The sequence below is a fragment of the Myodes glareolus genome, chromosome 4 (assembly GCF_982192425.1).
Source record: "Myodes glareolus chromosome 4, mMyoGla1.1, whole genome shotgun sequence".
NCBI lineage: Eukaryota > Metazoa > Chordata > Mammalia > Rodentia > Cricetidae > Myodes > Myodes glareolus.
The window spans coordinates 59,742,157-60,030,514 of record NC_142029.1 but is presented as its reverse complement, the minus strand read 5'-3'; the positions used below and the strand labels follow the sequence as shown (position 1 = coordinate 60,030,514).

At 40.1% G+C, this 288,358-nt stretch overlaps 2 protein-coding genes, 1 long non-coding RNA gene and 1 pseudogene across 8 annotated transcripts; 2 read left to right on the top strand and 2 right to left on the bottom strand.

Annotated features, from left to right (window-relative positions):
• Window positions 1–5,668: 5,668 nt before the first annotated feature.
• LOC125388921 (uncharacterized) lies at window positions 5,669–16,790 on the bottom strand. 4 transcript variants are annotated; one of them, XR_015001854.2, is made up of 8 exons: window positions 16,012–16,790; window positions 15,653–15,792; window positions 12,804–13,168; window positions 12,423–12,467; window positions 7,690–7,765; window positions 6,605–6,788; window positions 5,938–6,049; window positions 5,669–5,800 (listed from the first exon to the last, which is right to left on the bottom strand). It is a non-coding gene; the product is annotated as an uncharacterized LOC125388921 (long non-coding RNA). The 4 variants fall into 4 exon arrangements; XR_007228355.3 differs by lacking the exon at window positions 12,423–12,467; XR_015001853.2 differs by lacking the exons at window positions 12,423–12,467; window positions 12,804–13,168 and having other exon boundaries at window positions 16,012–16,101; window positions 16,638–16,790.
• Window positions 16,791–111,084: 94,294 nt separating this feature from the next.
• Ppp2r3a (protein phosphatase 2 regulatory subunit B''alpha) lies at window positions 111,085–258,447 on the top strand. Of its 3 annotated transcripts, XM_085689625.2 has the most exons (14): window positions 111,086–111,218; window positions 154,605–157,040; window positions 176,728–176,994; window positions 188,503–188,606; window positions 198,893–198,995; window positions 208,274–208,348; window positions 222,420–222,506; window positions 232,118–232,274; window positions 234,973–235,021; window positions 235,918–236,007; window positions 240,668–240,843; window positions 241,659–241,777; window positions 243,103–243,209; window positions 255,735–258,447. In XM_085689625.2, exons 2-14 carry the CDS (start codon window positions 155,049–155,051, stop codon window positions 255,859–255,861), a joined length of 3,453 nt encoding a protein of 1,150 aa, XP_085545751.2. In that variant the 5' UTR covers window positions 111,086–111,218; window positions 154,605–155,048; the 3' UTR covers window positions 255,862–258,447. The 3 variants fall into 3 exon arrangements, with proteins under 3 accessions (XP_085545752.2, XP_085545751.2, XP_048273371.3); XM_085689626.2 differs by lacking the exon at window positions 154,605–157,040 and having other exon boundaries at window positions 111,085–111,218; XM_048417414.3 differs by lacking the exons at window positions 111,086–111,218; window positions 154,605–157,040 and adding an exon at window positions 170,737–171,161.
• LOC146894654 (prothymosin alpha-like) lies at window positions 175,423–175,692 on the top strand (annotated as a pseudogene).
• A 694-nt stretch (window positions 258,448–259,141) lies between the features above and the next one.
• Msl2 (MSL complex subunit 2) lies at window positions 259,142–286,779 on the bottom strand. The gene is made up of 2 exons (XM_048417415.3): window positions 285,468–286,779; window positions 259,142–262,994 (listed from the first exon to the last, which is right to left on the bottom strand). Exons 1-2 carry the CDS (start codon window positions 285,607–285,609, stop codon window positions 261,403–261,405), a joined length of 1,734 nt encoding a protein of 577 aa, XP_048273372.1. The 5' UTR covers window positions 285,610–286,779; the 3' UTR covers window positions 259,142–261,402.
• Window positions 286,780–288,358: the final 1,579 nt, after the last annotated feature.

Genomic DNA, 288,358 nt, shown 5'->3' with positions numbered 1-288,358 from the left:
ACCTATTCCTTGTAACTAAGGGAGAAAAACCCTGATTTTGTGTCAACCTAGCTCTCAGATGTTGCCAGCAAAGAAGCTGGGGAGTCGGGCTTCCCTCAGCACAGAGCTGAGGCCAGCAGTGTAAACTCAGATCAATCCTAACATGTTGTTATACCTCTACAAATGCTTGTCAAACCAATAAATAGCTAAGCTCATTGAAGAAGGAAAAAATTAGGAGGCACAAAACGCTTTCTAGTAGGACATATATAATAGTTCCTCCAATCAGACTGAACCCTCAAGGCAAGGAAAGTAATTTTATATTCAAGGAGGGCAAAGAGATGACAGGCTAGGGTAGAGTAAAGTGGTTAGACAGTGGGAATACTGAAGGGGTGTGGTCGATCGATAATTAACCAGGCCAACTCAATACAAAAAGATTTAGCTTTTAATAATTGGGGAAAAGGGGGAAACTTACACAACCAGAGGTCCCACGAATACCAGGTGAGCAGGGAACCAAAAAAAAAAAAAAAAGAAGTGGCAAGGCACTTTGATCTTTTACTTGTTTTGTGTGGCCCCAGGGGGACACACCTTAAGCAGAATGTGATTGGCTGAGATTCGCCGTCAGAATACCCTATTTTGCTCTCCTCTTGCTGATAAACACTGAACAAAAGCAACTTGGGGAAGAGAGGGTTTATTGGGCTTACTTATCCTGATCGTAGTCCAATTCTGAGAGAATTCTGGGGAGGAACTCAAGGCAGAAACCTATAGGTCATGGCTTGTTCTCCATGACTTGCTCAGTCTGCTTTCTTATAGAACCCAGGATCACCTGCTTGGGCTGGCACTGCTCACAGCGGACTGGGCCAGCGCACTCCAGTCATTAATCAAGAAAATGCCCCCACCCACAGGCTTGTCTACAGGCCAGTCTGATGGAGGTATGTTCTCCCTTAAGGTTTCCTCTTCCTAAATGACCCAAGTTTGAATCCAGATGAAGAAAAAACTGAGCAACACAGGGAAATAAGGACAGAGGGTGACAGACTGACATATATTTAAGTCCATGTGAGGACTCCCAGAAATGGGAGGGTTTTGAACAAAAGAAGAATGTGGTCTTTGGGAAGAAGCAGAGAGACCAGCAGAAAGACTATTGCGATTGTCACCCCATGTCTGATACCTGCCACTAGATCTCTTAAAGGCCTCTCCACATGCTATACTCCTCTGTTCACGCCCCAGACAAATTATCATCTCCTCCAGATCAGAAACTACATATGAAATTCCTACTCTTTTATCATTATCCACCAATTTTAATATTATTACTTAACTAAGTTAATCAGTAACTCTCCCTCAGTAGTGATAAAAAAGAACCTCAAGTGCCTTGAACTTCCAATCAGTTCCTTCTTCTTACATGTTATTTTAGCCCTATAATCTATCTTTTTCATTCTTCATTAGTATTACTTATTATTTCTTCTTTCAGAAAATGAGTGTTTAGATGTAACACATAGTTGGAAGTTCCTTGTTTTTTATTCTTTCCTGAGTTCAATTCCATCCTTCAGGAAGTGAGTCTTAAACTTGACTGCAGGAGGCCCTTCTGTATTTGTGTTGCTTTCATTGGTTATTAAATAAACTGCTTTGGCCTAGTTGATAGGGCAGAACTGAGATAGGCAGGGAAGACAGAACAGAATTCTGGGAAGAAGGTCAGAGTGGCAGACACCATGATTATCCTGCCCGAGATGGACCCTGGTTAGACTCATGCCAGTAAGCCACAGTCAAGTGGCGATACATGTTAATAGAAAGGGGTTAAGTCAAGATGTGAGAGTTAGTCAATAAGAGGCTAGAAATAATGAGCCAGGCAGTAAGTTAATTAATACAATTTCTGTGTGATTATTTCTGGGGTTAAGCTAGCTGGGTGGGACGAAAAGCAGGCCCGCTCCTCTCCCTCAACACTTGACATCACATCAGAACCACCTACGATGGTTTTGTTTTAATCCAATGCCCAGTCTGTACCTCAGAGCAATTACTCAAGAGTATCTAAGTCTCCTCCTGTAACTCTGATGTGCAGTCAGGACTGAACACTTCCCTTTTACAAAGATCCTTTCGCAAAAACCTCTTAGTAAGAAGTCCCAGCCATTGCTCTTGACTGGAAATGTTTGCAAAGTATCCACCTCCATTACAGAATGATAGTGGGGGTAGATACCAATTTCCACATTGACAGTTATTTTCTTTTACCACGTTGAATCCCAGCTTCTGCCTTCTACTATCCCTGAAGTACGCTGTCAGTCTAACATCTACAAAGTTGGCCTAATTTGTCTTCTGACTGCTTTTGAAGTTTTCTCTTGCTCTTTGAGGTTTTCTAGTTTCATTAATGAGGGGGAACCCTGCAGGTGTCAGTGCAGGCAGTGATCCATGAAGAGATGAGAATGAAAACCCAGATCAGACTGACTTCATCAACCTGAATCAAACTTTGGGGAATCTAATGCCAAGCGGTTCATTGTCAGCTTATTTAAAAACACAGCACAGTTTGAGAAAATATTTCCAGGCAACAATCATACCAGTCCAGGTTCACAAAAAAGCTTAAGGTGTGACTACGTAGAAACTCCTTTACAAAGTACATGTGACCATGAGGGTGGGTTCTATAGCTAAAAGGCCTAGAATCTAACTAATATGGTCTATGACTGAGACAGTATAGAGGTCAGCAGGCCATAAAGTACATGTAACATCCCCCCCCAAAGATGGGCAATGGTCTAGGATGCCTCTATAGCAAAAGGTGGGTGAGGTATGCCTCCACAGAGAACAAAAATGTCACCAGGTCCTTAAGAAAATCCACTTGCAGTCTTCCAGGTGGAAAAACACATACTTTGTCTCCTCCATTGAGAAGAGGCCCCTGTGTGTTTAACATTACTGGTTTTCCTAGCAATCTCTGGGGTACAAGGAACATTGTGTTCCCAATACCTTAAGGTGTGCCTAAATATGGAAATACTCTATTTGAAAATGAAAAAAATGATTAGAATTTACTGTATTTTCTAAATCTGGGGATTTATATGTTTTAACATCATGGAAAATTCTCAGTTTTCTGTTATTATGTCTTTACTTCATCTTTATTTTCGATGTGTGTGTGTGTGTGTGTGTGTGTGTGTGTGGTATGGTGTACATGTATGTTCACATGTATGTGGGTGCATGACAATGGGGGGGTTCATGTGTACAAGTGTGCATGTCAAAGATCAAACTTAACATAGGGGGGTCTTCCTTGAATGCTCTCTTCTATAGACTGAGGCTGCTTGTTGATTTCCCAGACACCCAGACCCGAAATAATTACACAGAAACTATATTAATTACAACACTGCTCAGCCAATAGCTTAGGCACCTTATTAGGTAACTCTTACATCTTAAATTAACCCATTACTATTATTTTATATTTTACCATGAGAGTTGTGGTTTACTGGTAAAGTTCCAGGGCATGTATCTCCTTGGGCAGCTATATGGCATCTCTCTGACTCTGCCTTCTTTTCTGCTCTGTCTCTGTTTGGAATTCCTGCCTTGCTGTATTCTGTGCTGCCATAGTCCCAAAGCATCTTCTTTATTAATCAATGGTAATAAAATATATTCACAGCATACAGAGGGAAATCCCACATTGCCTCCCCTTTTCTGTCTAAATAAAAAGGAAAGTTTTAACTTTAACATAGCAAAATTAGTTATAACAAAACAGCTATCAAGCAAGAATTATAGTTACAGTATTTGGCAAATTAAGAAAAATATTCTATCATTTATCCTATCGTTTTGAGTCTAAAGTTTTATAGCTAATATATCTTTTATAGCTATAACTATCTTTCTTCATCTCCATCAAAGACTCCAGAAGGCTATAATATTACCTGAGTAAACAGGAAGTGCATTGTAAGCAACTTCAAAAACTCTAGAATTGGCAGAGACATCTTGCTGCCTGGAAAGTCACTCAAAGTTCTTCTGTACCATTTGGGCATTAGTCTTCAGCCTACAAGCCCATAGTATTCAGCAGACTTTTCCATGAAACAGGAAATTTCGAAGCCAATTTCACCTATATTGGCAGTTTGTCAGTCACTTTCTTCTGTGTGCTGAAGAACGTCTGGCAGACTCCTTCATGAAGCAGGAACCCTGAAGGACCATCTCACCTTCTTTAGGCAAGTTCAGCAGACAGTTCTCTGTGCATCCTACATGTCCAGTTTATACAGCATACCATCAAGGAGTCCAGGCAAGAATGGTTTCTTGCACAAATTGTCACTTTGACAATGTGAAATTACCTTGTCACATTGAAGGCAAATTCCATAACAAGTTTCTTCAATGCCCATCAACCTCTCTAAAGTAATTGGTGCTTCCAGAAGCACCCATGTCTCACTGTCAAGAAAAGTCTAAGTTCTCAAAGCATCTTAAATGCCATATTCTGTATGTTTCTGAAAGATTTGAAGAATACCTATCCATCTGAAATATATCTATCTCTGTATATCTAGGAAACCTAACTAACATGACTACAAGTTTGACTATACTATGACTATCTATTAATCTGTATCTTTTAAATATACATTACATTTTCAAATGAGCTGCACAAACACAATACCTTAAACAAGAGCAGAAATACATATAACAAAATTGACCTTAAATTTTTATCAATAGATCAAGATCTGTACCAATGCAGAATATTCATCTCTATGTCTTATCCCCCTTTAAATATAAACAAACATTTATAAACAATATCTTGGAATTTGAGTGTAGCTCTCTCCAAACTGTTTGCTGCTTTTTGTTGACTGAAGTATTTTGGGGAGGTTCATGGAGACCTCTCAGGTGGTGTTGGTCCATTAAATCACACATTAGTCTGGAAGCAATCCACAGGTTCTCATCCTCTGTGAAAAAAAAGCAGAACCTCTTTTCCAAAGCAACAAATCCTTAGACCCAAATTTTGAAGTCAAGAAACCTTTAAAGTATATATGTTGGTTTAGCTTAGCAGTCCCCAGAATCAAATATCTCTCTGTACTCAGCTCACTCACAGTCAAAATATTCAAAGAAAACACAATAATATACATAATCCAGAGTCTTTGTGTATATTCCATCTTTACATGGCTTGTTTTTCTTACTCTATTACTTTTTCTACAAGTTTAATATTTATCATCTTTACTCCTTTAATCTATGACTGTCTGTACTCTTTTATATTATAATTGTCTATACTCTTTTACCTCTCTATCTCAAGCCTACATACATTGATCTAACACTGTGGCCCATTTAGAGGTCTTTTTCATCTGAATTTGTCTTTATTGCATATGTATCTGTAATTATTTTCTGACTAGGAGCACTTTTTTTAAAATGCTAAGTAGGTGTGGTTAGGACGAACTCTACAGCCCTGCCTGTTGACTCTACCTAGTCCAACATGCCAGAGATATGTTCACTGCCTCTGAGAGCCATGCACAACACCTCAGTTCCAGTGTTACAACAGGTCTATGTCACCATTAAGCAATTTGTAACACATTGTTCACAGACCCCAGTTAAGTGCTCAGCCTCCTCAATGAGCCAAAGTTGTGCATGTAACTAGCACAAACCACCAGGAAGCCCTCCCCTAAAGAAGCCACATAGCCTTCATAGCCAATGATAAGTCTCTATTAAAGGAACACAGCACCCCTGCTTACTGCCAGCAAACAGGGCCCATCCAGAAAAAAAAAAATATATGGTTACCAAGAAGCTGGGCTAAACTCTGTATTTTTGTGTCTAGAATTTCTTTTCAAGCTCTCTCAGGTTTTATGTGGACGTAGTTGCCCACCTTGGTGCCATTTTGTTGATGGAAGCTGCTTGTTCATTTCCTGGCCACCAAGACCTGAAATAATTACACAGAAACTATATTAATTACAGCACTGCTTGGCCAATAGTTTATGCTTCTTATTTAGTAACTCTTACATCTTAAATTAATCCATTTATATTATTTTATATTTTATCATGAGGTTCGTAATTTACCTGTAAGCTTCCAGAGCAGCTGTCTCCTTTAGCAGCTACATGGAATCTCTCTGACTCCACCTTCTTTTCTCGTCTATCTCTGCTTAGAATTCTTGCCTTGTTCTATTCTGCCCTGTCACAGGCCCAAAGAAACTTCTTTATTAACCAATGATAATAAAATATATTCACAGCATACAGAGGGGAATCCCACATCACTCCTCTTTATATATTTAGTCAGATCTCTGAACCTAGAGCCCACCAATTTCAACTAGCATAGCTAGACAGCCTAACTGTGGAACTCAGGTCTTTATCGCCCAGTGCTGAGATTACAGACAATGGCATATCAGCCTAGAATTCACAAGGATTGAGGGATCTAAACTCCAGTACTGATACTTGGATGGAGAGTGCTTTACCCACTAAACCATATCTCCCGCCCCTCCACAATTCTTTATATGGCATCCTCACAAAGTCTCATCTCACATACCCAAAGCCCTTCTCTTGCTACTATGCATGTTTCTTAATCTTGCTTTCTTTTTGTCTCTTCCAAAGATCTCCCAGTTCACTTTTTTGTCGGTCATCCTCAGTCTGCTACTTTACATTTTCAATGTTTTTATTGTCTATTATTTTATGTTTTAACCTCTGCTACTTCTTTTCCCAAAACTGCGCTATTTAATTCTTCTTGACTCACACTTTATTTAGAGAACATAGCCAGTACTGTGGAGAATTCTCTTGTTGCTCTGCTGACTCTGACTTGTGGTGGAATGGTTGCTTGTATGTTCTGTAATTTGGGAGCTGTGATCTCATATTTGGCAGAGTTTTGGCTGCAGGAATCCCATACAATCTGGTTTTAAGGCATGTTCCTCCAGAATTTCCTGGACCACAAGAAAAAAAATATAACAAGATCATTCTTATGAATTCTCTCAGCCACTCTCCCTGAAGCCAGCTCAGCATTCTCCTCAGACATTTTGTTTCTCTGGCTTTGTTTTTAACCATTGGGTGGATTTCCATTCACCATTTTACAGAGAGTACACACCATGAGAGTTTTGTCTGGAACAAGAATCTTAGTTCAAATCTCCGGCTGCAGGAATTGCTAATACCTCTGCCCCTTTTTCTTGTGGTTCTCAAGGAGAAGCCCTGTGCCTAACTGACCCTGGAAGCTCCTCCTAGGTTAGTAAGTACCCGCTTGACACACCTATTTCAGGGTCTCTACATTTCAGTTCATAGACTTTTCCAATCCTTGATTCCTAAAATCTGTACTAGGCCCTCAGAGTGGTGTTCATTCTGGTTGGTTTCACACTTTCAGGTTGTTCAGTTTTGGTTTTGGTTTGATTTTTGTCCATTAGAAAAGACTTTGAGGGTAATTTCCATAGGTGGAAATCTCCATAGCTATTTCTTTTAGCTTCTTTGAAGAATGAATTGCAGGTTGACTCTGACTCACATATTTGGGCAACCAAACTTTTTAATAATTGCCATTTGTTAAATATGCAATAACATGTTTTGTATACAAAGATTGTGGGGAGGAGGAAAGAGAGAGGAAGGCAGTGAAAAGAAAGGAGGAAGGGAGGGAGGGAGGGAAGAAAAGAGGGAGGGAGATAGGGAGGAAGGGAAAGGAAGTGTTAGGCTATGCTAAACACTGGCAAGGTTGTAATTTAATTTCTTGCTACACTCTTCTTCAACCGTGAGATGCATATGAGTGAGGTCCATAGCTGTCAGGTTCCTCTCAAAATTAACACATCCCAGGGAAATCTTCGGGCAGACTCCAGTATTAATTACCTTGAACTAGGGCTGGAAATGTGGATCAATGTAGAGCACTTGTTTATATGTGAGGCTATGGGTTTGGTCCCCAGCTCTGCAAAAAAAAAAAAATCAAAATATAATCATAAAACCTGTGAGTATATTTGTTAATAATCTGTGCTAACAACTAGGAACTGATTTAACTTTTTATTCCTAATGGTAATATATAACTCTAGATAGACTTAATTGGCCTTCCATTTAATAATTCATTTAGTGAAACATTAGAGGTGCAGACGAAATTTAACAAGAAAAAGGTAAAGACGTTAGATAAAATTAGGTTTTTGTAATAAAAAGCTGTGGATTTCTATTACTCAGATTGCTTCTAACACAAATCAGCTTGGCTCATTGAAAGATGAGAAACTTTGTCTAGCAGCTCCAAGCCTTCTTTGGGTTATAGACAGCCCCCACGTTTTCTGTCCACCTTCCTCTGATTCATACCTGCTGCACTCTGTCTGAACAGCCACATCCTTGTCTCTGAAGTACATAGGGTTATCACCACATCTTCCTTTCTTATATGTTAAATATATAAATAAAAAGCCAGACTTACTACAGAATTAACATCTAAAATGTTTGCTTTCGGAACTGTGGAATTTTTACTATACAGAACCCACACAAAAGCAAACTAAAATTGATATGTTGTGCCCTACCCCCTCGGTCCAAACTCTTAGCAACATGGAGAAAGGGAATCAGGGTTTCCAGCCTCTCCCAGGTCTCCACAGCTGGCTTTGGGCTAGAATCCAGGTAAATGCTTGATGACAATGATTGCCCTGGTCATAATCATCATTATCATCAAAACCCCTGCTGTCAATTGAGTACATGCTTCTCCAGTGCAGTTTGAAGTCCTGAAATAACCCCAGCAATATTATTATTGTCATGATTATCCTCCTTTTATACATGAGAAAGCTAGAATACATAATTCAATCAAGGTCACACCAACCGTACATAGTGGCTTGCATCACATTTTCATAAACTCTTCTGTACAAGCGGAGAAATTAGAAAAGTTTGTCACCCCTCTGGGTAGAGCAATGCTGTGGGAACACAACTTAAGCAGGGTTCCACCCACAACTGCTTCCCCTGGGTACAGAAGCAGAGGTGCCGGGGAGTCTACAACCTGAATAATAGCATGCATGAGCCCACACATCTGTGATTTCAAATCTTATGACCTTCCCAGCTTCTGTGACTCCCAGAAATGATCATTTAAAACCCTCTGGGTTTGCCTCTCAAGTCCTTAGGATTTCTCTCATTTCCTTCCAGCCAATTCTAAGCAATTTGAACTTTCCTCTGCGGAACATTGGCAGGGTTGAGCTTTAGACTGTAATGGTTGATTCTAGCCATTTGCCACCATCTGCTGACAAAAGGGGCTCACGGTGCTGGTGAGAAGGTTTGGCACATACAGGCACCCGATACCAAGCTCGATGACATGACTTCAAGCCTAGAACCCACATGGTGGAAGGAGAGAACCAGCTCCTGTGAGCTGTCCTCTGACCTCTTCAGACACACAAACACACACGGTAAGGAAGCACATGTGAAGACAAATGTGTTAAGTAGTTCCCACAGCGCTCTCTTCCCTACGCAAGCCACTCTAGTGGCAGGAACGGTTAAAGGGAGTACGGATGGTGCAGCTTCGTCTTGGCTACCATAGGAGCATGGTTTTACAGCAGAGCTACAAACAAGTAAACCGGGCCTCCCATGCCCACCCTGGAGTGGCAACATGGCTGCCCAACAGCAGCCCTGCACAAGGGCTCACTAATGGAAACCCTGACAAATGGCAAAGCATAAGCAGCAATAGCAGGCACTGGGGTAATAATTTATTTTTAATGCCATGCTGTCTTTAACAGTGCAATTTCCTCCGGGGTGTTTGCTTTGAGATTGCAAGATAATTACATCTCAGAAACCAGGCTAATTACAGTTAACAGCCTGAAAACCAAAGGAACCCTCCCCTCAATGCCCCCCCATTCTTTTTTTCCACTAGACTACTACACAAATTCCAGTTAAGCCATGGAGCATCACTCAGGAAACCCATCTGACGAGGGCTAAGAGGTCCTCTCCCCGTTCCTCACAGCACATGGATCACTCACAGCGGTGTGGAGGAACAGGACCTGGTTAACACAGCCTTGGTGATTCAAATAAATAGTGATGTGATCAAGAGAAATAATGACAAGAATTTTCCGCCAAAAATGAAGCCTAACTCTTTCTAGGGAAAATCTGGAAGCAGGGGAGAGTAGGTGTCTGTGTGGCAGGGGTGAGGTTACCTGTGGTCCAGACACAGCTGAAAGGTGCTCTCAAATAAATAATCAACCAAAGTGGGTCATGTATAAAACTAAGGACTGAAACCAATGTGAGAACTGATCCAGCCAGATGCCATCAGTCCTTAATAATTTAAAATCTAAACCGAGGTATCATGGCTATGAGACCCTCAGAAATGGCAGTGCCATGGCTTGGCCGGTCGCTCAGAAAATACTCCCTACCCTTTCATAGACACTGAGCAGGGTTACACATGTAAACATCCGGACATTTTTATTTTGTCATCTTTCCAATCCTAAATTGTAATGCGCTCCCCAGAGTGCTGTGGCATGGATACGATTTGTCCTCCAGGGGTACATTTTCTGAGGTTGGGCGTACAGTGTGGCATGCTAAGGTCATAGAACATCTAAGAGAACAGGCCTAAATTAGGAAGGCAGTTAGGTCAAGGGTGCCACTCTAGGAGGGATTGATGGAGGTCTTGAGACATCGAGCTGTTTCAGGGAGTCCTGAAACCTCAGCTGAATCCTTCTTGCACACGTACCCCTCACCTCTTTTACACATAATTCTGCCATGGTCATGCATAAAACCCTCATCAGAGCCAACTAGATGCCAGTGTCCTTCCCACAAGCCTATGAATGGAGCAAACCTCTTGGCTTGATAAAGTACCTTAACCCCTGGAGTTTTGTGATCGCCAGCTGAAACACTAAAACTAAACTCCACTGTGTCTTAGCTGAGATAAAGACTCTTTCCTGGGCTGTAGAGATTGATCAGTCAGCTAGATGTTTGCTTTGCAACTGTGAGAAGCTGCATTGAATCTCTATAACCCATGTCAAAAGTCCTGCCTGGTGCATGATGGAGAGGTGAGGCTCGCTGACCAGTTAGCCTACCCTTCTGGTGAGATCCAGGCCAGGGAGAGACTCTGTCTCAAAACAACAATCCCAAGGACCACCGCTCAGGGTTGTCCTTTGACCCCTACATACATGCGTACACACCTTGTTACATGCGCACTTTCGTACACACAAATACACATCCACGAAGACTCTCTCCTCTGAATAGCACTTCTACTCCCAATACTCCCAATTTTTTAATAATCTGTTTCCTGATTTTCCCCCCAGTTTCTGTTAGTTTTAAAACATGGATGTCAAACCCCACAACTGCTCTGGTTTATATGACATCTCATGTGATTTTAGGACTACATTTTCTTTACTTTTTCAATTTATTGTTTTATTTTATGTGTATGATTGTTTTGTCTACATGTATATCAGTATACCATTTGCATTCTTGGTACCCAAGGAGACCAGAAGAAGGCATCAGATCCTCTCAGACTGGAGTTACAGACAGTCGTGAGCTGCCATGTGAGCACTGGGAATTGAACCCAGGTCCTCTGGAAGAGCAACCAGTGCTCTTAACTACTGAGCCATCTCTCCAGCCCCAGAACTTGTATTTCCTTTGGTCTTTTTGTTAGGGATAGGGAACCAAATTAGGAGAGAGAAGAGGAAATCCAACATTCTGAACTTAATGTGGAATCCATTCTCCTCCCTCCAATAACCGCAGAATGTGTCTACTGATGTCCATTGCCAAATTCGAAACTTGCGAAGCCCAGGCTTCTCCGTCAGGTGCCTGCCGAGCAGTTTTCCGGCTGCGCAGATCTCACCAGAAGCCCAGCAGATTGGTCTGCCCATCAGCCTCCTTGCTAATGGCTCCCAGTTGCTGATCATGTAAAGTCCCCTAGCAAATGGTGGTGACAACTCCTTGGTGACACCGCCTGATAGCGCTCATTCCTTTAACAAACACATTCTGACTGCTGAGGGAGAGGAGCATCCCCTTGTTCCTATTTACCTGGTCTTCCTCTCTTCTAGAGGAAGGAAAACTCATCTTGGCTGATGAGGACCCGCAGTGGGAGACATACATGGCAGTAGTGGGCAGGATACCCTTGTTTTTAGACTAAATCAGGACCCCTTGCCTTCCTGCCTCAGACCCAGGCAGCTCCTGGTGGAGAGGTGAGCCACCCACTCTTGTTAGTCATTCTCTGCTACTCTGAGAATGTCCTGGGCAATGGGCCTTGGGATGGGCCAATTTCATTGGTTCTTCATCTTCACATAGCCATTCCCAACAATTATGGTCCTAAGATTTGGGTTAGGAGTGATGGAGACGTGAGATTCTCTTTATCCTCACACCTATGCCATTTTCCCAACCAGTTCTACCAGCCCTAAATCAGCATTGTCATCCAACAGACTTTCAATTTCAACTTAGCTGCTATAAATTTAGCTTCCTTGTAAAAATTTTGCGAGGTAGGGAAGCTAGACAGGATATAATTTGACTATCAAGCCAAAAAACCATCACAATAGCCAAACCCACTAGACAAACACCCTTCTCCAAAACTCATTGTCCCTTGTGTCTGGTCCTTGAGATAAAAAGATAAGAATCCCCTTGGAGGGGCTCATGAGCTAGAAGAACATTTCGCCTACCTTGCAAGTTAAGATTCCATCATCATTATCTCAAAGAAGCTGTGTCTGCCATGAAAGAACATTTGAAATGAATTCTGGGATGTTTAAAAGGGATTTCATTACAGAACTTTGTAACAAGGAGGTCAGGGCAACTAAGTAACAAGTTATAGGGAGACTTTTGTTTTTTCAGATGGGCCTCAGGAAAAAAATGATTCACTTAAGAAGGGAAGACATTAAACCGGGAGACAAAGGAAGCGGGTCTCCTACAAGCTGCAGCATCCACACACAGTTCTGGCCAAGGTGAAACCCCCAACTGTGGGTTGACTGGTTTTTCTGTAAAAGTGCCAAGAGACTGCCCACAGCCAGGAGGCTCTTCCTTCCCCGCCCCCACCCCACACACACCTCAGATTGGAGAGAGGGGCTTGTTGGCATCCATTATGGTCTCAAAGGCCAAGTTTCTACTTGAAGCTGCGAAGGAGAACGCCGTGCTGGACAGTTAAAGCCGCTTTCTTCGTGAGAGTCTCCATGTCTCAGGCCTCATTCTCTTGAACAAGTTTAGGGCAGGGAAAGGGCAGGTTTGCTGTGTAACAAGAATACTGTTTCTGAATCGTCCTCATAAAGTTGGGTCAGCAGTCAACCACAGTTAGCCTGTACTTCCGTGAGCAGAGAAAATCCCATTACTAGGGTCTCTGCTGGTCACATAAAATGGGCAGGGCACAGTGGGTGGCTCAGGCTGAGCAGTTCCATGGCGACCTCACAAGGTTAAGCTGAGAGAGGAAGGAAGCACCGAGTGAAATGCTGAGGCCGAATCTGAGTAGGATTAAATTTTAGTTGGTAGCAATGATGAGAAAGGAAGTAATGCTTTGTGTAGAATTTTAAATACTTTCAAAATACTGTATTTGAAATTGGATTTCTGTTCATCCTCTAAATTGGACAATTTTAAATATTTTAACATATTTCAAATATGTTAAATATTTTTAAATATTTTAGACAATGTCTAAACAATTTTAAATACAAACCTGTGTTTCAGATATGTCTCCCTCAGTCTGTGTGACTTACATCATATAACTCATTAAAGCTTATCAAATAGTAGTTTATTTAAGCTGCAGAAAAAGATGCAATAGAAAAGTATAAAAGGCCCTCACCCATTAAGCTCCGATGGGCTGGCAGATGCTGTCCCTTTTAGGAAAGGTCCAGGAACAATTTTAGGTGAGGAATAGCCTTCCCTAATTACCTTTACCCCCACGAATTGTCTTGAGTTCAGCTGTGATCCCCTAAAGAGACACTCAAGGTAAGCACATCGTGCCATGTGACTGTGGCGACCGCTCTGCCTGCATCAGGTTTCGGCCTCCACGCCATCACCAGTGATTTTCTGTTTATGAATCCATTAACTCAAAAAACCTGTTTTTCTATAATTGGACCTCAGATGCACGGAATTGGCTTCATCATAGGCCTTGATAGATGGCACTCCTGTCACTGGTCAGCGCCTGGCTGCTTTTATTTAGTTATTTTTAATAAGTTATTAAGAATTCATGAGTGCATAATCCGAAAGCCAAAAGGACCTCCAGCCAGCCATATGCTTCCGGCCGTCCCACTCCCCCTGCCTGCCTCCTTTCCCCATTCCACACAAGCATCCTTTAGAATCTCAGGTTGATTCCCTCACTTTCCTCTGCATATAGCTTATAATATTAAATATTAATATGTATACACATGTTCTACATTAGCATTTTAACTTAGTTTTGGTATCGTGCTTAAAGTAACATTTAGAGAAGCACTTTATTATAAGCATGATATTGTTTAGACTTATCCGTGTTGTTGGAACTTGCCGTGGTTTGCTTTGTTGGGGTTACTGGGACAACCTGTAGAATAACTATGCTATCATTCATTCTCCATGTCCTCCTGCCAGATAGGCACTGCAGGTTGCTTATAGGTTTTTGCTATAGTGGACACTGCTGCTGGGTTATTGCTGCATGTGTTTCCATGCATGCCCGGACTTTCTCTCGGGTGTGTACTAGGAAATAAATTGCTGGTTGGAGAAAGCACGAATCATCTGCTCCTGAACACAGTTGCAGCCTCAACATCAGATAATGTCACATTTTCCCAAGATTTATTATATTCCTAGTCGGCATTGTCAGACACTTTCATTTTTACCTAACTAAATAAACACATTAAATAACTCTCATTGTAGCTCTGATTTTCCTTTTCCTGGCCATTAATGCTATTGCACATCCCTTTACATGTACATACAGTAAAGTTTTTTTTTGCCTGCGTGTTCCTTCCATTTTTCTACTGGGTTGTGTGTGTGTTCTTATTAACTTAGACGAATTGTTTACATATTTTAATGTTAATCCTTCATAGTTCTGCATATTCTGAATACCTTTCCGAGTTTAAACTTGCTCTCATTGCTTTTAATATCATCAGATGGTCGATCAATGCTGAGTTGCTACTGGGGGAGGCAATGCCCCAGCTTCACTTATTCTATGTTGATAATGGATAAGCATTTTTTGGTGACTTTCTTTCTTAGTGATCTGTCATCACTGATAAAGCATGCAGTTCTCTGTTCCTTCCATCTTTTTGCCTATCCCTGCATCAACCCATAATTTCTTTTGCTGCTATTTTTCAGAAATATTCTAACTACTTCTGGCTCTTTTCACCTCTTCCTAAAAAGTTTGAAATCATCCTAGAAAGCACCAGTTTTCAAGTGTCTTGCATCTGTAGGTGAAATCAAAAATCTGGGGGCTTTCTAAGATTTTTTTTAATTCCTTGAGAAGTTCATGTGCGTTTACAATGAAATATGATCATAGAAATCCTCCAGTTATCCCTTCCAGCTCTCGCATATCCTCCCAACAGTTTCCCCACAGCTTACTTTTGCTTTTAGAACCCACAAAGTCCCACTGGCGCCGTCCATATGTGCACAGGTGTGGGACCACCCACTGGAGCATGAGAAACCTGCCAGTGGCCACAGCCTCAAAGAGTGATTCTCCCTTCCCCCAGAAGCCTCTATTAATCACACATTTTCTCTAAAGAGATTACTCCTTGGATTGTTCCAGATGTATTATATTTGATCATTAGAATTTTATACACCTGCTTTCTCTTTAGTTTGCTTTATAGTTATATGGAGAAATGCAAGTGACATTGTTCTTTTGCCAAGCCACCATATTGAAGTCTCTTATTGCTTGTAATAATTTGTAGATAATTTGAATTTTCAGCATAAATTATCGCTAACTGCAAACAATGACTGCTTTTATTACCTCCTTTCCCACTCTCATGCCTCTGATAGCCTCTTCTTGCCTTATTGAGCTGTCCAGAGCCATCCGTGTATGCTACCGAGGAATAACAATAGAGTGCATGTATCCTTCTTCTCCGATTTCTTCCTGCTTCAGCACACGTCCTAGTTGCAATAGAGGAGCGTGGGGCCCTTTGTTCCATCCTGCCCAGAAAGCTTAACCCCCAAAATAACCATACAGAAACTGAATTCATTTAAACATTGCCTGTCCCATTGTTTTTAGCCTCTTATTGGCTAATTCTCATATATTGATTTAACCCATTTTTAATAATCTGTGTTCAACACGAGGTTATGACTTATGGGGAAAGATTTAGCATGTCTAACCTGGTGGCTGGCTCCATGGCGGCAATCTCTGACCCTGCTTTCTTTTTCCCAGAATTCAGTTCTGTCTACTCCACCCACCAAAGGGCTGCCCTATCAAAAGGCCAAGGTAGTCTCTTTATTCAACCAATGAAAGCAACACGCAAACAGAAGACTCCCCTACACCACTAGGTGGTCTCTTCATTTCTGTGACTTACTCCAAACACTGTCTGAACTTACCCTGACACCTGTCTACTGTAGCCTGGATCTATTGATCTTAACCCTTAACCAACACCTAAAGCCCCACCTGTCCTCTCATCATCTAGTCTCATCTCTCACCTGACGCCTTCCCTCCTTAATTTTATAACTAGGGATGGTACCACCACACGTACAACCCAAGGGGGAGAAAGGGAATCTTTTTGACCCTGTCTTTCCTACTGAATGCCTTTTCCACCAAGCGTATTGTTTCTGCTTCATTAACTTTTATTCAACCTGCTTTCCAGCCGTTCACCTCACCCCCTCAGCTCTCATATACCTTATTATCTATCATGTGTTCCTAAGCTATTAACGACATCCACTCTCGCCTTCTACACTCTCTTTCATACCCAGGCAGAACACCCACCCTAAGCCTCAAACCTGTCGTACTGAACCTATGTTAAAATTTCCTGAAGGTTCTCCAAGAATGGAAGGGAAATCCTGAGTCCATTTCACAAGGGCAAACATCTACAGCTAGGCGTCTTGGCATGGTCCCCATGGCCCTTCAGTTTTGTCTCCTGTGCTCCCTGCCCCAACTCCATCCTCTGGTCACCGTGGGCCCTGTGAAGCTCACATTCTCTTTGGAAGGCTTTTCTGTGTGACATCACTCCTCTTTTGTGACACTCTCCTGTCCCACTACCTTCCTTCCTGTGTAGACAGGCCTGCTCATCCTTCAGCACTCGGCCCCCAGATTGCCTTCTCCAGGAAGATTTCACTGTGCTGTGTTTAGTCTTTCCCGTTTTCTCCCACTCCTTGAGAGCAATCAGAGCCTTCATTCTGCTCCTGTGTGTAGCCCCAGAGACCAGAGGGGGACATGACACAAAGTCAGAACAGGGTGAATACTTTAGAAATCCGTAGCAAATTTGTAGTGACAGTCACCATGATTTCTGATCTCCATTTGTTGAAAATTATGTTTTTCAGGACTAAAGAGATGGCTCAGTACTTAGCACTGGCTGTTCTTTCAGAGGCTGGAGTTCAATTCCCAGCACCCACTTGGCACCTCATGGCTGTAACTCTAGTCCCAGGAAATCCAGTGCCCTCTTCTGGCCCCCTCAGGCACTAGGCACACAGTCAAACATGCAAGCAAAGCAAACACAAAGTAAAGTAAAATAAAATTCTGCTTTACAAAGTTCTTCTTCATGCCTTCCTAATATGTCCCTCACAGTTCTTTGTTCACAACTCTCCGTGGCATGAAGCCCAGAAGGCTCAGGCTGTTGTCTTATCCACCAGCTGCTTGAAGACTGGAGTCATCTTCATCCATCTTGGAACTCTGACCACTGTAGAACTAGAGCATAACAACACCGATGCCAGCCAGATACCCAGAATAATAGAAGTGAATTCCCTCCTGGAACCACAACCTGCAGAGAGCATGCTTTGGATTCTTTTGTGAGCAGTTAGTTAGTGCTCAGCACGGTTATGGTCGAGGCTCCTGCCAGCAACTCCACCTGCACATTCTTCAACCCCTGACTTTGCAGCGAAGCTTCAATGTTACACCAAAAGCTTCCTAACAATGTCGTTCCTCTTACAGAAGTCACCACTGGCAAGCCCTCTTCATCTTTCCACTCTGTGTGCTTTCTTGTCTATGACTGGGATATTTTTTTTAAAGCGAGAAGCCTTGCTATGGCATGGAGTCTGGATTTTCCTCTATTGAATATCACCCCACTCCTCCACAGCTGTTTGGAGTATCACACTCTGTCATTTAAATATTAATATTATGGAAACAGAAGAGGAGAAAGTCATCAGTTATGAAATATTGAAGGAAATTAAGATTAATAAATGGTGACAAGCTCTACAGAGGGAATAAAAGCTGAATTGCCCCGGACTATTTTCAGAAGTTGTTTGAACAGTGAGTGTATCTTGTGGAAGGTCCCATGACTGTGATCGCTCTAAAGACCTGATTTCTGCAGACAGATCTGAAGGGATAACTCAAACCCTGGCTTTTCCCTCAGAGCACTTGCACTCCACATGTGCACATGTAGTGAAAACTTTGAAGGCGAGATGCTGGGAAGTGTCTACAAATTAGGTCTTCTTGATCAAATCTCAAATAACTACTGTCTAGAGGGAAAACAACTTTGAGGCCTAAAAATAATCTTTTAATGTAGTACTGGGGATTGAATCCAGGGACTCGTGCATGCCTGCTAGCCCTGAGCTACATCCTCTAGACCTACATTTACTTAATTTTAAATTTTTTTGAGAATTTAATACATACATGCTGCATTTAAGCCATGTCTTCCCATCCTTCCCCCCTCCAACCTCTTTCACGTTCCCTCCCCACTCTTTTTCAAATTTATGGCATCTTCTTTAAATATAATTGTCTTTGTTAGGGTTACTATAGCTGTCATAAAACAACATGACCAAAGCAACATGGGAAGGAAAGGATTTTTTTCAGTGTATGCTTCCATATCCCTGCCCCTCATCAAAGAAAGTCAGGACAGGAACTCAAGCCAGTCCAAACCTGGAAGCAGGTGCTGATGCAGAGGCCATGAAGGGGTGTTGCTTACTGGCTTACTCCTCATGGCTTACTCAACCTGCTTTCTTATAGAACCCAGGGCCACCAGACCAGGAACAGCACCACTCATAACATCCTGGGCCCTCCCTCACCAATCACTAATGAAGAAAATGCCTTGCAGCAGATAAGATGGAGGCATCTTGTCAGCTGAAGTTGCCCTCCATTCAGATAACTCTAGCCTGTATCATGTTGACAGCAAACTAACCAGCACTATAATATATTTATTTATTTTATTTGGGCTCTTAATTGCCAATAATAATTAATTGCCTGTAGTTCTTCATCAAAGACTAGGACTTTCTGAGACTCCCTGCCCCCCATCCATATCGGAATGTCCACTGGCATCACTGTGCAGCTCTTATTTAGGTGATTGTATTTTTGCAGCTTTGTGTATGCAGTGTCCCTGTCATACACAGAAGACATTATCTCATGGCAGATATCCCAGTCCTCTGGTTTACAAGGACTTCCTGCCCCCTCTCCCATGGTATTCCCTGAGGGTTAGGTGCAAGGGTTGGTCGTAGATGTATCACTTGGGGTTGGACACCCTACACTCAGTTGTACTTTGGGTTTTGACCAGTTGTTGATTTCTGCAGTGGTTTCCATCTGCTGCAGAAAAGGGGTTTCTTTGATGAGAAGCGAGAGCTGCATTTACGAATGGACACAAGGGTAGGTGTTTAGAATGTAGTTAGAAACAACAGTGACTTGTAAAACTGGAAACCTTAGCTTTTTATATAATAAAATTGTGTAAATTTTTCACTTTTTTGCAATTTACATGACACTGGCATGCCCCAGGTCATAGCTGGACTTGGCTCAGTTAACCTCAGAAGGAGGGGTCCCTGTATGTTTTGTCTAGGATTCTCACAGCTTCTCCTCTGCTAAGATGTCAGTGAAAACAGAAGGCAATGTACCACCCCACACACACACACACAGAGCTCCCTGGACCAGCTCTATCGGCACCACCTGGGAACTTGTGAGAATGGGGATCCTCAAGGTCCAGACCCAGTCTATGCACTCAGAAACTGGAGGTGATACCTCAGTAGCTCTTGTGCAGCTTTTCAGAAAATTCTAATGCATCTTCAGGTTCAAAAACCATTGACTCTCAATCTTGGCTTCACATTTGTATCACCTGGAGAAATTCTTTTCAAAAACTGAAGCCAGGGTTCCGTCCTCCAAGATTCTGACTGAACCGGCATGGGTGAGGCCACTGTGCTGATATGTGCTCCAAGTTTCCAGATGACTCTAAGCACAATTGGGTTAAGAGTTTAATCCAGGCTGTGGTTTCTCTTTCATTTCCTTCCTTCCTCCCTTCATAATTAGTATATACTTTTTGTAAAAACTGATACATGTATGCAAGATATTTTATCATTTTTTCCTACATCCCCTTATTCCCTGTCTTCCTCCCTCTATCCACTCCCAAAGAGATACTGTCTACTTTGATGGCCCTTTACAAAAAATCTAGATTATACATATAAGAGAAAATATGCAATATTTTTTTTCTGAGTCTGGCTTATGGCTTGACATGATTTTGTTCATTGTGGTTGAATAACGCCCTGTTGTTTGTATATAACATACTTTCTTTAACTATTCCTCTGTTGATTGAAATCCAGGCTGATTCCTAAATTTGGTTATTGTGAAGGTGCACATGGCTATGCCATTATGTCTGTGATGTGCTGATTTGGGTGCCTTCATTTGTATGCCCAGGAATGGTAGAATATGTTGACAGAAGTTTCTGTCCCGCCCAGTCCCACAGCTGTTCAGTCCCAAAGAAACACACAGAGATCTACATTAATTATAAACTGGTTGGCCTATTAGCTCAGGCTTCTTATTAACTCTTATATCTTACATCTTAACCCATAATTCTTGTCTGTGTTAGCCACATGGCTTTCTCTGGTGGGCTCTGTTTGCTAGAAGCAAGCAGAGGCATGATTCTTTTAAGAGAAGGTTTCCTGTAGCAGCAAAAACTGAATGGCTCCATTAAGAAGGCTTCCTGGTTAGCCAGCAGGAATGGCTCTGATTCTTTCAGGAGGTCCCGCTACAGAGCATTTAAATGGGGTCTGTGAGCAGAGTGCTACAACTTGCTTAATGGCAACATAGACCCACTGCATACCTAAAAATGGGGCAATGCACATGGCTCTCAGAGGCAGCGAACATGCTTCCACTCTGTTGAACTGGGCAGGGCAAGCAGGCAAGGCCACTGTTGGCCCTAGCCACGCCCACCTAGCATAAAAAAAAACGGGTGGTTCTGGTTATTACAGATACACAATAGGGGCAGATTCAGATAAAAAAAAAAGACCTCTAAATGGATCACATTGTTGGGGAAATGTACATAGGCTTGGGAAAGAAAAGAAAATGAGTATAAAGAGTTATTTAATAAAGTAAATTTTTTTAAAAAAAATTAAAACACAGTCTTTAAAGATACAGAGTACAGACAGTCATAGATAAAAAGGAGTAAATAAAAGTAAGCCACATAAAGATGGACTATACATCAAGAGTCTGGATTATGTATATTATTGTGTTTTCTTTGAATTTTTTGGCTGCAGAGAGACATTTGATTCTGGGGACTGCTAAACTAAACCAACATATATGTCTTAAAGATTTTTTTACTTTAAAACTTGAGTCTAAGAATATGTTCCTTTGGTAAAGAGGCTCTCCTTTTGTTTCCACAGAGGATGAGAATCTGTGTCCTTCCAGATTAATGTGGTTTGATTATTCAAGACTCCCCCAAAAGGTCACCATAAACACCCCTAAAAATACTTCACCCAACAAAAATCAGGAAGTAGTTTAGACATAACTAAACCTAAATTCCCAAATATTATTTATAAATGCTTGTTTATATTTAAAGAGGGATATACTATAAAGATGGATACTTTGCATTGGTATGGATCTTGGTTTATTCATATAAATTTTAGGTCATTTTTGTTATATGTTTATTTCTGCTCTTGATTAAGGTATTGTGTTTGTGCAGCTCATCTAAAAATATATTGTATAATTAAGAAATATAGGTTAATAGAAAGTCATCTATAATAGTCAAGCTTGTAGTCACGTTAGGTAGGTTTTCTAGATGTACAAAGATGTATTTCAGATAGATGGATATTCTTCAGATCTTTCAAAACTACAGAATATGGCCTTTAAAATGCTTTAAGAACTTAGGACTTTTCATGACATGAGACACACATGCTCCTGACAACACCAATTACTTCAAAAGGAAGATGAGTAACAAAGAGGCTCTATAAGGCCATTTGGGCAAGAAACTGCTCTTGCCTAGACTGCTTGATGAACTGGACATGCAGGACCCACAAAAAAATGACTGCTAAAGTTACCTAAAGAAGGTGAGACAATCCTTCAGGGTTCCTGCTTCATGAAAGAGTCTGCCAAACATTCTTCAGGACACAGAAGAAAGTTACTGACGAACTGCCAATATAGGTGGAACTATCTTTGAAATTTCCTGCTTCATGGAAAAGTCTGCTGGATATTATGTATTTGTAGGCTGAAGGTGGATGTTCCAATGATACAAAAGAACTTTGGATGACTGTTTAGGCAGTGAAATGTCTCTGTCAACTCTAGAGTTTTATAAGTTGCTTACAATGAACTTCCTTTTTACTTAGGTAATATTATATCCTTCTGAAGTCTTTAATAGAGTTGAGGAATAGAAAGTTATAATTTTCCTTAGTTATGATAAAAGATAAAGTAGATATAAGTATTGTAGCTATTATTCTTGCTTGATACCTGTTTTGTTATATGTAATTTTACTATGTTAAAGTTAAAACCTTCCCTTTTATTTAAACAGAAAAGGGGAAATGGTGTGGGAAGTCCTTCTATATATGTGTTGCTTTTATTGGCTAGTGAATAAAGCTGTTTCAGTCAGGGGCTTAGCAGAATAGAGCTAGGCAGGAAAACTAAACTGAATACTGGGAGAAAGAAGGTGGAGTCAGAGAGTCACCATGGAACCACCTGACAAGAAAGATGTGAGCTATCAGTTGGAACCTTGCTAGTAAGCCACGAGCCTTATGGTAAAATATAAAATAATAGAAATGCGTTAACGAAAGATATAAGAGCTAGCTAGCAATACACTTAAATGATTGGCCAAACAGTATTGTAAATAATATGATTTTTATGTGATCATTTTGGGTTTGGGCAGCTGGAAACAAACAAGCAGCCTTCTGACTACAAGAGTAGAATCACATGGTAACTCTACACTGATGTTTATAATGGTTGGTCTGGTTTCTTTCACTACCAACAGTGTATAAACCTTCTTTCTTCCCACATCCTCATCAGCATTTGTTGTTGTTTGCCTTCTTGATGAGATTTAGATTCTGATTTCTTACTCTGGGGATGGCAGTGACCTCAGAAATAGTCACTTGGTTTTCAGTCTTTTCTGGCCTGACCTTCACCATCTTCACTCCTCACCCCCCATGCAGAGATTTATTAAGACCCAACAGCTCTCAAACTTTAACATACACACAAATCGCTGCAGATCTTGTAAAAATGGTTTGTAGAGCCTTGACACAGACCTGATTTAAAAGTCTGGAGGGAGCAGTCTGAGGATTTGCCTTTCTAACAATTTCCCAGGTGATGCAATGTGGAATATTCCTTTATACTGTGTGAATATGTGTCACTGTGGTTGGGTTAATAAAGAAGCTGACTGGCCAATAGTTGGACAGGCAAAAGTTAGGTGAGACTTGCAGACAAAAGAGAGCATGAAGAAGAAGGGACGTCTCAAAGAATCGAGAGGAGACACAGAGAGATGAACTTGCCATACTAAGGAACCAAGTCACATGGCAGAGTGTAGATAAGAGATATGGGTTAATTTAAAATGTACGAGTTAGCTAGTAACAAGTCTGAGCTATTAGCTGAGCATCTATAGTTAATAATAAGTCTTAACCCAGTTTTTTGGGCATGGCTGTTTGGACACAGAGAAACTCTGCCTACAATGCCACCGCTGCTGAGGCTTCTAACACAGCTCCCATGCTGTCTCAGGGAGCAGAGGAAACTATCATAGCAATGAACTTGGCCTTCCAGGGCCTCCAACTCCTGTTTTACGGTGTTCCCTACTAGTGACAGAAGCACTGTAGGGTCACAATTGAAAGTGTGGCTTCAGGGTACTGATTACAACCTAATGAACTCTTTGAGCCTTGTGTCTCAGTGTCTTAGTCATGAAAGTGGGGTAACACACAACTTCCCTGGATGGGGATTCTGAAAGGGTAAGGTAAAATGACATAGCGGCATGAGTAAAAGTGCCTAGCAAAAGGGGCCAAAAGCACTTACAAGTAATTATAATCATAAAGACTTATAAGGAAATATAACCGTTACAATTGCAGAGAAAAACAGCTATAATTTATAGTTCCCTTCTTCCCTTAGACACCAATGCCTAGGGTCCATACAGACAAATGGGTGTAAAGGAAATATACTTTGTTATTTGTACTCAGAACCACTTGTACCTTCTCTCCTCACAGATATAAAAAAAAAGAAGAGTTACTTACGAACTATGAGTCTGATAAAGGATGCTCCCTAGACATACCCAAAAACCACAGCATCTCCTGGAGGCGAATGAGCACCACCCTAAATAGGTTGAAAGATCCATAGTACAGCCCTCAAGCCTAGTACAATTGAATCAGAAAACATTAAACTATTTCATGGTTTGCCACTGCCCTCAAAATAGACAGCAAATTGTTTATCATGGATTAATAACTTCTGTCTCTTTTCAGTTTCTTATTACATAATGAACCACTTAGATTTTTCCCCAAAATCACTCTGTCCTATAAAATTACAGTGCCTCCACCCACATTGTATTCTTTACCTGGGCATCTTTCCACCTACTTAAATCCACACTCAATAAAATCATGCTTTTTAAGACTCACTCAGTCATATCTGCCTTTGAACCTCCTTTGTCTTCTGGTCCCACATCCCCAAGGAGCATTTTGTCATCCCACCATTGTGCTGGTGAGTGCCACGACCTACTGACCATTAACACCCTCTCTCCTCCATAGTGCTGCAAGCCATGCCAAAACTGGGCCCTCATGCGGAGCACAGTGCCAAATCTATCATGGTTGAGGCTCCACGATTATGTAAACCAGTGAAGAACAGAGGAGGAAGACACATCCAGTGGCTTAGGAATCTGTGAACTGAAGCCAATTCCTGGAGGACCATGCAGAACCAGATCAGATGAGAACCAAGACATGGTGCGGTAGAGGAAAGGTGTGGTCATACAGCTGATTCAGAAATCAGCACGTGTGTGGGCCTTAGAGTTGGTAGCTAAAGATCAGCAAGAAAGCCTGGCTACCTCTATTAGTTAAATGACTATCCTCAAAATGTTTTGGTCTTAGAACTCCTTTAAGCCCTTAAAAATGATTATAACCCCAAAAGTGCTTTTATGTATATAACCTACAACTTTTCATATTTACTGTATGAAACTAAAATGGAAAAGAATTAATAATTGCTTCACTAATTTTAAAATACTGTGGAGTTTGGGAAATGGCTCAGTCATTAAAGTGCTTCCTGTATAAGCATGTGAACTTGAGTTCAGATCCCCAACTTCCACATTTAAAACTAGACATGTGCCTCCAATCCCAACTGGTGTATTGTACATATCTGTATGCATGCCCATGGAGACTGGAGGTCAATGTTGGGTATCATCCTCAATTGCTGTTCATCTTAACTTTTGAAACAAGTTCTCTCATTAGACCTGGAGCTCACCAAGTAAGCTAGGCTAGGCAGCCAACAAGTCCCAGGAATCCTCCAGTCTCTGCCCACATACAAACATGTAGCCACATATATACACAGAGATAATGAAATAATCATAAAACAAAAAGTATTTGAAATAATTTTACCTTTGAAAACACTTTTATTGAGAGGCACCACATTGCTTTGTGCCTCTACAAGGCTTTTCAGTGCCTGGCTTCATAGGAAATGGCCATACCTTTTGTAGTCTGTCTGTGTCGTCTCTGGAAATCTTAACTATCCACTGGTAAATAAATGAGAGAGACAGGGGAAACAGACTTCTAACACATTTATGAAAATAGTGCTGGCCTTGTGGACTCTGTGAAAAGGTGTCAGAGATCCCCACGGGTGGATCACACTTTGAGAACTGCTGGGTTAGATATAGGTCATCTGTGGTCACAGAAACAGAAATGAAAGAGTCTTAAAGAAGATAAATCTCTCTTCATGGTTTGCAGAAGTAGGGAGCACCCCTCAGTCCCATCCTTATGCTATTCTTTCTGGTTATCCTATCATCCTGGTACACACGGTTCAAAAGGACAACATGATCCAAAGTCACCTCCGCATCCCAGGCAACCAAGAGGAGAGAGCTCCTCCCTGAGGGGAAGGTTTGGGCAAGTCTAAGCTTACCTCATCAGCTCCTAAGAGGCCAGAAGAGCCAGCCCTAGCAAGGAGAAAGACTCATACATGATGAGGTACATTTTCCTGTATGTAGAAAACAAGAAAAGAGGCAGCTCACATTAGGAGCCACAGACAGGAACAAAGGCAATCACAATGGAAGTGTATGAATTCAAAGGAAAAGTGCCAGACACCATCCAAAGCAAGGCTCTAATTCGGATAATGGCCAGGCCCTCCTGACACAGCTCATATGGATGCATAATCCCAAGCTTACCCTCACCAAGGCCTTGGTCCTAGCTACATCTTCTGCCAGAGTCTCTTCTTGCTTTCCTCGTTTTAATCACACTCAGCTCTTCAACTTGTAGGATGCATCCTAGCATTTCTTGACCCAGAGTCTTTGTATATGCTGCTCTACCTCCTAAAACACTCCCCACCACCGTCTGATGTCTGCGGGATAAATGAAGACCAGACAAAGGAGAACAAAATTCATTTATTCCAAACCTGTTAGAGTAAGGCAACCACCATTGCTTAGTTCTGGCAGACAGAGGCTGGCAGGGGAGGAAGGAGCCTTTATGATGGGATAAAGGAAAACCTTGGCTCTGTCTCAAATGGAGACTGTTGTAGAGAGACTAGCTAAAGGGGGTGGACCACAGGAAGGATGCTATGGGATTGGTTGGGGTACATGTTTGATGTTCTCTATTTGATGGTAAATTGGAAGTAAGGAAAAATGGGAATGCTTTTAGCTACTAATTGAGTCCTGGTCATTGCTGGGCTTTCTAGGCTAGTGGATAGAGAATGGGTCAGAGTTCTCTATGTTAGCCATTTGTATACTCAGTCTCTTGGGTGTTAGTTTGTAATATTTCCTGCTAGAAAGCAACCCCCAGAGCAGAGCAGATCTTTCCAGCTCCCAGATGAGGACAGATTATTCCAGATCCCAGGTAAGGGCAGATCTACCTATGTTGTTCTTGGAACTACCTAAACTTCTTTCCTGGGCTTCTAAATCATTTTCGCAACAGACTATAAACACCACATGGATTGGAACTATTTACTTCTCCGTTTGTTTCTTTCCAGGACCAAGTAACATGCAAAACATATAGTAAGGACTCAATTTTTAAAAAGTACTGCAGAGATAGAAGGATGATGCTTGGGTGGATGACAGGTTACAATGACTATTGGATATTTGCAAACTGAGTGCAATGTTCTGCTGCTGCTTTTCACTGATAAATTTCCAGAACCCTCTACAAAGAGAAGCTGAGGGCTTTGTTTCTGCCTGCTGAGCCTGTATAGCATTCTAGGAGAGCCACTCACTAGGCAAAATAAGGTTCTGTTCTATCTATAGACAACAAAAGTGTGGGCTGTTTCAAGTTTAGTCAATTCTCTACTTGCAGGTCCAACCTGTCTGGGATTTGACATCTGCCTCAGAGTGTCATCCTGAGATCCACTTCCTCCTAAACATGAATCACTGAGAGTGTCCTACAAAATATTCCACTGGGCTCTGGAGCTGCCCATTTAGCAAGAAGATTGCTTGTGCTCAAGTTCTAGCATAAACCTGCCAGCTGTAACATAGCCTGCATAGCTGTAACAGACCCAATGATGACCCAGAGTGCTCTATGTCTGGGCTGTTTTCTTTTATTTTCCATCCTCTGAAGATTGTCAGAATTCTGCCTGGCTAAGCAATAAATCCATCTTTTCAGGGATCAATTGTCGTGACTGGCTGCAAAACCTGGAAATCCAATTAACTGCAAAATAAATTAAAAAAAGTGAAAAATCCACCAAAGCTGTGGCCTGAGTCAGCTAGGAAATGTTCTGGACATTAAAATAAACAAGGAAAAACTTCAAATTCATTTGTCTTTTCTTTTTTTGAAAAAAAAAATCTTGTTATTGATAAATTTAGCCTTGGTTCCAATTTTATCTTAGCCACAATTTGCTCAAATACAGATCTGTTGGGATGGCTAGCACTGCGCTAATTATACCCCGCAGGCTCTCTCCAGAGAGAAGCCAACTCGGCTAGGATTACCTTGCTACCATATGTAAAACTTTAGGCCCTCTCTCCCTTCATCTTTTTACACCACATGTGTTCTTAAAGGGACATAAATCTGCTCAAATGTTATGTGGGAAATATGAGTTATTTTGGCTCACTGGAACATTTCAAAAAGGACAGGGTTTTCATCAACCGCATCAGTTGACTGTGTGGAAGGCTTTGTGCCGCACTGCCACTGAGGTCTGCCAATCTGGAGCATCACAAATGGAGCCAATGGGCACCGGGAAGCCTTCCGGATGTCAAGCTATATCTAGAACCACATGGTAGTGAACTGCACACCCAACTGCACCCCCACACCTTGTCAGTGTCCCAGGAAGGACCCAAGCAGTCAGGCAACCTGAAGGTGAGAAAATGGGCCAGAGAAGGTACTAAAGGAAACATCTACTTGGGCTCCCACCAGTGCTGGACACATTTATTTCCTGTGGGTGTCCTAGGAGGATAACGAAGGGTTTGCGAAGCCTGATCATCTAGGATAGGTTAGGACAGCACCACAGTAGGCAGGACTCACAACTGGGATTCAGATTGGAGTTAGGACTCCTCTGCCCTCAGTCTTGAGCTTGACTTCAGCTTCCTTATACAGAAAATTAACAACAAAAAAGACAAACTTTCTTTGGGTGCCAGTGCCTCCAAGTCCAGGCTTAGTAAATAAGGGGAATTTCTATCATTATTTAAAAGATTTGTGAGGTCAGGACGATGGTTCTGTGAGTGAAAGAGCTTGCCACACAAGCCTGACAACCTGATATCAGAACCCCAGAGTGCACAAACCAGAAGTGGTGGCGTTCATCTGTAATCCCAACATGTCTAAGGCAAGATGGGAAACAAAGACTGAAAAATCTCTAGGGACTTAGTCCTGAAAGCTGTCCTCCAACCTTCAAATACATTCTATAGCACAGGTTCACATACACGAACACACACACACACACACATACACACACACACATACACACACACACATACACACACAAGGTTGGAAGAATGTTTTTGCTTTAGTGAACTACAAACTAGTTCTATTCTTCCTTTCATTCTAAGATCCTGCCCTGAATTCATCACTGAATTTCCCAGCTCTGGTCATGACCATTACACAGATAGAAGTTGGTCAGCCCATGCCACCATGGGAAATAAGAAAACCAGGAGGTTAGTGCTTCTTGGCATTTCCTATCAGAAAGGGAACAATGATGCAATGTTATTTAAAATATGATTTTTTGTATCCTGTCTCTAAATGTTCCTTGACTAAAAGATGAGATCAACAAACATGAGAAGATCCCCTTGGCTTTCAAAGTAGGCCCATGTGGAATGTTTAGTTTAAATCACAAATCATCCACTGGCCTACTGATTTGGTTTTTCTAAGAATATTGCTTTGCTTTCGAAATTTATTTTTTAAAATCTATGTACCCAGAAACAAAGCAAAATGAAAAAGATACTGGAAAGTGTAACCAGTAGGGGCAGGATCATTAGTAACTACAGGATCTTTATGCTTATAATTTATAAGCTTGATGTCAGGGAAATAGAAAACACAGGGCTTAGTGTATCTCCTCTTCAAGGAAATCACTAGAAAACAACCCCATTGTGACACGTAAATAAATTCACCCCGTTAGGCTTCAGCCCAGTAGCCACATTATTTATTCAATCACCTTATCAACAGACAGCTCTTAGTTCTTGGGTTGTAAGTCTATTCCAAGCACTGTGCATAGCATTATGAAGACAGTGGTGCATGCCACAGCCCGAAGCCTACCCTCTGCGTCTGTAGAAGATGATGCTTACCTCCAGAGGTCATGGACACAGTAGGCTGATTCCATGGGAAGCAAGGTTATTCAGTATAGTGTAGACAGACATCTTGTTAACCTATGGCTAAGTCTTTTCGTTTTCATCTAGCAGTGTTGGCATCAAGAAGGCAGCAGATGCCTGAGGCTCTTATCTTTCCAATCCCTCTTTCTTCTCCAAGGCAGGTAGTTACAAGTACCAAATAAGTTTCTATTCTCACTGTGGGGATTTTGGTTTAAAACTGTTTATTGATCAATAAAAAAAAATAGGAAATCACAAAGTCATTGCCTGGGGAAGCTGTACTAGTAATTTTACAGCAGGCTAGATAGTAAGGAAAGATTACAAATGTTAGCAGGCGGGAGACCTGGCTCTTGCAGAAAACAAGTCAATCCTGACAGAAATCCAACCCACATCACTGACCTTGAAGAGCATGCACAAGGTCAATGCCTACACAAGGTCAATGACACAATAAGGGCATTATTGTGCTTCTGGTCCCAGTCTGTTTACTAGCTCTAGGGAGATATTCCCATGATGTATTCAGATGTATTCCCATGTGTTTAAAATAATAAACTGTAAGCAACAGACATGACTTCTTAAAGGATTGCAAAGGAGGAAGTACACAGGATTTAGAATAACATTTTGAAATAGATTTTGAAGTTGGTTGCTAAAATAGGACCAACACGAGGCTATACAGTTGCCACTGTAACTGTTTATATCAATAACTCTGATCCGCCACCCTTGTACGCTCATGGATATAGGTGTGCATTGACAATATTCGTTCACTCTTTCAGTCATCCTTCCTTCTATCTGTTCACCAGGACCACTGTGGGTGTGAACACCCAGAGGACTGTCACTGCCTTTGTCTTTTTTTCTAGCCATGACCTTAACCTCACGGAGGAACATTCATCCCTTCGCTTAGCTTTGTTTTCCTTAAACTTCTCTGTATCCATCAGCCAGACCTACCTAAAATAACTGGGACAGATATATCCAATATTCTCTCCTGTCTCCATGTACCCTCACCTAGCTTTTTTATTTTCACTATGACTTTGTTAGGTAATATGTTCTGGTCCTAAACAGTCACCCAACCATATGCTGTAACATAAAGATGAACCTAAAGAGATTGGCTCTTTAAGAGTAAGGGCACTGGCTCCTCTTCCAGAGGATGCAGGTTTGATACCTAGCAGCCACATGGTGACTCATAACCATCTGTAACTTCAGTCACAGGGAATCCAATGCTCTCTTCCGACCTCTACAGGCACCAAGCACACACATAGTGCACAGACATTTATGCGGGCAAAACACCCACACACATAAAACAATCATTTTTCATTTTTAAATGAAATCTGCCAAAAATATCATTGCCGTGTGGCTATAACACATCTTTACTTGCTTTATGGTCTTGATTTGTCACTGTGCTGTAACAGAACTGTAATGGTGTGACTCTGAGGATTTCCTTCCCCGGGGATGATTGAGAAGCTAATAAACTCAGATCATCCTGGGAACAGCAACAGTAGCAAACCTGTGCTGCTTTCTGGGATACTGATTTTCACTTTTTGTAATAGCATGTCATTGATGTCTCTACAATTTTGTTTGTGTGTAAGTATGTGTGCGCACGTGCGTGCATGCGTGCACATAAGTTTGAAAACCACATCGCACACAGCTAATCCTGAAAATCCAGAAATAAAATCAAGAAGTCCCAATTACATCGATAAATCTCACAAGGGATCAGCTCCAAGTTCCCAAGGAATGTGCGCTTTGTCTAGAAGCGTAACAAGGAAGGCCTGCAGAAGACACAGGCCAACAGTGGGAAGCAATGAGTGCAGCAACTGAGGTCGGCAAGGCCCTTGTGACACCTAAGGTGGTTAAACCCAAGATGCCAAAGGGTCCCAACTGTAAGCTTTGCTGGCTTGCTTTCACTGAAATGCCCACTCTAACACTGGGAAACAGGTCTGTGGCTACACAGCCAAGAAGCCAAGGCTTAGACAACCAAAATCCAAGGCCCAAATCAAGGCTGAGGTTGCAACTACAGTTCAGATCCAGGCTCCTGCTCCAGCTCAGGCTCCCAAAGATGCCCAGGTCCCTGTGAAGGCCCCATAGAAAAGCTTTTATCTGCCAATGTGAAGACATACAGACTGGTGTGACGCACATCCTTACACACTGTTTAGAGATGGGTGGAGTCCTGTGATGTGTTTCCACACAAAGAAGAGGTTGAAGTGGCAGAGACATAAAGCGGTTAATAGAATGTAAAGAAAAGGTCTAGTTACACACTGTCTACAGGAGGTACACTCTAGCATTAAAGAAACACATAGGCTGAAAAGAAAAGAATGGGAAAAGGCGTCCCACATAAAGGTAACCAGAGAAAAAGGGGATAACTATATTTACCTCAAGTAAAAAAAAAGTTCAAACCAAAACTAATCACAAGAGACAAAGAAGGAACTTCTATAATGATATATTGTCTACCTTGAGTATGTATCAATGGAGGGCATTGAAAATACAAGCCTTGATAGTACTGATGGACGAATAGATATCAGGATAACAACAGTAAGGTACTTACTTCAACACCCTACTTTCAATAATGGTTGTAACATCCTTCAGAGATCAATTTTTAAAAAAAAGAGGAGCTGAACAGTCCTGTAGACAACGAACTTAACAGATCTGAACATATTCCACCACACAGCAGAAGAATACACATTCTGCTGATCGCTCACTGAACATACTACAGGACAGACCACGTATTAGGTCACAAAACAAGTATTAAAGAAGACGGAGATCACTCCAAGTATCTTTCCAGATCACAACAGAGTGAAACTAGAAACCAACAGCCAACAGAAACCCGGGAATTTTACAAACATGAGTGAATTAAACAACACATTTGAGAACAACCACTGGATCCAAGGAGAAATCAAGAATGAAATCAGAAAATGCATAGAGACCAATGAAAATAAAAACACATCATTAAAAACCACAGGAGCAGTAAGAAAAGGGGTTGTTGCAGTAACTACCTACACATAAGTGTGTGTGCACACATCCCCGCTCTCTCTCATCTCCCTACACACATAGCATATGTGCACACACACACTCTCTCATCTACCTACACATACGCGTGTGTGCACACACACCCACTCTCTCTCATCTACCTACACATAAGCATGTGTGCACACACACTCTCTCTCATCTACCTACACATAAGTGTGTGTGCACACACACCCACTCTTTCTCATCTACCTACACATAGTATGTATGCACACCCCCATACACACTCTTTCTCATCTACCTACACACATAGCATGTGTGCACACACACACACACTCTCTCTCTCTCATCTACCTACACATAGCATGTGTGCACACACACTCTCTCTCATCTACCTACACATAGCATGTGTGCACACACACACACTCCCCCACTCTCTCTCATCTACCTACACACATAAGCATGTATGCACACACTCCCCTACTCTCTCTCATCTACCTACACACATAGCATGTGTGCCATATTCCCCCACTCTCTCCCATCTACCTACACACATAGCATGTGTGCGCATACCCCCCCACTCTCTCCCATCTATCTACACACATAAGCATGTGTGCACACACACCCCCCACTCTCTCATTCTCTCCAACATGGGCTCAAGCAACCTAACAATAAATTAAGGAAATTTTTTTTAAAGGGAAGAGTAAACTAAGGCTAAAGTTAGCAGGAAAAAAAAGAAATCATAAACAAATTAACAAAAACAGTAGAAAAAAACAGTGAAGTTAAAAGTTTTTTGGGAATATAAACAAACTGACAAATATTTAACTAAAATAAGGGAGGAGAATCAAATGAAGTCCAGAAACAAGACATTAAACCTGATGTAAATAGGATCATAAGAGAACAACACTATAAACAAATAAACGGCATCAAACTAGATAGGCTAAAAGAAACCCAAGAGAAAAAAAATAAAACAAAACAGTTACAAACTTATTCTACATGTCAGCATAACACTGCTGACAAAAGGCTGATGCCGACTACAGCGGACTTCTGGGTAGGTGGCAGATAGAGGCTTCCAGTGTGTGAGCTGGCAAAAGGCAGACACAGAAGAAGAGCTTCCACAGGAAGAAACCCACGAAGAAGTGGAAGAATGCTAGAAGGGACCAGACCAAGAAAGAGAGTAGGACGTGATGGAAAGGAGCTCAGTGGCACAGCTCCCCAGAGCTGGAGAGGAAACAGGTGCTCCTAAGGGAAAGCCAGGCAGTCCTATGCCCAGGACAGACCCACAACCCCAATGAGTCACAAATCCAATTTGGGGTTTTGTGAGACCCTGTCTCCTCCAGCACTATGTGTCAAGCTATATGCTTCAGAGAACAGGAGAGTGTCATCCTGAGAGAAAAATCTATTGTCTAAAGCTCAAGTATCTCAGAAGCCTAAGATCAAGAAACATCCACAAGTCAAGGCGTCTCAGTTCAGCTTGCCAAATCCCCACAGTGGGGGAGTCCCAGAGAGGCAGCTGTAGAGATCAAGAACTTGAAGAAGAACAAATGCCACTGTCCCCTGTCACCACTTCCTGCAGCCATGGTCAGCCCCATGTTCTTCGACATCTCGGCCTAATGGCGAGCCCTTGAGCTGCATCGCCTTCGAGCTGCTTAAAGACAAAGTTCCAAAGACAGCAGAAAACTTTTGTGCTCTGAGCATGGGAAAGAAAGGATCTGAATATAATGATTCATCCTTTCACATAATCATTACAGATTACACCACCAGGGTGGTGACGTCACATGCCATAATGACACTGGAGACAGGCCTATCTTTGGGGAAATATTTGAGGATGAGAACTTCATCCTGAAGGGTCCAGGTCCTGGCATGTTGTTCATGGCAAATGCTGGCCAAACACAAATGGTTCCCACGTTTCTGTTTTTTATTGTTTTTGTTTTTTATCTGCACTGCCAAAACGGAATGGCTGGATGACAAAACATGGTCTTTGGGAAGGTGGAAAAAGGCATGAGCATCATGGAAGCCATGGAACGTTTTGGGTCCAGGAACAGCAAGACCAGCAAGAAGAGCACCATTTCTGACTCTGGACAACTGGACAACTCTAATTCTTTCAACCTGTGAGCATCTTATCCACCAGATCATTCCTTCTGCAGCTCAGAAGAGCACCCCACCCCGTCTATTCACAATACCCTATAATCTCTGCTCTCACTGAAGTCCTTTGGGTTCCATATTTTCCTCATTCCCCTCCAAGTCTAGATGAATTGCAGAGTTAAGTTTATAATTATGAATAAAACAAAATAAGAAAAAAACTGAAGAAACTAAGAGATAGAAATATCTCCCATCTTTGTAGAGTGGTAGAATTAATACTGTAAAAATGTTTAAATCACAGAAAGAATTGATAATTCAATATAATTGCCACCAAAATCCCAATGACATTCTTCACACCAAAATCCCAATGACATTCTTCACAGATGTAGAAAAAGAATCCTAAAATTTATATAGAAGCACAGAATACTCTAGAGAGACAAAGTAATTCATTGCAAAAAAAAAACCTCTAGAAGTATCATAATAATCAACCTCAAGTTACATATAGAATCATAGTAACAAAAACAGATGGTCCTAGCATGAAAAACAGACCAGGAGGCCAATGAAATAGAATAGAGGACCCAAAAATAAACCCACACACCAACCAAAATTTTGGCAAAGCTGTCAAAAGCCTACACTGGAGAAAAGATGGCCTCCAAAACAAACATGGATGAATGAAATGAGATCCACATCTCCTACTCTGAAAAAAAAAATTAAAGTGGACCAAAAATGGAAGAATTGAAACTTTGAAAATATTAAGGGAAAATATTTCAACATTCAAACATAATCAAAGACCCCACAGCACCAGAATTGGCAAATGCTATTCCATGAAACTAATGTACTTCTATACTACACAATAAGAAACCACTGAAACAGCTTACCTGAACTAATAGGAGCCCACCAACTCTGGCCAGACAGGGAAGGAACCAGCATAGGACCAAGCTAGACCCTCTGAATGGGGGTAACAATCGTATGACTGGGGAAGACTGCGGGGACACTGGCAGTGTCACCAGGATTTTCCCCTGATGCTTGTATTGACTTTTGGAACCCATTCTCTTTGGGTGGATACTTTGCTCAGCCCTATAGTGGGGAGGGCTTTGGTCCTTCCTGGGAACAATGTGCCTTGCCCTCTCTGAGGAATGAATGGGGGGGTGGGATGGAGGAAAGGTGGAGGGAATGGGAGGAGGGGAGGGAGTGGGAATTGGGATTGGTAAGTAAAATGAAAAAAGACTGTTTTTTTAAATATATATATATATATATATATATATATAGAGAGAGAGAGAGAGAGAGAGAGAGAGAGAGAGAGAGAAACCACCAGAGTGAGGACAGCTTATAGAACGGAGAAAGTCTTCACAAAGTACACATTAGATGATGGTGTGATATCTAAGATATACAAAGAACTTCAAAGTTGAAGCACACATAAAAAAATGAAATCATCTAATCAATAAATGGGCTAAAAAATAATAAATAGTTCTTGAATGGAGAAATACTCATGACCAATACGTATTGGGAAAGGTGCTCAGCATCCCTAGCCTTTAGGGAAACACATACTGAAACTGTCTCAGATTCCATCCCTCCCCAGTCAAAACCCCATCACCAAGAAACCGAATGACAAGAAATTGCAGAAGGAGGAAGAGGGAGCCCTATTCACTGCTGGTAAGAAGACAAACTCTCATGGCTACTATGGAAACTGGTATGGAGGACTCTCAAAACCCTGAAAGTAGATCTAGCAAAAGGCCCAGTTATACCACTTTGGATGTGTATCTAAAGACTCTACACAGCACCCTAAAGAGACATTTGCACACCTGTGTCTACTGCTGTACTAGTCAGGATAGCCAGAGAATGGAGTCAGTCTAGGAGTCCATCATCAGATGACTGGATAAATAAAATGTAGAAACATACACAATGGAATTTATACATCTATAAAGAAAAATGAAATCATAAAAATTTGTGTGGAAAAATGGATGCAACTAGAAATCACTATGTTAAGTGGATATGCCATACTCAGAAAGACAAATAATATTTTTTTCTTGCATATGTAAGATCCAAAATTTTATTTGTATATGGATTTATACCCGTGGGGGTCCCAATACTAGAACGGGGATCACAAAAGTGGTGGAGATGTTAAGAGAAGGAGGAAATACAGATGGCAAGGGAATACGAGTAATAAGACAGCACAAGATGTCTGACCGAGAAAAGAAAGGGAAGGTCCAGCAAGGAAGGAGAGTGGACCAGGGCAATGGCGGAGGTGAACAAATGGGAACAAAGTACAATGACACATGTGTATAAAGTTGCCATGGTGATGCCTACTGCTTTAGATGTGAACCTAAAAAAAAATAATTAAAAAAAACTTTAAAAGATGCCACAGAAGTGAGTCCTAATAAATATAGATGCCAAAAAAATCCTCAACAAATGCTAATAAACCAAACCCAATAACACACTAACAGCACACATTTTTATCAAATGGGTTTTATCCTTAGAAGGCAGACACTTTTTATCATAAAAATGAAAAATCACGTGAGCCTTCCAACAGGCGTGAGACAAGTACAACATGAAGACTTTCATTTCAATAGCTCAACAAACCAGAAACCAAAAGTCTCTCAGTGCCACAGAAGCTGCTATGTGAAGACCCCACAGACACCAACAACAACGCCCCATGGGGGAGAACTAAGAGTATTTTCCCTAAAATCAGGACCAAGGCAAGTCAACTTTTATTCAATGTAGTAGTAGAAGTTTAGCCTCAGCAATTGATCAAGAAAAGGGCACCCATGAGAGGGGAGGGTTGTTGGAAGGGGAGAGGGTTAGAGAGAAGGGAGTAGGGGAGGAATGGGGAAAGCTAGGTGGACTGGGATGGGGGGAGGGAGGAAGGATGGATATGAGATCAGGGAAGAATATATTTCAACTAAGGGAGTCATTTAGGGTTTACAGGAGACTTGATTATAAATGGGATCCCAGGTCCAAGGAGAGATCCCCAGATTGTTCTCTGGACAGAAGGGAGGGTGCCTGAAACGGCGTAGGCCCATAACCATACTGATGAATATTTTGCTTATCACCATAGAACCTTCAACTGGCGATGGATGGAGATAGAGACCCACATCGGAACACTGGACTTAACTCCCTAGGTCCAAACGAGAAGCAGAAGGAAAGAGAACGTGAGCAAAGAAGGCAAGATCAGAGAGAACCTTCATCCCACGATGGATGGCGATACAGACGGAGACTCACATTGGAGCACCGGACTGAGCCCCCCAAGGTCCAAATGAGGAGCAGAAAGAGGAAGAAAATGAAAAAGGAAATAAGGACTGCGAGGGATACGATCACCCACTGATACAAGGAGACGGATCTAATGAGAGTTTACCAAGGCCAGTCGGACTGGGACTGAACGAGGACGCAATCCAACCAGATTCTCTGAATGTGGCCGGATTCTCCGAATGTGGCTGGCCCGGAGTCTTTCTGAAAAAGCCATTGACAATGGCACTGGGACTTGTTTCCTCTGCATATACTGGATTTTGAGGATCCAGTTCATCTGGACACTCACCTTCCTGGACCTGGAGGGAGGCGGGAGGAACTTGAACTTCCCACTGGGCAGGAAACCCTAACTGCTCTTAGGGATGGAGAGAGAGGAGCAGAGGGAGTGGGGGGAGTGGGAGGGTGGTGGGAGGAGGGGCGGAAATGGAAACTTTTATAATTTAATAAAATTACTAAAAAAAAAAGAAAAAGTAAAAGAAAAAGAAGAAAAAAAGAAAAGGGCACCCAAGCTGGAAAAGAAATAAAATGTTCCTGTTGACAGGCACAACAGACATTAAGTATAGAAAGACTCCAACTTTAAAAAAAAAAATGCTATGATGCAGCCAAGCACGGTGGTGCACACTTGTCCTCCCAATAGTTAGAGACCGAGGAAAAGAGGGTCCCAAATTCAAAGCCAACCCAGACTACATGGGGAGACTATGCCTAAAAAAGAAGAGGAGAATAAGAGAGGGTGCTAGAAGAAATTAATGAGCTAGAACTAAAACCATTACTTAATGAAGCTGCTGGACACAAAAACCAACACACAAAAACTGTGCTTCAATGCACTAACAATCATCCGCCTGAAAAGGAAACCAAGAAAATTCCAAACCATCATCAAAAGGAAGACACTTAAGAATACTTAAGAATAAACTTAGCTAAGAGAAAGAATACTTGTGTAGTGAACGCACAAATGATGAAAGAAGACACGGGCAGATGGGAAACACCCACTGCACATGCTGACAGCAGCTGTAAGGAGGAACACGGAGGGAGAACGGTTGTCAGCAGAGCCATCTCATGGGGAAACCAGTGACTTCATATGAGTTTTCCCCACACATGCAAGCTCCCTTCTCACGTGCCTTACCCAGCCAGTCCCACAAGAGACACCATAAAGATGCAACAGAAAATTGTCCTTTGACTGACATGCACTTCAGTAAAGAAATAGATCTTTAAAATATGGGTATATCCAAAAGAACCATTCTGCATTAAAAATAAGTAATCTATTGACTGTCGGTACAGAAATCTATACAGGGCTAGGAGGATGGTTCAGTGAGTGAAGTGCTTGCCACACAAACAGCAGGGCTAGAACTTGGGTCGCTGGAGCCCACATAAATGCCAGACAAGAATGGTGCCCATTTGCAATGTCGCTTCTTAAGAGACAGAGACAGGGGATCCCTCAGGCAAGCTGAATAGCTGAACTGGGAAGCTCTGGATACAACCGAGAGACTCAGTCTCCGTTAATATAGAGAACAAGATTGGAGCACACAACAGATGTCAACTTCTGACCTCCACACACATGACTATGTACACTATACACAGAGAGGGGGGGGGAGAGAGAGAGAGATCTAAATATGTATTACTGAGAAAGAAATTAATCCACAAAGGTCACCTAATATATGGTTGTAACTCTATGACATTCTAGAAAAAGTAAAACTGCACAGTAGAAAGGTTGGGGGTTGCAAGGCAGGGGGGAAAGGAGGAACAACCAGGCAGAACACAGAGGATGTGTGTGGCTATTTCAGGATGCTTAAGTGTGGCTTACCTGACATTATAAATCTGCTGTGGATTTGACCAAGAGTGGACCCTAATGTAAAGTAGGGGGTAACAATATGTGTCAATAAAAGTTCATCTATTGCAAACATGTGCCACTGGGGAGATGTCGCTGGTGCAGAGGGTGGGTGGGGAGTGGGGGTGTCTAGGACACCTCTGTGTCTTCTTTACAGTTTTCCTATAAAACAAAAACTGTTTTATTAAAAAAAAAAAGCTTTTTCAAACTACCATTAAAAATGATGACATCATTCCCGTTCTGATGTCTTTGACCATAGCTACTCTGTTGATGCATTCCGGTCAAAGAACTAAAGAGTCTCAAGAAATTGGAAAAACACATAAAACTGAGAAAAATGCCTCTGCCAGACTCCTGTGTGGTTCTAGCTGTGTGGCACAAGCCCTGGAACCAACTGCGAAGTTCACCGTCCTCTGAAAAGTGACAGTCACCTTGTTCTCTACTTCACTCCACAGACTCCAGTGGCTCCCTCCAGTCAGAGCACTGAGAGGTTTAAAGGATGCAGCCGCCTTTTGCCAATCCTGGTGTGTCGTACGAGGCAGCATTTTCTCAAAGCATAGCCTGTTTTCAGCTTGCTGTCTTCCTTTCTCTTTACAGATCACAAGTAGCTGGTGCCCGGCGATGTGTCTGGGGTCACACAGTCTGTTGAAGACGGTCTGAGAATGGTCACTAGAACCTCTTGACGCATCTGTATCCTCCCATGAAACACATCTGGATCTGGTAGGCAGTAGCAAACATGACCTACTCATGAGGCCTAAAGAATGTCGCTCTTGGGATGGGAGAGTTGGTTCAGAGGTTAAAAGCACTGGCTGCTCTTTCAGAGGTCCTGAGTTCAATTCCCAGGAACCACATGGTGGCTCACAACCATCTATAATGAGATCTGGGGCTCCTCTTTCAGAGTGCAGGCATACATGTGGGTAGAACATTGTATACATAACAAACACATCTTTTTTAAAAATATTTAACACCTTTAAAAAGTCACTCTCGAAAAAGCAGCCTTCCAACTCCTCTCAGCATTGATTCCTACTTGGTGATTTACAGCAGTGAACTTGTTTTTCCCCCTCATTAAAGTAGCACTGGCTTGAGGAGCAAAAGGCTGATTTGAGGTCTCCACCTTTATAATCAAATCCTCATCTTGAACTGAGACCTCTTCCTGAAGGTATCTCTGTTGCCCACGGCAGGAAATTGTCTTTTCAGTTTGTGTCTTTTCATGTTTTTTACATAAGTCTTGAGCATCTCCTACAAAGAAAATTTTAATATAATTGGTTTCAGAGCATCCAGGAGCCTTTTAATTACCCTCTGAAAGATGCTTAGACAACAGCTTGCCATTAGGTTAAACAGTGTCGGCATCTGCACCGCAAACACTCACAGGTTTATTACAGTTTGCCAATCAACACTTGTTTTCAAATGCTTTCTACAAAGAGCCTCCTCTGGGCACGCCTCTCCAGACCAGTGGACAAATCCCACCATGCCAACCGCAGCACCTTCTTCTCTCCTCCCATTCCCCATCAGTGCTGGAGCCTGGAAAACTTGGATTACACCAGTAAACCGTAGAGCACCTTGTGATCTACAAGAGCCAATTATGCAATGATTACACAGCCAGATCCCCTGTCAGGCCCCCTCCTCTCTTCTGGAATCCAGTGTCTGGTCATGTTACTGCTCATTAGCTCCTTTTCCAGAGAGTGAGCAAGGGAAACAACAGAAGACAGACTCCAAGCTCACCCATTTGCTCCCTGCTACCTGCTCTGGTTACAAGTTTACTGAGGAAGCAAACTAAAATTCGGGACGAATATGAAGTTTGAAGACTGCTTATGAAACTCATCTTTTTGTCTTTCCTCCTAAAATCATCTATAGAATGAACTGTACTGGCTGGGATTAGGCTAAGACAGTCGCCATGGTCATGTCGGTCAGACGAAAACGATCACGACAAATGATTAAAGACGGCTGCCGGTGGATCTCCTTTGTAAGAGTCAGCTTGCATGCAAGAAGTAACAAAGAAGACGGCCATAGGCTACAGCTCCACCACTCCTAGCATGTGCCCAAAGGACTCTGTAACCTGCCACAGAGATATTTGCACATCCATGTTTATTGCTGCTCTATGCACAATAGCAAGAAAATGGAACCAGCCTAAATGCCCATCAACAGATAAATGGATAATAAAAGTGTGGTGCATACACACAATGGAATTTTAATCAGCTGTTGAGGAAAAAAATGAAATTATGGGACTGGAGAGATTGTTCAACAGTTAAACTCATATACTGCTTTTGCAGTGGACCCAAATTCACTCCCCAGCACCCATGTCGGGCAGCTTATAACTACCTATAACTTCAGGGGTCCTCCAGCCTCTAAGGGCTCCTGCATACAAGCACACACCCACACAGACACATACATGCTCACACAGACATATATACACACGGAAAGACACACAAACACATATACGCACATAACTTTAAAATACTAAAATAAAGGAAAAGTGAAAATTTTAGAAAATCTGAGAGAATTTTAAAGGATTGTGTAGTGAATGAGCGACCAAGTCTCAGAAAAAAAATCAATTTATCTCTTGTATATGGATCCTAACATTAATATTTGTGTGTGTGGATTGTTAAGAAGGATTTGGGAGAACGGGTATAGATTGTGAAACTAGACAGGAGACTGCAAGAGGGAACAGTAGTGCTGAGAAGGGGGGGTGGGCAAAGGTCACGTGGGTGTGAAAGCAGGAAGAGTCCACTGAGGATGGGAGACACAAGGAAAGGAGGGGGGAGAAGTGTCAGTGGAGGAAAAAACAGAATTAATTATTTTTTTAAAATTCCATAATAAAATCTAATTCTTCACAAGCTAAAAAATTTTCAAAATAAACAAATAAGTTAATCACCCTGAATTTAGCCAGGTCAAGTATGCCACGCTTATATTCCTAGCCCTGCTTATAAAAAGCCATGCTTATCCTTCTAACCCTAGAAAACAGGGAATGGGGGTGAGTGAGTGTCCGATGGAGGAGAGTCACAAATTCAAAGCCCTCCTGAGCTACACAGCAAGATGTCAAAGGAAGGAAGGAACCAATCCTCTCATACCACCTTACAGGTTTTTAATTAAATTATAAGATATGGTGTCTTATGTCTAGTGAAATATCAAACAGTTCCTGTGTTTATCTATGCCGATTGCAGAAGCCTCACTATAGAGAAAGTCATACTTACAGAAATAATCTTAATAACGCTTTCAGGAAAGATGATTTCAATGGTGGAAAATTTACACAAGACACTAAGCAAACATTGCAGCAAGCTAACCCAGGTAGTTAAATAAACAATTAATACTGACCGTGCAAGATAATCATGGGAAATGGAAGTTAATCACAGAAAATGGAAGATAATCAAGAAATGGAAGTTTGAGCTTTTCAAAACAGATATTTACTTACAAATAGGTATATGTATATATGTTGCATTTAAAGAAATAGGCTGACTCTGTCTTCCTCTAGACAAAAGATTCTTGCTTCGTGCTTTAATATTTGTTGGTTTATTCAGGTCATTATTTTAATATTTTATCAGAAAATTCTTTTTCCCCTTAAGCGTGTACCTTTTCTATTATATCCTAGTGTATACCCAAGGCCGAAAACTTTTACAGAAAGAATATAGCTCTAATCTTTGAAAAACATGATAAGATGCATAATTTACTGCAATTCACTTTATTATCAAATTTGCAAGAATAAAACTAAGGCATAAAATGAGGTCTCCCAGTACATGAGCTACAGGCTCAACCTCCTAAGCTCTCTTACTCAAAACTCAAGGACAAATCATCCACAGAGCAGAAAAAGACGGAACCAGAAGTCAGCTGGCTTCCAGCTCTGCCCTATGACCCCATAGCCCTGAGACCTGGGCCAGTTGCCTCTGTTCTAGGACTTCTGCAACAAGTGGTCACTGCATCCCTCCAACTCTTCACTTGTCATCTGTGGGGAAGAAAGAAAGAAGTTGTGCCAGCAGGGAAGAAGTCCAAGTGAGCTAAAGAAACACAAGCTCAAAGTTCAGTTGAGGATATGTGTAGCACTACATGACAGATCGCTGGCCAGATACCTCTAATTAGCTGGAGGGGTGGGGGAGGGCATGCTCAGTCCAGGGTCTGTCGCACAGAGCTGCTGCTTCATGAATTTTATAATTCCACCTAGACACAGCTAAGCTCTGAAACCTCTTTTGTATGAGGGAAAAGATTTGTGAGCCAAAATGGCAATCTAATAACCTACCCAATAGGGGTAGATATTTATAGTGTCTGAAGCACTCTTTGCAGCTCTTTAGAGTGCCAGCTCCTATTATTAAGGTAACTAGAGCCCTGAACCAGTCAACAAAATGCTAGTCAGTGCATACCAAATTAGTTAGGGCTGAGCTGGTGCTGAGAGAGCGAGGAATCACATAGGAACTTCCGAGGTCAGACTAAAGAAAGTGTTTTATTTAAGTTGTGTTTAATTTTTAATTGTGTGTGTGTATAAATATATACATGTACGTAGGTGAACTCAGAGACCATCTGAAAGATATTGGATCCCTGGAGCTGGAGGCATAGGCAGCTATAAGCTGTCAATATAGGTGCTGGGACTCGAACTCAGGTCTTCTGCACGAGCACTCTCTTAACCACTGGGCTATCCCTCCAGACCAATAATGTGTTCTTACCCAAGGGTTTGAGGTATCAGCCTTGGATTCAAGAGATCTGTGGCCTTGTGAAAACTGTATGCAAAACTCCGTAAGAACATGGTCGTCTGTGTTCTTCTAAGAAGAGTATACATTCTTCAGCTTCTTGAGGAATCTGTTTATCTCCTAATCACTTCAGAAATACTAAGAAACACTGGAGAATCAAGGCAAGCTAACAAAGGAGGAGTGCACAGTATATCTGAAGAGTCAAATAAAGAGCCAGAGCTGAGTCCCAGGGTGAAAATAAGGAAGAAGAGGCAAGCAGTGTCCTGGTCCGGTCCACATAGAATGCCACTGCACTGATCCCCCCTCAAGAGTCATGCCATAGGTCGGCCACACAAGGGTCTCCAAAAGAGGCCTTGCCTACATGTAGAGTTCAAGTCCTGATAACCCCCAGGACAGAGCTCATGTAGCTCCTCCCTAAAGGTTCATACACTTCTCAGGCTTGCTCACGTTCAGAAATAAGCATCCAGGCCAGTTCCAATTCACCCCAGTGCAATGGAGCTCACAAACAACTCCCTTAATTGAACACTGTTCTTCCATTTTGTCTTCTCTTGATTTTCCCATGGGCAGAGGAAAACCTCACGAAGAGAAGATGAGTGTTGGCCCCAGGAAATCAATGGAAACACATCATAATTACTTCATGAATGGTTGATCCACTGGGCCAAGGCCTAATTTGTTCAGATTAAATTAAATTTAAATTCCATTTTAATCAAAGGAGTTACATTTCCAGGAGTCGATAGACATGTACAGCCAGTAGTTACTGTACTAGACAACATATTTATAGGACATTTCCATCCTCACAGGAAGTTCTTGTCTATATCATCCACCACTAAACTCTATGACATCAGCAATTTATATCAGGGATTCAGAGAGAGTCCACAGTGGGCAGGAATCATTTTAGAGACCATTGTGGAGGAAGTGGGCCTCGCCGAGCCTCCATGAATGAAAACGAAGCTTGGAACGATCATTTCATCCAGCAGCCACGGAAAGAGCAGAGGTGAGAATCTGGCAAAGAAAGCGGGAACAGGCGTGGATGGAGCCTGGTGCATACCTGTTCACGGTGAATGCCGAATGCAGAAATGAAGGGACGAACACAAATCACTAGGGTGGAGGAAAGAACGGATGCTAGTACAAAAGAGAATTATGAAGTTTGGACAAAGACAGCATAAAGATTTCAATACCTGGCACAATAAAGTAGGGGCGGCAATGACAGCTATGAACACTCGCCATCTCTTATTTAATGCTCCCTGTGTTTCACACTCTGTATCAAGAGATTCGTATAAATTATTAAATGTAAATTATTAAATGTACTCCTCATAGCACAAAGAGGTAATTATCTTTAGCTCTGTGCTAGGAATGACAAAACCCAAGGCCTGGGGATGTTACTCACTACAGAGCACTCGCCTAGCATGCAAAAGGGTCAACACAGAGGACCGACTAGCAAAGGCTGATATTTGCGGAATTTGGATACCATTCCCAGGTCACACAGCGTGGCCATGGTAAGCTGTGTCTAAAACCAACGTCACAGTGTTTTGACCCTCATTTTCGTCTCTCCTGCCTCTCCTCCAGTTAATTCTGCTTTTGAAGTGGTGTTTGCCTCTGGCCTTCGCAGAGTAGATCTGCTGTTTCCACGGTATTTCTCCCATTTTGTCCCTTTACATTTTTCCAAGGCTTTTAGCAGGGACTCCTAAAAAGTTAAGTTGCACAGTACGGTAAAAGCCAGAACATGGCAGGAAGAGGCATGGGAATGACAGGAAATCACCCAGTGGTATGAGTAAAAGGTATGAAGGAAAGAGGTTGGTTTCCTCAAGGCCTCAATGCTTCCGCTGATGACTAAGTCTAAAGTGGTCTCCCCTGCTCTAGAGCGCCACCTGGCCTGACCCTGTGGGCTTCTGTCAGCTCTGGCTTCTCTCACTTCTCATTCCTCCAAGAGAATTGTTTGCCATCTTCTGTGGGTTTGGGGTTCAGAGTTCACACATATAGAACCCCCCACTTTTAATCACAACCACAGTTCAGTTGACTGCTCATGCTGCACCTGTGACCAGAGACTGGAACAAAGGGTTCCGCAGGAGAGAAGAAAGTCCACATGCTCTTCCATGCTACTGTGCTGTCTCTGTGAAAATAGCCATTTATTAAACGAACAAAGCCTACTAATTCATCTATAATATCATAGATAAAAATTGGCTGCAATGTTTAAAGCAAGTTTTAAAGAAAAATAAGATAATATTATTATCTTTACTGGTAATCCCTGTCCGATTGGTCTAATCTCGGCATTTGCCCAACAACTAAACTAGAATCCAAACTGTGTCTCTCCTGAGAGTTAAAATTCTGTGTGGGGCTGACACTTGGTTCTTTCTCTAGGGCATTAGCGATTTCAACACCAACAAATAGTCCATGAAGTTACTTTTTAGCTTTTCACAATTTCAGTTGCCTTCACATAGCTAGCTTATCAGGAAGAAGGTGGCCGTGGCAGTCAGCATTCTAATTAACAGTCTCTCTGTCTAATCACTTTGCTATTCTACATGACAGAGACTGACCTTCTACCTCACCCCACTGCCAGCAGACAAGAAGAGAATGTGACCAGAATCCAGCCATATGATATCTATGAATGGAATGCACACATATACTTACAATACATATACAATATACACATGCAATATACACAATACATACAACATATGTACACATATAAAACACACATATATACTATATATACATAATACACAAACACACACATGCAATACAAACCTACATATACATATAATACACACAAACATTACATACACATAGACTACACATATACATAACACACAATACACACATACATTACATACACATACAATACACATATATATAATACACACAATGCACACATACAATAAACACCAGCATATAAAGAGACACAATATACAAAACACACATACAATACACAAACATTCATACACAGTACACACACCTATATATACAAAAAATACGCAATATACTTATACATGCATACAAACACAAGACACATACACATACAACACACATAATATATACATGACACACACTTACATAAATACAATATACATATAATATACACATACAATAATTTATACACATACAGCTTGAATACACACACAAAATACACACAAAAAAGATCTGCTTTTCTAGAAGAAAAGACATGATCTGACTCAGAGAAAAACCTTTTCCAAAGAATCACTTTGCCTTTCCATGATAGTGAGGTGATTGCCTACTGCTTGTTGCTTGTTTATTTAGTAAGTCCTGAAGACTTCACTTACCATCATTGCTCTGCCTGTCTCCGGATAAGGCAACATTTTTAAGCCAAGGTTGGGAGCTTTTCTACAATACCTTTATTTTTGTAGGTTGTCAGATGTATAACATCCTATAGCTATGTACAAAAATAGAGTCCAAATGTGTACATCATGGGAATATGTCTTCCCAAAATTCCATGAGGAACGTTGCTTTTCTCCCAGAAGCAGAGCACATGGGATGACGCCAAATGCCAGCTAGTAACTGTGGGAGTGTTTGGAGTTGGAAATTATCATTTTGCAACCACTGGGGCAAAAACTGGTTCAAGTGACAGGCAGCGATAGTTGCCCAATTCTGAAGGGGATGTTGATGAGGACCAGGGCATGTGCGTGGTCTGCAAGAGTCTCTTTAAAGGTGGGTGATTAAAACTAACATCACAATGAGAGGCAGCAGATTCTGCCTCCAGATGTGCCTCAAAGGTTAGGCCTGGAATGCATAGCTTGCATCTAAGCACGCAGAAACATCAGACAAACCCAAAATGAAGAGAATTCTTTAAGGAAGAAGTCGTCTTAACTTCTAAAAAACATGCCAACATCTTCAAAGACAAAGAAAATAAAAAGGTACAGAAATGTTCCAGATTTGTGACGAGTAAAGAAACACAATACAGCAATGTCTGACACTAGACTGCATCTATCTCTGCAGCAGGGAAGAGTACAAAGGACATTATTAGGTCAACTGAAAAAAAAAACATGGGGTTAGATCAAAGTGTTGTATCACTGTTCAACTTAATGAAACTGATAACTGTATTATGGTTTAAAGGTATCCTTATCCTTAGGAAATGTATCCTGAGGTATCTGGAGATAAAAGGCCATGGCATATAAAACATTCATTGAAACTGTTTGGAAGAAAAACATGTGTGCATGTATGGATGTATTAGTGTGTGAGTACATGACACAGATAACAGTTACATATTTAGCCGAGGTGGGGAAGAGAGAGTACAAGGGGGTTTCCCAGGTCCCGTCTTCTCACCTTTTCTATGAGTTATTTCCAAAATTGTTTACAGCAACAACAAACCAACAGATAGAGACAAAGGGACAGACAGACAGAGGTGGGAGGAGAAGGAAGGAGATAGGAGAGAGGAGAGAGGGGAGAGACTCCTCAAGGGCCAGGAGGACCAATCCAATCCCAGTCCTTTGCCAGCGGCTGCTCTGTGTCACTGGCCCCAGCCCTGCACTTCTGTAAGAGGAATAACCACAGTCTCCATCACCACTACCTTGGCGTCAGCTTCTCTTCCCATCTTTTTAATAAGCACCTTTAATAACTGTCTGAGACAAAAATGAACTTCTAAAAATTATTGTCTTGAAGTAACTTGTGCTGCCAGAATCTGATGTGTCTCATTGTCATGAAAAGTCCTAAGTTCTTAAAACATGTTAAATGCCATATTATGAATACCTATCTAACTGAAATATATCTCTATACATCTAGAAAGCCTAACTAACATGACAACAAGATTGACTATAAAGAAACTGCCTTGGCCTGTTTTAAAAAAAAAAAAAAAGTTGCCAAAAAAAAACCCTCCATAAGGGAAAGAAACAACCAGTTCCTGCAAGTTGTTCTCTGACTCCCACACATATTTACATGCACACACCCATACATGCATATACACGTGCACACACATACAAGCATGCACACACACACAATAGGAAGGAGTTAAGTTACCAGAAGTTTGACAATATCACTCTGGCCAGTTTATTTATTGTGCTCACCTGAAGCTACCACCCCTCCAGTTTGCTTGTTCCAACTCAGCATGTTTTCACCTTTTGTTCTCAGTAGTTTGAGCCTAGCTTCACAGACAACCATGTGACCTTCAGAGAAGGTTAACCTCAAATTCACTCTACTTCATAAAAATGCTTCACACACACACACAAAATCTCTTTTCACTAAAAGTTGGGTGTCACCAGTGCTCATAACTGAGGCCTATCGCCAAGAACTGAGTATCTATTGTAATCTCTTAATGTAAGTTGATGGCACTTTTGCCTGATTCATGAATTGTGTAAGAATAAATGACTAAGTTTGACTTATTATAGATAATTTTATAGATAAATTCTAAGATTACTAATTCAACTTATAGTGTTTTAATAACAGATCTTTCCTGGAGCTGGGGCAATAACTCAGACAATATAGTGCTTATTGAATGAGTATAAGGTTCTGAGCTCAAATTCTCCCAATATCCACGTAAAAACTTGGGCACACTGGCCCATGCCCATAATCCTTGCACTGGACAAAGAGAAATAGAAGATCTGTCTCCCTAGGACACGTTTGACTCTACAAACTCCTACCCTAGCTCCATGCTCTGGATATTTAACGGCTTCTGATCTTCATTTTGAACTCATCTGTTCTTTCCCATTCTTTCCCTACACAGGTAAGCCATGGCCTGCTCTGTATGTTGCTATCCACTCTTGCCTTCATGATTTTCCTTCTCCATATGGACAGCACGACAGAATGGATACCCCAATATTTGGGTTTGGGTGGAAGTGCTAATAGACCCTACTTCTTAGTGTTGGGACCTTGAACACATAAGCATCCCAGTCTCCAGAGTATGTATTTGACTCCAGAGTGCTAGCGCTCTTTGGATACACAGGTGACTGTAGACTCCGGAGAAAGGGGACAATTGTCAAGCCAGAATATGGGCATTTTGGACCTCTGCCTGAATATCTTGGTAATAACATCAAAAATTCATCTTCAATTCCTAGTTCCTACCAGCATAAGACTCGTCACATCTCCAGGACTGTATGATCCCCCCCACTCATCATGCATGTATCCCTCCCATATGAACCTATGACATTCACCCTCACCTACAGCTGTGCTCTCAACATACCCAAGGAACAGCTAGGCTCATGGTCACCACGTGCTCATTGGAATTTTCCAACAAATTCAAGAGCCCAAGCAGTTGACCTGGGGTCTCTGAGAACCAGTGGCTGAAACCAATAGCCTTATATTAAACAGTCCCAACCCTATTCCCCCCGTGAGAAAATAAGAGCCTTAAATGCTAGCGATAGGTCACTCATGTGGCTTGTACCTAGAAAAATGGGTGACTTCGACCAGCCGTGTTAAATGTGCAGGCATGCGAGTGTGTATAACATATCCAGAGACGTGACGATAAATCTCTCTCTGGCTCCCTTCCTGCAGCAGCGAGCAGAACTGGAGGGAAACTTAACAACTGAAAACCCAGAGCTAAGTTATCAGAAAGCAAATTAAAGCTGCTGGGTATTTTTGTTGAAACATCTCTACCTCTGAAATCTAATTTCTTGCAACTTTCCATATAGGATCCTGTGTTGTATTATTTATAAGAAAATAATATTCTGCCCTCCCTTGACAGCATTTCTAGGCTGCAGAAACCACAGCAGCCATGGAGTAACAGAATAATTTTGGTAATGTTTCCATAGCTACCTTGTTTCGAAGTGAGGTTTATTCTGTTTTAAAATCTACTGACCTATTCACACTCGTATTTGAGGTATTTTCAATCTAATCCCTTACCTGCCTATTATTGTCTAATGTTCTTGTGATTTCTGTATTTAAGAGGCCCTAGATGCATAAATATGCTAAGCCTTCTAGTTACATGTAACAATATGATTTCCCCCCTATTCCTTTCCCATGTGTATTCATTCTTTCCCTGGCAATGCTGGCCAACCTGCCAGAGGTTTTTGGTAGTAAAGGCTGTTTAAGGTACACTGGTGCCCTCTTGTGGTCATTCTGGCTTTTTCTTCCCAGAAGGCTCTTCTGCTTTTGCAAGAGGTTAAAACGAAAAGGTACCATAAAAATCCATTCAATGCTCATGACCTTGGGTGTCCTTGTGTCTCTGTCTTTTGCCCACTGCAGGCATGAGGTCTGACAGTTGACCTCCTCTGGGTGGCATTGTTACTTGCCCCTGTTCATTCCTCCAAAGCAGACATCATTAATAAGGATTGCTACTCTGGGTTAGTCTTTGGAAAATGACCTGGAACACACCTCAGGAAGAAGATGATGGACCAAAAGTCCCTCCTAAATACATGAAATGAAGAGAATCCATGGAACAAAGAAGCAAGGCTTCACTACAGCCACGCGTAGCCTATCAAAGCAGCAGCAGGAACAATCACTTCCATGTGTCTTTTCAGAAGCTAAAAAAAAAAATTAGTGCTAGCCCAGAAATCAAAGCAGAGAGATCAATAAAGGTTTATTTAATTGCATGTGACTAATATTTATTCAATAAATAACTTTAAATGGGGTTAATGGCAGCATTTGGGAGGGGGAAGCAGAAGGATCAAGAGGTTAAGGCTACCCTGTGCTACAGAAAAATCCTGTCTCTAAAAGCCGAAAGGAAGGGGACAACAGAATACAAGTCTAGCATTGCCCACGAGGACTTTCTATGGCGGTGAAATGTTCTGTGTCCACGTTATGCCACACAATAACCACTCAGCTGTGGCAGTGTCTTGGTTTCGGTTTCTACTGCTGTGATAAAACACAGTGACCAACAGCAAGCTGGGAATAAAAAGGGTTTATTTGGTTTAATATTTCCACATCCATAGTCCATCACTGAGGGAAGCCAAGACAGGAACTCAAACAGGGCAGGAATTGGAAGGCAAGAGCTGAGGCAACAGGCCATGAAAGAATGTTGCTTATTCACTTGCTCTTCATGGCTTGCTCAACCTGCTTTCTTTCAGAATCCATGACCCCCAGCCCAGGGATGGGCCCACGCACAATGGGCTGAATTCTCCTCCATTAATCAGTAATCAAGAAAACACTCTACAGGCTAAGGCTTACCTATAGCTCAATCCTATGGAGGTATTTTTTTATTAGGGTTCCCTCTTCTCAGATGACTCTAACCTGTGTCAAGTTGACATAAAATTAGCAAGCTCAAGTGACCTCCTTGTCAATTTGACACACAACACTTATTTTTAACATTTTCTTTTTTTCCTCTTTTTTGTTCATTCCCAAGATCTTAGATTACTAAATATCACAAATATAAAACATATTACAAACTTAACATTCCCAGTCTTTACTAATTAAAACACTTTAAAAGTTTAATCTTTTTGAAAGAGATTAAAACTAAAAATAGTCTCTTTTAAAATCCAAAATATCTCTTAAGATTTTAAAGTCAACTGTGGGCACATTTAAAATCAAAAACAAGTTAAATACTTTTTTACTTCAAGAGGGAAGAACCAAGGCATGGTCACAATCCGAACAAAGCAAAAAACTCCAATAGTGTAAATAACTCAGTATTCATTATCTGGGATCCACTCACAATTTTCTGGCCTCCTCCAAGGGCCTTGGGTCACTTCTCCAGCTCTGCCCTCTGCAGCACACATAGTTTGTCTTCTAAGTTCAGACCAACCCCACTCCACTGCTGCTGTTCTTGGTGGTCGCCCGCTGGTACTGGCACCTCCAAAATGCTGGGGTTTCTACACAACTGGGCTGCACTTTTACCAGGAGTCTCTCCTGGGCTCTCTTCAATGGTACAAAGCCTCACATTTTCTCCACAGTCCCTTCAGTCCTGGAGCTTCCACTGCTACCCCAGCTGCTCCTTTACCAATGGCCTTTCCAGGCCTCTCCTGGCTTCTCACAGTGCCAAGCCTCAGCTGCTCTCCACGACCCCTTCATGCCTTCAAAACCAGTACTACCCCGGTGACTCGTACACATGACCAAGTTTGGCTACCAGCATAAGGTGCAACCTTGGCCGTCTCTGAACACAGTGTGAATGTGCTGACCCTAAGGAAATATTTCCCAGACGATTTCACCTCAGTGATGCTGACCTTTTCTTAATCAGTCCATTCTTTAGCTCCAGTTGGCCATACACCACATAGTCTTCACGCAACGGCCCCGTAGAGTCTTTGCTTCCCTCTGAATCTTCATAAGCCAGGTATCCATCATCTGCATTGCTTTCAACAGTCTTATCTTCTACACTTTTATATAATAGCCCACTGAGCTCTCAACCTTCAATGGATGGCTTTTCTAGACCAAAGTTCAAAGTCCTTCCAGTCCTCCCAAAAACAACACGGTCAGGTCTGTCCCAGCAATACTTCACTGTCCTGGTACCAATTTGTGTCTTAGTTTGGGTTATTATTGCTATGATGAACCACCATGACCAAAAGCAAATTGAGGAGGAGCAGGTTTATTTAGCTTACACTTTTGCATCCATAGTCCATCATGGAAGGAAGTCAGGACAGGAACTCAAACAGGGCAGGGACCTGAAGACAAGAACTAACACAGAGACCATGGAGGGGAGCTGCTTACTGGCTTGCTCAGCCTGTTTTCTTATAGAACCCAGGACCATCAGATCAGAGATGGCCCCACCCAAAATGGGATGGGCCACTCACATCAGCTACGAATTAAGGAAATGCTCTATAGGCTTGAATACAACCCAATCTCATGGAGGCGTTTTCTCATTTGAGGTTCCCTCCTCTCTAGCCTGTGTCAAGTTGACATAAAATTAGGAAGTGCAGTAAGTTATTGAGCTTGGAATGTGGCAAGTGAAACTAAAGGATCAGATTTCTAATTTTATTTCATTTTTAATTAATTTTAACCAGCTACATGTGACAGCTGGGCAGCCCAGGTCTGGGGAGACAGACAATCCCAGTACAAGCAGGATCTTTAACAAGGCCCTTGTGTTTCTCTCTGCCTTTAGATCCACCCTCTAAAGTCTCCACATTCCAGCTCCACATCTGAGTTTCTCTTGTCTCCCATATGCCAGGCGTCACACGATTGAAACCCTAATGAAGTCAAAGACCAGACTTGGTGTCACACTCTAAAAACATGCCATCCAGCATCCAAAAAAAAAATGATTTCAAAAGAGCCTCTGAGTTCTTTCTTACACATGTCAAAACACCTCCGGGCTGCCTCGGGTCATGCATCCTGAGGGCCACGGCACTCAAATAAGAAATTCTCTTTCTTCTCCCATCACTTCCCTCCTACCCCACAGCCTCTCCAACATCTCTCATCCAAGCAGCCTGGAAAACTTTTCACATCACCAGACGCTTAGTCTCTCGTCCTTCCTCCTTCTTCCTCCCCTTTCATCTCCCCATATTTCTAACACCCTCAGCCTCTAGTTTCTGAGCCTCACTGTATAGAGAAGAATCAGAAACAAAGTCCAGACAGTCTCTAGATGGCAGAGAGCGACAGCTGTGACTTTATAGACTCACCCACCTCTCACCCCAAAATATAAAAGGGTTCCCACTATTCATTGTCTCCTTCCCCAGCCTCTGCGTCTCCTCCATTTTTTTCTACAATAATTTCATAGTGAGGACCTTGGATCAGTAATGCACCACCAAGGAGCTCATCCCAAATGCAAATCTATACTCTCTGGGCAAAAGGCCCAGGAAAGTGTAGCAATGTACCCTCCTAGACGGATGCTTATTAAATTAAATGTTAGGGATCACTGATCTAACAGAGCTACTGCTGTCTTGTGCTTCTTGGGGAGCTGTACTGCGAACTTGATTGGACCCATCTACGTCTTCTAGGAGGTCAGGGAGTTGGGATTGAATAACAGGAGATGTTCTTAGACAACGAGAAGTCAACATTCACACTTCGTTCTAAGAACATTGGCTGGGCCAGTGTTTCACAAACTCCATATCAGTCATGACTTCTAAGGAAAACCAGAGTTTGGGACACCAGGCTGACTTCACCAGAGGCACTGGGTGCTCTAGACTAAGGGAAAAAAGTTTGCTTGGGAACCAGTAGCCACAAGATTCCCCTTTTCATCATAGAAGAAGGAAGTGAGATCATACTAGCCAACATTGGGTCTATCTTACTCGTACTTCAACTTTGAAAGGCCAGAGTCACTGGTTAAATTATGGCCACAACCTACTGACAGTCTTACCTGCCGCATAACAAACATACTAGAGGGATACAGTTTCTAGCTCACACTGCAAACTGCCTAAGGGCCTTCTCCCCTCCCACTGTGAACTCAGATGAGGAACAATTTTGGTGTTGTGACAGAAACCCACACCCACACCATTTTTCGGCTTCCAAACTCCAAGATCTCAGGTCTATATTCCATTACTTCATCCTGCTCCGTGTTAGTGCTAGTCTGGCCTTCCTTTCTCTTAGCAAAAGTATTGCTGACCAGGACAATTAGAGTGAGATTTCAAAATAGTACGGAGTCCAATATCCTGAAATTGTCCTGCACTGCTCCATCCCTTTGCTCCCTAGCAGATTGACTGTTGGACTATTCATCCCAGTAAAACACAGACAAGGGCGCACTTCCTGCTCAATGCACCCAACATGGAAATTGCATCTGTGATCCACATTACAACACGGTCATTCCAGGGATTCAAGGCAGCCTTGTCCAGAAAAGGTTTATCCTAATTACAATCGGTATTGGAGATTCTCAAGTAGAAGCAACCCCCTTTGTGTCTTTTAGGCAGCCCGTCCTTAAATCATTTACAACACAGTGTGTTTATATTACTATTCAGATCCAGTGGTTTCTGTCTTCCTTATGATTTCTTCTATCATTCATGAGCATGCACAAGTGTGCTTCTTACATCCTCAAATATACAAAAGCTTTTGCACACATCATTATAGAAGAACCTATTAGTTTGAGTACTTAGGAGTTACAAGCTCACAAGGTTAGTTTTTATGTAGGTTAGATTAAGTTTATTAGTTCTATTGTTAAAAGGTGCTACATTATTTACTAAAGCACTGTGTACTTCATCAATGACATACCATTAAAATCTATAGGGTTTACAGTGATCATATTCTCACAATTCTGTAAATGTGCCATTTATATCACTTGAAGTTATGTTATAAGAAGCTTTCAAGCTTAGAAACAATTTCTTATCAATGAAATTTTTTATCATTACTGTGTCCCTGTATTGGTATGTTTTTCTTAAATCTACTTTGGTTAGAATGTTTTCTAGCATGCTTTTAATTTCTTAACTATTTCTTTTATTTTTGAGATTATAATTACTTCAGTTGCCCCTTCCCTTTCCTCCTTCCAAATCCTCACATATAACCATCCTTGTTCTTTCAAATTAATGATCTCTTTTTTCATTAATTATTGTTACACTATATATATATATATATATATATATATATATATATTCCTAAATACAGCCTGTTCACGCTGTATAATGTTACTTGTATATATGTTTTCAGTGTTGACCGTTCTATACTGGATAACCAACTGGTATACCCTTCCCATTTCTCCCACTCTTGGTATTCTTTATTTCTTCGTATAGAGTTGAGATCTCAAGGACTTTCCCGTGTCCATGAAGCATGTCTACAGTTGTTATTGCTCACTTATGTGTAGGTAGTCATGTTGGTGAGACTGTATGGGTATAGCTTCTAACATTCCTAGGAGACACAGTCTCACAACAAACTCCACGATTCTCTGACTTAGTCTTTCCATCCCTTCTTCCAAAATGTTCCCTGAATCTTGGATACAAGAGTTTTTGTAGATTTATCCATTGGGACTGGACTCTACAACACTACATTTTGATTGATTGTGGATTTATGGTCTTCATTTGCTGCAAAGAGAAGTTCCTTGATGAAGGGTGGAGACTACACTTATCTGTGAGTATAAGGACAAATATTTAGAATGCAGTTAGGGATTATGCTGGCTTAGTAAAGTTGTGGGTTTTCACCCATGGCTTTACTAGCCTTGGATAGTTGGCTAGGTTTCCAGCACCAGGCATGATTTCCCTCTTGTTGAGAGTCATAAGTTCAATCAGAGAGCTGTCAGTTATTGCCAAGGAACGCAAGCCACTATTGCACCCTTATGACTATCATGTCACACCGGTTATTGTTGTGAGTCATAGGCATCATAGCTGGGTAGGACTGTTGCTTCCCTCCCTCCTTCGGAAGCTTGCATGGTACTTTCTGATACCATGAAAGCTAGTACTCAGGGATCTCTGGAGCCTGTGTCTGAAGAGCATGGTATCTTCTGCAAGAGAAACTTACCTTCCACCTCTGGGGAAGGGCCAAGGACAATAATAATAGTTTGTAACATTTGGGGAGTCTCTTGGGCAACTCTGGCCAACAACTCAAAAGAGGTCTTCTCAATGGAGAGTTGGGGTTTCTCTCAGGTGATCTTTAGCTCTTGGAAAGATTACTGTCAGCCCAGATGGGATATTTTCATTTAAACTGTATATGTATATTCATACACTGACTTTTATGGGTTTGAGATATTTTTAGGTAGACAGTAAATAGTATGAATTCTTATTAATTTTAGACATTCTTACTGTTATTTTACCCTCCTCTTTCCTATTTTTGTATTTATCTCTCTCCCCCCAAATTAGAGCCTCCTCCATTTTTCCCACTTCCCCCTTGAGATCACTCTCTACTATTCCCTTTAAAAAAATATTTCCTTGAGTTCTTCTATTTGCATTTTCATTTATTAGATATCTATTAGTTATAACTCATCCAACATCCCTTTGCCTACAAGTATTTTTATTTTCTCTCATTATTGATTTTTAATTCACCTGGACCAAGAATTCCAAATTAATATTTGTAGACAAAAGTTTCTGTCCCGCCAAAATACACAGCCATTCAATCCCAAATAAATACACAGAGGCTTATATTAATTATAAACTGTTTGGCCTATTGCTCAGGTTTATTACTAACTAGCTCTTAGGACTTAAATTCACCCATAATTCTTGTCTATGCTTAGCTTGGTACCTTATCAGTAAGGCATTTTCATCTTGCTTCCTCTATATCTAGCTGGTGAGTGACTCTCTGCCTTTTCTCTTCCCAGAATTCTCCTAGTCTGGTTCCCCCGCCAGTACTTCCTGCCTGACTACTGGCCAATCAGCATTTTATTAAGTCAATATGAGTGACAAATCTTTACAGTGTACAAGAACATTATCTCACAGCATTACCCTCTTTTTCTTTTCAAAACAAAAACCCTGACTCTAATATCCTTTGTTTAGTTTTTTTCTGACCATTATCCATAACAACTTGTAACCAACACTCTAAACAAAGACAAACATCTATAATCCATTATTTTGGAAATGTAGGAATAGTATTCTATGCTACTTCCTGATGATTAGGGGTGCTGGAAATCTTATGGGGACCCCAAAAAATTTAGGATAAGGTCAAGTCTTGACTGTGAGGCTTGATCATCTCAGCCAACAGTCTTGAAACTGTTTTGGATGTAGAACTCAGAGGAAACTGCAACAAATATTTAGTGTATTTTTAGCATTCTTATTGTGATAAAATACATATAAGATAAAATTTGTCACTTAGGTCATTCTTAATGCACAATTCAACAGTACTAAATGCATTTGAAACATTATATACTTCTCTGTCTGTTTCCAAAATTTTTCACTATTGCAAACAGAAATTCTGTATCTATTGAATAAATACCCCAACTTATCCCTATTTGCTGATCATCTGTATTCTACCATCTGCCTCTATAAATTGGCTTAATCTTGGAATCTCATGTAGGTGGAACTGCTAGATAGATAGATAGATAGATAGATAGATAGATAGATAGATAGATAGATAGATAGATGTTATGTTCTCCATGGCTGCTGTGGTAGTTTAAAAGAAAATGACCCCCAAAGGAGTGACACTATTAGAAGGTGTGGCCTTATTGGAGTAGGTGTGGGATTATTGGAGGAAGTGTGCCAATGTAGAAGCAGGCTTTGCGGTCTCAAATATGTTCAAGCCATGCCCAGTGAGTCGGGCCACTTCCTGTTGCCTATGAGTCAAGATGTCAGAACTCTCAGTTCCTTCTCTAACACCATGCCTGCCTGAATGCTGCTTTACTTCCTGCCATGATGACAATGGACTAAATCTCTGAACTGCAAGCAAGCCAGCACAATTAAATAAAATTAAATGTTTTTCCTTTTTAAGAGTTGCCATGGCCATGGTGTCTCTTCACAGCCATAGAAGCCCTAACAAAGAGAGTTGCTTTTATGATACTGTTTTCTCTTTAGCATTCTGCATTGTTGTGTGTCTAGGAATAAATTTCCCTTTTTCTTTAATCTGCTCACCTTGTGCTTCCTAAATCAAAGGGCGTCTATCTTTCATCAACACCAGAAAATTCTCAGCCATTACATCTTCAAATATTATTTTTCTACAAACCATCTTCCATTTCAGCCTTTGGATATCTCTTTTTTTCTCCTATCATCTATCATTCTCTGTGTGTATCTTAAGTTCTTTTTCATGTTTCCTCTGTTTTCTCCATGGCAGTGTTGAGTTCATTGATTTTCTCTTATCTGCTGACTAATTTGATGTTTAGGTCATCCATTAGATTGCTAGTTTCATTAACTACACTTGTTGTGATTCCTATAAAATATACGTGTTTCTGTTTTCTGCATCTATCTTCCTGATGATGTCTCATAAATTTCTCACATTCTTACTGTTTTTTTTACATAGCTATTGGAAATTATTCAACAGATACTGGAGGAGTCTAGAGTATATCAGTAAATGAAGGTAAGATACAAACTTCTATTGTCAGGAAGGTATAATTTAGTGAGGAAAAATTATAGTACGTAAATTAGAACATAAGAGGTATAGAATAGATATTTGGTTGATGTAGTGTAGGACAATTTAGAGAAAAAATCTGACTAAGCACAAGTAGGTCACACTGAGTTTTCAAGTGTTATGGAGACTGGATTGGATCTTAATCAGGAAGTCTTAGCCAGGTGGACAGATAATGGGCAGACAGGATGAACACAGGCTGTGGGGGAAATGCATGTATAGAAATTATCAGCAATCAATTGGGCTCCTATAGCTGAAGCTTGATGTTCTAAGCTGGATTCGAGGATACAGAGAGTCAGTGGGCAGCAGTGTGAGACCCTGGAAGCCCTGGGGAAGCCCAGATAGTGTCAGGCACACAGTGGGGAATTAGCATAAGAAAGAGGACACAGAAGACCATGTGTCCCACTGACACTGAAAACAGCACTACTGATGCTTCTGCTGAGCCAAGTCATCTGTAATAGAAGCATCTCTGTGCTCCAGTAAGAAATATAAATGCCAACAGACTGAAGAACACCAGCCAGACTCAGAGTATTCAGAGAAAGAGAGAGAATGCAAATGTCAGCTCTGATCTGGACATTAAGAAAATATTGAACCCTGGCTGTCAACTTTTCCAGGACCTGGCCTTTGGGATGTTCATAGTAGTTGAAACTCCAAATCTCTGCCCATTACCATATTAAAATTGATATCAATGCATAGTAAGGAAAGAGAATGTCAGAGGACCACTGCAGCCTGGCTGAGGTAGGGGTAGTAGAATCCTAAAGAGCTAGCTATCAGTGGATCCTGAAGAATCCGCTTACTTTCCCAAAGACCCTGACCAAGAGCAGGACACACTGAAATACTACCTAGACTTTGTGACACTTTCTAGAGTCTAAGCATCTACAACAGTTGGTCTTGATTGTCAGCTTGACTAGATTAAGAGACGTCTAGGACTGGTGAAATGGACCTGTGTGTCTGTGGGGTATTTCCAGCGAGGACTGATACGCAGCATCTTGGGTAAGAGTACATCCTAAATACTCATGGTCCCTACCAATAGACTGTTGCAAAATATTCCTTAACACTGTATGAAGATATGTCACTACGATTGGTTTAATAAAGATCTGGATGTCCAATAGTTAAACAGGAAGAGGCTAGGCAGGACTTCTGAGGACAGAGAGGTCTCACGGGAAGAAACAAGAGGGGGGAGAGTTGCCAGCAGGATGCAGAGGGAGCAAGACATGCAGAAGGAGAGGTAAAAGCACGAGTCACATGGCAACATGTAGACGAATAGAAATGGGATAAGCCTAAGCTATAGGCCGAGCTTTCATAATTAATAATAATTCTCCATGTCATTTTTTGTGACCTGGTGGCCCAAAGAAAAACCTGCATACAGGCTGCCCTAATAGAAAAATAAGTAGGAGGAAGGCACTAAGCTCATGCCTGCATCCATTACTGATGCCCTTCACTAGCAGAGTCCAGTTTCTTCAAGCTTTCAATGCGGACTCCATACAAATGACTTTCCAGAGAACTCCCAGGCTTACAGTGCTAGACTGGGGTTGCTGAGGCACCCTGTTTCCTTGAGAGAGAACCTGGTCCTCTGCTCATGGGCATCACCCAGCCTCTAGTGTGTAAGCCAGTCCAGTGAGATACCTCTACACACATTCTACTGGTTCTGTTTCTCCAAAGAACAACACAACATGCTGAGGAAATTATAGGGGGAAAATTGGTTCCACGCCCATTGCTTAAGAGATAAAACTACCTGATCTTCCATGCCTGGAGCTCAAAGGTAATCTTAACCCAGTTACCTTGCTGGACTCCATTCTGGGAGTTTTTACATGCCTTAGGCACTATAGCTGCACACATTCCAATGAGGGGGTTGTTTTGCCTAGTCCTACTTAACAAATGAGGAAACAAGATCACAGACAGGCTAAGTAACTTCCCCGCGCCCTTACAGGAAATGACAGGATTCCAGGCAAGGCAGTCACCTTAACAACTTGCACTTTGTGTGTGTGTGTGTGTGCGCGCGCGCGCGTGCGTGCGTGCGTGTGCGTGCATGCACGCGCACGCTCACAAGCACAATATTAAACTGAGGGCCTCACACATACTAGGGAATCACTTTACTACTGGCCTGCAACCCCAGCTCCCCTTTTACATTGTATTTAAAGACAGAGTCTCACTAAGTTGTCCATACTGCCCTTCAGCTCATTCCATAGATCAGGTAAGTCTTGACTCTACCACCTTTCTGCCTGTGCCTCCCAAGCAGCTGAGATTACAAGCCTGCACACCAGGCTCAGCTCTCAGTCTATACTCAACCTCTATGCGCTGCTGCCTCTCAACAGTTCAGCTACTATAGACACATATGTTCCAGAAGGCACATCTCCCTGTCTACAGAAGTCCACCCAACCCCCCTACACACACACACAGAGAGAGAGAGAGAGAGAGAGAGAGAGAGAGTGTCTTGTGCTGTACAAAGCCAAGAGGAGCCAACCCAAACCTGCCCATGGATTCATGGATTCTCTGGAAAACTGTTCCCGCCGCTACCACTCAATATGTCCAAACCTATAGCAACCTAGTCATTCATTCACCTAAAAAGATAGAAAATTACACTGGATGGAGAACTATTGAATTCCAGTGCTCGGTTACATACATGCAGCAGTTCATAAAGGAAGCCTGATTTGCTAAGCTTGGTGATAGGGTGAAAGGCCACATCCTAATTTGATGTGTGCCTGTTTATCTTCTCTTCACCAAGATGTCAACTTCAGACTGCTTCTCTCTGCTCTTTCCATCTCTGTGACCTACTTCCTCTTCCTTCTGTCCTCTCTCCTCCTTCCCTGTTTCTCCCCTTTTCCCTTTTCCTTCCACTTTTAGATTTTTCCCGTGAGAGAAGAAGGCTCAGTACGTTGCCTCATGTAGGAGGAGGGGGAAGCATTGAATCTGGAATCCAGCTCCCCAGACTGAAATGTCAACTCTCTAAGCTTCATTCCCTCTCCTGTAAGATAGAGATAATATGATGCTTTGTCTTCCGAGTTCATAAATATTTACTGACTAACTAGGGTGTACTGAGCACGGCGCTGGTGAACACTAATGACTATATGCCAACAATGGCATGGCGCTGTCTCTGCATATGGTGTGAGCATCTGCCCTTTCCCAGAGGGGGCTGCGAGCCCTGCAATGAAAGAGTAAGCACAGGAGTATGAAGCGAGCATACTGGTTGTACATTCACCTCGTTGTCTCTTCTCTTTCTCTCACGCCATCTCCTTCCCTTCTTTGTTTTCATTTATTTGTTTGTTTCTTTCTGTTTGTTTGAGTTTATTTTGGTTGGTTTTTGTGCCCCGAATTCTGGATTTTACTCAAGATACTTACATAACGAGAAAATGTTCCAGTAAATGTTAAGGAAATGTAACAATAATAATTAAGGAAATATAATAATAGTGAGTAAATATTAAGGAAAATATGGAATAGATGAAACTTTAAGAAATTTTTGAAATAAATATATAGGGCCTGAGGGATGGCTCACTGGGTAAAGGCACTTGCTGCCAGGCTTGGCAACCAGTGTTTGACCCCATATGGCGCAGGAAGAGAACTGATTCTGACCTCCACGTGAGACTCATATTAACATCTACACACAGGTGAGTGAATGCACACACACACACACACACACACACACAAGCATGCTTTTAAATTAAATAAACATTCGTTTGACTTCTGTTGAGAATCCATCGCTAACAAATGCTGCTCTAAGCACCGAGGATAATGTGACAAAAAAAGACACATCCCTACCTTCCAGGAACCCACATCTGAAGAGGAGACAGCTTCCAACACAGTATGGAGCGGTAAAGCCTTGACGGGGAAGGACTATGCCAGGAGCAGCAGATAGGAGAAGCTCTGAAGCCAACCTCAGGTGTCAGAGCAAGCTTTGAAGAAGGGACAAGGTCCGGGACAAACAGGAGTCACACACACACACACACACACACACACACACACACACACACACCTACCCATCCTTCACCCCCATTGGAGTGGAGGAGAATCCATATCACCTATACTGGTTTTAGTGTGAAATGCCCCTATCTCGCCCCAGCTGGGAGGTGTCTTTGGAAGGCTGTGGAAACTTTAGGAAGTAGAGGCCTTCCTGGAAGAAACAGGTCACTCAGGGCAGGCCTGGAGATTCGGGAGCCTAGCTCCACTTCCTATCTGCTCTCCACTTCTTGGCCGACTCCTACCCCTGCTGCCATGCCTTTTCCACCATGGCAGTCTGTACACTGTCTTAAGCTGTTTTGGTTTTGGTTTTTGTCAGAAAACGAGAAACACTTTTAAAAGTCCCTCGGAGCAACAGCATAAGATCAGCCACGAGGCACTAAAAGACTTTAGAGAAATATAGAGACATTATTTTAAATAACCCAAATGCTGGTGTTCTGAAGACAAGGGTGGCAGGCGGAGAGCCAGGGAGGAAGGATACAGACGTACCGGAAAGCAATGGTGTGATGAGGTCACACAAAGCAAGGAAGAGGTCTTGAAGCATCAGAGAGAGACTGAAAATCGTTATAGAAATTGATAAGAAATAGTCACTCAGTTGCCCACTGGGGACGTGGGATAGACCCAGAAATATGAATCGAAAGCCTTAAAAATTCATGTCTCCTTAACCTCATAACTCGACCTTTGGAAATTGAGCCTAAGTGGAGAGTTTTCATACAAGGGTATCTACAAAACATTATTTTCAAGTGGCAAAAGCTGGAAAGAAGCCAAATTCCAACAGTGAGGTCATGACTAAATGTGACAGACTAACAGAGTGCAGAGCCAATTACGGACATTCCTTTAAATGGCATTTAATGGTGGGGAAAGGTCTCTGATAGAATATAGAGTGTAAAGGATACAACGCAAATGCATTTCTGGTGGGATTCACTTTGTATTACAAATGTGTCTGTGCATATGAATGTGCGTATGTGCACCCAGAAGAAAGACTGGAAGGGAAAAACCACCAAAATCTCAGTGGTGGCAGAATCATAAGCAGTTGTTTTATTCCTGAAGCTCCTTTCCACAGTCTAAATTTACAATAAACAGTCTGTTCCAAATCTATAGTAAACATTGTAAAAGAAAGCGTTGACAGGCTGTTTCTAAGAAATTGGGTCAAAGTTGACTTATTATTATTATTATTATTATTATTATTATTATTATTATTATTCATGCTTTCCAAAATACTTCGCCAAATTCCGTGCTCTGACTAGGTGTTGCAAAAAGCAAAAAAACAAACAAACAAAAAATTAAAAGCCTGTTTTACTAGCCACCCAAAAGGAGCAAACTGCATTTTTAAGGTATTAGTGACAATCGGCTGCAGAGAACAGGTGTCAGGTAGACAGAGCATGGCCTGGCTCCCCTCCCCCCCATCCCAGGAGCAATTGAGCTCCTGCCACCTTTGCTCTTTGCCCTTCCACCTTTGCTCTTACCTGCATCTACCTCTGAGAATGGGAAATCAGTACGACTGCCAATCTCATTCTGCAATCTCCCATTTGACTCTCTTATGCACTTTCTCTGTCCCCTAGCATTAGAGAGTTTGGGGCTAGTACAGGCAAGGCCAGTCTATTACACTTACCAAAACACTCCTGGAGTGCGGGAGAGAAGAGCCCACAAGGAGGAATCTGCTAGGCCAGTGAAATGCTGGACAACTGACAGAGGTGCTTGACACCAAGTCTGACACCTTGAATTCAAATCCCAGCACCACAAGGTGGAAGGAGAGTACTGATGGCTGCAAAATGCCCTCTGACCTTCGCATGCACACCTTGGCACACGTGTACAAAGACACGGGAGAGAGAGGGGAAGAGAGAGACAGAGAGGGTGGGAGGAGGGCAAGAGGCAGGGAGAGGGGAAATCTTTCTAAAATAAGGGTTCAAACCCCCACGTATAAAGGTCTTTTATCTTCTCACTATTCTGTGGGGTAGTTTGTTTTGCATCAAATTGATTAAGAACATTTGTTCAGCCAACACATCCTGGCAGATAAGCATTCAGAGTCTTCTCTTCTCTGTGTTGGGATCTATGAAGTCTGAAAAGCACTCTTGTGGGGAGAGACTGAAGCTACACAAAGACAGTGTTTATCATTTGCAGATACCGCACTAACTTTGCCATGCTGCATGCACACACCTTCCATCTCTCCTTGTTGCAAATGTAGACAAGAAAAAAAAACACACACTTTTGCTTGTCTTTAGTCTTTTGTGTTCCACAAGCTCCAGCTTGTTCGGAGCTTCAGCCTTACTGACACTTCTTGTGTTGTCTCAGGCCCCAAGCAGCCATTAGTTCCTGGTGTTAAGTAGGTCTTGTTTGCTACCTGGATTCTGAACCACACTGTATAGAGCCAAAAAGCCACACACCCTTTCTAACTCAGGTCCTGAAGGCTTCCATAAGGAAATCCCTGTTTACATATTTCTCCTATGCCCTCTTTGATGCCTGACCTTGTTGTTTTGTTAGATCAATTTCTCCCTAACTCTTCACATTTTGGGGTGGAATCTTTCAGTTAGGTAGGTATTTTCCTGCCAAACTGGTCTTCCCAGATTGACTGCAAAACCCAGGCAAATTGCTGCCAGAAGTGCTGGTATCAATCGCCACAATCTAGAATCTTTGCTACCTAGAATCTTTGCCAGCACTTCCATTTTTATTCCTCATTATTCTTTACAAATGGCAGCCCTGAAAATGGAGTATGGCTTGTTGGTGGCCCCCTGCCCATCTCTTCTCTTAACCTTCCTTGTCTTCCATTTGGGCCTCCAGAGCCAGTAAAGATTTTCTCCGGGGTTCTGCTGCCTCTAGCTAGCTCTGCCTTTTTCATATGCAAATCTAAAAGGTGAGCATTGAGCATTGATCAACAGTCCTGACACATCTTGGTAGACACGAGCCACATCTTGCTTGCCTGCTTGTTCCTGCGATGATACAACCCTGTTCTCTGCATCAGGCAACTGGAGTTCTCCAGAAGGGAGTTGGTCACCAGCTTCAGTGACTCACCTCTGCCTCACTGGGTGGGGACAGCCTTGCTGGCTCCTGCCAGGACTGACAGCAACTGGCCAAGCTTCAGGAAAGTGGCTTAGTGTAGAGTGTCAGTGGCAGATGCAGGTCATCCTACCAGGCCCATGGGAGAGATCACTCTCCTCTCCTAGCTATCCTTTGGTGGGGAGTCAACTACTTTCCTCTCTGGACTCTTAAGGTGCTCAGGATGCGTTCACCTTCTCTGCTCACCAGCATTGCTTGTCTCTGCTCCTTGGTTTCTTTCCTAAACTGGAAGCAACATGCTTGGATGTCCTGGCCTTATATCTGTGTGTGCCTGTAGTTTTAAGAGTAGAAAGTCAGTCACTGCTGGCTCTTTTAAATTTAAGTCCCTCCCATGGAGAAGTTGAAGCAACCCTCCCTTCACATACCATTGGGTTTCGTTGAGTCACATGACCATCCATTACCCAACCCACAACAAGGGGAATCAGCATCCCCTTGGACTTATCAGGCTCAGCTCTGGACAGAGGTTCTCAGTCCCTTGAAGGAGTAGACTGTGGGCAAGAAATGGTAAGATGAATGCCCACATAAAAGTGGCACATTTGAATCCAAAATATACAAACAACTCAAGAAACTAGACACTAAAACTCTAATTAACCCAATTAAAAAATGGGGTACTGAACTGAACAGAGAATTCACAACAGATGAACTTTGAATGGCTAAAAAGCACTTAAGGTCATGCTCAACCTCCTTAGCGATCAGGGAAATGCAAATCAAAACAACTTTGAGGTATCATCTTACACCTGTCAGAATAGCCAAACTCAAAAACACCAATGATAGCCTATGCTGGAGAGGATGTGGAATGAGGGGAACACTCATCCATTGTTGGTGGGAATGCAAACTTGTGCAGCCACTGTGGAAATCAGTGTGGCAGTTTCTCAGGAAACTGGGAGTCAACCTCCCTCAGGACCCAGCAATTCCACTCTTGGGAATATACCCAAGAGATGCCCTAACATACTATAAAAGCATTTGTTCAACTATGTTCATAGCAGCACTATTTGTAATAGCCAGAACCTGGAAACAACCTAGGTGCCCCTCAATAGAAGAATGGTTAAAAAAGGTGTGGAACATATATACATTAGAGTTTTACTCAGCGGTAAAAAACAATGACATCTTGACTTTTGCATGCAAATGGATGGAAATAGAAAACGCTTTACTGAGTGAGGTAAGCCAGACCCAAAAAGAGGAATATGGTATGTATTCACTCATAAGTGGATTCTAACCGTAATTAAAGGTCTTTGAGCCTATTATTCGTGATCCTAGAGAAGCTAAATAAGAAGGTGAACTTGACGAAAATCATGTAGCTATCCTCCTGGAGATTGGAAATAGACAAGAGTGCCAGGTAACCTCGGGTGCATGGGGGGGGGGCTGTTGGAAGGGGAGAGGGTTAGAGAGAAGGGAGTAGGGGAGGAATGGGGAAAGATCGGGGGACTGGGATGGGGGGAAGGGAGAATGGATAGATATGGGATCAGGGAAGTATATACCTCAACTAAGGGAGTCATTTTAGGGTTTACAAGAGACTTGAGTATAAAGGGGATCCCAGGTCCAAGGAGAGATCCCCAGATTGTTCTCTGGACAGAGGAGAGGATGCCTGAACCGGCCTTGGTCCACAACCATACTGATGAACATTTTGCATATCACCATAGAACCCTCATCTGGCGATGGAGGGAGATGGAGGCAGAGACCCACGTCGAAACACTGGACCTAGCTCCCTAGGTCCAAAGGAGAGGCAGAAGGAAGGAGAACGTGAACAAAGAAGGCAAGAGCAGAGGAAACCTTCATCTGACATTGGATGGCGATACAGACGGAGACCCATATTGGAGCACCGGACGGAGCCCTCCACGGTCCAAATGAGGAGCAGAAGGAGGAAGAAAATGAAAAAAGAAATCAGGACTGCGATGGGCGCCATCACCCACTGATACAAGGGGACTGATCTAATGAGAATTCACCAAGACCAGCTGGACTGGAACTGAATGAGCACGTGATCTAACCAGATTCTCTGAATGTGGCCGGATTCTCTGGATGTGGCTGGCCCGGAGTCTTTCTGAAAAGCCATTGACAATGACACTGGGACTTGTTTCCTCTGCATATACTGGATTTTTGGGATCCAGTCTGTTTGGATACTCACCTTCCTGGACCTGGAGGGAGGGGGGAGGAACTTGAATTTCCCACAGGGCAGGAAACCCTGACTACTCTTAGGGATGGAGAGGGAGGAGGAGAGGGAGTGGGGGAAGTGGGAGGGTGTTGGGAGGAGGGGCGGAAATGGAAACTTTTATAATTTAATAAACTTTAAAAAAAAAGTGGCACATTTGAGAAAGAGCAAGGCAGCAAAGCGGATGCACTAGGAAAACAATCCATTGTGTGAGGCTAGGGTAAAGCAAACTTTCTAGCACCTACTCTAATGTTCAGTGAGGAAGAACAGAGGAATGGAGAAAAGCCGGGAGGCAGACACCAAATATTCTTTAATATAAGTCCTCTGGTGAGAGCACACACACGCATGCACACACACACACACACACACACACACACACACACACACATACACATACCATTTTTTAATAAATTCTACTCAACCCATTAGTGAAACTCTGTATGACTGACTCCTCCATGTACTGTGCCCTGGGCCCTGCTCATTGCATCCCATCCTTACCCCCAGACACCTATATGGCCTATTGGAGATCTCAGGTCATCCCTAAGGGACACTGCCTGTAGATGCCTTCTATGTCCTCAAATAAAAATGCTTATTAGGCTAATGTGGCAGATAAAGAAAGTACTTTTCAAGTCTGATAGCATTAGTGTAATTATTAATAGATTGGTTGGGCTCATTAAGCATTTGGATGGATGCGTGAGGCAAAATTCCACAGGTTTGAGATTTAAAATGAATGTTGGAAATCAAGATGTGATGACCCAGTAACACTCTTAAGAAACAATAAAATAAACTGAATGCTGAAAGCAAAATTTGATCCTTCAAGTCTGAAGGTATATAAGGCAATAAATTTTTTATGACTGAAAAATTCCACTACGTATATTACTGCATTTTATTTAGCCATTCCTCTAATGACAGATACTCAAGTTGGATCCAAAACTGTTCTGTGGTGATGGTAGTTGGTTGTTTGGTTGGTTGGTTTTTTTTTAATTTATTAGATTTTAAAAAATACCAATCCAAGTTCCCCCTCCCTCCCCTCCTCCCAGTCCCTCCATACTCCCTCCCAAACACCCTCTCCAATACTCAGAGAGGGTAAGACACATTGCTTTGTGGAGGTCCAAGGCCCTCCCTACTATATCTAGGCTGAGCAAGGTACACATCCAAAGAGAATAGTTTCCCAAAAGCCAGTACATGCAGTAGGGATAAATCCTGGTGCCACTGCCAAGGCAATAATTTTTGTAAAATGTACACGCGCGACAGACCTTCTTTCTAAAAATAAGACGTGAAAACTATGACTTCCCTGGGAGAAGGATGAGACCCTTTGGTCACATCTGAGTTTTAAATTCCCAGGTGCAGAAGCTGAAGAACATAGCAGCAGAGACGGTAAGCATTGCCATGCAGTGTAACAGACAAAGCAGATGTGTGAAATGACTTTGCACCCCGCCCCTTCCCACAAACACACTCTATACAGCATTTGGAAAGACTTCCCTAACGTTTAAAATACTATAGTTTCTAAAGAGTGTATCTGTGTTTGGTGACGTATGTTAACCATTTAACAAACACTTCCTAAGTGTCTACTTTGTACCAGGGGCTGCCTTGGTATCTGTTTAAATCTCCTATATAAATATGAATCAATAAATATTTGAGAACCATCTGAGGCAAGAATGTGTTTTTCTACCCACACACGCTCTCTAAATAATGTTCATACCAGGGTCTTATGATTAGCTTTGTCTGCTTCTTTGCTTGTTTAAAAAAAATATGGATATCAGTATGTTTCTGAATTTTGAATTTTAAAAAAATTATAGTTTTTACAGACCTTAAGACAACCATCAGAGCTTCTGCAAAATGGTCAAATAAATTTAATTAGAAAAAGAAAATGGCTATTTTTAATCAAATAGCCTTAGTTATTATAAAGAGGAAAATATAATATAAAATCTCATATCTGTCATTTTTACTTATAAAGATGATTATGACAATGTTCGGTTATCTATTGATTGATATGATAAACTGGTGTTTTATTAACATATTACATGTGTTAAGAATTTCTTTGCAAACAATGTAAGCCTGTTCCTATGTGCTATCTGATCTATGCTTACAAATAAGCTTTGCTAAATTTCACTTTGCTTGGAAGCCTTTAATAAACAGAATTTTTTATCTTAAAGTTTAATCAGTTTGAATTATTTGCAGTTATAACTGTGTTGAGTGATTTGGTGGCCATAAATTGAGCAATGTTAGCTCTGAGTGAAACTGTTCTGTTACGGATCTCATTGTTGGGTCACGTGAATAAGACAGGCAGAGATTATACACAGTGAGCAGAACTGTTTATCTTTGCCAGTACACAATGGCCACTTCTCTTTGAACACAGAAAACCTATGAAAAATGTCGTTCTCTGGATGACTGTGGGTGCAGCTGTACAATCTTTTGCTGTGTCGATCTAAGTAAATTAACATGGATTATTTAACGGTGGGATTTAGGGAGATCCAATCAGAATAAAATTGTGCTTTGGGGTGCTTGGTGTAAACTAATAGATTCCATTGCTGTGGCTACGCCTTTAACCATAGCTCTGGGAGTACACACTTGCTGTCTGGGAATGCAGTGTAGCAGGAATCTGAAAACCTTGTGGAAGAGTCTATCTGTGGCACCTTTGGAGAAGGGGAAATGAAAGTCTGATGGAGGATGTGTTTGGATTACTCATGGAAGTAAGGGGATCCAAGGAAATAGATTGGCTATAAAGATCTGTGCACTTCCTGTCACATACTGTCTTGGCTTTGTGTGAGCAAGAATTCAGCCCAGGTCCCAGTAAATATGCATAGGTAATCAATCCATCCAACCCACCCATTCCCAGTGACCCTAGACCAGTGATTCTCAACCTTCCTAATGCTGAGACCCTTTAATACAGTTCCTCATGTTGTGGTGAACCCTAACCATAAAATTATTTCATTGCTATTTTATAACTGTAATTTTGTTACTGTTATTAATTATAATGCAAATATCTGGTATGCAGGATATGTGATATGCAACCCCAAATGGGTTGCTGGTGTGGGAGAATTGTCTGTATTCTGTCAATCATATTTTAATAAAATGCTGATTGGCCAGGCAGGAGTACAGGCAGGTCAACCAGACAGGAAGTAGAGGCAGGGCAATGAGAATAGAATAAGGCTACGGAGAAGGAAGGTCCCTCCGCCACTCCTGCGCAGATCACCGAAGAGGCAACATGTGAGCTGACAGCTGGAAAAGGTACCAAGCCGTATGGCTAACATAGAGTAGAATTATGGGTTACCGTAAGATGTAAGAATTAGCAGGAAAAAAGCTGCACTGTTTTAAAATGCCGGCTTTCTGGGTTGTCCTGCCAGGGCAATCTCTGACTCTTTCAGGCAGGCAGTCCGACTGAGTGTGGTCTGTGAGCAGAATGCTGCAGCTTGCTTTCTGGTAGGGACCTTGAAACGCAATAGAGTTGTGGCAATAAAAATGGCTGCAGTCGGTATCTCAGCCATGAGGCTGGAAAGCTAAGGAATGGACTAATTACAGCCGTAAAAGCCACAGTTTTAGTCCTCTCCTTACTAAGTCCTCGTGTGATCAGAAAAAGAGAGATATACAGTAAAGAAAGATTCAAAGAGGAAGAAAACCTCTACATGGTTTAGAGTGTGTTAAAAATATATGCAGGCTAAAGGTTAAAGTCATTAAAAAGAAAAAAGAAAAAAGGGAGTAGTTGGGTGTGGTGGTACACACCTTTAATCCCAACACAAGGGAGGCAGAGGTAGATTGCACTTTGTGACTTCAAGGGGCAGAGGCAGATTGACCTCTGTGACCTCAAGGTGTGGTAGTACCCGCCTTTAATCCCAATGCCTGGGAGGCAGAGACGGACAGATCTCTGTGAGTTCAAGGTGTGATAGCAAACACCTTTAATCCTACCACTGGGGAGTCAGAGTTCAAGAACAGCCTGGTCTACAGAGTTATTCCAGGACAAAGATATACAGAGAACCAGTCTCAAAAAGTAAAAGTAAAAATAAAAGAAATAGAGGTTTAAAAAAAAGCCGCATAAAGATGGAAAATACACAGAGAATCTTGATACTGTATGCTATCATGCTCTCTTTGAATTGTTTGATTGCTGACGAAGAAGCAACAGCTGCTAAAAGACTTTTGTTTATGAATGCTGCTGAACTAACCCAAGATAGGTATTTTGAAAATACCTTGGCTTCAAAACTGAAGTCAAAAGGTATGTTACTTTGGAGAAGAGATTTTGCTTTTGTTTCCACAGAAAATGAAAGGCTGTGGATTCATTCTGAGTTAAGAAAAATCCAGTATGATCAAGGAAGGCCACCTGAGAAATCTCCGACAGGAACAGATGGCCCAGATGTCTGAGTTCTTCATCCAGAACAGGTTCAAGACTGCTGCCTGAGATGATCAAGACTCCCAGGATACTCCAGTCAGGACTTGATTATAACGCTAAATTTTCTTTAGGTCCCCATAAGATTGTCAGCGCCCCCAACCAGCAGGAAGTAGCCTGAAATACTACGCCCACATTCCCAACAAATGGACTATGGATATTTTCCTTTGTTTAAAAAAAAAGAGGGAAATGGTGTGGGAGAATTGTCTGTATTCTGTCAATCATATTTTAATAAAATGCTGATTGGCCAGGCAGGCAGTATAGGCAGGTCAACCAGACAGGAAGTAGAGGCAGGGCAATGAGACTAGAATAAGGCTACGGAGAAGGAAGGTCCCTCTGCCACTCCTGCGCAGATCACCGAAGAGGCAACATGTGAGCTGACAGCTGGAAAAGGTACCAAGCCGTATGGCTAACATAGAGTAGAATTATGGGTTACCGTAAGATGTAAGAATTAGCTAATAAGTAGCCTGACCTAATGGACCAATCAGCTTTATAACTTATAGAGATCTTTGTGTGATTGATTTTCTTTGGGATTTGCCTGCTGTGTGGTACCCGGGCAGAAACCCCAACAAGCAGGCCCCTCATGTTACAGGTTGCAACCCATAAGTTGAGAACTGCTGCCCTAGACTCAATTGAACGATACATTGAGGTAGCTTTTAGATTGCAGATAACTTTCATTTTGCTCTTTCCTCCTTAGCTTGTATGTTTCCTTCCCTCCACAGTAGTGATTCTCAACCTTTCTAACGCTGCAACCCTTTAATACAGTTTCTTGTCGGGGGAAACTGCTTTTGGTTTCAGCCACAAAATAAACACACAGAAACTATATTATTTAAAACACTGTTTGGCCTCTTAGCTCTAACTTCTTATCAGCTAGCTCTTACATTTTAATTTAACCCATTTCTAGTAATCTGTATAACACCACATGGCTGTGGCTTACAGGATAAAGTTCCATCTGGCTCCAGCAGGGCTACATGGCTTCTCTCTCGTCTCTGTCCCTTTCTCCTGGCATTCAGTTTAGTTTTCCCCAGCTACCTAAGTTCTGCCCTGCTATAGGTCCAATGCAGTTTCTTTATTCATTAATAATAATCACAGCATATAGAGGGAAATCCCACATCACCTCCTTTTCCTGTTTAAATAAAAAGGAAGGTTTTAACTTTAACATAGTAAAATTACATATAATAAAACAGGTATCAAGTAAAAATTATAGTTACAGTATTTATATCTATTTTATCTTTTATCATAACTAAGAAAAACTATAAATATAACTATAAATTCTTCAACTCCATCAAAGACTCCTAAGTAAACAGAAAGTGCATTGTAAGCAACTTCCAAAACTCTAGTAGAATTGACAGAGACATCTTGCTGCCTGGATAGTCACACAAAGTTCTTTTGTACCATTGGGGCATCCATCTTCAGCCTAAAGGTCCATAGTATCTGGTAGACTTTTCCATGAAGCAGAAAATTTCAAAGACAATTCCAGCAAGAGCAGTTTCTTGCCCAAATGACTAACAAACTCCATGAGTAGCCTCTTCAATGCCCATCATCTTCCTGAAGTAATTGGTGCGGCCTGGAGCAGATGTGCCTCATTGTCATGAAAAGTCCTAAATTCTTAAAACATTTTAAATGCCATATTCTATAGTCTTTGAAGAATGCCTATCTAACTGAAATATATCTAGAAAACCTAACATAACTACACACTTGATTATTATAGTTAATTATCTATTAACCTATATTTTTAATTATACATTACATTTTCAAATGAGCTGAACAAACACAATGCCTTAATCAAGAGCAGAAATAGACATATAACAAAATTGACCTTAAATTTTTATCAATAAACTAAGATCCATACCAATGCAAATCTCTATAGCATATCCCCCTTTAAATATAAACAAACATTTATAAAAAATATTTGGGAATTTGGGCATAGTTCTCTAAACTACTTCCTGCTGGTTGGGGCACTGTTAATCCGGTCTTTCATGGTGTATCCTGCGTGCTAGGTTCTTCTCAGTCAGTAGTTGGGTGAAGTAATTTTTTGAAGGGTATTCAAGGGATATCCAACATCAGTTCCTCATGTTGTAGGGACCCAAATCATAAAATTACTTTTGTTACTACTTCATAACTGTAATTTTGCTACTGTTACGAATTGTAATGTATCTGTGTTTTCTGATGGTCTTAGGTGACCCCTGTGAAAGAGTCATTCCACCCCAAAGGGGTCATGACCCATAGGTTGAGAATCACTGTTCCACATCTTTCAAAACATGATGTGTAATGTCCAATTTCTCTGATCCTTTCTAATTCATTTGAAAGGATAACCTTTCTTATCCATGCTCTGTCTGGTTATTGAGTATAACAGAACAAAGTAAAGATTCTGACTTTGGATTTGAATTCCAGTACATCTCACTTAATCTTGGGCAAATTGCTTTCTGAATTGCCCTACTGGCAAAGTGATGATGATGATGATGATGATGATGATGATGATGATATTCAGAAATAATATTGTTGTAAGGGAGCTCCGCCCTCCAACAACCCTGCTTCACACTCCTATCCCAGCATCATGTTCCTCTGGCCCAGTGCGTGGGCAAAGGCTCCCAACTGTTGCTCATCTCTGATCTTTGTTGATGATCAAACTTCCCTGCATAGGGTTTTCAATATAAACAACAAAACTAGATAAATGTGTGAAAGACTTTATAGTGAGGAAGTTTTGTCAAAGCATAAAAGAATTGCAAGAAACAAAAAGGAATTACCATATAAATATCTACTCTAATAATATTCATATTCTAGCTGTCTTTATATCTTGAATATGAACCTGGCTGCTGTCCTCTCCTAATATTCACAGGACTGTGCTAAACTTAAATGGAAAGGCGATCCTAGACAATGTCAATACCTTTATAAGGAAAATGAATTTCTTCTCAGAAGTTCCAGCAAATTTCTGCCTACCCGGCATTGCCCAAAATTTTCACAAACACAACTGCCCTTCACTGCAATACAGCTGCAAGGAGACGGGTAACTCCCAGCCTCTAAAATGGAAGTGGTGGGAAGAAGGGAAGAACAGATATTTGAGAGAGCCTACCGGAGGATCTGCCACAAAGTCTCCATTTGTGAGGTCTTTGCAAGACTAGTTACCAATGTTGCCGTGGAGTCCAGGCAACAGTGAGTTTCACTAAGAAAGCCACTGCCTGCCCTGACTTGCAGGTAGCCAAGCTGCTTTAATATCTAAGGACTCCAAACAACGGCTAGGGGGAAAAAACCATGAGGGTTAAGGTTAATTGCCAATTTAGCAAAATATAGAAGCCACAGGGAGACAGGTCCCTGGGTATGTCTGTGGAGGGTTGTATTGATTAGGTTCTCTGAGATGGGAAGACATGCCTACTATAGGTAACACCCTTTTTAGGCTGTGATTCTGGACTGTATCAAAAAGGGGATGTGAACTGAACAAAAGAATCATACTCTCTGCTGCTTTGTTGTTGATGTCATGTGACTAGCTGCTTTAGGCTCCTATCGCCTTGACCTTCCCGCCATGAACTATGAACCAGAAGAACCCTTTCTCCCTCAAGCTGCTTTAGTCGGGGTGCTGTCACAGCCACAGAATCAGCTAAGCCAGAGAAGGCCTGTGCCTTGCAGGTCAGAGGACAGCCACCATAGCCATGGTCTTGCGGAGGGCTTCTGCCAGTGCCCATACTCGTTATATATCTTTGTGCGGATGCTGTTGGTTGCCAGGCCCCTTTCTTCATAGCTAACAAAAACCATAATTAAATTCTGGCAGCCACATTCCCAGAACCCATGGATGCATCGCGTTTGGACAAAGCTATTGTGGCAGAAGCTCTCTGAACAAGGGGATTAGTCTAGAGGAGGGAAACGTGACTCAAACTTGGTGAGTAAGATGCACAAGGAGGAAGGGGAGAGGAAGTGCGTCAACGGGAATGAAGAGGTTTCTGCTGGATAAAGACAGCCTTGTGAGAAGAAAGCGCTTTTGTTCCCGGCCCACTTTCCTACCTTGGACGTGGTTAGGTGTGGATGCTGTGGTTGGAGTTATGGTCCTTTGGACTTGAATCAAGGTGATAGCCCAAGGGCAAAAAGCAATTTTCTTCCCAAGTGATTGGCGCCTCTGATGCCATGGCAGAGTGGAAATAGAAGGAGATTAAGCCCTTGATGATTATGTTGAGTGAGTCAAAGTGTCACACCTGGAACTGCCTCCCTCAGGACTACGGCTGTGAGTTGATCAGTTGCCCTGACTATTTAAGCACTATGGGTGGAGTTGTTTGATACTTGCTACCGAAAGCATTTCTAACTGCTAGTCCATAAAAATCAGGTCAGAGGTCAGGGGTGGTGGCACACACCTATAACTCCAGCCCAGAAATGTGGGAAAGGGGAAGATCTGGAGTTCAAGAGCAGCTTGTCTACAGAATGAGTTTGAAGACAGCATGGCCTACCGTGACATTGTTTCAAAGATGACAGAGGAAGAGAAAGAAAAGGAAAGAAGAAATAAAAGAGAAAAGGATGGGGAAACAGATCAGGTGTTGAAACATTTGCCTTTGCAAACATGAAGACCTGAGTATGAGCCTAAAACCCAGGAAGAACGTCAGCACACTTTCTCTCTCTCTCTCTCTCTCTCTCTCTCTCTCTCTCTCTCTATCTCTCTCTCTTTCTCTCTCTCTCTGTCTCTCTGTCTCTGTCTCTTTCTTCCTCCCTCCCTTCCTTCCTTCCTTCCTTTTTTTCCTAGACAGGGTTTCTCTGTGTTGTCCTGGCTGCTCTGGAACTTGCTCAGTAGATCAGACTGACCTCACTCTCACAGAGATCAGCCCGCCTCTGCCTCTGCACGATTAAAGGTGTTTGCCATCACAGCTCATTCTTGCAATTCCAATGCTAGGGAGACGAGACAAAAAGACCCCTGGGGCTTGATGGCTGGACAGTCTAACCCAATTGATAGGCTTGGTGAGCTCCGGGTCTATGCCAGAGTCGGTGTAAAAGGATGTGGATAGCAATTCTGAAGTCCTTAGCCTTCACACACAAGTATGCATGCATACTCACATATATGTAGACTTACACAAACATACACATTATTTTTAATATCAGAGAAGAGCAATGTTAGCTGGCTTATTCTTGAATAAAAACCTGGAAAGTAGATATCAATAAAATGAATAAAATAGCAAAGCATGCATATTAGTAGAAATGTGACCCCTTCTAGAAAGTAGATGTCAAGAAAATGAATAAACTAGCAAAGCATGCATATTAGTAGAAATGTGACCCCTTCCACACCACCAGGCAGAGACCTGGAGACAAAGTTATATAAAGTAATTTGAGAAGTTACATCTTTATATCATACATTCTTCCTTTATAGGAAGATGCTGTATTTCTCTGTTATTTAAATATTTTTGTCCCTAAATTACTATTTATACAGACTTATTCACATGTATGAGTGTTTTTGCCTGCATATGTGTCTATACACTATGTGTATACCCAGCACCTGCCGAGACCAGAAGAAGGTGATAGATCTCCTGGAACTGGAGTTACGGGTAATTGTGAATCACAGTGTGGTGCTGGGAACAAACCCAGGTAATGCGCTAAACAATCCCACCAGTTAGGATTTAAACGGGTATTTATTTTGGGGGGGGTAAAATTTACAAAACACCAACCTGTCAGGAAAGGAGCCTAGTCGCTGGAGCAGGAGCCAGAACCAAGAGAGCAAACCGAGGCTTGCCACTCTTTTTTAAAGAGAAATAGACCACGCCCCAGTGGGCTGGTATTTCAGCGGCTATTGACTGAAGGAGCGGAAGGTGCTCCCGCAGCACCTGGGTCTTAACCTCTGTGCCATCTCCAGTCCCACTTACTATTCAAACAACAATATAAGCTCTATTTAGTTCTTGTTAAATTTGTTCCTCAGTATTTCATGCTTGGGGCTATTGTCTCTTTCAAGATGGCAGGGTTCCCAACAGATCTGTCTTCTTTTCATTCCACAATATCCTAAAAGAAAAAAGAAAAAAAAAACACTTTGACAGTCCTGGCCCCAACTCCAATTTCAAACTGTTCCTTCTCCACTCTGGGCAAACAGCAACCACACTTAACCTCCCAGGTTCATGGGCCTTTGCTTGGACTGGTTTTTGGAGGTCTTCCAACCTTTATGAACAAGAAAAGGTAACATTTGGAAGCTAGCAAGCTTGAGGTTAAAACATGTCATGTCAGCAATCGCTAAACAACAGTACATCAGATTAGGTCAAGAATTTGTGAAATGTTTGTGCCAAGTGAAATGTCAAAGCACAAAGTGTGTGAACGGGGAAAAAACGCCTCTGTGTCAGTCAAAATGTCATTCTGTCCTGCAGCAAGTAATTTATTCCTTTCTGTCTTTATCGTTCTTCTTGTTTCACATGTACTAATGTTGCCTCTGAATAATTGAAATTAATAGTGGCATTATCGGTGGCTTAGGGTAAAAACCAAAGAGCTAATTTAAAATCACTCAGTCAATTTGAACTCATTTTGAAAATGGAAATTGTTAACCCAGCCTTAAAAATAAGCCATTACCTGATTGTCCAAAGCGTTTCTTCCACTGCAATTATTTGTCTGTTAATTTTTGTAATATGTATAGGAAAGGCACAGAAGACAGGAAAGAATGGACACATTTTTCAAATGCTGTACCCAAGAAAATTAGAAACATGATGGAAAAGTTAAGCATAGGCTTGATGGATCCAGATAGCCCTCAATAAATGACATTCCAATGGCTCACTGAGTTAATTATGAAGCAAAACTCCATAATGGTCCTCCCCCTTTTCCCACTGGTTTTTATTACAAAGCTGACAGCACGTTCCAGAAAAAATGGCTCTTCTCCACAGCACATGCTTTCTCTGACAGCAGCTTTCTGCTGCATAGGCACGGCTAAAACTGGGGGAACAGGTCCTGCCTTTTATGCTACAGTTGCCTGGTTAATAAACTGTAAACTTTCTTTGTAGCTATCAGGGCAAAGACCAGGACAAGGCGAGCTGGACCCCGGAGCACAACATTTAAGGAAGTACTTCCGCTGGGGGCTGGCCTAGAGGCTGCACGAATCCTAAAGGCTGGTGTTTCCATAAATGCTGCACGTCCAGCATCTCACCGGCTCCACTCTTGTCCTTGCCAGTCATTCCTGATACCAGAAGAATTGGAATTGGAAAGTAAAAACGCCTCTATGAATCTTCCCCTAAACTGGCTTCCTAGCCAATTATACTAATACTAATATCAGAACTTTTACAATAAAGATTTCTCTATTTGCTACGATAAATTCTAATGGCTCAGAATGGGGTCGACAGTATTAAAGAATCATATGGGACCATGTATAAATATGAGAGGGGTAGACCTGAGGAAACTGAAAATTAACGATCTATTTTGGAACAAAAGTTTCCTGCCTGATACATATCCAGGTAGAGATAGGTGTCCAGTAGGATGTTGGATATGAGTATCGACAGCTCAGAGAAAGTGTATAGAAGAAACTTAAAGTCCTGGAAGGAAAGATGATCCCCGGGAGACGAGTAAAGGCAGAGTACCAAAGTCTAACCCCTGAGCATTTGGAAGTCAGGAGATAAAAAAGTGGTGGCGCACTACTGCAAAGGAAGGTGAGGAAAGAGACAGTGGTCGAAGGAAAACAGGCTGGAAGGATATTTAAATACGAGAAGGGGTATAGTGTATCTAAGGAAATGGAAATAACCACTGAGAAACAGGAAAGTAACAGTGCAGAGAAGAAACACTGTGAGAGTGGAGGTCTGGAGTAGGCACAGGAGCTGGGAGCAGAGCAGAGCCTAAGGCTGAGCTAAGATGGCCTTAGTTCACCCACCACAGTGTGTCCACCCGTGAGGGAAGGAGGGTGGACAAGGGAGGAGAGCTTTGGGGGAATTCCCTGCTGGTTACTTCTATTTTCTTCAGCAACATATTGGACCAAAAGTCTTGGCGGAAATCTTAAGGGACACCTAGAGAACCCGGTGTTCTGGGGATGGTTTGGGGTAAAGGTGAGATGTCTTACAAGTGATCAAGGGTGTTCAAGAGAAGAGTAATGCTAAGCATTCTTATAGAAATGACTACATGAGAGGCTCAACAGTAGGAACAGTGAGTGAGGTGAGAATGGAGACAAAACTACGCAAGAGGCTAGGAAGGGTTAGGCCTAGATGGTCTTTTTCAGTGTAATATAGTTGTGATTAACGGCTTTAATTAATGCTTACTGAGTGCCTCCTGGATATCACAAAGCCTCTATAATAACTTCAAAGATTGGGCTGGAGAGATGGCTCAGCACTTAGGAGCACTTGCTGAGTTTCATTTCAAGAACCTACTTCAGGTAGCCTTACCTATAAACTATAACTCCAGCTCCAGGAAGATCCAGGAAGCCTCCTAAGATACCCTTTGTCTCTATCTCTGTCTCTGTCTGTGTGTGTGTGTGTGTGTGTGTTCCTCTCTCTCCTTCCCTCCCTCCCCACATTCATAATTAAAAATAAAATACATTTTTTAAAAAATAACCTCACTAGGAGGTGGTGGGGCATGCCTTTAATCCTAGCACTTGAGAGGCAAATGTAGGCAGAGCTCTGTGAGTTCGAGGCCAGCCTGGTCTACAGAGTGAGTTCCAGGGCAGGCTCCAAAGCTACCCAGAGAAACCCTGTCTCAAAACAAACAAACAGAAAAAAAAATATCAAAATCAATCAATAATCATCTCAACAATTGGAGACTGTCTTATTTCATCTCCATCACAGATGACAAAAGGGTGGGTCCCAGAACTGAAGTTTCAATGACAGTAATGGATTCAAACTCTAGTCTCACGGCCCCACAACTGGGCTCTTTCCCTGGGTCTGTAACCATTCTTTTCAGCCGACTCACCTTCAAGTTCTCACCCATGACTTCCAGAGTTTGTGTGGCTTACCCAGGAATCCTGAAGTTTCAATTGTCATTGTTTGAGCTGGAGACAGAAGTCTGTCTGTGGCCAGAGGCGACAGTCCCCTGGCGGGGGTAGGCCCCTTCTAGGCTAATGTCCCTTTGCAGGCTTAGAGACCAACACAGTGTGGCAATTCCAGCAGCCTCTGTCTGTTGACTTTGTTCCCTCCAGGGGGTAACCTTACTGACCCGCTCCAGCAGCTAGCTTTGCCTTGCTATTGTAGATTTCCTTGGGAAATCCAATAGTCCAGACCAGAGAACTTAGTGGTCATTCACCATGTTGTAACTCTTTTTCCATTTAAATAAAAAGGCAAGACCTAATAGCCTGTCCATGTTTTTCCCAGAATGCTCTACTCTAAGACCAGAGCTTTCTATCTCCGAGAGAGGATTTGTACAAGAGGCACAAGAAGAAAATAGAGACATAAACTTTTCCACAGGACTAGTGGGATGGCTTAGCAAGTGAAAACTCTGTCCACCAAGGCTGACAACCTCAATTCAATCCTCAAGAGTCACATGGCAGAATGGGAGATCTGGGCAGTCTTCTGACCTTCACATGCATGGTGTACTAGAGTGCACATACTCATATATGTGCACACACACACATATGCATGTTCACACATAAATTATTTTTTTTCATTTCCACCAAAAATCAAAAACCATGCATATCTCTTTGGAGTTGGAAGAATTTGCATGCTTTCTGCTTTTTAATGACTACTAGAAAGGAAAGGAATCCTCGATGCCCCAGTTGAGGAAAGAACAATGCAAGTGGGTATCATCACTGGCTCTTATCCTAGGCCGAGGTGATCACTGACTCTCATCCTAGGCAGATGTCTTCACTGACTATATCATCCTAGGCCAACTTTCTCCATCAGAACATTCTAAACCTGTGCTTCCCAATTCAGTAGCCACTAGCCAATATGAATATTAAGCCACCTAAAATGTAGCTAACACAACTAAAGGACAAAATTTCAAATGTATTCATTTTCACTTTAAGCCTGATGTGGCTACTGGTTATCACATTAGACTGTGCAGACTTAAATGGTAAAACAGGAGCCTGCCTCACTCACCTCTTTGACTAGAGTTACCAAATGTGCCCACAAATCATTTTCATAAAGACCCTTGCCTGGTCAGCTCTTCTTTGTGTGTGCGTGGAGACCAGAGATTGACCCTGTCTTCCTCTAAGACTTCTCCACCTGTTTGTTTGAGACAGGATCTCTCACTGAACCTAGAGCTCACCAATTCAGCAAGACCAGCTTGTCAGAAAGCCCCAGAAATCCTTCTGACCCCTCCACCCCGCCCCTGCGCTGGGCTCACCAGCAGTCACAGCACACCACATGGATGAAGTTTGGAAACGCTACAGTCAGGACCTTGGGCCTTACGCCTGCACTAAGTCATCTCCCCAGTTCCATCAGGCCCTCTTAAGGAAGAAGGAAAGGAAACAGGGAAGGCTTGGAATGTAGCTCAGTTGGTAGAATGTTTGCCTAGCTGGCAGGAAGCCCTTGGATTGAGCTTCACCGGGGGAAGTGGGGGGAATCCAGACCTGGAGGCACTTGCCTGTAGTCCTAGTGCTTGGGAGGTAAAGGCAGGAGGATCAGGAGTTCAACTTCAACGTTGCTCATTTGCTAGCCTGGATTGCATGAAACCCTGTCCCAAAAGAGAAAGAGGAGGTCTCCACTGTCTTCAAATAAAAGACAGAACGTCTTTGGAGTCGTGTCTGCTAATTTTGACACACTCTCACCGACTATGAAGACTAGACCAGCTCATATTTGCCGTCTTACCGTTTCTGTAAATCAGAAGTCTAAATACAGTGTAGCTCACCTGACTTCTCTACGTACAGTCTCACGAGGCCCAGGCCAAACTGTCGACTGGGCTGTGTTTCCTGGAGACTCTGAGATAGAATTCACTTCCCGTTTCCTTGCTATTGCAGTCTCTCTCTGGTCCTCGTGCACTTCCTCTCAGCCTCAGAGCTCACGACTTTGCATGTGCCCTTCTCGTCTCTGATGTCCTCTGCAGCTAGGAAAATACTCTGCTTTAAGGCTCAAGTAATTACATCGGACCCACGCAGAATCCATTTTAAGGTCAATTGATTAGTAACCTTAATTACATTTGCAAAGTCTCTTTTGCCCATTAGCATAATATAATTATCCGAGTAAAAGTCATGAGCCAAAATTCTGTCTATCATAACCCTTAGTCAAGAAGGAGAAGCAAGGCTGTAACCGGTAATTTTTGTGTCTTGACAAGAAAATAAAATGACTGTACTTGAAAGTAATTTTCAGAACTCTGTTTTCCATGTTTCAGAGTCCTGAGTCATGAGTCTCACTCCAACAAGAAATGGGTCTCTATAAGGATGCTCAGGTTTCAGGCTGCTCTCCTGGATCTTAGTCTTCACAAGGGTTCTCAGCAAAAGGCTTTCCCACCCCCACCCCTTGGAGAGCCTTTGCCATCATAGGGGACCCAACCAGCAAATCTGGCACTGTTTCTGGTTTAGCCAGCACTGGGTTAGATATTAAGTCCTGATAAGAGCAACCCAGCCTGGAGGCTATTAATTAATGAACAAACCTTGTGTGCAAACTGAACTACTCAGCTACAGTTGGCAAATTCCAAGAAGAAAATGAAGTGGATGGAAAAATACTTCCTTCTAATGAGGTGAAAAGAAAAACCGAGTTTTCAAGGCCTAAACAAAGGGCTGCCTGTGTTTGCCGTCCTCCTATGAGAAAGGAGGACGATAATGTTGAGCCGTGTGTTCCAAGAAAGAATGGAGAGAGGACCCGTTGTTACCTGAAAGAGATTAAAAGAAGTCAACTCACTTTCCAGGAATAAGCGCACAGGTGGTCTGGGAATTTGTCGTGAGAAGAGTCGTCTCTCAAGGACATGGTGTTGAGGACCCTGTTAAAATAAAAACAAACAAACAAACGGGGTTTTCTTTCTCTCTCCTCTAGCTGAACGTTGTGCCTAAAGGGAAGAAGGTCAAGGGGAAGAAGGTGGCCCCAATCCCAACTCTACTCCCCTGCCTTCTTGAGAAAACAGAAGGCCAAAAAGGCGGTCAATCCTTTGAAAAAATGTCTAAGAACTTCGGCGTTGGGCAGGAAATCCAGCCCCAAAAAAATCTCACACACTTTGTCAAATGGCCTTGCTACATTAGGCTGCGGGCGGCAAAGGGACTTCCCCTGTAAGCGGCTCAAAGTACCTCCTACCATTAATCAGTTCACCCAGGCCCTGTACAGGGAAACTGTACCCGGCTGCTTGAGTCTGCCCGCAAGTACAGGCCAGAGAAAAAACAGAAAAACCAAAGGCTGCTGGGGCCAATACAGTCACCACCTTGGTGGGGAACAAGAAGGCTCAGCTGGTGGTCATTGCCCACGATGTAGACCCCATTGAGTTGGTGGTCTTCCTGCCTGCCCTGTGTCGGAAGATGGGGGTCCCCTACTACGTCATCAAGGGGAAGGCCAGGCTGGGGCGGCTGGTCCGCAGAGAGACGTGTCCCACCCTTGTCTTCACACAGGTTGACTGGGAAGACAAGGGTGCTCTGGCTACGCTGGTGGAAGCTGTTTGGACCAATTATGGCAGATAAGAAGAGATCCTCAGCCACTATGGAGACAGTTTCTGTGGTTCTCATTGCCAGGCCGAGAAAGGCAAAGGCCAAAGAACTTAGCCCTGAACTGGGTAAAATGTACACACTGCTAAGTTTTCTATGCATAAATATAAATTACAAATTTGAGAAGTAGAGAAAACCTTCTACTCAGCTCACTTTGGGGGGGGGAGGACATCTACCTTATTTAGGAAAATATCTTGAAAAGTTAGGTGAGGAAGAGGCTAAGTTCTGAGACAAGTAACTAAACTACTTTGAAAAATGGGGCGGGGGGCCGGGGGGAGGTCCTAGAGAGATGGTTCAGGGCTTAGGACTATTTGCTGTTCTTCCAGAGGATCCTACTTCCGTTTCCAGCACCCGTATCAGACAGCTCAGTTCCAGGTGATAATCCAACGTCCTCCTCGGCTTCTGGGAGCATCTGCACGTTCAGAGAGAGACACACAGAGATATACATAAATTAAAATAAATTTTAAGAAGCAAGATAAGAAGGTGAACATGCTGATACATGGATGTCCAGAGTTCAGGCAAATTCAAGAATAGTCTGAGCTAGTGAGTCCATACATTAAAAAAAAAAAATGGGGGGTGGTGGTGGGAGGAACATCAGCAGTCAGAGGTCTACAACACATTGCTAACTGTTATGAGTAGCGATTTAGGAAGAAACCAAAAAGGAACCAAGTTCCATGGGTGCACACATGGGATGGAAGAGACGTCATGGAAAGCTGGAGATCAGAGCAGGGGTAACCAGGAAGACCGGCATCCCATAGGACTGTGCATAAACCTGGGGACAGCACCATACCTCCTCCAGGGTGGGGCTTAAGCCAACCTTAGCATTTGCTATGGCGGCCAGGCGACCCTAGCTGCCTTCTGCTGAGTGCAGCGCTCGCTGATTCAGCATCGCGGCGATGATGCTGCTTTTCACAGCGTAATCTTTGTCACAGCTTATGGGACTTAATTTGTCACAGTTTTTCCAGAACGCATTCATAATTTTTCCCACTGTGGACCAAGTTCGAAGATTTGGTGGTGGGCCTCTCACCCAGCACAGCATCGGGTGAGGTGTACTCATCTTGGCAATCCACAGCAGGTATCAAGAAGCTTGGCCAACAGTCACAAGCCTTGTGGTTTGGATCTGATGTCCACACCCCCAAACACTCGTAAACTGAAACCCTGGTCTTCCGCTAGCACAACCAATCAATGCAGTTCACAAAAGGCCTGGGGTGTATGCATTTCTCTTCTCTTTGATTCAGGTTTAATGATTCTAGTTTCCTTATCTGAGGCTAGCTCGTGGTAAAGCAAACTAAACAACCAGACAGCTGTGTCCCTGAGCAGAGGCCTCTTGTTGCTGACCAGATCATAACGTGGGCAGCACCTAGCTTCGGGCACTACCCAGCACTCTCTCTGCATCCCTTATGCCAGCAGCCCAGACTCCTGAACTACTTAATATCTCTTTACCTACCTCTCTACCTTGGCATTTTTTGCCTCCTCCCTAAATGATAGTCCCTATGGGAGCCTGCCTTTTTCTCTAACCCTCCTCCATCTCCTCTTAACACATTTTTCTATTGTTATAACATAACCCTCTGCTGGCCCTCTGAAGTCCTCAACCATTTGTAAACTCCCTTCCTTTTATACCATAAAACTCTTCCATGGGTTCCTTTCTGCTCTGCTTTAAACTCAACAGCATCTCAATGAAGAAAATTGCCTTCCTAGGGGAGGGAGAATGTTCACTGTTCGTGCTCCTCAGGCGTCGGGGGGGAATATCTAGGGCATATTTACATTCTGATTCCCATTCTTGGTGTCCAAAGTCTTATTCTTCATTCATTCCAAGACCTTCTACTCTTCCAGCTGTTGTTTTAGCCAAGGCTCCCACCACCCTCTCTCCGCCCCTCCTTCAGTCATTCCTGTGGTTTCATCCTGAATGTGACCATTACCCAGAAATATGTCACCACTGCCAACTTAAACTCTAAAAGTCTACCAACAACTGCTACCAGTTCTCTCTCTCTCTCTCTCTCTCTCTCTCTCTCTCTCTCTCTCTCTCTCTCTCTCTCTTAAAGGAATCAAACAAAGTTATGCTTGGTGGTGAAAGCCCGGGATCCAGCTGCTTGAGAGACTGAGACAGGATGATCATAGTTTAAGATATACTGAGTTCTATCATAAATTCTAGGCCAGTCTGAGTAATTTAATGAAACCTTACCTTCAAAAAAATCTCTACTGTTTTTAAAGAGCTGGGAATGTTACTCAGTGGCAGAACACTTGCCTAGACTACATAAATTTAATCACCACCAACAAAAAGAAAAGAAGGAAGAGGAGAAGTGTGTAGGAGAAAGAAAGAAAAGAAACTGGAGCGATCACTTAATTGGTACAGTGCTTGCCGTGCGAGTGTGAGTAACTAAGCTTAATCCCCGATGCCCACACAAAGCCTGGGTGTGGTGAGAGCAGAGCAGCACCTCCATACAATCCCAGCGCCTGGGAAAGGAAGACACGAGAATCCCGGGGTCTCACTGGCCCATTGGCCTAGCCAAATCAGTGAGAGAATGAAGGAGCAACATCCAAGATTGGCTTCTGGCTTGTGCATACACATGACGGGGTGGGGGGGGGGGGTGCAAACACACAGACACAAAAGAAAGCAAACAAACTCTGACCTAGTTCTGAATGCTAGTCTATGAGTATTCAATTTGCATCTACCTCTCATTACCTTCACCGCCTCGCCTACTTAGACCTTACTTATTAAGTCAGTATTTTAACACTAACGTCTATCAATCCATTTAAAGGCAGCAACACCTGAGAATATGAAAGTTCATCTATAAGTGAAATACTAAAAACAGCAAATATTGCCCTACAAAAAGGAAACAGTAGGAGCATTATTAGTGATATTGACATTATCCAACATTATCCATATAATCTTAAGATTTTCTGCCAAACTCTGACGAATATTTAATGACAACTAAGTCTGAACAAAAATACATCGAATGCCTATAGATGAACTCTGCTTTATTTAAAGAATAAAGATGTCTATTACCTTCTAGTTTGATTTGAATCACTGGACTATATCTTAGTGCCAAACTATCCAAAGCTACTGACATCCAATAGTCTCACCAAACTATGTGTCCTGGCTCGCTTTCTACTGTTATGATGTTTACACTGAACAAAAGCAGCTTGGGGAGGAAAGGGCTTATTTCATCTTACAGCTTACCGTCCACCATGAGGGAAGTCAGGCCGGAAACTAGAGGCAGGAGCTGAAGCAGAGGCCACAGAGGAAGGATACTTACTGACTTGCTTCCAGGCTCATGGTCAGCTATCTTTCTAATACAACTCATGCCCAAAGAAGGCACTGTCCACAGTGAGCTGGGCCCTCCTACACCAATTAGCAATTTTAAAAAATGCCCACATGCAAACGGGCTAATCTGATGGAAGCAATTTCTTAACTGAGGTTTCCTCTTCCTAAGCATGTCAAGTTAACAGCTAAGATTAGCCATTGCACTGTACCTAATACTTCAGCTCTCCGTAAGAAACTCTGGCCACCACCAAATACACTTTGTTCTTGGGAGAGTGGCCACCATTCTCTCCTTCCTTCTTCTTTTCCTCTTCCTCCTCCCCATAAACCATGACTCTTCAAAGTTGAGGTCCAGAATGTTACAAAAAATAAAATTCTTGCTCATTATGGTGATGCACTCCTGCAATCCCTGAAGCAGTGAGAGAATGAATTTGGGGCCAGCCTGAACTACACTGTGAAGCCAAGGGTAGGCTAGCTTGGACTACATAGCAAAACTCTCCTTACTCCCCCCCCCCCAAAAAGACAACTGTCAGAAGTTTTCATTCAGCAAGAGTTAAGAAAATGGTTGCTAGGAAACTGTAAAAAAAAAATAGTAATTTAGGGTTAAAAATTCCAGAAAATACAGACGAAATGGTGAGTCCAGAAGGGGATCAACAGTAGAAGACAGAGATTTGAGGCAAATGCAACATCCTTAGCCCAGTTTTGAGGACCACAGTTAAAGCCCACTCACAGAACTGGATCAGAAGAGTGAGGGAGTGTGAGACAGAAGACATTCACTAAGGTACAGGAATACAGGAGCTTAAGCCAAGACTCAGGAAGCAAGACTGCTAGCCTATCGATGTGTGTGTGAAGGCAGGCAGGCCCCTTCACAAGGCTTTCCCCACCTCATACACCAGGCCATCTGGGATGTCTGAGAGCTGGGCAGCTGGCATGAGAAGCCGTGAGAGGGATTTGCTTACTCTCTGTTGGAGGGTGGCCATGGTGAACCTGGCACCTCTACTGACAGTCAGAAAACAGTCACGAGTTTGTATCTAAATCCCACTGGTTTGTGGAACTGAAACTATGGATCTGTCAGTCTTTCCTGGAAGAGGGTGTCACTAATGGGATCAGCTTTGATGGTATGTTCTGACTAAAGTCACAAGTATATGTTTCACTAGTTGCTAATTTAATGAAAACTTAGTGTATGCTAAATTCAGGGTTAGGTGCAGAGGAGTCAACGATAAATATAAGCAAAATGAAAATATTAACACAGATGTATCCATGGCCTCTGTCCCCCTTTCTAAACACCCCCAAACTTTGATGGAAGTTTCTGCCTGTATATTTCACATCTGGAGCTTTGTTGTGCTGATTAGGAAAATGAATTAATCAGAGCACTGAAAGAAATCAAAGAAGATCATCTAATAAAGACGGGAGCCAGAGATGAGAGGGTAGGGAGAGCAGAGATGATGGAAGATGGGCAAGCAAGTAAATGAAGCTGGTGTAGGGATGTGAGGAAATTAGGAGCAGGTGGGTCGATAAAGGACTTCAGCAGACAAACTAGTTTAAAAGGCCGGAGCAGAGATAGAGAGATGGTTCAGCAGCAAGAGCACTGGCTGCTCTTCCAGAGGACCAGTGTTCAGTTCCCAGCACCCACATGACAGCTCACAACTGTCTTTAATTCCATTTCCAGGGGTTATCTGGTCACTATGGACACTAGGGCATGCATGTGGTACACAGACAACATGCACACAAAGTGTCCATGTACTTTAAAAAATAGTAAATCCAGCATTCTCTCTCTCTCTCTCTCTCTCTCTCTCTCTCTCTCTCTCTCTCTCTCTGTGTGTGTGTGTGTGTGTGTGTGTGTGTGTGTGTGTGTGTGTGAGAGAGAGAGAGAGAGAGAGGAGAGAGAGAGAGAGAGAGAGAGAGAGAGAAATCATAATTTCTGCCCATACCTCTCCTGGAGAGACTTTGCAACTGAGATCACATGTCACTCATGGATGCCACATAATAAAGCTGGCCACAAGGTGGCCCAACATTTGCGGGATTATAAAATAAGACACGATCCCTCCAGATGCCCAGAGTCAGATAGAGTAAATAGACATCTGACATGAAATAACATCATAAAATGCTTTAAGCACTGTTGGGTATAGAGGACAGGTGTGGCAAATGAGAGATCACACCCTGATTTGTCCCTAGTCAGGCAAAAGCCAGGCGCTCTCAACAACAAGGGCAGAGGAGGTTAGGAGGGGGCTATTTAGCCCCTGAGCTAATTACAGGGAGCCCTGAACAGGAAGAAGCAGAAAACCCAGTTTCTCTTCTCCAAATAGTCAAAAATTTACCACCTCTAATTCCCACCTGGACATCAGGCAGCAGCTGACCAGGGCCACCGGAGCTCCCTGATCATTTTGTGAGGGAACATTAACTGCATAGGGCGCGGCTGCCTTTCTACTCCAACACTGCCTAAACAAAGGAAAATGTGTGTAGACTGACATGTCAGTGTAAGAGAACACTGTGCCGGATCGTGTAAGCACAGAAAGAGAAAACGATGAATGCTAAATGAAGCCTGAAATTATATAAGTGTAATGCTAAGTCAGTCCCAGAGCCCTGCAAGATTACAGCTGCGGCTTGCGTTGAGTTTGCTCCCCCCAGGCACAGGGAGGACCGAGAGTTTCCAAGCCCGGCTGAAGCAATCACTTTGCTAGTGTGTGCCAGCCAAGTGACTCACTCTCAAACCTGTTTAATATGAAACAGCATTAGGAGACTGGATATAGCCTCAGGGAGATCAGCTGGTAACCAGCTCAGATTATAGCTACAATCCCTCAAATGTAGCCACTTACAACGCTTCTCTCCACATGTCTTCAGAAACGTACTCCACTGCGTTAGGGAAAGGGACTGTCCTTGAAGTCCACAGAACAGACTGCAGGCTCCCATTCGACAGCAATTTTTATAGAACTTAGATCAGCTTTGCCAGGAAATTGAGACTGTCACTTTGCTCATAAAGTAGGGCAATGTCTCCCCTACCTAGCCCTTGAGGTAGTGTTGGGGACTGAGTGAAAGGTATGAAAATCGAGCAAGATGAGAAAAATGAGAGAGTGCTACATGCTAGGTATCTTATTACCATCAGCACTATAAATCTCTGTTTACACTTTATTGGGTTTAGAGGGAATTTCTGTACATGTAGGAATGAGGAAATCAACACAACAACATTTTGCTTCATACTTTAATAACAGCATGGGAAGAGCCAATTCAGCGGCTTATTGCAGACCTTTGTCATCCTGAGCAATAAACTGCAGTCCTCCCAATGAGGTGACATCTCCTTCCTCCATGTTTTCTGGATCTATTAATTAGACCATCGCTGTTTTCCAGCCAGTGCTTTAAAGAGAGTGCTGTTCGGGAAGCGCCCAGCTGCAATTGTAAACAAAAACAAACCTGAGGATTTTTCTTCTTCCTTCCACTTTTCTTTCTTCTGTTCATTCCTCCCTCCCTTCTGTGTGTATGTATCTATTTATTCTCTATATCCCAGAGGAGTTAGAGTGAAGTAAGGGTGGCTTTTGCTTCAAGTAAAATAATCTTAGCAGACCACAAAAAAGAAAAAAGAACTCTCAGACACCAACAAAATATTTTTAAATGACTGCAAAATCTCACGATGAACAAAATATCAACAGTCCAAATAACAGTGATGTCACGCAGAAACATATTAAAGATCAAAGCAAAAAGAAAAGTTGGCAATCCCACTCCTGCCTGTGTTTAAAATGGTGTTGTTTTGTTCACCATGGACTTTTGAGTTCATTTTGTATATCATAAGTAGCATCATTTTTCTTTCTTAGCATCTGATATTACAGCTTGCTGTGGTATTGGCAGTGCCTTGAACTTGGTTAAATGCTGTGCATGTGGTATGAGACAAGCATGGCTCCCAGCAGCAAAAAGTCAACTTGACACTGAAGAAAGAAACTGAAGACACTAGAAGAAGGAAACACACCCCGTGATTATGGATTGACAGAATTAATAGTGTGAAAATGGTTATATCATGCAAATTAATCTATAGAATCGATTGTAATCCCTATCAAATTTCCAATAGCATTCTTCATAGGCATAGAAAAGCAGCCCAAAAATCCCCATGGAAGCACAAAAGATCCCAAATAGCCAAAGTACTCTTAAGAAGAAAGATGAGGGGCTGGAGAGATGGCTCAGTGGTTAAGAGCATTGCCTGCTCTTCCAAAGGTTCTGAGTTCAATTCCCGGCAACCACATGGTGATTCACAACCATCTGCAATGAGGTCTGGTGCCCTCTTCTGGCCTGCAGACATATACACAGACAGAATATTGTATATATAATAAATACATATTAAAAAAAAAGAAAGATGATGGAAGAATTTAAAAAAAAACTGATTGTACTACAAATTATACTACAGGGATAACTACTATACTACAGAAGCATAATAACAAAAACTGCATAGTGCTGGCCCAAACGCACATGGAGGCCAATGGAATAGAATAGGAGCTGAAAAGAGGCCCTAAGAGTTGAAAACACCGACTGCTCTTGCAGAGGCCACAAGTTCCGTTCCCAGCACTCACATCCGGCAGCTCACAAGGGCCTGGACCTCCAGCTCCAGGGGACCTGATGCCTTCCAGCCCCATTGATCTCCTACATTCATGACCCACATGTGCACACAGAGAAAACAAATAATTGGAAAATAAATCTTTAAAAAATCAAAAATAAACTCACACAACTACAGTCACCTAATTTTGATTCTCTCTCTCTCTCTCTCTCTCTCTCTCTCTCTCTCTCTCTCTCCTCCTTTTCTTTAGACAAGGTCTCCTATAGCTCTTGATGTCAAACTTGTAGCCAACAATGACATTGAATTTCTCATCCCTCTACTCCCAAGTGTTGAGATTATTGACTTGCACTACCATACCTGGCTTTTATGGGTGCAGGGAGTAGAATACAAAACTTTACGCATGCCAGACAAGTATACTACCAACTGAGCTTCATACCTAACACTTTGTTCATCCTTTAGGCTATTTTGAGTCACAGTCTTGGTCTAGCAAGGCATAATCCCCCCAAAACACTTTTAAAACTTTACATCTTAATTTAGTGGGAAATCTGCCCTTCATCATCTCAGGCCTGGAATCCTTCACAAGAAAGGGAGTGCGAGCCTCTGCTCTCTGTTCCCCCTTAGGGCCTTCCCCTTCCACTCATTACCTGCTGTTTTGTTAACACTCAAAAAAGTGAAGGATTAGCAGGGAAAGGACAAAGGGAGAGCCCAGTTCTTACCAGGCTCAGAGACATCACTTTCCTTTGCCAAGAAGATGATTAACAGAGAAACTTCCTTTGTGGACACTGATGATGGCTCATCAGAGTTTCCCTGGGAAAATGTTTGTCCCCATGGGATGGTGAGTTTGTGGCTGTTTATTATATAATAAAATATACTTTTGTATGCTGTATGTACTCTAAAATCTCCCATTTGTTTTATTTTAGACAAGGTCTCATGTAGCCCAGGATGGCCTTGAACTGATTCTGTAGCCAAGAATTAACTTGGAATTCTGATCCTCCTGCTTCCAACGCCTGAGTGCTGGGATAGAGGCAGGTGCCACTATGCCAGGTTTTTGTGGTGTTTGTGTAACTGAGCTTCAAACCTAGCCCTCTTCTAAACTTCTTAACTTGAGAAACAACTGTAAGAAGGATTTGAAAAAATCCTTCTTGCACGTAAACAAACCCCCACACACTGTCTCATTTTCTCCCTGTGTCTTTTTTACAACCAACCAGTTCTGCTTTGCCCATCATGTTTTAAATCTCCATATATCAATAAAGATAAAAGTTTATCTGGATTGAGATTAGCTTCCTTGCCCTGTCACATGCTGGTTTATTTCTTACTCTTTCTGAATAAGCAGAGCAATAGCTTCACTGGCTTCTAATTTCTTTGAGCACAAATGACCCTGGCCAAGGTCCAGTCCACTCCTAGCCCCGAGAGACCTCGTTGAAAGAACTAGAACATCTCTGCCCTTGACCTCTCGGAGAGAAATCAACAAGAGTCCCACAGCGAGAAAGGCACTGTGAGAACAGCGGGGGCTCTCAAGGCAGAAAGCGGGTCTTGTTCTCACCACTGCTTGTTTGGCTGCACCGCCTGTCTCCGAGCTTGGCAGCGGAGGGACAGGACACCCAACAGCAGCCCAGCAGTTGTCCCCACGCTAATAAAATAATCACCTTCACTGTGTAGTTTCACGGTGCCAAAGACACATGCCTTGGAAGTTTGAACTTCTTTTTTTGCACAACAGCTTTCGCTACTCAGCATTATGGGTAGAATTTATAAGCATGGCTCTGTTTTGGTAGAAATAGAAGACAAATTGCATTTTCATACAGTCAGATTCGGGATGCCTGAGGAGACACTTTCCCAACATGAAAGACTTTAGGATCCTAAGGAGGCCAGAACAATTAGTGAGAGATGATAGTCTTGTGACCACTGAGAAAAGCAGCTTAAGGGAGGAATGATTCATTGTTGTCACATGGCTCAGTTCAAGGTTGGGTAGCTCCATTGCTCTAAGCCTGAGGTGAAACAAATTATCTCAGTAGTAGAGGGAGAGTGTGGCAAAGGCAACTCACCTTATGACTCTGAAAAACAGAAAGAGGGAATGGGGCCAGGGCAAGAAAGACTCTTGAAATACCCACCTTTGTAACCTACTGTCCCCCAACTAAACCTCACCACCTCTTGACAGCCCATGGGGGAAGGTAGCACTGCATAATGGTGTCCAGAGTGCTACCTTTTGGAGATCACAACTTCAACACATAAGCCTTTGGAGCAGTGCTCCTCAACCTTCCTTCATGCTGTGACCCTTTAATTGTTCCTTGTGTTGCAGTGACACCCCAACCATAAAGTTATTGTCATTGCTACTTGATAACTATAATTTTGCTACTATTATGAATTGTAATGTAAATATATGTTTTTTCTAGTGGTGCTAGATGGCATCTCTGAAGAGGTTCCGACCCACAGGTCAAGAGCCACTGCTTTGAAGGGATCAGTTGTTGTTGTTGTTGTTGTTGTTGTTGTTGTTGTTATTTTTCCAAGACAGGGTCTCTCTGTGTAACAGCCCTGGCTGTCCTGGAACCCTCTTTGTAGACCAGGCTGGCCTCAAATTATACCTGCCTCTGCCTCCCAAGTGCTGAGATTAAAGGTGTACACCACCACCACGTGACTTGAAGGGACCTATTTAATCTAAGCCACAGCACAACAAAACACAGAAAAAAGCCAATGCAGAGTCAAGGACAGACTTCATATTGCACATATAACTTAAATTTTAAAGATGGTTAATCTCTATTTGTTGTGTACGGGTGTTTGTCTTCATGCGTGTTTGTGCACCACATGCCCAAAGCGCTCATAGAATCCAGAAGATGGTGTCCGATCCCCTGGGACTGTTACAGCAGATTGTGAGCTGCCTTGTCTGTGGGTGCTGGGAATTGAACCTGGGTTCTTTGGGAGAGCAGCGTAACTACTGAGCCATTTCTTCAGGATCAACTCAGCTTTTTAAAACATGGATTCTAATAGGGCTTTTAAAAACTAATCCCATGTAGTTCAAGCACTAAATTAGTCACCGTTCTCAATTTCTTCCATGAAACACACTAACTGGTGCCCAGGACACTCGGGGTCATGTTTATAGGTCATAGCTCCTTCTCTAGTTGGTATTTTCTGTGGCCTCCAATTGAGTATAACACATAGCAAGAATCAGTTTGCCTGAGACATAACCTTCAGGTAGTAGGTGAGTTTGTTACGGCAGTTACCTGATTTAATCAAATATGTCACTGCCCATGAAATATGAGTATGGAAAATAGATAAGGTTTCTAAGAAAATTAGGAGGAATAATTGGAAAGACTTAATAAAGTCAAAGTGCTTTTTTTTAAAAAAAAAAGTCTTAAACTAAAAGAAGATGATAGGAGAAATTGGTTCTGTTTTTCTATAGCACTGAAAAGTAACTATTGTTTACAACTATCTATGATATTTCCCAAAATAACCAGGAGATCGTGAAAAGTTCAAAGTTCAACATAGAAATGAATAATGGTTGAGGAGCTAGAAGGGCCTGTTACCCTAATTTAGTCACAGTACATCATCTACATATATTTAATTATCATATTGTACCCCATTAAGATGAACAAATACTTCAATTTAAAAAAATCAAGTGAACAAAATTTAGAAGCTGGCAGTCAGTGTACTTTAGTGGGAAAACATACTTGTTTAGCTTATGTGAGACCCCAGGTTACAACCCCAGAAACACATACATGACGTGTGCTTACGTACAAGCACACACACACACACACACACACACACACCAACTATGAAAGATTGCAAGGAGCAATGAAAATGTATAATTAATCTACATTTATATTGCTTTGCAGTGGTTTAAAGTTTCTGATCCATTTTGACACAACACAGACTGGAAATTGTGTAGCACACATCATGAAAATGACTAATGCAGCACAGATAGCTTGGAGTTCTAATTAACAGTCTCATACCCAGAGAAAGAGTATGGCAGGGAAATTAATGTATATTTATGATTTCCAGTCCTCTAACTTAAAATGTTAAACTATGTATGAGGTTCTCCACTCTAGCTTCTCTATCAGCCAATCTGATGCAGGTGCTGAATAAGAGTGAAGGACTAACTCAAACCTAAAATTGAACATTTTTGTGTTGAGATTAAGAGCAAGTTATGTTTTAATCATCTTGGCAATTTACAGGTATTTTGTTTGACAGATGGGGCATCTCAAATGTTGAATTTAGACTTGTGATTTTGACTTGAAATATTTAAATAAATTTAATTGATGGTAGATTTGGGATTTAAATTTGAGACATGTAAAAGTTGGATTGGTGCTGTTTATAAGCTGTGTTTGAATTTTCCAGAATTCTGAGGTACTGAATCTGTAACTTTTGAGTTATTAGGTTTGTAAATAGAGTGCGAGTACCTAGGAATATTGGCTTATTAGATTTGTAAACTTGCTTGTTGAGTACATGAAGAGATAAACTGCACTTTAGTTATAGTTTGAGGTCTAAAAATTCCATTAAGTTAGTAAATGTTTTTCGTACCTGTAAGCTAATAGTAAGTTCTATTAGAATGTTCTACTTATAAAAAGCAACAATTAGAAGTTAAATTTAGAAGTCTAATAAAATAGATTTTAAAGCTAGAGATCTTAAATAAATTTTACATTGGCATCAAATAGGCAAAAATGACTTTTTGTTTCTTTTTTTCTTGTACAAAACCACTATCTCAGACATTGGAAAACTCAAATGATGAAAGACTGCCTTGTCTCAAGTGAGGTCATTCACAAAATACATCCCCTAAACCTTTAAAGAAAAACAAGCACTGTATTTTAAAAAAAAAATTATAGAGCTGGGGGGCTGATGGTTCAGAGTAAAGGCATTTGCTGCCAAATCTGATGACCTGAACTGGATCCCTAGGACCCTCATGGTGGAAAGAGAGGATTAACTCCTACAGGTTGTCCTCTGACCCTCACATGTTTGCCGTGGTACACACATATGTGTGCATGCATGTACACAGAGAGACACACACAAATAAATGTAAAGCAAAAAAAATTATGAGGCAGAAGCAGGCAGATCTCTGTGAGTTCAAGGCCAGCCTGGTCTACAAGAGCTAGTTCCAGGACAGACTCCAAAGCTACAGAGAAACCCTGTCTCGAAAACAAAAAATTATTTTTTGAGACAAAACCACTCTACATACCCCTGGCTGTCCTGGAACTCGTTCTGTAGACCAGACTTTGAACTCACAGAGATTCACCTGCCTCTGCCTCCCAAGTACTGGGATCAAAGATGTGCATCACTATGCCTGGCTAACAAAAAAGTATGACTGTTTTTATTTGTGGGTGTGTGCCTGTGTAAAATGTCCCTGTGCATGTGCAGGACCACCGGGCGCTGTGTGAAGGCAAGCACGACCTTGGGTGCTGGTCCTCATTTTCCACCTCACTTAAGGCAGATTCTCACTAGTTTGCCGCTACATTATGTACTCCAGGATGGCTGACCTACAAGCTGCTGGAAGATTCTACTGTCTCTGCTTCCCATCTCACTTTGGGAATTATACGATTATAAGTGAACAGCACCGTGTCTGGCTTTTTCCACATAAGCTTTAGGAATTAGACTCAAGTTTTAAGGCTTAAGCAAAAAGCACTTTCCCACACTGAGCTATCTCCCTGGCCCACAGACATTTTAAATATGTATTTACCACATGACTACTGCTAAATACATACTCAGGAGAAAGGAAAGCAGGTGCCAGCACAAAGAGTGGACATGGATGTTTATAGAAGCCTTATTTGTAAACTAATCAAGCACTTGAAGCAGCCCAAATATCCACTGGCAGGGGATAAATAAATTCTAGTATAGCCATCTAGTAGAATATTATTCAGCAATAAAAACGTATGAAGGGCTGGTACATGGATCAGTACAGAATAGATGATCCTTGAAAACATGCTACATATATGAAAGAAACTAGACACAAAACATCTATTATATTGCTGCACTTATATGAGATGTCAGGACTGTTTAACAATGCCCAAGGTAAACGAGAGATTGCTTGGAGGTAGGAGGGGACATGGGTAGAGATGAAAAACAAGTCAGTCGATAGGGAAATTTTTTCAGAGTGAAGAAATATTCTAGAATTAGTTTTGACGATGATGTTATAGTTCTGAATAAACCAAAACCACTATTTTTTAAATGGGAAAATTATATGGTATGCGGATTATATTCAGTGAAGTCCCTGTGAAAAGCAGGCAAGGAAGGGAGGATGGAGGGAAATGAGAAGGAAGGATGTTTTCTGCAAGGAAACAGCAGGTCTGGGAAGTTCTTGCACATGTATCTACCGACTGGACCCTGCTGTAATGCCTGGCTTCTTCACATGGTGCACTTCTGATTGACCCTAGAGCAGATAGCATCCTCCAGTCTCAAAGGAGATAGAGAAGTGTAACCCAGCTTCCATCTTGAGAGTTCACCCTAATCATAAGAAACACATTCAACAGGAAAGGGAATTTAAGAGGAAAGATATGGGAATTAGAGAGAGCAGTAGGGGTGCTGTTGTTGGCCCGAGAAGAGAGATGAGACGGGCCTGAGCTGAAGCTGTAGTAAGAGAAGCAGAGAGGAAGGAAGAAATTTAGGAAACAATTTGAATAAAAACTGAGCAGAATGTAAAGACTTTGTTGCACAGTGGAGATGAGGGAGCAGAAGGAATTAAGAATTTCTGGCTTAAATACTGAACAGAAAGCAGTAAGAATAGAGCTTACCATATGATCAGTAATCCCTTTACTGGGTCCATATCCAAATGAAATGAAATCAGTACGTTGAAGAAATATATGAACGCGGGTGTTTATTGTAGTGCTAGTCACAAAAGCCAAAGAACTATGCATTAGGAACAAACCTAAGTACCCACTGACAGATGAATGTATATATATGGAATGGTACTCTATCATGAAAAGACTGAAACATTGTTATTTTGAACAACATGGGTAGAACTTGAAAATAATATGTTAAATTAAATAAGCCAGGCACAGAAAGACAAACCCCACACGATCTCACTCATCTGTGGAATCTAACAAAGTTGATCTCATAGAAGTTAAGGAGTATAATAGTTCTTACTAGAGGCTGAGGAGAACGGAGGGTAGGGAAGTAAGAAGAGAGCTTTTTCAGTGGGTACTGTGTTACAGGTTGAGAGGAGAAACAAATCCTGTTTTTGCACGGCACAGTAGGACAACGGTCGTTAATGAGAATATACTACATATTTTAAGGATGCTAGCGGAAAGGATTTTGAACGTTTTCACCATAAAGACATGAGAAAATTAAGGATATAGATACATTGAACCTGAATGTAATGTTATATGTACATTGGAAGCATGTATCAAAGCATTGCATGTAGCTAGCTGTGATGGCACACACCGGTGATGCCAGTAATGGTTGTCCCGAGGTGGGCGCAGAACGAATGGGAGCTGCAGACAGCTTTCACTACATAGTGAGTGTGCCTCCCAGGAATCTGTATGGGAACCTGCTTGAAACGCCAAACCGAGCAGCAAAATCCAGCTCTCCCAAATGTAATCTGGTTTTTTGTTTTGTTTTATTTGATTTTTTATTTTGTTTTGTGTTGTTTTTTTATAAAAGTGTTCTGACTTAAGTCACGGAGTAGCTGATACCTTAGCCCAAAATGAGGAAGGAATTTACTGTACAGAAAATAATCTAAAAAGGCTATATTTTCAGTTTGAATCTAGTGAATGCATTATGCACATAGCAAACAAAAGTTAAAAAACAAAGAGCAAGTAGCAGATAGATACCGTAATTCATCTTATAGTGCACAGCAGAATCTCCTGGGGAAACTGCCAAAGCCATTGTTCTCTAGTTTCCAGTTGAGAGATTTTCAGGCAGGGCAGAGAGTTCCTCCCGGTTTAGAGCTCCCAGCCCCTCAGTCCACCACAGGCATTTCTATACCTTGGAATAAATAATATCTTTATATTCAACAGGCTTTTCCTTTTAGGGCCACCAATCAGCTCCCGAATCATGACACGGAGACTTCTTATTAGTAATGAATGCTTGACCTAGCTTAGGCTCATATCTGGCTAGCTCTTTTAACTTAAATTAACCTGTTTCTCTTTATCTTCCTTTTGCCTCAGGCCTTTTTATCTTTCTTTCTGATTGTCTGGCTTTCCTGCTTCCTCCAGTGTCTGGCCGGCACTTGCCCTTGCTGGGTTTTTGGCCCTGAGCAGGTCCCTCTGATTCTCCCTCATTCTGTTCTCTCCTCTCTTTTCCTCCTTGTTCGTCTCGAGCCTGGATTTCTCCTCCTTCTTATTCTCACCGCCTGCCAGCTTCACCTATTCCTCTTGTGCCTAGCTATTGGACATTCAGCTATTTATTAGATAAATCAGGTGACTTAGGCAGGCAAGGTGAAACAGCACCATATTTTTTCATAAGTAAACAAATTCAGCAGAAACAAACTAACACACCTTTACACAGTTAAAGGAATAGTCCACAGCATAAACAAATGTAACACATCATATATGTGTGTGTATGTATATATATATATGTATATATATATATATTAGCTCTACATTTTATTCTGCTCCCCTCCCTGCCTCTTCCCTCCAACCAAGTTCCCCATGCACCCAGTTTACTCAGGAGATTTTGTCTTTTTCTACTTTCCATGTAGATTAGATCCATGTATGTCTCTCTTAGAGTCCTCATTGTTGTTCTCTGAGATTGTGATTGGTGAGCTGGTTTTCTTTGCTTTATGTTTAAAAACCACTTATGAGTGAGTACATATGATAATTGTCTTTCTGGGTCTGGGTTACCTTACTAAATATGATGTTTTCTAGCTCCATCCATTTGCCTCCAAATTTCAAGATGTCGTTATTTTTTTCTGCTGTGTAGTACTCCGTTGTGTAAATGTACTACATTTTCCTTATCCATTCTTCAGTCGAGGGGCACTGAGGTTGTTTCCATGTTCTGGCTATGACAAACAATGCTGCTATGAACATAGTTGAGCACGTGTCCTTGTGGCATGGTTGAGCATCCCTTGGATATATACCCAAAAGTGGTATTACTGGGTCTTGAGGAAGGCTGTTTTCTAATTTTCTGAGAAATCGCCACACTGATATCCAAAGGGGCTGTACCAGCTTGCACTCCCACCAGCAATGCAGAAGTGTTCCCTTTACCCCACATCCTCTCCAGCATAAGTTGTCATCAGTGCTTTTCATCTTGGCCATTCTTACAGGTGTAAGATGGAATCTCAGGGTTGTTTTGATTTGCATTTCTCTGATGACTAAGGATGTTGAACATTTCTTAAGTGTCTTTCAGCCATTTTAGATTCGTCTATTGAGAGTTCTCTGTTTAGGTCTGTACTCCATTTTTTTTATTGGATTATTTGTTCTTTTGATGACCAATTTCTTGAGTTCTTTGTATATTTTGGAGATCAGACCTCTGTCTGATGTGGGGTTGATGAAGATCTTTTCCCATTCTATAGGCTGTCGTTTGTATTGTTGACCATGTTCTTTGCTTTACAGAAGCTTTTCAGTTTTGGGAGATCGTTTCTCTCAGTGTCTGTGCTACTGGGGTTTTATTTAGGAAGTGGTCTCCTGTGTCAATGCGCGGTTGTACCTGTTCCAGTGTACTTCCTCCCACTTTCTCTTCTATGAGGTTCAGTGTGGCTGGCTTTAGGTTGTAGTCTTTGATCCATTTGGACTTGAGTTTTGTGCATGGTGATAGGTATGGGTCTATTTTCATTCTTCTAAATGTTGATATTCAGTTATGCCAGCACCACTTGTTAAATATGCTTTCTTTTTTCCATGTGATATTTTTTGCTTCTTTATCAAAGATCAGGTGTTCGAAGATGTGTGGATTAATATCCAGGTTTTCAATTTGGTTCTATTGTTCCTCCTGTCTGTTTTTATGCCGATACCAGGCTGTTTTCAGTACTGTAGTTCTGCAGTAGAGTTTGAAGTCAAGAATTGTGATGCCTCCAGAAGTTCTTTGATTGTAGAGGATTGTTTTGGCTATCCTGGTTTTTTTTGGTTTTTTTTTTTTGGTTTTTTTGGGGGTTTTTTTTTTGGTTTTTCATAGGAAGTTGAGTACCATTCTTTTGAGATCTGTGAAGAATTTTGCTGATGTCTTTCAGTTTTTGTTTGTCTTTTCCTCCATTTCTTTGAGGGAATTTCTCATTTCCTCTCTAAGAGTCTCAAACATGCTCCTAAAGTTATTTTTTAGGTCGTTTTCTTCTGCTTCATCTATATTTGGTTGTTCAAGTCTTGCTGTTGTAGGGTCTCTAGATTTTACTGGTGTTGAGTTGCTCTTTGTGGTTTTGTATGTGTTCTTAACTTGTCTACTCATCTTTTCCTCTAATTGGTGTGGTTGGGGCTGTCTGTGACTCTGATGATTAATCTAGGTGCCAGTGAGTCCAAGGCTCAGATGGTTGCTCCTCGTGGTGCAGTCAGTGCCACAGTTCTAGTTACCCCATTGGCCACTCTGTTCCTGGAAGTTACTCAGCGCTCTACTCCCATGGAGATGACTGTCTCAGGCCTGCTCTGGTCTCGGTTGCCAGCTCAGACCTGTTTCTGTAAACGTGCCTGGTCTGGATCTTCCCCTGTGGAGATCCCTGGTTTGGGATAGGTCCTGTAAAGGTCTCTGGCTCTGATCTTCTCCCTTGAAGGTCCCAGACTCTGGTGCACCCAGACCCACACAGGACCTGGCTCAGGCCTACTCCCTCTGTGGTCCCAGACCTGCAGAAGTTTCTGGTTTCCGCCTACTCCCTTGGAGGTCCCAGACCAACACCAAGACTCGCAGAATTCTTGCCTCAGGCCTAGTTCCTAGTCGCTGGCCTAGTCCTGCTTCAGCAAATGTCCCTGGTCTGGATCTGCTCCTGCTCCCATGGAGTTCACCGTCCCAGGCCTGCTCTGGCCCAGGTTGCTGGCTCAGTCCTGCTCCTGTGGAGTTCCCTGCCTCAGGCCTGTTTTGGCCTAGGTCACTCATGTAACACATCTTTACATAGTTAAATATTCCACAACATATGGCAGATAGAAAATATTTGGGAAAACAGCTTCTTTGCTAAGTGTAGTGGGGTTGAATGAGAATGGCCTCCACACACAGACTCGAATATTTTCATGCTTGGTCCCCAGTTGATGAATTGTTTGGAAAGAATTGCTTGGTATGGCCTCGTTAGATTAGGTGTGTGGCATTGTTGGAGGAGGTGTGTCACTGGGGGGTAGGCGTTGATGTTACAAAAGCCCATGCCAGGTCTAGTCTCTCTCTCTCTCTCTCTCTCTCTCTCTCTCTCTCTCTCTCTCTCTCCCCCTCCCTCCCTCCCTCCCTCCCTCCCTCCCTCCTGCCTCCAGATAGGACATAAAACTACAGTTACAGTATCATACTTGTCTGCTTCCAGCTATGATGATCATGGATTACTCCTCTAAATCTGTAAACAAACCCTCAATTAAATGCTTTATTTTAAGAGCTGCCTTGGTGTGCTGGATAGCTTTATATCCGCTTGACAAAAGCAAAAGTTATTTGAGAGGAGGGAACCTCAATTAAGAAAATGCCTCCATAAGATCTGGGTGTAAGCAAACCTGTATGACATTTTCATAATTAGTGATTGATGGGTGAGGGCCCAACCATTGTGGGTGGTGCCATCCCTGGGCTAATGGTCCTGGGTTCTATAAGAAAGCAGGTTGAGCAAAGCATGGGAAGCAAGCCAGGAAGCAGCACTCCTCCATGGCCTCTGCATCAGTTCCTGCTTCCTGGTTCCTGCCCTGTTTGAGTTCTTGTCCTGACTTCTTTCAGTGATGGACTATGTAATATGGAAGTGTAAACCAAATGAACCCTTTCTTCCCAAACTTGCTTTTGGTCATGGTGTTTTGTCATAGAGGTAGTAACCCTAAACCGTTTATCAACTGGAGACCAAACATGAAAATATTTGAGTCTGTGTGTGGAGGCCATTCTCATTCAACCCCACTACACTCAGCAAAGAAACTGTTTTCCCAAATATTTTCTATCTGCCGTGTGTTGTGGAATATTTAACTACGTAAAGATGTGTTATATGAGCGACCTAGGCTAGAGCAGGCCTTGGTCGTGGTGTCTCTTCACAGCAAGAGAACAGTAACTAAGAAACTGACTACAATCACACTTTCTCCATTATCCATTTGCTAAATAATATAGTATAACAACTATTTATATAGTGACTACATTAAAACAGCTATTATAACTAACTAGGAATGGTTTAAAGAATACAAAAGGATATTCACAAGTTACAGGAAAGTATTATAACTGCTTGTTCTTCTGCTTTTGTGAGTGGTGTACTCTTTTTGCCAAGAGAGGTTTTGTCTTGCTGAGACATTCCCTAAAAAGTGCTAGGGCACTTATTAAATACAATTTGAACGTGAATAAATTTTAGAGATGGATCTTGAAACAAAATCCCAGAAGATACCAAGGTTTTATACATGTATAGGAGAAGGCCGCTTGTTGGTTCCCGGCTGCTCTCTGCTTGTTCGTCCTAGCAGCCCAGAACTAAAATAATCACATAGGAACTGTATTAATTAAATCACTGCTTGGCCCATTAGCTCTAGCTTCTTATTGGCTAACTCTTACATCTTAATTTAACCCATCTCCATTAATCTGTGTATCACTACATGGCAGTGGCTTACTGGCTAAAGTTCCAGCATCCATCTCTGGTGGAGGTTCCATGGCTTCCCTCTCTCCACTCTACGTCTCCAGCATTCAGTCCAATTTTCCCTCTCCACCTAAGTTCTGCCTTATCAACAGGTCAAGGCAGTTTCTTTATTCATTAATGGTAATCTCAGCATACAGAGGGGACTCCCACATCATATATGTACATGATTTTCATTCCATTTGGAAGTCATGACTATTATCTATTCTAACATATTTTTGTTCTCATACCTCTCCCCTTAAGGACTCCTCTACCTTGACAGGGCCAGTGATTTATAGTTGTCTCATATATTACTAATGTTCTTTTCATTTTCTTTGAATGTTTCATTTTAGACAATTTCTAGTGATATGACTTGAAGTTCACAAATCTTTTCATTTAGCAATATTTAATTTTCCATTAGTCCAATTCAATTATTTTAGAGTAGGGTCTTACCATGTAGCTTAGACTGGCCTCAAGCTTACTATGTAGCCCAGAATGGCCTTGAATTCACAGTAATTGTCTCGTCTCTGCCTGCTGATTGCTGGGATAGATAGCAGGGATGCATCACCATGCCCAACTTTTTCTTTTTGTGACCTTTTGCTGTGTAGCCCATCCTAGCCTAGAACTCACAATATTCCAGTTTCTATCTGGGAGGCAATGAAAATTACAGGTGTGCACTGGCACATCCAGCGACAAGTCATCATATTTTTATCTAAAGCATTATAGTCTGTATCTATAAAAGTACATTTTGGGCCTTTGTTATGTCTCCTCTGACTCCAACTTTTTGAACATTTTGAATATAAATCTACTGATTTCATACCTTTGTCTGCTAATTCTGATATCTATGACAGTTTTTTTATATGCTTTTATTTTCTCATTATAGATTATGTTTTCCTGTAACATCAAGCCTCTTGTTCTAGAAGTTCATGGAAAACAAAAGGGATAAAGGCATATGGTAAACATTCCAGTGATATTTTGTTTGTGTTTAAAAAAAAATAAAGCTTGCCTGAAAATCAGAGTACAGAGGCAAGCCACTACAAGCCAGGGAGTGGTAGCACGCAGGGTTGACAGCGCTAGGGAGACAGAGGGATCTCTGTTAGTTCAAGGCCATCCTGGGCTACAGGAGAGTGAATCTGTTTAAAATAGAAACAGAACTCACACAAGGGTGATCCCAGCACTTGGGATCCTGCTCCTTTAATCCCAGCACTAGGGAAGTGGAGATAGGAGTGATATGGCTGGGCGGAGAGAGGAATATAAGGCGGGAGGAGACAGGAGCTCATGGCAGTCTGAGGTTTGATGGAGACAGATACAGTCTGGAGATCCAGTCAGAGGACAGAATCACCCCTTTGATCAGAACACTGGTAGAGGTAAGAACTCTCCAGTGGCTGGCCACTTTGCTTCTCTTATCTTCAGCATTAACCCCTATTTCTGACTCTGGGTTTTTATTATTAAGACCAACTAGAAATTCATGTTACAAAACACTACATTACACAATTAGCAAATATGGAACATGGAAAACCCCACAAAGTACCCATCTCTTTAACAGCATGTAAAGTGCAAAGAGAAGAGCTGGAGTGGATACTTCTCCTGTAAAGAACCTGAGTTTGGTCCCTAGGGTTGTTCACAACTGCCTATTAACTCTTTTTTAGGGGAATTTGATTTCCTCTTCTGGACTCTTTGAATCCTTGCATCCACATCCACATCCTCACAACCAGACATATACATCTACACATACTTTTCCAATAATTAAAATTAATCTTAACATGCAAGGAATGAAAAAGATTTAAGAGACTAGCCAAATGCTGGGGTTGGGAATTTGGCTCCATGAGAGAGTGCTTGCTCAGCAGACACAAGGCCCTAGGTTCAATACCAGCGCTGAGAAGTCAGCACATAACCAAAAATTTTTTAATGTAGAGAAAGAGATAGCCAAATGTATTGTGAGGACTTTGCTTGGGTCCTGCATTTTAAAATAACTCATAAGACATTCATGGAAAATTTGAATGCTATGTCATATACCTTAATAATTTTATAATATTCTTTTTAAATAGGTCTTATTATTTAATGATGCATAATGAAATATTTACAGGTCAAATAATACTCTGATTATGATTTTCTTCCAAATAACCCAGGGAAGCAAAGAGGAATGTAAAGATGGAAAAAAATTAGCTGTGAAACAGTAATAGTTAATCTGAGTAGGAGGTGTATGTTTCTTGTTCCTTCTACGTCAGAATTTTTTATTTTATATATTTGCAAGAAAAATATTTGATATTTATCATTATTCTTGCTGGATATTTTTCATCATAAAATTGTTCAGATGCCCTCTTGCATGAGAAAATGTTTACTGCTCTCTCTCCCTACCCCAATGGATTTGTGTTCAAGACTATTCCTATTATCATAACAAATTACTCATTTGTTCTCAGATTTCTCCATTTCTTGGTCATAAGCAAAGACTGTATGTTCTTTCCTATCCAGACACCTTCCAAAGAGTCTGGGGCCCAGTAATTTGTGGGGAGTTGACAATTCACCAAGCTACCCATGACAGAGGACCTGGTTCCATTGTATTGAACCAAATTTCCAGGCATGAATTGGGTCCTTTTCTGGAATGGGGATTTTCTTTATCTACTTTCCTATTTATTGAGACAGATTCTCAGGTAGCCCAGGCTGGCCTCAACGTGTTAGGAGCCATGGGCAGCCTTGAACTCCTTCCTGTTCCTCGGCCTCCTACCCAGAATTGCAGGCCTGTTCCTCCAGGCCTGGGAGGAACTGTGTCCTTCACAGTCCGGTGGAAGTATGAGGTGAATGCCCTGCAGGAGTCCTAAGGTAGAAGCTGGGAGGGAGGTGTTGAAGTCCTTTTGTGAGTCAAGGTGTACTTTCTGTCTTTCCTATCAGGAACTGTTCTGTGACCTTTGCCACCTCTCTATGTCTTGCTCTGCCTTTCTCACAGGACTGTTCTGACTCAGAGAAGAGACATTCAGTGTGGAAGGCCTTTTAAAATGGGAAGGTATAAAGTTGGGTGTGTAATGGTTTGTCTCCTTTTTCTTCCAAGGCACCACAGACTATATTTTAGCTACTGGAAAGACTAACCTGGTGAAATGGTTCAGGAAATAAACACTGTTTGGGAAAATTTTACATACATTTTTCTTTTAAAAATGAAAAAAAAATATTTCTTGTAATCAAGCTTACACATAGCTACAGAATGTGAAACTATATACATGCTGTTCACTTGCACCATCTATACATAAATGTATCCAAGGATGTAGTCATATGTACACATAAGACACTTACTGGTGCCATGCTAAGAGCTGTTGACAGCAATAAAGGGACAAGACATGTGCCCAGAGCCTGTCCTCACAGCTATCCTGCTCTTGGCTCTTTCTACACCTGATTCTTCACCTCTACCTGCATGTCACTCACACTGCTCATTCTCCTGACTGACCTACTTGGTTTTGTTATCTATATTCTTCTATAAGGATTGACTTTCCAATTCAGAATTGAATGTGCATTGTTTTTTATCGTTGAGCTGCGATACTCACGTAAGCCAAGTTGGCTTCAAACTAGCAATATAGCAAAGGATGACTTTGAACTTCTGATTCTCTTGCCTCCTCCACCACTGCAGAGCTGGAATTACAGACTTGCGTCAACTCTCAATTTATGAGATTTTATGTGGTAGTAGGCACTATACAAACTGAGCTATGTCCCTAGTCCAGCCAATCATTTATTTCCCCGTTTTAGCAAAGGCAAACCTTGTTTATTATTTTAGCTAGGGTCAAAGCTTCAGGCATCAAGACTGCAAATGTTTCGGGACAATCCCATTAAGTTGTGCATTTGTTTTATGTAGTTTTGTTTATTTTAGCAGTTTTTAAATTTTATTTAACAATACGTTTAAAAACTAAATACAAACTCTTTTTTCAAAACTCACACAGCTTGGGCTGAGCGAAAAAGAACGTGCAGGTGCGAGCCACCGCGAGGAGTGTAGATGGTAGTCTGGCTCACATAAACGCCCAGAAGGGCAAGACAGTTAACGAAGACTACAGTAAAAAGGGCAATAAAAACAATGATGGCCATCATAAAACGCATACTTTTAGCATGAAACTCCTTCGCCAAACAGTACGAATCGCCATCTCCGTTATACAAAGCAGTGCACAGCGCCGGCTGCCGCCATCGCGGCTCTCCTGGCGCCCCTCAGGGTCCCCTTTCGTGGGGGGGAAAGGGAGGGGAAAGCAGGCGCGGCCAGGTGGGCGGGGCCGGTGGGCGGGGCCGAGGCGCCGGCGGGTGGCTGGGCGGTTGGGCGGGGCGCACTCAGGCCTGGGCTCCTCAAGCGCGGCGAAAGCGGCCCAGACCCCGCGCTGCGGGAAGCCGGGCCGGTGTGTGGCGCGTCGCTTGAGGGGGGAGGCAGCTGCGGGAGGCGGAGCGGCGAGCACTGAGGTAGGTGCACGGACGCGGGGCGGTAGGCCAGCTCTCCGTCTGAGCCCCCGGCCCGCGGCGGGCTGGCGAGGCCGAGGGGCGGCGCGCGGAGGCCGGGGCGGGCGGGGCCGGGGGCGGGGACTGGCCTGGCCGCAGGGGCCGCGCGCGGTGCGGGGACTCCGGGTGGAGCGCAAGCTCACCGGAGGACTCCCGGGGCTGGCAGCGAAGGAGAGCACTGGCCCGAGTGTCCCGCCGAGGAGGCCGGTGGGGGACAGGGTGACCGGCGCCTTTCACCTCGCGGGACGCCCGGCCCGGGAACTCGTTAACAGGAAAGCTTGGCAAGGCAGCAAATGCCAAGGTTCTGGAAGAACTGAGAGTCACGTCGTTCGGCGCTGAGGCTTTATTTTCCTTCCCCGCCCCCTGCCCGACCTCGGCCAGACTTGGCCAAAGAAGGATGTGTCACCCGTTCGGGGCTGCGGGCGGGATCTCAGCCACTCTGGGAGCAGGGGCACCTGAAACAAAGGTAGTGGGCGGCCAAGTGACTGAGCTGCGAGGGCCTCGGCGGCTCCCACGGTCGCGCCGGCCCGGCCGCCGCCTCCGAGGGGCGTTCTCCTTGGGGACCGCTCGATGGAAACCAGCTGGCCGGGCTTGGAGTTGATGTTGCCTCGGAACTGTGTAGTGCTCACATTATTTCCATTCCTCCCACTCTGATAAAGCCTAAAGAAATTTATCCCTCTCGATGCTCTGCAAATGAGGAGGGGTTGGGGGGAGGAGACAGATTGCTGTTTGTAAATTATAAGGCATTTTCTTTGTAGAAAATAGTTTGCAAACACAGAATAAATGCGTTAACACGCTAGCGAAGGGACTTCTTTGTAGTGCCTTTCAAAATCTAAGAAGAGTTCCTCCTCGAATCTTCATTTATGTACAAAACGTCCCCCGCCTCTTTGGTGCCAGGCGTTTTTCTTTGTTCTTCTTTAGTGTCTGGCCTCAGTTTCTTGTAAACAGAGCATCAAGCCCAGGGACCCTAAAAATTGCCATACTAGGTCAGAGCATGGGCGTCCAGCTAAGCAGGCAGCAGACTCGTGTTGTAGTAAAACACAGAGCTTTTTTCCTTGGCACCATTAAAATTATCTCAGTTTTCTTCACTGGTCTCCATTACTGAAAGCTTTTTTTTTTTAATAAAAAAAATCTACAGATGACTTCTGATTTGCCCACGATTTATTCATGTTTATTGCATTCAAAAGGCTCTCTGGTCATTTCTGACAAACTTTTGTCATGAAATACTGGGGGAGGGGGGACTTGGATCTTTTATGCAACCTGGAAGCTCAGATCAGGAATACAAAGTTTGGGTGCGTTTTGTTTGTTTTTTTTAATAGAAAGCTTTGGAGAAGGCTTTACCAGGCCCAATGTTGTTATTGGATTCAGTGATGGCTTTATACACTGACAGCCTGAATAGTAAACAGTTACTGCTTTACTTCCATGCATAAGATTTGCACATTGTAACTGTCACTATGCTAAGCATTCTACATAGTGAAGGAGCTGTCTTGACTTTATCTTGGTCTGAATTCATCTGGCTGTGAGGTTCAGCTGAATCCAAGTATTTTGAGAAGATTTGCCTGAGCAGGAAGAGAATAAAGCGGTTGGGCGATTATGGAGTACAGGATATTTGAAGGTGATAAACTCAGCGACTCAGTTCTGATCAGTATAGTTCCAAGTGATCTGGCCTCTGTCAACTTTCAACAAGTAACTAACTCAAACTTTACATCTCTGACACTCTTCTTGAAGTCCTTCCAATCACCACCACCCCCAACAAAAGTAACAACAAAAAACCCTCCCCCCCACCACTTGCCAGAGCAAGGAGTAGGATTGACTACCCTTTTGAGTATTGCCTATCAGGGTTTCTCATCCATGGTACTATTGACATTTTACATCAGATAATGCTTTGTTATAGAGGGCTAGCCTGTGCAATAGAGGATGATTAGCCACGTTCCTGACTCAGAATCCTAGCTATTAGTATAGTACTACACACATACTTAATGACAATCAGAAGTGCTTCTAGACCAGTGGTCCTCAACCTTCCCAATGCTGCGTCAGTTTAATATGGTTCCTCATGCTATGGTGACCCCATAAAATTATTTCATTGCTACTTCATAACTGTAATTTTGCTACTGTTATGAATCGTATTGTCTGTGTTTTCTGGTGTTCTTAGGTAACCCCTCTGAAAGGGTCATTCGGCCCCTAAGTTGAGAACCATTGTTCTAGACATTACTAGGTATCCCCCGGAAAGGGCCACATTATCCGTAGTTGAAAACTACTCTTGTAAACTGACTGCTACCTTAATCCCAGGACTGCATTGCCCTTGTTTGCTGATGTGTTGACTTTGTCTGCTTTCCTAACCTTAGGGCAAGAGAAGTCGCTTATTTATATGTGGCAGCCTACTTTGCCAACTGGATGGCAGGTTGGGTCTAGGAAAACAAAGGTAAAAGCAACTGGTATGATATCTGCATTTCTGATCTGTATAGTCTGAAGAGGTAACTGGTGTGAACGTTTAATTATACAGTTATCTCATTACAGCTGTGTTAAATTCTGAAAGGAGAAGTAAAGGTTTCCCTGAGTACCTAAAATGTTCATCTTGACCTAGTCTGGAAACGGAGGAATGTTTCTTTGGGGGAAGTAACATTTGTGATGGACTCAGAGGATAAACACGGACTTGCTAAGTAAAGCTTGGGGGACAGCATTCTACACAGAAGGAAGAACTGTGAATCCTAAGACAGAAAAGAATAGTTTTTTTTCTTGGGAACCCAGAAGCTAGTGTGGCTGGAACTTGAAGAGTTCGGGGGCAGAATGATATAAAACGAGTAGGGAAGTAGGTGGAAGCTCTCTGTTACTGATTGGTTTCTCAGTCCAGCTGACCTCTAGACTCATGCAGGGACTTAAACCAGTGTCGGGCCCTTCTCCAGGTCCATTAAATCACAGTATCTTCTGTTCAGCCACTATTTCCTCTATGCCTTCTGAATAGATAGACAGTGGTAATAGTTTTGTTTACCATTCTGAACTTTTTTTTGATAGGCATCCTGTTTATACAAATGTTAACCCACTGCGCTCTGTTATTTTAATAGTCCCTTGGGAATTTATTCATTTTGATGTATATGTTCTTTATTTTTTAATGATTACATAGTATTTCTTTGTATGGCTACATTACAGATAATTTAGCCAGTCTCCTATTGATGGGCATGTAAATGTTTTCAATATATTATAAAGAGCACCGTAAATATGCCAGTTCATATGTGTATGAGTGTATGTGTGGAATAAATTGATAGAAATAAGACTACTGAACCAAATATGTTTGTGAAAGATCATCATATGGAAAAAAATGATTTGAGCAGGTAGCTAAAACATTAAAAGATGGTAACTGGGACTAGGATGATAGCAATGGAGCTATCATAATGTATATATGAAATGTATTTAAGAGTCGTGGTTGATAGGATTTAGAACAACGTTCTCAACCTGTAGGTCAAGATCCCCCTGAGGTCACATATCAGATATCCTGCATAGCAAATATTTACATTACTATTAATAATAGTATCAAAATTACAGTATGAAATAGCAGTGGAATAATTTTGTGATTGGGAGTCACCACAACATGAGGAACTGTATTTAAAGGGTCACAGCATTAGGACGTTGAGAACCACTTGTTTAGAAGAAAATAATGGCACAAATGTTAAACGTTACAAAATAACATCCTAGGATGAATTTCAGAGCATTAGCTTGCCCAAAACTGTGAATAGTTGAGTTGTTACCTGAAATGTAGGCCATTATAAGGATAGTTTTGAGGTGGACATAAGTCATCGTTCTTATTGGGATGCTAAACTTTCATTTAAACATATTATGTAAGCACTTGACAGTTCAGAACACATGACGGGGAAAGCATAGAACTGGAGACGTACATTTTTAGGTTTAAGTTGAAGTGCATGGGTGAAATTAGTCATTGTAGAGGTTGCAAACCAGCAGGCCAGTGTCGAATCTTGCCCACAGATGTTTTAGTTTGTACATGAGGTGGTTTCATCATTAATTTTGCTTTAGTTGCCAATATGTTTAAATCAAGATTTTTAAAGAGAGAGAAAATGAGTGACACATCCAGCTCTTTCTTGTATAGCAGCAGCTGTCAGAGGTTAGGTCCCAACCGGCCCCAGGCAGCCACACCCTAAAGCTTACGCCTGCCCTGCTTTGCCTCTCCTTCTGTATTTTGCAAGTAGTGTATGTGCACATGTGGAAGTCAAAAGATAACTTTCAGGAGTTAGATATCCTTGTTGGTGTAGAATCTTTGTTGTTTTTTCTGTGCTGCCACCTCTAGGCTTGGTGGCCCATGAGCTTTCTGGTGATTTTCTCTGTCTCCATCTCCCACTGACTGTAGGAGTGCTGGCATTGAAGATGCATGTAGATGTTCCACACAGTTCTGAGGCTCAAACTCAGGCTTGAGTACAAGTGCTTTACCAGCTGAACCAACTTGCTGACCTAATATTGTGTGATTTTGAATGTATATATAATCCCTGGTCAAGGGAGAGTGTGATTTTCTTCTTGGATTTACATTGGAAACACTGAATAATTTTTTTTTTAAAAAATACTAATGCTGGGGTTGAGGAGATAACTGTACAAGTATGAGGACCTGAATTGGAATCTCCAGTGTCCGTGTCAAAATCTATGCATGACAGTACAGTCGTGAGTAATTTCAGTGCTGTGACAGAGACAGGAGGGTCACTGGAGTTTGCAGGCCACTAGCATGGTTCCAGGTTTAGTGAGAGACCCTGTTGACCTTTTCTGGCTTCTCTGTATAAACATGGGCACACACACCAGCATGCATATGTGCACATGTACCACATATACACCCCTGAACACATTTTTACATACACACATACACTCTTTAAAAAAAAACAAACTAGTGCTGAGGTTCATCTAAGCAATTTGTTTGTATTTGTTTGGTCTGAATTGCAGTGTTGGGTTTTGTGTGCTTGTGTTGTGTGGTGGTAGTGGTACTTGCTGTTGAAGTACTAGATGGCTTCTAAGTAACAGTGCTCTTTCTGCTCGGTCTCTTTAGTGCTGGCAGCCTTGTCTAAATGTTCCTCAGATGGTTCCACTGACTACTGGAAAGAGAGCCACTGACCCAAGATTAGCAACAGAAGAGGGCTCAGAATTTGATATTTTGTTGCTGTTGTTGTTGTTGTTTTAGAATAAGATAATGAGAAGTAGATAGAAAGATACTATGAGGTGGTACCTTGCTTGATGTTGGCTATGTGACAACTGAATACATACTATGGAGTTTCTGATTAAATTAGGCAAAAAAAATGTTGGTTTGCATAGGCAAGCACACTGTACTTAAATGAGATTTTTAAAAGTAAACTATACTTGCAGTTGGAGAGATGACTCAACACCCAAATGCCAGTTCACAGTTATCTATGACTCTAGTTCCAAAGGGTTCAGTGCCCTCTTCTGGCCTCCACAGGCACCAGCACACACTTGATTACATGTACATTCAGGCAAAATACCCATACACATATAACAATAAATGAATAAAATACTTTAAAATAGTAATCCATATTTGATTTTTGTTTTATATGTTTTCTTTAAAAGTTTAATTGTAGTAACTAAGCAGTGGTGGTGCACATCTGTAATTCCAGCACTTGGGAGGCCTGCCTGATCTATGAAGCAAATCCAGGACAACCAGAGTTGTTACACAGAGAAACCCTGTTTCAAAAAAAAAAAATCTAATTGTAGTTTAGGGTATGCCATAAAGGCAAAAAAAAGATAGTGCTTCCCAAAAAAAGAATCATCAAGTAGTTAAGTACACTGAAAATAATCTGTTGAACTTCAGAAGATGGACATCTTTGTCCTCAGCAAGACCCATTCTGGAATGGAAAAGGTAGAAACCAGATTGAAATAAGTAGACCCTAAGAAAATAGTGAATGTTCAAAATCATCTGTGTCTCCGTGTGGTGTGAATTGAACCCAGGGCTTTGCACATGCTCAGTGTTCTACCTCTGTGCTTTATTTCCAACCTAGATCAATAGACAAAGATTTCAAAAAGTTTATCTGAGAAAGTGTGGTAAGGGAGGAGCTGGTATCTATGGCTATATAGTAGATACTCAGTATGTTGAGTACCCAAACACTTCTGACTTCTCATAGATGTAGCTAGACAGTCCCTGATCACTTGTCTCCCTGTTGTAGACGGGGTTTTCTTTGCATTTGTTTTGAAGACTGTTTTTCACTGATGAGATATTTTTCTAGGACCTGAAGACTCCTGAAGGACTTGTTTTAGATGTTAGTAATTTGGCTGTAAGTCTCTTGCTTATCTAGAAAGGCAAGAGTTTCTAAAGGCCAGTAGTGATCTGGGCTCCAGTAACCCTGACATCATCTTTCCATTCAAGTGATGAACAAAAACCAGATTGTTTGCATATTAAAAATGGAGTATAGGAAATGTGTGTTTGTCAGATTCCCAGGAGCAGTTTTGCAGTATTTTTTTGTCCAGTTAACTTGATATTAGAACTTGATTTTTCCAGTTACATACATGTAAATTTTTTCATTCGTTGAAATCATTATCATTGGTGGGGTAGCTGTAAATTGGAGGTGCATGCCCTCTTTGAGATCAGAGAGAAAGAGAACTGAACATACTTTGGTATCAAAAAGACTGTGTGAAAACTAAGCATGATGGTGCAGGCTTTTGATCCCAGCACTTGGAAGAGGATGGCAGGTAAATCTTTGTGATTTCAAGGCCAACTTTGGTCTACACCAGTTCCAAGCCAGCCAGGGTGGAAGAGTCAGACTCTGTCCAGAAAGAAGGAATGGGAGGTGGGAGAGAATGTATAAATGTTGTACTGTGAGTATTCATAATCACTGTTTAATACCCAGTAATGCCACTTTTGGGTATATATCCAAAGGATATTCAATCGTGCCACAAGGACATGTGCTCAACTATGTTCATACCAGCATTGTTTGTCATAGCCAGAACCTGAAAATAACCTGAATGCCCCTCGATCTAAGAATGGATAAGGAAGATGTGGTACATTTACACAATGGAGTACTACACTGCAGAAAAAAATAACGACAGCTTGAATTTTGCAGGAAAATGAATGGTGCTAGAAAGCATTATTTTGAGTGAGGTGACCCAGACACAGAAAGACAATTTGTACTCACATGTACTCATTCATAAGTTGTTTTTAAACATAAAGCAAAGAAAATTAGCCTACAAGTCACAATCCTAGCGAACTTAGACAACAATGTGGACACTAAGAGAGACATACATAGATCTAATCTACATGGGAAGTAGAAAAAGACAAGATTTCCTGAGTAAATTTGGAGCATGGGGACCTTGGGGGAGGGTTGAAAGGGAGGGGAGAGGAAGGAGGGGAGCAGAGAAAAATGTAGAGCTGAATAAAAATCAATAAGAAAAAAAGACTGGTTGTCATGCAAATGGATATACCCATTCTGTTTCTTCTTCATTGGCGACCTTAGCCTGGCACAGGAGGTTTTAAAGGTCAGTTTTAAAGGTTTTAAATTCAGTGTATCTGAGAGTTGCAGTCTTCACAAAAACATAACAAAATAAGCAAACAAAAGGTACAGAAAGCATAGAAAGTGGGGAATGCCAAAGATTATTAGTGAAAAATGGTGTTTATTCATTGAAAGCATAAACTTCATTACTATACTCTTTTGCACATAGAAATAGTATCTTGTAGGGATGAGACCCACAGTTATCACTGATATATCAGTTAAGTGGATAGTATATATGTGTGGGGGGGTGTATATCATATAGTATATATAAATACTATATATATATATAGGATGGCAACATATATATATGAAGCAAACATAGCTTCAATATTATTTGTAACAAGAATCTATTATTAGAAAATAATTTTATTTAGAAATTTGTATGTATTTTTGCAGTAGTAAGAATTCTCACATAAAAACAGTGGTTAGGTACCATACCTGAAGGGTGAATAGCCATTGCTGATGCAGTTCTCCTGTGGCGTGTGGAGGAGCACGGGTGACTGGATGAGCTGAGTCCTTAGACTAAGTTCTCAGATGCAAGGCCTGAGTTCGTCGAGTGTAAACTGTAATTTTTTTTTTTAAACTGAGGTGAAATTAGTTATTTTAACTGATAGTTTTCGATAAATTCACAGAATTTGCGAATACCACTTCTAATTCTCAGATATTTTCATCACCTGCAAAAGAAACTCTGTATCCCACTAGGCAGTCATTCTCCATTCCTTTCTTTCCAAATTCCTGGCAACAAGCATTTTTGCTTTCTATCCTAAACATTTCATAGAAACCTTTCGTGTGTGTGTGTGTGTGTGTGTGTGTGTGTGTGTGTATGTTCTTTGATTCAGTGTAATGTCTACAAGATTCATTGCAGGTCATAGTGTGTATCAGTACTTCATTTCTTTCTCTGATTGAATTATGAATTTGCCACACTTTGTTTTCATCAGTTGGTGGCATTTGGGTCATTTGTACTTTCTGGATCTTCTAAACTATGCTGTTAAGAGGATTTGTTTACAGGTTTTGTTTAATACCTGTTCTCAGTTCGTTGGAATGTAAAGGTAGAATAGAATTGCTGGATTATATGGTAATTCTTTTGTTTACGGTGTTTGTTTTGCAGAATTAAGGATTATTTTGAGGAGCTGGTGCATGCTAGGTAATAACTCTGTTTGAGTGAAATTGTCAGCCTTTTAGTTTTTTTTAAAGAACCACCAAACTGTTTGTCACACCAGTATCTGAAAATTCCCTGAATCCTCTCTAACACTCATTATTTTCTGTCTTAGTTTCTTTGTTGTTGGCAGTGGTAGTCCTGTTGTTGTCATTGTTTTAAATTATAGACATCTACCATACTGGATTCAAGGAATATCTCAGTATGGCTTTGATTTGCAGTTACGTAATGACTTGATGGTATAGAACATCTTTCATGTATTTCTTGACTATTTGGTATTTTCTTTTTTAAAATTTCTATTGAAGAAAAATTTCTTTTGCCCATTTTTAAACTGTGTTGCCTTTTTGTTGTTGAACTGTAAGAATTGATTATAGGGGCCTGGAGAGATAGCTCAGCGTTTAAAACACTTGGGGTGCAAGTACCCTAGTACTCATATAAGTTATAATTACAACCTTAGAGTGGAGACAGGATCCCCAGAACAAGCTGGTTATGAAGACTGACTACATTGATGAGCTCTGAGTTTGAGTAACAAATCCTACCTAAAAAGAATGAGGTGGGGAGCTGGAGAGATGACTCAGTGGTTAAGAGTACTTGCTGCTCTTGCAGAGGACCCAGGTTCAGTTCCCAGCATCTACATCATGGCTCACAGTCACCTGTAACTCTAGCACTCTTTGCGTGCATGCGCTGCATATAAACTCATTCAGACAAGCACATATATACATAAATAAATTTATTTATACATAAATGAATAATTTAAAGAGAATAAATGAAAGATAAATTAAGGAAGATTCCCAGAAATAGCTTGAGGCGCACAGACACCTGTGTAAATTTGCTCACACACACAAGTAAAATGAAGAAAAAGGACAAAAGAGTTGATTATACATTCTAGATATTAGACCTTATCACATATGTGATTTGAAAATCTCCAGTTTTGTGAGCTGTCCTTTCACTGTCTTGATAGTTGCCTTTGCAGAAAAGAACTTAGTTTTTTCTGTTGTCATTGTCTGTATGCTCTTGTCACCATCAAGATCACATTAATTTACCCCTATGGTTTTCTCCTAAGAGTATGTAATTTTAGTCTTTACATTTCAGTTTTCTAGCCATTTTGACTTACTTTTGTATATGATTCTTTCGTAAATGGATAATCCTGGTGTCTGATACTGTTTGTGGGAAGAGGCTGTGTGATTTTATGCACGTCTCATTCTGGCTCCATAGTCATTAAACAGGGGCCTCAGATATAGGAAGTCGTTGGAGAGATGATATTATATATCTAGAATTTAACATATATACTTAAAAGGGATTTGTCAAATCCTGTCCTTGTTCCCAAATTATGGGATATAGTTGGACTTTCCTTTGGACTGGCAGCTCACAAAAAATGACAAGACTTATTATTAATTATGGATGCTCAGCCTATAGCTTAGGCTTGTCCCACTAGCTCATAACTTAAATAAGGTGTAACCCATTTATATTAGTCTACATTTTGCCTTGTGGCTTTTTAGCTTTCTTTCTTCTTTCACCTCCTGTTTCCTCTCCGAGTCCTCTGGTGTCTCTCTCACACTAGATTCATCGCCTCCCTCTCTCTCTTCCCAGAAGTCCCATCTAACCCCTTCCTGCCTAGCTATTGATCATTCAACTCTTTTTTAAACCAATCAGAAGGCACCTTGGCAAAGGCACATCTTCATAGTACAAAAAGATTGTTCCACAACATTGGGATATCTATCTTAGGTGTAAGGGTCTAAGAAGTTTTCAGTCATAGCAGTAAAGTAAAAGGCTAGATTTCCATATTGTACCAAGAACAATTGTAAATATTATTGTACAGTAATATTTTACTGTATTTTCTAGAAACTGCTTCTTGGTAAAATATCTGATGACTTCAATCAACAAATATTTGCGTAGTAACTTGTATATGCCTGGTACTGGTTTTTTGGTTTTGTTTTGTTTGGTTTGGTATTGGAAATGCAGTACCTTGTGATACAAGGTGCTGTATTCTTCAGAGTCTCTTGACTCTATTGAAATCTTTCTAACTCTTATCCCTTCCACAGTTATCCAATCAGTGACTCATTTTTTTCTTTTCTTTTCATCAAGCCTTGAATCTGTACTAATTAGGACTGTTCTCCACTGATACTCCTCTTGCCAAACTAGTTCAACATTAACGTTCACATTGCTAACCAGTGAATCAGTTCTCTGTCTTCCTTCAACAGCATCTTACACTGTTTCTTGTTGTTGTTAATACTTTCTTCACTCAACCTATAACACACTTCATCATCTTTACTTCCTCTTACCTTATTGAGGCTTTTTTCTACCTCAGCTTCCCCCACTAGTTTCTCATTATCTTTCTAACCTCTGAAAAGTTGAAGGCTACAAAGCTTTATTTCAAAACTACATTTCCAATAACCTATCCCATCTCAATAAAAGTAGTTTCATTATTCTAGAAGCCCAGGGCAAAAACCCTAAGTCACTTTTGATTCTCTTACGTTTTATGTTCAATCTGTCATCTGTCTTGTTGAGTCTACCTTTAAAGTGTTGAGTCATTAGATTAAGTCACTTTCTACTAACTTCATTGTTTCTGCCTTGCTCAGACCAGTGCTATCAACTTGTGGGTTGTGACACCTAGGGGTCACCTAAGACCATTGGAAAACAGATATTTGTATTATTGGTGCAAGGAGCGGGCCCGCTTGTTCTTCCTGGTTGCATGGCTAGCTTAGCCTCAAAATAACCACACAGAAATTGTATTAATTAAATCACTGCTTGGCCTATTAGTTCTAGCCTCTTATTGGCTAACTCTCACATCTTGATTTAACCCATTTCTATTCATCTTTATATCGCCACATAGCAGTGGCTTACTGGGAAAGATTCGGCATGTCAGATTCTGGCCGCTCCATGGTGTCTCTCCTACTCTGCCTTTCTTCCTCCCAGCATTCAGTTCTGTCTTCCCCACCTACCTAAGTTCTGCCCTATCAACTAGGCCAAGGCAGTTTCTTTATTAACCAATAAAAGCAACACAAAGACAGAAGGACCTCCTATACCATATTATGATTCATGACAGTAGCAAAATTACAATTATCAATAAATCTATGGTTGGGGATCACCACATGATGAAGTGTTTTTATTAAAGAGTGGTAGCATTAAGAACCATTGCTCTGCACTATTCCAATACTCTCTTTTTCCTGATGTGTCCCTTCTCTTCTACAACCTGTTACTAACACAGAACAAAAATTTCCAGTGCTCTGTGAAAAGTTAAATCCTCTCCTCCTAGGCTTTAGGCTAACATTTAAGGACCACTAAGCCCCATCCTCTCTACCCCAACCACACACACCTGTATTATTCTGACTTCATCTTCTATTCTTCTTTGTGGTTGTTTTTGACTGAGTCACAAATAACACCCTTCTCCCAACATGCCTACCTCAAACCTTTGCCTTCTCTCTAATAGAGCTTTCTGTCTCGTTTCCATGGGATCTTTATCCAAGTCCTCTTCTCCTAGAAGTTCCTCTCTTCTTCTTCAGACTGCCTCTCAGTGCTCTAAGGGTTCTTATGGTTATTCTCTCTGCCCTACGTCTGAGATGAGTGCCTGAGGCTATCCCTCTTCTTGTTGTTTGTTTATTCTATGTTGGTTTGTGGTTTTGTTTTTCCTCCAATGACAGGGTCTCACTATGTAGCCCAGACTGGCCTGAGACTCAGTCACCTAAGTGCTAGGATTATAGGTGTATGAACTCTCCTTATTTATTTACCTATCTTTAACTGTCATTTAACTGGATTAAAAAAATTAAAAACTTCCTGTCCATGAGATCAAAACCTAAAAACCAAGATTAGTGGCTATGAATAGAATATGCCATTAAAACTGTAGATACCATAGCAGGGCACAGTTCTTTTTATTTGTAGTTCACAGATGTATTCCCTATTTTACAGTTGTGAGGACTGAGGCCCTGAGTGCCATTGAGAGTATTACTGATGTATTATTGCCATACTATGTCCTCCTATAAGCTCTGTGGCTTGGGAGTTAGCATTTTGTCTCCTCTGAACTTGGTACGTCTTGACAACCTTAGTGCTTTTCTGGAAGATCTGGTTGGAACCCCAGGCCCATGGTGAGTACTTCTAAAGTAAATAGAGGCCCACACTAACTGGATGTGAGTAATAAAGGCAGAAGAGGGTCCGATGTAATAGAAAAATAATGTGTGGAGCAAGTTCAGAAATATCATCTGAGCCAGCAGTTCTCCAAAACTGCAGGCTTCTATATGGGCCTTCTGGTGTACTGTAAGAGGTTGCAGTATTTTCTCTTGACTTATTATATTTTAAAATAACTCATTTATTTAATTTTTCAATTTTTAATACATTTCCTTTTTGTGTGTAAGAGTGGGTGGTAGGTAGATTTGACTGTGTGCCTGTTAGGGGTGGTGGTATGTGCACATACAGCATCCAGAATATTATTGTTAATTCTGTAGTTACCCTCACATGTCATAAAACACTGGTTGGATATGCTTTCTGTTGTAATGTAGAGCGGCGGGCTGCATCCCGCTGCCCAGATAGCTTAATCCCGAAATAATTACATGGAAATTGTATTATTTAAACACTGTCTGGCCCGTTAGTTCTAGCCTCTTATTGGCTAACTCTCACATCTTGATTAACCCATTTTCACTAATATGTATCGCCACTTGACTGTGGTTTACTGGTAAGAGTCTAAACAGCGTCCATCTCGGGAAGGAGAATCATGGCATCTGCCACACTTCCTTCTTCCTCCAAGAATTCTGTTCTGTCTCCCCCGCCTGTCTAAGTTCTGCCCTATCAAAAGGCCAAGGCAGTTTCTTTATTCAACCAATGAAAGAAACACATAGAAAGAAGACCCTCCTACACCATTTTCCCTTTTTCTGTTTAAACAAAAAGGAAGGCTTTAACTTTAACATAGTAAAATTATATATAACAAAAGTTATCAAGCAAGAATTACAGTTACAATATTTAGATCTATTTTATCTTTTATTATAACTAAGGAAAACTATAACTATCTATCTATTCTTTAACTCCATCAAAGACTCCAGAAGGATATAATATTACTTAAGTAAACAAGAAGTAAGCAACTTCCAAAACTCTAGAAATGATAGAGACATCTCGCTGCCTGTACAGCCACCCAAAGTTTTTCTGTACCGTTGGGGCATCCATATTTGGCCTTCAGGCCCTTAGTGTCCAGCAGACATTTTCATGAAGCAGGAAATTTTAAAGACAGTTCAGTCATTTTCTTCTGTATCCTGCAGAATGTCTCACAGACTCTTTTATGAAACAGGAACCCTGAAGGATCATCTTACCTTTAGACAAGTTCAGCAGTCCTCTCTCTGCGGGTTCTTTGTGTCCAGTTTATGTATCAGTCCAGGCAAGAGCAGTTTCTTGCCCAAATGGCTAACCAAGTCCATAAGGAGTCTCTTCGATGCCCATCTTCCTCTTGAAGTAGATTGGTGCTGCTAGGAGCAGACATGTCTCAATGTCATGAAAAGCCCTAAGTTATTAAAACATTAAATGCCATATTCTGTAGTCTTTGAAAGATATGAAGAATGCCTATCTAACTGAAATATATCTCTATATATCTAGAAAATCTAACTAATATGACAACAAGCTTGATTATTATGATGATTATCCATTAACAACTTATATTTCCTAATTATAAATTACAGTTTTAAATGAACTACACAGTCACAATACCTTAATCAAGATCAGAAATACATATACATATAACAAAATTGACCTTAAATTTATATCAACAAGCCAAGATTCATACCAATGCAAATTAATTATATCTATTTCAAAACATCCTATTTATGTGCAGCATAAAAAATATTTATTTCTTTGTATTCTGTATACTCATTCTTTATTATAAAAATGGCAAACATTTTTTCTATTCTGTTGGACTTCTTCCCCTTTGTGATATTTTTAAGTTGTTAGTTTTGATATCAGATTTGCTTGTAGCACAAATTCTAATTGGTTGTAGTAATAAAAACCTGGAGTCAGATATTAGGGGGTGAAAACTGAAAGATCAGAAAAGCAAAGCAATCAACTACTAGTTCTTACCTCTGCAAAAGGAGCAGCGGGCTGCGTCCCGCCACCCAGCTCTAGGCTAGCTTTACCCGAAATAATTACACAGAAACTGTATTCATTTAAACACTGCCTGGCCCATTATATCTAGCCTCTTCTTGGCTAACTCTCACATCTTAATTAACCCAATTCTAATAATCTGTATATCATCACGAGGTCGTGGCTTACCGGGAAGATTCTAACCCACGTCCATCTCGGGCCGGAGCTTCATGGTGTCTGCCTGACTCTGCTTCTTTCTCCCAGCATTCTGTTCTATCTACTCCGCCTATCTAAGCTGCTGTCCTATCAAAGGCCAAGGCAGTCTCTTTATTTAACCAATGAAAGTAACACATAGACAGAAGGCCCACCTACTCCATACCTCTAACAACGCTCAGACCAAAGGGACAATCCTATCTCTATGAATCCTCAGACTGCTTCTGAGCTCCTGTCTTCTCCCGCCTTGTATTCCTCTCTCCGCCCAGCCATACCACTCCTGTCTCCATCTCCCTAGAGCTGGGATTAAAGGAGTAGGATCCCAAGTGTTGGGATCACCTTGTGTGAGCTCTGTTTCTCCTTTAGATAGATTCAATCTCGTGTAGCTCAGGGTTGAACTCACAGAGATTTGTCTACCCCTGTCTCCTGAATGCTGGTATTAAAGGCATGTGCCACCACTGCTTGTCCTCTATGTCTAATAGTGAGTGACTTAGCTCTGCACTCTGATCTTCAAGCAGGCTTTATTTGTTAGATTACAAACAAAATATCACTACATTTGCTTATTTTACTTTTATGAAACATTTTTATTCATCATATAATTCTTTTTCATTAGTTTATTAATTATACATATTAATGGTTTGGAGTTTTTATTTTTTGAGTTTTGGGTTTAATTTGGTTTTTGAAGATGGGGTTTTTCTCTGTAGCAGCCCTTGCTGTCCTAAAACTAGTCCTTTAGATCAGGGTGGCCTTGAACTCACAGAGATTCACCTGTCTCTGCCTCCTGAGTGCTGGGATTAAAGATGTGTGCCACCACCACCTGACTTGGATTTATTTATATTTACGTCCATATATATAAACTATATTTCCATATTCATCCTCCCATTACCTTCTCATTATCCTCCCACACTCCCTAGCTCCCTTCCTCTCCCCAACTTATAATGTGTCACCTACTTTCATGTCTTTATTTGTGTGTGTCCTAATTAGTTAATGAGGGTTACATACATAAATATAAGACAGTTATTTACAGGAACATGGACATCTTAGCTGTGTCTACAACACTGAAGAAAATGTATCCTCTTACCCTAACAGACAGTAATTGCCAGTAACTCATTAGGGAGGCTTGGGGCCTTGTGATTCCCCTCCCACTTCCTCCCTCTTGATGGGCCCCATCTTGTACTGGTCCCTTGTGGGAAATTGCAGTTGCAGTGAGTTCATGTCATGCCAAAAGATAATATTCTACAACATTCTACTCCTTACTCTAGGTCTTACATTCTTTTTCCTCACTCTTACAGTGTTCCTTGAGCCTTGGAAGGACTGATACAGAGATTTCTCGTTCAGCAATCACTAATGTTCAACACATTGACTGGTTAATCAATCTATATAGTAACTGCCACCCATTGCAAAAAGGCTTTTCTGACCAAAACTGAAAACAGCATTAGTCATTGGGCATAAACCTGTTTAAAAACCAGGTAGTTTGATAAATGCATGCCCATTTAGTAAAGTAGCAAAAGTATCTTCCCACTGGGTTCTGTGATGTCCCTGGACAAGAGCTTTTGACCAGGTTTATTGTACCAGCTATTGTTGATTCCTTCCAATAGAGCAGGCCTCTAATCTAATCAGCAAGTGATTAGTGATCCCAATAACAGCCATGCCAATAGTATACTAATGGGCATATCTTGTCAGCTAGATTGATAATGCAGCACAAAGGGTTTATTTAGTAAGACAGTTGATGACTTTCCTCCCATAACAACTTGCATGACACTTTCTATCACCATAAAAGCTAGCGAGGAGAGAAGAAGTTTCTAACTCAGTTTCAGCTTCCTTTTTCTATGTTCTGTGCCCAAAGTGCAGTCTTACCATACTAGTAATGGAATCTTTCCATCTTGCTCCGGTAGCAATGAAAACTAGTAGCAATAGCCTGTATTGTTTTAGGTGCAAAACTTTTTAAAGTGACTTTTTAATTAGTTAGTTTTATGCTATTAACATTAAAAAGATACTATTTTCATGCTGTGTACTGGCTACATGTTGGGGATAAACTAAAGTCTTTTTTTATACTTTAATGTATTTTTCAGATTGAAGACTTTAACTCATTTGGAATTTATTTTTATGGATAGTGTGAATTTTGTGAATGCCCCAAATATTTATTTGGCTGTGTATTTTGAATAACTTTATAGTAGATAGTGTATCAATTATCAGTTACTAATTCCTCAAATATATGCATTGACTTTAGGACTCTGATTAGTCCCATTTATTATTGTTTTTTGCCATTGATATTTACTTTGTTTTAATTCCATGCTAGCTTATATACATATGTATAATTAGTAGTTTAAATTATTGTGCATGCTTGCTTATATACATAATACAACTCTTGTTTATTCTCAACTTTCCTGCTCTCTAATTCTTGACTATATTCTCAGTCTTCATGCCTCTCCCAGCATTTTGGGATGGGCTACATCATGCCTCCTCTTTGACTTTTCCTGAAGTTTAACTTTGTTCTCCTTTCTGCCTTCCAATATGATCTTACTTACTATCATGTTTTCTCCAAATTGGATTTCATTGAATTTCAAAGTAAATTAAATATTTTTTTGTTGGAAACTGCTAGAGATGGTAATTCAAATGTTTTCTTTGAATGGTTTTGTTTAATTTGGTGCTAACTACTCATTTTTCATTATATTTTGTTTTATTAGAGACAAGGCCTCATGTAGTCCAGACTAGCCTTTTAACTTGTTGTGTAGTAGAAGATGACCTTGAACTTCTGGTCGTCCTAACTTCTGGTATTACAGATGTGTGCCACACACCAGGTTTTCAACTCTTTCATTGGACTGAACCACAGGGGCCTCATGCATGCTAGGTAGGCAGTCTACCAATTGAACTACATCCTTACCCTATTAATTACTACTCCAAAAGACCACAGTTGTTTTTGTTTGTTTGTTTTTGCATGAAATTACTATTCGTAGGCAGATGAGTACTTAATATGCTCGTTTAGTAGACAAGCCCAATTCCAAAATGTACTAAGAATCTTATCTATGATAAGACCTAGCCAAAGATATGGTAAAGGCTGGACAAATAGGGAGCACCAATGAAACCAAGAAGTAGGATAATAAAGCTATCTCCAGGACAGAAGCTAATCAGTGAATTCTGTTGATGGTCTCATGTATGAGCATGAAACATCAGCTCAAAGAATCTGGCTTTTTTTTTTCCTAGAGCTATTTCCACTTAGCTTTTGTCTCCTTCCTCTACTTCAATTGGGGATCTGACAGGTCATACATTAAGAAGATACTTGTCCCACGCTATCCTCGCCAGCAAGAACCACGCGGGACACAGGATCCTTCTGCAGAAATAGCTTTAATCCTCTTGGGAGCTAGAGCATAAGCCACATGGCGGAGACCCAGATATGAAGGAAGCCATCCCTTATATATGAAACAGACCCTGCTTTGGGACGTGTCACTCTTGGATTGGTTCGCTGCTCCCAGTCCCAGGTGATGCCTTGGGAGTAGTGGAAAGTTACCAACACGTGTGCGCTTTCTAGCTCACCTGGCGGTGCAGCGCCATCTATGGTGGAGAGTGTGGTTGCGGCCCTCTACAGATACTATTCAATTTCTGTTTCATGTTGTGGACTGACTACATGTGGGGATACAAGAGTAAATAGATTGTAGTGGTTTCTTGCTTCATCTGCTTCTGCTTCCCTGACCCATCACATTGCCTCCTGAATCCCATCACCCCCTCACAGAGAAACTACAGTAGTGCTGCAAATGCTTAAAAAATACTTTGTGAATAAATGGAAAGTATTTCTAAGTTTTTTTTTCCGTTCAGTAACTTTTGACACTGAGTCTTTATCCTTGAATTTGTTTTCTCCAAATTGAATTTCATATTTTACTCTTCCATTAAGTTTCTTTAAATTCTATTTTCTTACCCTGACATTTGCATTTTCTCACATTTAAAGCCTTGTGCCTTTTCCATTTCCCTCCTGTCGACTTAATCTCACAGGTCACTTGTTTTTATTTTTTTAAATTAAGCTTTATGCTTGGCCTTATGGCATGTTTTACATGGTGTTCTATTTCTGGATATAATTCTGCCTTTTCATGTGCCTTTAATTATGTCCTAGTCAGTTTTATTATTGTACAACCTCTTTGTTTTAATTATAATTACAAAGTTTGATAATATAGTGTGACATCCAAAGAGCAGTTAACATTATTCATCCTCTTAAAAGTCATGTTTTACTCCATTGATTTGTTGTGATTTTATTTTATATAGCTGTTTTGTGTCATAACTTTACTTCTTAAAGACTTCATTTCAGACATTGTGAAAAATTAGAGTTTAAAAAGTTCAATATAAGTTCTATCCATTGAAGTGTTCCATTCCTGTGCATGTCTCTCCTCCTTCCTTCTTCCTACTAAGAGACATCAAGAAACCTGGAACTATAGGAGAGACTGACTCTCCATGTTCATTTAGACTTAATACAGTGGTGGTGAAGGAGGAAAGGGTTGTAGACATTAGAAAGTCTTAGATTCAAATCATAATTCTTAAATTTTCTCGATAATATGACCATGTATTGGATTTGGGGTTTTGGTTGTTTTGTTATTTTTATCTTGGCCTCAGTATCCTTGTCTATTAGGTAACACTGGCTTTATTGTTGGCATAAGAATTTAATTAGATGTTACATTTCAATTTTCAACCCAGTCCTAATATATTTGAGAACATTCATGTACCACATAATGATGTTTTGGCCAACAATGGACCACCACATACTCAATGTGGTCCTAAAAGATTATACTGGAGCTAAAAAAAAATCCCATTGCCTCATAAACCATAGCTTTGGAAGAAAAAGAAGGAAAGAGAGCTATTTGAGAAGAAAAAAAGAACTGCTAAGGAAATTCACAATGAGGGGTTTATTTAGACCTCAAGATAATCCTTAAAAAGCCTGAAAATGGGACTGGAGAAATGAGTTGCAGCAGAAAACGCAAATTTAGTTCCCAGAACCCAGATTAGGTGGCTTACAACCCCAGCTCCAGGGAATTTGACATATCTGCCTTCTGTAGACACATAATCTACCAGAAAACACATGGACACACATGTTAAAATAAAAATATAATTTTTTTTTGAGTTTGAAAACAGTCAGACATTAGTGGCACACACCTTTAATCCAAGCACTCAGGAGGCAGAGGCAGGCGGATCTTTGTGAGTTCAAGGCCAGCTTGATCTACAAAGCAATTTCCAGGACAGCCAGGGACACACAGAGAAACCATGTCTCAAAAAACCAAAATAATAATACATAAAATAAGATAAAGTTTGAAAACATGGACACACACACTGATAGACTGTTACTAGGAGAATTCCTGAGGCACAGTCTACTTGCAAGCAAATCTGCTGTGGAAGGGGAAACTGCCACTCACATTTGAATGCTTAGTCCCCATTGGTGGAACTGTTTGGGAAGGATTAGAAGGTATGGCCTTGTTGGAGCAAGTATGGCACTTGGGACTGGCTTTAATGTTGCAAAAGACTCATCCCATTTTCAGTGTGTTTTCTACTTCCTGCTTCTGGATAGATGTGAGCTTTCAGCTGCTCTCCAGCCACCTGTCACCATGCCATCACTCCACCTTCATAAACTCTACCCTGTAGGAACCATAAGCCCAACTAAACTCCTTGTTTTATAAGTTTCCTTGGGCATGGTGTCTAACAGCAATAGAAAAGTAATTCAGGCAGATTCTGGAAAGAGGATCCAGAAGGTGATGGCTTCATAAGTATTATTACTTCTAAACAACTTCTAATGAGACAAGATGCAGAAGTGAAAGACAGTGACATTAATAATTCTGACCCCATGTAAGCCTCAAGTAATGTATTTGTGTTTTGATTTTTAACAACAAAAATATATAACAATGTAAAGAATATAAAGTTTTCTTTGGTTTCTTAGCACATATTATACAAAAAATGACTTCACTGTGAGATTTTCATACATGCATATAATGCAATTTGATCATGTTTTCACTCCTCCATATTTTCTCTCCTTCACTTTCTCTCTCCTGTTTTGCAATAGTTCTCTTTTACTTTCATACTAACTTTGTTTTTGTCCAGATTTCCTTTATAATAGACAGGAAGAACTTACCTTTCCAAATCTAGCTTATTTTATTTGTCATTTCATTTCCATTCATTTTCCTTAGAAAGATATGATTTTGCTCATGATTCTAGCTGTATAAATGCCTCATTGTATCAGTTGAGATGGCCATGTGCTTTTATATATTATTCTGTTTATGTGGCATTATATTCATTAATCTGTATATGTTGAACCTCTTTGTGTCTCTGGAGTAAAACTAATTTTATCATGATGAATAATCTTTTTAATGAGTTGTTGAATTTGATTTTGGAATATTGTGTCTATGTTCATCAAGGAAAATTAACTAAAACCTCCCTTTTTATTAGGGTAGTGGATTCATAGGATGAGTTTTGGATGGTCACCCCTGTTTTATGGAACAATTTGAAGCTCATTGGTGGTCTTTGAAGATCTGGTAAAAATAAACAGTGAATCTGTCTAGACTTAAGCTAAGAAAATATTTTTATACAACTATGCAGTGTGTCTGTATTTAAGTTGAGTTTCATTATGAAAGTCAAAAGTTCAAAAGGTAAATATACTATAGAAGTTAAGGTTAATTTGTTTTTAATAGTTTTTTAAATATAAATTTACTGTAGTCTAAGTATAGTCCTTATAAAACCTACAGTCATGTCCTGAGGCTTCACATTCACTGACAGTTCTCTCACGACCACTGAGAGAAACTCTAGTTCGGTAAATTCCATGTGTGGTAGGTGCCATCTTTTTTGTTTGGATTTACATGTACTCACCATTATGTTATATGTTACTTTTCTTACTGCTGTGATCAAATACTTGACAAGAAGCAACTTAAAAGAAGAGTTTATTTGGGCTTACAGTTTGTGATGATGCAGTCCATCATAGCAGGATGGACTGCTATGAAAGGAAGGTATGGTGGCAGGAACATGAAGTTTTTACCATCAGGAAGCAGGGAGAAATGAATGCTGGTACTCAGCTGACTTTCTTCTCTTTATTTAGTTCGTAACCCCAGCCTATGAAATAGTGCCACCTACATTCAGGTAGGTCTTAACCTTTCTGGAAACACCCTCATAGGCATCCCTAGAGGTATGTGTATCAGAAGGAGTGGGCTGCTTGTTGTCCTGGCCACTCAGCTATCTTACACCCGAAATAATCACACAGAAACTGTATTCATTTAAACACTGCCTGGCCCATTAGCTCTAACTTCTTTTTTTTAATTTATTTATTAATTATGTATACAGCGTATTCCTTACATATATGCTGCAGACCAGAAGAGGGCACCAGATCTCATCACAGATGGTTATGAGCCACCATGTGGTTGTCGGGTATTGAACTCAGGACCTCTGGAAGAGCAGTCAGTGCTCCTAACCTCTGAGCCGTCTCTCCAGCCCTAGCTCTAACTTCTTATTGACTAATTCTCACATCTTAATTTAACCCATTTCTCTTAATCTGTGTATTGCCATGTGACTGTGGTTTACTGGCAAGATTCTAACCAGCAACCATCTCAGGCAGGAGATCCATGGCATCTGCTACTCTGCCCTTCTTCCCAGCATTCAGTTCTGTCTATTCCACCTACCTAAGTTCCGCCTACCTAAGGCAGTTTCTTTATTCATTACCCAATGAAAGCAACACACAAACAGAAGGAACTCCTACACCAGGTATGTTTCCATGTGATTCTAAGTTCTACCAAGTTGACAGCAAAGATTAGCCATCACATATTATAACTCCCAGCAATATTCAATACAGTAGTAACAAAGTCTATAGGCTTATAGCCTTGAAGCCAGACTATATCATATAACCTGGATATGTAGGTAAATCTACCATATAAATTTATACTAAGACATCTTTCTAGCCTCACTGGAAAATTTTTAAAAAAAAAGCCAGGTATGGTGGTGCATATCTTTAATCCTGGTACAGAAGACAGAGACAGGCAGACTGAGCTGGCCTGTACATTTGAGACCAGCCAGTCTATGTAGTGCAATCCTGTCTTAAAAACCAAAACAACAGGGTGGAGAGATGACTCAGAGATTGAGAGTACTGGCTGCTCTTTCAGAGGTCCTGGGTTCAGTTCCCAGCAATGACATAGTGGTTCACAGCCATCTGTAATGAAATCTGGTGTCGTCTTCTGACATGCAGGCTTGCATGCAGGCAGAACTGTATACATAATAAATACATAAATCTTATTTAAAAATAAATGAATAAAAGTCAAAGCAACAAGAACAATAAAGATATAACTTCAGATGTAAATATTAAACTTTACTCTTAGATGGCCGATTAGGGTGTGACCATGAGGAAAAGAGGCTCAGATAGGAAAGAGAGCAGGATCAGTGTTACTATGTAGAAATAGTCAAGAAATGAAGAGACCAGGATATGTGGATTTTCTTTTTGGATGTTGAAATCAATAAGAATCATGACAGAAATAGTATTGGAGTGACAGTGAGCCAGAAGCTAAAATTACCAAGGAATGAAAAGGGTGACCTTGTAGAGCCATAAATGACTACAGTAGGAAAGGTAGTAGGGTAATGGAGCCTGATGATATATGACTCAGAGAGGGGATTTTTGTACAGGACAAAGGGGGAATATTCTGTAGTTAGCAGTATAGCATAAGAAGGGCACTTGCCAGTCCTCCCTTACATTTGAGGAGTGTGGGGGAAAAAAAAGAGGCCTCCTCTAAAAGGGCTAAAAAAAAAAAAAAGCTGCATCCTTACAAGGGTGTCCAGAAAGGTAGAGAGCATCGAAAGTTTCTGAGATGTGGTCAAGGATATGAAGATTTTGGTGCTAGCTGCCTATGAGTTCCATAGGCTCAGAAGAAGGATTAGAGTTTCAGGAGATATGAAAAAGTATACATTTAGAATTCATGTTCACTCATTACCATCTCTCCTTTGTATGGTATAGATTCTCATTTGTATTCTGTACATTCTCATTTTAGGTATCTTTGAGATCAACTGCCATGCATGGCTTAAATCATAGGACCAATTAAATCCAATTCTTTGCCTGATCCACACCTATAAAACCGTGTGTGTGTGTGTGTGTGTGTGTGTGTGTGTGTGTGTGTGTGTGCACGCATGTGAGTGCACCATATATATGTATATATATATGTACATACACATATTTATATCATACTTTAAATCTATGATTATGACCTTAAGTTGACCATTAATGTTGCCTGGCAATCATACATTTCCTTCGTCACTTGCTGTTGGTTTCACTTCCTCCAGGGTGACTGTTTATATCTTCACTCACCTATGATCACTGTCTTCTTCCCACTTATTACTTTGTATAGAAATCCTTATTTCTTATTCCACTGAGTCAGAAAAGACCTTTTCATGATCATAGCTACCATTACCCACTTGTAGTGCCATCCATATGCTCTACCTTTTCTCCTATTACCGTGAAAGAACTAGTAGTTGGTCAGTAGCTTCCTCTTCTCCTGAGTCATTCCCTTCTACATGAAAATATCCATTTTTCTCTCCCAGCTTAAAAATCAATACTTTTTACATTCACTTTCCCTTCTAAGTTTTGCTTTATTTTACATAAACTTCACAGAAAACATTTGAAGCAATTTTCTATATTTTAATGGTAATTTTTTCTTTTCTTTCTCTCTCTCTCTTTTTTTTTAACTTACACCACCATATTTCTGTCCCCATAATTCCAGGAATAGGGACAGAGTCTGATTTACCACTTAACAGTACTGTTGTCTATCTACCTCTGCCATTTCTCAGAACTTAACTAATGTTCTCACGAGCTCGTTGGTTTCTCTTTGAAAGACCATCTTCATTTGCCTTTTAGGATACTCATCAGTAACTTAGAAGGATGTAAGAGTTTGCCTGATTTGTGTGCTAGTGCTTTCATTCTCGCTAAACATTTAAGTTAACCTACCATGGATTCATGAATATTAGAAGATATGAGATGTCTGAATCAGATAGGAACTAGGTTTATTACAATTTCTCTCTGCCTAGCCACTGTTCAGTCTCTTCTGCTGATTCCTCTTTCCCAAACTTTATTTTTTTTTTTTAAAGAGACAGGGTCTGACTGTATAGTACTGGTTGGTCTGGAATTCACTATATGTAGATCAGATTGGCCTTGAGCTCAGAGAGATCCACCTGCCAAATCTCCAGCCCGTAGTCCGTAGTCCTCCGTTAATCTACAGTCTCAGTTCTGTTTGGAGTTGAACACCCTTACTTAAATAGCTAATAGGCATCCTAAAACTGATCCAGCATGAAACCCTTACCTTATATGCCACCACCATACCCCCTCCCACCAACAAGTCTGTTCTTTCTGCGTTTCCTAGCTTAATTAACATCTATTCACATCTTCTAGTTGTTCAAGCAAAAGAAAACACAGCATTTGAATTTTTTATTTTATCTCTATTAGTATTTTGTCTGCATGTATATCTGTGTACCACATGCATGCCTGATACATAGAGGCCATAGGATGTTGGATCCTCTAGAACTGTAATTATAAACAATTATGAGCTTCCATGTGGGTGCTGGAAATTTGAGCACAGGTCCTCAGAAAGATCAGGCAGTGTGCTCTTAACTGCTGAGTCGCCTCTCCAGCCCCCCAAAACACATTTTAAAAAAACCTAAAGATTTATTCTTGACCTCCTTTCCCACAAAACCTGCACATCTATCTCATTGCCTCTACTTTCAAAATACATCTAGAGTCTTGGCCTGCTTTCACCCTTTGTCTTCCACTACCTGGTCCAAACCAACATCATTCTTGCCTGGATTGTTCAAGAAACCCTTTTCTGGTCTCCTTTTTTTTTACTCTTGTTCCTTGTCATTTGTTGTCATCATAATACCCAGATTGTCTTGTTTAAAAAGTGAGTGAAATTGTGTTCTTTCCCAGCACAAGATCTTCAGAAGCTTCCATCTCAGGTAGGAGTCATACTCTGAACACACTGGTCTGTTACCCTTGTGAAAATAGTCACAACATGCACTTGGCTTATAAATCCTTTCCATCTGATGTTCTTTCTGCTTCCTTCCTCTTTAGCCTGCCCCTGACACACACATAATAGTTTCGTGATACTGGGCTCACTAAAGAGAACTAGGCTATGTTTTGTTCAGTCCTTATTGTATCTGTGTCCTTATAGTACTAATTTCTTTCTTTAGGTTCTATATTTACCATCACTGGACGTTAGATCTAAAAGACGAAGTATTTTTATAAGAAAATTCCATAGAAGATAGTATAATCGACTGTGTTACACTGTGTGGGACAGTACTTGTTGCCTGATTACCATTCTATTAGTAAATGCTAAAATTAATTATGTTAAGTGGTAACTTTCAGATCTCTCTATTGTAAATATGTTTCCCAATTTTGATTAATAAATTAGCCAAAGGGTAAATGTGTTAGCACTTTAACCACAGAATTACTTTTTTCAAGTGAAACATTTTCTGAAGCTCTCATATCTACAAAGGTGAAAGCAGAGCTGTTCTCATCGCAGTAGGAACTCTGACGAGCAAGCACAGTTCATAACCACAGAGCTCCCCAAATTCTTGAGGAAGTGGAGCCCCAAGAAGGACACATATGGTTTTTAGTTACCTAGTCACTTAAGAAGGACTCATTGAGCTTGTGTTAGATGGGTCTGTCCAATACTTCCTTGGTAAGCAGTGATTGTGAGTGATCATTGAAACTTGTTTTTCCTGAAAGTCTATCTCTGATTTTAGTTGTCTAAGTTCTTTCTCTGACATTCTGTGTATTCTATAGATGGAAGTATTTTTTATTGTTTGCTTCTTTTTGTAAGTTCTTCCTCATCTATAATACAAGATTTGGACATTATTCATGTATATCTAAAAGATTAAAATCTCCTGAGCTTCCATATTTTAATTCTTTTCTCCTTCAGAATATTTTGAAAGCCGCCACAGCAGAAGTAGTTTGATTGTTTCCTTGCTGCTTTCTTCCTTTATTAAAATTATCTTTCTATCTACCTATTTATTGTATTATGCACACACATATGGGTGGGTACATGCAGGCATGTGTGATCAGGACAACTCCCTGAAGAGTTCTTCTGCCATCTTGTGTGACCTAGAGCTCAAACTCAAGATGTCAGGTCTACATGCAAGCACCTTTACTGCCAGGCTTCCTTCCGCCAGTTCTCCTTTCTTCATCTTATCCTACAGCCTATAGCATTCCTTAGCAGAGAATTTAATAAATTTAGCATGGCATATCCATATAATGTATATTAGCTATATGTATAATATACTGGAGTTTCTATTATAATAAAACTCCATAAACAAAAGCAACTTGGAAGGAAAGGGTTTATTTCAGCTTATACCTCTCAGGTCGCTCTACATCTCTAAGGGAGGCAGGAGCTGAAGCAGAGGCCATAGAGGAGTATTACTTAACTTACTAGCTTGTTCCCATGACTTGCTAAGTCTCCTTTCTTACACAACTCAGAACCACCTGTCTAAGGTTGGTCTGCCCACAGTGAGCTGGGACCTGCCACATCAGTCATTCAGACAATACCTCCACAGATTTGTCTACAGGCCAGTTTTATGAATGTATTTTCTCAGTTAAATTCCCTCCTCCCAGATAAGTCTAGGTTTGTGTCAAACCGACAAACGAAAAAGCACATACGGCCTTTGATCTTAGTTTTCATGTAAAGTAGTATTTTTATTAAATTGAGAAAAAAGCAATAAATTGTAATATCACTTTTATTTAAAAATATGTACAAAACTCTGTGTCTATTTATATGTATACATAACCAGGATATTTGCAGAGCAGGTGTGGTGGCACATGCCTGTAATCTCAACACTCCCAATATTTGGGAGCAAAAGAATTACTCTTTTGAGTTTTGAGGACAGCATGGGCTACATACATAATAAGCCCTTGTCACCAAAAAAAAAAAAAAAAAACAAACAAACAAACAAAAACCTTGTTTGTGAGACAGGGTCTCAATACCCATTGTTTAAAACAAAACCAGAAACAGAGCAGAACTTTGGTGTTTTATCTCCAACCCATATTTAAGGTAGTCTGAGGCTCCTCCCATACCATACTTCAGAATTACTTTATCATTCCAGTCAAACAAAATTTCCTGATTTTGTCTGTCTATTTCATTTCCTCTAGACTTGCCCACTTGGTTTTATATACCTTCACTCTTCATTTGTACTAAAATGAACTTGTCAGGAAAGAAAAGGAAGCTATAAAAATTATTCCCTACTTGGTGGCCTGTAATCCAACACTCTAGAAGCTGAGTGCTGAGCAGGAGGATAAGGTTGAGGCAGCCTGTGACATACAAAACTCCGTTTCACAAACAAAAGAATAGTGCTGGCAAGGTGACCCCCTCTATAAAAAGTACTTGCTGAGCAAGGCTGATGACATGAGTTTGGTCTTATAGATACTGTGTGGAAAGAGAGAATTGACTCCTGGGAGGTATCCTCTCATTCCATATGCTTTCCTTGGCACACCCTAGTTCTCTCTTTCTCTCTCTCTCTCTCTCTCTCTCTCTCTCTCTCTCTCACACACACACACACACACACACACACACACACACACTTTAATAATGATGATGATGATGATGATGATGATAACATTTAAAGAGAAATATTCCCCAAAAAGAACCATCATCAAGGTCCATTTAATATTTATTATACATATTAAGTGATTTGACATCTAGTCTTTTTTGTCTCATCACATAAATTCTTACAAATGGAGAAAAGCTTGTTTTTTTCCTACAATACTCTGAACATTATATATACTAATGTAAATTAATATTTTTTAAATCTACTTAATAAGTTCTTAGTGGCTGAGGGTATAATTTGGGTAAAATAAATCCCTTTTTACCTTATGACCAGAATTTGTGGTTGCAGAGGGATATTGAAAGTCAGGATTTAAAGAAAATAATTGTGGTCCGATCTTGCTAATGAGTTTGTCACTTACTCCCTGTTATATGGTCTTTCCTAGAAAGATGTGAGCAATGTCTGTTCACCTCAGGTAGGACACCAACTGCAAAACAAAGACACAATTTCACACAAATTTAGTGAACCCTTGAATGTATTGGGATTCCTTAAAAGAGTATAGTGATGGAGTACTTAGAGGAGTATGGCTAAGTCAGAGATAGCTGCCCTTAGTGAAAAGCCAAGCTCAGCATGGACACTGACTCAAAAGTTGCATTGCTGGAATTCATTGTGGAACTCCTAGACAGCTTGATAGGTTGTGAGTCTGCCTAACAAGTTGCAGTCTCTTCTCCAGAGCAATTATCACTTTGGGGAGGGAGCTTGTGAATCTTCTAAGTTTAAAGAGTTTCCTGAGATTTGAAAGCTTTATTTTTGAGCCTTTTAAGTTTCATTCAAGTCCCAGTCTTAAGAAGCCATCCTCTGGGAGGGGATGTTTCGGTTTGGAAGAAATAACAGCACTCTGAGCTACCGTCATTTATAACCTCATTTGTTTGCCTCTGGAGCTTACAGAGATCCTAACCCTGCTTGCTTAGCTTTGCTTTCCAAATTTTACTCTTCACAGTAGTTTATATAAAGTGATAGACCTTCTCTATAAACTGAATTCCCTTTCCTCAATCTAAAACTTGCAACAAGACTTTCGTGATGCCTGCCTAATCCAGCTTTACTCTTGTGTCCAGATGGTGTTCAGAGGCACCTTCTGCTTTGTTCACTCTACTCACCCAGCACCTCTCCTGCTGTCCTGCAGCCAGGTGCACCTATTCTGCTCCAGGAGTAGGCATGGCAGTCCCCATTTGGGGATGGCTTTCTTGAACTACAGGTTAGGCATTCTCCTTTTCTTCCAGATCCCACTGTGATAGGTGTGAGGCAGTTCCGTGGAGTCTGTAGTTGGGCATCTTGATAGGTATTTGATCTGTAGCAGTACTTGTCACTATAGAGCATAGTCATTCCTCTGAACTATTCAGATACTTACCGTCAATTCTTGTATAATGTCCAAGGCAACTGCTTTTACTATTTTACAATATGGAATAATGATTTAAAAAAATAATAGTGATTCTCTGTGGTGTGATAGGAATTCAATCCAGGGTCTCACACGTGCCAAGCAAATCCTCTACCACTGAGTTAGCTGTATCCCTAACTTAGTGTTTCTGTGTTTAAAACTGTAACAGTTTAACTCCAATTTTTCATTAAAAAATATGTGTATGGGTATGCACTAGGCATACACATAAACTACATATATATTAAAATTAAAATACAATTACATCATTTCCCCCTCCTTCTACTCCTTCTGATAGATAGATAGATAGATAGATAGATAGATAGATAGATAGATAGACAGACAGACAGATAGTCAGTCTGTGTGCATGTCTATAGTGCCCACAAGGACCAGAAGAGGGCATCAGATCACCTGAAATTGCAGTTAAAGATCAACAATTGTGAGCCACTATATAGATGCTAGAAATTGAACCTAGGTCCACTGGAAGAGCAACCAGTGCTCTTAACCACAGAGTTATATCTTTCTAACCCCTCAAATTTTCTTTTTGGAACAATTAGCTTTACAGATGGCATGCAATAAAAATAAATCACCAGTTCATTATGCTTCCACATCAAATAATATCGGATAAACAGTTTTTTCTAATTCAAACTAAGAAAATAAAATTCTGCTTTCCTCTTTTTCTTTGGACCCCAGATCCATCTTATACATTGTTTTCCCTAAAGAGGTGAAATCTCAATGAAGGAAATGGCTTGACCAGGTTATCAGATTGAGTTGGTACGGAAGCAGAAACTGGGCAAGGAGCCCTAGTAATACTACTCACTTGGTGATTTTTATTCAGCCACATTCTTTTTCCAGTTTAATGCAGATAAGAGCAGTTATTTGCAATTTTTAAAATTAAAATCTAATTATGTTATTTCCCCTCCTTCTATTCCATCAAGTACTCCCATATCCTTTCCTTACTCCTTCTCAAGTTCATGGCCTCCTTCTCTTGAGAGAGGAAGGGAAAAAAGGAGGGAGGAAGGAAGAGAGAAAGGGAGGGAAGGAGAGAAAGAGAAAATGCATAACAGCCTTCTAACTTGGTTTAGTGTTTCTTATATGTATACATATATGCTTTCAGGACTGACCACTTGGTATTGGATAACCTATTAGGGGCTCATCCTTGGGGCAATCATCAATTGCCTGTGGTTCTTTGTCTAGAGGTACAGCCCTGCAAGAACTCCCCCTTCCAGGTTAGCATGCCTACTGGTGATAAGTGTAAGTTTTTGGTGGCATATACCTTTAATTCCAGCACCAGGGAGTCAGAGGCAGATTGATATTTGTGAGTTTAAGGCCAACCTGGTCTACAAAACAAGTTCCAGGGCAGCCAGGGCTACATGGAGAGACCCTGTCTCAAAACAACAACAAAAAGATAATAAAATAGAACAGGAGAAATTTTTAAGTACTTCATACCTCATGTATGCTCAAGTTAGGTCATCTGTTAAAATAGTCTTATAATATTCTTTATATTTCTTTCATTGAAACATTATTTCTAAAGTCAAAATATTCTTTTATACTTCCATATACATTTCCTTAGAACATAAAATCTCATGAAAATATTTTTCTTTTTCAATTTATTTTCTCAACTATTTAGAATTGAGTACAATGAACAACAGGTCCCTTCTCCTGTTTTCCCAAGTAGTTCTATGGTACCTATTTTGTATTCTTCCAAACTGTCTTCTTGGAAGCAGTTTCCATACTGAGTCATCAACCAAAATTCCCTTTATTTTCCAGGCAAAGCAATAGTTTTATTATTTTGAAATGACTCATTACTTCTGAGTCATCATACCTTCTAGACTCTCTTAAATAAAGGGTTTTAAAGAAAAATTTCTACAGTTCTCTTCAGATCCTTCAGACGACCTATTTGAGTGACTTGGAAATTCAACCAATTTCAATGTTTACAATTATGTTGTTCATTTTTTATTGAACCCTGTCACTGACCAAGATAAACAATGGAATTTCTTTACCTCATATTCCAGATGTTTCCTGAAGTGGAACAATATGTGTAATACCTTTCTCTATTTTTCCATCATAATGTTTATGGCTCTTAAGGTTTTATTAACATCCCGGGAGTCTTTCTCTATGAAATAAAGCAGAAACATCCATAAAACTTAAGCTTAGCTCTGTGTTCATTGGTACACACAATCTTTGTGATTAAACATATTGCAAGAATAAATAGTCTCTATTCTTTAATTTTGTAACATAGTTGGCTAGTTCTTTATCTGTCCTTTGATAATTCATTCTTTCACCCATCTTGTTTTTTGTTTCATCTTTCATGACAAAATTTCTCTGTGGAAACAACACTGGCTGTAACTCACTCCGTCTACTGTAGGCCACAAACTCAGATCTGCATGCCTCTGCCTCCTAAGTGCTAGGATTAAGGCGTGCACCACCATTGCTAGCTCTTTCTCCTTTCTTTAGTCCCTCTCCCTGCATTCAGTATCCCAGCATTCCTTAGAGTTTTTCTCGTCCTGTGTATACACAATTTCATCTACTTTTGAGGCTTTAAAATGCTCATCTAGTAATTTCTCCCAAATCTTTATTTTCAACTCCTATCTTTTTGTTGCATCATGAATATCTCCTGAATGTGTTATTGAAACAACCCATGTTTGAAGCTGAATCCATTCTCCCTGCATCATTGACCTCAACTAGCCATAACACATAAGCAGGCCCAATCTCATCTTCACACTATTCTAAAATCTCATTTTAATTGCTAGAATTTGTTGCAAATGCTATTTGGATATTTCTTATTTAAAGTATCAATTCTAAATGCTTTTTTTAATGACAATTTTTCTGTCTGTGCCTACTCTTTAGAGTCAATCACTATCAACTTTTTATTCACTATTGTAATTTATCTTCATGTTTCTAAGTACATCCCTTCTTCTAATCATTATTCATTAATTTTAAGTGTTTGGTCTGAACTTCGGCTCTCACCATTTTGCCACATTAACAGAATAAAGAATAAGATTATATGTTCACAGTGAATACAAAAAGTATATTTAACAAGTTTAGTTTTACATAAGAAATTTTAAGCAGTATATATAGTTATTTGTTTATATTTTCATCAAAGGTACCAACATAACTCAATGAGGACAAAATACTCTTTTCTTTTTTATGGTACTGGGATATGACTTGCTAAACTTGTGTACTCACTGAGCATTGTATGCAGCTACACACCTAGACCCAGGAGTCAGTCTTTTGAACAAATGATATTGGTTGATGTTTAAACGCAACCTTATTAAAAATTAATTATATAAAATTTAATTCAAAATGTGTCACATATATAAACACAAAAGCTAAAACTATAAGACTACAACAAAAAGCTCAAAGAAGGGACTACAGAGATGGTTCAACAGTTAGAGCACTTGCTTCTCTTGCAGAAAATCTGGGTTCAGTTCCCAACACCCACATGGCAGCTCAAAACCAGCTGTAATTCCAGGTCTAGAGGATCTTATGTCCTTTCCTAGCCACTGCTAGTACTGCATACATATACATGCAAGCAAAATACTTGCACACATAGAATAAAATATTTTTTAAAAGCTACAAGAAAGATTTTTATGAACATAGGAGTGGTAAATAACCTTAAGATACAGATTAATAAATTGTTAAAGAAAAACAAAATAATTGGATTGATAAAAAATTAGTGATATACCATATTCTCACCTTTAGGATCACTGCTAAACTTCTCAGTGTAGTCTAAGAATCCCTACTAGTAATTAATATGATCCTAACAGCAAAATCTTTCTCATCGCTACTTTATTAAAATATATTTATATCCAAGCTTCACTGTTGCAGATTACAATGAAATAGTCCCACACTATTTTATTGTTCCCACAGCACCTCGCTTTTCAAACCTTATCTTTTTTGTGAAAATGTATACAATTTTCTTCTTTCTGCTTTGAAGTTTTCTTATCTTTGCTTATTTTGCTATATAAACACAATACCTTAAGGAAGAGTATACACACACACACACACACACACACACACACACACATATATACACACACATACATACACATACAGTATCGGAAGGAGGATCACTTGCTCTTCCCAGTCACCCAGCTGCTTAGCCCCGAAATATCACACAGAAACTGTGTTAATTAAAACACTGCTTGACCCATTAGTGCTAGCTTCTTATTGGATAACTCTTACATCTTAATTTAACCCATTTCTAATAGTCTGTATATCACCACAAGGTCATGGCCAACCAGCAAAGATTCACCATGTCTATCTCTGGCTGTTCCATGGCATCTCTCTGACTCCACTCTTCTTTCTCCCAGCATTCAGTCCAGTCCTCCCCGCCTATCTAAGTTCTGCCCTATCAGCAGGCCAAAGCAGTTTCTTTATTCATTAATGGTAATCACAGCACACAGAGGGGACTCCCACATCACCCCCCCTTTTCTGTTTAAATAATAAAAAAAGGTTTTAACTTTAACTTAGTAATATTACATATAACAAACAGGTATCAAGCAAGAATTACAGTTACAATATTTATATCTACTTTACCTTTTATCATAACTAAGGAAAACCATAACTATAACTATAAATCCTTCAACTCCATCAAAGACTCCAGAAAAAATATAATATTACTTAAGTTAACAGGAAGTGCATTGTAAGCAACTTCCAAAAATCCAGAATTGACAGATACATCTCACTGCCTGGACAGTCACCCAAAGTTCTTCTGTACCATTGGGGCATCCATCTTCAGTCTACAGGCCCATAGTAACCAGTAGACTTTTCCATGAAGCAGGAAATTTCAAAGATAGTTTCACCTATACTGGCAGTTTGTCTGTCACATTTTTTTGTGTCCTGCAGAATGTATGGTACACTCTTTGATGTAGCGGGAACCCTAAAGGACTATCTCACCTTTAGGCAAGTTCAGTGTTCCACCCGAGTCGGCACCACCCTCCTGGCACGGTTCGCGTGCTTCTGTACTGGCCACGAGCTTGGGCAAAGGCCTGGGGATTGAACAAAAGACACGACACAAAGAGACCAGGATCATTTGTCAAGAAATAGCCGAATGCCACTTTATTTAGTTAGCTTTCTGCAAAGTTAATATACCTTTGCCCCAGTAGAGGAATTCCCTCCCAGCCAGACGGGAAAGCACAGCGAGGAGCCTGGCACTGTGTGGGAATTCCTTCCCAGGCAGGGGGTCGGGGGCAGAGAGAGCAGCGACAGACAGTGGAGAGAGAACTTGGCACCATGCTCTCCCAGGCAGGTGGGAAATTACCAACCAAAAGTAAAACAAAGCCCTGCGGCTAAATCACCAGGCTAAAGCAGAACAAGCACAGAAGTTAGCAGGAAGCTTAGTTGGCTAACCAAACAGTCCTTGCGATTTGCACCTCAAGGAGCAGGGGGAAAACCCGGGATCCTACAGTTCAGCAGTCATTTCTCTGTGGGTCCTACATGTCCAGTTAAGCAGTCCAGGCAATAGCAGTTTCTTGCCCAAATGGCTAATCAACTCCATAAGGAGTCTCTTTGATGCCCATCTTCCTCTTGAAGTAATTGCTGCTGACAGAAGCAGACGTGTCTCATTGTCATGAAAAGTTCTAACTTCTTAAAACATTTAAATGCCATATTCTCAAGGTCTCTGAAAGATTTGAAGAATATCTAACTTAAATATGTCTCTATATATCTAGAAAACATAACTAACATGACTACAAGCTTGACTATTATAGATGACTCTCTATTTACCTATATTTTTAAATTAGACATTACATTTTAAAATGAGTTACACAATCACAATACTTTAATCAAGATCAGAATACATAAACATATAACAAAATTCACCTTAAATTTGTATCACTAAACCAAGATCCATACCAATTCAAATTATTCATATCTATATCATATCCCCTTCAAATGTAAACAAACATTTATAGACAATATTTGCGTATATGGGCATAGTTATTTCCTCCCAACTGCTTCCTGTTGTTTATTGGGCGAAGTAATTTTCTGAGGGCATTTTACAGGTGTTCATGGTGACCTTTCAGTAGGTCTTGTTCCAAGAAACCACACCAGTCTAGAAATAATCCACAGGTTCTCATCCTCTGTGGAAACAAAAGAAAAACCTCTTAGACCCAAATTTGAAAGTCATGGTACCCTTATAATATACATACTGGTTTAGCTTAGCAGCCCATACAATGAAATGTCTCTCTGTTCTTAGCTCATTTACAGTCAAAAATTCAAAGATAACACAATAATGTACATAATTCAGACTCTCTGTGAATTTCCATTTTTATGTGGCTTATTTTTCTTTACTCTTTTTAATCTATGACTGTCTGTACTCTGTCTCTTTAAAGCTTTTTTAAAAAATGATTTACTTCTTTTTCAACTCTCTATACTCTTTTTCTTCTCTCTACTATGCCTACATATATTTATCCAACACTGTGACCCATTTAGAGTTCTTTTATGTCTGAATATGTCCTTATTGTGTTATCTGTAATTCTTTACTGTCCTGAAGAGCTTTTAAAATGATAAGCATCTTGGTTGCAGCTGCTCTGGATGCTGGCTCCACCTCTCTCCACTTTTGATATGGTGGAAATATCATTACTGCCGACTCTGGTAGGAGCCACACTCAGCACTTTAACTCTGAGAGTGAGCGTGCAGCACACAAACCCTTTTTATCTGAATAATAGCTAAATCTACCCTGCAGTGCATTGTGCAGCCTAGAAATATCTCTGTGTATGGTAACAGAAATCCGCTATGCTCTCTTGCTCCTGCAAACCTAGTAGACCTGATTCCACCACCTGCCCAGACAGGGAGCACTAAGCCATGGGCATGGTCTCAGCCACTTTCCTCTCAACCCCAAGTGTGCACACAAACACCTGGGCCCACAAGTGTCATTCATATGCTCCATAGCCAGAGTTCCCGCTGGCAGCATGGCCCAGGAAGCTGCGTGGCTTTTTTCCTGCTGAAGCTGAATCAGGAAATAGAGCCCAGCCAAGAAAATGCTGCTACCAAACCATGTTTAACTGTTCTTTTGTGTTCAGGATTCCCCTTTAAGCCCTCACAGGTTCTATGTACATTTTAGCTCGCCACGGTGGCACCAATCTGTTGACAAAGTTAACCTTAAATTTATATAAGTAAACTAAAATCCCTACCAATGTAAAAGATTTTGAGATTAACAGTTGCTGTTTTTGGATTAAAGTAGATTTAATAACCTTTTTTCCATTGTAATAACCTACCTTTTTTTCATCATTTCTATATGATATCCCCTGTTCTTCTTTAGAAAGATATTGACTATGACAAATAACAATTTATAACTAAAACCCCTTTAAGTGAAAATAAACATTTATCAACAATATTTTGGGAATTGGGGCATAATTCTCTAGACTACTTCCTGTTGGTTAGGGTTGCTAGTAATTTTATGGGAACCTGAGAAAATTTAGAATTATGGTCGAGTCCTAACTGGGGTATTTTGTGCGGTTGGTCCATCTCTGTCAGCAGCTTCGAACCTATTGTGGATATCTATTGCAAGGAGAGAGGGCCTACTCATTTGTCCCAGCCACCCAGCCAACTTACACCCAAAATAACCACATAGAAACTGTATTAATTAAAACACTGCTTGGACCATTAGCTCTAATTTCTTATTGGCTCTTACATCTCAGTTTAACCCATTTCTATTAATCTGTGTATTGCCACATGGCAGTAGCTTACCAGGTAAAATTCTCGGCGTCTGTCTCTGGCAGATACATGGAGTCTCTCTCCTACTCCGCCTTTCTTCCTCCCAGCACTCAGTTCTGTTTTCATCCACCTACCTAACTTCTGCCCTATCAACTCAGCTAAGACAGATTTTTTTATTCATTAACCAATGAAAGCAATACACAAACAGAAGGAACTCCTACACCAGATGTCAGAACACCTGGGCCATCATTCCCTTGAATGAATCTACAGCCTTTTATTTTCTATGGAAATAAAAGCAGAATCTCTTTTCCAAAGTAACATATCTTTTGACTTCCACTTTGAAGTCAAGACATTTTCAAAATATACAGGTTGCTTTAATTCAGCAGCATCTATAACCAAATGACTCCTAGCAGTTATTGTTCCTTCCTCAACAGTCAAAAAACTTTAAAGACAACACAATACCATACCATCTCCAGACTCTCTGTGTATTTTCCATCCTTACATGGCTTCTTTCTTTTCTATTACTTCACTCCCATTTTAAGGAGTTTTTTTTTATTATTTTAAAGCTGTATTTTTAAATCTAAGACTGTATATACTTTTTCTCTTCTGTCTCAAGCCTATACATCTTTTCAAATACACTGTGCCCCTTTGGAGGCTCTTTTTGTCTGAATCTATCCTTATTGTGCACCCATAACCTTTTCTGTCTGCATTAGCAAAAAAATACTACCGTGTAACTTTAATCATGATGTGTTGGTGGCTGGATCCTCCCCCTTGGTTCCCTAAGAGGCTAATCTCATGTTAGAGGTACATGTACTGCCAGCTCTGGAAGCCATGTTTACTGCCCCAACTCTGGGAAGTTTCTGGGTCAATCTGCCACCAAGTAGCATGCCATCTGCTGCTCATAAACACCATATAAGTGTTTGATAGTAAGGCCTCTCAAAAGAGCTGCCTGTTTTTGCTTCTAGCACTGAGACAAGATGCAACTCTTAAAGGAGCTGCACCTTTGCTCACTACCAGCAAATAGAGCCCACCCGAGAAAATTTAGCTATCAAGTAGCCATGCTTGACTCTATTCTTGTGTGTCTAAAATCCCATTTTAAGCTTTTGTCAGGTTTCACATGGAAATTTTGGCCCCACGTTGGAACACCATATGTAGTTGGACACTTCTCTCCCTCCTACCTGTTCCCAAATAATGACATAGAGGCTTAATATTACTTATACTCTTGTTCTATAGCTCAGGCTTATTACTAACTAACTCTTACACTTATATTAACCCATATTTCTTGTCTGTGCTTCACCGCATGGTTCATGGCTTATTACCTCATTTTTTTTTATACGTTCTGCTTCCTCGGCAGCTAGCTGGCCTCTCCTCTAGACTCTGCCCTTTTCCTCTCTGTATTTTGAGTTTGGCTTTCCTGCCTGACCTTATTCTGCCTTGCTATAGGCCAAGGAAGCTTCTTTATTAACCAAAAAGAAGAATATATATTCACAATGTACAGAACATTATCCCACAGCAATTATTACTGGAGGGACCCAGGCAGAGGAATTCACAGGCACTCCATGTATTTTTTTCAACTCCTACATGTCCAAAATATTTCACAATTTAAAAAAAAATAATTTAAATACAATTCAGTTCTTTTGTTACCTTTTGGGGCCCAGACTCAACCAAAATACCTCTTGCCAGGGTAGAGGCATGGGGATTTAGGAAATATTAGTAAAGAATATGAAGACACAAATGAAAATGAAAATAATAAAATGGAGAAACATAGGATAGTATTGGGACAGCGTTTCAGTGAGGAATTCACCCACGTTTAATTTCCAATTTTTTAAAATACCCCTGACCCTAAGAGGTAGGAGTAAGACAAAAAACTTCATTAACATGATACAAGGAAATGAACAGACATGTTGAAGGTTGCTGGCTACATCCATAGTTAAACATTCTATTGCTAGTACAAAACAAGTTAGGCTCTCACTCTAGACAAAACATTCTGTAAGCAAACCACTCCCTGAGTGATTCCACTCCCTGAGTGGAATCCAGTGTTATCTGCTTAAGGGAACTGGAACTTAGTTGGATCTGTAGACTTTTGAATGAGGTAGAAACAGAACTACTTCTCTATTCCTGAAATACAAGGTCTGGCTTTTAGCCACACCTGTTGACAATAACCTTGAGCGAGCAGAACTCTGTTCTAAATCTAGGTGGGAACTTTGTTTGAGGAAGAAGAGGTAAGTTCCGACTTGACCTTTGGTCAGTGTGGAAATAGGCTCACATTTTTGAGCCTCTACAATTTACCCTAACCACATTTGAAGTATCTCCATGTGGCAAACTATAGCCATATCAGATAGTGTTAACTATTTCTATCAACTTGTTAAGTTTTATTGGATAGCATATATTTTTTATTTATTTCAAATTCTAGTATAACATAAATTCCTCCATTCTGTTTTATTAACCAGTTGTTCGATTACAAATTCAGGCCTAAGGAAAATATTTTGTCTATTTCCTGAAATTTCTCAAAAAAAAATACTTGGGTGTTTTTGTTGTTATTGTTAGTTTAAGAACTAATCTGACATGTGTTTTAATGTATATTAGGCATTTAAACTTTCTAGTACTCATTTTTTATTAATACAGATTCATTAATTTTATTAGAAAATAGTCCTGATATATCCCATATAGTTATGCTATGGCTTCTCAGCATTGTTAACTTACTTCCCCTTGTATCCTTATTCAACTTTTTTAAAAGTCATAGACTTATAGCTGGGTTATCTACTTTGAAGTAGGACAACTGTATAAGTTTGAGGCTAACTTGGGCTGCATAGTACCAGGCAAGTCAGGGCTATATAGCAAGACCCTGTCTCAGTGCCCCTCAAAAAAAATTCAGGTTTCTAAAAAGGTATATCATTCTTAATGCTTGACATTATTTCTTTTCTAATTTTTTTATGTGTATTGTGTGTCTGTGTAAGTATATGCCATGTGTGTACAGGTGCCCCCAAAGGCCAATAGATGGCATCATATTCCCTGGAACTGGAGACAGCTCACAGCTGTCTGATGTGGTTGCAGGGAACTGAACGCAGGTTCTCTGGAAGGACAGCAAGTGCTCTTAATAATTGAGTCATCTATCTTGGCCCAACTTGATGCTATTTCTATGCTCTGTGTTTGGGTTGTATGTCTTTTGAAAACGTTATTCCTTCCATTGCTGTGTTTAACTTTTGTTCCATGATACTTTTATGGTTGGGCTACTTTGTAGTTTTCCTTAGTTACTGGACACCTGTTACCTCTGTTAGTGTGAAGCTTCTTTCTGTACCAGCTCCATCCCATCTGAATACATCTAGTTTTATATACGCCACCGGGAATGGTGAAGACAAACAAGTTGAGGATCACATAGCAACTAAATTAAAACACAGGGGGCAGGGTATGATGGCAAACTCCTATAATCCCAGCACTTGAAAACAGAGGTCGGGAACTGCTGCAAGCTGGAAACTAGCCAGGGCTACACAGTGAGACTCATTCAGATCCATCAGAAAAAAACCTTGAAGAGAAAGGTGATAGACTTTTAAAGTTAACGTTTATATCTTTCAGGTGGAAATCCAAAAATTATGATGAAAGCAGTGTTTCTTCCAAATCATAAATTTGCAATATTTGTATTCAAATCATAGGAAAATTTATCTTGAAGTTGACAGTTCAGCAGCTTATCTAGAATAAAATTAAAGAATATTTAGAAGATAAAGAATAAGAAATTAGGGATGTGCGTTGTATCTCCAGTTAACAAAACTTTAATATTAATTATAATGTTACAGTACTGGTACAAAAAAGTGGCCTTATATCCAAAGAACCAGCAGTTAATACTGTAATTACTATGAAATTTCAAAGCAGGAAAAATTTCTTTGAGGACATAGTAATGAATGTCTATAATCCCAGCACCCAGGAGGCAAAGGCTGGGGAGTTTGAGGCCAGCATGTACTACATAATAAGACCCTGTCTCAGAATAATTAATCTTTTACATCATTTCTGTAGTCACTAAGTTTCTAATACCTAAGTAAATAAAGAGTAATAATAGATAGCTTACCCAAAATAAATGAATAAGTACAATAATTGTATAGGATTGAAGAAATAAAATATGAACACATTTTGTTTTTAAATGGGTAAAGATTTTTACTGTTGAAATTCTGATAGTACTGGGCATAATGGAGCATGCCTTTAATGTCAACACTAAGGAAGCAGAGCAGGTAGATTTCTGTGAGTTCAGTACCAGCCCGGTCTACATATCATGTTCCATGTTAGCCATGGCTACATAGTGACACCCTGTCTTAAAACAATCATCAATGATCCAGTGAATCTCCTTCACTGCTATATTTATCTTTCCTATCATTGCCTTAATGTACTGTTCTTGATTCATCTATATTACACATTCTGTGGTTCAGCAAATCGTGTTGGCTATACCTTTGAAATAGATACATCTAAACATCTGTTGCACTGTTACTATCTTGGTCCTAGATTCCCAGCATTCCTGCCTGGCCACTTGTGATCCTGTTTATTTTCGTTTCTTTCCTTGTCTTCTATGTGCCTGAAAACAACATCTAAAATCATGAGTTTAAAATGTAACTCTCATTGCGTCATTTCTCCATTCACTATTTATCAGTTGTGCCCCGTGCTCTCAGAGTTAAAGCAATTCCATTATAGAGAGCTATAGATCATGCATGATTAGGCTCCACCTGTCCTTTCTGACCTTACCTCATACTATTCTTCCTTTCTGTTCTTCGGCCACATTAATCTCCTTATTCTTGTAGTAAATCAAATATGATCCCACCTCAGGACCTTTGCACTTAAGATTTAACTGTCATATGATTTACCTGGTAATACCTTTTTAGCCTGCTCCCTCTCCTTTTATAGGTCTTTGTTCAGATGTCAATAAGGTTGCCTCTGGTTTTTTTTTTTAAAAAACACCTTTATATTTCTTCTGAATCCTTACTCTGCTTGATTTTTCTCCATAATACATATCTGATGAATTATATGTTTATTTACATGTTATTCTTTTTCCAATTAGATTTTTCACCTCAGTAAGGGCAAGGCCATTATGTCATTCACTACTGTAACTCCCAACACCTAGATTAGAAACAGCCAAGTACATAATAGGCATTTCATATTTTGTGATTAAATGGCATTGGTGGAACATTTTTGGAAAGCTACTTCTATAGATTTTTTTCCAAGCTATTTTTTAAGTAAGAATAATTAAGGAAATCTTATGCACATGGTAAAAAGAGAGAAGGAAATGCACATGAAGCAGGGTCCAAGAATACTGAACCAAGAGCAATAATAAAGATTGTTTTTCTGTATGTTAGAACAGAGATTATAGGAGAATAATTACCAACTGTAGAGGAACTTATAAAATTAGGAGTAGGTCCCAAATGTTAATAGTCTTTGAGAAGAAACTAGGTTGATACAAGCAGAGAGTTGATGCAGGAGAGCAGTAGAAAATATGGGGATAGGTGACTTAGAAACATTTCAAGGGGCTTGAACATGTCAAGGGGTTAAAAGTAGATCAAAAGACTAGTCTTTATCTATGAAGAGAACAATAGTGTTCATTCTTGAGCCGTGAGGTTGAGACAACTGTCTATATATGAGCTTGTTACTGCCATATAAAAAAGCAAGAAGAGTAATATAGGAATTATCAGCTAGGCATATGCAAGAAGGCAGACTTGAGGTACTTCTTTTAGTACTAGGTATAGAATGTGAGAAAACAAAGTCCTATATTAATATCAGTAGCAAGTTCTGTGATGGAGTATAGACATCATTGATTAATTGAATTGTTTAATTATTTTCTTCTTTTATTCTAGGTTTCTCTGTCATTCACAGAAAAAATGGATCACTTAAGACTTTGGGATACTCAGTTACCACAGTACACCTGTACCACCAACTAAGATTTATATGACAGTTTATGGCAATAAATTTTCATAATATAAAATCACTGAAGAATTAAAAGAAGATATTCCTTCATAAAATAATACTATAGTATCAAGTTACTAAATAAAACTAAAATGTATAATATTTAAATTATTAGACTTGCTAATATAAGCATACATGTGCAGCAGCTACTGTATACTGATAGTTACCAAACCTCAAATTTAAAGATTTCCCTTCATGGAAAAGTTGGTATATTTTGAAAGACGCCACTGAACGTTATCACTAAATACTTTTTCAGCAAAGTATTATTTCAAGAATAATTTCTTAAAATAGAGTGTATAAAGTTCCACATCCTACCACTAAGTGAATTTGATATTATGGCAGCAACTTACAGACTTGTAGTTAGCACCGTGAACCATTACAGCAGTGTGCTGATAGACCGGCGTTTTGAGCAAGCCATACATTATTGCACTGGAACCTGCCACACCTTCACACATGGAGTAGACTGCATTGTGGTGCATCATAGTGTTTGTGCAGACCTCTTGCATATCCCTGTGTCTCAGTTCAAAGATGTGGATCTGAACTCTGTGTTTTTGCCCCATGACAATGGGCTTTCCTCAGCTGAAGACTATCACCATCAGGCCCTGACAGGCATACCCAGGGCCAAGAGAGTGTCTACGTTTCAGAATACCTGTAACTTAAAGGACATTGCTGGAGAAGCAATCAGCTTTGCCAGTGGGAAAATAAAAGAATTTTCCCTTGAAAGACTCAGAAACTCAAACCATGCAGCTTATAAAAAAGGAAGGAAAGTTAAATCTGACTCATTTAATAGAAGGTCAGTTGATTTTGACTTACTCTGTGGCCATTATAATAATGATGGTACCTCTCCATCCTTTGGCTTACTCCGGAGTTCCTCAGTTGAGGAAAAATCTTTATCTCATAGAAATTCGTTTGATACAAACCTGACTTCCGTGCTTCTTCAGAACTTTTCTGAAGAAGATCTAGTTACTCAGATTTTGGAAAAACATAAAATAGATCATTTTTCTTCTGGGACAGACATAAAAATGTGCTTGGACATCTTACTGAAATGCTCTGAAGATTTGAAAAAATGTACAGACATCATAAAACAATGCATAAAGAAAAAGTCAGGAAATAGTATCAATGAAGGAAATGGCAATGATGTAATTTCTAACTCTGAAACTGTCTATATGAATGTAATGACAAGGCTAGCATGCTACCTAAGAAAGTTACCATTCGAATTTATGCAGTCTGGGAATAATGAGGCTGTAGATTTAACAGAACTTGTCAGCAATATACCTAACTTACAATTGACTCCATTTTCCCCAATATATGGGACTGAACAGCCCCCTAAATATGAAGATGTTGTCCACCTCTCAGCCCTTGACTCAAGACAGTTTCAGACTGTTGAATTGCAAGATGACAAGCATAATTTTAAACAAACAGACATTGTAAAAGCCACTCCAAACAACACAAATTCCTTGTGTAGCTTGGAGGTAAACACTTCTGGAACTCTAAAACCTGTGCAAGTTCAATCACCATCATTAACCATGAATCCTTTAGAGAATGTCTCTTCTAGTAATTTAATGGAAACTCTTTATATTGAAGAAGAATCAGATGGAAAGAAGTCATTATTAGATAAAGAACAGAAAACAGAGAATGGACAAGGTCAGAGTCCGCTAAAGGTAAATGAACATAAAGAATTTTCAGACCATGATACTCATCTTAAGAAACATCCTACTTTAGTGCAAAATGAAATTGGTAAGGTATTTGAAAAGCCAACGATGGTTCATCCACCCAAGGAAGAATCTAAATTAGAAGTTCCTACCATAGAACTAAAAGACCAGAGACACTTTATGAACCCTAATAGTCAAGAAGAGATAGACAAACTGTTAATGGATTTAGAATCATTTTCACAGAAGATGGAAACCTCTCTTGGAGAACCACTTGTCAAGGGTGAAAGTGTTACTTCATCAAATAGTCATAGTCATTTGACTGGTCAGATCCATGAAGATCTTGAGTCTAAACCTATAGACTCTTCACCTGCAGAAAAGGTCTCACCTTCCTGTCTAACAAGGATTATTGAAAACAATGGACACAAAATAGAGGAAGAAGACCGAGCCCTCTTACTTCGAATTCTGGAAAGCATTGAAGACTTTGCTCAAGAACTAGTTGATTGCAAGTCAGGCAGAGGGAGCCTATCACAAGAAAAGGAAATGATGCAGATTTTACAGGAAACCTTGACAACTTCCTCCCAGGCCAGTCCATCAGTCTGTAGGAGCTCTGTTGGTGAAAAAGTCAAAGATAATGCTTCAGTTGTTTTGATTCAGCAGACGCCAGAAGTGATCAAGGTAAGATCCAAAAGTCATGAGTCCTTAGAATTCTCCAAATGCACGTTTTGTTTGTAAAATGTATAAACAGAAACTAATTTTGTTAGCCATTTCAAGTTCTGTGCTAGGATGATCTCAGTTCGGTCAAAAAGAAGCAGAGGGTTTAAATTAAGCAGATTGTTTTCATCTGTCGTGTCCATGCACTTCACCTTCCTTCTAGGTTCTGTGACTAAAAGTCACTTAGCCTTAGTATCTATTCATATAGATATAATATAAAAAATTAATATGCTCATGTAAAACATGAGCAGTGAAATATGACACACAGGGTAGATAATATTAATCCTCATCTTTCCCAGGTAACCAAAAAACCACTTCTTCACATATGTGCATTTTTATATAAGGTGCAAGATAGGGTACAAAAGTACAAGATGAAGTAACACTTTCACCCTTGACAAGTGGTTCTCCAAGAGAGGTTTCCATCTTCTGTGAAAATTTTGTTTTTTCTTTTGTGATTTTGTTTTTCTTTTGGTTGTTTTGTTTTGTTTTTCTAGACAGGGTTTCTCTGTGTAGCCCTGGCTGTCCTGGAACTCTCTCTAAACCAGGCTGGCCTCAAACTCACAGAGATTCACCTGCCTCTGCCTCCCAAGTACTAGGATAAAGATATGTGTCTTCACTGCCCAACTAGAGCCTAATTCTTAAAGAGTTTGATGAGATGAAACTAATGTTTCTGAACAGTATTTAAACATGCAAACAAAATACTATTCATGCAGCAGGCCTTTGAAGAAAGCATATGCATGTGAGACTTGTTTTGCTGTGCAAGTAAGAATAATTAAGAATCTAGAATCAAAGAGGTGTTGTCCAAAGGCTTTTCACTTTTCCTCTACTCACTATACTGATTGTGAATACTAGGAGAAAGACAGTAACCTAACCGTTTATGTAGATGCATTTGTCAGTGAAGCAGGATTATTCTTTCTCAGAATGTCTAGGGGTTAGTAAGAGATGCTTTGTCACCTATTTGATGAAGCCTCCATGTTCTTGATGTCCTATTGCACAACCTAGAATATGCAGAATATGTAGCCTCTGAGTTCATTAAGAAGAAAAAAAGAATGGTGTTATTATCTGTCTGTCCCAAATATGACAGACTTCATTTGACTGCTACTGACCAAAAGTTCATGACAGAAAAAAAGCACATCAACTGTTTGCTAAACTGATATCTACCATACAATTTATAAATGTCAGTGTGTATTTGTTCACAGATATAAAGCCAAATCAATAAAAATAAGTTATAAAATGCTTATAACTTATAAGTTTATAAGTTATAAAATGAGTTATTTTGAAATGCGCAGAATCATACTAAAAATAAGAAGTGCAGGGATACAACAAATACAATGTTCAGAAAAATAGCTGTGGAGAAGGGGGAAAAGTCCAGCAAGGGAAAATGGGCAGAAGGCCTCAGTAGTTTCCATAATGTTATCTTTCTGCTCTGGGTGATAGGCGTCTAATAAGTAGTTTCTCAAGTTATTTATGCCATTTGTATATTCCTAAACATTAGGCAATTTTTAAAAGTTGAATTTTAGAGGTTACACTTATATGGCTAAATCAAAAAATAAAGGCATAGTGGCTCGTCCCTTTAATCCCAGCACTTGGGAGGCAGAGTCTGTTGAACTCTGTGAGTTCGGGACCAGCCTGATCTACATAATGAGTTCCAGAGATACACAGTGAGACCCTGCCCTGAAATAAATAAATAAATAAATAATTTAAGATTGACCTCGTTAAAATTTTTATTTGAAGGCAAGATGGGTCAGAGAATCAAGACACTTGCCATGCAAGGCTTAGTTCAATCCCTGGGACCCAGGGGAAGAAGAGAACTAACTCCACAAGTTGTCCTCTGACACCCGCACACACACGCCCACACAGACACATCATGCACACACGTACACAATAATAATATATATTTTAAAGTATTTTTAATGTTTCTTTTGTTTTTGAGACAAGGTCTCATTATTTAGCCTTGGCTGACATGGAACTCACTATCTAAACCATGCTGGCCTGGAGCTCATAGATTCTACCTGCCTATGCCTCCTGAGTGCTGGGATTACAGACCACACCCAGCAAGATTTTAATTTTAAATGTAAATGTATATACACATGAGTACAGTACCTGCAGAAGAGATTGCTGGCTCCCTTGGAGTTGGAATTACAGGCAGTTGTAAGCTGCCCAGTGTCAATGCTGGGCACCAAATGAATCCTTTGGGACAGTGTATGCATTCTTAATTACTGAGCCATCTATCCAGCCCAATATATAATTTTTTAAATTTCATTTGTTCTAGGCATTTTAGTTCAATTCCATAGTCTCAGAACTAAGGAGGTAGAAGCAAGAGAACCTTGAGTTCAAGGCCAATGTGAAATATAGTAAGTTGAAGACTAACCTGAACTACCTAAAAGACCCTGTCTCAAGAAGGCAAGTGTTGTAAAAAGGAGCAGTGGGCCGCTTCCTGCAATCCGGCTCCCAGCCACCTGGCTAGCTAGCTTATACCCCAAAATAACAACACACAAATTGTATTCATTTAAACACTGCCTGGCCCATTAGTTCTAACCTCTTATTGGCTAACTCTTACATATTCTAATGTAAATGGGCTAATATTTAGCCCATTTCTAATAATCTGTATCGCCACTTGACTGTGGCTTACGGCATGAGTCTAACCAGCATCTATCTCAGAGAGAAGAGCCATGCCATCTGCTTGACTCTGCTTTCTTTCTCCCAACATTCTGTTCTGTCTACTCTGTCTATCTAAGCTGCTGTTCTATCAAAGGCCAATGCAGTCTCTTTATTTGACCAATGAAAGTAACACACAGACAAAAGACCCACCTACATCAGGTAAGGGTTAGGGATACAGCTCAGTAATAGAGAACACTTGCCTATCATAGAATTCCTAACAGCAGTGGGGCATGGAGGAGATTATTTGACAGAATAAAAAAGGTGAATTGTGATCAGGTGAATAATTTCTACCTGGTACATATTTATGGCCATTATTCTGTGCACATTTTTAGTTGCCAGAAATATTAAAGTTTAAAGTTTAATAGTACACACTTAGTTATTAGATGATGGATTTTTTTCAGGTGTTCACTGAGTATGAAAACTCTGGATCTCATTTATTGATTCACAAATGTTGATAATGTTAATTTTAGAGAAAAAGCCCAACTCCAAGACCCAAGGGACCTGGTCTGTCTACTGTTTCCAGAATACAGTCCAAGAGGTGACAGTGGTGAAGGTAGACAAGAAGTTTTATAAAAGTCCTGTGGCCATACCAGGAAAAAGAGGGCAGTGACTTAAGACTTGTCTTCAGCGAATTGACAGAGCTTTTACATTTCTAGAAAAGGGAACAGAGGCAAAGGTTAAAGGCTTTGTATAGCTCAGCAAATCAAGCAGTCTTGGGAAATCCCTGGTCAGACTGATCATTATCTCTAGGTGGTAAGCTTTGCTTTTTGGTCACAGAGAAAGTTGCTGCTTGTTTGTGGGAGTAGTTCCAGTTCTTCTCATGGGATATTTATCTATCAGATCATTTCTTCCTGGCATACACGGTGATATCAGGGAAGAAAAGGAAGGTAGAATTAGTTCTTTTGTATTTAGAGCAAAGATTGGAGATGTCCAGATACTACATCCAGTCTTAGTTACTCTTATTGGGTGTATTGGGAGTAGGAGAGGATTAGCAGATTCAGACAGACATTCTTTAAGTGGCTTACACATCTATGTGCAGAGATGAGCAAGAATTTGGCCCAATGAACTGGGAAAGAACAAGCATAGGACCAAATTAGTTCCTCTGAATGTGGTTGACAGTTGTATGGCTGGGCAGACTGAGGGGCCACTGGCAGTGACACCAGGATTTATCCCTACTGCATGTATTTACTTTTGGGGATCCTATTCTCTTTGGATGTATACCTTACTGAGCCTAGATATAGTAGGGAGGGTCTTGGACCTTCCACAAGGCAAAGTGCCTTACCCTCTCTGAGGATTGGATGGGGGTGGAGTGGGATGGTTGTGAAGGGGATGGGAGGAGGGGAGGGAGTGGAAACTTGGATTGGTATTTTTTAAAATATAATTAATTTTTAAAAATTTGACCCAAATTTTAAGGTAGCAAAAGAAATAGGTGTAAAATAACACCAAGTTTTTTTAGCTTTCTTTGTGTTATTCACTCCCAAATGAAGAGTCAGTGATTTTAGCAAGCACAGCCTCTAAGCCCCTATTATAATCTCTTTAGTTAAATTTGGTCATCACTGGGAGAAACTGGATAAATTAATTATAAAAATTAAAAAAATGTCTTATTCAAGACAGTACTGACATGCTTAACATTTTATAAAAGATAAAATATATTTATGTAGTAACCTCAGAATGCTAATGATACACTAAGAGCTAATTGTAAGCTAAGCCTGCTAAGACATTTGGATATATTTTCTCAATAATCTACCTACTGTGTGGAAAATGCCCACCTTTTCTGATGACCAATTATAATTTCTCACAACCATTATAACCAGAAACACTTACTGTGTTACCACATTTTGAATGTTTTTTAAGCTCTCTTCCTATATTATCTCCTATGGAAAAAAGCAGACAGTTAGGGAATGGTTCCCTGATAATACTCTCAATCTTGTCAGTAGCTCCCTGGTGACATTCTCAATCTCACTCAGCAGCTAACAATTCCACACCAGGCACTGAATGAGTTTCCTAGAGTTTTATTTACAAATGTGAACTGAAATCAGAATGTGATTTAAAATATAATCTCCCAATATTATTTTAAATAAGTTCCTATATCAAAAAAATGGAATAAAATTTGATGATATTTCTACTTGTTAAAAGTTGAAAAATATTAATGAAAGTTAATTTAAAGAGACAAATAATATGAGATGTTTTATATAGGAAGATTGCTTTGTACAAGAGGCCATATCCCCTTGCTTTAGTGATCTGTCCTTTCTTATTTAATCTTTTCTTCCCATGAATTGTTTTAAGACAAGAATTGACTGCCTTTTTCTATGAAATGCCAGATAGTGAATGATTTAGGCTTTGTATGTCATAGAATTAGTGTTATCTTGTGTGTGTGTGTGTGTGTGTTTGTGTGTGTGTGTGTGTGTTTGTGTGTGTGTGTTTAAACCTAGTAAAAATGTTAAACTAGGGTCTAGGGAGATGGTTCAGTTGATAAGAGTGTTTTCTGTGCAAGCATGAGGACCTCAATTCAAATCTCTAGCACCTGCCTAAAAAGTCTGGCATGACAGTATATGTCTATAACCACAGTGTTGTGGAGCAGAGACTAGCACTAACCTGCCAGCCTCATCAAAATGGTGGACTTAAGGTCTGTGAGAGGCCCTGTCTCAAGAGAATAAATAGGGAGAGTGATAGAGTAAGACACTTGTCATCTTCCTGTGGCCTCCACATATACTCACATGGAAACATGCCCCTGCATCCATGTGTACACACAAGCAAACACCACATATATACACATGTCACACACAGAAAATGTTAGACAAGTCTCAGAGACAATGCTTAGAAAAGCAGGCACTAAACCAGAGTTAGCCCATGGACCACAGTTTGCCAGGTCTTGTTTTCAGCAAATAGAAAAGTGTGGTGAGTTCTGTAAAAAACACTCTCATCACCCACCACTTAGGTTTGTCCATTATCAGTTTTTGTAGTATGTGTTTCAGATTTTTACATTAGTGGTTTTTCTGCCCACCTTCCCCCCTCCCCGCTGAATAAGTTTCTCAACCACCACAGTAAGCCAGATTAAGCCAAATTGGAAAAATATAACAAAAGGTTTATTTGAGCAAAGCAACTCCCAGGCAAGTTCTCCAGTCTCAGAGCTCAAGGCTGGAGAAGCTGTGCCCACAAATGAAAGCAAGGAAACTTTATTGGTTATAGGCAAGGGATGATGATTGTCAAAAGCTGGGTTTGTGCCCAAGTATGGTCAAAAACTGAGTGCTTTAGGCAGGGACTTAGGCAGACAACTTCAGGAGAGGAAGTCATAGTAGGCACCAAGAATAGCCTTTTTGGCACCTTTTCTTTCTTTTTTTTTTTTTTTTGTTTTGTTTTGTTTTGGTTTGGTTTGGTTTGGTTTGGTTTTTTTGGGGTTTTTTTGGTTTTTTTTTTTCTTTTTTCCCAAAGTTTATTAAATTATGAAAGTTTCCATTTCCGCCCCTCCTCCCAACACCCTCCCACACCCCTCTCCCCCTCCTCCTCCCTCTCCATCCCTAAGAGCAATCAGGGCTTCCAGCCCTGTGGGAAGTTCAAGTTCCTCCCCCCTCCTTCCAGGTCCCGGAAGGTGAGTATCCGAACAGACTGGATCCCAAAAATCCAGTATATGCAGAGGAAACAAGTCCCAGTGTCATTGTCAGTGGTTTTTCAGAAAGGCTCCGGGCCAGTCACATTCAGAGAATCCGGCCACATTCAGAAAATCTGGTTGGATCACATGCTCGTTCAGTTGGCACTTTTTCTTTGAGACTCTGCATGAGCAATTTGGAGAGAGGCAGGAATGGGTCTGTCTGGAGGTTCCAACTGAACAGTTTGGTTTGCTTTGGTTATTCATTTTTGTTATTGTTTGTTCACTCTAAGACATGATCTGTCCTAAATGCCTGCTGTTGCCCACACAGGCCTTGACTTGCAGTCCCCTTTCACCACTTCCCAGATAGTGGCAGTTATAGGTCTGTTGTGAGGCTTGACTGCTTTAGTGCTTTCATTAGCATCTTGATCTTCCAGAAATTATCTTAGATACAGTGAAACCTGGTGTGGGATGTCCTTCTGTCTATACGTTGCTTTTATTGGTTAATGAATAAAGAACTGGCTTAGCCTATAGCATGGGAGGAGGAAGGTGGAGTTAGAGGGATGCCGTGCATCCACAGCCGGAGATAAATGTGCTGAATCTTTGCTGGTAAGCCACGACCTCGTGGTGATATACAGATTACTAGAAATGGGTTAAACTAAGATGTAAGAGTTAGCCAATAAGAAGTTAGAGCTAATGGGCCAAGCAGTGATTTAATTAATACAGTTTCTGTGTGATTATTTTGGGAACTAACTGGCGGCTCCCCCTGCAACAGAAACCCATAGGATACCCCTCCTCACTATTTTCTCCTTTTTTCAAAAGTTTCTACTATTCTGAGATTGTTTATTTACTGTGTAAGCTTTTTTCTACTTTGTTTTGTTTTGTTGGTCTATTTATTTTCTTGCACAAGCTAGGCAGATGCTATTGATAAGCTACGTTCTGCGCCCTTGTTTTGTTTTGTATCTCAGTCTGGTTTGGAACTTGCCATGCTCATGGCTTAGTCTCCGAAGTATTAAGATTACAGATATGTGCTGCCACAGTTGACCTTTGATTTCTTTTAAATTATGTCCTTTTTGTTGTTGTTTTTATTCTTTTAGACAGCTGAAAAACTACCAGTTACTGGAAACATTTTAATTAGTGGGCATGTAGGCAGTATTTTTAAATGACACTAATTATGATACATGAAAAGAGACTTGACAGTGTTGCATATCATTAATATTTTAATATGGATTCAAAGTACTTTCCCAAGAGTAAGCAGTATGTGTTGACCAGATAAAAATAAAATCCAAGCTGCTGTGGTGAGAGGAAGCCAAAAAGAAAATACTAAGAGGATATTCAGAAACTGGATATTGACCTAGACCAAGGTCAGCAATCTAAAGCCCTTGGGCCAAATCCACCCTGCTGCTGCCAAGACCATACCCACACCTGCTCATTAAATGATCTATGGCTGCTTTTGTGTTCTACCTGCTAATGTGAGTAGTTGTGATAGAGATCCTAAAGCCTAAAGTGTTTTTGTTTTTTTTTTTTTTTTACTACATGGGCATTTGTAGAAATAGTTTTCTGACTCCTATCTAGATAGAATTTCATACTAACTCAACAAAGCAGAGTTTAATAAGGCTTGGTGTCCTGTTTTGTTGAGTGCAGTGGAAGTCCTGGAAACAACATTAAAGATCAATAACAAAAACTACCTATGGATTATGATGTAAGCTTCCGCACTTTTCTGTGGACACCCGAACCTCGAAACAGGCGCGCACTTTTCCTGACTCGAGCCCACGAGAACGGACGCATGTCCTAGGGGTTTGAACAGACGACACACACACAAAGAGACCGGCTCATCTGCCAACGAGCAAGTGGCAAATGGCAGCTTTATTAAGCATAAGTCGGGTATATATACTGTGGGGCAAAAGGACACCAGCCCCCCATCAGGATCAAGGAAAGAGAAAAGTCAGGGGGCCCGCACCCAAGGTCGGAGAGCAGCTGAACAGAGAAAAGAGGAAGCTAGGTGGGCGTGCTCAGGCTCAGAGAAAAGCTGACCCGGGAACCTTGCCTGAGGGCGAGAACCTTGCTTGCAGGTGGAATTACCAGGACAGAAGAGTTCTCTCTAAGCTACACCCTTGGGCCGTAGGTGAAATTAACATAACAGGAGAGGGCAGTTCTATGCCACACACTGCTGATGCAGTGGAACCAGGAAGCAGAACAGCCCTGCATAGCGCCTCGGGAAAAATAGGGAACCTGTGCACCTACATTATGATATCCAAACAGCGTAGTATTGGACAGTTGCAAAGCGAGTAACACTGGTGTGGTGATGTTCTATCACATCCCAGCAACCTTAGAGGCTGAGACAGGAGAACCACTTTTAAAAAGGAAGTTTTGACCAGAATAACCACAGATAACTGTTTTTCCTAATCATCTTTATTCATGACTTATCTCTGAAAACTAGCTTTTTTTTTCTTTGTTTGGTTGTTTTTCCATCTATCAACTTTACCTTTTCTTGTTTTTTAAGGAAACTTTCTCACTAGTCATTGACTAACATATATGACACTTGAGGATATGCTTTTCTATAAAGCCTGTATATGACAGGAAGTAACTGTAAGATCAAGAATAACTGATATATGCAGATTCAAATAAGTCAAATACAACTAGGAATAGCCTGTAGAGTAGGGAAAAAGTGATCCAGCTAAGGTCCCCAAATATTCCATAATTATGAATGAATGAATTACTATGCTGAGGCCATATTTTAATATGGGGAATAGTGGAATACTTTTATAAAAATAAACACTAGAAAACTATATCACTTAGGTAATACTTCCCCTCTCTCTCTCTCTCTCTCTCTCTCTCTCTCTCTCTCTCTCTCTCTCTCTCTTTCTGTATGTGTGGGGAGCAAGGGGTGTACATGTGCGTGTGGAGGTCAGAGGTCAGCATCTGGTATTTTCTTTTTTAATATCTTTCCTCCTTATTTTTGAGATGAGATTTCACTGAACCAGAAGCTCACTGATTAACTAGATTAGCTGGCTAATGAGTTTTAGGATCCACCTGTCTCCATCCCCACCTGGCACCCACCTAGCGCTAGTATAGCAGACACACCACCTTGTCCAATGTCCAGCTTTTATGTGAGTGCCGGAGATCTGAACTCAGGTCCTCGTGCTTTTACTAAGGTACTTCACTGATAGAACTATCTTCCCAATGTCAGTAAATCTTATTTTAATACTATCTGATTCCTACCAGCCCATAACAGTATAGTCATTTTGGGCCCCTTTAGTTTAAATGGGGCAATAGCATATTAATCATAACTCAAAAGTTAAGAAATAAAGCCTACCCTCTTTTTATAAAGATTTGTTTTAATTTAATTTTAGTAAAGGTCTCAAAACTGTAAATCTGATAACTTAACATGCCTAAATTAGAAAATAAAATTGTGCTAGGGAGGTTGTCTAGTGTGCCCATTCCTAGCACCAAAAGGAAAAATGGAGAGGGAAAGTAAGTACAGATTAAAATCTTAACGTTTTCTAATAGTGAGTTTTATAATCTGAAACTATTGTCAACATGTTGCCAAGCACAGATTTCAGTAATGTGGTAAAGATAATTTCTAGCTAGCACATTAGTTTTGTTCCGTCACCCACTGTATGCCCACACCTAGATCAGTAGCCGACACTTAGGGGGCACTCATGTGCTTGTTTGGTTTCTGCTGCTGTAGTAAACCAGTTAGTGAAACCAACTGAGAAGGAAAGGTATTTTTACATCTCGCATGTTAGAATACATCATCCAGGGAATCCAGGGAAGAAGCTCAAGCAGGAACCTGGAGCGGGAACTGAAGCAGAGGCCACAGGGGAATGCTGCCTACTGACATACTTTCCAGGGCTTGCTCAACCCACTTTCAGTATACAACCCAGGAACACCCGTCCAAGGATGGCACTACCCACAGTGAGCCGTTAATCAAGAAAATGCCCTACAAGCTTGATGGAAGCAGTTCTCAGCTGAGGGTTCCTCATACCAAGTGACTCTAGTTTGTGTGAAGTTGGCAAAATCTAACTTGAGCAGCTCAATAAATATTTGAGGTATTTATTGACAGTGTTCAACTTTTTTTTTTAGAGACTTTCTATATTCCTATAGTATTTTAAAAAATTTTTTCTTAGAATACTTTTAGAAAGGATTATCCCAACTGGCCTTCCTGACTAGAAGTCCTTGGCTGGTGTTACCTTGGCCTCCATAACTACAGCAGCTGTGGCTAGTGAGTGATTGTAATTACCATGTGTACAGAATAAGGACTTGACGTATTTTGACACAACACATTATTGATAAGCAACAAACACCATTTTGGTGGTGGGGATTCTTCTGGTGTGTTTACGTGTGTTGTTTTCTTTTTCCAGTCCTGGGCCTTGTGCCTTCTAAGTAAATATTCTACCTCTAAACCGCAACTGCAGCTCCTAGCATAGCACATTGTATATACAGTACTGCTTGGCATTATTACATAAATCAAAATAAGTGATTTAGTTTTTCAGTCAATCTTCAAAATTTTTTTAAGCAACCCATTCTTAAAACATTGCCCAGAGCTGACTCGTTCCAAAGATAATTAAGGTTATATATCACTGTCTTCCTTTTCAAAGGGAGACGGTCACAGAATTCTAAGATTTAGAAATTGTTTTAAAAACAATTCTGAGTTTCAGACTAAGCCTTACAGAATGAATTCTGTAAGAGGGAATGTGCTGGGCTTCACATACAATTTTATTCCATTTTTCCTTAAAAGTCACACCTTTCTTTAATGCACATCTTCTTCCTCCAAACTTAGAACTGCTCTCCTGGGTTCCATAGATCCTTTGATGACATAGAAAGGGAGCGTTTTTTTCTTAGTTTAGATAGTGGAAGCTATTTCAGAAGAAATGCTATATTTTTAGGGTCCTAGCAATAAGGCCATCCTCTCTCTTCTATGCCTCTGCCAGGGAGCTCACAAAGTTCCCACTCAGGAGCTTGTCCTTCCATGTATCTCCCTCTAGTGGTTCTCAACCTTCCTAATGCCACAACCTTTAATACAGTTCCTCATGTTGTAGTGGCCCCAACCATAAAGTTATTTTCACTGATACTTCATAACTGTAATTTCACCACCGTTAATGAATTGTAATATAAATATCTGTGTTTTCTGATGGTCTTAGATGACCCTTGTGAAAGGGTCATTCAATCCCCAAAGGTCTCATGAGCCACAATTTGAGAACCTCTGCGTCTAGAACAAGCATTTGGGGACCAGAGAAATAATCTTTCTGAACTTGAGATCATCTGTCTTGCTACATGAATGTTCACTACCACATTACTTATAGTAGCCCAAAAGTAGAAATGACCTAGATGTCTAAACAATTGGCTGTTGTTTAACCATAAAAAGCAGCAAAGTTCTGATACATGCTACTACCTGGAAGGCCTTAGAAAGATGTAAAGTGAAAGAAGCCAGTCACAAAATTATCTCCCTTACCCAAGAATGCTTATTCGGGGGGAATAGTTCACAGGAAAGGAACTCCAGCCTTGGCAGCCAGATCTCAAAATAACAGCTGAAAAATCCCAGTCATGCTCACAACAGACAGCACTAGTCTCTTGTATCCTGTAGTCAAGATCACTTACGATTGTTGTCCTGGAGACTCACAGTAAGTACATAGGACAGCTAGGACTGCCTGTATCTTCAGACAGGATCCTCATGATGAGAAAAGATCTGGAGTGAAGTCTGCTTATGCTTGATTGTTCCCAGTAAAGAAGAGGCCTCTCCAACAACAGTGCTCTTAGGTGCTGTCCAGGTGCACTCCTTGTAAGACAGATTCTCAAATCCTTACTAAGACCAAGCAGCCAAATTCCATACAAACACAAATAAGTAAAAAGCAAATAACTTCATGCTAGTCTCTCTCTGTGTCAATAACTTATTGACCAGCTTTTTTCTGTACTCTTAACGAACTGTGACCTGTGCTCTCTGATTTCTTTTTGGAAAACGGTTTTATAAATGAAAACTTGGAGCTTATTTCATCATCAGAGAACATACAGAAATGTTTCCTTAAGAACAACAGAATAACTTTTCCTTGGGCGCTTTAAGCAGCATTTGCCTTCATTTTCAGTGTGGGGGAAGTATTAGATAGGGTCTCATTATGTAGCCCTGGCTAACCCAGAACTCACAGAGGCATGCATCTGCCTCACCAAGTGCTAAATTTAAAGGCACTTGGCACCTTACTCTACCAGCATTTGGACTTTAAACATTGCTTTAACCTTCAGAAACGTCAGAAACATACAAGAAGTAAATGAAATATATAAATATTTCTTGTCCTTTACACTAATTCACCATTGTCCTAGGAAATAAAGAGGCCTAAGAAGCACCTTCATATTATCTCTGTATTTATGTCCAAGTCAGCATCTAGTACATATGTCATGAAAATATTTGAATGAATGAAAAACTTAAAATTGAACTTGCCCTAGAGAATTTACACACCACTGGATTATTATTAGTTCATAAAAATTTACAAATATTGACTCTTTCACCTGAATGTGATTAAGTTTGATAATCAGTAGAGAAGCATAAACAACCTTTGCATATATAAATGTATACCTTAAATATTTTAATTTTTTATATTTATTTATCATATATATATGCACTCACATTTTTAGTTTTGTTCTTTATAGTGTTTTATTTCTGAAAGTAAAAAACTCCTGATTGGTGAGATTAATTAAAAATAAATAGTGTAATATAAATAAGCAAAAGAAAATGTTTTAATAATTATAAATATTAAGATGAAGATGATATTTAATATATAGTGAAATGGGTGAAGTGTTTTTATTTCTTTAAAGTTACTCTGAGGACAAAGTCTCCTAACCTCAGGGTGTACTGTTACTGCTCTCTGATCATCTTCTGTGGCCCATTTGGTTAAATTTCATTCGTTCATATGTATCTGATATTTCTTTGTTAGGATGTTAAGCTGTTTCACTTTCTTAAAAACACTTTTGATGATAAATGTTCAAACTATATCCATAGTCACTTCAAAAATTATGTTTAATAGCTAAACTAGTTTTCTTTTTAAAACCAACAAATATTTCTGTAATTTATCATATGAGAATGACCATTTCTGTCATATTTTGCATAAAAAGATTTAGGGGTATGGAATATTTGCTTCCTCTCCATATAATAATAATAAACTATTCTTGAAATAATACTTTTAAATTTGAAGTTCAATTTGTTTTGTTTTTTAAAACAATATCAAGTAGCAAAAGACAAAAATGTTCCATATAATCTTTTTCACCTTGGTTTGAGGGTAAAGTTTGTGTATCAGCGCCCCTGTGCTGAGTTTCAGAAGTTGGCATTATCTGAGAAGTTGCTATTTTTATGTCCAGCTGTAATGTTTCTAATTGTGGTACTGGGAGGAGTGGGCACTTTCTTTCCCAGAAGGCTCTGCATTCTAAACATGTACAGGTCAGTTTCACATAACGCTACCAACAAGAAGCAGTAGGCCCTTTGCAGGCTGTGTTTCTAACCGGAATATTATGAGCAGGCACTGGGAGTCACAGGCTGTATTTGGGAACCAGCTGCATGTCAGGACAAGCATGGATTGTGGTCCCAGGAGGCTGAGAGAACACAATGATGAAATTTAATTTATTTGGAAGATAAGAAGAAAAAAGTATCTACTGTCAAGATTGGCATTGTCTTCGGAAGTGAGCTGACTGCTTGGAAAGTAAACATTCACTTTTCAAAGATGATGATCAAGGAAACATCTTTGCGAAGGGACCCGGATTTAAGGGGAGAATTAGCTTTCCTAGCAAGGGGCTGTGACTTTGTTCTCCCATCACGGTTTAAGAAGCGACTGAAGTCATTTCAACAGTCACAGGTTTGAAATTTGGGTGTTTCTTTTAAATATTTTAATTACTAATAAAATCACCCAGTAAACTAACACACAAATAATTTTATTACTCACTTGTAGTTGGTATTAGGTCAAGGAATTAATCTGTGTTCTCTGTTCAGCTATTTGCAGAAAGCTATTTGTAGAGGATTCCAGCAGGTTTAAAAATAGAGCTTCTGGGGCTGGAGTACAGTACTCACATTTTTACTCGGTAGGGAGGGAAACCTGTTTTGCAGACAATAAATACAACTTAACAGTTATTTACGAAGCATACTAGAAAACTGTAATTCCTGTAGAAACACAATTTGTAAGTTTAAATAAGTAGATTGTATTTCGATATAGTTATAATGAATGTTTAGCTAAAAGAATATGGATCCTGATAATATTTATAAAAACAGAGTATCTTTTACTTTATTTATTCGTGTGTGTGAGTGATGCATGTGAACACACAGACCACAGCACACATGTAGAGATCAGAGAACAACTTTTTTAAGTCAGTTCTTAAGTCAGTTTTTGCTCCCATCTTTATATAGGCCCTGGGGATTCAGCTCTGGTTGTGTGGCAAGTGCCTTTATCCATTGAACCATCTTGCCAGCTCCCAAAGGTATTTTTAGATAAAGACAACAGTATATGTCTACAGTAACTGTGGACGTGTAGATAATGAAGCATAACAATTTCTTCTAAATTTTAAACAAATGCCTTCCCCTAGCAAGCTGAGACTGATTGTTGCCTGCAGCAACTACAAAATCTGTGCTTCATTGCTTATAATCTTAGGGCCAGTGTCTGTGTCATCTCACAAGTTGCCTAAAATGGAATACAATACAAGTCAAGGACTGTACAAGTGCTAACAATCCAAATTCCAGCAAGGAACCATAATTTCATAGTGATTCTGACCCAGAAAAACTTCAGATTTAGGGATGAGGCTTGTGATTTGTTTTTCATGTGTCAAAATGTCAAATGTGTCAAATATTGGAACTATTATAGTGTCAATATCAGCAACTGTTCAGAATCACTAAGTAATATTGTAATGGTGCTGAAAACCTGAAATAGAGAATTGAGATATTTTTCCAACATATTCTTTTCTATTACCAGTCCTATATTGGATCAAAACAGCTTTATTTAAAGTGAGGCTATATCAAACTTGCCAGCAAGTCAGGAAACAATTGCAAGTTTTTTATCTATGTTTGCAAAGTCAGTTTTATAATACTACTTTAAAGTTTAAAGTATGTGTCTCCAAATTACGCAATTGCAGGTAAATTGATAGAGCTGAAAGTTCAGAATAAATACATATTTTATATTATGTTTCTTTATTAACCAATGAATTAATAAATTCTTGTTTATTAGTAATTTGCTTTGTATTAAGAGTACACATACACACACACACAAAAGATAATAGTAGGTCATCAGATGTTTTCCTGTTCAGTTAATTTTAGCAGTCAGGGTTTGTTCTGAATGTTGTGTCCATCTGTCGGTACAAATGCACAGTTAACGCTGAAGGTCGTGCTCTAGACCTCAGCATGTGTCCATACTCACTGGCAACAGTGGTCTTAATTCTAATGCCATAACTGCCCTGAAATTATACCTCACTTCACTGGATATCATACTGTTGAAATCACTTTGAAGAAACAGAATTTTGATGATTGAATTTTCTGCACAAAATAACAGAATAGACGTGGCACTGATACACGGATCTAGGTACAGTCTCTGAAGAACTGCCCTATTTCAGAATTTCAAGAATACTTTCTAGTGCTGCTGACTCATATTTGCAGATTTAGCATTAAAAACAAAGAAATGTTTGTTCAGACTACATTGTCACTTTGCTAAATCAAGAGAAGTTTATAAACTTTGGATTGCTTTACAAGTGGTAAATGATTGTTTATTATTAAATCTAAAAGACTGTGCCAAATTCTGCTTCATTTATAATCTTTTGAGAACCCCGTTGTTTAGTTTTGTCACTCATTGCCTTTCACGAGGACAAATGTGTGCTCAGCACTGTTTGGAACCGTCTATATATGTTACATTCTGTTATTTCCTTAAGTCCCCACAATCTGCAAAAATTAGGAAATGTGATTTCTGTTTATTACTGAAATTCTAAAAGATTAGATAACACTCCTGAGGTCACAGACTTTTAAGCCATCACTGTTTACTGTTGTGTTTTTTATGTTCATTGGCCTCATTTCCTTCTGTGCTGCTCCTTCTTCGACTATGACTTTATATGGGATCACTGTCCAAACATTAGGAATAGCGAGGTCATTGAATACTACCTTGTGTTCACAGTAAAACAAAACTTAGGTCTGGGGAGGTAGGTCAGTGGCAGAGAACCTGCCTACCAGTACTGGGTGAGACTTCTAGCACATACTATATCTATCTTTCATACTTATGTAGCATCTAATACTTTGCCATGCTTGGACCCTTGTTAATTTAGAACCATATAAGCCTTCGTGAAATCTTTTTCTTTTTAAAATTTACTTTGGTTTTTCAAGACAGGTTTTCTCAATGTAGCCCTGGCTGTCCTGGAACTTTATATGTAGACCAGGTTGGCCTAGAACTCAGATATCTGCCTACCTCTGCCTCTCAAGTGCTAGAATTAAAGGCATGTGCCACCAATGCCAGGCACCTTTTTCATTTTTTTCTGCTAGGAATATCAGAGTTGAATTTAGTCTTCATTGCTAAAAATAAACTCCTAAAAAGCGGTACATTTGGGTTTGGCGAGATAGCTCAGCAGTAGGAGCACTTGCTACTCTTACAGAGGACATGGGTTAGATTCCTTATATCCACATGGCAGCTCACAACCATCTATAACTCTAGTCCCTGTGGATCTGTAGCCCTCTTCCAACCTCCACAGCACCAAACATGTACATGGTGCACAGATATACATTCAGGCAAACATTCATACACATTAAAAGTAAATCTTTTTTTAAAAAAAACTGCACATAATAGCATACTGCTGTAATCCCAACACTTGGGTGATGGAAGCAGGAGAATACTGAGAGCAAGGTCAACCTTGACTTTATAGCTTCTATAGATAGAGTTCAAGCCCAGCCTAGTCTACATTGAAACCCTATCTCAAAAAAAAATTTGAAAGAAGAAAAAAACAAAAACAAAATACCCAAAAGCCAAAAATACCTCCTATCTGAATGATGGTACCCCTCCCTTGACCTTTTCATCGATCCTGAGTAATACCAAGTTCTCCAATGCCTTACCATGCCTCTTTTCCCTGTCCCTTCTAATGTCCCATGGAGCATACTACAAAAGGTACTTTTTGGGAAAAGGAAAAATATAAACTATAAATTAACATTTAATTAACTATAAAGACTGGTAATGATGAAATTAACAACCATGGTTCTTGCCTATTAGAGGATACCAAATGAGTTAAATTTTTATCTTAGGGAAAATAGCCCGCTATATCAGGGTCAGTGGCAAACAAATCAGCCAGAAGTTTTCTGAAGTGCTTGTCAAATACTGTCAGTAATTCTACTTTGGTAAAGTCAAACTAGAAAAGACATTTAAAATATCCCATATCCCAAATACATTTCAATATGTATATCTTTTTTTAAAGAAAGAGTCTCTTGAAGCCCAGGCTGGCCTCCACATTGCTCTAAAGCAGACGATGGCCTTTAGCTGCTTCTAAGTGCTGGAACGACAAGCTTGTACCACCACACCTGGTTTTATCAAGTACTGGGTACTGAATCTAGTGCCTCATGTATGGGAGATAGTCAAGAATTCTACATCTAAGCTACATACCCAGTCCTAATTCTATACATTTTGGAAGGCAGTATGGTCACCACTATACCACCAATGTAGATATTAGATGTATATTTTTAAAGAAATTATAATTTCTTCCATTTGACAGAGGGCTGGAAATTCACACAAAGACCAAAAACAGTTTTGTTTTGGTTTTTTTTTTCTCTGTAGCTTTGGAGCCTCTCCTGAAACTAGCTCTTGTAGACCAGGCTGGCCTCGAACTCACAGAGATCTGCCTGCCTCTGCCTCCTGGGTGCTAGGATTAAAGGCTACCACCACCTGGCCCAAGAACAGTTTTCTAAAAGAGTCTAACTAGTAAAGTTGCAGCAGATTAAAAATATACCTTAACTGCACTGACTGTTCCAAAAAGCCATCTTTGCACTATCCCTGGGTCTGCTCTGTGCTCATTGAAGCCACCTTCTCTGCCTGCTGGACTTAGCTGGCCGCTGCTACAGCTTCTCATCAAAGCCTCACCCACTATATTGTATCACCAACGTGCCCCACCATGTCATAAGTGTCCGTGGACACCAGTTCTGAGTCCACAGACAAAGACTTGAAGGAAGTTGTGGAGAAAGCAGTGAATGGAAGAGGTGTACCTGCCAATGGGAATGCTAGTGAGGAAAGTATAGGTGAAGAAGAGGAAGAAGGTGATGGCAAGGCAGAGGTTGGAAATAAAGATGAGAAAACTGAGGCTCCTATGAGCAAGCAGGTAGCTGAAGACGATGGGGATAATGATGTTGACACCAAGAAGCAGAAGGTCATTGAGGATGACTAGACAGCAAAAAGGGAAAGCTAAGCTTAAGGCTACCTGTCAGAGTTTAAATGTGGTCACCTTTGAGTAGAACAGGCTCTCCTGCCTATTGGGCAGTGCCACCTACAGATGGCATGTACTTTTCAAACCTTCCCACCAAAACCACAGTGTGAATTTACAACAGAGGAAAAACAAAAAAGAACCAAAACTTCCAAGGCCTTGTTTTTTTGTTTCTTAAAGATATTTCAAAGGGAAAATTTATATTTTTGACATATGCTCTCTATTTTGTACATATTGTTAGGGGTCAGCCACTTTTAATGATTATGGATGCCAAACCAGCCTTCAGAGTGTTCTCTGTCCTATTATGACTTTATTTGTGCTGTGACAAATATTCACAATACATTTTTTTCTGAAAGGAAAAAATTTTGTAGCCGGAGTTGAGGGTTGGTGGCAGGGGTGGCATACACCTTTAATCTTAGCACTTGAGAGGCAGAGGCAGGTAGATCTCTGAGCTCCATGACAGCCTGGTCTACAGAAAAAGTTCCAGGACAGTCAGGGCTACACAGTGAAACCCTGTCTCAAAAAACAAAAGCAAAATCTTTTTCCAAGCTTTCCAGTAACTTTTTTGTGTGTGTTTACTTAGCTGTACTATAAGTAGTTGATTTTTATGAAATGGATTTAAAAGCCCAAAGATAAAAGGGTTTATTTTACTTAGTTGTTCTAACAACAACAAGAATACACTCAAAGATCTTGACCAGCTGAAACGGTTCTAGCTGATATTGATCTTTGATTATCTTGAAATACTTGGTAACTGATAAATGGAAAAAATTTACTGTAGGATTTTTAAACCATAAATCTAGATGAACAAGTATTGACAAACAATATGTTAATTTTTGATATGGAAAACATTCCCTAGAAGCATGCTTATGTCCTCTAGAATACTCTAAAGTGTGTCTATTTGTACATTCTTGTATTTATATACAACTTTTTATTGCTGATGAGGACTCTTGATAAATACTGCTTAGAATTTTGTATCTTATAATCACATTTTTCTTCCAGATTCAAAATAAACCAGAAAAGAAACCTGCATCACCACTTCCATCTGCAGCTGCCCTTCCAAGTAGTCCCCAGCCTGCCTCCCCTACTCCTCGTGTGAATGATACTGTGACTGCACCGTTGTCCATAAACATTCCACAGTTCTACTTCCCTGAAGGACTCCCAGACACCTGCAGTAACTATGAGCAGATCCTAAGCAGAGTTGAAACTGCTTTCATGGATATTGAAGATCAGAAAGCAGATATTTATGAAATGGGAAAAATTGCAAAGGTAATATGACTGTTGAGTGAATGATTCCCTTTTGCTGGCAGTGCCAACAGTGTCCCTCTTCCCTGCCTCTTTGCTCTGATTTTAAAGACAGGTTTTGGTCTTCTTGTGAGGAAAAACTATTTAATCCTCTTACATCTGTGGTCCTACTTCATAAAACGTTTTTAACCTTGACTGACCTTGAACCCATTTTGTAGACTAGACTGACCTTAGTTAGAATTTAGCACTTTTACGAGGCTGTACTTTAAGAGGCTAAAGGTTATAGTGGCCTGAGAGGCACGTGGAAGCAAGAAAGTGGTTAAGGAATGCCTGAGAACCCATTTATACTTTCATGTAGAAAGAATAATTTTTTAAAATTTGTAAACTTTTATTCTTTGATATAAAGCCCTACCTTCTCCTCCTTGAATTTCATTGCCTCCAGAATCAGATACCAGAGATACTTTCTAAAATTGTCTAATGCCTGTTTGGTGCATGAGTCAGGCTCTCTTGCCTGCTCACGAGTGTAGATAGATTATACTGTCCTCTCTCTTCTTCGTGATGGATTTCTTCTCCTACCAGTTTATCCAGCATCTACTTTAAAGACCTTCTTCTCATCCTGTTTGCTAAAGTGTAAGTTCTAATCATGTTCCACCCACTTCCCTAACTGACCTTATTGAGCTGTGTTACTGTTAAATGGATCACAACTAGAGAGATTTAAAAAAAACTGAAAAATAATTTTTCTTATTTCTTCACCCTCTCCCCATGTCAGAAATTACTTGATGAGGTGTTTCTAATAAAAATTTCTATTGCAGAAATAAGAGCTTACCTATCTGCACTGTTTTACCTATGATGAAAGTAGTTCCACAAGAACTTAGCAAAAGTCATAGAACAAGTTCATGTGAGGAAACAGTTCCTCTCATTTCTAGCATGGTGCTGTTTCTGTTTACGTTATCTAGATGAGCATGTACCAAATAAGGCAACATCAGATAAATGGCCATCTAAATAGAAGTTCTCTTTCTAGGGCATTGGGTTTCCTTACCCAATTTCCTGAGAGATAGCTGTTGTGTTAGATGATAAACTGAAGATGCTAAATTCCCTGAATAGGCTAAAGCTACAGATCTAAATATGAAACATAAAATTTAGCAAGAATGAGTGAAATATTCATTTGGAAGCAATTTGTTAAACCAAAACTCTAGAGACTAGGGTATCTGTAAAGAAAGGGTTTTTGAAGCATCACAGATGCTAACCAGAAAAATAAAAAAAGATGACCAGGTCCTGAGACAAGGTTCAGCAACTGCCACCAGATAGGTTAGAAGCAATTAAAAAGTGTCTACCAGATTAAAACTAAGAGCATTCCAGGAAATCACCGTGATGTACACTTGTTGGAAGAGGCCACTTGTTTGTTTCCTGACCGCCTAGACCCAAAATAATCATACTGAAACTATATAAAGTGTTATATTAGCTATAACACTGCTTGGCCTATTAGCTTACGCATATTTCTAGCTAACTCTTACATTGTAAATTAACCCATTTCTATTAATCTGTGTATCACTATGTGGCTATGGCTTCCCGGGCAAAGTTCCAGCATCTGTCTCCTCTGGCTGCTACATGGCATCTCACTGACCCTGCCTACTCTCTGTATATATCTTTTCCAACCTGGCTATATTCTGTTAAGCCATTGACCGAAAGCAGCTGTTTTATTAACTAATGGTATTCACAGCATACAGAGAGGACTCTCACATCACCTTCCCTTTTCTGTCTAAATGAAAAGGAAGGTTTTAACTTTAACACAGTAAAATTACATATAACAAAACAGTTATCAAGCAAGAATTACAGTTACAATATTTATATCTACTTTATCTTTTATCATAACTAAGGAAAGCTATAACTATAGCTGTCTATTCTTAAACTCCATAAAAGACTCCAGACGGATATAATATTACCTAAGTAAACAGTAAGTGCATTGTAAACAACTTCCAAAACTCTAGAATTGACAGAGACATCTTGCTACCTGGACAGTCACCCAAAGTTCTTCTGTAATGTTGTGGCATCCAATCCTGAGCACACAGGCCCATAGTATCCAGCAGGCTTTTCCATGAAACAGGAAATTTCAAAGACAGTTCTACCTATATTGGAAGTTTGTCAGTCACTTTCTTCTGTGTCCTGCAGAATGTCTGATAGGCTCTTTCATGAAGCAGGAACCCAGAAGGACCATCTCACCTTTAGGCATGTTCATCAGTCACTTTTCTGTGGGTCCATCATGTCCAGTTCATGCAGCATAACATCAAGCAGTCCAGGCAAGAGCAGTTTCTTGCCCAGATGGCTAGCAAACTCCGTAAGAAGCCTCTTTGATGCCCATCATCCTCTTGAAGTAGATTGGTGCTTCCAGGAGCAGATGTGACTCATTGTCATGAAAAGTCCAAAGTTCTTAAAATATTTTAAATGACATATTCTGAAGGTCTCTGAAAGATCTGAAGAATATCTATCTAACTGAAATACATCCCTGTACATCTAGAAAACCTAACATAACTACAAACTTGACTATTATAGGTGAATCTCTATTAACCTATATTTCTTAATTATACATTATATTTTTAAATGAGTGGCACAAACACAATATCTTAATCAAGAGCAGAAATATATAACATAACTGATCTTAAATTTGTATCAATAAACCAAGATTCATGCCAATGCAAAGTATTCATCTCTATAGCCTACCCTTTAAATGTAAATAAACATTTATAAACAATATTTGGGAAATTGGGCATAGTTCTCTCTAAACTACTTCACATTAGCCTGGAAGGAATCTACAGGTTTCCATCTTCTGTGGAAACAAAAGCAGAACCTCTTTTCCAAAGCAACATATCCTTAGACTCAAATTTTGAAGTCAAGATACCTTTAAAATACATATATATATTGGTTTAGCTTAGCAGCCTGTACAATGAAATGCCTCTCTGTACTTAGTTCATTCCCTGTCAAAAAATTCAAAGAAAACATAATATATATAATCCAGATTCTCTATGTATTTTTCATCTTGATGTGGCTTATTATTATTATTATTATTATTATTATTATTATCTCCTTTAATCTATGACTGTCTGTACTCTGTCTCTTTAGAAACTTTGTTTTATTTTTTCTATACTCTTTTTCCCTCTCTCTCATAAGCCTATGTACATTTTTTAAACACAATGTGACTCATTCAGAGGTTTGTTTCTGTCTGAATCTGTCTTTATTGCATATCTGTAATTATTTTCTGACCAGGAGTGCTTTAAAATGGTAAGCAGTGTGGTTGCAGCAGCCCTGGATGCTGGCTCCACCTCTCTTCGTCTTTCTATATGGCAGAGGTACAATTACCGCCAGTTCTGAGACCGCCAGGTAGGAACCATGCTCACCACTTTAACTCTGAGAAGTGTGCAACACATAAACCCTTTTTATCTGAGTAAATGCTAAATCTGCTATGCAGCGCACTGCGTGGCCTGGAAGTATCTCTGTGTATGGTGACAGGAATCTGCCATGCTCTCCTGCCTGTGCACTCCTAGCAGTCCTGATTCTGCTGCCTGCCCAGGTGGGGAGCAGTGAGGTATGGGCATGGTCTCAGCTACTTATCTCCTGACTCTGAGTGGGCACAAAGGCATCCAGACCCAAAGTAGGTGGCAGGCATCAGCCTCAAACATTTCAAACCATGTTGGCATGCCAGTTTGTAGAGGCTGCTTGTTTGTTTCCCGGATGCCCAGACCCAAACTAAGCACACAGAAACTGTATTAAAACATTGCTTGGGCTATTAGCTTATTCATATTTCTAGCTAGCTCTTATATCTTAAATTAACCCATTTCTATTAATCTGTGTGTCGCCATGGCTGTGGCTAACCCAACAAAGTTCTGGTTGGTGTCTCCTTCAGTGGCTACATGGTTTCTCACTGACTCCACCTATTCTCTCTATATATCTTTTCCAGCCTGGCTGTATTCTGTTAAGCTATTGGCCAAACGCAGCTTCTTTATTAACCAATGGTATTCACAGCATACAGAGGGGAATCCCACATCATTCACTGGCTATAGATAAGAAAGACAGGAGAGTGCAAAGCAGGGATAGGTTTGGGGTAGGAGGGTCATCTGGATTAGCTCAGTTAACAGTCAAAAAGTTTTTATTTGTAAAGCATAAACACACACTGGTCTTCATAATTAAATTTATTATAGTCTCTCAGAATTTTTTATCAGATGTTCACTGCATAAGTGCCAAATGGTTGTTTCTTAAGTAGGAACAGTTTATAAGAGAGTTAATGTTCCTGGAATGCTTCAAATGGGCAGATAAGGAAAAACTATCTCTGCTATGGGGCCAGGGGACCCATGTCTAGAGAACTATGGTGGTTTGAATGAGATGTCCCCCATAGTCTTAGGCATTTGAATATACTTAGTCTCCAATTGATGAAGCTGTTTAGAAGGTTTAGAGATATGATCTTGTTGGAGGAAGTATGTCATTAGAGGTAAGCCTCAAGAGTATAAACCCTTGCATCATTCCTAGTTCACTCTCTCTGCTTCTTGCTTGAGGTTCAAGATATACATTCTCTGCTTCCTACCCTAGCTACCATGCCTCCACTCTACCATCGTGGACCCTTATTCCTCTGGAACCATAAGCCTAAATAAATTTTTTCTGTGAGTTGTCATGGACATGGTGTTTTATATCACAGCAATATAAAAATAACTAATACAAAAACCTATCCTAGCGATGAGTACCTCACAGCCACGGGCCTGCAGCTTATGCTGTTCTAAACAAAGATTCCTGGGATTTCCCTATTCTTCTGAATATTCCCAACCCCTTAAGTGAGGAACCTGTTACCCTGTTCCTCATAGCCTCCTGATGGCCCTTGCACCCTAGTACTTCAATAGCACTGTCCTGCTCCATAACTAACTGTCCTGCTATCCCTCCACAGATGCAATGAGAGGAAAGTAGAATGCCTACTGAGCCCATATTAGTCAAAGGACATGAAGACATATTATAGTGATGGCAGGGAAGGATCCTTTGGTGGTAGGAACCTAAGGAAGGACTTTACCAGGTATACAAAGTGAAGATCAATTCATACATGGTATCATGGAAAGTTGCCCGTGCTGAAGCCAACACTGGAGGAATTTTAAAAACAAGACTATTCTTTTCCTAAGCATTTAGTTAACTATTTACTGTTTATATGACATAGTAGCCATTTTACGTGTGTGTGTGTGTGTGTGTGTGTGTGTGTGTGTGTGTGTGTGTGTGTGTATAGAGAGAGATTAATTTGATGGTAACCCAAAATTTTGTTCTTAGAAGCCAAATCTTTGTATTAATTGTTCCTAGACACTAACTGTCAGCTTAGATAGCAAGATATACTGTCCATTCTGTTAAAGAGTTAAGGCTACAATTGCATATAAAATGAGGGTATGTGTATATTTTTACTTCAAAAATTATTTTGAGCAAGACATGATAGCACATGCCTGTGATCCCACCATTCAGGAAGTTTGAGTGAGACAATCTTGACTTCATATCCAATGTGAGCTACAAAGCAAAACCTTGTCTCAAAAATGAAGGTTATTTTCATTTGTTTTACTTACATATTTTTTGTTCATTGAGACAGATATAGGCCAAGCTGGATTTGAACTTGTTTTATTTTTTATGCTTTATCAGCTAATTTTATTTAATTTTGCCTCTTCGTTCTTTAGTATTTATTTTATTTATTTGTTTGGTGTATGTGTGTGTGCACCCACAAAAACTGGAAGAAGTGGGGCATCAGTCCACCAGAGCTGGAGTTACAGTGGGTTTTAAGCAGCTGATGTGGGCACTGGGAACCAAACAGGTTCTCCGAAAGAGCAGTTTGTTTGCTTAGCCACAGAGCCAGCTCTCCAGCCCTGCCTCTTTCTTCTCAAACCACTTATTTAAAAAAAAAAAAATTGTATCTTCCAGCTACCTAATTTTACTTAACTTAGCTTTTACTTGGCTCCAGTTTCTTAGCACTTAACTAAATTACCTTTATTTCAACATTCTTTACTAAGTGTCTTCTTTTGCCATGAGGCAGTCAACTCTGTCTCTAGCACTTACTGCCCATTGTCTTGCAGCAGGGTAATGTAGAAAAGGGAGAAGAGAGGCTGCCATTAAGGAACAGGGAGGGAGGAGAGTGTCGAACAGTAAACGAATGTTTATGAATTCTTGCATTTTATAAAAACATTTGGAAGACCAGCTTGTGTTTGTAAGCCCCTCTTGGTGGCGCTTAAGTGTAGCTATAAAGACAGGAGTCAGTTTTTTAAGTGCTTAAAAAAAAAACATGTTTATGAAATCAGCATCTGTTGGTATAGTTTAGCCATCTCATCTTAGACCTCACACAGCCACAGAGAAGTTAATGTCCACTAATGTCTGGTTAAATTGTTAGTGTGTACTTTATAATTTTTTCACATACCTTCAAGTGACAATGGGGGAAAAGTGAGGAGAAAATAAAGCTAATAGGGTAGTGTAGGCATGGAAACTGAGCAACAGGAAGAAGCGTTTGTCAGAGACAAGACACCCAGTATAACATTGAAGAAAAGAATAAAACTCTCATCTGAATCATGCAGAGCCCTCCAGCTTCTCTCTTCTGGAGGGTATAGCACCATCTGGACTAATTGTGTGACTTATAGAGGAGCACCTTTGTACTTACATCTCTCTTCTACAAAGTAGCATAAAAATAAAGACACCTACTCTCTTATGCATGGGAAATCATGTGAATGCCCAATGAAATAATAGCCTTGAAATCACTTTAAAATACTGAAAGAACATGACAAATATCAAATAATCCCTGTGTATATAAGAACCACCTTGCTTTAAATTCTTTTTGTTTTGGGGCCATTCTTAGATTAAATTATGGTTGTTAGTCAAGTTTTCTTTACTCAGATGACTTTAATTACCACATTATTACTCTTGCTTCTTCTAAAGCTGTTTCCTAAATATATTTTCTATATCACTTGTCACCCATTTTCTTCCTTAAAAAAATGAGTCTTCATACTGATTAATTCTCTCCTGTGTTACTAAAAATCCCATTAGGTGCTCTCAGATTTATGTCACTTACTTTCCAGGTTCTTACTGATCGACTGACTTTCTTTACCCTAATTCATTTACTTTCAACAAATGCAGCCAACCATGTGTTTCCTTAAAATATCATAGTACAGGTCCAGAGCCTGGCCATCATTACATTATCCATTTTTTCCCTTTGACAGTTGTCTACTAGGACCTAATACCCTCCTGCACTAACACTTGGGTACTCAGGTACTATGAGAAAAGGATGACCTTTTCTAATCTATTTCAAAGCATTTTCATTGTTAAATTTTATCTTTGGGGTTTTGCCTTTGAATCATAATGAGTTCATGTCTTAGTAACTTATTCTATTCCTTACGAACTGACATATCTGCACTTTAACAGCAATTGTAGGGAGGAAAACTCTTTCCTTTCCCTCCTCAATTTGCAGACCTGTGCTTTAACAGCAGTCATCTGGAGAAAAGATACTTTTCTTTCTCCCTTTATTTACAGACAGGACTGTTTGATGCCTTTCTGTCTCATTATTTTCAGCTAGTAAATTGGGTTTTTGTCTACTCTGTATTTTTTACTTAAAATTATTTTTCATGCAATATATTTTAATGTTTTCCCTCCTTCAACTCCTCCCAAGTACCACCTCCAACTTTATATGTGTGCACTCTCTCTTTGAAATAAATACGAGCATACACACATACACAACAAAAACCAAAACAAACAACCAAAAGACCAATAAGACAAAAAAATGATAAAAAAGGAAACAAAAATCCCACCACAAAAACAATGGAGTTCATTTAGTTCATTTTGTGTTGACCAACTACTCCTGGGTATAGGACTTGCCGTGGAGTGTGGTTAATATACCCAGTGACATTGGAGAAAACTGGTTTTCCATTGCCAACAGGTATCAGTTGCAAATAGTTTCTTAGTTAGGGGTGGGATCATGTGTCTACTTCCCCTCTCATTGCTGCGACCCCATCTTGCTTGATCATGTGCAGGTCTTGTGTGTGCTGCCACAGTCTCTGTGAGTTCAGATGTGCATCAGTTCTGTTGTGTCTAGAGACCCTGTTCCCTTGAAGTCATCCATCACCTCTATCTCTTAAAATCTTTCTGCTCTCTCCCCTACATAGATCCCTGAGCCTTGAGGAGTGCTTTGATGAAGACATCCCCTTTAGCACTGAGTGCTCCAAAGTCTCTCACTCTCTGCACATTGTCTACTAGTATTAATTCCCATCTACTGCAAGAAACTTCCTTGATGAGGGTTGAGTGATACACTGATCTGTGGGTACAGCAATATGTCATTAGGAATCATTTTATTGATATGTTCCTTTAGCAGAATAGCAGTAGTAGGTTTGGGAGAAAAGATCTTGATCCAAGGGAATGAAAGTTGTTTAGTAATAGAAGTTGCCCTACAATACTGTTGATTATGCAATATGTGGTATCTATATTAGACCTTCCAAGGCTCAAGGAACATCAAGGAGAAAGGGCAGAAAGAATGTAAGAGTCTGGTGATGGGAGAGGACAATAAACACTATCTTCTAGGCATGACGTGGCCCTTGCACTGGAGATGGGAAGGGTTCATGGTGCCTATGTAACCCTAGAGCACTCTAGGCTTTTAACAGATGCTGGAGGCAGGGAACGCATTTCTCTTATATGTTGCAGGGGATATATCTTTCATCTAAAAGTGTAGTTTAAGTAAAGTTTTTGTTTATTTTTAGTTTGTATGTCTTACCTATATGTCAAATAATCTACTATTATTATGCCAAGACTTATGTGACATTTTATACCCATTAGTATTTGTTTACAAAATGGTGATCACCAACCTTTGGTGCATATATATTTAGAACTGTTGTATCTTCTTACTATTTTTTCTCTTTTTTAATATGTACTGGACATCTTTATCTCTTCTAACTTGCTTTGAAGTTGATGGTGCACCAAATGACTGCATGTTATATACACATATATATACAAGACCAAATACACACTGTTCATGTGAGGAAAAAAAGTTGCCCTACAAAAGGTGATAAGTGTGCATCTCCTGGGAGGACTTCAGCTGAAGTTGGTAACTCTCCTGATTCTTGAGCTCTTCTAATTCTGAAAAATTCATGATTGATTCCCATGGTTGGAATTTTAAATTCTTTGGCAAGCCCCTTGTGTTTTGACATTTTTTATATCCTGTTGCTGTAACAAAATACTCTGACAAAAAACAACTTGGGTAAGAAAGGGTTTGTTTGGCTTAAACTTCCAAGTCACAGTTCATCATTGAACTATTCAGAGCAGGAATTCAAAGCAAGCACTTAGAGGCAAGAACCATGAAGAATACTACTTTCTGTCTCCTTGTGTGGTCAGTGTTCATCTAGCTTCCTTAATCCAAGGTCACTTGCCTAAGGATAGTGCCACCCTCAGTAGGCTGGGCCCTCCTTCATCAATTAATAATCAAGATAATCTCCCACAGACATGCGCACTGATCACTATGATTTAAGCAATTCTTTAATCAAGGCTTTTATCTCACATGATTCAAGACTGTGTCAGGTTAACAATTAAACCTAACTTTGTATCTGTGGCTCCCCCACAGCCAATAACCTGTCACTAAGACTACCTAGGAGCATTTCCTTAGAACCCATTGTGCATGAGAAGAGGAACTGGGACTAGGTGAGGTGGATTTGTCAGTTTGCCTACCCAAAGTATCTTAATTTTTAAGTTTTGTATCACAACAATCATAATTTCTGTAATAGACAAGAATCTTGTGGCTGCTAAGCTATACTATTTCTCATTCTTGACCTTTGTAGAAGCTTTCAGCCTCTGGACTTAAGCAGTGTTAAATTCTGGTTGTAAGATACTCTAGCCTGCAACATATCACTGAATTTCTTGGCAGAGTTGATTCTGCTGATCAGGCTGGCTAGTTATGTATCAACTACCCTTATTCGCTGCTCAGTGTGTGTCTCTTCTGGTTTCATTCTCAGTCAAAGGGGATGACCTTCCCAATATAGAAGGGCTATTCAAGTAACCATTGCTTTATTAGAACCACCACACTAGTTCTCAAAAACCTTAAGTTCTATTTGCTTATAGAATAAAGTTTATTGTTCCTACAGGCAAGTGCCTTGTTTCTGCCTGTTCTGTTTTTAACCTCCCTTGGCTTGAACCCTGCTTTCCACATCTTCATCTCTAGCATGAACCAGCAGCAGTCTTGGGATCTCCCAGGACAGACAGTGTCCAGCTAGGTATTCTTCAGGCTCCTGTGTAGAATTCCATACCTAAGCCCAAGGGAGATAGACATCTAGTAAACTTCCAAAGGAAAGTCTTCCTTTTGCAGAACAATGCTGTGCAGTGAAAGTATCTTTATCTTTTAACAAGGTGTGCCCCCCTTCACAAAATCCTATACTGGAAACAAGCTTTCTGTATGTGTACAAAAATAGGAAGATTTGAAGTCTTTCTCTACTAATATTTATGTGTTCTTGATTATTGGAAATAAATTTTCCCTCTAAGGAAAAATTGGTAATTTAGTAAGAACTCTTTCTTACAAGAATAAATGGATAGTATTGAAGGATACTTTTTAATTAAAAAGCAGAACATTTTATTAGGAGAAATAAGCTGGTGCTTTTTAGGGTCTTGAAGTTTTATTCTAAGTTCTTACTAAGATTTTTATAATGCATAGTTACTTGCATTATAGTTACCCTCCAACATAAATGAATGATAGCATTCTGTTTCTTACCTTTCATCTTTTACTTGAATTATAATCACTTTAAATAGATTTGATGACTGTTTCTTGCACAGCCTAGAATTTTCAGAAGAGGAAACTATCAAATCGTGTGTGTGTGTGTGTGTGTCTGTGTGTGTGTGTCTGTGTGTCTATGTGTGTGTCTGTATCACACATACATTTAGGTACAGGTGCCCTCAGAAGTCAGACGTATCAGATAACCTTGGAGCTTGAGTTATAGACAGTTGTGAGCCACCTTTAAAGGTGCTGGGAGTCGCTCTCTAGACCCATGCTAGAGCATTGTACTTCCGTAGCCAATTAGCCATCTCTACAGTTCCTTTTCTAGTTTAGTTTTCTGTTTGTTGTTTTGTAAACCTGGCATTTCATAACAATATGCAAGGAGAAATAAGGAAGTTGGTACTAGACTGTTTTAATAGCAAATGACCTGGTAATAAAAGTGACTACATTTTCTGTTCAAGAAATGAAGGGCATATACAACCAGAAGTTTAGTCATTTCTTTCTAAAAGGTAGAAAAATATATTATGTAAAAGTGGCAGGAAGAGATGCTGTTTTTCTTCAGCTGCTGTTGGGAGCAGTAATTGATTGAGAAAAAGATAAACAGCTTTCCACTTTCTTCACTGAACATGCAGCCCTCTGTTGTTCTTCTGCTCTCCCTTCTGCTGCTCCCTCCCCTCTCTCTCTCATTGACCCCAATAGCCCTTCCATCCACTGTTGCATGACAGCTAAAAGTCCATGTCTCTTCTCTTGGCCTGTCATCCCTTCTCTTAGTTTACTCTGTATGTTTTTGTTTGCAGGTCTGTGACTGTCCACTCTATTGGAAAGCCCCCATGTTCAGGGCTGCAGGAGGAGAGAAGACTGGATTTGTGACAGCACAGTCATTCATTGCCATGTGGAAAAAGTAAGTATGTGAGCAGTCAATCTGAGACTAGCAAAGAATTGTGTGGTCCTTATAAAAGGTATTTATCTTAATATCTTATTCATTTTCCTTGTGTCTTATAGTTCAGAAAGGAAAATTCTGATTCATTACTAATTATACCCACAAACCTTTACCACAAACCTTTGTTGTTGTTGAGTTTTTTTGCCTTTAAATAATGACAGATGTGGTGACAAATTCCTTTAATATCAGCACTGTGGAGGCAGAGGCAAACAGATCTGTGAGTTTGAAGCCAGCCTAGTCTGCATAGCTAGTTCTAGGCTAGCCAGGGCTACCTGGTAAGAGCCTATCTCAAGAGTGGGGGGGTAAGAGGGCTAGAGAAATGACTCAGCAATGACTGCTTCTTTAGATGACCTTGGTTTGATTTCCAGCACTTGGTGACTCACAGTCACAGCAGTCTGTTCCTTGGTATCCAGAGCCCTTTTCTGGCCTCCTCAGGCACCAGGCATGCATGTGGTACATACAGACAAAAATCCCATACACGTAATTTTTTTAAAAAATGCATTTTTAAACAGTAAATCAAATATGCAGAGATACTTTTTAAGTAGCTACTAATTTGACAGTTTCTTTCTTGGTTTTACCTATAAAAGTAGAGACTTGGGATTTGAATCCAATAGCAATAATAAAAGTAAATAAAGACTCTCCTTTATGGGCAGAACTATGTGTGTCACAAGAAAAACACATCTGGAGAAGTGGTTCTGTAGTTAAGAGTACAAATAGAAGGACTTGAGTTCAAATCCTAGGATCCACATAAAAAGACAGGCATGGCTGTGTGAACCTGTAACCCAAACATTATGAGATACAGAAACAGGCAGATCCGAGGACTCATTGGCTATCCAGCCTTGAAGAAACTTAAAGCTTCAGGTTCAATGACAGGTCCTATTTTTTAAAAAGAAAAAAAATAAAGTGAAGAGGTAAAGAGGTAGAAAACTAATGTCCTTTAGACACCACAGCACACATGCACATGTACCTGCACATCCCTGTCAATGCACCATTTACACACATACACATACACCAGAATAAAGGTAAAAAAAGAAAAATATAGTTATAGTCTTAAATAATCCAGTGGAAAATTATATCTGGTTGATTTATGAAAATCACTAAATTCTTACAGATATTAATCATCACTTTTTTGAGAACTGCAGTCAAGGAACAAAAGACTAGATTACTTATAAAATATTCTTGACTTTTAATATTCTGATAAATAATCTCAAATTCAAACCCAACTTTTTCTTTAAATCCCCTCCTTGGATGCTATTTGTAGATGGAAGCTTCTGTCTTGTCAGACTTTACAGCCATTCAGTCCCAAGGAAACACACAGAGGCTTATATTAATTATAAACCATTTGGCCTCTTATCTCAGGCTTATTATTAACTAGCTCTTACAACTTAAATTAATCCATAATTCTTACCTATGTTTAGCCACATGGCTTGGTATCTTTTCTCAGTGAGGCATCTGAGATCTCATCTTTCTTCCTCTGCGTCTGACTAGAGACTGATTCTTTGCATTTCTTCTTCCCAGAATTCTCTTAGTCTGTTCACCCCATCTATACTTTTTGCCTAGCTACTGGCCAATCAGCATTTTATTAAATTACTACAAGTGACAAATCTTTACAATGTACAAGAGCATTATCCCATATCATTTACCCTTTTTTCTTTTCAAAACAAGAACTTTGAATTTAATCTCCTTTGTTAAGCTTTTTTCTGACTACTATCTACAACAACTTGTAACCAGCACCCTAAACAAAGATAAATATCCATAATCCATTTTTTTGAGAATGTGGCCATAGTTTTCTAGGCTACTTCCTACTGGTTGGGGCACTGATAATCTTATGGGAATCAAAAGAAAATTTAGGATTATGATGAAGTCCTGACTGGAGTATTCTGTGGGCTGGATCATCTCAGCCAGTAGTCTTGAGGCTATTCTGGATGCAGAATTCAGAGCAAACTACAACAGAGGTGCTCTGAAACGTTGGATCATCTGGGCCATCCATTCCCACTGGAGATTTTTCAGGGAGTTTCCTTGATCAAACCTTATTTTTCTTAATCCAGAATGAATCCACAGTCTCTCACTTCCTGTGGAAACAAAAGCAAAACTTCTTCTTCAAAGTAACATATCTTTTGACATAAATTTTGAAGTCAAGGCATTTTCAAAATATATAGCTTGGAATAATTCAGCAACTTTTATAATCAAACTTTTGATTTGATTATAGTAGCTTTTAGCAGCTGTTGCTCCATCCTCAACAGTCAAACAATTCAAAAACAACACAGGATCCAGATTCTCTGGGTATTTTCCATCTTTATGTGGCTTTTTTTTTTACTCTATTTCTTTTATTTTTAATTTATGGTTCTTTGAGACAGGATTTCTCTGTGTATCTTTGACTGCCCTGGATCTCACTCTGCAAACCAGGTTGGCCTCGAACTCACAGAGATTCGCCTCCTTCTGCTTCCCAAGAGCTGGGATTAAAGGCGTGCACCCCCATCCCCAGATACTCTATTTCTTTTTTTTTTAAGGACTTTCTCTATCCTTTTTCTTTTCTCTCCCAAGCCTACATGTTTTTTTAAAGACACTGTAAACCATTTTAGGTTTTTATCCATCTGAATCTTTCTTTACTGTTTATCTCTATATTTTTCTGAGCATAGAGTCTTTAATCTGCTCAGCAGCCTGGTTAGGATTAAAGTTGCCGTTTTGCTCAGCAGCCTGGTTAGGATTAAAGTTGCCGTTTTGGCGACTGGCTCCGCCCCATTCCTTGACCTCCTGAGAGTCTAGCTTCATGGTGTAAATATTGGCCGGAACCATGTTTATTGTCTGTTGTCACAACTCTGTGGAGTTTCTAGGTCAATGCCACCACCAAGAAGCGTGCTGCTGCCTGCTCATAAACACCATTTGTTTGGTGGCCTGGCCTCTTAAAAGAGCCACGTGGTGTTTGCTGCTAAAGCTGAGTCAGGAAGCCTCTCTTAATGGAGCCCTGCCGCTCTACTCACCACCAGCAAACAGAGCCTACTGGAGTAAAGACGGTTACTGAGAAGTTGCACTTGACTCTGTTCTCATCTGTCTAGAATCCTTTTTTATAAAGCTTTCTCAGACAGTATGTGGAAATTTTTGCCCTACGTTTGGGCACCAGCTATTAGATATTGTTTTGTTTTGTGGCAACATCTCATGTAGCCCAGACTGGGTTCACTAGGTAACCAGTGATGACTTAGACCTTCTGACCTTCCTGCTTCCATTTCCCAAATTCTGGGATTATGCACTGGGTGTATGCAGTGCTGAGGACTAAACCTAAGGTTTTGTGCTTGCTAGGCAAACACTGTAATCTAAGTTCTAGCCCCAGGTGTCATTCCTTAAATCACCAACATATAGGACAGTGCTTCTAATGCTTCTCCAGCCTTCCTAATGCTGTAACCCTTTAATATGGTTCCTCGTGTTGTGGTGACCCCCAACCATGGAATTATTTCATTACTACTTCATAACTGTAATTTTACTACTGTTAAATTTGCAACCATTAAATTACAGGTTGAGAATCACTGATTTAGGAGATCAGGGCCAATGTCTTAATTAGGGCCACTGCAATGAAACACCATGACCAAAAAGCAAGTAGGGGAGGAAAGGGTTTATTTGGCTTATACTTCCATATTCCTATTCATCATTAAAGGAAGTCAGGACAAGAAGTTAAACAGAGCAGGAACCTGGAGGCAGGAGCTGATGCAGATACCATGGAGGAGTGCTGCTACTGGCTTGCTTCCCATAGCTTGCTCAGCTAGCTTTCTTATAGAACCCAAGACCACCAGCCCCAGGGGTGACACCACCACCATGGACTGGGCCTTCACCTACTGATCACTAATTGAGAAAATACTTCACAGCTATATCTTATAGAGGCATCTTCTCTATTGAGGTTCCCTCCTGTTAGATAACTCTAGTTTGTGTGTAAAGTTGACATAATGTAGCACAAATCATAAAAACTCAGAGACAGATATTGGAATTCAACCTGAAGATCAGAAAAGCAAAGCAGCCAAGCCAGTCAGAGATCTTACCTCTCAGCAATTCTCAGACTGAAAGCAAGCGAGTTCCTGTCTCATCCTGCCTTATATTCCTCTCTAGTCCTGGGATTAAAGGCATGTAACTCCCTAGTACTGGAATTAAAGGTGTGAGTCACCACCGCCTGGATCTGTTTCTGCATTGATCTTGTGTAGCTTTGGATGGCCTTGAGTTCACAAAGATCCATCTGCCTCTGTCTCCCAAATCCTGAAATTAAAGATGTGTGACACCACTGGTTGGCCTTTAGTGGCTTAGTTTGACCTTCTAGTCTTCAGGCAAGCTTTATTTATAAAACATAAATAAAATATCACTATAACATAAGACTAGTCAGCACAGCCAGTCTTTCCTTTTTACTGATAACCCTTCTTTATACAAGTCCTCACCCTTTCTGGCCTAAATTCCCTTCCTCCTAGAAATGGAGCTGCTGTTCACTTACTGTTTAAAATACATGCATAATATGAGTAGAATTAAACATAGAAGTTCCTTGTAATCCCTTCATACTATCTGTGGTGGTTTGAAAGAAAATGGCCCCCAAAGGGAGTGGCACTATTAAGAGGTGTGGCCTTATTGGAATAAGTGTAGTCTTGTTGAAGGAAGTGTGTCATTGTGGAGGCAGGCTTTGAGGTCTCATATATGCTAAAGCCACATCCATTATCTCAGTTCACTTCCCGTTTTTTGTGGGATCAAAATGTAGCTCCTTCTCTACTCTCAGTTCCTTCTCCAACACTATGTCTGCCTGCATGCTATCATATCCCACCATGATGATAATGGACTAAATCTCTAAAATTGTAAGCTATCCAATTAAATGTTTTTTCCTTTATAAGAGTTGCCATGGTCTTGGTGTCTATTCACAGCAATAGAAACCCTTACTAACTCACAACGCAAAGACTCTTAGTTGTACGATGTTTGAAAACAAAATGAGTGATTATTAAATGCATTATGCATTCCTAGTCTTAAAAATCTAACAGTAAATCACATCTTTCTTCATTATATTAGGACTGAAATGATAAGGGTAAGACACTTACAGTTAGTAAATTTCTTCAAAAAAGTACACCCAAGTCAAAGGATACAGTTGCTTCATGCTGTCCCAGTGGGGATTAGCATTGTTTTCTTGGATTTATTGAGTTGTCCAAATACCAAGGAATATAAAAGCCCTAAGACAATATACCACCTGGATGACACTACAAAGTCACCACCTCTCCTATAGCAGAAAAAATAGCCTGATAAAAAATAAGGAATATCCCTTTTTAAATGTGTTTAGGTAGAGGTAAAAGTAAGAGACTTCCTTGTAAGCTAGAAATAGCACAAAGAAAGAAGGAAAAAAAGTACTAATGAGCAAACATACACTAACAAAGAAAAATCATTTGTCCATGCGTGTTTCATTATTATTATTGTCGTTGCTAAGAAAAATATTTTGAAAGTTTTAAACATTGTAGGTTGACACTTTTTTCCTGCCTGCCAGTTCCCAAATAACCAACTCAGAGGCTGAATATGAATTATAAATGCTCAGCCAATAACTCGGGCTTGTTACTAGCTAACTCTTACACTTAAATTAATCCATAATTCTTATCTATACTTGGTAATATAATATCTCTTACCACATGACTTGGTACCTTTTTTAGTACAGCATTTTCATCTTCCTTCTCTGGGTTTGCCAGCAACTCTCTAACTCTGGCCTTCCCAAAATTCTCCTAGACTAGTTCTGGAGCTCAATCTCTTCCTGCCCAGCTATTGGTCATTTGACTTTTTATTAGCTGAATGAAAGTAATACATACTCATAGTATACAAAAAGATTGTTCCACAGCAATACATGAGTACTATATTTATATCATTTCTACCCCTCCTCCCAACTTCTGTGTCCCTCTCTGTGGTATTTTTGCATTCTAGAACATGGAGCAAGAAAAGATCTAAGGCCTGAATAGTAGGAACCTTCCACCATGGTCTACATAGCAAGTTCCAGGCCCATCCAGGGCTATATAGTGAGACATTGTCTCAAGAACAAAGAAACTTAGTGAGGAATTCATCTTGATCTTTCCATTTTCCAATAGCAAAATCAAAATTTGAACTGAGAGGGATAATTTTGTTTTTTAATTGGTATATAATAACAGTAGTAGGATTTAAGAACTTAAAATTTCTAGATGGCCTGGCTTCTCTTCAATGATCTTCCCTTATCCAGGAAGCTGCCTAGCCCTGAAAAGTCTTCATCTGGAACCTGAACTGGGAGCTAAAAGAGTAAATAAGTGACACAGCCTTTATCTGAGGCATCTTTAGTCACTGAAATTATTTTTTTCTCTTGTTTTTTTTTCTTTTTTTTAATTTCTCCATTCAAAAATTGGCAAAAAGATCACCCTAGCAGTCTAGGAAAACAGCAAGGTGTGAGCATTATTAAGAGAAAGCTGTGGACAAGCTGGGGGGTGAAAATAAATAGGGGATAGTCTAGTAAAAGAGACATTAGACCTAAACATAGGAAATAGATCTGCTGATATTTTTAATATTCTAGGACAGTATGGGAACCTGAGGCTGACTGTAGTAAAGGACAGCTTGTGTCCAGTTTGATTTGCATGCTTACTGTGAGAATCACAGTCAGTTTTTAGTTAAGACTGTCTCTGAGAGAGCGGACAGTTGTTCCACCGGGTAGAGCAGCACTGCAGCATGGCCACCGCAGCCATATCTCTTTATCGAAATGAATCGCCGTCTCTGGGGAAAAACAACTTCTGCAAAAAGTCAATGAACAAGAAGTCACGATGGGCAAGTCTGCAGGAAATTGCTCAGAGTTCCATCTCTGCTGTGGTTACCAAATGGTTTGGGTGCCCTCTAGTGGGAGTTCCTCTTAAAATGCCATTGAAAAGCCAGATTCTGTATGAGAATGTAAGGAGACTAAGTGAATGATGGTTTGAGTCTCATCCCTAGGAAAGGAGCTTTAGTTTTTAACTTTTTTGCAAACTTCACCCTTCATATAAAGCAATTTGAGTTGCAAATACAGTTTATTAAAACGTTTAAGCCATAATGGCTCATGCCTATAATCACGGTACTTTGGAGAAAGATTGGTCTAAGTTCTTGTCTAGCCTGGGCTACAGTGTAAGATACTGTTTTTTTAAAGTCCATAAATATTCAAGCACAAAGAATAATTGGCAGGTGCTAATATAAAATTCAAACATTTTGGCATATAAATATGCTTCCTGACTTGTTCCAATAATAAGCTCTGTATAGAATTTTTAGAACTAAAATTAAGTACAGAAGTCATGAACATAAGGAAATCATTTCCCTCCTGTTAGAATGCCTGTGGCTAGTTTTAGAATGAGCACCTTAAAAATTTTTCCCCTTTTTCTCTTCCCCTCTTATCCCTATATTGCTACCCATTTTACATCTACACTCGGATAGCTCTTGCCCTTAGAGCCAGGGCAATTTTTAGGAGGAAGCCATAGCTCACATCCTCTTTTATGTGCCTAGAACTCCAGCTTTGGGGAAGAACTCCTCTGGAATCAAACCAATATGGTTCTAGCTTTACTCTACTCTCTCCTATGGTTCATCAGTGTGTCATTTGTCACTGATAAAACACTGGCCCTTAAAGCATTATAGTCAGTGTAGAATGGCTGTGCTATTCTTCAGCTTATATGGCTTTTTAAAAATTTTCATTTTTAAAATCTAGTGCCTTATGGAGTTTATCAGCTAGAACATTAACAAAAAATTGTAAATCACCTTTTCTATCATGCGTTTGATTTAAAAAATGAAAGAATCCTGATGTGACTTTGGTCTTTTTAGACTATTCTTCATCTGGTGCATTGCTTCTGTGTTTGTGTAGCCATACAGTCCTTTTCTTAAAGTATATAAAAATGTTCCTCTTTAAAAACTTCACCACTTTTTCTTTCTATTATTCCATCAATTTTCTAATCCTATGAGGTGATTTTCATTAGCACCCAGTGTACTAATCTTCCCTTGTTATGTGTGTTTATTTAACTTCTGGAGTCAGTCAGTAATGATAAGGACAGTAAGAATAAATACAAATCTCTGACTTAGCTCAAAACAAACAAAATCAGTATGGTATTTGTTAGCTCACTAACATTTTGAGAGTTTTCTGGGTATAAGTCACTGAACCATGCTCTTTCTATATATAAAAAGACTATAACTACCCTCTCTTTAGTTGTCAAAGAAAAATTTTAAAGCTAACAATACAGCAGCACATTTAAGAATAGTGAGTAGAAAGATCAGAAAGGAGTTCAGTTGTAAAGAGATTTTTAAAAGAGGTAGTTATTTAGCTAGGTCTTAAAGAAGAACAGAACAGCATGAGAGTGATGTAAAGGCCAGATTGCATATGACTCAGGCCAACTGCCTGGAGTGGAAGTTGGATTTAGCCAGTAGTAAGGTAGGTAATTAGGCATCCTCTATCATAATGAGGGCCTTAAATGCCCAGTGTAGATATTTAAGCTCGTGCATTTAAATGGTAGAGTACTGTACATTTTTTAGTAAGGTGCTTGTATAACTAGATTGTTTTAGAATTGTTGCACTGAAAGGTTAGGTGAACACTGAAGCCTGTTGGAACCCTCCCTAGCAGTCTCACCCTGGGTCTGTAATTCCCAGAGTTTATAAAGCACAGTGGAAATAGGAAGAAGCAGTTGTCCAGAACATTTCCAGGAAAATTTCTTCAGGACTCCAGTCTTCCTGGGATTCTGTATTCCAGACACCTAGCAGTCTCGACTAGAACCTTGGCGAGCATAATGAACTTCACCTTTCTTCTCACCCGTGTGCCTACAGAGCACCATAACTTCTCATTTCTACCAGACATGTCCCTTTCTGTCTCCCATTTCCACTGTCCATGCTCAGACTTCTACAGCCTCACACTTGATGTTTTTGAAAACCATATCTGACTATCTCACTGTCTGAGCTAGAATTCTATGGAGCAAATTCTTGACCTAATACAAAAGAGGCCTTCTTAGATTTTATTTGCACTTATCCCCTCCTCATACTAACTCTGAACTTTCTGTTGCCCAAATGCTAAATGAATCTCACACCAGGCATCTGTGTGTGCTGCCCTCCTTATTGTAACCCCCTTCTTTCCTACTTCACTCTGCAGGAAATCTCACAGGCCTCCTCTGTCCTTTCATGATACCTTGTACTCATTACTTAATATCATGACTGCTCCTCAGTAGTATGATTCCACTGGTTACCAAAAACTGGACTATACACTTCTCATAGGGAATAAAATTCTGTCTTATTTCCTTTTACCCAAGCTCATTCAAGGCCAGAAGCAATACCTGACATACATTCGCCATTCAATAAATGACTAATGAAGGAAAATAAAAAAAAATGGAGTTAATTATTGGATATTGATAATTAGAAATAGAAAAAATGGTACTATAATACACACACACACACTCAGGAAGAGGACTAGTAGTTTGGAAAGCTTTTAGACTTTGCTTTTTCAGTATTTTGACATTTCTGTCAGAGTATATGGAAATACCCAGCAAATAGTTGGAGGGGAAGAATTCTAGAAACTTAGAAGACTTAACAGAGGACTGGTTTTCTAAAGCTGTTCTTTTAAGTCGAAGTTTAAAAGCCCCCCTTTGGGCTGGCCATGGATATTTCAGCCTAACAAGAATTTCCTGTTTCTATAGTGCATAGTAGTCTACCTGCGATATTTCTCTCTTTCTAGCTCAGAAATTCTTGTTCTAGATGTCCTGTGCTAAACCGAATGGGCCTTCCCCACTAAGTATACTTAGTAACATATTTTATCTATATTAGTTCATTTTACACTATGGTCTCAACTCAAAAACATTGTAGAAAGTTAGTTTACCATCCTGTAACTGAGATTTTATTAAGATGCTACTTTGACAAAAATTGGAAGCATAAAAGCCATTGAAAAGGGAACATTTGGATAGAGGATAATTTATGGAAGAGGACTTGCACAAAGCTTACCCTTTAATTCCAGTACTGGAAATAAAAAGACAGTGAGTAGTTGATTCTGTTTGTTTGTTTGTTTTCAAGACAAGGTTTCACTGTGTGGCCTGGCTGTTCTGGAACTCCAGGCTGGCCTTGAATTCAGAGATTCACCTGCCTCTGCCTCCTGAATGCTGGGATTGAAGGTGTGTGCACACTCAGCCAAGCATTTGACTCTTAAGCTAAGTACACTCAAATCAAACTAAAATTACCAGCCTGTCAATGTGTAGGCATTGTATGTTCTGAGTAACAGACCCTCCTAATCAGTGCTTCTTTTGTAGGTTGCTAAATAACCATCATGATGATGCCTCCAAGTTCATCTGGCTCCTAGCAAAACCCAGCTGCAGCTATCTGGAACAGGAGGATTTTATTCCTTTACTTCAGGTGATTTTTTTTTTTGAGTTTATTTTTGGAGTTTGAAAGTGGGGGATTGTTTCTTTGACTGGTTGACTAGTTGGTTCTGGAGTTGTTTGTCAGTTTGTTAGTGACAGGATCTTACTGTATAGTCCAGGCTAACATCAAACTTTTAATCTCAAAAGCTAGGATTAAGCTACACATCACCATGACTGGTAAGACATTTTTTCTTTGTTATTTTAAGGTGCAACTATAGTAATATGTCAATAGAGCTACATATATCTAGAGGCCAGATTACTAAGAATGGTTTTTATAGTTGTTTTAGTAGTGAAATCTTTTGTTAAACGAAATCTAAAACAGAACCCATAGTATAAGATAGACAAAACAGGCTGCTTCCACTGCATTCAGCCTTCTCCCTAGTCATTCACAGAAACCAGTGAAACAGTTATGAAACCTTAGAAATGGAAAAGATAGCTTGGAAGGGACTGGACAGATGGCTCAGAGGGTAAGAGCTCTGGCTGCTCTTCCAGAGGTCCTGAGTTCAATTCCCAACACCCACATGGTAGTTCACAGCTATTAATAATGAGATCTGGTGCCCTCTTCTGGCATACAGGTAGAACACTGTATACATAATAAATAAATAAATCTTTAAAAAAGAAAGATAGCTTTGAAAATACTAATATCAGCCGTAATAAGAACCTATGAGGAACTGATAGCTGCTGGAAGAGAGAAAATCAGTTTTCTTAATAGCATGACACTGAGTTTATTAACCATACTCCAGGGCAAGCCTCATGCTCAGAAATAGTTGGCCAACATTAAAATGAACTCCATAGTGATAGTGGTGGCGGTGGTAGTGTATGCGTCTGTGTGTATGTTCTGGTTTTTTGTTTGGTTGGTTGGTTTTTGGTTTTTAGAGACAGGATTTCTCTGTGTAACAGCCCTAACTGCCCTGATACTAGCTCTTGTAGACCATGCTTGCCTCGAACTCACAGAGATCCACCTGCCTCTGCCTCCCAAGTGCTGGGATTAAAGGCGTGCGCCACCACCACCTGACTTGGTTTTGTTGTTGTTGTTGTTGTTGTTTTAAGAGTGAGAAAAACATGAAGTTGGGAATCCAGGAGGAGCTAAAGGACGGAAAGGTTATGATCATAAAATTAAAAATAAAGAATCTAGTGAGAAGCAAGAAATCAAAACAACTATAATAAACTCTGGAGTCTTCACTCAAGGCATCTTGACTCTTTGATTAGAGCACATATCCAAAATGGTGCTCTGGATTTTCCACTAAGATCTATTTGTACATAAGATTAGAATAGGAAGAAGCTGTACATGGTGGCGAATGCCAATGCCTTCCTGTAATCCTGGCTCTAAGAGCCTGAACGAGAGAATGTAACCTGTGCTACATAACATACCCAGATCTGTCTCAAGAAATCATTAAATGAATGAATAATGAAATAAGAGAATGGAAACTTGAATCAAGCATGCTAAAGTCTGCAAAGACAGTTGCCACCAGCCCATAAAGGTAGACAGGAACAGAGTGGGGAGAAATGTATTTGTAGTGGAGGAAAAAAAAAAAAAGAAAGCCTGCCTGTGTGAGCACTGCAGCCTAGGAATAATTTAGGTTAAGGGCAATGGGCCCTACTACTATCACCAGATTTCAGGGAGATTAGTAATTTATATTATTTGCATAGGCTCTGTATTACTCTTCTAAAGTACCCGCTCATGTGAAACAATTTTCACTAATGGAGCAAATAAATGAAACAATAGTACACTTCTCATTTTTTCTTTTCTGTTTCTAAGATGTTAAAATCTGTTGTTTACAAATGTGCTTTCTACATGTAGGAAGGATATAGTTCAGATCTTTAAGAATAAATCTCAGAACTATAAGTATGTTTGGGATAGAGCATTGGCCCAATGGTTAAGAGCACTGTTGCTCTTGCAGAGGACCTGGGTTTGATTCTCAGCACCCACATGATAACTTCAACATCCTCTTCTGGCCTCTGTGAGCACCGGGCATGTGGTGCACAGACAAAACATCATAACAGCCGGGCAGTGGTGGCACACGCCTTTAATCCCAGCACTCGGGAGACAGAGGCAGGCAGATCTCTGTGAGTTCGAGGCCAGCCTGGTCTACAAGAGCTAGTTCCAGGACAGGCTCCAAAGCTACAGAGAAACCCTGTCTCGAAAAACAAAAACAAAAAAATCATAACACATAAAATAATAAAGAAATCTAAAAACAATTTTAAGAAGTTTTTTTTCTTTCACTTTTTGAAGTTTTTTAACATTATTAGCCCTTATATACCAGTCTGGAAGAAAATGTTAACTGAGGTTCCTTCAGCATGGAGCTGTACCACAGGTTGAATTTGAGGGTTATTACTGAAGTAGCAGTGATCCATGACCATATTCTTCAAATCCAGAGAGTCTTTGCTTCTTCTTTACAATAAATCACTCCCAGAATCTAAGAGAGAGAGAAAGTGTGTGTGTGTGTGTGTGTGTGTGTGTGTGTGTGTGTGTGTGCATTCTGAGTGTACACTCTGTACTCATAGAAGCCAGAGGGTGACACCCTGCTCTTCACTCTCCACTTGATTCTCGCGGAACCTGGAACTCAGCATCAGTGACCCTCCTGTCTTTGTCACCCATAGTGCTGGGGAAGATATTCAGCAAGGATCCAAAATTTTAGATAGGAGTATGTTCAAGAGATTATTGTGAAATTCAGTGAATATAATAAATAACAATGTGTATTCTTTTTGTTTTGTTTTGTTTTGAGATAATATCTCACTGTATAGTCCTAACTGTTCTGAAATTCATTCTGTAGACCAGACTGACCTTGAACTCAGGAATCCTCCTGCCTGTGCCTCCCAGGTACTTGGATTTGGTGTGTGCCACCATACCTGACTATAATGTATATTCTTGAAAATTCCTGAGAATAGATTTGTAATGTTCTCACGACACATGAAAAAATGAGTATTATGACTGCTCAGGATTCTGAGAAAAAGTGATCATTGGGTGCTCATCTCTAAATAGGACATTTATACCACACTATGTGAAGCTCAGAAAACATCACAGGCAAGGGAGAAGAAAAAATTAAGAGCTGGAAGACTGAGAGAAGGACTGTGAAGGGCTGTCATTTCATGACACAGTCCTTGCAAATATGGTCTCACAGCATCTAGCGTTGTTTGCACTGGGTATACACAAGACTGTGCCTGTCACCAGCAATGGTTCAGGGAGGGAGCTTATGGGGCTATAACCTCTGCCCTAGTTTGCTTCTCATTGATAAAGCTCTAACCAAAATCAACTTGAAAAGGAAAGGGTTTATTGGGACTTACATGTCCCAATCACAGTCCATCACTGAGGAAAGTCAAGGAAGGAATTATGGAGGAAAGCTGCTTATTGGCTTGCTCTCCATGGCTTCTTCATTTTGCTATCTTATACCATTCAAGATCACCTGACCAGCAGTGCTACCTCTCACACTGAGTTGGGCCCTCCCACATTAATCATTAACCAAGAAAATGCTCCACAATCGTGCCTACAGGCCAATCTGATGGAGGCAGTTTCTCAATTGAAATCCCTCTTCCTACAAATGTCTAGATTTGTATTGACAGAAACTAACCTGCATACTTTACCTGCTGAATTACTGGCTTCTAAAGAAGGGACAGTCATTTCATTTGGTAGTGTAACTGATGATGAGCCTACCAGACACTTTCAAATAGTTCCAAGCCTGTGATCACTCACAGAACCATGGTTGAAATAAGTGGATAACAAAACAAAAAGATACAAAAGTGAGAAAGGGTCTTGGAAGATGATGGTAGAATGATCTTGAACTCTTGATTCTTCTGCCTTCTTCCCAAGTACTGGGATCATAGACATGCACCACCAAGGATGGGCTATGAGATGCTAGACATTGAATCCAGGACTTCATACATCCTAGGCACTCTACAAACTAAGCTATATAACCCACCCAATTCTTCAAAGTTTTTACTATGAAAAGTGTTTTATTGTTTTGGTTGTTTTTGTTTTGTTTTGTTTTTGAGGCAGGGTCTCCTTAAGTATCTCTGACTGGCCTGAAACTCACTATGTAGGCCTCAAACTCAAGGAGATCTGCTAGTCGCTGCATCCTGAGTGCTAGAATTCTTTAATCCATGATGTGCCATCATGCCCAGCTGCAATGTGTTTTTTGAGAAATGATTTTACAGTCTTATAGCTAAGACTGACTTCAAACTCACTGTGGAGCTTAGACTGTTTTGAACTCACAGTCCTTCTGCTGAAACTCCTAAGTGCTAGAATTAGAGGGGTATATCACACTGCCTAGTCTTGTTAACAGAGATTTTGAACATACACAAATTGAGGGGGAAAAAATCTACCTGTCAACCTAGCCCCAATATTGATCAAGAGCTAAAGAGACAGAGAATAGAAAATCAATAGCATTTTTGCTAAATCAAAATCTTTTTTTGTTTTGTTTTTGTCTTTATTTTGAGCCAGTGCCCTGGCTGGCCTGGAACTCCCCATGTAGACCAGAATGCCCTCAAATTCACAGAGATCTGCCTTCCTCTGTCTCTGGAGTGGTAGGATTAAAGGCTTACATTGAAATCTTAGTGCTTGATAATATTAACAAAACAAACCAACAACTAATTTAATAAAAAAAATGGGGTTGTACATATACACAACAGAATATTTTTTACCTGTAAAAGAAATTATATCATGACATTTGCAGAAAATAAAAAAGGACTTGAGGTCATTAAGTGAAATAAGCCAGACTCAGACAAATCTTGTATGGTTTTTCTCATTAGGGTTCTAGGTTTAAACATGTGTGTGTGTGTGTGTGTGTGTGTGTGTGTGTGTGTGTGTGTGTGTGTTTGCTTGCACGTGCACACACACAAACGCATCAAACGCATGCATCACATGACATAAAGGAGTGTCATGAAAGTAGAAAGGAGGCTAGGAGGGAGCTTACAGGATTCAGAGAAAGAAAGGATAACAAAATATATGTGATAGAAGGGAAGGATTTTTTTGAGAGAAAGGAACCAGCAACCGTGGTATACTTGTAGTTCTGCTTCTTCCTTGGGATGGTCAGCTATCAATCCATGAGGATGGAAGGAGCAGACACAGAGATCAGGGTTCAGACGGTTGTGGATATAATAGAGATAGCCATCTGGGATGTGACTTCAGTGAATCAGCTCAACTTTATTCCAGAGTATAGGAAATATATAACAATGGGAAGCCACAGGACAAACCTGAATTTGCATTAAGTGGCAGACTACTATCATGTAGTAGCTGGATTAGTAGAAGCACAGCCCTATCAAAATGGCTGGAGCATTTGCCTGATTACCATGTGGTCAACAGGGCAAGAGCGTTTGCAGGGAATTGTGTAAAGGGTCATCCCTGAGATAAGTCAGGCATCCAGACCTAGAGAAAGCCTCCAGTTAATGCTAAGTAGAGAGCAGGAAGCCTCACTGGGAGAAAGGTAGAGTCTTCCATGTTGCCAAGCTTAAAGAAAGCTGCCAGACTATGGCAGACTGTAACCTCTGACCAACACGGCCTCCCAACATATACTAACTTTAAAAATTAATTTTAAAAGAAGTAAGTACACTTTAAAATTTTGTTTACTTATTTTATGTGTATGAGTGTTTTGTCTCTATGTCTGTCCACCACATGTGTGCCTGGTGCCCATGGAGGTTAGAAGAGGGTGTTAGGTCCCTGGGACTAAAATTACAAATGGTTGTGAGCCACCGTGTGGGTGTTGGGAATTGAACCCAGATCATCTAGAAAAACAGCTAATGCTCTTAACCATTGGATCATTCTCTGTCCCCAAATACATTTCCAAAAAGACAAAATGAATAAAATGCTAATATTATCAAATAGCAAATGCCTACATTGAAACAGAAGAAAACTTAAAGTCACAAAAGACTATTTTATAGTCATGTGTGTCATTGTGATAGTGGGCTTGGAACAGAGTAGCTAATGGTCTGCCGAGCAACATGACCAAGTTCTGTCCTAATTACTGGAATACATGCCTCACCCATGACTTCATCTGCGAGAAAGACACACTGGGTGGTAGGTAGAACACAAATAGAATGTAAAGTGCAACTGTCTGACATGTAAGACCAAACTCAGAGTCGGACTGATACCAATGACTACAATCCAACAAGGAAAGATATCTGCCAAGTATTCTTCCTTCTCCCTGCAGGGACATGATCCCACCTCTCTCCAGTTTCCTCATTTTATCTTCACCTTGGTATCATGCCAGCACTTCAATATGAGAAGCCTTCAGATGATGTCAGTGATAGGCCCTTCTCTTGGTAATAAACTACTTCTCTAAAAGGAACCAATGCTAGGTGCTTCGTAGGAGAAATTGATCAAATCTTCAGACTAGGTAGTCTAATGTTTTCTAAATCATTACAGTATTGAAATGGATACTCTATAGGTTATTTCTGAAGCGAACATCACTGATACCTAAGTCAGGTAACCACAGTACAAAGAAAACTACAAATAAATGCAATTTCATGATTAGTGATAAAAATGCTACCAAATAAAATATGCCATGACCCAGTGACATTTATCCCAGAAGATCTGGGGTTAGAAGGATGACTCAGTGACAAAAAGCACTGGCTGAGGACCTAGATTCTGCTTCTTTCTGCAGTAGATGGCAATTATACAAAGATCCACAGCTGGTCAGTCTGCAGAGGATAAAAGACCATGGAATGCTCAGCTTTAAGTGGGACAAGGATCATTACAGAAGAGGGGCACAATGATTGTAAGAGCCAAAGGTACTAGACATCTGCTGAAAACAGAGTTTGCTAGATATGACAGGGACATGGCACGTGTGTGTTTATAGTAGCGGTGACTGGATGCACAAGACCTGTACAAAATCAAGTAGACAAAAATCTCAGCATGGGTCAAGGAGGAGCTCATGAAGTCCTTACTGAGGAGCTGTTGGCAATTGATGGCTGCTAAAGGAGGGGAAATCAGTTTTCTTCAGGGATGTGGCCCTTGAGAAACTACCCATGCTCCAATAAATGGTCCTGCACTCATGCACATGCATGCAGCACTAAGTGGAACCTGGTGAGTTTTAAAAATGAAGGCATGAAATGACGAATGATGAGTAATAAGGGAAGAATTGGAAGGAAGGGAATGGGAGGATCCATTTGATCAAAACCCACTGTAGATATGTGTAAAATTCACAAACAAAAATATTATTTTAAAAGACTAAAGGAACTATATACAAATAATATACTGAGTATATTTATTTCTCACTGGTGTTAGTAGTTCTCTTGGTATAGTAGAATTGAACAAATAAGTAGCTACATTTTAGATGAAAGCCAGGTTTCTCACTTTTATAGTTACAAAGGAAAGAAGGAAGGCTTAAGTAAACTTTGTGGTATTGGATTAGAATCAGAGTTACTTGTTAATACACAGTACTTGATATATATTCATAAAGTTTCACAAAGGCACATACATGTATTTCCTAGTTATGCTTGCTAATAGAGTTTGAGAGCAATGATACTGAGTAATAGTGGACACACATAGTACCTAGGCTCCATTTCTAAAATTCTTCTCCAATAAAATGGACTAAAGATTCTTAGGGAGAAGGTAGATACATGGGAAAAGAAAAATACAAGATGAACTTAGAGTGCAAAAGGACAGGGCAGTCAGAAGGACACAGGATCCTAAATGAAAGAGTTCCAGATAGCCAAAGCTAGATCAATTTGAGCCATAAAACTAATCATATATTGCCTGTGTGGTGCACTGAAAAGGTACACAGCATCGCTTCTGTAGTATTTCTGATGAAAATATGTGAAGAAAACTTGAAGAAGTTTCTACTTGAAACTTAAGACAAAACTTAAGACAAAACCAAACCGAGAGACGTAATTTACCAGAATTCATTAAAAGCACTGCACTCATGAAATACAGAAGGACCAAACAGAACAGAGAGCAGAGAAACCATAAAGACTACATGCAATCGACTAGAGGAACGAAATTGGGAAATGTTGAAATTGGAATATGGTCTGTAGCTCAGTGCTGTATAGATGTTTATTTTCTAGTTGTGATAATTGTTCTATGATTTGTTACTGTCTCTGGAATCTGGAAGAAAGGCATAGAGAATTTCTCTGTGATATTTTTCATAATTCATCTGAAAATTTAAAATTATTTCCAAATATACAAACCATAAGCAGTAAAATCAAGTTTTAAGCTATATTGGTAGAAAAAAATAGATATGTCTGTAACCAGAGACTGCTCTTAATGTTTCCTGGCTGCCCAGACACAAATAATCACACAAAAACTCTTGGCCAATGGCTCAAGTGTATTTCTAGCTAGCTCTTACATCTTAAATTAGCCCATTTCTATTAATCTTTGTATGACCACGAGGCTGTCGCTTTCCAGTAAGAGTCCATCAGTCCTTCTCCTTTAGTAGCTACATGGTGTCTCTTTGGCTCTGCCTACTCTTTCTCTATCTCTGTTCTGATTTCCTGTGTGACTTTATGCTGCTAAACCATTGGCCCAAAAATCTTTATTCCTCAACCAATGAAAGCAACATATAAACAGCAGGACATCACACATCACATGTCTGTTTTGGGAAGTATTGCAGTTGCCTCTGGCTATTAATTTAGGAGGAACCTAGAGACTCTCTTAACAGTCTCTAAGGTCAAGGTTCTTTAAAATTCCAGCTAGACAATAAAAAAAGAGTTTGATTTCATAATCTTCCATGAGAACAAGATAATGGTCTTTAGGTAAACAAAATCTTAAATTTAAAACAATTTTTTCTGAATAATCTCTTTTTTCCTTTTGAAATATGGTCTCACTCTATAGATCAGTCTTGTCTCTTCTCTCATTTGTAGAAATGCAAGTATGCTAGCACACCTGGCTACAACTATTTTAATTAAAAACTGATGGGCATTAACTTGACTTTGTGCTATTTTTCCCCAAAAAAAATTGATGCCTCTAGATTAAGAAAGAAAATAATTTTTTTGGCTTGTCTCTGTCATTATTCTTAGTATACTCTACCAAGATCTGCAGGATAACTTTTCCAAACAACCCTTAATGTGTTAGAATTACAGTACATACCTCTAAAACATTTGATTCACACATCACCAGATATAGCTAATTTAAAATTTTGTATTTAAGCATATTGTGTGTGTAGAAAATCATGTATTATAAACATGCTTAGAGTAAAGTATTAGTTAAATTTTCAGTGTACTATGCAGTATTCCAGAATAGAATATTTGCTCAACTATCTGCTTTTTCCACAAGAAGGAAAGGCTTCTGAAGAATTTTTTTTTAATGTTTAACTTTGTTTTGATTTCAATCTTTTTAAGGATGTGGTAGATACACACCCTGGCCTCACCTTCCTGAAAGATGCTCCGGAATTTCATTCCCGCTATATCACCACGGTAAGATGAGTACTGATTTGTCATAATAAAACTGCTTAAGTCATCTCTTTATTGTTATCTAGCATCCAGACTTTCACATTGTTTCACGGAAGGTAATTTGGGTTATAATGATTATTTTAAGTGGAAAGAAGGTAAAAAGTAAAAATAAATGGGTAATATTTATATTCATAACCCTTCATATGTGGGTCAATACTTAACAGAGGTCTGTGGTGTAAAATTGCACTGATATTCTGTCTGGTATTATGAAACATATAATCGTATGATTACTCTTTTCTGAGATTTATTTTTATTTGTGTGGGTGTTTTACTTCCATGAGGGTCTGTGCTCATGTGCATGTGGTTCCTGAGGAAGCCAAGAGGGGATCAGATTCCCACTAGAGCTTCAAGAATGCTGTGAGCTGCCATGTGGATGCTAGGAATTGAACCTGGATCCTCTGGAAGAGCAGCCAATGCTCTTAACCTCTAATCTACCTTTCTATCCAATGTCTTTGCTCTTAGAAATTTTCATATTTAGTTGAGCTTTAGCGTTTCCAAGTAATACTGAAAATAACTGTTAACAGTTTATCTCCTCAAAAATGATGTTTCTAGACCCCTAACATTTTGTCTAGAGATAATGAGATGTAGCTTATGTGAAAATAAAGAACAAACCATGTAGGAATCTAATAGCATGCTCACAACTCCAGTTTGTGAGGTGCTTACACTCCTTGTTTCTGAGGTACAGTCTGATCTAGTGAGTCACAGGTAAGTGCCGTCATGAGTAAGAGGGTACAGGCCAGCAGTGATGCCTCGGTCCAAATGGGTATTCAAAACACAAGCTCAAGGCACACTTCATATTCACAGATAGATTCAAGTGAGACAACCTTTGCCAAAGGCTTACTTAGATAACAGCTCAACAGGGTAGTCTCCTCTAGGGAGAATTCTGTCATTTTGAGAGTGTAGTTCTAATATAACAATTGGCTACTACATTATTTGAGTAGTTTCCTCTTGTCGAAATATCTTTCTTTGCTTTTCCATTGGTTTTCTTTTGATGCTAGAAAATTTTGTAAGATGTTGGCCAGTGAGAAAACTCAGCAGCTAGACATAGTGATGCCTGTTTTTAAATCCAAGCACTAAGGAGGCAAAGGCTGGTGGATCTCTATGAATTTGGAAGCCATTCAAGTCTACAAAGTACGTTCCAGGACTGTACAGAAAGACCCTGTTTCCAAAACAAACAAACAAACAAATAAATAAACAAACAAAAAAGGCTCAGCACCCTAGCCAGCAAGCCTAATAACCTGAGTTTGGTACCTGGAACAACATGGTGGAAAAAGAGAACCAACTCCCATAAGTTGTTCTCTGACCTCTGTACTCACACACCATGGCATGTGTGTAGACAAGAGAGAGACAGGCAGAGACAGAGGCAGAGAGACAGACAGACAGACAGACAGAGACAGGGGGAGGGAGGGAGGGAAGGAAGATTAAATTTTAAAATAAAATATAAGGACTTTTTCTAGAACTCACTGTGTAGACCAGGCTGATCTTGAACTCAGAGAAATCTGCCTGCCTCTGCTTCTCAGGTGCTGGGATTAAAGACATACACCACTACCACCCAGCTGTGGCAGGATCTTTAAGTATGGAATTTTGTCATCTGCAAATAGAGAGTTTTATTTCTTTTTATGATTGTATCTCTTTTATATCTTTCTCTTTTCTTATTGCTCTGGCTAAGACTCAGAAGAGTGGAGGGAGTGGGCATCCTTGTCTTGTTACAAATTTTAGAGAAAATGCTAGCATTTTTTCCTTTTAATATAATGTTGACATAAAGATATGTCATATATAGCTTTTATTATTTTGAGGTATTTTCCATCTATTTCTAATTTCTCCAGGAGTTTTTTTTGGTTTGGTTTGGTTTTTTGTTTTGTTTTTGGTTTGGCGGGGGGGGGGTTGTTTGTTTGTTTTTCAAGACAGGGTTTCTCTGTGTAACAGTCCTAGCTGTCCTGGAACTAGCTCTTGTAGACCAGGCTGGCCTCCAACTCACAGAGATTCACCTGCTTCTGCCTCCATAGTGCTGGGATTAAAGGTGTGAGCCTCCACCACCTGGCTCTCCAGTAGTTTTATCATTAAGGTATGTTCAACTTTGTCAAATTCCTTTTCTGTATCTATCAAGATGATCATGTGATTTCTGTCCTTAAGTATAGTTAAATGATGCAGTTATATTTATTGATTTACATATGTTGAACCAACCTTACATTCCTAACCTTGCTTGCTAATATTAACTCTCTGCCCTCTGCCTCTCCTCACTGTGACTAGGAGGCCCATTTCTGCTTCGGGTGCTTTGCTCTTCCTCCTCCCTGACATAGAATGCTCTCCTACAAGTTTTCATTCACATTACACTGATTTACCCTTACTTCCAGATTCTGGCTTAGATAGCCCCAGATCACTTTATGTTTCATTTTTCTTAATTCTTTTCTGACATTTAATTTTTTTTGCTTATTGTCTATCTACGCTATAATAAACTACATGAGAAAATAAACTTTATTTATATATTTTATTTATCTGGCTCAGTACTCAAATATGACGCCACTTAACAGCCACACATCTAATATTTTATTAAGTAAGTAAAATAATTCTCTTTTTTAAAATTTTTCTCTTTTGAGACTAGACAGGTATCCTACAACTGAGCTACATACCTAATACTGTGAAATTATTCTTGCTTAAGGAGTTTACATTCATGAGAAGGCTCAGCAGGTAAAGGTACTTACCGCTAAGTGGTAAGTAGACTTGAGTTCAGTCCCCCAGAAACCACATGGTAAAAGGACAGAACTAACTCCTACAGGTTGTTCTCATCCTACGTACATGTGTGCGCACACAGGCATACATACACATACACACCAAGTTTTTTAAATAATTCTACATTAATTCTGAAGATCCAAAGGGAATTAGTCAGTCTTGGTTACTAGTTAGTCTGTAAACTCAGGGCACATTAACAGCATAACTGAGGTTTTTCAGTGTGTATAATCCCAGCTATTTCAGAGACTGTGGCAGAAGGATCTCAAGGTTGGGAAACCAGCCTGGGCCATGAAGTAAGGTCCTCTCTCCAAAAAAAAAAAAAAAAAAAAAAAAGATAGAAAGAAAAATCTTGAAAAGTGTTTTTTTTTAAATTCATTATCAGAAAAGAACTTAATGAACAGAAAAGTGAAGAGATAAATATTCTTCATTCTTTCTAGTTTGCTATTTTTGACATTCCTGAACCTATAGTAGTCAATGGTATTCCAGCAACTAGGACCCAAGAAGTTTATGATTTTAAAGAAAAAAGCCACAAAATCCCATTTTTTTTTTTTTTTTTAGGAAATCAGCTCAAAAATTGTTGGACAAAAAAAATACACTATTCACTCATAGGATACAGTTAGTTATCTCTGCTGTTACCATTTTCATGGTGTTTGCATATGATTGCTTACATATTTATAATTTATGTATATTTTGGTGTTAACATTGTGCTACTTTGTCTCCGCTTTACAAAAATGAATCTATTGCTCAGAAATAGGCATTAAACTGCAAAGTACTTATAACAATAATAGAGCAGTTTGAGACAGCATCATGAACTGGAGTATCAAGGCTCATTTGGAAGTAAGAATGTGACTCTATCCATACAGAGATAAGGAATGACTGCTACTGTAATAATCTTATACCAACCCCCCAAAAGAAGTGCAGAGAAGAAGCACAGTCATAAAGGGCTGGGAATGTGTGTGGCAGCGGTAAAGCACTTGTCTGGCATGCGGTGTCCCAGTACCACAAATAGGTCAAAACAAAATATAACAGTGAATATCTAAAAGCAGAACATCTCATTGCTTATCTGTTCTTTCGAATGCTCTTTCCATTATGAAATCTAGTCAAATAATGTCATGAAGTAGCTGGAACTTTGATATTTTTTTAAAGTATAGTGAGTTTTTTTCTAGAACAAATGCAACATAAGGTCTAGTATAAATTGGTTAATTGTATTATTGGGCATGAAAGTGACCAAGCTAAAGAGAGCCTGCTCATAATAAAAACAGTGAAGATCATAATTACATAAATCATGAAAGTCTGTGACACAGGAATATATATTTTATTTTGGTAACTGTTTTGTCAGTTGTCTTTAGACTAGAAAGAACATCAACTAAGTGAAAAATTACTTTATAAATCAGCCCATATTCTTTATTTCCTGAACATTACCAATGAAAAAAGCCTTTTGATAGTGAGTAAAAGTGAAAATATGAAATACTAGTAAATTACAGCCTTTGGATTGCAGTTTTGTGTGTTGGTGAATAAATGCTCTGCTTATGCATGCCAACATATGCCAGCTTTTGAAAAAGCAGGCAGCCTGTTTAAGTTTTTAAAGTGAGCAATAAGCCTTCAAAGACTTCTTCATGACACTGGCATCAGCAGTGGAGTTATTCTGAGGCTCACGCAGATGGTGTCTCTCTTGGCCTGCATCTATCACTTAGGCTGGAGTGACTAAGCTCTGCCATTGCTACTTCTCACCACTAAGAACTTTTAAACCCGTTCCCCTTTTCTCTTGACAGAGAAAGAAATCACATTTTTAGAAAACTTAATTTTCCAAGTTATTTAGAAAGACATTGAAGAAATTTCATAGCCATAACAGTGAGAGAATGAATTAGTGATCCATTCACTGTGCCTTTCCAGGTAGAAGAGCCAGACACCTATTGTTTGAGTGTGTCTATCTGCACTCACCACCTATAGTTAGAATTCTTTGTTAATTTCTGTCTGTATTCTACTTTCAAAACTAGCATGTAATAGAGTCAAACATTTCCTTTTGACCTATATTGTGAATTAGTTTCCACTTTCATATATATAAAGAAGGGACTGACATATGATTCAACTTGTCTGTCAGGTTGACTAGATCTTGGTGAGAGATTGTTAGCTTCTTTCCTCTCACTCGCAGTAAATAATGATTCTTGTTATTTTCTTATATCTTAAAATGTTAAATAGCAAGCATGATGGAGAGCTAGCTGCTATATGCTTTCACCACTAGATGGTAGCCCTACTTCAATGATGAAAAATGCAGACTCCATAATGGGGAAACAAATAAATGTGCTATGAAGTTGAGCCTCAGAATGTGGAGAATGGGAAATAGAAGATACAAATGCAATATTTTACATTGCTAAAGAAGCCACTTAGCAAAGACTCACAACAGAGCACACCTAACAAATGTATGGTTTATTTTATTTTACATGTATGAGTATTTTGCTTGCATGTATGTATGTATGTTTATCACATGCCTGCCTGGTGCACAGAGGTCAGAAGAGGACATCAGATCCCCTGGATCAGATGGTTGGGAGCCACCATATGGGTACTGGGAACCAAACTTAGGTCTTCTGCAAGAGCAACAAGTGCTCTTAATCACTGATCTATCTCTCCATCACATAAAACATGAAAGTTTTAAATTCTGCCAAAAGGTAGAAAAGAGGCTGAAAAAAAATGGTTCCACAGATAAAAACTCTTCTAGAGAACCAGAGTTCAGCCCTAGCACCCACATAGACAGCTCAAAACTACATGTAACTCCCAACCTGGTTTACAAGAGCTAGTTCCAGGAGAGGCTCCAAAGCTACAGAGAAACCCTGTATCAAAAAACCAAAGGGGAAAAAAAACTACATATAAATCCAGCTCCAGGGGAATGTGATGTCCTCGTCTGGACTCCATGGACACCCACTTACATATAGGTGCTTCTGATCACATTTAACATAAACATACATTTTTTAACAAACATTTTAAAAAGTAGGAGAAAAAATAATGCAAAGTTTTATATTATAGTTTGATTTCATAAATGATATATTTGGGTAGAATACATACTTTAATAATAATAAAAATAATCTAAACCAAGAAATAAATTTACATTGGGTAGTGGTAGTGCATGCCTTTAATCCCAGCACTTGGGACTTTTGGGATTCAGAGGCAGGCTGATCTCTGAGTTCAAGGCCAGGCTGGTCCACAGAGCAAGTTCCAGGGATAGACAGAGAAGCCCTGTCTTAAAAAAGCCGGGCAGTGGTGGCGTACACCTTTAATCCCAGCACTCGGGAGGCAGAGGCAGGCTGATCTCTGTAAATTAGTGACTAGCCTAGTAGTCTACAAGAGCTAGTTCCAGGACAGGCTCCAAAGCTACAGAAGAACCCTGTCTCAAAAAAAAAATGAAAGGAAAGGAAATGAAGGACTCTAATGCTACTGAACAAGAAAATTTTGATGTGTATATTGAAATTGACTTTGAGGGACACAGCAAGATGGTTCAGCAGGCAAAGGCAACTGCCACCAAGCCCCATGACCTGAGTTCAGTTCCTAAAATGACAAAGTGGAAAGGACCAAAATTCCAAAAGTTGTCCTCTGGCCTCCATACTTATGACATGGCACACATACACACGATGGATGGTTAGGTGGGTGGGTGGGTAGATGGATGAACGGACGGACGGACAGATGGACAGACAGACAGATAGATTGGTCTAAATTGTTTTTTAGGAATTGCCAGAAGTAGTAGTACACACCTTTAATCCCAGCACTCAGGAGGCAAAAGCAAGTGGATCTCTGAGTTTGAGGCTAGCCTGGTCTACATATTGAGTTCTTGGCTAGCTAGGAATACACAGTGAGAACCTGGTGAGGGGGGTGGTAGTTGTTTCTTTTTTTTCCTTCTTTCTTTTTTAAGAAATTGACTATGAAAGAGAGTGTGGTGTTTTATAAATGTTTTTTTTCTTTGTTTTACTGGAGACAGGGTCTTGCTGTGTAACCCAGGCTAACCTAGACCTTACTATGTAGGTCAGACAGGCCTCTAATTTGTGATCCTTCTGCCTCTGCTGGGATTACAGGCATGTATCACCATGCCAAGTTAAATGAGATTCTTAGGGTTCATTTCCACACCAAATTTCTGTTCTGTACTAAGAGTCCTTTTTTTTTTCTTTTTAAATGACTTGACTTTTAATGTCAAGCTTATGGAGAGGATACTACACTGAATAAGACATATCTTTTAGGACTGGAGAGATTGCACAGTGGTTAAAAGAACTTACTACTCTTGCAAAAGAGCTAAGTTTGGTTCTCAGTACCTTTGTAATGACTGACAAGTACCTGTAACTCCAGTTTCAGGGGATCTGAAGCCCTCTTCTGGCCTCTAAGAATACTTGTATGCATGCAGTGCATATAAACTCATAACAACAAATAAATAACATGTATTCTCATTCATCAAGAACCTCTGAATCTAAAATGCTTTATATAGAGTTAATTTTGGAAAGTCTCCCTCGTATTGTAGCATTTTGTAACATGAGTGGGCCTGTTTGTTGGGGGTTTTCTGTCCCCGCCTGGTACCCCATAGCCGGCAGGCCCCAGAGAAAATCAACCTCACAGATCTCTATAAGTTATAATGCTGATTGGCCCATTAGGTCAGGCTTCTTACTGGCTAACTCTCACATCTTGATTAACCCATTTTCTGATCTATGTTAGCCATGTGGCTCAGTACCTTTTTCAGTGGGGCAGCTCACATCCTGCTGCTTCGGTGATCTGGGCAGGAGTGGGAGGAATCAGCTTCCTCCTCCCCAGAATTCTCCTGCCCTCCTTGCATCATTTCCACTTCCTGTCTGGTTTTCCCGCCTATACCCCCCCTTGGCCAATCAGTGTTTTATTTAAAACATGATTGACAGAATATAGACAATTCTCCCGCATCAGCATTTGATGAGTATAAGGGCTCTTCTTAGTGGCTCTAATTCTGTCCTCTATTCCAACTGTTGCTTCTACCTAGTAGTTAGCCATTCAGATTGTGATGACACCTTCACTCCAGTCTTGTTTTCCTTAGATTCAGTCTTTGCTACATGAGTAATATCTTTATTCACTTTTATATTTTCTACATATTTATGTATCACAGACAAAAATACTGATTTACAGGAAATATTAAAAGTCATTTTTTTGCTATATTCCTTTAGCAGAATAATAGTAGTAGGTTTCCCCCTATGCCCATGGACAATCTAGTCTCAGGTTCGTGGCCACTTTAGCAGTGTCAGGTCTGGGTTTTATCTCACAGTGTGGGCTTTTAAAGCCCAAGTAAAAGGTGGTTGGTTGCCAGGCAGTGGTGGTGCATGCCATTAATCCCAACACTTGGAAGGCAGAAGTGGGTGGATCTCTGTGAGTTGGAGGCAAGTCATATCTACAGAGTGATTTCCAAGACAGCCAGAGCTGTTATACAGAGAAACCATTTCAAAAAAAAAAAAAAAGAATAAAAGAACAGTGGTTGGTTACTTTCATAACATTTGTGTCACTATTACTATATCTTCCAGGCAAGTCACTATTACAGGTAACCAGGGTTAGTCGCTAGAAAATATTGATGATTACCTTTTTCCTCTGGTAGCATGCAGAGTACATTCCCAAACCATGAATTCCAGTAGGAGTGAAGCTTCTAGTTAGCATCAGCTTTACCTCTCTGTATTCAGTGACATACATAAATATGTCTTCAGCAATGGGGCTTACTTACTGTTAGGTTGCAGAGAGTAGCCAATACCTTTGGCAATAACCTGTAATATTTGGGGTTTTCATGGGACCAAGGTCTCAACAAGATGTAATTCAATTCTGGCACTGGAGGTTTATTTAACTTGGTAACATAAGATGTCTAGTTGGGGCAGGCATTGTCTCCCCTATTATTTGGTGACTCCATTTAGATTTATTTCATATATGTATATATTTTAGGACATTTCTACAGTAATAAGTTCCCATATGGTTTTTAAACATCCTTTAGTGTTAGTTGTGCCTCCCCATATTCCCCCATTTACCTTCCTCTTCCATCCCTCTCCCTATTTAATCCTCCTAATTCTAGTTTCTCATTTTTATCTCCATACAATATATCCTTGGGAGAACTCTCCTCCACACTAGACCTTTGCTCAGTACTTAACCTCTGTGGTTTTTCAGATTGTAGCACACATGTTGAAGGCTTAAAAAACTAACATTACATAGAAGAGAAAACATATAATATCTGTCTCTTCAGATCTGGGTTGCCTCATTCAGGATGATTTGTTTTTCTAGCTCCATCCATTTACCTGGAATTTTTTTAAATATTTATTTATTATGTATATAGTATTCTGTCTAAATGTATGCCTGATGATCAGGAGAGGGTGCCAAATCTTATTACAGATGGTTTTGAGATGGTTTTGAGTTGCTGGGAATTGAGCTCAGGACCTCTGGAAGAGCAAGCAGTGCTCTTAACCACTGAGCCATCTCTCCAGCCCCTTATCTGGGAATTTTATAACTTAATTTTTCTTAATAGTTAAATAGTATTCTATTAGGTAAATATAACACATTTTTGTTATCCATTCATAAGTTGATGAGTATCTTTGCTGTTTTCAGTTAATGGATATTATGAATGGAGCAGCACTAAATGTGGATGAGCAAGTATCTCTGTAGTAGAATGTAAAGGCAGTCCTTTTGGATATATGCCCAAAACAAGTATTCTGGATCTTTAGATAGAATGATTCCCAGATTCCTGAGGAACTACCAGAGTTCCAAAGTAACTGTAACCACCTGCAGTACTCCCCCAGCAATGGATGAATGTTCCCTTTTCCCCATATCCTTGCCAGCATGTATCACCATGTGTTTTCTTGGACTTGGTCATTCTGACTCTTTGAAGATGAAATCTCAAAGTAGTTTTAATTTGCATTTCCCTGATGGCTGAAGATGTTTAAAATTTCTTTAACTGTTTTCCAGCAATTTCTGTTTCATCTTTTGAGAAATCTCTGCTTAGTTCAACACCACATTTTTTTTAATTTGGGTTGTTTGCTTTATTGTTGTTCAGTGGTTTTAGTTTTAGTTTTAGATACTAATCCTCTATCATATGCATAAGTAGTAAAGATCCTTTCCTATTCTGTAGGCTGCTGATTTCCCCAAATGACAATGTCCTTTGCAATACAGAAGCTTTTTAGCTTTATTGAGATCCCTTTTATTATTTCTGGGTCTTAGTGCCTGTGTTATGGGTGCCTTGTTCAGAAAGTCTTCCCTGTACCAGTTAGTCAAGTCTATTCCCCACTTATCACTTCTGTCAGATTCAGGCTAGCAAGTCTTACACTGAGGTCCTTGATCCATTTGGAGTTGAGTTTTATACAGGATGATAAATATGGATCTATTTGTATTTTTCTACATGCAATTATCTAGTTTGACCAACACCATTGTTAAAGATGCTGTCTTTTTTTTGGTGTTTAATTTTGGCTTATTTGCCGAATGTCAGGTGTCTATAGGTATGTGAACCTCTGCCTAGGTCTTCAGTTCAATCCCATTGATTAGCATGTCTGTTTTCATGACAATATGATGCTGCTTTTTATTACTATACTCCAATAGTACAACTTAAGATGGTATACACCTCCAGAAGTTCTTTTATTATTCCTGATTATTTTAATTATCCTGGATTCTTTTTTGTTTCCTTATAAAGTTGAAATCAATTCCTGTGAAGAATTGGAATTTTTATGGGGATTACATTGAATATGTAGATTGCTTTTGGTAAGGTAGCCATCTTCACAATAATAATCTTATCAATCCATGAGCATGGGAGAGCTTTCCATCTTCTGGTGTCTTCTTCAATTTATTTTGGCAATGTCTTAAAGTTTTTATTACACAAGTCTAACTTGCTTAATTAGAGTTATTCCCAGATCTTTATTGGGCTGTTGTGAAAGGTACTTGATCTCTTTCTCTCAGTCTGTTTGTCATTTGTGTATAGGAAGCCTACTGATTTGTGTGTGCTAATTTTGTATCTGGCAAATCAAGCAAAATGCTAGAAATGTTTATTAGCTGTGGAGTTTTAGGCTCTTTTATGTATAAAATTATATCCTCTGCAAATAAAGGTACTTTGATTTCTTTTTTCCTATTTGTATTTCCTTTTTCTAGTTGTCTTACTGCTCTGGCTAAGACTTTAAGTATTATATTGACTAGGTATGGAGAGAGTGAATTTTTTTGTATTGTTCTTAATTTTTAGTAGATGTGATTTGAGTTTCTGTTAGGTTGGTATTGGCTATAGGCTTGTCTTTATTACGTATGTCCCATGTATTCCTAATCTCCTCAGGATTTTTATCATGAATGGATGCTGCATTTTTTCAAAGGCCTTTTTTACATCTAATGAGATGATCATGTGGTTTTTGTCTTTCAATCTGGTAGATTATGTTCACATATAGTGAACCATCACCACCTCTGGGATGAAGCCAACTTGATCATGGTGGAAAATATTTTTGATGTATTCTTGGATTTAATTTGCAAGTACGTTATTTAGAATCTCTGCATCTGTATTCATAAGAGACATTGGCCTATAATTTTCTTTTTTCTTGGCTCTTTGTGTGGTTTGGGTATCAGAGTAATTGTGACCTTATAAAAACAAATTAGGAGCCAAATAGTGGTGGTACATGTCTTTACTCCCAGCACTTGGGAGGCAGAGGCAGGTGGATTTCTGTGAGTTGAAGGCCAGCCTGATCTCCAGACTGAGTTCCAGGACAGCCACGACTACACACAAAAACTCTGTCTTAAAAAACATTAGGAAATAGTTCCTCGGTTTCTGTTATGCAGAATAATTTGAACAGAGGTTAATTCTTTCTTTGATAGTTTGGTAGAATTCTATGCTGAATCCATCTGGCCCTGACCTTTGCTTTTTTAATTAAATTAACTTATTGTGTACAACCTGATCAGTTTCCCCTGCCTCCCTCCTCTCCTCCCAGTTCCTCCCCATAACCTTCACTACTTCCACCATCCATTCCTCCTCCTTTCTGTTCAGAAAAAGACAGTTTCCCTTGTGTATCAGCCCTGGCATATCAAGTTGCAGTAAGACTAGGCATCTCATATTCTATTAAGGCTGGAAAAGGAAATCTAGTAGGAGGAAAGGGCCCTAAAAGCAGGTAACAGAGTCAGAGACAGCCCCTGTTCCAGCTGTTAGGGGTCTGTAGAAGACAACCAAGCTACACAACTAAAGTATAAGTAAAGTTAATTTGGCTAAGGATTTGTCAATTTTGTTGATTTTTCTCAAAAAAAAAAAAGCAACTTTCATCAATTCTTTGTCATTTGGGGTATTTTTTTTTTCATTGATTTCATCAATGAGTTTGATTATTTCTTGCATTCTGCTCTTTCAGGGTATTATTTCTTCTTGGTTCGGGGCTTTCATGTGTGTCACTGAGTTACTGAGATCTCTCCAGTTCACGTAGACACAATGCTGTGAACATGCCTCTTAGAACTGCCTTCATTGTGTCTAATAGGTTTGAGTACATCGTGCTTGCATTTTCATTCAATCCTTAAAAGTTTTTAATGTCCTTCTTGAGTTCTGTCTTGACCCATTTTTTCATTCAGTAGTGAGTTGTTCAGTTTTCATACATTTGTATACTCTGTGTTGTTTCAGTTGTTGGTATCCAGCTTTAACCCATGGTGGTCAGGAAGAAGGCTGGATGTTACTTCGAGTTTCTTCTATCTGTTGAGACTTGTTTCATGTCAAAGTATGTCAGTTTTGGAGAAAGCTCCATCAGCTGCTGAGAATAAAGTATATTCTTCTGTGTTTAGGTGAAATAGTCTATAAATGTCTACTGTGTCCCATTGATTTATGATATTATTTAGCCTCAGCATTTCTCTGTTTCATTTGTGTCTAGATGATCTTCATGACCTTTTTATTGGAAAGAGCTGGGTATCAAAGTCATCCACTATCACTATGTAAAGATCTATATGTGATTTCTAGCTATAATAGTGTTTCTTTTATGAACTTGAGTACCCTTGTGTTTGGTGTATAAATGTTTAGAATTGTAATGTCCTCTTGATGTGTCCCCCCCTTAAATGAGTATGCAGTGTCCTTTCCTATCTCTTTTGATTAGTTTTGGCTAGAAGTCTATTTTGTTAGATATTAAAATGGTTATACCTGTTTGCTTCTTGTGCTGGGAGCTAGTCATCTGGAGTATGCTATCTGAAGAGTTTCTTGATGTTGATATGTGGTCTTGTCTTTGTTGGGTGTTATATTCTTTGGTTGTTGTTGTCCTCTCTGGACCCAAGGCAAGTGTGGTGGCTGTGGGTCCCTGGTAGAGAGTTTCTGAGAGCATCAGGTGACAGAGGTGTAGAGATGAGCTAGGAGGAAATATTGAGAGGGTTTGGGGGGGAAAAAAAACTAGGCTGGGCAATTTCAAACTACATATGTAGAGTTAGAATACACAGTTCTATTTTTTACTCAGAATTGCAATTGGTATCAAAGTTGTTACTTAAAATAGTGTAGCACAAATAATAAGAACCCAGAGACAGATATTGGGGTTCAACCTGAAGATCAGAGAAACAGAGCAGCCAGCCACTGGAGATACTTTACCTCTATGAAATTTTCAGACTGAAAGAGAGCAGGTTCCTGTCTCATCCCACCTTATATTTCTCTCCAGTACTGGGATTAAAGGCGTGCACTACCACCGACCAGCCTCTATGACTACCTAGTGTGGCTGCTGGGATTAAAGGTGTGTGCAACCACTGCCTGGCCTGTATGGCTGACTAGTGTGGTTGTTTTGCAGTGACCTTCAGGCAAGCTTTTTTTTATTAAAACACAAATGATATACCACTATAAATTAGTTTCATATATTCATAATCTTGCCTTAGATAGGGTAATAGATTTTCTATCCCCGAATAGTAGGTTTCTCTGCCAGTGCAGTAAGCCAGATCAAGGAAAACTGAAAAAGTATAGCAGGTTTATTTGAATAAAGCAACTCCCAGGTGGCTTCCCCAGTCCTAGAGATTAAGGCCAGAGAAGTCACATGCCCAAACTAAAGCAGGGAGATTTTACAGACTGTAGACAAAGGGTGATGATGTGCCCACCACAAGCTGGGTTTTTGCCCAGTGTGCTCAAAAGCTCGGGCTGCTGGCAGCAATAGGGGAGGAAGATGTCATAGTCACCAGGAATGAGGAACTGGACTTTTTGGTACCTTTTCTTTGCTGGAGACTCTCTGAGAGGGTGCAATCTGGAGAATAAAAGAAAGGAATGGGGTTTTCCATATCATGCAGGGGCGAGCTGGAGGTTCCAGCCAAACACAGAGTAATAGACATCTGAACTGTTTTTAATTTCCTTTCTGTTTTTGTTTTCCTTTTGGAACCAGGTTGTTCAGAGGATATTCTACACAGTCAACAGATCTTGGAGTGGAAAAATTACTTCAACAGAGATAAGGAAAAGCAACTTTTTACAAGTATGTCTGTCACATAAAGATACATAAAGAACAATTTTATAATTTTACTTTACTTAAATTTATTTTTTCTTATTCGATTGCAAAACACCGACTATCACTGCTTCCAGGATGTAAGCACTTATCAATTACTCGTGTGGTGGGGAGGGGCTGTTAAGGTAAAATAATATGGATTTCTGCCTGCAGGCATATAATATGAAACAAAAACACAAATGCGCTTCCACACCTGAATTGATAGATATGCCTAGAAGGTGCAGAGGCAGCCTCAGAAGGATCAGCATGTGATCTTCATCTTGGTGAATATCAGAAGTTTACCAGGATAAAATAGCAATAGAAAGGGGTTTCCAATACGCAGCAGCAACACAAGCCAAAGCCAGAGACAGAAAGTGTCCTTGTGTTCAAGAACTTCTGACCAGTGGAGGTGTCCTGTGGCTGCTGTGAAAGTGACTAGGTGGGAAAAATGGGTTTACCAAAGAAATGAAAGTATGTGGACTTGATTCCTCGGTAATGACTCTACCTTGTTGCTGCTGGAAATACTACATCTTATTCAGTTATTTTATTAAAAATAAAAAAAATGATTGACCACTAGTGGGAGCCTTTTATTGAGGTAATCTTGATACCTGATTGTTTAAGCTTCTATAAATGTAAAGAAAATGGAATGGTTCACACATTTGAAAGAAAAAATATGTATTTTAAATGGATCATACTAAATGAAGCTTATACTGATAACAGTCCCTTATTACTCTGTATTTGCCCTATCTTCATCTCCATATGAAAAGACAAGGCACTGGAGACCTAGAAAAATAGCAATCCATAATGGATAGACAAATAATTTTATTATTCTAAAACAGTAGTTCTCAACCTTAGAATCATGATCCCCTTAGAAGCTGAACAACCCTTTCATGAGAGGTGCATATCAGATATTTGCATTATGATTCATAACAATTGCAAAATTAGTTATGAAGCAACAACAAAAATAGTTTTATGGTTGGGAGTAATCACAACATGAAGAACTGTATTAAAGAGTCACAGCATTAGGAAGGTTGTGAATCACTGTTTAAAATGAACAGTTATCATCACAATCATTGTTGATATTTATTGAAAATCTGGTACCTGCCTGGGCAATTAATAGGTATTATAAAATGGATTAAGAAGGCAGAAATTTTCTTAAAAACTCAAACTTAAAAACTCACATCTAACCCCCCTCTTGGTTTTTTCCTTTTTTATTTTATGGGTATTGCTGTTTTGTCTGCATATATGCCTGTGTGAAGATGCTGAATCCCCTGGGAATTGGAGTTACAGACAGTTGTGAGCTGCCATGTGGGTGCTGAGAATTGAACCGGGTTCTCTCAAAGAGCAGCCATGGCTCTTAATCACTGAGCCATCTCTCCAGTCCCAATTTCTAACATTCTTAGTGCATATATGGATATACAGTGCATGCATACCTGTTACCAAGGAGGTCAGAAGAGGGTGTTGGAATCCATGGAACTGGGTCATGAATCATTGTGAGTCACCATGTGGGGACTGAGAACTGAACCAGATTCTCTCTACAAGAGCAGTAAGTGCTCCTAACCCCTGAGCCAACTCTGCAGCCTTCAAATCTTTGTTATTTTAATAAATTCTTTTTGTAATAATATAATTGAAGACAAGCATAGTTGAGTAACTTGCATAGAAGCACAAAGCTAGCTAGTAGGTTGCAGAACTGAGAGTAGAATTCAAATGTTCTGTTTCTACGGAGTAACTTACTTTCCCCTCTTCCTTTATTTCCTTACCCATCTCCTTACTCTTCCACTGAGTCCATGAACAAATGCTCAAAACATTCTAATTTATAAATATATTTAGAGTAAAAATAAGCAAAAATTGTTTTTTTCTCTTCACACATTTCATAGACTTTCCCATAGAGAGAACTCATACATCTGTATTCTTAAATTGTATTCATTTATCTTTTTATATATATAAATGTTATATCTACATGCATGTAAGTGCACCACATGTGTACTTGGTGCTCTCGGAAGCCAGAAGAGGGTGTCAGTTCCCCTAGGGCTGGAATTATAGAGGGTTGTGAGCCATCATGTGAGTGCTTGAAAGTGAACCCAGGTCCTCTGGAAGAACAGCCAGTGCACTTAAACACTGAGTCATCTCTCCAGCCCCTGTAGTCTTATTTTATTTATGTAGTATATAGTTTAGTTTTCTGAGACTCCTATATAGAGATGTTTAAATTAGTTAATTTATTTATTGGGAGTGCGGGTCACATACAAATGTTGTTGTAAAAAGGACAGCTTGCCAGAGTTGATTCTCTCCTCCCACCATGTGGCCTCGGGTCAAATTCAGATCATCACGCTTGGCAACAGGTGCCTTTACCCTCTAAGCCATCTTACTGGCCCTTCAAATTCTTTTTTAAAGTATGGGGTGGGAGGAGATACTTACTACCCTATAAATTTGGTTGGGTTTTCTTTTTTTTCTTCACTGTTTTTACATGACCAATTTTTTTATATTTTATTTTTTTTAAGAAACTATCTTTTCTCATTTTCTTTTCTCATGAATGCCAAATTCATTTCCCACTCTCTCCCCTCCTCCTGCTCCCTCCATCCTTCCCCCTTCTCACCCCCTCACCTCACGTTCCCCTCCCCCGTCCACTCCTCAGAGAGGATAAGGCTTCCCATGGGGAGTCAACGAAAGTCCAGCACATTGCTTTGAGGCAAGACCAAGGCCCTCCCCACTATATCTAGGCTGAGCAAGGTATCCATCCAGAGATAATGGGTTCCCAAAAGCCAGAACAAGCAGTGGTCTCACTGCCAGTGACTCCACAGTCTGCCCCAGCCATACAACTAACTCCTATGCTGGTTCCCTCGCTGTCAGGCGGGAGTTGGAAGACTTCCATTAACTCAGGTGAGCTGTTTCAGCGGTATCCCTCCCCATCAAGGCCTTAACCTTTTTGCTCATATTCTCACTTCTCTCTCTCTTCAGCTGGACTTTGGGAGCTCATCCCAATGCTCCACTGTGGTTCTCTGCATCTGTTTCCATCAGTTGCTGGATGAAGGTTCTATGGTGACATTTAAGATAGTCATCAATCTGACTACAGGGCAAGGCCAGTTCAGGCACCCTCTCTACTATTGTTTAAGGTCTTAGATGGGGTAATCCTTGTGGATTCCTGGGAATTTCTCTAGTGCTAGGCTTCTTGCTAGTACCATAATAGCTCCCTCAATCAAGATACCTCTTTCCTTGTTCTCTGTCTGTCCTCCCCACATCTTGACTATCCCATTCCCTCTAGTTCTCTTTCCCCTTTCCCCTTCTCCCTTCCTCTTCCTCTCCTCCTCTCCTTCTGCCTTCCCTTCTCTCCCCACCCCTATGCTCCCAATTTTCTCAGGAGATCTTGTCTATTTCCCCTTCCCAGGGGGATCTATGAATGTTTCTATGAGTGGGTGCATACCATGTTCATCTTTCTTGGTCTGGGTTACCTCACTCAGGATGGTTTTTTCTAGTTCTATCCATTTGCATGCAAATTTCAAGATGTCATTGTTTTTTACTGCTGAGTAGTACTCCATTGTGTAAATGTACCACATTTTCTTTATCCATTCTTCAGTTGAGGGGCATCTAGGTCATTTCCAGGTTCTGGCTATTACGAATAATGCTGCTATGAACATAGCTGAACAAATGTCCTTGTGGTATGATTGAGCATCCTTTGGGTATATGCCCAAGAGTAGTATTTCTGGGTCTTGCGGTTGATTCCCAACATCTGAAAAACCACCATACTGATTTCCAGAATGGTTGTACAAGTTTCCATTCCCACCAGCAATGGATAAGTGTTTCCCTTACTCCACATCCTCGCTAGCATAAGCTATTGGTGTTTTTTATCTTAGCCATTCTGACAGGTATAAAATGGTATCTCAGAGTTGTTTTGATTTGCATTTCCCTGATGGCTAAGAATGTTAAACATTTTCTTAAGTGTCTTTCAGTCATTTGAAATTCTTCTGTTGAGAATTCTCTTGTTTAGTTCTGTACCCCATTTTTTGACTGGATTATTTGATATTTTGATGTCTAATTTCTTGAGTTCTTTATATATTTTGAAGACCAGTTCTCTGTCTGATATGGGGTTGTTGAAGATCTTTTCACATTTCAGTAGGCTGTGCTTTTGTCTTACTGACGGTGTTCTTTATTTACAGAAGCTTTTCAGTTTCAGGAGGTCCCCTTTATTTATTGTTACTCTTAGTGTCTGTACTACTGGGATTATATTTAGGAAGTGGTCTCCTGTGCCCATGCATTGGAGGCTACTTCCTACTTTCTCTTATGTCGGGTTCTGAGTGGTTGGATTTATATTGAGGTCTTGAGCCATTTGGACTTGAGTTTTGTGCATAGGAATAGGTATGGATCTATTTGCATTCTTCTACATGCTGACATCTAGTATTTCAGCACCATTTGTTGAAGACACTTTCTTTTTTTTAACTGTATAATTTTAGCTTCTTTGTCAAAAATCAGGTGTTCATAGGTGTGTGGATTAATATTTGAGCCTTCAATTTGATTCCATTGGTCAACCTGTTTTTATGCCAATACCAAGCTGTTTCATTACTGTAGCTCTATAGTAGAGCTTGATGTCAGGGATGATAATGCCTCCAGAAGTTCCTTTATTATACAAGATTGTTTTGGCTATCCTGGGTTTTTTGTTTTTCCATATGAAATTGAGTATTATTCTTCCAAGGTCTGTGAAGAATTGTATTGGAATTTTGATGGGGATTGCTTTGAATCTGTAGATTGCTTTTGGTAGGATTGCCATTTTTATTATGTTGATCCTACCTATCCAAGAGCATAGGAGATCTTTCGATTTTCTGATGTCTTCTTCAGTTTCTTTCTTCAAAAGACTTAAATTCTTGTCAAACAGGTCTTTCACTTGTTTGGTTAGTGTTACCCCAAGATATTTTATGTTATTTGTGGCTATTGTGAATGGTGAGGTTTCTCCAGATTTCTTTCTCAGCTTCTTTATCATTTGTATATAGGAGGGTTGCTGATTTTTTTTTTCAGTTGATCTTGTATCCTGCCACATCACTGAAGGTATTTATCAGCTATAGAAGTTCCCTGGTAGAATTTTTGGGATCACTTATATATACAATCATATCATCTGTTAACAGTGAAAGTTTGACTTCTTCCTTTGCAATTTGTATCTCCTTGATCTCCTTTTGTTGTCTTACTGCTCTAGCTAGAACTTCAAGAACTATGTTGAATAGATATGGAGAGAGTGAACAGCCTTGTCTTGTTCCTGATTTTAGTGGAATCACTTTGAGTTTCTCTCCATTTAATTTGATGTTGGCTGTTGGCTTGCTGTATATTGCTTTTATTATATTTAGATATGTTCCTTTTATCCCTGATCTCTCCAAACCTTTATCATGAAGGGGTGTTGAATTTTGTCAAATGCTTTTTCATCATCTAATGAAATAATCATACGGTTCTTTTCTTTCAGTTTATATAGTGGATTACATAATAGATTTTTGTGTGTTGAACCATCCCTGCTTGTCTGGAATGATGCCGACTATATCATGGTGGATGGTTTTTTTTTTTATGTATTCTTGGATTCGATTTGCCAGTATTTTATTGAGTATATTTGCATCAGTGTTCATGAAGGATATTGGTTTGTAATTCTCTTTCTTGGTTGAGACTTTATGTGGTTTCAGTCTCAGGGTAATTGTAGCCTCATAAAAAAGAGTGTCACAGTTTTCCTTCTGTTTCTATTAGAGGAGTATAAATATTAGCTCTTCTTTGCAGTTCTGGTAGAATTTTGTGCTAAAACCATGGGGCACTGGGCTTTTTTGGTTGGAAGGCTTTTGATGACAGTTTCTATTTCTTTGTAGGTTATAGGTCTATTTAAATTGTTCACCTGGTCTTGATTTAATTTTGGTATGTGATACCTATCCAGAAAACTGTCCATTTCTTTTGTATTTTCCAATTTTGTGGAGTACCAGTTTTTGTAGTATGACCTAATGATTCTCTGGATTTCCTCAGTGTCTGTTGCTATGTCCCCTTTTCATTTCTGATTTTGTTAATTTGGATGTTCTCTCTCTGCTTTTTGATTACTTTGGATAAGGGTTTGTCTATCTTGTTGATTTTTTTTTTCAAAGAACCAGTTCTTTGGTTCATTAAAAATATCTTGAGACTCCTTCCTTTTCTGTCCATCTATACCGCATGATTGAGTGCATGCTGTAATTGATTATATATTCCGCTATTGAGGCTTAGGGCCTTTTTATATTTTCTCTATTACAAGGATGTAGTGAACAACCTTGTATCTTACTCTTCTGTGCATATGAATAAGAATTTCTCTAGAATAGACTACTAAAGGAAAAATTTCTGGATCTTTGATAAATCCTTTTAAGTTAACCCTTAAAGTGCTACTCATCGTTTTCATTACATGTTTACTAACTAGAGAGCAGAGGAGACCTGAGCGAGTGAGCTCCTGAGTGGATGACAGCCTGTGGAGGACTCCAAGACCAGTTAGCCCGTGGGAAATTGACAAAGTCTTTAACCATGTGAACTAGGCTCAAGAGAAATGGCAAAGCTTTTCTTGAGGCCAAGTATGTGTATTTATGGATGATTAATCAGTGTGTGCCAAGACTAGCAACTGTGACTTCCGCCTCCTGGATATTTACAGCCTGATACTGCTCACCTACAGAGACTTCCCACTAAGAATAGCTAAACCTCAACCACCAGCCTATGCTGTAGCTACTAAACATGTAAGGTTCCAGGCTAGTGCTAGGGAACCCCACCTGATCCCAGCTTTACTATATGTGTGTGCCTGTTTTGTTTCTCTGTCCAGTCATCATTTCCTTGTTAGGGAACCCAGGCAGAGCAGGATGGCAACCAACAACAGGAGTTAATTTACACTTAATACCACATTGTGGTTTTCTTTTGTGTTTATGAAGACTGTAAATTTAATTTTTGCTTACTTCATAATTTTTCAATAAACAGATTTATATAACTTAATGTTTTTTTCAATTTATAAAATCATTTCCTATTGTATACATTAAAAAATAATTTATCAGAGTAGTATTCTTATATGAAAAAATAATCCTCTTTGTCCTTTATGTTTGCTGCCTTGAATTCTACTTTATTTCCAATTTTTTCTTTTTATTAACAGCTAGTATATTTGTCTGTTTTTTATAAGCCTCTTTTATTTTGGACATTTTTTTTAACTTTTTATTACATTTGTGTGTGGTGGCGGGGGCAGGTGGAGGTCAGAAGTCAGGAATTTGTTTTCTCTTTGCACAATGTAGACTCTGGAATCAAAGTCAATTCATCAGACTTAGTATTAGTACCCCTGCTGAGCTGTCTCATCAGCCCTAATTATACATATCTCTTATGGGCATTACGTATATATTTATCAGTTTGAGTGATGTTTTTTATAATATTTTAATAAGGAAATTTAGACCATTTATATTTTTTTTACAAAGAAAAATGCTGGGTGATGATAACACATGCCTTTAGTCCCAGCACTCGGGAGGTAGAGGCAGGTAGGATCTCTGCAAGTTTGAGGCCAGCCTGGTCTATAAAGAGAGTTCCAGAACAGCCAGGGCTACACAGAGAAACCTAGTGTCAAAAAAAAAAAAAAAATGAGATCAATCCTCTGTCAGATGTGGGATTGGTGAAGATCTTTTTCCCATTCTGTAGGCTGCCGTTTTGTTTGTTGACCATGTCCTTTGCCTTACAGAAGCTTCTCAGTTTCAGGAGGTCCTATTTATCAGTTGTTGCTCTCAGTGTCTGTGTTACTGGAAGTATATTTAGGAAGTGGTTTTCTGTGCCCATGCATTGAAGGCTGCTTCTCACTTTCTCTTCTGTGAGCTTCAGTGTAGTTTGTTTTATTTTGAGGTCTTTAATTCATTTGGACTTGAGTTTTGTGCATATATATGGATCTATTTGCATTTTTCTACATGTTGACATCTAGTTATGCCAGCGCCATTTGATAAAGATACTTTCTTTTTTCCACTTTATAGTTTTAGCTTCTTTGTCAAAAATCAGGTGTTCATTGGTGTGTGGATTTATATCAGGGCCTTCAATTTGATTCCATTGGTCCACCTGTCTGCTTTTGTGCCAATTCCAAGATGTTTTCATTACTATAACTCTATATTAGAGCTTGAAATCAGGAATGTTGATGCCTCCAGTTCTTTTATTGTACAGGATTGTTTTGGCTATCCTGGGTTTTCTGTTTTTCCATATGAAGTTGAGTATCGTTCTTTTTGGGGTCTTTAAAGAATTATGCTGGGATTTTGATGGGAATTGCATTGAATCTGTAGATTGCTTTTGCTAAGATTGCCATTTTTACTATGTTAATCCTACCTATTCAAGAGCATAGGAGATCTTTTGATCCTGATGTCTTCTTCAATTTCTTTCTTCAAAGACTTAAAGTTCTTGATGAACAGATCTGTCACTTGTTTGGTTAGTGTTACCCCAGATATCTTATGTTATTTGTGGCTATTGTAAAGGGTGATATTTCTCTGATTTCTTTCTCAGCTCATTTATCATTTGTATACAGGAAGGCTACTGATTTATTTTGAGTTAATCTTGTATCCTGCAATATTGCTGAAGGTGTTTATCAATTAGTAGTTCTCTGGTAGAATTTTTAGGGTCACTTATGTATACTATCTTCTCAGCAGCAAATAACAAAAGATTATTCGAAGAACTCAAGAAATTAGACATCGAAAGACCAAATAATCCAACTAAGAAATGAGGTACATCTAAACAGAAAACTCTCAATAGAAGAAAATCAAATGGCTGAAAGATACTTTAGGAAATGTTCAACATACTTACTCATCAGAGAAATGCAAATCAAAACTCTGAGATACCATCTTTACACCTGTCAGAATGGCCAAGATCAAAAATTCTGATGACAGCTTATGCTGGAGAAGATGTGGAACAAAAGGAACACTTCTCCATTGCTGGTGGGAGTGCAATCTTGTACAGCTGCTTCAGAAATAAGTATAACAGTTTTCCAGAAAATTAGGCGTCAGTCTATCTCAGGACTAGCAATACCACTCTTGGGCATATGACCAAAGGATGCTCACTCACACCACAAGGACATTTGCTCTACTTTGTTCATAGCAGCATTATTCGTAATAGCCAGAACCTGGAAACAACCTAGATGCCCCACAACCGAAGAATGGAAAATGTGGTATATTTACACAGCGGTCAAAAACCAATGGCATCTTGAAATTTGAATGCAAATGGATGGAAGTAGAAAAAGCCATCCTAAGTGAGGTAACCCAGACCCAGAAAGACAAATATAATATATACTCACTCATAAGTGGATAATAGATATAAAGCAAAGGATAACCAGCCTGCAGCCCACAACCCCAGAGAACCTAGGTAACAAAGAAGACCCTAAGAGACATATATGGATCCACCTAGAAAGAGGAAAGCAATTAAAATGAAAAGGATTTTTTAAAAAGGAAAGAGGGAAGGGAGGGAGGGAGGAAGAAAGAAAGAAAGAAAGAAGAAAGAAAACACATACAAAATGTTCCTGGTTTGGTACCAAAAGCAAAATTTTAATTAATGAACAGATATTTTCTAGACTCTAAAATAGCCACAGGTAGTTGTGCATCATTTAAAAATTAATTGTTTTATTCATACCATTTCAGACCCTGGCCCTTTTGGAGGAAGAAGAAGATATAAACCAAATCACAGATTACTTCTCTTATGAACATTTCTATGTCATTTATTGTAAATTCTGGGAACTAGATGGTGATCATGACCTGTACATCAGCCAGGCTGATCTATCTCGATACAATGACCAGGGTGAGTGACTGATTCTAAGATGCTAAAACTAACCAACCCTTTTGTCAAAGTTGTATAAATTGTCTCCCCTCATTATGAGAAATTTCCTTTCTTAAATTCTATTAGTAAGTCTCTATATAGGGCCCATAATTTTTGTTTTGTTTTGTTTTGTTTTTCGAAACAGTTTCTCTGTATCTTTGGAGCCTGTCCTGGAGCTAGCTCTTGTAGACCAGGCTGGCCTCGAACTCACAGAGATCCTCCTGCCTCTGCCTCCCGAGTGCTGGGATTAAAGGCGTGCGCCACCACCACCCGGTGGGCCCATAATTTTTAAATGAGAATGGACAAAGATAAAATTTTTGCTTGTTCACTCTGTAGACCAGGCTGGCCTTGAATTCATAGAGAGCAGCCTACCTGTGCCCCTCCAGTGCTGGGGTTAAAGGTTCTGCACCGCCAACCCTAGCCAAAGGTCAGTTTTCAACCTTAAGAGACCAGAGTTTTAAGAGTACAGTTTTAAAGGTGGGAAGTCTTTGTACTAATTTGTATCATTAGATGACGAGTCTCAGGTCAGCCTTAGCTATGCACCTTCCTGTTAACCATGTTTGTGAGCCAGCCTCCAGAGGTCACACAACCCATGGGCCCTGAAGCCCTCTCCTGGGTTTAATGCCATTGTTTCCAGACACTGTATGAACTGACTGGATTGATGTTAATGATATGGTGAAGGGGACACATTTTTGTCCACTCACCAAATTCTGCTCTAGAACATGGTCTTTAGTTTTAGAATAATAAACCTTCCAAAGCTAAAACAACCTTTTTAAAAAGGTGGTAGGGAGCAGGAGTTTTGGCTCAGCAATTAAGAGCACTTTACTGCTCTTGCAGAGAACCTTGAGTTCCAACCCCACCATCTACATAGCAGTTCACAAATGTCTGTAATTCCAGTGCCAGGGGATTTAATGTCCTCTTTTGGTCTCCATGGGCACCAGGCACTCATGTGATGCATGTGCATGCGTGCAGACAAAACACTCATACATAGAAAATAAAAATAAATTGGCTTTAAAGATGTTAGTGTTAGAATTTAATATTTTTTGCAGTTTCTATATAGCCTTCTTGTCTCTAGTATAAAATATTTATTCATTAGTCAAAGTTCAACTGTAGAGACTTCTGTATATTGCCAGGCATGGCTTATCCTGACACACATATTTCTAATTTTCCTAGCCAAATTGACTCGTCTTTATGTTGACTATACCTTACTCTAAAAAGAATAGATACTGGGAGGTGCTAACCCTCTATTGAAATCCTTGGTAGTCCTTAAATTTTAGAGTGCATTCCATTGCCTGGGGTACTTGTTAAAAGAACAGGTCTAGAGATCTCTGGCCTTACCTTGCCTCTTCTCTCCTCTCTCCCCTCCCTTCTTCTCCCCTCCTCTTCCCTTCCCCCCTTCCTTTTTGCCTATTTTGAATCTAGAAAGGGATAGTGCTAATACATTTTCTAAGGTCTGTCATCAAAGACAAAACGTACTATCTGAAGACACAGCTGTTACTGAGGGTGGAGCTCAGTGAAAGGCTGCTGACTAGCGTGTGCAAAGCCCTGGGCTCAGTGCCCCAGTAGAACCAACAACAACAGCAAAAGGCCATTAACTGTCTCTGTAAATAAAGCCTGTTGACGGTATTTCTTTTAAATGTTGTATCTGAGCCTCTGTAGAATGGGAATGTAAGAAAAGCATGTTTATGGTGTGTCCTGGTAACTTTTATAAAGCTGCTCTGGAGTATTCCCATCATCTTACATTGGTTCAGGAGCTGCACAATCAGTTTCCCTTGAATTGAATGCTAGGATAAAATTTGTCTTGTTTTAGAAAATTAGTTTTATTTTATTGGATACCGAGATCAATACAAATTCTGTGTATTTTTGTCTTAGCCGTCAGGATGTTCAGAATTAACTTAGAACTCAGCTAGATAAATAACTAAACAGATGTCAGGTACATTCATTTGCCTAATCTTTTTTAAAGTAGTGACTGATAATTTAAATCTACCTCATTTTTCTAAAAAGTATAAATTATGCATAAGTAAGAATTTATTCCTGCACAAATGGGGGTGGGGCTTTCAAGGTTCCTTGACAGAGGAGATTTTGATTGTTGATCAGTACTGAGAGAGGAAGACTCACTCTCCTTTGGGTATTTAGCCATACACACATGTGCATATGGGAAGATATGGACTCATGGGTTTAATGACCTAAGAAAAGGAGGCCATGGAATAGGGAGAGAGACAGACTAAGGGACACTTGGCATTATAGAGAGGTAACTTATGGTGAATGGATAGGCTCAAAATACACTGTATAATTATATGAAATTTTCAATGAATAAATTTTATTTATTTATAGAATTTAGAGGTTGGGGATGTCACTGAGTTGACAGAGTGCTTGGCTAGCATATACAGGCCTGGGTTTGACTTCCAGCACCATGTAAACTGTGTATAATGGTGCACATCTATAATCCCAGCTCTCAGTGGTAGAAGCATGAAGATCAAAAATTCAAGGTCATCTTCAGTTATATAGCAAAATAGTGTTCACCCTGGGATATATAAAATCCTGTCTCAAAAAAGAAAAGAATTTAACTGTTGATCTTCTCAGTGTGGAAGATTGTTAAATGGTTCAGGGTTAGCTTTAGCAAATGAAAACAAATTTGTCAGGAATATTTCTAACTAATTGTAATTTTATTTACATTTAGCTTCATCAAGTAGAATTATTGAAAGAATATTTTCAGGAGCAGTAACAAGGTATGAAAAATTTTTTAATTTGAATTTTATTTAGTGGGCTAGCAATAAATAATAGAAAGTGAAATAAAACAATTTGAGTTTCAAACTGAAATATACCATTGCAGCAGTCTCTCACTTTAGCAAAGCTTTCTGCATAATTTAGCAGGGCTATTAATCAAATTATATCTAAAAAGCATAAAATCATGGCCTAATAAAAGATATTAATTCCTTAATATTAGTGCAATGTCAAAATATAAGTAACAATATCTAATTCCATTGATTATCAAATTGGAAACCTGGGCTAGACCTACTGGCATGGGCCTGTATTCCCCAGATACTTAGTAGGCTGATGCAGGAGGTTCACAAACTGAAGCCCTCTCGGACCACACAGTCAATTCAAAGTCTGCCTAGGCAATTTAATAAAACCTTTCAATAAAAGTAAGCTGGACATGGTGGCACATGCCTTTAATCTCAACATTTTAGAGACATAAGCAAATGTATCTCTGTCAGTTCACAACCATTCTGGTCTGTATATTGAGTTCCAGCCACTAAAGGCTACATACTGAGACCCTGTCTCACAAAAATTATTCAATTAGTTAATTAAATAACACTAAAAGTAAAAAGAAGAGTAAGGATGTAACTTGGTGGTAGAGTACTTGCTTGCCTTATATTATGGTTTACATTCAAACTCTAACACCACAAAACAGCATAATTTTTTTTCCATTTAGGCAAATACCTTCTAGTTGCACCTTGTAGGCCTTAGAAAATAAGAAAAAGGGTTGCACTTCCTGAACTATCCAGCTTTATGAGGTTTTTTTTTTTTTAATTTAGTACATTTCTAAACAGTGATGTTATTTTATTTCTTACTTGCTCAGGAAATTTCATAACCGTGTTTTGTTGTTTTTTTTTTTTTCCAGAGGAAAGACAGTACAAAAAGAAGGAAGAATGAGCTATGCAGATTTTGTTTGGTTTTTGATTTCTGAGGAAGACAAACGGAACCCTACCAGGTAAGTTTTTGTTGTGTAAACACATGCACAAAGCTTAGAAAGAGCATGGTGTCTACCTAGTAAAGTGACTAGGCCTAGCCATCTAGGTTATAGTGGCAGAGGAGATAGCTCAGCACATAAAAAATACATGCTTCTCTTGCAGAGAATCTTACATTCAACCCCAGCACCCTTGTGGTAGCTCACAACCATTCTTATTACAGTTCCAGAGGATCGATATCCTTCTGGCCTCCAAGGGCACCAAACACATATTGCTGCACATACATGTGTGCAGGCAAAACACTCATACCCATAAAATAAAAATAAAATCTTTCTTAAGATAACGGGCCAGAGAGATGACTTTGTGGTTTAAGAGCACCTTTTTCTCTTCTAGAGGCCTGAGTTCAGTCCAACACTTAAGTCAGGTGGTTCACAACTGCCTATAACTCCAGAGGAGACCCACTTCTACTTCTAGCCTCCGCCATTATCTACACACACATGCATGTAAATAATAAATAACTTAAATTCATACATAGATATAACATACTACTAGATGGAGTTAAATGACATCACAAATAATTGTTCTTAAACATTTATAAAATATTTCATCCATACATTACAGAATATACATTCTTCTCAACAGCTTATAGTATTTTGTCTAAAATAGATTATATATTACTACATAAAGCAAGTCTGAATAAATATTGGAAAATTCAATTAACTTTTTGTATTCTATCTGACCACATAAAATATAGCTAGTAATTAGTAGCAAGAGAAACTTTAAAAAAAAAAAAACTCTTAAATTTGTGGAGATTAAACAATATTGGATGATGAACGAGTCACTAAGGAAATAAAGAAGCAGGTTGGAGAGATGGCTCAGAGGTTAAGAGCACTGGTTGCTCTTCTAGAAGTCCTGAGTTCAATTCCCAACAACCACATGGTGGCTCACAACCATCTATGAGACCTGGTGCCCTCTTCTGGTGGGCAGGCATACATGCAGACAGAACATTGTATACATAATAAATAAATAATTTCAAAAGAAAAAAAAGAAATAAAGAAGCCAAAAAAACTTCCTAAAATTGAATAAAAATGAAAATATAACATACAAAAACCTATTGGATGTAAAAGATCATCCCTAAAGGGATGTTTATGGTTCCACGGGCCTTAAAAAAAAAATTAGATCTTAAGACCTTGGAAAGGCAAAAGCATTAGATGTAAATAAACCATCAAGAGCAGGGCAAAAATTAATGACAGATGAAAAATACAAAAGATGGATGAAAGAATTGGCTCTTTGAAAATAAAATTAATATTGATTGAGAAAACCAAAGCAAAATTAGAGATTAAAAGAAACAGATTACAATAGAATACCACTGAAGTTTAGAAAATTATAATAGCATAGCTTAAAAAACTTAACAATTTTTTACTTCATTAAATAGAAAAATCTAAAATTTAAGTGTATAGATGTGTATATATATATGTATAAACTACCTCTGTAAAGCCAAGATACTATAATATAAACATCTATGATAAACAATAACATCAGATAAATTAAAAATGATAATTAAACCTTCAACAAAAAGGTCCTGGGGCAGGAGAGATGACTCATAGGACCAGAGTTCAGTTCCCAGCGCCATGTCAGGTGGTTCAGACCACCTGTTCCTCCAGCTCCAGGGAGCAATGCTTCTCATCTCCATGGACTCCTGCACTTGCATGCACATATGCCTACACAGACACACACAAAACTGAGCACCTAGTTTTTGAAAATACACACTTAAAAATAATTATCTAAAAATCAAGTAGCTCAGATATAGATGGATTGCTACAGAATTCTACAAGACCTTTAAAGAACTAATACTCATCCTCAAATTATTCCATAAAGTGGAAAAAGAAAATACACTTCCTAGCTCTTTTTGTGAAATCACCATGCCTAACCAAGACTATAAATTGTGCCTTTACAAATCTGAAGAATGCCCAACAGCGGTGGTTCATGCCTTTAATCCCAGCATTTGGGTGGTAGAGGCAGGTAGATCTCCTGAGTTCAAGGCCAGCCTGGTCTACAGAACGAGTTCCAGGACAACCAGAGTTGTTAAACAGAGAAACCCTGTTTCAAAATTTAAAAAAAAAAAATCTGCAAGAAGACAGGGTGTGGTGAGCACACTTTTAGTCTGAGCTCTTGGGAGGCAGGCTGATCTCTCTGATTTCCAGGTCTGTCTGATCTATATGATCCATATTAGCCAGAACTAAAATGTGAGACACCCTCAAAATAAAGTAAAACAAAGATAAAAAGTCTGAAGGAAAAGCAATAATAATCTTTAATTCTAGAATTAGCCAAAATACCAAATTAGAGGTTAGGAAAAGGAACCTTACCCTCGGATACAAGGGGACTAATCGAATGAGAGCTCACCAAGGCCAGCTGGACTGGGACTGAACGAGCATGTGATCAAACCGGAGTCTCTAAATGTGACTGACATGGGGGCTGACTGAGAAGCCATTGTCAATGGCACTGGGTCTTGTTTTGTCTGCATGTACTGGCTTTCTGGGATCCTAGTCTGTTTGGATGCTCACCTTCCTAGACCTGGAAGGAGAGGGGAGGAACTTGAACTTCCCACAGGGCAGGAAACCCTGACTGCTCTTAGGACTGGAGAGGAAGGAGGGAAGGGAGTTGGGGGGGAGGAGGAGAGGGAGTGGGGGAAATGGGAGGGTATGGGGAAGAGGGGAGGAAGTGGAAATTTTTATAAACAAATAAATTAATTAATTAATAACAAAAAAAAGAAAAGAAAAGGAACCTTTTCCATATCCAAGATCTGAGTCAGGAGAGTGCCATGTCCTCGCTGTCCAGTTATTCAAGCTACAGCAGAATCATGTGAGCCCAGGAGTTAAAGGCCACCTTAGATTACATATTAATAACTTATTTTAAATATTTATTAATAACTTATTTTAAAGGAAAAAATAAATGCAAGATCAAAAAACATTATGGGCTGGAGAGATGGTTCACTTGGTAAATTGCTTGCCATGCCAGAATGAACTAACTTTTAGGGGTTAGAGTACGGTTAGGATTAGAGTTAGAGGGTTAGGGTTAAGGTTAGATCTGCATTTGATCTTCAGAATTCATGTTTTGTTTGTTTGTTTTAAAATAAAAGGCAGGCATGGCACACATTTGTGATCCCAGTGCTGAGGAGATGGAGACAGACAGATCCCTGGGGCTCACTAGACAGCTACCGTAGCCCATTTGGCTAGTGAGAGGCCTTGTAGAGAAGCAGGTGAGGAAAATCCCAATGCTGAACTTAGCCTCCACATGCACACACACACACACAAATACACAGAAAAACTTGCCCGCCTGGGGCTGGAGAAATGGCTCAGTGGTTAAGAGCACTGACTGCTCTTCCAGAGGACCCGGGTTCAATTTCCAGCACCCACATGGCAGCTCACAACTGTCTGAAGATCCAGTTCCAGGGGATCTGACACCTTCACACCAATGCACATAAAATAAACATAAAAAAATCATAAAAAAAAATTTTAAAAAAACTTGCCTGCATGACTCCTTTGTAGGATATTTCTAGATAAGGTACCATGTCAAAGGATGGGGAAATGTGAGATCCAAGAAACATAGCAGTGAAAGGAACTTCAAGATGAAATTGTGAACTAGGCATAGAGACCAAACAGACCATAGGAGAATCAGTCAGAAGGAACCAAAGACTACTTAAAGAAAATTCAGTTTTTAGAATAGCTGATGTGACTGAATGTGGATCTAAACAACTGGTAGAGATTTGAGGGCTGATACAATAACAAGTACACAGGGAACACAGCAAAGTTAGAAGGAATGTACTGTTTTTAACTGAATAATAAACAAGTTCACTGCATTAAGTGAATGGAAGTGATAAAGGTCAAAATTTCATTTCTTGTATAAAATCAATCACAGTTCTGAAACAGAAAAATGGAGAGGAATGTGGGCTAGTGCCCACAAGATAAAAAGCAAAATGATTGGCTTTTGGAAATGAACGACTCTAGAATTTAAAAATAGAAGGAAGAGGCTGGAGAGATGGCTCAGCTGTTAAAGGCTAGACTCACAACCAAAAATACAAAAAAGGGACCTTCCTTTTTTTCCTTACATTTCTGGTTGTGAGCCCTACCCTTTAGTAGCTGAGCCATCTCCACACCCCTCCATTGTTTCTTCTAACAAACCCTTATAACTAGGTACTGTAGACAGAGACTGCTCATTCATTTCCCAGTCGTGCAGACACAAATATTAATACACAGAAACTATATTAATAACAACACTGTTTGGCCAAGAGTTTATGCATATTTCTAGCTAACTCTTACATCTTAAATTAGCCCGTTTCTATGAATCTATAAATCACCATGAGGTTGTGGCTTACCAGTAAGGTTCTGGCTGGTGGCTGGCATCTTTCTCCTTCAATAGCTACATGGCATCTCCCTGACTCCACGTACTTTCTATATCTCTGTTTAGATTTCCCACTTAGCTTTACTCTACTAAGCCATTGGCCAAAACAGCTTCTTTAATAACCAATGGTAATAAAATATATTCATGGCATACAGAGGGGAATCCAACATCAAGGTATACTTGTAACAAACATGTAAATTTACTTTAAAAACATGCAGTAGTACTTAAATGAATAAAGAACCTCTATCAGGTCCACGTTAATTTTCTTCTTTTACCTTCTAGCATTGAGTATTGGTTCCGCTGCATGGATGTGGATGGAGACGGTATACTTTCCATGTATGAGCTGGAGTACTTCTACGAAGAGCAGTGCGAACGAATGGAAGCCATGGGCATTGAGCCTTTGCCATTCCATGATCTGTTGTGCCAGATGCTTGACTTGGTGAAGCCAGCTAGTGATGGTAAGACTGAATGAACACTTTGCTCTGTTCATCCTTTAACAAAATGGAACACAGAGTTCTGTATTATCCTGATGTATTTAGCTTTCCGGAGCTGCCTTTACAGGCTTCCCAAGTAAAGAATTTAAAGTTTCTCCCTCCTTGACTTTAAGTATCAAATCCATTTAAGAAATAGAACTTTCTAATACAGGCAGTGGTGGTGCACACCTTTAATCCCAGTACTCAGGAGCAGAGGCAGGCTGATCACTGAGTTCAAGGACAGCCTGATCTACTGAGTGAGGTCCAGGACAGCTAGGGCTAGATAGTGAAACCCTGTCTTAAAAAAAAAAAAAATGGGGGGTGGGGTGGGGAGGAGAGGAAAAGGAAGGAAGGAAGGAAGGAAGGAAGGAAGGAAGGAAGGAAGGAAGGAAGGAAGGAAGGAAGAGACATTATGAACTGACTTCTTGGTCCTAGAAACTTGAGCATGGGAGCATAGGGCCTATGAGACAGAAGGAAGGAAAGAAAGAGGAAAGAAAAAAAATAGTATTTTCCATACAGAGAGAAAGCTCTGTGACTCAGAGTATAGATGTGAGGAAAGATTGTGGGAAAAAGAGGCATCATGTCACAGTATTGACGGTTGCACACCACCATGAGTGTGCTTAAAAGTCACTGGTGTATACAAGTTAAAAATGACTCACCTTGATTTTTTAATGTGTTTTATAATAAAATGAACATACCCATGTACTTTTCAACATCAGTGAGGTTTTTTCGGGGGTTTTTTGTTTGTTTGTCAAAAGAGCTGTCAGTGAAATTTACAGGGAATATTTGTTTTTCCAAAGGCAAAATAACTCTGCGAGACCTGAAGAGGTGCAGAATGGCTCATATCTTCTATGACACTTTCTTTAACCTGGAGAAATACTTGGACCATGAACAAAGAGATCCTTTTGCAGTCCAGAAGGTAATGGTATACACTGAAATTGAACTTTCGGAGCTTGAGTACCAAAGGCTATATGCTGTGTATTAAATGCTCTGTGCATGTAGGGATCTCTGTATTTAAAAAGATAACATCTAAAATGTTTCATCAAAGAGATAATAAATTCTGTGAAACAGAAGGAGGGGTGGGGAAAAGGGATGGAGAGAGAGAGAGAAAGAATATAAACAAAAGAATGAGAATTAATATAAAGATCTAAGAGCTGGGAGTGGTGGTGCATGTCATCATGGAGACAGATGGGCATCTGTGAGGTCAAGCCCAGCATGATCTACCTAGCAAGTTCCAGGATGGCCAGAGCTACACAGAGAGACCTTGTCTCAAAATAAATTCACAAATAAATACTAAGAGCACATCTCGTCCACAAACAATAGGCACATCAGGTAATTTCCAACTCTAAGTCCTTGCTATCTATTAGACTATATTGCTGCATGTAATTGCATACACATTAGAAAGATGTCCCAAACAGTAGTTTTGAAAAATTACATCAGTAACAAATCTTAACAAGCTATACTGACCTTGATTTAATTGTGCTGTGCACTTTGAAGATAGTGTGGTAAATAGCTTTACCCTTCTAAGTGACACCAGAACTTCTCTGTAACAGACAGCTTCAGATAATTTAATACCTTATCAAGTACTAATGATTCCTGTGTGAAGCTATCCATTTTAAATCTTGTTCTGCATGAGAATAGAGACAAGTTCCTTTGCCATGAGCAAACATCTGTTAGATCATCAGTAAACCCTGAGAGGAAGGAGACTCCATAAAGTTTTCCTCTGATCTCTACACATGCACCGTGACACACACACCTACTCAGGTCATGGACACACACACACACACACACATACACACACACACACACACACACACACACCTCAAAAAAAACACAAATGATTTTTTTTTAAAGAATCATGAAGTTGGAGAGATGGCTCAGAGCTAACCTGCTGCTCTTGCAGAGGATCCAGGTTCCCAGAACCCCGTGGCAACTCACAACTTCAGCTTCAGAGGCTCCAGCACCCCCTTCTGACCTTTACAGACACTGCATACACGTGGTGCACATATGTACATGCAGGCAAAACAGTTATCTTTTTTTTAAGAGAGAGAATCATGACCAAAATAATGTAAGCTGCTTAGTACACATAATTTTGTAATTTCAGGTGCAGATCACTGTGGGCATGTTACCTTAGCCCCTCTTTTAATATGTGGGAACACTTTCAGATGGGTCTTTCAGCAATACACATTTATGATGCCCTACGTCCAATTTTTGTATTTATTCTAATTTCCTCCTTTTAATCAGGATGTTGAAAACGATGGCCCTGAGCCCTCCGACTGGGACAGATTTGCAGCTGAGGAGTATGAGGCTCTTGTCACAGAGGAGTCCGCCCAGGTGCAGCTCCAGGAAGGGTGAGTGCATCTCCTGATGGTTAAGGACTTTAGCTGCCCATGCAGAATACTAAAACTGACTCTAAAATCCTTCTGTACTTTTTCCACTTTTGACTAATATAAAAGAAATATGTGTGGTTTAGCTAGCTATCTTAACTTGGATGAGCACACTCCTGCAGTTTTCTCTTGCATTCCTCACTGATTTCCTGATACTCTGGTGTCCCTTTTCTTTTAATAAGTCACACCTTTCATGGAATCCAAGATCACTGAGCACAACTCTGTAACAGTCACTCTGGTTAAAAGGGGGCTATAGAACTGAATCTCCCCTAAATAATAAATGAACCATGTGTTAAATGAACCTTTATCAGAAATAGTCAAAGGAAAATTCTACACATGGATCATGCTAAGAGAGAAAGCTGTCCAAAAATTTGGAACATTTCATCATTTGTAGCATTTTCTGGTTTTTCCATTATTTTCTGTGACTTCAGAAATTCTAATTTTTCCTTGTCTTTGTTGGGAATACAGACATGCTGTACTATATCTAATGAACTCAGGTCTGCATTGTTGCAGGGAAAATGCCCATCTTCTCAGTTTTTATAGTTTTCTAATATTCTACTGTATAGTTGAACTATTACTTTACAGTCTTCTATTGATATTTTATTTTTAACATTCCACTGTTACAGATTATAGTGTTTGACAAATCATCCAATATATATGTTGTTTAATATATAAGATGAATTCCTAGAACATACCAAGCAGATAAGCATATCCAAACTAGGTTGTAAAGAGTCTACAAAGACATAAAAGGGTTTTATAGGAACCAAGCAATGATGGGTGCAGAGCCTCATGCTGAGCAGCAATGGGGCAGCATTTCCATGTTGTGGCCTAAAGGGACAAGGACATGAAATACCAGAGCCAAAAAAAGTAGCTGTGTGAAAAGGGAAGCTGGGAGGATTTAGAATTTTGCAATCCTAGGCACCTCACCTGAAAGCAAGCTACTAGAAGCACACATCCAGCCCTCTTCATATCCTCTGCAGCCTGGTGATGACACCTCTTGACCTCCAGAAGACCAGGGAATGCCCTGATATGGCCCATCAGGTTAGCCTCCTGGAACACAGAGAGAAAGGAAGGGTACACAGAAAATGTCCAGTCCAGGAGGTGATGTGAACTAGTCCTACAGAGTTGCACCATTTTCTATCTTTGCAGAGGTTGACTTTAAACTTGTTGATCCTCCTTGACCCTCTCCAATACTGGAGACCCTATACCTAGCCCATGATGTCTTCAATATCTTTTTTTGAAGGTGTAGAGTATACCATCACCAACACCCATTTTTAAATATGTAGATTATTTTTCTTTCTTTAGTCATAAAACTAAGATTTCATATTTAAAGTTCTTTTGTAATAAAAAAAATGTCCCATGTGGGGCAGGATCAGAAGCCAAATATATCCAGGGAATATTAATAATAACTGATGGTAGTTGTGCCTTATGAATTTATTGGGATGCAACAATGGTCAGAGGTCTGATTTGCCTCTTCTGTAGGGTAGTTTGTTTACATGTTTCTCCACATTTTAAAATTACAAGTCACAGGGGCTGAAGACATGGCTCAGCAGTTAAGAGCACTTGCTGCTCTTACAGAAGACCTGGGTTACATCCCCACCACCAACATGGTTGCTCACCACAGTATGTAACTCCAGTTTCAGGGATCCAGTGCCCTCTTCTGGCCTCCCAAAGGCTCCAAACACACATAGCACACAGACAAATACAAAGATAAAACACCCATACACACAAAATAATAAAATAAAAATTTTAATTAAAAAATATAAATAACAACGTGGGGGAGGAAACCCTTGCCTCCAATTGCCTTACAATAATGAAAAAATAACAAATAACAAGAATTCAATCAATTTATATATAAAAAATAAACCTAACCAACTAGAATAGTGGTTCTTAACCCCCTTTGAGGGGGTCAAACACCCCATTCATAGAGGTCTCCTAAAACATCAAAAAACAGATATTTACATTATGATTCATAACAGTAGCAAAATTACAGTTATTAAGTAATGAAAATAATTTTATGATTGGAGTCAGCACAACATGAGGAACTCTACTAAAGAGTTGCAGCATTAGAAGATTGAGAACCACTGAACTAGAGAACTATAAAAGAGAATACAATCTGCTGGGAAGTACATGTAAGAAAAATAAATTTTGTGTAAATAACAGTAACAGTTGAAAGGAGATACAGAAGAAAATACATGTTTAATTAGCAAGTCTCAGCAGACACCCTAAAAAGCTATGAAGTCAATCTAGAGGGAGAGTTAGATGTTAATTAAAATAAATACCTAGAACAGTGAAGCCAAATTCAAAACATTTTTATTCAGTCACAAAGCATACACACAAAAGCACAGACCACGTAGCATAAACTAATGATGAGCTAAGCAAGGCAAATGTCTTTAGATCAATGAATGTAAAATGGGTAAAGTTTCTTTTTAAAATGGCTCAGTTATGGAATAATGACCACCACCAAAAACAACAGTATTTTAGTAATAATTTAAAAACCCTTTTAAAAAGCTGTCTTGATATTACTAGGCTTAAGAGGCAAAAATAAAAATCAAAGGTGGGGATTGAAGCCTATTATTTATAGACATAGTAAAGTAGTTCCTAATTCCTATTCCTGCACTAAAAATCTTCGTGAGTTTTGCCCATAAAGCATTCACAGAATACATATTAGGACACAAAGCATCCAAAAATAGCAATACAAAGTACCTTCTGATTAAAAGAAGGGGGACTGGCTGTATGCTGCAATTTTCAGCTTCCACACCATGTAAATAAGAGTTACAGATGGTACAGATGGTAGTGGATCATGCCTGTGACCCTAGCATCCAAGAGAGCAAGCAGCTAGATCATGAGTTGGGGACAGCCTAGGATATATAGCAAGACTCTGGCAATGGACGATGATAATTTTAAAAAAAAAATCAGAAACCAACCTAAAATAAGAAAGCTTTAGGAAGAAGAGCGGAAAGGATCAGAGCAAAGGAGCCAACAACTGCGGCTCTCTGTAACAGAATACACAGATGTGCTCCTGAAGCCTACAGCTAGTGTTTTAGAAATGGGGATGTAACTGTAAGGGTTCATACACTGTGGTGCGCATTTGGAGATCAAAGGTCCACTTTCACACATAGATTCTTGCCACTTGTGGATCCGGGGATCCAGCGTAGGTAGACAGACTTGCAGGTAGGCTCTTTTACCACTGAGCCACCTCGCAGCCCAAGGAAGATGTTTTAATGAAAGCTGCAGCATGATACCAAGTGGGATGGACACAGTTGAAAATATTATTTGTTATTTTACTGAAATGCTGGGCATTTCAAACACCTCTAGAAAACAACAGGAATATTTTCTAGAACTTTAGCTATTGAAGCAACAAAAAGATGCACGGGAGCAGGAATTAGCATTTTTTTCTACCCCGGTTACAAATATTTCAGGTCTTATGGGTTCTGTTACAGTGTGCAGATAATAATATAAGCAAATGTTTGCCACTGTATTCCAATAGAACTTTAAAAATAAACTAGAAGGTACTCATTGCATAGTATTTCACATCACAAAATATTCCTGTGATTTTTCTTTGAAATTTAAAAAGGTAAACATATTCTTAGCTCATTTATACCAAAACAGGAGTGAAGATAGATTTGGCTCATCATATAGTTTGTCAACCCCTACATGAGAGTGAATTCACTGTACAAAAAAATAAAGAACTGAAAATCTTCAGTAAGAACAATAATTACCCACAAAGGAATGCAGAAAGAAATTAAACAACACTGTCTACTTACTACCTGCCAGACCAGCTTCAGGAAGGAGAACTCTGTTCCGGCTCCGTCCATCATGGGGGCAGAAGCTAGAGGCAGCTGTTACTGAATCCCTGGTTGGGAAGCAGAGATAAATGCTGCTGCTCAACTCTTTTCTTTCTTGTATTCAGCCCATGCAGTGGTGACACCACATTTAGGACCACTCTCCCCACCTCAAGTAGCCTAATGTTAAAAAATCCCCTCACAGGCATGCCTAGAAATGTGTCACTTCAAATTGGCAGTCAAACTTAACATCATAAATATCATTCAAGTACTACTATGAAAACAACTTTAGGGACTAGAGAGAAGGTCCAGTGGTTAAGAACACTTGCTGTTCTTTCAGAGAACCCCAATTCAGTTCCCAGCACCCACATAACAGCTTACAATTGTATGTAGTTCCAGGGGCTCCAATGTGCTTTTCTGTCCTCCAAGGGTGCACAGTAGTGTACTTATACATAAGCGAGACATTCATATAAATCTTTTTTAAAAAGAAAACTTCAAACAGAATTCCACTATTGAGAATGTGAGGGTCTGACAGCGCATTTCTGGAATTTCACAGATGCAAAGTGCTGCTCCTCAAAGAGCATTTCTAAAAGAAATGCCAGACGGTGCTCATCATGGAAGTCAGGGACCTTCACATAGGAACCAGTGAGATGCTCTGAGCTACTGTAGACTGCAGGTGCAGCTCAGTGCTAGAGCGAGCACTTAACATGTACACAGCCCTAAACTTAGTCCCCAGAAACCTTCCCATCCCCCACAAAGGCAATCGTGAGTAATGAAATATTTCAGTTACTTTCTGTTGCTGTGATAGAACACCATGACCAAAACCAACTTATAGAAAAAGGAGTTTATTCTTTCTTATGGTTCCAAAGGTCCATCATGTCAGGGAAGCATGAGGTCCAAGAGTTCAACATATGAGCTTATGAGAGACAGTTTTTATTTGATTATACACATAAAATAAAAAGTATGTTAACTCCCAAGTAAAAGGAGGAAACTACAATAGTTGTAACTCAGATGAATCTCTCTCAAAAAAAAAAAATCACTGTAGGGGCTCAGCGACTGAGAGTGCATACTACTCCTGCAGAAACCTGAGTTCAGTTCTAAGCACCCATGTCAGGCAGTTGTGGCGTGCCTGAAACTGGCTGTGTAGGCCAGGCTGACCTTGAACTCTGAGATCTACCTGCTTCTGCTCTCCCAGTGCTGGTATTAAAGGTGTGCACCACCAAGCACTGCTTACATATTTTTAAAAAGATTTATTTATATGTGTGCATCTGTGTGTTTGTGTGAGTTCCCAGAGAGACCAGAAAGTAGTGGTGTTAGATTCCTTAGAGCTGAAGTTAACAGGCATATGTGAGCCACCCAGTGCGGGTGCTGGGATCCAAACTCTAGCCCTCTAATAAAGCAGTAAGTATTCTTAACCTCTGAGCCATCTCTCTAGCCCCTTTTTAGAACTCCCCCAACTCTATTTTTTGTAATCTCCTTTAAAGAAAAGGAAAAGAATAGGTAGCAGGTCTAAATACATAGTATGTTTGAATAAGCACAAGAGAAACTTATTATCAGTTAAAGATAAAATATAATTGGATCAAGCAATTTCAAGTTGTGGTAGCACTAAGTGCCAGTGTGCATGGAACAAGGAGGAGGCAGGGGATGCAGGCTAAGGGTCAAGGGAGGAGATGCAGTCACCAGCTGCTGTGAAATTCAACCAGTACATATGAGACGCTCTCCTCACAAACCCCTCTTCTCATGTGGTGGGAGATAAGGCTTAGAGAACACATGTGGGTGCTGAAGTCTCTAGGGAAGAGAAGACAGCAGCCACAGCCTGTACAGGAGTGCTAGAATGTCAGTGGGGATGGGGAAGGCCTGTTCTACACCTTACCAGCTATAGCCCAGGGCTTCATCTTATGAAGTACAGATATCAGAGTGAATAAATGTCACACAGAAATTGTCAGATTCATATCAGAAAAAAGAAGAACGTTTGAGGCTTAGGAGCCACTGAGATCTGGCCAAGTCACCAGCTGGAGGGGTTACCTGACTCCTCCAGCTCAGTTTCAGAAGATCCTGGTAACTACCTTCCAGAGTCACTGTGAGGCTCAGAGATGGTACAGGCAAACAGTTGGCATCCAGCTACAGGGAATGGTAGCTATGACTATTCTGGGTAGAACTGGAGTCTCTAACATTACACACATGAAAATTTGGAGTTAGGCAGTACTAAATTCAAATCTTTGTTCCACCGCTTCCTAGTGTGATCCTGGGTCTCCAAGCCTCAGTATCCCCTCCACAATGAAACCTCTGCCACACCAAGCTATTTTAAGATTTAAAGAACAATGTGTATATAACTAAATAAAGTCTTTCGGCCTGTTGTTTGTAATAAAAAGCGGTGGATAGTCTACAGTTTCTGTGACCGTGGCCACACTTACTCACCCTCTACCAAAGTAGAGTTTAGTCAGCCGTGATCAGCAATCCCAGAGCACAGGATGGCACCACTGACACATTAAATATGTGAGATGGTATATGTAATATTTCCAACAGAACCTGGCATATGATGAAAACAGATGGACCTACTTGTTTATCTTAGCACTAGATTGTGAGCTTCTCAAAAGCAGAGAACCTTGTTTCAATCTTGCATGTAACCCCAGCCCAGAACACACAGCCTTCCAAAAGGCACTCAAAATTCTTCCCCATTTAAGTCACAGGTTCCTTTGTATCATGCTCTACCTCCGGCTGCAGTGAACAGCCAGTAGAGACTCCAGGCGTGAGGCTGCATGCACTGCAGATAAGCACGGCCTGAGGACAGATGCTCAGAACTGAGCACAGCATGAAAACCCAGCCCAGTAGTGACCCCACAAGACCAGGTCCACCTGCACAAACGTAGATGAGGACAGCAGGCTACACAGTTAGTTGTAGTTAGCATCCTTGCATTCTCTACAACAAAATAAATTAGGATCCCAGCACCCACACAATAAGACAAATGTTCCCAAAAATGCCTGCAACCCCAGCTCTGAACTGGGTTGCTGGCTTTCAGCCAAGGTAAGAAAACTGAGCCCCAGTTTCTGTGGGAGACTGTCTCACAGGAAGAAGTAGAAAGTAACAGAAGAGAACACTAACTGCCTTTTCTGATTTTCACATACACAGGCATGGGCACTCATAAACAGGCACATACACCCAGACAGCTACACATTCAAATTAAATATTGGGGGAGGGCAGCAAGATGAATCAGCAGGTAAAGGTACTTGTTAAAATATATAGACCTGAGTTCAATTCCCCAAACCAAAGATGGAAAGAACCAACTTCACTAAGCTGTCCTCTGGCCTCCACACATGACTTCACACACACATACCCATCATGCACACATAAATAATTTTAAAAACACCTTTGGGCCAGGAGGTGGTGGCACACGCCTTTAATACAAGCACTCAGGAGGCAGGCCTGGTCTACAGAATGAGTTCCAGGATAGACTCCAAAGCTACATAAAGAAACCCTGTCTCAAAAAAACAAAAACACTAGAAAAGGAAAAGAAAAACCAAAAACACTTCTGGTCAAGCAATCCAGAAAGAACTATTTATGTTTCAGTATACTTAAGTAGCAATGTTACTAGCATTCAAAAACAGGGCTTTAATGCTTCAGAGTATTCCTTAACACAGTAACTTGTCCATTTAGGTAGTTTATAAGAACTGCTCTATCCAGACATAGTTGCACATGCCTGTAATCCTAAAACTTGGGCATTTGAGGCCCTGAACTATATAAGGAGACCTTATCTTAAAAAAAAAAAAAAAAGTATGTTTTAAATTTAAAGGGCTGGAAGGGTGGCTCAGCGCTTGCTGCTCTTGCAGAGGACCCAGGTTTGATTGCCAGCACCTACTTGGCAGCTCACAACCATCTATAACTCCAGTTCCAGGAATCTTGTACCCTCCTCTTCTGGCACTGGGCACACATAATAACACATAACAACATGCAGGCAAAGCACACATAAAATAATCTTTATTAAGATTTCTGTTGTAAGTTTTTTGTTATTTTGTTTTTTGGTTGTTGTTGGGGGGGTTTTATGGGTTCTTTTTGTTATTGTTTGAGGGAGGGGGTTGTTTTGTTTTTCAAAACAGGTTGTTTCTGTGTATCCCTGGCTGTCCTGGAGCTTGCTATGTAGACCAAGCTGGCCCAACTGCCTATGCTTCCCAAGAAAGAGCTGGGATTAAAAGTGTGTGCCACCACCGCCCAGCTTTATTAAAAGTTTTTAATAAGACGGATCAACTTTCTGAGGCAGAAAAATAGGTTAGTAGACATTAGGAACTTTCATTGCATTTGTGTGTGTGTATGTGGGCGTGTGCATGTCATGATACACATGTGGAGGTCAGAGGCCAGCCTGAGTTAGTTCCCTACTACTCTGTGTCATAGGAATGGAACTCAGGTTGGCAGCAGGCACCTCTGTCTGCTGAGTCATCTCACAGGCCTACATCAAGAAACTTGCTAAAGCTGGAACAAAAGATTTTCAAAAGAAATTAGATAAAGTTCCATGAACTAAATGTCCAATTTTCAAAATATTTCACTTAATTGAATTTCAATAAAGGCTCAAGGTATGTTTTTAATTTAAAATACAAGATCAAACCCATTAACATTCAGTATGGAGAGAGGAGCTCTGCTTGATTGATGATTGATGGCTTTTTTTGCTTTTGCTTTTGCTTTTTTGTTTTTTCGAGACAGGGTTTCTCTGTAGCGTTGGGGCCTGTTCTGAAACTAGCTCTTGTAGACCAGGCTGGCCTTGAACTAACAGAGATCTGCCTGCCTCTGCCTCCCGAGTGCTGGGATTAAATGTGTGCGCCACCACTGCCCAGCTTGATTGGTGGCTTTTAAGGAAGAGGTATTAAGGGTGTGCCCTCTGGTTGACCATGCTCCACCAGGTGGCTCCACACCCATGAGTATAAGGGTAACACAGATTGTATTAATGATTAAAAAAAAAAAAGCTGGAGCGATGGCTCAGCCATTATAGGCTGAGAGAGAGAGAGAGAATAACATGGAATGAATAGCATGAAATTAGGAGGTGGGATGGATATGAAAGGAGTTGTGGGAAAAGTGGAGCTAAGTATGATCAAAACACATTGTATGCATATGTGAACTCTCAAAGATTGAAATATCAAAAAATAAATAAGCTAAGCATGATGGCACACCTTCTTTAATCCCATCACTCTAGAGGTATATGCAGGTGAAGCTCTTGTGAGTCCAGAGCCAGCCCGGTCTACATGACTTTCAGGCTTGCCAGAGCTACGTGGCGGGAACCTATTTCAACAAAGGGGAGGTAGGGTGGAGAGCTAGGTCTGTTGGTAGAGTGCTTGCCTTCACGCACAAAGCTCCCCAGGTTCTAGCCACAGTACTATTGCATAAACTGGGTGTGGTAGCGCCTGCCTGCAGTCCCAGTACTAAGAAGACAGAGGATAAAAGTAGGAGGATCCTGAGTGAGTTTAAAGCTACATGGGCTACAAGAAAGACCCTGTCTCAAGAAAGTAAACCTGTAATTCACACTTCTACTTCTGGATTATAAAAGGCTCCACAGTAAAGAACTAGTGAACATTTTAGTCCATGCTTATACCCACCATGTTTAAGATTTCCTACAGCAAGCCCTGAGTCAAATATTCTAGCCCTTTGCTTCTATAATCAGAATTTCAGACATTTGGCTCAAACCACAACTCTTAGTTAACACCTGAAACTTCATACACTCCTTTGTATGTGCTTGCACCATCTCTGTCTGCTCACTCTAGGTAGTGATTTCATCCCAGGAATTTGCAGAACCAGCATAATACTTTTGCCCAAAAACTTGCTTTTGAGAGGGAAATCTTATTTAGGAAGGCTAGTTTTCTAAAAGCAGGGGTGTTGCTAGAAGAATTGAACATTATCTGTCTTCATACTTTCGTACTAACAATATCCCTAAGAAAGCTCTTTATTTTATACTTGTTTCTAGTGAATACTGGACTCCTGAGTATTCCAGCCAGCTTTTATCCTGACTCCTCTGCTCATTCAAAAATGGCTTAACGAGGGGAGAGGCAGGGAGGGGAGCAGACAAAAATGTAGAGCTCAATAAAAATTAATAAAAAAATGGAACAAAAAATGGCTTAATGATAACACCTCATAAAGTAATTGGTTTGGTTTTGTCCAAGACAGGGTTACTCTGTGAAACAGCCCTGGCAATCCTGGCTTGACTACCTGCCTCTGTCTCCTGAGTACAGGGATTAAAGATGTACACCACCACACCTGGCTAAGTAATTGGGTTTTTTGTTGTTGTTGTTTTGTTTTGTTTTTTAATCAAGACAGGGTCTCACTATGTAGCCCTGGCTGGCCTGGACATCACCATATAGATCAAGCTGGCCTCCAAATCATAGAGATCCACCTGCCTTTTTAAGTATTGGATCAGACAGACACTGACTCTTTCTGATCACAGACAGGTGCCTGTGGAGTCCAAAGGTATCAGATCTTCTGTAGGTGGAGTTACAGGTGGCCATGAGTCACCAAATGGTGCTGGGAACCAAACTCAGGTCCTCTGCAAGAGTAGTAAACACCTATAACCAATGAGTTGCCTCTGTAGCCTGGAGAATCTTTTCAGTGACATCTCAGATAAACAAAATGAACACAATCTGCAAAAAGGAAGGGTTCATTGGAAACTGAAAGACACAGTGGCATTAAACCCCAAGGCTGTAGCTCATCCCAAACAAGGTACCTGGATATAGCAGCAGCAAAGGGTCCATGCAGAAGTGAGACCAGGGAAATCAGTCACTAGAAAACATTATTCAAACAAGAAAGCAGAGACCTTGAACTAGTCAGTAGCAGGAAAACAGCTGTGTCCATAGGTATAGTGTGCTAAGCAACTGGCTGGATTCAAAAAGGGGAGGAAGGAAAAGGACATAATTGGGATATTGGGATTCTGGCTTTGAGTGGCACATGGCTCACTGTTAAGAGGGAGAAACAGATCAGCAGGAAAGTAAGTTCAGGCTTAAGTATGTGGTCACCCTGTAGTAGGCAGCCGGATCTATGAAGGCTTAGCAGCACACGTGAAGTGGTGGGTAAACATGGGAAAGATCACGGTTGCCCAGAAGTTCAAATAGTTTAGTCCACAGCCTGCATCCCAGTGCTGCTGAAGAGGAAGAGGTAGTTCAGGCTTCAACTGCACCAGTTTTAAGCTGGGTGATTCTATGAGGTGGCTGGCTTCTTAGTTCTATCCTTGGACTGTACTAACTAGATGCCCACAGGATCCTCCCAGCTGTGCATCAAAGGTATCTCCAGGTGTTATCTAATGAGGTTTCCATAGCACTAACAAAAAGAATGAATATTGAACCATCCCTTTTGATTTAGTTTGCTTCGTAACCTTACCTGGCTGGCCTGGAACTCAGTGTGCCCCACACCTGGCTTACATGCTGTTGGAGGGAAGGGGCTGGCTTTTTTCACAAATATTCTTGCCCCCGATAGGGTTATGTGTCCCAATCATACTCTAAGCCCTAGTACTTCTCTATGAAAACAAGAGCTACATTTGGTAGTTTCTGATGTATCAGATTCTGAGCACCCACCCCTACCTGGTAGTCAGAAGCTCATGAGTCAAGAAAAGACGAGGTTTGGTAACATGTCCAAAGACACACAGTAATCAGATGCAGATTAGAATCTGAATTTAGAATCTTGGCTCCATAACCCATCTTTTAATCCTTTACCCACCAAGTGACCTCCATCAGGCCATCATAGCTCAAGGAGGCTGCTTCCATTTGTTCCATGACATTGTATCCTAGCATTTGGTTCGAGCTCAGCAATTTGAGTTCAACTAACTTACTGAATTGGTGTCACTTTTGACTTTAACTCTGAAAATACATCTTTTTCTCAGATCTATGCTGCAAATATTTTAGACGCAAGCAAGTTAGGGACCAAGGAAAGAAAAATGTCTTCCTGTCACTTATCATTGCTAAAATTAACTTTGATACCACTCCATGCCCCAAAAAGCAGTACCTCTCATATTGCTTCCTTACCTAGTACATTCCACTGCCATGGATGCCGAGGATAGAGAGTAGTAGAATAGGAACAATTGCAGTAGCCAAGCTTGAGCATCACAAGCTAGAATCACAGGGAAGTTTTCCAAACACTAGGTAGGCTTTTTAAAACCTCTATCCTCTACTCAAAATGTTTTGGGGGGGGAGGGGGTGTGTGCTAGAGGTGGTTCAGTGGTTATGTGTACTTGTTGCCCTTGCAGGGAACCCAAGCTTAGTTCCCGGCCCCCACATGACAGCTCACAACCATTTGCAGGCAACCACCATTCACAGGAGATAAATATTGAATCTGGGAGTCATGGCATTTCAAAGCTTAAAGGGAACAATGAGAATTAGGAGGAAAATCTACAAGCAGACTTGAAGTCAGTAACAGATACACTTGCACATCTAAATGTATCAACAGGGCCCAAGGAGGTGATAAAGTTCCCCTCTGTAGAAACACCAGTGAGAACACTCTTAAAACTCCTAATTCTGCTTTTGCCAAATCCTAACGTGAACTTGAGCTTTAGGGAGTGAGTAGAGGCTTCTCTAGACTGGGACCTCCTCAGAACAGCTCACTGTGGATAATCTGCCAGTTAGTTACGTGAAGGTGATTTTTTATCAGGCTGACCTTCCAAATCTCTGTATTGCTATATTGACATGTATCCAGATGTTTATATTTCAAGAAAAAAAAATCAACATTTGCTTTGTCCTTTCAGTTCCTTTGAAGAGTATGAAGCAGATGAACCTGTGTCTCCCTCTGAATTTGGAAACAAGGGTAATAAAATAGTAACGTCAAGCCTATCAGAGAAATGTGGAAAGCTTCAGTCAGTGGATGAAGAGTAGCTGCCAACATCTATACAGGAGGATGGTGTGTAGAGATGTTCTAGTTTGCACACTGCTTTGTAAAGGCTTTGATTGCTCCAAGTGCACTAGAAACTAAAATGCTCTAAGTAATTCAGCACAGGAGAACCCTCCAGTTTGTCGCAAACCTTGTGCAGAGCTCTTCCTTGGAAGTCCATATTGTCATCACTTTCCAAAGTCTGCAGTCCGCACTCTACACCCCTCAGTGTATGGAGGCTCTCTTGGAAACAAGTTCAAGCACAGTTCTCTGCACAGAAAGAAGCTGCCTCGGTGATGGCCAGTTTCCCTGGGGTCCCTCAGGCTCCTACCGAACCTAGAAAACTTCACTTGCAGAAAACTTGAGTCAAAAGTTCTGGAAGTTGGAAAAGGGCCTCTAAAATTGACTTTGTCCTAGTAACAAAAAGCACTGCCAAACATCTCAGAGACTATTTATGTGTACTGGAGTTCAGGGACCTTTAACTTACCTGATTTAATGTCATTTCACCATGACCTGCCAAACTGCTAGTCACTTTACAGTCTCAGGTATTGTAACCACTAGGCCCTTCCAGCTCTGGTGGCAAGCTCAGCAGCCTCTGCATCTGAGGGTCTTGTACAAAATCTCAAGAAAACTCCTTAAAGTACAGAATCTGGCACTTAAGACAACATCTGTAACCAACTATTGGATGGTTATTAATCTACAGATTGGTTGATGATCCATCTACATTTCTAGCAGACCTACTTGAAGACTTAAGGAATGTGACATACCATGGAAACTTCTCACTATACATATTTCTTTCCCTTGAACACTAGAGTAAGCCAGAAGTGTGGAAAAGAAACTACACCAGATATCTCATCCTACTCATTGTCATCAAACTTGGAAGAAAACAATGATTCTCACCTTTTTTACTTAAGTGGTAAATCAAATATGCCACAGTGCAGCCAAATCCTACAATGCTTATTGTTATCCTACATGCTGGGGGAAAAAATACTAAAAATAGGATGGACAGCTCTCAGATTACTGCAACTTTTTATTATCCATGTCTGTAAAAGTCATCAGTTTTCCCTACCCTTTTTGTTTTGAAAGTCGTTTAAAGGATCAGAATAACCTCCCTTTTTCTCTCTATGCTGGTATAAAGGCCAAGCACTGAAATAATCAAACCTTGGATGATGATAGGCTAAATATGCAGAAAAAAATTAAGAAATGTACATCAACTAAACTAGAAGTTAGCAAGCCCAGCAATCCTGCCTGTCACAAGAGTCTCCATATCTCCGGTTATTTTTACCTTTATGACCACAACTAATCTCCCAGATGACCACTACAGAAACTGGCAACTATTACAACTAATAGCTCACCCAGATAACTAAAGCCTAACAGTGACTAAATTTGGAAAAAAATTTTAAAAAAAAATTTGAAGTGTGGTGGCACATGCCTAAAACCTCAGGATATTTCAGTAGTTAAGGCAGGAGAGAGAATGCACTACATACAATAGCCTAAACACACTGATAAATTTTGTTTACTATAATGCTAGCACTCAGAGGAGACTGAGGCAAGGAGGCTCAAAGTTTGAGGCCATCCTAGGCTACACAGTGAAACTCTGTCTTAAAAATAGTTATGTGACATTATCACCAATCCCATCCAATCTTAAGCAAGAAAGGAAACTATTTTTAATTTTAGATAAAAATAAGAGGATCATATGTGTTTTAAGGCAGTGTAAAGGGTTTTATTAGCTGTATGTTCTAAACTATTTGAGACTCACCAAAAAGCACAATATAAAATTCAACTTTATAATATCCCTTAAAAGCTGTGAGCATAGGGCTGAGCTAGCTAGGTCTCACTAGCTGCAATGAAATTGTATGTAATTTGTACTTATTTGTGGTGCTGGGAATCAAAACCTAGAACCATCCACATGCTAAGAACACACTCTGCCTTCAGCCTTCTTTTTAACTTATTTTACTACCTTCTTTCTCCCTTACTTCAGCTCTTATTTCTACTTCTACCAGAGCCCATCAACACCACACAATTCAAGACAGATTATTTAATATAGGTTCCTTACATGAATTATACTTTCAGGAATTACCGTTTTACCAAATTGGAAGTGTCGAGTCGTGAAAATACCCCAGAGACCTTGGAAGAGATGAATTATGATCTAAATCACTGGTTCTCAACCTTCCTATTGCTGTGACTGTTCCTTATGTTGTGGTGACCCCCAACCATAAAGTTATTTTTGTTGCTACTTCACAACTGTAATTTTCCTATTATGAGTCATAATATAAATATCTGATATGCAGGATACCTGATATGTGACCCCCCCCTTAAAGGGTTGTGACCCACAGATTAAGAACCACTGATCTAATTATAATAAAAGGAGGGTGGTTTCATAGCATAATTGCCAAGATAATAAAACTAATAAAACCTGTATAGCTCCCTGTATCTTATCTGTTACTATACTGTTCAAAATGTTAAAGAAAAAACTACCAAAATTCTAATTCAGCTATTATTTGTTCAGCTTTGAAAGTGTTTGACTAGAGATGGTGCATGACTTGTTTTCCCCTTTTCACCAAAAAAAAATAAATCTGTCAAATGATGTATGAACCGTGTTCACTACACATTTTTGGTTTTAGATACAATTCATTTTTATGCCTGTAAGCGAAGTTGAATTTTTGCAAGAATAATTCTCTGAAGCTTTGGGAATACTATGAAGAAAAGTCCTGAGTGCTATCTCACTGAGAAGCATTCTCCTCTGAGCTAAAAGGGTTCTCCAGGACCAAACAAAACTTCAGCCTCATCCATGTATTAAAAAGCTGTATCACAGCAAGTTATTGGGTATCTAAAACAAAATCAAGATTAGGTTCAGATCCTACAGTCTTGTTTTATATCCTAAAAGTGTTGTTACCTATGGAAAAAGGAAATTCTACTCATTTAACATTTTTACTTTTCTTCAGTAAGGTTATCGTGGACAGACCCTTTACATCCTAGTGCTTCATGATGAAAATACACTCAATGAATCTAACCTAAAAGAAAAACTGTAAGCTCTCTAATGACAAGAATAGAGTATTTAAGATATACCAATTTAAATACAGTCTTATTTTGTCTTGTTTAGTAACATATCCTGATATATCCAGATCCTTCAATAAATTCTTAGTTAAGTCAGCATGTCAGCATTACTTTTAAAAAACATGTCATAGAGAAAAACATAGAACCAAGGCACTGTAAGTACGCTTCCCCAAGCTAATACAGACAATTCAGAACATGCTATCCCAAACTCTTCAGTATTCTACAACATAGAATTAGAAAACTATCATTTATTGATAGACTTAAGGTGTGATACAGGTTTCCAAAAATGTGGCAGTGAGAATACCAGCATAAAAAAGAGAAACTTGTGCTAAAAACAACCTGAATTCATCATTGGCAATATTACATAACAATCCAAGGTCCTCACATACCGATTTCCACTTTTGTCTATATTGCCAGCCTCCCATGCATCAAAACACAAAGCTAAGATTATCAAATTTGGGGAGTAATGAGGTACTCCCTGAGTTTCAAGATAATTTTAGGAAAGTTTGGGAGATCTTCAAAATAAAGCCTAATTATCCATGTGTACAGTCTCATTTCTAGTCATTTTTGCAGTGATCATTAGTGAATAAAAAACAGAATTACATGATTATAGAGCAGGGGATCTGGTCCAACACAAACTGTTACAAACTTTAGGTAAATACATGGTTCATAAGACACTGCGACCACTTAAAGGATTTAAATAAATTCCAAAATTTGGTAAGCAAATAAAGACAAGACAACTAAGAAGCATTTTCCACCATTTACTCTTGTTATCAAAAATAGTTCAACTCTTCTTGCAAAACAAAAACAAAATCGTACATACTGGACACATACATCACATTTTTCTTCCTATGGCTTTAGCCCACCCCCGCCCCACCAAGAGACCAAAAAAAATTTTTTTTTGTTTTGTTTTTTTTTTTAAAAAAAAAAAAAAGCCCAATGACAACAACAAAACGACTACCTGACCACATTCACAGAAAATGACACCAGGATACACTACAAAACAGGAGGTGTCATCTGCTCTGTGTCCAAAGGATTCTCTCTGTGTCTTTATGAGGCGAGGAACCATCATTGAACATGCTGTGTGCCAAATCAAAACAACTCCAACACTTTAGATCTCACCAGACGGTGAATGCAGTAGGAACTGGAACTTCCCTAGCAGTATTTCTCTTAAAATAAGCACTGCCAAAGCAGTGACTCTGAAATCACAAAGTTCTCTCTATACCTAGTCAGTCCTTGCTTACCTGGGCTGTGCTCTTTCAAGCGACTGACTAGACTTCCCTTCAACAGAATGTCTGTCTTCCCCATAAAGTTAATAGGAAGAAGTACATTAAAACTCAAACACAGTTGTGCTTTACATGCAAAAGAGCATTCTAAAGAAAATCCTCCGAGCTTTACACCTACCTAAATGCACAGGCTTCATCAAAGGCATCTTTTATTAAGGCCTTGATAAAGAAGCCTTCATTATGAACAGCACCCTTTAAAAGAAAAAACAAAGGAGTATATTCAAGGTAAAGCCGGTGGCAAATAAACAGGAAATAAAAATCAAAGAAGTCATCAATGGCAATAAGTATAATGCATAAATCTGGGAACATTTAGGGCATTATTCCAAAATTATTTTAAATAAAACCCAATTTTTAAATTCTTTTTATATTTTTAAAAATTATGTCACGAACTATATAAATTCAATTATGTTCAGAATAAAACAGCTCTTCACTTTATTTATCAAATAAAACATTGCTCAAAGTGAAAGGACTTAGGATTTTCTCATAGAAGTGAGTCAGATAACTAGAAAGGGGGCTGAACTCATAAATATTTAAAGCATAAACAGCTTAATATTTGTGGTCTGACAGAATTTATTTGTTCACTTTTTAAAAGACAGATTTCTTAAAACATTCTAATGAGGGGGTAATTTTCTTTCATAATACTGCTGATTTAAGAACTGCTACATACACGCCAGTAGCCAATTTTCATGATCAGAAATGGTATTATGTCAGCACAAAGGTTGAGCTGGACACATCAGCTTCTCACCAGGAGAAACATCACTGCAGCATCTGAAGGCAGCACAAGGTCTCCTGGTAAACTAATGGCTACTTTTCCACAAAAAAATTAGCACAATCTTTATGGGCCGACTGGATACCACTTCCTTACATTTTTAATCATCAACTTTGATTATGCACAAAGCATGACCATAAACAATGAGGTTATTGTTATTTTCCTTGCCAAAGTTCATTTTGTATAAATCAGTTGCATCAGCATTTGTTCTCAAACTATGAGGTTCTGTAAGAACTAAGAACATATAGTTGTAGGGTTACTCCTCCATTATCTGCAAACTATTTCCCCGACACTAACACATATAACTTAGCAATGAAAACACTTGATACAAGTGATCTATATGCAGGAGCTCCGGCAAGTTAAACCAACAGAACCATAGCTGCCGTAGAACTGTAGATATTTCCTACCAGGGGTAGGTTTCAAGACCCACTGATTTAACAGTCGAATCTCATATCTATAGCTTCATCCAAACTTTTATCATCGTGTGTACTGGCAGCTAAAAATGTCGTTACTGGGGACCCTGTGACATTAATTACACTGGTGCTGGTACTTGCATTACGCACAGCAATGCTAGTCACGTTAATGCCCAAAGTGAGCCTGGTCTGCTCCAAGGCCTTTTCTGGCACCGCAAATGCCTCCAGCTTCTTCTCCCCATTGGCCATATAGGAGTTTTGGCAGCCACGACATATACAATCCAAGCAGGCTTTCCGGTTAGAGTAGCAAGGGCAGCGTTGGCCGCGGCATGTAAGAACACTTGGATTTTGAGTAGCACGCCCACATTTACATCCTTTCTTTTCCTGGGGCTTTTTGTACACAGTCTTGGTAGGACTTCCTGGCATAAAATGATGACTAGCAATCTTTTCCTTTACTGCTTTGTCTTTTTTAAGAATACCTGGCTTAGATTTAGAGTGGGATTTCTTGGATCCATGTTCATGACTCTTTTTCATGCTTTTAGTAGATAAAAGTACAGTTTTGCTGATCTTGGGTGTCGTGCCTCCATTGGGAACAGTTGCTATAGGCTGAAGAGAGATTTTGCTTTCCCGCTTCACTGTCACCGGAGCAGATGCTCCCAGTGTTGGGCCTCGGATAATGGTAGAAATTGGAAGTGGCTGAACTTTCTCACTGTCGCTTTCAGATCTGGATCTTTTGCGATTCAACTTTGCTACCTTCGGAGTTGCTGCTGTACATGATAACCCATGAAGTGCAGGGCTGGTAGACATGAAAACATTATGGCTAAGAGACTGGGAAGAAAGCTGCAAAAAAGGTCCATTAGATACAGTGGCTTCCAAGTTTGGTTGCAAATTAGGACAGCAAACCTCTGTATTGGAAACAGTTTCTAAACTTCGGAGTACTTCCTCAACACTCAGCAAAAGCGAGTCCCCGGGTTTTATGTCTTCACTGAAACTACAGATATCAATACCTGTGGAGCATAGGTCAGTGGCTACTGTGTCACAGACAGGGGGGAGGCTGTCAGACAGATCCTCAGTTTTTATATCAACAGTATTACACACGTCAATTGTATTTGGATGTTCAGGTGAAGGGATATTTATACCAAATCTATCTATTGAAAGCCCATTGTAAGTGGGCAAACCATTGATAACAGAACTGCCAATAGCAATGCTGAGGGTGCTTTCAGACATTGGAGATAAACTAGCTTGAGGATCGGCTGTGGGCTCTGAGGTTGAAGGTAAAGGGGAATGTGTCAAACACAGAGTGAAAGATGAATCGGAAGGTTTCTCTGTCTCCTCACAAAACAATGATCCGTCATTAAGCAAAGCTAAAATATCAGAAGAACAGTCAACTGCTTCTATTATATCCCGCGCCAGTGTTGTCTGGGTTATATATTCACACAGTTTCTTGTAGCAGTTCACGAGGATGCTTAACTGCTTGTTTTCCTCAAACTGCTCATAGTCTTTGCACCAGCTACATGAAGGTTTCATCATCATTTTCTTGCCTTTACAAGTTTTGCAGACATAGTGTTGGCAGGTGGAGTTGGTGGGTGCAATAGGATCTTGTAGCAAATGTCCTAAGAGGGAGGAGGAGGAAAACACAGATTTTAGTAAAACTAATTTACACTTTCATATAATGGAGTTCAGCAATTATTCTCTTAAAACTGAAATTGGTTAAACTCTCTAGACCGAGAAGCGTGTATATACAGAAATAACTGGAGAATATCAACAGCTCTCTTCATTTCTGTAATACATTCCCCACTCTGTTATCTCAAACCAGTCTTCCTTGATTCTGGCCTTAGCCATAAAATGTCACCACCAACCGTCTTATGGCATTCTCTTTAAAAGTTATCAAGAGGTAAAGCTTAGCGGCCAAATCATGAGGTGTAGGCTTAAAACCCCTGAGGCCTCAAAGTAATGCAACACAATAGACTACTTACTGAATAATCAGTACAAATGTAATTTCAACCAGTTATTTTATATACATGAACCATAATTTTTAAATTGTTTTTATTGAGCTATATTTTTCTCTGCTCCCCTCCCAACCATAAACTTTTAAAACCAAAATGTAGCTACAACGGGCAAGGGCCTCATTTATTAAAAGAAAAAGAAGTTTTATTCAACTCAAATTCTTCCACAAGGAATCAAAATGAGGGGAAATATAAGTCAGACACAGTGGCACACTCCTTAAATCCCAGCACTAGGGAGGCAGAAACAGGTAGATCTCCGTGAATCCTAGGCCACTCTGGAACAGTGAGTTACAGGACAGCCAGGACTACATAGAGACCATGTCTCAAAAGACCGGGGGTGGGGGGTGGGGGGAGTGGATGTGCCACCATGCCTAGCTCAATACAAACTCTTTTTCAAGTTAACAACTTACCTCTACATACTCTTGTGAGCTGTTACATTTAAATGGATTACAATAAAGAAAAACAGAAGTAATGCTGCACTCTAATGACAGAATTAAAAAATAACTGTATGTAGTAAACCACAGGCATCCTAAGTGTAGCAACATATGAAAGAGAAGTGGGGCTGGGTAGTTGGCTCAGCTGGTAAGAACACTGGCTAACTGTCAGGCAGTGGTGGCTTTTAATACCAGCATTCAGGAGGCAGAAGTAGGTGGATCTTGGTGAGTTCGAACTCAGCCTGGTCTACAGAGTGAGTTCCAGGACAGCCAGAGATGCACAGAGAAACCCTGTCTCCAAAAATAAATAAATAAAACCTGGCTAACAACACGTGTGATGCAAGCATGTGAACATGCACTCAAATCCCCGGAAACCACACACAAAAACTGGTTGTCGTGGCACACACCAGTACACAGTGAGGGTAGGATAGTGGGGAGGACCATTGGAGCTGACTGACCCTAGTCCCAAGTTCAGTGAGATCTCATTTCAATGCTATAAAAGGCATGGAGCAGGACACCTGATGTCCTCTCCTCTAGCCTCTGCTCTGCACACACAACCTGCACACGTGTGAATACACCACACACAAGTAGTCTCCCAACTTGGAACAGCTATCAAATTATACATGACCTATAAATATGAACAAGGAGTGAGTCAGTAGTGGTGCATGCCTTTAATCCCAGCACTCAGAAGGCAGAGCAGGAGGATCTGTGAGTTTGAGGCCAGTCTGGTCTACAGAGTGAGTTCCAGGACAGCCAGGACTACACAGAGAAACCCTGTCACAAAAACCTAACCTACCCTCCAAAAAAAAAAAAACCACCACAAATAAGGGAACAAAGGTAGACTCAGTCCTCTTATCATTCATTACGCCCCTACAGAAGCAATTGGTTTTTAGCTCCCAATTCAAATGGTTCACAGTTGACCCAAAACAATTCTTCATCTTCTAAATCATATAAAATGGAAGATCAAGAAGGAAATGAAGAAAATGTCCGAATGTTTTTTCATATACCTAAACTGTAAGCTAAAACACCATAAACAAAATTAGAAAGCATTTACTAAGCGAAAATAGAAACATAACAACATTTAGGAGAGACAGTCCAGACTTGACTGGAGGGAAGCTATTCTCTTTACAAGGGTCTGGACTGAGGCAGGCATAGCAGTACACACTTGTATCTTAGCTACTTAGAGGACACCAAAGCAGAAGGATAAATTAAGCCTGGGAGTTTAAAACCAGCCTGAGCAACACAGTCTCTCAATCTAAGTCTGCATCAGAAAACTGAGTCAGCCTCAAGCCCTTTCCCCTTTCACTGTACTAGGAGAACAAAAGTTTAAGCAGAAACGGATGGGGCAGAGAGTTCAATCTATAGCTCAAGATTAGTTTCTATTACAGAGCAAGACCTTGTTTCAAAAATAAATTTAACTTTATCAAGGAGGAAAAAAATAACAAAACCAGAAATAAAATTATCTCACCAGTGTCCTACAGAAATTTAAAGAACTGAAAATACCTTCAAAAACTTTATGCCAACCAGTCAATCACCTTGGACAAATTCCCAGATAATGATAAACTGACACAAAAATTAAAAACCTGAATAGACACAGTGCAAGTAACATTATAAAATAAAAACTGAAAATCCTAAGAAACGCTAAGGCAAACTGTTCATGGTTTTCAGTGTTGTGTGTGTATCTGTGTGAAGTCCACATGAGGAGTCTTTGTCCCTCTATCTCCACCCTACCAGTGCTAGGTTAGACAGGTCTTCCTTGCCCGGCTTTATACATGGGTACTGAGAATCCACACTTGGGTTCTCATGCTTACACAGAAGGCACTTTACCCACTCTGCCATCTCCCTTACCCCTTCATTTTTAATTTTTAAGTAACACCAAAAATCAGACAACAAAAAGTATTAAGACCCATGGTACTAAGGCCATCACAAAGACGAGATCACAATCATTAACAGACAGAAAGAGAATCTGACATGCAACCCAAAACCTTTCCATGTCTAAAATGTATTTCCAGAAAATTAAAAATAACTCTTTGTTTTGTTTTGGTTTTCAAGACAGGGTATCTGTGGCCTCGCTGTCCTGGAACTCACTCTGTAGAGCAGGCTGACGTTGAACGCAGAGATCTGCCTGCCTCTGCCTCCCAAGTGCTGGGAATAAACTTCTTTAACCTACAGCAGACACATTTTTTTCCACTGAAAGTTATTTGAGGGGAAGAAGGCATTTGGCAGAGCTGAGAGAATCAAGACACTCAGATTGAAAGAAAATGGAAAACTAAAGGTTAGATTATGCCCACATCTATACCTAAAATCTATATGTAATCCGAAGAAAGTCACTCACAAGAACTTAGAAATCAATGAGTCTAGGAAGGCCATAACAAAATGCAAAATGATAATTGCAAGTTGTGTTTCTATGGATCAACTCTCAGTAATTTATATTTCCCAAAAACTTCTACTTAAAACTAACAAAAATGCATTTTAATTATTTAGGAAAACACTTTAGAAATATTTACATACAGTTGAGATTAAAAATGGCAAAATAACTTTAGAAAACAAAAATTCGTTTCTTTTAAAAGTTAAATTAAGGGGCTGGAGAGATGGCTCGGTAGTTAAGAAGGAGTTCTGGCTACTCTTCCAGAAGACCTGGATTTGATTTCCAGTACCCATGTGGTTGCTTCACAATCTCTCTTCAAAGTCAAGCCTCAAAAGCTCGGTCTGACACCCTCTTCCAATTTCTGCAGGAACCAGGTACACATGTGGTGGTGCATATGCAGGCAAAACACTCACACATAGAAAATAATTTAATTTTTTAAAAGATTTATTTATTTATTATACAACATTCCTTCCATGTACACCTGCACACCTGCACACCATAAGGGGGCACCAGATCTCATTACAGATGCCTGTGAGCCACCATGTGGTTGCTGGGAATTGAACTCAGGACCTCTGGCTCTTAACTGCTGAGCCATCTCGCCAACTCAATAATTTAATTTTTTAAATTAAAAAATATTCATGGCTCAATCTAAGGATACACAAATAAATCATTTATTTTCTTCTCTTAAGTGCATATACAATCTTGAGTAACAGGGAAACATTCTGAGAAAATTATCATTAGACTGTATCATTACATAAATACAATGTAAACTACAGCAATAAATTAGTGAATCTCTCAGCGTGCTCTCTTGACACAATTCAAGAAATGGTAAAAACACAATATATATAATGTTGCTGCTAGTGTCAACACACTATACTGCATTAGAGCAAACTTTTTTTTTAGTACAAGTACTCTAAGTCAGACATGACAGCGCATGGACAGCTGCGTGTGCTCGTGAGTGCGCACGCGCACACGCACACACACACACACACACCTGTAATCTCAGCATTGAAATGGCAAAAGTAGGAGTTTAAAAACAACATGAGCTATATTATATAAAGGGACACTGTCTTTAAAAAAAGTTGTCAAGAACTAAGGTTCTTGCTCACAGGTAGAGAGCTTGTCTGGCATGTGCAATCCACAAATCCAAAACCCAACACTACAGAAAACAAGTACGGCATGTATTAGTAGACACCTATGTCAGTAACACAGGCATTTGTTCAGAAAGCACCATCAAACCCAGCTGAAGCACTGTCTTTTCAATTATCCATTCTTAACAGTGGGGTAGTTTAACAAAAACTATTTTGATTGGATTACTAGGAAAAACTAAGGTCAGGAAGCTGAGAGGCACACAGACACACAGACACACACACACACACAACTGACAATCACTTAAGACACTTAACAAATGTCAATGACTTAAAATTTTTTCTAGTGAGCAGTGGGAATATAATGCAATAGCTGTTATAGGAGGGGAACAAACTGAGGGTAGGAGTGTGGAAAGAAAGCTTCCTGTGGAGGTCTTATTTGAGTTGAAGGAAAAACACTGTAGGAAGGGCACACACATGAAGCAAGCATGGCATATTTTCTAATATATGAGCAATGACAGAATCATAAAATATAAGGTTTGTGATTGACTGACCATAGAAATCACTTGTTCCTATGGTCTCATTTTAACCAAAATGGATTTTCATAGGTTATACATCCAGGTAGTATCAATAAAAAAGATGAGTCTACAGACTCCCAACCTAGTGTTTTCATCCATGTCTTCCCCCTATTAACCAACAGGCTGTCCTCAAACTCACATGGGAACTAAGCATGAAATTTAAAACTTCCAATTTTCTTGTGCCCACCTCTTAAGCACTGAGATTGCAAACACTTCAGCTATGCCTGGCTTAAAAAGTTCCTGGGAAATCACAAAGTTTCACGTATACTAAGAAAGCACTATTTACCAGGTGAGCTGCATTTCCAGCCCCTTACTCTAGTATTATTTTTCTTATCCAACACCATCTCTATGGCATCCAACAATCTCTATGGCATTTACTGAAACAATTTTAACTTATTTCCTCATTTATTATAAGCAATGATTTGATTACTAAAAGCGAAACACAGAATGAACAATCAACTACTAGATAAGGCCTTTACTAGGAAGAGAGAAACAGACATGTGTTACCCATAACTGTAGAAGAAGAATGAAGAGGATAATCTCATCAAGACATATATGATAGTTTGGCCTTACGGCTCACAAACTGGGGCTGCAGAGTCCTGCCTAGATTCTCTATGACCCCATTTTCTGAAACTAATCTGAAATTCTTCAAATAAGCATATGTGGTGGTTTGAATAAGAATAGCCCCCCCCACATATTTGAATGCTGAGTCATCAGGGAGTAGCACACTTGAGAAGGATGAGGAGGTGTGGCCTTATTGGAGGAAGTGTATCACTAGGGTTGGGCTTTGAGGTTTCAAAATCCCAAGCCAGACTGAGTGTCAGTCTCTCTCTGCCTATGAATCAGGATGCAGCTCTCAGCTATTTCTCCAACACCATGCTTACCAGTTGCCACGCTCCCTGCCACGATCATAATGGAATCATCCTCTGCAAAATGTAAGCAAGCCCCAAATTAACTGCCTATTTTTCAAGAGCTGCCTTGGTCACTGCGGTGGTGTGAAAGAAAATGGCCCCCACAGGGCGTAACACTATTAGGAGGTGTGGCTTTGTTGGAGTAGGGGTGGCCTTGGAGGAGGTGTGTCACTGTGGGGTGGGCTTTGAGACCTCCTTTGCTCAAGCTACTCAATATGACACAGTTGCTTCTGCTGCCTACAGAAGGAACTCTCAGCTCCTTTTCTAGCACCGTGTCTGCTGCGTGCCATCAATGCTACCTGCCATGACAATAATGGACTAAACTGAACATAGCTGGGAAGCAGTGTTGCTTTCTCTGCTAAAGAGCCCAACAAGGGAAAGTTCAGCCTCCACACCATTTGACAGCATTGGAAGCCTTTGCTGAAACTGCTTGAGTATAATGTATGGCATATTTACCATAAATGATAGTATTTCAGATAGCCTTGATTTTACACAAAATTGATTTATAAAGCATGGTCATTTATAAAATGTCCTAGAGGCAGCAATAAATCAAAACTGACAAATCAAAACAGGTCTTAAAGTTAAGCCCTAATCCTCTTGACTTCTTAGAATAAAATATACAACACTGAATCTTATTCATAACCCATTCAGCCTAGATTCAGAGTCTAGTAATCAAAGGCAGGGATTAAAGACTGAAAGAAGTCAAGCAATGTGTCTCATAAAATCTCAGCACCTGGGAGGGAGGCTGAGACAGTGTTGATCTGTTTGAGGCTAGTCTTGGCTATAGAAACCAATTGGGAACACATTTGGAATCCTAACCCTTGTGAGGCTAAAGCAGGATCTGGAGTTTGAAGTCAGCCTGGACTATGAGTAAGACCCTGTCTCAAACAATCATCCAATGAATATATATTTCCCCCAAGGCAAAATATATTTCTCCCAAGTCAAAGGTCTAAGATAGGATCGAAATAATAATCCTTTCAGATTCAATCTGGTGGTCTAATTTTTTTTTCCTTTTTCAAATGAAGAATTAACTGCTTAGGCTATCTTCATTAAATAAAGCATGTCTCTTAGTTGCACACAATTGTTCTCCTGCACTTGGGGAGGCAAAAGGATTGCAAATCTACATATACTTAGATCCTATCTGGAAAACAAAACGAACAAAAACACCTTTTCTCCTTCTTTATCACTTATAAATAATTCCTGTGGTCCTGCTATTTGCCATGCTAGAGCCTGGCACCTATCATTTAAGAAAGTATTTTCTGGAGTTGGAGAGATGGCTTAGCACTTAAGAACACTGAATAGTCTTCCAGAGGAGCTGGCTGGGTTCAATTTCCAATACCTAGAAGGTCTCACAAATAAATGTCTTCTAACTCCAGTTTCAAAGATTCCAACAGCCTCACATAGACAGACATACATGCAGGTCAAACACCAAAGCACATTAAAAAAAATAAAAAATAAAAAATGTATCTTCTGAACTTTTTCTCTACTATCTTTGAATTAAAAAACCAAAAGTACGCCTCCAAATTAATGATCTAGAAGTTTCAAAACAATAATTAGAATATCTTCCTTCTTTTAAAAATATTTGTTTGCAGGGCTGGAGAGATGGCTCAAAGGTTAAGAGCATTGCCTGCTCTTCCAAAGGTCCTGAGTTCAATTCCCAGCAACCACATGGTGGCTCACAACCCTCTGTAATGGGGTCTGGTGCCCTCTTCTGGCCTGCAGGCAAACACACAGACAGAATATTGAATACATAATATAATAAATAAATACTTTAAAAAAATATTTGTTTGCAGCCAGTTCAGGTTGCCACATAGGAGAGCCAGGTGAGTCTGCTGGCCTGTACTACAGACAGACAAGGGACTACGCAGCACATACTAACTAGCTAGAACTGACAAACTCTAGATACATCAATACCATGCCCTCAGTAAAGAATGTAAAGAGTTTTCACATGCATGCATACACAAGCACAAATTATACATAAATGTTTACTCATGTACACACATGCATTCATACTGCATACATAGTGGCCAATAAACAATGAAATTAGAAAAATAATTAAGCTGCATATGATGGTGCACACCTTTGATCCCAGCACTCGGAAGGCAGAGGCAGGCGGATCTCTGTTAGTTCGAGGCCAGCCTGGTCTATAAGAGCTAGCTCCAGGACAGGCTCCAAAGCTACAGAGAAACCTTGTCTCAAAAAGCCAAAACAGATAAGTAGGTAAGTAAAGAACTCAAGGCAGGTGTGCTAGCACACACACCTTTAATCTCAGCACTCCAGAGGCAGCAGCAAACACATGTGAGTTGAGGCCAGTCTCTTCTACATAGAATGTTCCAGAACAATTCGGGCTACACAAAGAAACCCTATCTTAAAAAATAAACTCAGCTAAGAAAAAATTAATATGAGACCAGAGAATCCACTTAAAATTTTACTCTTGACATTCCAAAGGTCAGGTCTGTTTTTAAATTTCTGATTAAGCAGCATTTGGAATCTGTTAAACTTAGATCCATCCAGTTTATTTTAATGATTTACCACAAGGCAAAAAAATGCCTCAGAACATTAAATAAAAAGTAGTGCTATAACTAAGGTTTTTAGAAATTATTAGATCTCTAATCAAATAATCAAGTAGTGATGCTCAGAATAGTATTAACCTCTTTAGACAATCCTAACCACAACCCTATAACCTATTTTCTTTATAGCATCTAACACAATCACAGTGTTAACAGAACAGAGTTTTAAAATAAGGAAAGAAGATGACAAATACACAAAAGTCACTAAAATTGGTGACTGAGTATTTTGATCACCAAGTTGGGAGAGTGATGAACCTGTGATTCTCCTCCAATGGGTGGAGGGATTCTACAAAACCAAACTCAAAGTAATGTTGCTTGTGTTTGTTTTTGTTGTTATTGACGTTGTTATTTTTTGTTTTTCTCTTGAGAAGGGATATGGTTGCTCTTCAGTCTGAAGTGATCCTCGGGTTCCTGCCTCCTGTACACTACCACATTCAGATACAAGTTATTACTTCTAAGTTCACTATTGCTTTAAACCACTAGGTACTATTAGATGAGAGACTAGGAATGGCTACACATATGCCAATCTGACCAGGGATTAAGAACTAAAACAAAGAACAGTACAACACTACAACTGTGCTTGTTAATGAAGCCAAATTGTTTACTGAACACCAGAATGTCAACTATGACAAAACATTTTCTAATATCAAGGTGGTAAGGCAATAGTTTATAAGGACAACCTCAACAAGCAATTAATGGTATATATTTAAAAACCACTCATCACAGATTAAGTGGATGATTTATAACTACTCAAGCCCTCAACAGATTCATAAACAAGTCATGCTTCATTTCAAATTCTAGCACAAATTAGAGACTGCCAGATATCGTTTATCTTAATAACAGGACTTCTATAGTGTTTGCAAATACTGAGCACTTTTGTAATATTTCATCATTTTCCTATTTTAGCAAAGCAATGATATTGTTCATTTAATTATTGACAATAAGACGCACACTAGTCCATTATGCACAATTAAACTGATCCACAACTGAACAATCACTCATTAAATTTAGAACCATATTTCGCAGGAGGTTTGCTTTACTGCCCTCTCTCTTGACTGTCTAAGACAGTGTCTCACTGTGAAGTCCTGGCTGGCCTGGACATAGCTCTGAGGGTCAGGCTGACCTTGAACTCTGAGGTTAAAGAGGTGTACCATCCTGATTTTACTGCCCTCCCATAAATGCATTAGCATCTGTAAAACATTATACTTGTGGAGAAAATTGGCTAATACAATGCTGCTTCAACTTACTGAGCATATACCATTTTTATTTGATTATTTTATTTTATTAACCTCATACAAACAGTATTCCAACACAGCACTACTGTCATCCATCAGCTAAGCATCTGCCATACTCTAGATCTGACTTAGTATCTAGGGATGTGGCCCCAGTACGTGCATTTTTACAAAAGGGTCCCAAATCCTAATAAGCATCAAATTCAGAAACCATTAATGACATAACCTTTTGTTTTTGTTAACACAGAAGTCATCTTTCACAGTAACAAGAATTCCTGGAGATCTTTTTGATCAAGCCATCATAGAAATAGAAAATATGATTAAATGCTAAAAAAAAACTGGTCAGTATATGCAAGGCTATAATATAAAATTCGGTGTCAAAACATACAAATTGTGACTTTCCTCTATCTAACAAGAATATTACCTAAATTACGCTTTTAAAAATGCATTGTGGTAAAGGGGGCTGATGGAGAAGACTCAACAGTTTAAAGCACTTGTTGCTCCTACAGGACCTGGATTTGGATTCCAGCAATCAAAAAAAAAACACCAGCTTACAACAGTCTATAACCCAGTTCCATGGCATCTGGCACACTCTTTTGGCCTCATGGGCACCAGGAACACAAGCAGTGTAATACACACATGCAGGCAAATATATATGTCTTTTTTGTTAACATTTTGGGGTTGGGAAGCTCAGTAGCAGAGTTTGCCACACAAACATAAGGTTTTGAGTCCAGATCCCCAGCAAACACATGCAGAAAAAAATAAAAATAAAAATGGGATGTTACAAGGTTAGAAACGAATATTGAAGGCCTATAAAATGAGTGGGGTTGGGGTGCACGATATAAAATTCACAAAGAATAAAAAAACTGGGAAGGAGAAAAGTACTCCACAATAAAGTTCTAACTTCAGCACTAAAGGACAGAAGCTCACTAGAGCTGGGCCAGCTAGCCTAACCAAAAGTGAGCAAACTTCCAGTCCAAATAGAAACCTGTCTCAAGAGATTCAAGTTAAGAACAATAAAACAGAATACACAATGGCCTCCAACTTGGGCTACATGGTCTGTCTCTATAGGTTTTTAAAAAATAAGAGCCATGCATAGTAGCACACACTTACAATCTCATAAAACACGAGGGATCCGGTAATTCAGAACCAGTTTTGGTTAAGTAATGAGTTTGAGACAATTTTTTTGGGGGGGGGGAGTTCAAGACAGGATTTCTGGGCTGGAGAGATGGCTCAGAGGTTAAGAGCATTGCCTGCTCTTCCAAAGGTCCTGAGTTCAATTCCCAGCAACCATATGGTGGCTCACAACCATCTGTAATGAGGTCTGGTGCCCTCTTCTGGCCTGCCGTCATACATGGAAGGAATGCTGTATACATAATTAATAAATAAATAAATTAAAAAAAAAACAAACAGGATTTCTATGTGTAGTCCTGACTGTCCTGGAACTCTCTCTGTAAACCAGGCTGGCCTCGAACTCACAAAGAGTCTCCACCTCCCGAGTGCTGGTATTTAAGGTGTAAACCAACATTGCCAAGTGACAAATCTTGTCTGTAAATTTACAAACTCTTTTATAAACAGACTAAAATACATTATATTAAAAAATCATGATATTTGGAATTGCTTTTACTAAAATAGTTACCATTTTATTACTAAAGGCTTCAGAACTGTAAACACTTCAAATATTCAAATATCACCTGCAATCACAGTCTTTATTCTTTTCAAAGATGAATGTATACTAAGCAGCACTCTTCCCCTCTTTAAGACATTTTTAAGGTTTTATTACCAAAAGCATCTAGAAATTCATTATAATTCTTATCAAATTCCCAATGACATTCTTCACTAAACTATTTTTTTAAAAACCCAACATGCCAGAGGACACTGGAGGAACCACAATACTGAATTTCAAATTATATTGCAGAGCAACGGTAACAAAACAGGACAGCACAGTACTGGCACAATGGACACACAATCCAATGTGAACCAAAGGGTATCAGTAAAGGCACAAGGATCTGAACGCTATTAACCAACTTTATGAAGCCAAAACAATACAGTGTTCTCTGGCTAACAGATAAGATTGACAAGCAATTTTTTTTCTTATCCAAGTAACAAGGTTTCAGAAAATAATTCAGGTTCCAACATTAGAAATGTTATGCATCTAGTGTCGAGAGCATAAGAAGAGCTTTTCTACATCCTTCACTGTCCTGAATTACAAACCCAACTATTTACAAGGTCAGTGGGGTAAGGTGGGGGGTGGGGGGGGATTGTGATATTTTGTTTGTATTCTGACAAAGCTTGCTTGGAGTCAGAGGGCGGAGCTAGTCACTAGCTAACCATAGAGGTCTGGGGGTCTGTATAAAGAGGAGACAGGAAGTATAGGCGGGCAACCAAACTAAGGATGATGGGAAGGAGAAGGACAGAGAGAAGTCCCAGCCAGAGGCAGAGGGAGCAGGAGATGAACATGCCATGCTAATAAATATACTGCGATTTGGTAGAGCATAAATAAGGAATATAGGTTAACTTAAAATGTAAGCATTAGCTAGTAACAAGCCTGAGCTATCAGCCTAGCATTTACAAGTAATATTAAGCCTCCAAGTCAATTATTTGAGAAGTGGTCTCCAAGTATTTAGAAACAAGCAGGCAGGAGAGAAACATCCAATTTCAGGTATGGGTACGGTGTGGTGACAATGTCCGGGTGTGACTAAGTACAAACAAGAGAAGACATACTCCTATTGTCAAGGAGATTGGGGCCTTCAGACTCCAGCCAGTGATGCTTTATCATGAAGAAATGCTACTGCTGCATGGTCCAGAAGGCCCCAAAAATGCTGATTTACATGTGAACTACACATTTTGAAATAATGATAATAAACATTACTTTTTTGGTCAATAAGAATGCCAAATTCATAACCCAATTTCTGTTCTGTCTTTAAAGACAGAGTTCTCAGTTGCCCAGGCTAGTCCTGAAGTCTTGGATTCAAGTGACCTTTCTGTCTTAGCCTTCCCAGCAGCAGCTGGATTTAAAAGCACACACACATTACCATACCTCAACAGATTTCTGGTTTGTCTGTTTTCATAGTGTCTTACTACACAACCAAGATGATCTCAAATTTGAAATTCCCTGCCTAAGTCTCTGTAGAGCTGGAATTAAGCATATGTAAACCCAGAGCAGGCTTCAAATTTCAGTTCCAATAAACTTCATTTTCCAATACCCAGGAAAATGTAAATGCTTTATACAGACCACTAGAGCGAATCATCTCATGTAGTCACACACCACAGGACCTTGGACACAAAAGTCCTTACTTAGCTGCTGCAGCAGTAACTCCAAGATGCTTCCTGTCTCAGAAAAGACAGAAACCTGCCTTCCAAAAGTCAAAGGGTAAATTTAACCAAAAGTTTTCTCTCCAAGAAAAACAATCTGATAATATTTACCTAAATAGCTGTATGGGAATTGGAACTCAGTGATGCCATGAAGGAAACCCCAAACAGGGCCCATGACAACATTAACTATGGAGAAGACTCAGCTCCATTCAATGGACTCATCAATCTGGTGTCTTCTAATCTTTGATTTCTGTATTATATATGGCCAGAATTTCTATAGCAGGCATGTTTTACTTCAAGGGATATGTTCAGCAAGTTTCCAAGATCCAAAATCTTTGGGGAAGGGGGATGTAAAGAGAAGGCTTGGCAGTTAAGACTGCTTGCTACTCTAGCAAATGACCATTTTGTTCCCAGCACCCTATTCAAATGGCATACAATGACCTCTGGAGGATCTGACTTCCTTTTCTGGCCTCTTCAGGTACCTACCCATGGACAGCACATATATACACATACGTACCTACATGCAGAAAGAGACAGACAGACTGAGATACAGAGACAGAAAGGAGGGAAATAAAAATAAATCTTAAAAAAAAAATAAGTTTAGATACGGGCACTCAAGAGACAGAGGCAGGCAAATCTTGAGCTCGAGACCAGCCTGGTCTACAGAGCAAGTTCTAGGACAGTCAGGGCTATGCAGAGAAACAGTATCTCAAAGGAATGGGGGGAACGTCGCTAACCATTTTTTTCCTGAGATGGGGGGGGTGTCTCACTATGTAGACATGGCTACCTCTGCCTCCTGAGTGCTGGAATTACAGATGTATGCCATCATGCAAGGTTCACACTTCAGTCTTAATTCCTAACTTTGGCTTCAATCTCCCCGAAGCCATCAGACCTCTCCCTCAGCCTTCAGTAACATAATGCTGAAATCTCTACACCACTTGTTTTTGTCTTCCGAGGCAAGAGTTCCACATAGCCCAAGTTGGCTTTGAACTCTTTATAAGCTGAGGATGACCTTGAATGTCATTCTGATTCTCTGGGTGCTGGAATTAGAGGCGTGTACAATTGACTGTGATCCAAGGATCAAATCAAAGTCTTCTCAAATGCTACGCAAGCACCTTCCAACTGAGCTACATATATCCCAACCTCATAACTGGTCTTATGAGATATTCCACTATGTGGCCCAAGTTGGTCCCAAGCTCCTGGCCTCATGTGATGACTCCCCTTTCAGCCTCCCCAGTAGCTGAGACTACAAATGTGCATAATTGCACCTGTATCTCTGAGATGTCCTCATGGATCTAAAACCTAGTTTACCTAATGTCTCCCCAAACTCAAAGACCTTCCTTACTTCATTTCCACTATCAACTTAATTACCTTTGATCTCTTCCATTTTTCCCTTTTCTTGTAGCCTATGTTCCAAGATCCTTAGTAAATGTCAGAAAACAGTACAGTATACTGAATGATTTTTTAATATAAATACATACCAATAACTGTAATATACCATAATAAAAGGTATATGAATGTACACCCTCTCTCTCCAAGTGTGAGTATGTGTGTGTTTCTAAACATTCTGCTACCAGTGAAGGAATATATATATGCTTAGTATCTGCAAGGCCGTTATTTAACTCCAGCATTAGTGCAACATGGTGACATATGCTTGTCCCAGCACTTGGAAAGCAAAGGAGCAGATTTCTGTGAATTCCAGGCCAGTCCCGTTTGTACATAGCAACTTCCAAGCCAGTCAGGGCTACATAGTGAGACTCTTGTCTCAAAAACGAATAAGCATGTTTTAAAACACCACTGAAGAACCCTCTTTTTTCCTTCTCTTTTACACTTTAAGTTAAAGGCTTTCATCTTTTCACTGAAAGAAGTATTTTCCAGTGTTTTCTTGGGAAAATCCAAATTGCTAGTATCACTCCTCTTGAGCTCCTGTTAAGAAAAATAAGGGTTACCTGAGCATAAGCACTGTGGTACAAGAAACCCCGCATAGTGAGTTTAATAATCAAGGCCATGAAGTAGTGCAGGGTCGGCAGCACAGCAGTGAATGCTCCGGACAAAGGTCTACCCAGGGTAGGAAAAGAGTAAAGACAGAGTAGCCTGGCAATGGTGGCACACGCCTTTAATCCCAGCACTGGGGAGGCAGAGACTGGCAGATCTCTGTGGGTTCAAGGCCAGCCTGGTTTACAGGACAGGCCAAGGTTACAAAGAAAAACTGTCTCTCAACAAACAAAAAAAAAAAGAGTGAGACGGCACAAAGACCAATTTAATGCTTAGGGGGTTTTTTGTTTGTTTTTTATTTTTCTCAGAATTTTCCTTTGATATTTTTAGGCTGTGGTTGACTACAGGTTACTGAAATTGTGGAAACTACAAATAAGAGAGAATTAATACTTGAGGTATTTATATACCCTTGTTCATTACACTGTTTGAAATAGCCAAGAGACAGAAGCAACCCAAATGGCCATCTAAGGAAGAATGGATAAACAAAATACATATATACAACATAATTATTCCTCAGCCTTAAAAGGGAAATAGTCTCATGACATGACTTGGAGGAACCCAAAGACATTATGCCAAATTGAGTCTATGTAGCCTTGGCTATTCTCCAAGTCTGAATCCTCCTGTTTCCTCTCCCAAGTATTGGAATTACAGTCATGTGCTGTGATGATATTTTGTTTTAACAAATAAAGTTTGCCTGAAGATCAGAGTGCAGATCTAAGCCACTAGAGGCCAGGCAGTGGTGGCACAGAGTTCACACAAAGGTAATCCTACTAGCACATGGGATCCCATACCTTTAATCCTAGCACTAGAGAGGTGGAGACAGGAGCTATACGCTGAATAAAAGGCAGGAGGAGACAGTCTGAGGCAACCATCTGATGTTGCAGTCAGCCTGAGGATGTAATCTTAGAAGGTAGTCTTGAGGAGATCGCCCCTTTGGCCTGAGCATGGGTAGAGATAGGAACTCTCTAGCGGCTGGCTGCTCTACTTCTCTGATATTCAGCATTAACTCCTATATCTGACTCTTGGTTGTTATTATTAATGCCAACTAGAATTGGTGCTACAATGTGCCACCAAACTCAATGAGAATAGCACACTAATTATCAAAAGAACTGTTTTTTAAAAAGGATAAAAACAAAATGATAATACACAGACAGATGGCCTTTAGTTTAGCTTTTCTTTAAAAAAATTATAAAATATGTCACTCATGGTTACATGTTCAAAAATACACATCAAAAGAAACCTGGTGTTTATAAATTAATTTGCTCTGACACAAAGCAAAGCATTTCTGCCCAAAGAGAATCAAAACTCTTGACTGGAAACAGATCTCCATCATCACTCCTCCACTAAACCCATTGTGAGTCCACCATGACTTTTACCAATAATGGAAAAACAAGCAAAATAAAAGTAATCCTTCATAAAGCTACACCTGTTCACTTCTCACAGCTATTTTTCATTCTCGGAGCACATGTTAATGATGTGGAAAAGGTCTCTTTTCATTGACACAAGTACTCATCAATTCAACAAATAATTTTTGATAGCAGTCAAATACAGAGGTACAATAGTGGCTAAATCAGTGGACTCCCACCTACTCCACAGCACTAGGAGGGCTAAGAGAAGACAACAAGTGTTAAGGTGTCAGACACTGACAATCACACACAAGCTTGGTAACTTAAAATTCAATCCTCCAGACCCCATAAAGAGGAGAGCGCCAACTCCCCAGAGCTCCCCTCCGACGCCCATGCATATACACTCACACTAACGAGCGCTGTTTTAAAGTCCTTAACATACAAAAACAAAAACCACTGGTCACTATGTAACACTGTCACACGTCAGTGCAAAATATTAATCTCTACTCTAGGCCCTTCCTGTAAATAAGAATTATAATGTCTAAAAGGTAAGCCCACCCTCATCTGACAATAGATGGAGATAGAGACGGAGACCCACATTGGAGCACTGGACTGAGTCCCCAAGGTCCAAATGTGGAGCAGAAGGAGAGAACATGAAAAAGGAAATCAGGACCGTGGGGGGGAGGGGCATTCACCCTCTGATACAAGGGGACTGATTGAATGAGAGCTCACCAAGGCCAGCTAGACTGGGACTGAACGAGCATGTGATCAAACCGGAGTCTCTAAATGTGACTGACATGGGGGCTGACTGAGAAGCCATTGGCAATGGCACTGGGTCTTGTTTTGTCTGCATGTACTGGCTTTCTGGGATCCTAGTCTGTTTGGATGCTCACCTTCCTAGACCTGGAGGGAGGGGGGAGGAACTTGAACTTCCCACAGGGCAGGAAACCCTGACTGCTCTTAGGACTGGAGAGGAAGGGGGGGGGGGGAGAAAGGGAGTGGAGAGGGAGAGGGAGTAGGGGGAATGGGAGTTCTAACAGTCTAATTTGACTCTGATTATCAAACTTGTACCACTTAAGACTGACAACTTTACAAAAACCTAAAATCCACACAGCATACTGTATCAATTCTCAGAACAAAAGAACCCAACTACCTGATAAAGTCAAGCTATCACTTAATATAAGACCTTAGAGCAGACACTTAAAAACAGTACTCAGTTACTGTTTTAGCCACTTCCTGTGATCTGGAAAGAATAGTGATTCTCTTTAAATATACAAAGTAACTTGAAAAGAAACGGTAATATTGCTAATAAACACTTCAAAGAACAATGACATAATCTGTAACCCAGTGAATATTCCACATTTAATAACTGACCGGAGTGTGTAGGCTCTTCCCTCATCATGGGCTATTAAGCACCGTTGGGCTGGAGACCTAGCTCACTTAATGAGCACTAACTGCTCTTGCAGAGGAATCAGGTTTGATTCCCAGCATCCAAAAAGCAGCTCTGTACCAGAGGCTCTAACGCCCTCTCCTGGCCACAGCAGACACTGAGCGCACACAGTGCAGATATACATGCTACTGTCAAAACACCAATACACACACACACACACACACACACACACACACACACACACACAAAATCCCCCAATTTCTTTCTTTCTTTCTTTCTTTCTTTCTTTCTATCAATCTATCTATCTATCTATCTCTATCTATCTATTTATTTATTGGTTTTGGTTTTTCAAGACAGGGTTTCTCTGTAGTTTTGGGGCCTGTCCTGGAACTAGTTTGTAGACCAGGCTGGCCTCAAACTCACAGAGATCCGCCTGCCTCTGCCTCCTGGCTTCAAACTCAGAGATCCACCTGCCTCTGCCTCCTGACTGCTAGGATAAAAGGCATGTGCCATCACCACCCAGCCCCTCCCCAAAAAAATGTGGGATATCAAGCACCTAGCAAGGACCAACCCAAGACTTTCAGTAGATTTGTTCTTGTTCTTAAAACGGTTTCAAGACAGGGCTAAAGAGATAGCTAAGCAAATAACACATACAAGGCAGCTCAGAACCATCTGTGACTTCAGTGGCAAGAGATCCATCAACACATCCTGGGCTCCAAGAGCACATATTAGGTCTACACACATGCACGCAGACAAAAAACTAACACACATACAATGAAATTTTTTTTAAATGTCTAGTTTTTAAAGGCACTACAGCTAAGCAGAGTGGCACATGCCTTTAATCCCAGCACTCTAGAGGCACAGAAAGACCAACTGTCCTCACCAGGCGGTGGTGGTGCACACCTTTAATTTCAGCACTTTGGAGGCAGAGGCAGGTGGATCTCTGTGAGTTTGAGGCCAGCCTGATCTACACAGAAATTTCGGGCCAGCTAGGGCTACATAGTGAGATCCTCTCTCTTTCAAAAAAGAAAAAGAAAATAAGTGGAACATTCACCAGAGTTGGAGAAACAGTTCGTCAGTTTAAAGCACCTCCCAACCAAAAAGAGAAAAAAGAAAAAGCACCTCCCAGCATACACTGTTACTACAGTTCCACAAGATCCAATGCCATCTTCTGATTTCCTAGGGCACCTGCACACCCCTGGTGCACTCAAGCACAAGATAAAATAAAAAAAAAATCTAAAAAAAAAAGAGCCCACACATAACTCAAATTTAAGGGAAAAAAACAGATAAAGAAAACTAAAGCAAATTTTTTTTTATTATGTATCCAATATTCTGTCTGTGTGTATGCCTGCAGGCCAGAAGAGGGCACCAGACCCCATTACAGATGGTTGTGAGCCACCATGTGGTTGCTGGGAATTGAACTCAGGACCTTTGGAAGAGCAGGCAATGCTCTTAACCTCTGAGCCATCTCTCCAGCCCCAACTAAAGCAAATTTTAAAGCAACTTGTGTACCACAATTCAGTAGTGTGGTAGTTTGAATGAAAATGGCCCCCACAGGTTTGTAGGGAGTGGCATTACTTGAGAGGATAAGGACTTGCAGCCTCGGCCTTGTTGGAGGAAGTGTGGCCTTTGAAGCTTCAAAAGTTCAAGCCAGGCTCAGTGTTTCTTTCTGTTGCCTGCCAATCCAGATGTAGAACACAGCTACTTCTCTTGTCAGTCTGTGAGGCCACCATGCTTCCTACCACGACAATAATGTACTAAACCTCTGAACCTATAAGCCACCCCCAATTAACGCCCTTTCTAAGAGCTGCTGTAGCTGGCTGTGGCGGCACACATCTCTAATCCCAACACTTAGAAGGCAGACACAGTTGGATCTCATTGAGTTCAAGGCCAGACTGGTCTACAAAGGGAGTTCCAAGGCAGCCAGGACTGTTACACAGAGAAACCCAGTCTCAAAAACACAAAAACAAAAACAAACAAACAAAAAAACAGGAAAAAAATAGTTGCTGTGGTCATAGAGTCTCTTCACAGCAATAGAAACTCAGCCAGGCATGCCTTTAACCTTTAATCCAAGGCAGAGGCAGGCAGATAAATCTCTTGAGTTCAAGCCCTATAAAGTTCCAGGGCAACCAGGACTATACACAGAGAAACTGTCTTGAAAATCCAAAAATAAGTAGGGTGGTAGTGGCACATACAGTTAATCCTAGCACTCGGGAGGCAGAGGCAGGTGGATCTCTGTGAGTTTGAGGCCATCCTGGACTACAGAACTAGTTCCAGGACAGACTCCATAGCTACAGAAGTAACTTTGAAGCTGGAGAGATGGTTAGCAGTTAAGAGCACTGACTGCTCTTCAGGAGGATTGAAGTCTGACTCCCAGCACCTACATGGCAATTCACAACAGTCAATCCCAGAAGACAAGACACTCTCTTCTGGCCTCCCCACACACAGCATACATGTGGTACATATACATACTTCATACACATAAAAATAATCTCTTAATGTAGCTTTATATTTCATGTGTTTTGAAGCTTATGTTTAAATTATTAAGCCCATTTTTAATTAGACCACCACTACTATGAAGCCACTTTAAATAATTTAAAAGTCCACCCAACTTGGTGGCACACACCAAGAATCAATCCTTGTACTCAGAAGGCTGAGGCAGGAGGTATCCAGTTTTGAGGCTAGTCTAGGATACATGAGATCCTGTCTCAGAAAAACAAAATAAAGATTGTAGTTCATCAATTGAATGCTTTTGCTTATCTAGATGCTCAAAGTCCTGGGTTCTACACTCAGCAATGCAAAAAATAAGATTCCAAAGTTCCAAACACCTAAGCATTATCCAAAATCACCACTTCCTAGCAGATCTTAAGCTCCACCCATCTAGAAGGGGGGGCCTATAGTGCTAGCAGATAATGGCTTCACTAGTACAGCTGTTTGTGGCTAGCTACCCTACTGACCTCTTGCCTCTACTTTACCAAGGCAACAAATTCACCTACACTCCTAAAAAACAAAGCCAGGAGTGTCAGTGGAGAAGGCAGGTCAGCACCATAGCCTCAATCTTAGAAACACTCTTATGAAGTAAACTCAGAAGCAGAGAGTGCTCTTCAATAGGCATCTGAGAGCCAGCGCCACCAAAACTTAAAAATGAGACTGCAAAAGGGAGTACCATTAAACCAAGCAAATTCTCCGTACGCTTTTCTTTGTTATCCTTCAACTGAAAACCCTAAGCCCTCATTTTACACAGTAAGACACGGAGGCCTAAAGCAGTTAGGCGATTTTCCCTAAGTGACCAATAAAAGTACTCGTCATAACAGTGTTAAGTCACTTGGTTTCTTAAATGTTTTTGAGATTAAGTACCTGACGAGCAAAAATCCAATCTTCACCCTTTCCATACCACTTCAGTGACCTGCCCTGAGCAATACAAAAAGGCTGGATTGAATCTTGAATATCGGTTCTACGCATCAGTTATTACATCGAAAAATTAACTCTTCCCCACTTAAAGTGTCTCCACCCTTAAATTGGCACTGAACATGCAGGCAGATTAACAAACCTCAAATGAGCACATTAACTGGAGTGCACCATCAGTACCTTGCTTGTTGCCCTTTTATTAAACGTTTCCTGCTGTGTATGCACTTTTGCTTTTTTGTTTCTCCTTTAATAGGTGGAAGATTTATACGACCTCAAGAGAGACCTAGGATAACCGTTCTGGTTTGCAATTGTCAACTACTTAGTTATTAACACAAATGACTGGCCCTTTAAATACTTCCAATTAGACAATGCTATTTTCTCTCATCTCTTATAAATAATTCTTAAATATCATAACCATCAGGGGTTAATATCCTTTTAACAAAAGCATCTAAAAATAATCCTCTGAAACCGGACATGGTTGTGCATGCTTGAAATACCGACGTTCGAGAGACAGAGACACGAGAATCACAAGTTCGAAGTCGGCCCTAAGTTACATAGAGAGGCCCTGCCTTTCATTTAAAAAAAAAAAAAAGGAAGAAAAGAAAATCTGCCAACCCACCAGATATTAAAATGACAGAAAAACTAATCTGAAAAAAAAAAAAACCCACCAACTAAAGAGTACCATGGGAGCTGGAGAGATGGTATAGTGGTTAAGAGCACTGACTGCACTTCCAGAGGACCCAGGTTCAATTCCCAGCACCCACATGGCAGCTAACAACTGTCTTTAACTCTACGATCTGGCAACCTCACACAGACATACATGCGAAACACCAATGCACATAAAATAAAATTTTAAAAAAAGGAGTATCATCAGCTTCACTAGGTCACTGCTAACCTTCAAGCCTATTGTAGAGCCAGGGGCACTGAGGTGTCTGGCTGGAGGTGCAGCGAGATTATATCATCCACAATTATTTAACGGGTGCAAAAACGTTACATGGATATGTGACAATGTTCGACCACATTTAATCATAGCGGTTTTCAACCCGTTTCTGCAGCAAAGGCTTTAGAAAAAAAGAAAAAGAAAAGGCAGCATGCTGCTGGCATCTCAACCCCATTTAAGACATCACCACTACATGTGTGAAGCTGTCATGGAAATTTTTAAGCTATATTTAAAATATAAACCACCACCAGAGAGATGGGTCAAGATGAACGAATTAAACCGTTTTGAACGTTAAAGCCGCCGTCCAAAGTGGCCGGGAAAGGTTCTCCCCCTTTCTGAAACGCCGGGCAAAAGTCCCTGGGCGAGTTTCAAAACTAATGACCGTACATTACGGCACAGTGGCACCGCTTAAAGTGAACTACCGAGACGGTCAACCGTTCGCGCTCCTACTGCCAAAGGGCCTCAAGAAAACAGGCAGGGAAAGGGGAACAATAAAGCGTCTCACCGCAAACACAGCAAGAGAGGGACTGTCGGAAGTAAGGCAAGAGCCTGTTAATCTCTGTAAACGCCTTGGGGTCTCCGGGGTCGTAGTTGAGCACTAGGCGGCTCGCGGAAATGTAGAGAGCAGTAGCATTCACGGGGTTCATTGCAGACACTTCGACACCAATGGCTCCCGGTTGAAAAGAAATTCCGGATCCAAGTTTGTAAGCAGCCGGGGAACAATGGCGAATTTACAACAATTCGAAAGAAATCTGAGCAGAACCGCTGGCCCAAGCAGCAACCAAAATCCGTGCAAGTTTGTGAAGCTGAAGCGATCCTCCCACACATGGGGCCTTGCCGCCCCTCCTCCGTCCCTGAGACTTGCAGCCCGAAAAAAAACAGAGAAAAAAAAACTAGGGTTCGAGTTCGTCCTAGACAGCCGTGGCTTGGCTGCTCCGGCCGGGATCGGCGCTCGCTTTAGCCCCGCGGCTCGGCGGGCGGCCTGCGCTCGTGCAGCATGTCCGGCCGCGGAGGCCCCTCCGGATGGAGCTGGCGCGCACAAGAACGGGCCCGGTGGGGTCCAGGCGGGGCACTCTTCTCTCCGGCCGCTGGGCCCTTACTCCATCGCAGCGCCGGCGCGGAGGCAGCGGGACGACGAGGACTACCGCGCAGGCGTCGGCTTCCCGGGTCTAGTGCCAGCAGCTGCGGCGGCCGAGGTTGCTGCTGCTGCTGCTGCTGCTGCTGCGGGTGGTGGTGCTGGTGGTGCTGCTGCTATTGCGGCGGGCGCGCGCCGCTGCCGTTCTCGCCATGCCGGACGCGGGGCCCACGCTGCGCCTGGCGCGGCGGGCGGGAGGCCCCCGCCCGAAAGGAAGGCCGGGGAGGAAGTGCGCGCGGGCCCGCGGCGGCAGGAGGGGGCGGGGAACAGGCCCGGCAGGCAGCGGCGGCGCCCCTAGCTCCTCAGCCGCACACACTCGGGGTCACCAGCGCAAGCGCCGCCCCCTCACAGCCCGGCCATCTTTTAAGTCCGGCACCGACGACTCCTCCAAGCGCGACTGCCACCGCCGCCTCCGCCGCCTGCCCAGCCGCGGCTCGGGCGAGCTCACCCCGCCAGGCCGCCGCCGCCGCCCAACGCGCACGACGAGGCCGGCTGCAGGCCCCTCCCTCGCGCCTGGCCGCCCTCACCCTGCCTTCACGCGCCGCTCAAGCTCGGTTGGGCCGGGGCTGCTGCGGCCGTGGCGGATGGTGCGGCGCGTCAGGCCCGCCTGGTAACGTCGACCGTTACCCCAACGGGCAAAGACACTGTCATCCCCGAGACTCCCCCGCCGCCGTCGTCGCTAGCCCTCGCACGCATGCGCATAGTGCGCTCTCACCCCCCTCCCCCCCGCCCTTCCTTTCCCTCCGCTTCCCTTTTCCCCGGCTTCTCCTCTAAAAGCCCCCTCCACGCCCTCCCGGAGCTACCGGCTCGCCCGGCGCATGCGCTGGGCCCCTTCCCCTCCCCTCCCCCGACCCTGCCGCCTTTCGCCCTGACGCGTGCGCTTTGACCGCCCACCCAGAAAACCGGATAAACACATTAGCCCGCTCACGCCAGCCCCGCCCTACCCCACCGCCAGCCCCCTCCTCCGAGCGCACTGCGCATGCCTGGCTCTCCACTTACGGCTCCGAGAACGGAGCATGCTCGGTGCCAGCCGCTCGCTCTTCCCTTCCCCCCCCCAGGCGCGGTCGCGTTCCCTCTCTCAGGTTGTGTGGGTTGCAATTTAGTCCCTCGCGTGGGCTGTCGTTTCCCCCCCCCCCACGTCGCGCCGTGTGCTAGTGGGCCCGGGATCCCAGCGCGGCCTCCCCACGTCTCGCCTACCGCGAGGGCAGGAAGCAGCCTAGCACGGCCGCCAGCCCCGCCTCGCCGCCTTCCTCCCGGAACCTAGCGGCGTGGCCGCCGTGGGCTAGCCGCGGGCCGACAAGTTTTAAAGGCCCTCCTCAGCGAGACTTCCGTTGTGCGTGGACACAGCTCATGATGTGTGATCTTGTTCTGTGGAGTCTGAACGTATCCGAATCCTTCGTTGTGCTGCATTAAAAAAAAAAAAAAGATTTTGCCTTTTTTGCAGAAGGGCTGAGGACACGGGTTATAAATAAAAACTTAACTGAGCATGATTCTCCCCTCTCAAAATACAAATCCTTTTTTGGGTAGCACAATTAGAAATTGCTCTTAGGCATTTTTTGCACATAATAAATGCTGTACACGTTTGCCAAGTGAAAATTATGACGTGCAAATTTTACATGCGTATACATATGGTATCCCAAAGTGCTAATTTTAGGGCCTGGACCATAAGTTATCCAGGAAACCCATACTATTTGAAGACAATTCTGTTTTTATTTTTGTTTTGTTTTAGCAAAGCCTAACATAGTACCAGTAAGAGTCTAATTTCTAATTTTATGTAGCAGCAGAGTAAGTAAAGCTGTGGAAAATGTATTTGGTAGTCACACATAGGAAACGATAAGTGTTCTAAAAATAGCTCATTTTAAAGGCTCCATCTGCCTTTTCTTTTCATGATAGCTCTTTCTAAGGTCACTTTCAACTCAAACCGCTGTACAGTTCTATTTTTACTTCAGACTCTCAGGTCTTCCACAACACACAGGTTGCCTTCCTCCAAAGGAGAAACCTGAAGGGTAAACTAGTCAGCCCTACTCACATCAGGCAGGCTACCTAACTGAGCAGTCTAGGTAAGGGATTACCTGCAGGCATTAATTTTTCCCCTAACTGGATTTTAAAAATCGCTTGAGAGGCGCACACCCCAAATTAAGATTAATTCTATTGATGGTGTGTGTGAGTCAGAGCTAAACCCGTTCTTTTTTTAGTTTCTGAAACTGGTTGCAACTGGTAATAGATTATAGCACTAAAGAGCAAGCCATCTTGAACTGTAC

Bases quoted from the DNA above. Each gene is read 5' to 3' on its own strand.
- Msl2 (XM_048417415.3), bottom strand. From the start codon at position 285,609: ATGAACCCCGTGAATGCTACTGCTCTCTACATTTCCGCGAGCCGCCTA. The intron at 262,995-285,467 runs GTGAGACGCTTT...CCTCCCTCTTAG, and splicing joins CCTCTCTTGCTGTGTTTGCG to GACATTTGCTACAAGATCCT.
- Ppp2r3a (XM_085689625.2), top strand. From the start codon at position 155,049: ATGGCAGCAACTTACAGACTTGTAGTTAGCACCGTGAACCATTACAGC. The intron at 176,995-188,502 runs GTAATATGACTG...TTTTGTTTGCAG, and splicing joins AAATGGGAAAAATTGCAAAG to GTCTGTGACTGTCCACTCTA. The intron at 235,022-235,917 runs GTATGAAAAATT...TTTTTTTTCCAG, and splicing joins TTTTCAGGAGCAGTAACAAG to AGGAAAGACAGTACAAAAAG.